The sequence below is a fragment of the Varanus komodoensis genome, unplaced genomic scaffold, assembly GCF_004798865.1.
Source record: "Varanus komodoensis strain SLA01 unplaced genomic scaffold, ASM479886v1 scaffold32, whole genome shotgun sequence".
NCBI classification, from domain to species: Eukaryota; Metazoa; Chordata; class Lepidosauria; order Squamata; family Varanidae; genus Varanus; species Varanus komodoensis.
In genome coordinates this window covers 1225645-1492202 of record NW_025335798.1, presented here as the reverse complement: position 1 = coordinate 1492202, position 266558 = coordinate 1225645, and the positions used below count along the sequence as shown (strand labels likewise).

Genomic DNA, 266558 nt, shown 5'->3' with positions numbered 1-266558 from the left:
TATGTGCAGACAGCCCTTCACTCACCATCTCAGTTAGGTATGAGATGTTCTCTAGAGTCTCTGAAGTCTAATTTATCTTGTAGGAATGTTGTCAGATTGCAACTAGATAATGATGAAATGTTTTCTAAAGTCTCTCTAGCAGACTTCAGCCCTGCCTCCTTCTCAGATTTTAGAGATTCATCTCTCTAAACTTTTCTCCATATATACAGAATGATGCAGCATAGCACTAGCAGTCTCTTTTAGTTCCATTGGGTAGCTTCTGCTTCACAGGGCACAAAAGCCTAGAAATGCAGGATATTATCTTTTCAAGATGGGGCATTGCTAAATGCAAGGTTTCTGAAATTAAGGTGTCTAGCCAGAACCCCACCTTTTTGCAGTAACTTTGTAGTTTTCTGGGCACTGTAACAAATTAGCTGTGGTAATGGTAGGATGTACGTGTGTGTGTGTGTGTGTGTGTGTGTGAAAAATGAGTGCCCACATCACTGTCGTGGGATGCCATGTGTGGACAATCACAGAATACCCATTTCACAGAAAAGCAAACTGGTGAACCCTCTCTTCTTCCCACACCCAATTACTTTTCTCACTTGCCTGCCACCTTTTTTCTTTTTCCCCATGTAAGTTGTTCCCCACTTTCCCAAGCAGCTTCCTCCCACGTTTTTCCCCTTTCTGTTTGACTGTCTGGCTGTAAACCTGCAGACGCCAGCCTGCAGCTGGGTTGCCTTCTCCTTTTGTTGAAGGGCGCTCTAGGCTTACATGAGCCCAAAAGTATCCTGAGCAAGCCAAAAGAGAAGCATGAGGTAACTGGAGGACAGAGTTCAGCTGATTTCAATTTTAATAATTTTTTTTGAAAAAGTTAATCTAGGGGGCAGAAGGGAATGTCTGAGAGTCTTGTGGTCTCCATGGGCAATATATTGCCCATCCCAGAATATGTCAGCTTTGCCCTCATCCAAATTTCATTCTTCACATCAAAGCCCTGCTTTATGGATGAGCTCTTAAAGAATGCCCACAGTTGTTCCTGTCCTTCACATTAACACACTTTTGAGAAAATAGCTGAAGGTCAAATGATCCAGTCTAATTTGGGAGAAGGCAGAACTGCTGTTTGTGCCTTGTAAAGCCCAAGGATTCCTTCTGATGGTGGTCTGTTTGGCTCACAAGATTAGCTGCCAGCACACTGTACAGAGATTTTAAACAATTAAACATATAAAATGATAAAACACAAATCTGAAGACTTCTAAATCTGCAACAGATGATCATCATCATCATCATCATCATCCTCTCTGCCCATGTAGTATTTCTTTAGAAATCATACTAAGATAATTAACAGAGGTCCTTCTCTGGGAGTCACCCCCAAAAGAAGTAAGGTGGTGGTGGCTAGGAGAAGGGTCCTTTCAGTGGTTGCTCCCTGTCTCTGGGAGATGCTCCTCAAGGACGTGCACCCGGTGCCATTCCTGTTTTCTTTATGGTGCCAGGTGAAATTATTTTCCAGACATTTTAAATTAAATAAGATTTTTTTCTGCTATACCATGTATACATTGTATCAATTCTATAATTGTTGAGAGCTGTCATGTTTGTTTTTGTTTGTTTTAATTTTATTGTTATATCTTACTGTTTTGTCCTGAACAATTGTACATTGCCCAGAGAGCCTTTTGGCCTATAGGGCAGTATAAAAATGCAATTAAATAAACAAACAAACAAATATTGGAGTAGCCACTCATACTTCCACCTAGGCTTCAGTGTCAGGTAAGCAACTACTTTAAAATTACATGTGTATGTGTAAATTGAAGTTAAAATGTTGGTTTGTTTGTACCACATGACTGAATGTTTGGTTGACAGTGAATATATTTATTTATGGATATCCCCTCTGTCAAAGCATCTGAGATGATATACACTCAAACCATTGCAAAATTTGCACAGGGAGTAACACTTAACCTTTGAACATTTTCAAAAGCCCCAGGGATATTATCTAGCTGTAATTTGACAACTTTCTTGTAAAATAAGTCAGTATTATTATTTCCCCATATTACAGATAGGGGGCTTGAGTCTGAGAGACAGAGGTTTACCTCAAACCAGCTAGTGAATTCTTAGCAGAAGCTATTCTCACGCCAGGGACTTCCTGATTCATAGCTCAGTCTCTTCACTACAACCTAAAACTAGTTTCTCAAGGTGTGTGCAACACATTGGAATACAGTGCGCCGGCTAGTATGCAGAACTGTGAGGTTTTGTGCAAGCAAGAAGCATAGATAAATGTTTGCCTGCACCAGTATGTTGCCTAGCCATGAGGTGCAGGAAGGGTTAGTGCTAGTGCCATGTTAACTGGGTGTGGAGGTGCCAGAGATGCTATACGGAGGGCGGCTACTTGCATCCTTCCCTCTCGCCAGCCTAACTCTCCAGAATAGCCACTTGCTCAGCTGCTGCCTGCTCTGGCAAAAAGCAGTGGGTGACTCATAGCCTCGCAGCTCGCCACACAGAATTTTAAATAAGGGAGCAAGAGCAGCCAATGTGCAGCTCGTCTCTAAGCAGAGCCAGTAGCAGCGGATGGCTGCCTGCAGGAGGAGCAGGAAGCTGCTGCACTGAAGAGAAGGAGGAGGAGGAGACGTCTGACACAGCTGCACTACCTGAACCACTAGCAGGGAAATGGACACATGTTGAGTGATCTCCAGCAGCAGGAGGGAGGGAAAGAAGCGGCCAGTTGCAGCAGCAAGCATCCTGTGGACCCCTGGCTGGAGGCAAGCAGCTCTCCTTCACAGCAGCTGCGAGGTACAGTATAGCTTTTCTCTCCACCCCTTTTCCTACCTCCATCCCATCCTGGTCCAGCATCTTCATGTCCCTGACACTGCCAGGTGAAAGGCAGAGATATGCCCTGGGGAGCAGCACTGTGTGACTGTCACAGCAGTGCCCCTATAGATGGGCTTCCCCTTTCTTTTCTTGTGTATGGCACAGGAGTTTGGAGCTTTCTGTCACTAGAGTGTCAGATCCTTTCTGTGAGAAAGGGCATCCAAGTTTTTGCTAGAGCAGTAGAGGAGACTGCAGGATATATATTTTTTGTGTGAACAGAACAAATTAATAATAATTCAGAACAGGCTGTGTGTTCCCACACTTCAACCACATATATTCCAGTATATTTAACATGCCCAAATATGCCTGTATTGCCCTGCTCTTGATATCTTCAACCTCCCAAGCATGGTAAGTATTAGTGCAAGGTCCTATGCAAGGATTCAACATCCCCATGGTGCTCTTAATGGGGTTATCTGAGCTAAGACTCAGCCTAGACCATTTTTAGTGTCAGGGCTCAGTTCTGGAAAATGTGAAGTAATCCAGAAAAGAGTGCCTCGTAATGTGTTTAGAGTCTGTTTCCCCCTAACCAAACTCCATGCACTTCAGATCGGTATTTTCAGGTCAGAAGGTGAGGCTGTCAGGTGGGTGTGAGCTCCAGTTCTGCTCACAGAAATTAGTGCCATGCCAGTAATGATGGTTGTGGCACAGTAAACTTGGCACTGAAGCTTGTGGTTTTTCATGTGCTTTGGTACATGTTGTGTTCCCAGTTTTGTTCCATCAGTACATTATCTCAGTGGTGCTACATGACTACAGTTCCCCATTGTGCCTTTGGTTGCCTACCTTCTCAGTTGAAGGCCTGAACTTTGGGCATGTACTGTGTGATATTCTGAGCCCTTATCTTCCTTTTTGTTGCACAGGACACAGTTTTTAGTTCTCAGTCCTGGCCTCCCTTTGACGCCAACAGCCTATCATTTGGGAGTGATGTGTGCCTCTAATCAAATCTGTCCTCTTCTTCCTCCTCCTGCTTTTCCTTGTTTATTGCAATAGGTCCACTAAACCACAGTTATTAGCCATATCCTCACTACACTCAGCAGTGAATTAATACAATATAAAAAGACAGTGCAGGGTTCCAGAGCAGCCATGGTCTAAATGTAAAATGGGAAAGGCAAGTAGAGAAAGCAGTTCAAGTGATCAGAAAGATGGAATTTCCTACTATGAGATGAAGATTCGTTTTTGGAAAGGTTATAAAAAGCCATGTGAATGTTTATTTCTTAGGTCAGCAGGCCATCTGGACTATTAACTGCAACCATTAAAGGAAGTGACCACAACATATGACTGTAATAAATTAATCTTTTTTTCAATCACTCACAGCAAGAGTTACTAACTCTTTAATGGCTGCATGAGGGTTAGGGTTAGAGTAATTTAATTTCTAAAAAGATGGGTACTACGACTCAAGTCTATATGAAAAGCTCTATGTCTCAGGTATGTATTTCTACATGGAAAGTAACACTCTTTGACCAAAAGTTCCCCCCACCCCACCAAGTGATGGGTCATACTTAGATATAGCAATATGAATGTTTGGAAGCAATGCAGGTAGGACTTACTTGAAATGAAGTTTTCAATATTGACAGAATAATACCTTGTAGATATTCAGAGGCATTTTGAATTGTAGCACTGAAAACAAGTTTCAGGGCTCAAGCCCCTGGTGAATTAAGTCCAATACACATATAGGAAGGCCCATAATTCAGAGATAAAGCATACCAATGAGGAGTCATTACAAATTTGCAACAAGTGCTCCTGCTTATGGCTCACGTCTATTTAAAAAGGAAATCATATTCATGCTTGGTGCTTATGGGGATGCAGGAATGTTTTGGGAAGGAAAGAAAGCCACAGTTTTTTCTGTTCTTCCTCTCTGCTAAAACTTTTCTCCTAAATACTTTGTGGTATTAACAGTCTTAGGTTTAGGACTGGCTGGAAGCTCAGAACTTGAGGACTTTATTTTGCTGAAGAGGGAAGGCATATTAGAATATCAGAGGAAAAATTGGCATTGTTCCCTTTTCTCCTCCTGAAGCTTCGGCATATATGTGCGAAGGAGAGCTGTTTTAGCCTCATGCCATGTATCTCCACCTCCAGGATACAGCAAACTATTATGGAATCAAGCAAGCACATTTCTTCCCACACATTTCCCTTTTTCTTTTTCCAGAAGATACCATGAACATTTCATAGGTCTGGAAAGCCTCTGCATATAGGCCATTATTTTATCTGTCCCTTCTTCTAATTTACAAGGAAATGTACTTCTGCATACAAGAGCTGTCTCCCCAATATGTGCAGAAGCCATTGGTTTGTTTTTGAGTGGCTCTGCTTCACTTCAAAACTGATAGATTTCAGAAAGAAGGAGAAGAATCCAAGGCCCAGTGCCTCAGCTCATCTGAATTTCAGGGAGCAGAACTGGGAAAGATGTGTACCTCAGATTCTGGATTGCAGCTGCCAGTCAGAGTTGACAGGACTGGATTAGGCAGACCAATGCTGACTCAGCATAGCATCTTTTCATACATTCATATATCATAAGCTTCCCATTGATTGTAAAATGCCTGACTTGCTGTAGCTCTGTTAGGATTATGGTGTTAACCTGAATTTCACAAGGGCAGATGAGGATCTCAAGAATCTGACTAGCCTGCTTGAGTGTTACAGGACAAATCTTAAAATGTGCTTTCTCAACTTGAGATGAGCCATTCCAGCAGCATAGTGTCAGTAAATAGTATAAGATGCAGGTGTTTCAGGCAGATATACCTATGGCTGATGTGTATGTGATGGGGCTAGGAGTATGAAAGGAGGCTAGGAGTAGTTTTTTGAATGTGACTATCCAGAATAATCTAATGGGTTTAATCCATAATTTTAGTTAATTAATTAATTCAACCTATTTCTAAACTTTCATTCAATGGATGCTAGGGCAATGCATTTTAGGCATATACATTATTTAAACAAAATACAAATAAAATAAAATATTACCCTTCATAGGAATGACAGACTACAATGCAGCAAAAGCTGTACAAACTACAAGGGGACTTAGGTAGCCAGGGCTGCAAATGTTGTAATGCTGGTGCTTGCAGTACCTCTTTAGGAAGGCATTCTAGAGTTAGGGTGCCATCACCAAAAAGGCCAGTAGGCAATTCCAGCAGTCCATTAGATGCTTGTGCTGGAGTGGCTTCATTTATGAAACCTCTTTTGTGATTGTTGAGGAGGAAATTGTTTTTCAAGAGCAGCCAAAGCCCTCAACAAATTGATTAAATTGGGAGCTGTATAGGCAAATTAAAGCTAGGAATAAAGTGTGCATTTTGTTGTTATCAACCAATACAGTTGTCTTTTAGGAAAACAGAAGATGTATTATAATAGGGTGAAGGTAGACTTCTTGACAATGCCTAATTTTGCTCAAGGGGCAATGTTTTGACAGATAGGGATGATTAGATACAAAAGCAGCACCTGCTCAAGCTAAGCTGGTACAAGAGACTTTCTTCTCTCAAAAGTCTTATTATTCCCTTCACTTGGGTTGGCTTTCATAACATTCTTAGCTTAGCTGATTGCCAAGTCTTCTGTAGGCCTGCTATGTTTGTAGCAGTTGCTATTGAGCACTGAAGCAATGATTTCAGAGGAGCTGTTTGCAAAGCTCTTTGAGGTACTCAAAACTCTTTTCTGATGTGTGTCTGCAATCTAAAACCCAGAACACTATGTGCATAATTAGCTATTTATTGAATGTTAGTCAATGTCACTTTGCATTTTAATCCACAGTCAGCACAATCAGTTTCACTTGCTTTTTTGCTTCCCACAATCTCGCTGCTGTGGGGGACTTTTGTAATGCTATATTTGCTCCCTCTCCCAGAGAAAGCAATCTGCTACCGTTGATTTGCATCCTCTAATCTATGGACAATGATGCAAGTGAAAAACTGACCTGAAACTGAGATAAAGCATACACATACCCTTAACCAGGTGGGAAGCAAAACACTCTCATGAATTCTATTTAAATCCAGCAACAAGGAAGCAATGCTATCTGCTTTGTCCAACTATTTTGAAGAGAAGCCAGAAAATCCCAAGAGGGCTATAAAGAGACAAGCTGGTGCTCAGTGAGACCCAGTGGCTTCAGAGGGATTACGCAAAGGGAGGGATTACTCAGCTATCCTCCTCTGATTAACTATAAATGGCTGCCTTTTTAACCCTTGCATTATTTTGCCTTCCCTTTGCCATTTGCTATTTGCAAACATATGTTGTGTCATCTCATTTTACTTTGATCCCAAAAGTCTTAGTCTCTCCAGTCACCTAACAAAGAGGCTTCTCCTTAGCATCACAGCCTTATCCAGTGGGCACTCCGCCCACATTTCTCTATGAGATTTGTGACTGTGATGGCACATGACTTGCCAGTGGAGGACATTATTAGACCACCATTACTATTATGCTACACGCCATTCCTTTTACATCCTGACACTTAGCTGCATGCAATCTGAGCCAAGCAAGTTGTTGAGCTGTCCATAGCAATATCCAGGTCACTTTTCTGAGTGCTTATAATTAATTTAGAACTCCGTGTCTTGTATAAGGGTGTCATATGATTCTGAGCAGTGGCTTTTGCTTTCCATTAGCTCTTAATCATTACTACTGTAGCTACAAACCCCTGCCATCTCCCTGGTGCACTTGCCAATGTCTTCTATTCTTTCTTCACAGGTTATGCCATGCCTCAGACTTACTGGGTGCCTGCTAATGAAAGAGAAGGGTTGATAATAACCCAAATTTTGCATGACGGCCCATAGATCATAAACCAAGATGGCAGCTGGAAATACTGCTCCTTTAGGAGGCATCTTCACTACTGTGCAGCAGGTGATTATTATTTATATTATATTATATTATATTTTCAGACACAAGGACAATAGAAAATGGGAAGCTGGGACTGAGTAGAAATTACTGAAGCCACAAGCCTTTTGACTGGAAGTCCTACTCAGACTTTTCTGAGCTCAGATATTGGCTGCATTTACATGATTATGGAAAAGAAGTCATTATGGCTTTTTTCCTCCATCCCTGTGCATACTAGATGTGCTGCATGATATGCCTAACTACCCTCACAGTGCACAGATTGACATGTGGGGGGGTGTCTTTAAAAGCACCCCAGAACCCACAGCTTGTTGAACAGCTATACTGGACAGCATTTCTTCCCAAAAAAAAAAAAAAAAAAATCAAGCAAGCAAGCAAACCTCTTTAGAGTGCAGGGGCCCTCCTCAGCAATGTGGGATGTGCTGCGCTATGAGCTAGTGGGGAAGGGCGAAGATCACTCAAAATTGGACTTCTGCCCACTTTGGGGTGATTCCTCCAATCCCTAGCAGCCTTCCTTCATCTTATCCTATATAGTGCTGGAGGCCAAATGGCCTTCAGGAGAGGTTTCGTGGAGAGCACAGAGGGCTGCAGAGCAGAGAATGATACAGGAAACAGGTCTACCATGAGCTTCCTTTACTTGTCTCAGGATCCAAGCCCCTCTACTTTCAATACAAATCATGGGATGTATTTCCTATTGATTCTCCAGAGACCAGAAGGCCACTGCTTTTCTGGCTACAGATGGCTATAGGTAGGTCTGTGTTTAATACACTTTCATATTATATTATGCTATATTAATTTATATGCCATCCAATAGCCGAGGCTCACACATTATTTTATATTAGCACCAGTATATAGGGTACTTTACAAAGGATGAAAGAACAAGTTCTTAGTAATACAACAGGGATCTGTTGCCAGTGTAACTTAACTTAAAGCCTAACGCAGGCAGCTCAGCAAATACCAGCTTCTTGATAGGAATTTTGAAATCCTGCATGTAAGAATCTGGCAATTGAGTCACATAGTCTGCAACTATTGTTGCAAAGCTGTCCCAGCTGAACAGGTATTGGCATTTGCTTTACTATCTATGAATCAAAAAATAGCTGCTGTACATTTTTGACGCATGAACCAAACCACTATGTTCTTGAAAAACTGACTCATGATTTTGTGATACTATAGGAAAGCATATCTGTAAGAAAAGGCTAATCTTTCTTTGATTCCTATTCTCCAAATGGGAAATAAAGCAAAAGAATAGCTTTATTTATGACATTTGCAGCTTCTGACATCATGCCTACCTGTTTGGTTTCCCATAAGGAAGAAATCTGCTGTGGCGTCAGCAGCTGTGTACCTTAGACCAAATTAACCTTTCTCCAACAGGTTTGCTCAGAAACTGGAGTCAATATAGCCTTAATTTCTAAATGATAGGCACAGGCATTCAACTCTGCCTGCAAGCCACATTGTCTGACAATGCAAACCCTGTCCAATAATCTCAGATGTGTAAGCGCAGGCTGTAATTACTCAGTGGTGAGCGACATGCTCTTCCCAATCTTATAGCACTCTTTACATGTTGCAGAGATCAGTCCTTTGACTGAAAACAAATTCCAGGGTTGAGCCAAGTCTCTAAGTAAGACCTGATGTGAGCATCCCTACCTTCCCAGGAGCAATGGTAGGGGTGTAGAAACTCACCCGTACAGGTAATCGCACAGAGAGCCCAGCTGCTCCTAGCTGTTTGTTTAAAGGTGGGTGTTGGGGGACTGTTTCGCTGAGGCCTGTTTCACTTCTTATTCTGGTTCAGCAAAGACCTGTCACCACTGGGCCTACTGTGTTTCCATGGTAACTGAAGAGTCCACAATAGCTTGGCACCAGCGTTTCAGGCTAAACTGACAGGATTTTTTGTTTTTAAACCAGTGACTGCAGCTGGAGATTTGAAAGGACCAAACTCACAGACATGCTTGCAGATACAGGGCTGAAACTTGATACATGGGAAAGGCACAGGATATAACTAATATGACCCTGAAAAAGAGGGGCTCTATCACACAGCTCGAAACTAAAGATGCTGTGATAGAAATCCTAGAGTAAAAGACTCTGTGGTAGCGCACGGGATGACAATTGCTGTTCAGGGTCAGATCCTGTGGTAAAGATTCAGAATATAATAAGACAGGATAGGAGAAAAAGGGTAGGAGACTTGCAAAGGGGAGCAGGCAACCAGCAGGATGCATCATATATCATATGCCTGCCTGCACAGCATGAGCTAGCATGTCAAGTCACCTTTGCTAAGCTGGGAAGGTTCAGCCTGTAGCCAGATGGGTTACCACATGCAAAGCAGAACATGAGGCTGAACTCAGTGGCTTTATAGGCCCCTTTCAACTCTACTATTTATTCAAAATGTGATATGGGGTAGCCTACATTGCCTGGGATCTGTGGCCAGTATTTCCTGTTCTACCTGTTTCCTGAGCTAAAACACCAAATTCTTTTTTGAATTTGGGCCCTGTCCTCAAAACATTAAAGATCTTTCGACTTTCTTCTTTCTGGAATTGAGAGGACGATGGGAAGGAACTTGACAGTTTAAATATAAAATTGCAAGACACTCTTTCTAGGTGGAGTGAGAATACTGAAGAAGGGTTTTAAGTTGATAGATCACTACATTTCACTACAGTCCCACTATGGGAATGAAGGCAGACCAGGTAAGACAGGCAAATTAGGGATCCAAGCTTAAAACCCATTTCTGGATGGGCAACCCTGTCATCCAGTTTTAGTTCTGTTGTTTTGAGGGATCTGGTGAGAAAGCGATTGTCCTACAGCTTCGGTAGCTGTTGTGAAGTGTGAGAAAGGGTGTTATGGAGGAGAAGGATGAAGAAGGAAAGTATCTTTTACAGTTTTCTATACAAAGAGACCAGGTACTCTTTCATGCAGTGTCTCTCTTTTCTATACAAAGAGAGGCACTGTTTGATTATCTCTTGGTTGGTGTGCAGGATGGTGAGGATGCTGAGATGGCCTTTCATGGCACAGAAGATGAGGAGGATTTGGACAAGACCTTGGCTATCGAACGGTTTGGAGACCTGATCAGCAAATCTGTGCTAAGAGACCAGGAGAAGCAAGGCCGCAGCTACTGTGAGAGCGACTTTGAATGTATGTATGTCTTATCAGCTGGCCTAGCCTACAATCAGAGGACAGATTAAGCACAGCCTTCAGGTAGAAACTATTTTAATGATATGAAAAGCTTCTATTCAGTAGCCTATTGAATTTCCTGCAGAGCATATTAACCCTTATGTTACCATAGTGTGCTTTTGAGCCTTTCCTCCCATGTTGTGCATACAATCAAATTTGGACAGAAATACATAGTGTAAAATCAATATCAATATTTGAATTAAAAAACAACCCTGATATTCTAGGTTTGTGTTGAGACTTTGGAGCTTTGGTGAAGGAGTTTTGTGCATGCATGTGTATCCATACTGAAATTTCAGTGTCGTGACTCAGATTTTGTTACTGAAATTTAATTTCCAGGAAGGATGACATTTCAAATATTGTGATAATTTAAAATTAGGTAAGATATTGTATTGGTCTATTTAGGCCGATTTCTACATTACTTTCTCTTATACCTCCCAGAGAAATGGATGCTGACAAGAAAGCAGGCAGTCTCCATGGTCATATGTGTCTGTCATTCAGTATTTCTAAATGCCTCCCATTTAACAATCTTCCATTTCTCCCTTGCCTCCACTCCTGTCCCCACTAAGAAAAACAGAGACAGTGACGGGGATGCAGACAGGCACATTTGTGATCATAGAGTATAGTAGCTACAGCATCTTTAATTGAAGAAAACTAGAAAGGCACAGAGATTAATAGTAGAAAGGTCATCTGTTAAATGTGGAAGCTTGAAAACTGATCATAACATGTGGCATTATTAGGTGGGGCATATCCTGGAGAAGGGGGTGTCACTTGAGGAGGCATCCATGTTTTGGTTTCTGAGGCCTGGACCTGGATCATGTTCTCAAGCCTTACATAAGTGGGATGTGCCTCAATCTTATGAAAACAGGAGTAAACTAAGTTCACACAACAGCTGCAAAAGTCACAGCAATCTCTGTTGCTATATTATATCTATCTTCACCATAACCCCAATGCCACTTTGAAAATAATTTGGAACAGGAACAATCACCAGTAGGATTGGATTCTAGCATGTCAGTGATGTAGGGACAATTTTCAGCTTCAACATGGTAGTCTTTAATACCACAAGCAGATGGAGTACATGCAGAACTCTGTGTTTATTGCGGCATAACATGCCCCTGCAAACATCTAGAAAGTCTCACTGACAGTGATATTCTAATTTGATGCATACAGAATTTGTCACTGTGTGCCAAATTAGTGTTTGAAATTTAACACACTACATTTAACACAAATTTAACACCAACCATTGGTTTTGAAAATAAGCTCTTATGGAGGGTGAGGTGCCTGTGCAAAACAAACTCCCATTTTGGTATGCATATGTGATGCTCTTGCTTAAGTCATGTTCACTATATCTGTTAAGCAGTGTTTCTTTGTGACACAGCTGATAATACAGTGTTATGTTTCTATATACATATATTGTTGAACTATTTGTGCCTTCCTCATTTCCTTCCGACTAAGCTTTTCTTCCCCCACAACTAGCAACCACATTCTGCTTCCTTCATATGTTTTCTATATAACTTCCATTCAGGGCAGCATACAAATGTAATTAATAAATAAAATCTCTCCTATTGAAATCACTGATATACAAACATGTATCTGACAGCATTATGTGCCATATTATTTACCTCAAGATGGTTAATTGTTTCTGTTTCACGTGTTCCTTTTGTGGCAGAAGGTTGCTTAAAATTGTTTTTATTACTTTCAGATCTTGATGAAGCTATGATGTGGCTAGAGCAAGATTAACTTATTCCTTGCTCCTTTAAAAAAACTTTAATAGCTAGATTCTACCTATGCTCAGGGTTTGATTGAGCACCATATTAGAAGCTAAGAATCAATCCTTTTCACTCCAAGTTGGGCTTGGAGTAGAAAAGAGAGAATTTCTGAATGTTGTCCACTCAGTTGTAGCCTGTGGCATAATTTATTTGTAGGAATTTGGTACAGATATAGGAATATCTCTTTTATCCACAGTGGTGGAAGCAACATGGTTCTCCTGTTTAAAATGTTTTTGTGAGTTTGTATATGGAGAATTCACTGTTCTGATTCCATCTCATTTACTAGTCCTAGCATCTATTCAGAAAAAATTTGAGGATCATACATACTATGGCACCTCTCTTGTCATTATAATGTATTTAGATAGTAGTAGTTCAGGAATTACAAACATGCTGGATTTTTCACATGTTACATTGTCACTTTTAGATGGGCAATATCAGTTAGCCATATATCTCCAAATGGGGATATATATATATATATATAGCCATATATCCCCTATGGAGATATATGCTATTTATTGAACAATTTTAGTATCTACGGGTATTTTATACTGAGAAAGCTACAAGTAGGCATTTTTGCACAGTAATCTTTGCAGTGTTTTTCCATTCCCTTGAATATCAAGATTATGAAGCGCCTAGTTGTCTAGACTGTGAACCTAAGTGGCAAATAATGTTTTGCACACAAATGCATGTAAATAAAGATATTTTTAATGAAAAATGACCTTATTAAGATGTGGATTTGATAGAAGAGGAATGGTGGAAAAATTACCTTTTCCTTTCATGGTAGAAAAACAGTTTGGGAAGGGCTGTTTTAAATGGAAAATTATCCAGGGTAGAAAGGATATGCTGTTTTCCCACCACTATTCCTGTCAAAACTGCAGCTCCCCAAGGCTGTTTTACATTAATAACACATTCATTATGACTTTGCTACATGCATTTGTATGTGATCTGTAATTTTAGCATCCTGAACAAAATTATTTTGTCTTTGACTTTGCCTTTTATTGGTTCAAGGTTTTACTTTAAATTGTTGTGCATTATCTTGGTGACTTTTTAGCAGATAAGGTAGTATATAAATGTTAATAGTATATTTTAAACAAAATATGTTTACTTTCCTCACTTCTCTAAGAACTCTTCTAAGCCTAGCAGCCATTCCCCATATAGCATGCTTTGTACTGCTGTGAGATTCTCATATTCAGATGTGTTCAAGTTCGTGCCTGCTCTCTGTAGTAATAAGATATTATTCTGAGTAAGTAATAATAATAAGATATTATTCTGAGCCTCAATAGGCTGCTGCTGCTCCTCAATAAAATATCACATTTAACTGTACACACCCTGAAGTTTTTTTCTGTTTTTGTTTTTGCCTGATACCTCCTTTGCATCTTTCTATAGCAATAACAACAAAGAGTCTTGTGGCACCAAAATTAACAAATTTATTATGGTATAAGTGTTTATGGACACAAATGGCTTCATAATTAAGTCATAATAAATGTGCTATTCTATTGCCGCTCCTTGTAGTTGCTCCAGCTACCCGTCTGCAAGCCTTTATATAGCCAGCATTCATCTGTTGCTTTAACAGAAGTGTAGGCTGACACCTACAGTCATGTAGTGGTAAGACTGACCTTGATTCTCCTGTTTTTATAATTCTTGCTCCAGACTTCTGTAATTTAAGTGAAGCAGCTTCATTTGTAAAATGCAAAATGTGTCTGGAGGGTGCTTAATAGCTGAGATAGAGTTATGCAGTTTACCAAGCTTCGTTTGGAGGAAAATAATGAATCCAAACAGGCTGGAACAGCTTCCTAGTATGACTGATTTAATTTTCAAATCACTTTGCCTAATAATGATTAGGGATTGTTGGTCTATTTGTGAAGTTCACTGATTAGTGAAGACATAAATTAACTGGAAGTCCCCACTCCCACAAACTTTTTACTGAGGAGAAGTAAATCACTTTTCTCAGAGAAATATTATATGCACCTGTTCGAATGTGGAAACTTAACGTATTTGAGGATTGCTAAATTCATTCCAGAAAGTGTAAAAGCTGAAGAAGTGAATGGTGTAATCTTTTTCCTACTGGACTGAGAAAGAGATGCCTGTGCATTCTGGGGGAGGGGCTTCTTCTGGAGTGTTGCTGTGGGAAACCTGGCAGGGACAGGAATAGCTCCATTTCTTTCTAAAATGGGAATGTGAGCATTCCCTGTCTTGTACCACTGTCCCTGTTTGCCATGCCCTGCAAGCTGTATTCCTGCCCTCTCTTCATGATGCAAGTTCTTCCCATTTCTCTTCCGCAGTTCATCGCCAGACGTCCCACCATATCCATCACCCCCTCTCCACTCACCTGCCTCCACCCCACAAGTCCCAGAAGAAGCTTCCCCACTCTGACAGGAAGAAGAAGAAAAAGAGAAAGCTAAGGAAGACCTCTATGCCTCCCTCGAATGTTACTCCAACCATCCAGGAGGAAGAGGAAGAAGAGGAGGAGGAAGCAGAATCTGAAGGGGAAGAGGCTCTGGAGAAGGAAACCTCAGCAGAGTCTGACCTTGAGGACTCTCCAAAAGGGGAATCTCATGGCAAACTACAAGTAGAGCTGACAGAAGAAAGCATTGAGGTGAGGGAGTTTCCACCTGCACTGCAAGGAGGGCCATGTGCTTGGAGGTACATGCATAAAAATTGGGCATGGTGAGAAAAAGATTGAACAATTTCCACATGTCAGGAGGCAGTACAGACTGTTCATGTGTGCGACCTGTTGGTCACAGAGCAGTGGAAAAGTCAGGGTGCTATATATTCCTACATAAGTATGAAGTAGTTGGATAGTATAAAACAGATAGAAAAAAAATGGATGGATGCTTTCCAAGCATCCTACATTATTTATTTTATTTATTTTGATTTATATCCTGCCTTTTTTCCCTCAAAGGACTCAAGGTAGCTTGCATCATTCTCCTCCTCCATCTTATCCCCACAACAACAACCCTGTGAGGTAGGTTGGGCTGAGAGTCTCTGACTGGCCCAAAGTCACCCAGTTGGCTCCATGGCCGAGTGGGGACTAGAACCCAGATCATCTGAGTCCCAGTCCCATGCTCTTAACCACTGCGCCACACTGGCTCTCACAGTGTGATTCTTATTGATCCTTGTTTTGTCAGCCTTAATCAGGGTAGTAGGAATGGCATTCCTTAAATTTCTTCAATGCTGTTCTAGTTTGACTGTTTCCATTGCTTCTTTACAGTTCACCATTGGGAGTGAGGAGGAGGAAGAGGAGGAGGAAGAGGAAGCCCATGGTAATCCATGCACTTTGTCATTTCATGTGGCAGAGGAATACAGTCAGTTGTCCCCACTCCCATGTCTCTCCAATCTGCTACCAGAGAAGGGACCTACCACTCCCAAGAGGTAAGATGTGTTGTTCTTTTTCATGGTTTGGGCTTCAGACAGGATGCAGATGCTGTAGACAGAGAATGCATGGTACCTGTTTATACTTTATTCAAGCATCAAAGAGCATTGTGGGGACACAAGTACATGTGAGGATGAGATTTGAGTCACATTTGAGTCACATCTCACCTGAGCTTAGTTTTAGAAGCTATTTTCAATGCCTGAGCTAACTTCTGGGATGTATGAGTAATTAAGAGGACTTGGTGTAATGTGGCATAGCATATATACTGTTGGACTTGAACTGCAGAGACATAGGGCAAATCCCCACTAGCCTTGACTTCGAGCCAGTGATGATCTCAGCTCAATTTATTTCACAAGTTTATTATGAGGATAAAATCAAATAACTCTTGTGTGCATACCCCAAAATCTGCATAACCCAAAACAAGATGCAAATAATAAGAAAATAGAATTCTATACACCTGGGGTTTAGAGATTTCCAGGACAGAAGAGTTGTTTTTTAAGCAAGCTTAAGCAATGAGACCTATGGTCTTTAGAAACTGAACACTGACTTCACAACTACCAGTCTCCAACCAGCAAGATGTTTTATCAGATGGAGGAGGGGGTGGTTTCAGGATCTATCTTTTGGAAATCCCCTGTTTGTGTCTTGCTTCAGCATTGATCGAGTTAGAAAGAAATCTGTAGCCATTCTTATTCCCTTTCCTTAGAAAAGGAATTCCATGTGTCTCTACTAGAAATAAATTCTCTTCTTGCTACTCCTTGCATGTCTCCACAGCTTCTCTGGGTACAGAGATAATATATCTCGGGGATGGGACAAGCGCAAACCTTGGAGTCAGGTACCAAGTGGGCAGCGGTCAAACTACGACTTGAAGGAGAGAGTGTGTATTGGTAGCATGACTGCTGTGGAGAGTGCCACATACCAGCGAATCCCCACAGATGAGGCTGAGGCTCAGATGCTGGCTTCTGCTGATCTTGATGATATGAAAAGTAAGATTCACACTGGAATCTACCATTGGTGATGGTGATGGTGATGTGATGGTGACAGTGACATGACAACAGCACTGTCTGTCTGCCAGGATTCTCTCTCAGCACAGAACCTGAGTGTGTATTAAAGGACTAAAAAAGTATATAAACATTTCTATTCAGCGTCAAAACAATAGTCCTTTGTACTAAAAGTAGACAGCTCAATGGCTCAGCAGTTTTTACAAAAACCTTATTGTAATACAATAATACCTTATTAATCTCCAGTGTATTGGATAGTTAGAGGAATATTGCCTATGAAAGAGATTGTGCTTTTGGCTATCAATGCACCACCTTTTATAATAATGGCCATTATAATGCCCTCTGGCAATGACTCACACAAGTTAATTCTGCACTGTGTGAAGAACTGGTTCTTTTTGTTTGTCTTAAGCCTACTGCTTACCTGGGTTGTTCAATAATCTTGAAGTTTTGTTTTTAGGGGAATTTATGGTCCAATCTTACTCATGCTTGTTCAGAATCATGTTGCTCTAAATTCTGTGGGGCTTAACTCCTAAGCATATTTGCATTGGGCTGTAGAAAGAGAAGACTCATTCCCTATTTTCTCTGAACAGACCAGGCCAGTCATGATTCTGTAAACCTCTATTTGCATCTTCTTTAATTATTTTTTTTATTAAGACAAAAATGCTGGGAACAATAGATGGCAAAAGAAGAAGGGGACGGCAGAGAATGAGGTGGCTAGATGGAGTCACTGAAGCAGTCCGTGTGAGCTTAGGTGAACTCCGAGTGATGGTGGAAGATAGGAGAGCCTGGAGGAATGTTGTCCATGGGGTCACGATGGGTTGGACAGGACTTTGTGACTAGCATAGCATAGCATAGCATATTAAGATAAAAATACTGGTATGCTGGAGCTGAAGTGGTCCCTTTGCTCTCTGAAATTAGCACTACAAGTCCTACTTGCAGCTATTCTAGTATTAGAATATTCACTCCAGCCACAATCTGCATTTCCTTTTGAGCTTTCATAAGTCCTGCCTCCAGGTCCAGGTAATGATCAGGATCCAACCAGTATCAGGTAAAATCCTTCATTGGCTCCAGTGGGTAGCTTTCTCTGGAGCAAATAGCAGCTTCTGAGGAGGGATTTAGCAGGGGAGAAAAAAATTATTTCCTTTCTTGGCCTACTAGGAGCCCAATAATTATCAGTTTCCTTTAGCCAATGTAATTTATGTTTTTATCTGGTTTGGCTCTTACAGATGACACATTATGTTAGATTCCTAACATTCCTACCCCAAAGTCATGATTTTTTAGATCCTCTCCCCTCCTTCAAACCTCTGAGGTTATTCCCTTTCCAATATTAATCCTGATTTTGCATTACAGGTACATGTGCACTGACTTGCAAATCCACTTCCCTTTCAAGTTCTGATCTCTGTACAATATGTTTTCCATATCGGGGAGATGGGTGAAGCTGCAATAGTAAATAATTCAGTAATATCTGCTGCATCTTTTTCTTTGAACCATGGCACATAATTCCTGTGTTACTTCTTTAGCAGTGCTGTAAGGAGGCACTGCGTTAGGGAGCAGGTAATGTATGTTCAGTAAGCTCATGGGATCTTGACATTCATTTTTCAATTTATTTCACATCTGTCCCCCACATTCCTCCCCCTGCCCCAGCTTTCATAATATGGTATTGAACTGGGAGTCCTCTAAAGTGAGGGGATTCTCAGGTTCTCCTTACATTGCTGGAGAGGAAATCCTCAAATAAGTACCTTGTATTCTGGCTGTGGCCAGTAACCCTCAGTTCAGACATGGTCTTCTATTGCCTGGCGCTCAGTTTTCCTTTACTCCCTTTATTGCTTCTGGGACCATCTGTCCCTAATGGACCAGATGGGACTCTGCCTGAGAGTATCAGGCAGGCCCTCTATCTTCCATCACATCTTCTATCACTCTATAACTTGTCCTTGCCCTACTGACTTTCTTGGCTGAGAGTTTTATCTCCAACCTTTGTTCTCTGAGAGAAATAGGCATTTTATCTTCTGGGAGTCAGCCACATTAGATCCAGGTTTCTACTTGGAGGCTCTATAGTGACTAAAATTGTTGAAAAGTTACAAGGTATTCAGGACTCAGTTTATATATGTGCACATGTATGGGCTGTGCTCTGCCTCCACCTGCCTGTGTGGTGTGCTGGTTCCTTCTGTGTAAGAGTGCAGAAGAAACGTCATGGAAATGCCAGCTTTGAGCCCCAGGACATAGAGAAGGCAATAGGCTGCTTTCCAGGCTTCAGTGGGTGGAGACAGCAAAGGCATATGAAGGGACACAGTAGACTGTGCTACAAGCCAAAGAAGCTTTTCCAGCAGCACATGTATTGGATCTCCTACAGAAAAATCCCTTTTGACCTGTGACAATGTGCAAAGATAGATAGTTACTTCCTCAGGCTCCAAGCAAGTGGATGTAGTCTCTGTGCTAGTCTCTTCTTTGGGTGAGGCATGCTAGCATTTTCTCTCAGATCCTATCAAGAATTTGTGATATTGGACCTATCAACTTCTCCGATTTTGTGCTACCTGAAGAGCTTCAAATAGAAAGGGACCCATCCACTCTCCTAAGCCCTACTCCTTGTCAATGTTGTAATAGTCACAAGTGCCACTGGTCCTCTCACCTTCTTAAGGACAATTGTGATGGCTGTTCTAGACAGAGAGGAGACAATGAAGGAGATGGGCATAGGAGACAGCTCAGAAGTAGGGATAGCTATCTGTGTCCATAATTCATTTGGATATGATGACTTTGAAGAGTTTGCTCTCAACTTTGAAGATTATGATCTATGGGAGGCTATCCAGAACCACCTGGGCTATACGAACTTGGAGCCAACCTGTAAGTACAAGTACCTGCTGGTGTATAGGGGTGTGTGTGTGTGTGTGTGTGTGTGTGTGTGTGTACAGAGAGAGAGATTCTCTCACATACTATCAACTTGGTTCACATAGAAACATTTCCACTGAATGACTAGATTTAAAGTTGCATAAGGTTCTTTTAACCTTCTGTAATGGTGCCAAAGATCTTACATGTGTGTTTCAATTTGCACTTTTCAAAATTCTTCCTTCTATAAATCTATTTAAAGTATGGAAATTTGCAACTGGTTATACTAACTCTCCATGCACATGCACACACAACTGATCTTTTATTTACTTAAATGTATAACTTGCTTTGTCCCATAAACATACTGTGAGGCATTTGTATTATTCTGGCACAGTCTGTAAACATCTATTGGGGAAGTAATACTGAAGACATTCAACTAATGCCTCTACTTTCTAATTCACACACAAACATGCACATTCACACACAACTGATTTTCTAATGTCTTCATTTGGTAATTGGCTGTAATCTGTGTTGTTCAAAAATGTAGCTTTCAGTTACAGTTTACAGATACACGTTATGTATATGCATACAAGCATGTACACACACAGTATACTGGAAATTCATCCATATATACTTAAGGCATACTGTGACACCAGTAACTCTGACTCTTATATGTAATCCAGGAGTTGCTGTTTCTACTGTCGGCAGGGCTGCATGAGGCACTTAGAAGACTTGAATAAGCTGAATCATCTCAGGCTGAAATGGAAGGGGGGCGGGCTGGCAGTGCTTATTTGCCCAAAGGGACACTCCTTTGAAGTCCTCAGTCTTCCATTTTGACCTACATCATGAATATATAGTGACAGAAGTACATCAGGAACCTTATCTATGTTACCTGTTGGATTCCTGGCTGATCTTGAGTACATTCAGTTCTACACCTCAGAGCTTCTATTAGTTCCACTGAGGGAAGAATATAGGCACCATTCAGGTACATGCATTTTTCTTCCAAATAGAGACTACTAGTATTTGGGATCAGGGAACACTCTCAGGCACTAAACTCAGGTCTCTTTCTGCAGACTAGAGATGGCACTATTCTTTCTCTCCTCCAGGAGATTTAGACTTGAGTAAATCTTACTCTTTAGATTAAGTCTAAATCTTACTCTTACAAAAGAGTAAGATTTGGGAAGGGCTTACAGAAGTATATGAATAGCACATACCAGTTGGGTCCAACTAGTCTTGTTTTAGATGCTCATAATGCACAGTCTAACACTTGCATGCATTATGTATCACCTACTTTATACATGCACATGAGTCAGACATGTGCATCACACAGATTACTGCACTCAGATGGTTATTGTTTCTGTCTACAATTTGACTGAACAACTTGCCTGTAGAAAAGATGGGCATCACATACAAATGCACACAGAGCACCCTAGAACAGCAGCATGAATGCATTAGTATTGATGAGCAGTTATTGGTTTTTGTCACTCATGTACAGCAGAAAATGGGAGAGAGGAGATCCAGCTGCCAGCAGGCCTCAAATCAGGGACACAGTCAGTGGGGGAAAAAACCCTCTAGCTCAATATAGATTTAATTTATATATAATTTAGTGACCCAGTTTTCTAAAGATCAAGGCTCTAATGTAGCAGCTTTGGATCTGAAAGTTTCTTCCAGGGGATAAGGTTATGGAATACCCAACCATGGTAGCTGGGTATATATTACTGCAGTCCATATTTTCAAGATGTATTGAACATAGATGAAGAATAAATGGAAGGCGTGACTTAACTGGACTGTTCTGAGAACACCTAGATACAATTTTCAGAGGCACTGTCTATTTCACATTGTATGCTATCTTCCAGTAATTCCACTGATGGCTGGAAAAAAATAAAAACAAAAACAGAGCTCTTAAGGAACTACCCTTGACTTGAATTATCAGTTTAAGCAACTCTTCTCAGCTGTTACCTGAGGACATAGTATCACTGCTTCCCTCATAGGTCAGAGAAGGTCTCAACTTTCCACTTTGGCCATACAGCATTTGAGCCTATTGCATGGCCATCTCTTTAATACTAGATGACTTGTTTCTAGAATTGGTAAAAGATAACACTGCATTCTTTTGGAGGGTAGGAAAAAAACAGAAAATTAAGTCTTGCTAGTTTATGCCTTTGATGATTTGGTTCCTTAAGTGGAGGAAGGAACTACAAAGCAAAACAGAATAAAGGTTATCCTGTAAGTTCTGCCCTTCTTTCAGCCTTGATATATCTAAAAGTGTTTAGTTATGTGGATTTTCTTATCACCCATTGGGTCATTCATGTATGTATGCATGCATGTATGTATATGTGACAATATGGAAACTGCACAGCCATTTATTGTTTCTCCAAAGATCTGGAATACCTAGCTCTGCAGCCCATATTGATCTGAGGGGCTTCATTATAGTAAATGGTGACATGACAATCAAATATTTGTTTTGTGGAGAGCCGCTGTGGTATAACGCAGTGATGAGACTGACGAGGACCAAGAATACCCAGATCCATGTCCCTAGGAAGCCACAAAGCTAGGTATCACTAGGTATCATTGGGTCAGCCACTGACCAAGTTTGCATGGGCATTGGTATACCTAACAAGCCACACAGGTTTGTTTCCTGTGGCAGTAACCCACCCTCACTGAGTTTGGGCAATACAGTAAACCACACAAATCAGGTTGGTATATGATTGGCGTGCACAGCATGCTCAGCAAGCCTTCATGGCTTGTTAACCACCTGACAATTTTGCAAACTGCTGCACTATTAGTTGCACATATTTCAGTGGGATGCTGTGAGGGTAATATAGGTGGGAGAAATCCACTCATGTTGCCTGAGCTCCTTGGAGGAAGGCCAGGATACAAATATAAAAAATAAAATAAGGAAGGTGGTATATGTGTCCTCATGATGCAGTGAGCTCTAACTTTTGAATTCTTAGCAGGTTTAGAAGCCCCATTCCAGGTACTTACTTTATCAGAGGTACATTTCTTAAAAACAAAGAAGAGGACCTTCTCAGAAGTGGCGCCCTTATTGTGGAATGCTCCCCCAAGAGTAATGTAGCTGGATCCTATGTTACAATGTTTTTGGCAAAATCATTTTTACTTACCCAGTTTCAGTTCTTGAGAATTTGAGCTTTTAAATATTTTATCTATGTTTTATTGTTATTCATTGTATTATGAAACAATTGGTTGTGCAATGCCCTTGATCCTAATAGGATGAAGTACAGTATATATTGTAAAAATACATTTAAAAAGAGCTTGGAAAGTCCCTTTTCTCACTTTCTCAGGAGCCTCAAATATGCATTTGATTATCATGTAACAGGTACTTGTTTCTGGAGCATTCAAAAACCAAACCAAAACAAAAGCAGTAGCTCCACCATGGTTAATAGAGCATATTGCAGTACTTATATATACCTCTCTTGAGATAGGGGTCTTTTCCCTATGCACCCGCATCTATTCAAGAAGAGTGCTGGTGGATGATTGTGTGGGAATTTGCTACCTCTCTTGCAAATCGTTCCATAAACAATGTAGTTGAAGACAAGGGCAGAGTGAGAGTAATATCTCAGGCAAAGAAAGCATGATTTACATGCTGAAGGCCCTAGGTTCATCATCTCTAGGCCCTATCTAGTTAAAAGGAATTCAGATAGAAAACTGTACCTGAGAATTTGAAGATCTGCTGCCATTTGGTGTTAACAGCACTGGCTAGATGAACCAACAGTCTACTTGCCAAGTTTTGCAAACCTGTCATTGCATTCTAAGGACTAAGAATGTGAGGACTTTAAATGAACTTGCTGAATTCTGCAGCTATTGCCAACGGACTGTGCTTCCATGGTGCAATTGGGGCATATGTACAGCCGCAGCTACAGAAAGGCACATGAACTCTCTTGACAATGCATTTCATTCATCATTCCTCTTGCTCTTGTTTTTGCCCTGTCTTCATACTAGGCCATCGTTTTGAAGATAATCCAGGAGTCAGGAGACATCTAGTTAAGAAACCCTCTCGGAGCCAGACTACAAGATCCAGCAAAAAGTCTTTGTCCTCACAATCTGTCAAGAAAAAAAAGAAAAAGAAGAAGCTTGACAGGAAACCCCATGAGGTACCATAATGGCCCAGCTCTGCTGAGATCCCACAATGTAAAGGGCAAGGTTGGCAGCTTCAAGCACGTGCTGTTCATATTGCATGTTAATGAATAGCTTCCCTTAGACGTAGTGGCAATAGTTATTCCGAGACTGCATGACCCAAAAGTGAGCATACAGAGTTAAAGATGCTAAGACATAGGCAAGTGATAACAGCCTGGTATGTGTTTTTTGGGACTCCCCTGGTACATAGAGACTGTTTTCCTGGTGGAAATGTATATCCTTGGAAGGATATCATGTCTTACAGACTTTCTGGGCTGGTATGGATCCCATCCTCCTTTTCTTACATTTTCCATGTACTCCCAATAAATTACACCCACAGGAAAAGAGCAGACAAGCATTTCCTCTGGAATTGCCGCACAGTAGCCATTAAGCATCTTGTCACTGAAAGAATTTCTTGCACTAGTAGGGCAAAACTAAAGGGTACTGCCTCTTCCCCATGGGAACCCTATCACAGTAAAGGAAATTTACTGTGATAGTAATAGGAAATTTACTGTGACAGTAAAGGAAATCACATGCCATTCTTAGGAATGAATTTGCACAGAGGACATGGCAGAATGTTGGGTGATGTGCTTGGAGTTCAGTTGCCTTGTTCGCCCCATTTCCTCCTGTGGTAGGTATTTGTGGAGCTGAATGAACTAGTAGTGGATAAGAACCAAGACATGCACTGGAAGGAGACAGCACGCTGGATCAAGTTTGAAGAGGATGTTGAAGAGGACACAGCACGGTGGGGGAAACCTCATGTGGCCTCACTCTCCTTTCGCAGCCTTCTGGAGCTCAGGAAGACCATCGCACATGGTAAGTAGCTAAACTGGGACTGGACCTTATACTTGAGAGTAGGTTGAAAGAACCTTGTTATCATTTTATATTGTCCTTTAAACAGAGACACAAATCAGGACGATCTCTCAAGATTCAGGCTCAAAGGGGAGAAGGAAAAATGGCAGATATGGCCAATACAATAAACTATCCTCTGATTGCCAAGATTTCCCTTTCTATCATACATTACCATGATAGAATGTATCAGTCCAGGGGCCTGGTCCAGGGACTCGAAAGTAAGATCTTGGGCCGAGAAGGACACTGCCACATTTTAAGCATAGGTTTAGGGTGCTTCCAAAGAAAGGACTCCTAGCATGACCAAAAGGAAGGTTTTGTGCATATATTGTTTTTTGTAAACAAATTTTCTACAGTAAAAAAAAAAGGACGGAAGAAGCCAGAAGAGCTGTTGAGTAGAAGATGCAGTATGGAAACCCTCAACAATTCCATGTTTCAGACAGGATGATTGCACAATAAAAGCCTTGTCTGGAAGTTTGCTTGTCTGCTTTTGCTTTCTTTTTTTAAGAAATCAAGCTCAAGTTAAAATCCATAGCTCTGTGGGAGATTCTGGGGGAAATCTAAGTAGTAGTGTGTGAAAGCCCATGCACAAGGTAGTCTATACAGTGTGCTAGAGGTATATGACTTTGCCTAAGCAATATTCCTACAAGCCCTGAATGGTGTGGTAGCTCCCGAGCACACAGATAATTTTAGTGCTGCTGAAGACAAGTCTGAGCTCAAGTATCACTTCCACAGAGGAAAGAGTAGCAAACAACAGTCTGCCTGAGAGACTTTTGACTGAGAAGTCTTCCATGTGACCTTAAGTGGGCTAATCCTATCGATCTCCCTGCTGTCAGGAGCTGTTCTGCTGGACCTGGAGCAAACAACATTACCTGGCATTGCTCATCTGGTGGTAGAGACCATGATAATCTCAGACCAGATCAAGGCTGAAGACCGAGCCAATGTGTTGAGGGCCCTGCTGCTCAAGCACAGGTGTGTATTGTCCTAGGGCTAGAAGACAGTGGGCTGGGGTGTGGTGATAGGAACACATGTGGATGGAGAAGAACTGTTGAATGATAAATAAATGGAATGTGAAGTGTAGCATAATAGAAAAAGTTGGGCTTAACAATTGCACAAATAAGCAGGGACGGCAAGAAGGGATTGAGTAAGAACAAGAGAATTTTCACTGTAGAACTGAAGAGGTACCTGAGGTTGTCTTAGTAACTTAGGATGTCCACAGGTGTTGGATTTTCCAAATCAATAAAAAGTTGATGTGTATGTGAGGTTGCAGAAGAGCTCATAGCCTGGAATACTTGCATGGAAACCAGGCTTTTTAGCTATATAGGTGTAATGAAGTAGGAACTGGCACTTGGAGATAGAGGAACCAGGGATTTCTTGCTGTGAACAAAGCAAGAGTCTGTGAGAAACTATAACCCCTTCACCTTGATCAAGGCTTTTGGCAGTTACTTAAAAGGGGACCTCAACAAAGCTTCAGTGAGATTTAGCCAGGGAAAGCTGTCAAGGACCTATAGATCTTTTTACTAGCCATATTCCTTCTTCAGCCATCCTAATGATGAAAAGGAGGCATTCTTTCCCCGGAATCATTCCAATTCCAGCATGAACTCTGTGGTAGGAAACCACCACCACAACCACAACCACACTGTTGACACTTGCATGCCGTTGATGGGAGAAGAGCGCATTGAAATGACAGAACCCAGAATCCTTGACCCTGACTACAGGGAGGTGAGTGAGAAACAGGCATTAGGACTGAATTGTTTTTTAAAGCGTGCAGATTTGAAGCTGGGTGTGAGCTAAAGAAAAACCTGTGCAAAAAAACAAAAGTGCCAAAAAGTTAAATTTTACAATGGGTACAAATTATGCAAAGCTACGCACAGTTCACTATCTTCCATAATTCCACATTTTATTCTACTTCTGCTAGTCACAAAGAAGAAAAAAAGTCAAGAAGTGACATTTGGCAGCTTGTGTGGTGGGATGGGAGGAATATATACAGGAATTATCAGCATAAAGGCTTAGTGGCTTAAAAATGAATAAATCTGTGTGTGGTGGGGTGATATTGTTGTTACAGCATATGCTAAAATGATCAATTTCTAAACTTGCCTTAGATCAAAACAGCAGGGGATCAAAGACTGTGCCCTGTGGGACCTCAATGACCAGGGAGCAGTCTCTGTCTTTTTATTATGCATTCATTCAGCAAAGCTGAGTGGAGTGTTGCTTCAGCAGCATGGGGTGCAAATATCATCATGGAGAAGGAGTCTTGGCTAATGAGAATCTTTGTGTTGAAACAGAAAAACATGCACCTTCACAGCTCTGAGGGACATCGCGGCAAATATCTCAAGTTGATGGAGAAGATTCCTGATGATGCTGAGGCCACCGTGGTGCTTGTTGGTAAGGAATAAAAATCTAAGACAGAGGTTTTGAGCATGTCTCAAAGGATCATTCTTCCTTTTGCTCTTCTTATATTCTCTTGAGATTAGGCATGTCTGTCAGGCCTGTTTCTTTGCCTGGTTAGTCTTTTTGATTGCATAACCTGCTATGTGTATATTTCATAATGCAAACTTGAGGGAAAACTTGTCCCTCATTAATATTATGTATGTGTGTATTCCTAGTTTGCCCTAGGAACTGTGGATGATTAAGAATTTCCTATAGATGTTTAAGAAATGTGCTGTTATAGAAAGTTGAAGGTTCTAGAAGAGGAAAGGAACCTTCTTTGGGGGATGAGTTAGTTTTTAGTTTTGCTTTTGAAATTCTTTGATCTGGTAGCTGGAGAGAAGTATGGTTAAATTCTTTGTTAGGACTTAATAGAAAAAATCTTGTATACCCATTACACAGCTATGTGTGTGGAATACATAGCTGCTACACAGGCAGAATCACTGCCATATCCTGTACCAATCTTCTTCTACCTGGTGCCTCCAAATATGTTGGATAACAACAACTGGATGTTATCCTATAACACATCTAGAGGACACGAAGTCAGGGAATGCTGTTTCATACCCACTCAGCTAAAGAGGGAGGAGGCAAAACACAACCAGAAAATTCCCACATAGCAGGAAAATAGCACGACACCCTCAGGATCCATAGAAGCACCATCAAAGCCACCCACTATGCTAGCAACACCAGGCATATGTTGTCCACAAAGAGGGAGCCAATGAATTCAGGTTGATGGGATATACTACCAGCATACACATCTGCATCACAAGACAACTTGCAAAATGAAGTACAGGATTGCTCTGAAATTTCCTCAGTATTTCTAGCTGAGAGAAAAGTCAGTCCTCCATCCTGGTTCAAATAAGTTCTATTCTTTCTCATTTGCAGTTGCGGTATTGATAGAATTCTAGAGAAGCTTCTTCTCTTTGACAAGGTATCAGGATCAGTTGCTACATTGAATCTTTAACAGAAAAGTCCTTTTTCAATTTCTTTTTTTCCTACCCTACTAGGATAGTAGTAGGCAAACTACAAATTCTGCATGCCCAGGCATTGTGGCCTGAGATACTTGCATTACAAGCAGGTCCTACAATGAGGACAATGCCACCTTTTGTGTCCTTTTGCCCGGACCCAGATTCTAGGACGTGCTTCCTGCTGTTAGAGCCATGTAGTTTTCATGCTGATTCACATTGCTGTATTTTTCCTCCCCTGGCAGGTTGTGTTCAGTTCCTCAAACAGCCAACAATGGCTTTTGTCCGTCTAAATGAAGCTGTGTTCTTGGAATCAGTCCTGGAGGTTCCAATTCCAGTCCGTTTCATCTTTGTTTTGCTGGGACCCAGCCAATCCAACATGGATTACCATGAGATTGGGCGTTCCATCTCCACACTCATGTCAGATAAGGTGAGGAGCTGTTTGCTGGTTCAGCTTGGAGCTGGAAAATAGATGAGGATGGTAGCAGCATAAGTTCTGAGGCAGGCATTAGAGAGAAGGATAAAGGAAAAGCAGTGCAAAACCAAGGGAGCACAAGGCAGGAAGACTGTTGCATGAAAAGGGACCAAGTGGAATATCAAGTGGGACCAGAAATTCCTAGTCTCAAGAAGGAATAGCAGGGCTTCTAACTGAGGAGAAAAATATTTAGGATAAATCAAAATGTTAAAAAGTCCATCCTCCTGGAGGTTATTGGTTGTGGATACAAACTGGCATTTTTAGATGAAATAATGTTAATTATTCCTTCACAGTGATCAAATTATCCCACTACCTAGATTCCCTGGAGCAATTTACTGCTTAGTGCAGTAGCTAACTCATTTCAAATAGCACCTATAGGAAAATGTGGCATGTTTCATGCCTAGCTGTCAGACAGTGTTTAGATGGTGCACAGTTGCTGACACAACATTCTTCAAGCCTTTTGTGAGAGTCTTCCTGGTTTGGTTCACCAGCCTTGCTTGAGGTTTTGGGAGCATTTATTATGGCTGATCCTCTGTGGTATTTGGGTGGGGAAATCTAAGTTGTAATTTCTGGTTTTTTTATGCATGCCTATGGCCTTTTTTTGGGGACTGCAGGGGGCGCAGTGGTTTAAACCACTGTGCTGCTGGGCTGGTTGATCGAAAGGTCACCGGTTTGAATCTGCACAACGGGGTGAGTTCCTGTTACTCCGTCCCAGCTCCTGCCAACCTTGCAGTTCAAAAGCATGCAAATGCAAGTAGATAAAAAGGTACCACTTCGGTGGGCAGGTAACAGCGTTCCGTGCACTTCGGTGTTTAGTCATGCCGGCCACATGACCACGGAGACTGTCTGCAGACAAATGCTGGCTCCCTTGGCTAGGAAAAGGAGATGAGCACTGTCCCCTAGAGTCAGGCATGACTGGACTTAATGTCAAGGGGAAACCTTTACCTTTTACCTATGGCCTTTTTACAAGTACTTTGGACAGAAACATGAAGTGTAACTCTAGAAATTAGCCGATTTTCCATAAAAACACACAATGGTGATAGAAATAATGAAGTTTATCAACTTTCCATAGTTCCCCATTATGGTATGTAATATGCTTGTTTTGAGAAAAGATTTCAGAGATGGGGCTGTTATTAATCTGATCACGCAGACCACTCAGTAGCAGAAACACTAGTACTTTTTCAAGACCTTAGTGATAGATCCCCAGAATCTTCCATTTGTATCTTAACCTGAGTTTCTGAAGAATGTATGCAAGTATATTGACCATACCCATGTCCTTAAAAAATTAAAATATTTAATCATGTGGAGGATCCCATTGTATTTATGATAGAACACATTCAAAAACTTAGCATAAGGGTAAGTAGTTATGAGGAGATGGAAGGAAATCATGTGCATTTGTGTTAAGGCAATCATGAAAACAATCACTTAGGGTACAATCCTATGCATGTTTAGACAAAAAAATAATTCTGTAATGCCGAGGATTCCCCAGCCAGAATTCCCTGTCTAAATGTCCATAGATTGTACTCTTAACTATTTCTTTATTTGGTCACACAATTGCAAACAAAGAGGGTGTCCTTTTGATTCAATCATGTTGAAGGAACTCATAATGATCGTACAATATGAAAGCCTCGGCAGCAGCAGCAGCTGTGCAAGAAGGGGGAGGCTGTGTTCTAGATAGTGCTACAGTATTGATAGTGTCCAATTGCATACATGTGCACTGGAGTCAAGCTCCATCAGGTTTAACTTCTTGGACACTGAGTGACATTTCAAGAATGGAAACTTCAGGGATCATACGCTTACAGTTTGGTTACAGTAACAATATTTGCAAAAGGCACCCCCACACCCACACCCAGGCACAATAGGAGTAACATAATGATGGTGATCAGATAAATAGGGACAGCTGGAATATAGATTGTTGGCATGACACTCAGTCTGAACTGAGAGCCAAGCTACAGGGGCTTTTGGTGTTGAATTAATACAGGCCTTGAAATGGATTGGTGGGCCAACTTGAGTCTTCAGTAGTGTCTCTGACTAGTGGTATCCAGGAAGACAGAGGCTAGTGAAGAGATGTTCTCTGCCTTCCTGACCATATTCCTTCATTGGCTGACAGCATTTCCATGAAGCTGCTTACATGGCAGATGATCGCCAGGACTTGCTCAACGCGATCAACGAGTTCCTCGATTGTAGCATCGTCATCCCCCCTTCAGAAGTAGAGGGGAAGGATTTGCTCAAATCAATTGCTACCTTTCAGAAAGTGCTGCTGAGGAAGAGAAAAGAACGGGATCAGAAGAAGTCCAACAAAGAAGGGAATGTTCAGGAAGCCAAAGGTCTTGTACCTACCTTTCCTTTGCCCCTAGTGATTGTGCTTTATGCCCTGAGCAGGGTGGGTGTGGGTTTACACAATCTGTGTGCGCCTCTGTGTTATCTCAAAAGAGAAAAAGGACAAGTTAACTAATCCTAAGGAGAGACCTTCTGAAAATTAGTGAAGGCAAATAAGAGGAAATGAGTCTTGCTGGAAGCTGGCACTGAGTGCAAAGATGTCTCTTTTCTACTTCCCTCTCCCATCCCCTCACCACTTCCCTGCCATGCTGTTCATGTTTTTCCAGAGCTGTGTGAAGTGAAAGCAGAAGAGGAAGAGGAGGGCGAGGAAGAGGATGACCCTCTGAAGCGTACTGGCATTTTCTTTGGCGGTTTGGTGCGGGACATAAAGCGCAGGTACCCCAAGTATCTGAGTGACCTCAGAGATGCCCTGCACAGCCAGTGCCTCGCAGCCGTACTATTCATCTACTTCGCTGCTCTCTCTCCTGCCATCACCTTTGGGGGACTGCTAGGTAACACGTCCACCCGCCTTCTTCCCCTAACAGACATTCTTTGCTCAAGCTGGTTCCTATCTGCTTGTACCGCTCAAGAGGTTGAGAAGGATTGGTTAAATATTTGCTTGTGCTTGTACCAGCTAAGTGGCTGGGATTGGTTCATCAGTGCTTGGATCCATGCTGACCAAGTGGGCAGATTCCGTTTGGCTCTTGCTATGTCCAAATGAGTTTGGCTCTGTCCCATTTCACTCTTGCCTGGCTCTGGGGCTTTCTAGTCTATGCATGTCCCTTGCCATTCTCACTGGCAACAACAAAAGCAATTTACTACTAGTAATTGTCGCTCCCTATATTGCTGAGGTGGAATTGTGGTGTTCAGACAACTTAGGGGCTAAATTGGGTAGCAGTGAATGCAAAGCAGGAAAGGAAGCAGTTTCAGCCTATCCTTCCAGAAAAATAAAGGGTGGTCAGAATGGCCCCATACATCCCATAAACATCCAGAGTGTTAGCAGCCAAGGGTAGCACATGAGCAATGACAACATATTCCAGGAAGCAGAGAGCAGTGACAGGCATCAGCAAGCTGTTAAGAACATAAACAAAGCCATACTGGATCAGACCAAAAGTTCATCCAGTCCAGCACTTCATAGACATTGCAGCAAACCAGCCACACCCGCAGGATCCCTCAAGCAGGATGGGTGCAAGCCCTCCACCTGCCCAAACTCATCCGTAACAGGGGCTAGAAATATACATTTTTCATTGGTGAGGACAGGCTCACTACTGGATAGGTTAAGATGATTAACCTTGAATGCAATCCTCTGCCTAATATTCTATGAAAGTTCATGAATGTCTGTGCATTTATTACTTAAGCACTAGGACATGTTATGTAGACTCATGATGCAATAAAGATGCAGCCTTCTTCATATTTAGAAAGAAAAACATCTTACAACTCTCAGCATTTCTCCAGCCAGACATATTGGCTGGTGCATGCTAAGAACCATAGGAGGGGTTTTTGGGGGGGGGGGAGGTTGTTTTTGTTTTGTTTTTGTCATACATATGATTCCACCCTTAGATTTCTGAAGCTAAACAAATCTAATTCTGGTGAGTGCCTCAATGGGAAACCCCATTGGGTACCACATGTGTGTTACTTTGAGTTCCATCATGGAAGAAAGATATGGTATAAATATCATAAAGAAATTTTAGGAACAAGATGCCATACAATATATAACATAATATAACGCCTGCCCATAGAGTTACATTCTGTAATTTTGCTCATATTAGAAGCAGATCCTGAAGCAGATAAAAGTAGGCACTGTTACCCTTAGAATGCTTCTACACTTCTTTGAGAAAATGCAATGCCCTTTCATTATTGTGTATTGATAGCAATGAGTGTAGTCATATTCAAGAAATTCTTGAAATAAGTACAACATTTGCTATCACTGCAGCTAAAAAAAAATATCTTCTTGATCAGAGAGAAAGAACAGACAGGAAAGACACAGCCAATAAGATCAGCTCAGTCTTGGTTCTACCTTCCACAAGAGAGCAGGGTTAATCAGTGGTTCCCAAGTCTAGGCTTGAGAGGAGTAACTTCTCTCTCTCTCTCTCTCTCTCTCTCTCTCTCTCTCTCTCTCTCTCCCTCCCTCCTTCCTTCCTTCCTTCCTTCCTTCCTTCCTTCCTTCCTTCTAGATTTTTACTTCTGTTCAGACTTGTGACATGGTGCTAGGAAGGAGTCTCTCCTTTCTTTCCATCTCTTAGTTTCTGTAATACCTATTTGGTTACAGTATTACTTCAAAAAACCCAATATTTGTATTTGTTCAAAAGGCAGAATAAGAAATACTTAAGCCCATCCTTATTGTTCCTCAATGAGTGTATTTGGTTTCCAAAGCACTCCAGTTACTACAGTGTCATCTGGTCTGAGAACTATGTCATGCACATGATTTAGCAGTCATGCGCCCTTCCTTACTTCAGCTCATTTCACCGGCCCAGAAAAGGAGGTGACAGTGTTTTGGTGCAGCACTGCTTACCTGATTCTTTCAGAATTGGGTGGGATTAGTGCTCTGATGATGGCTGTCAATTATGTCTCATGGAGGGATCTCATGCCCTTCCTTAGTCCAGCTTGTTTCACAGATCTGGAAAGGAAAGTAGCAGTATCCAGGTGCAGTGCTCTGTATTTGTTTGTTTTTAACTGGCCTAATAGTTGCCAGTTATGTCCCACCCAGGAATCACATGCCTTTCCTTACTTCAACTTGTTTGACACATCTGGAAAGAGAAGTAGCAGTGTGCAGATGCAGCTCTTCATTCCCATTCATGGGCAGAGCTAATGCTCCTGTGATGGTTGGTACTTATGTCCATCAGTGATATTGACAGAGGAAGCCCGCATGTGGGAAACCTGTTGGTGGCCATATGCACCATGGCCATGGTATCAGACACTGTACAAGCTCCTCCAACAGGTGTTCAGCCCAACAACATTCTAACAGTTTAAAGATAGTGAGTGGGGTCCTTCAGCAGTAATGCAGGATGAGGTCTGGAAATCAGTTCAAACAGGCTGAAATTGCAGTCATGCCTAGCAATAAGAGAAAGGGCACTGGTGGAGCCAAGGAGTTTTAGAACGAAGCATGAACATTTTGGTTGCAGTGCTCACTGGGGTGTGTTCCCCAGCAGCCCAGGAAATAAAAGCCCATCTGTAGGGGTGCAGCTATCTACTTACTGATGTGTTCAGTTCCCAGAGGATTTGTCCATATGATGATGAGACCTAGTGCAACAAGATGGTCATCATGGGCAGGTACTCATTTAATCCATCTGGAGATGAACACCTGACAGAAGCTGGGGCAGCAAGGTTGATTTCAGAGAGATGAGAGTTATCAACCCCCTCAACTCCCCCACTCTCCAACCATTGAGAGCCAGTGTGGTGTAGTGGTTAAGAGCATGGGACTGGGACTCAGACAATCTGGGTTCTAGTCCCCGCTCAGCCATGGAGCCAACTGGGTGACTTTGGGCCAGTCACAGACTCTCAGCCCAACCTGCCTCACAGGGTTGTTGTTGTGGGGATAAGATGAAGGAGGAGATGCAAGCTGCCTTGAGCCCTTTGTTGGAAAAAGGCAGGATATAAATAGATAAATAAATAAATAAATTGATGGGAAAGCTCCAAACTTAGAAAATATTAATTCCTCATTGTCTTTGCGCTTCACGCATATAAGTTCTGGGCCTGTATAGAGCTTGTCTTCAGGAAGTTTCTATGCCCAAGAGAGATTCGGTGGAAATCTCTCCCTCACCTTGATTATGATCAAGCACCTGGCAAAAGAGATAGAATAGGTGCCTGCTGCCCCTGAGGCACAGCTCAGGAAAAAGTGAGAAAATTATCTTATCCTCTCCCCATTCTGACCCTTGTGGGGAGTATATGATGCTATTATAATAGAACTGAGGTCAAGTAGTAGTTTCTTTTTCTCATCCTTAGATAAACTCTTCCTTAGGCAACTCTTCATGGGACATAAGTTCAGTCCTCCTGAAGGAAGGAAGGAAGGAAGGAAGGAAGGAAGGAAGGAAGGAAGGAAGGAAGGAAGGAAAGTTTGGGTTCTATAGCTAGAAAACCTGCTACCTCTATAAAAGCTCCACAGACAATTCAGAAGTATTTAGAAGAAAGTGTTATTAATACAAGATGCTGCCATGCCTTCCTATTGAATCACTGCTATCTACCCAGGGATAAATCTTTTTACCTAACCATTGGCATTTTAAATTTTCTGCAGGTGCTCAGGTGAATTGTCATTGCAGTTATGTATTTCTTGGGTTCCATGGCCAACTTAAAAATAACAATTTAAATAAATAAAAGGGATCCACATTGCTGGCAAATGGGTGGATCTATACTGTTAGTAAGTGCCAACATCTTGAATTGAGTTCAGATGAATGTGACTTCATCTTGCTTATCCAGTTAACATTCTGGCAGACAAGTTTTGCACTAACTGAAGTCATCTTCAAGGGTAGCCCCATGTAAATTGCATTTCAGAATCAAGAAGCATTCCAGGCTGCATATGTATTGTTTAAGATTGAATACCAGCCTCCCAAACCCAAGAACTATGTTTTCACTCTGGCTCCTTCTTGTCAAGATTGCATTCTAATATTTTGACCCTCATCCAGCCCATTACCAAATCCAAATGAGTATGCATGAGATGACTCACTGACACTGGCAAGAGAGAGAAAAGATTATGAAATGTCCCTGTGGTGAGCTCCATGTGCCAGGGGAACCAAGCAAATGTTTCTGTCTGCCATTCTGCAGCATATCCCAGAGGCACTGTTTTTCCCTACAGGCGAGAAGACTGAAGGCCTGATGGGCGTTTCAGAATTGATCATCTCCACATCTGTGCTGGGCATGCTCTTTTCTCTGCTGAGTGCTCAGCCTCTTCTTGTCATTGGCTTCTCGGGGCCCTTGCTTGTCTTTGAAGAAGCTTTTTACAAGGTAAACCATTAGTTTTACTTAGTTTGCATAGTTTTATGTTGCCAAGTCCATATGCATATGGTGTATCTATATAACACTGCAGTGTGTGCACACACATGCACAGGCATTCATCATCTTCTAAGACTCAACTCTAGCCTAATGAACAGATTGCCTGAGTGGCATGGTTTCCACCAAAATTCCACCAAAAGCATAGGCTAGAAGAGAGTTATGTGATAAATTTTTTGTAGGAAGTGATTCTTACCAGAGCTGAAATGATTTTCACTGTCTCACATTCCAAACCCATGTCATATATATAGTCTGGAAATTGTTCCACATTGTGAAGAGGCTCCCCTTGTTTGTCAAAGAATCACCACCAACAGATGCCATACATCTACAAACTGCAGGTTTAATCGATGTGCATTATCCTTGCTTGAGGAAACCTTATGTTCCAACCAGAGAAGGCTGCTGTATGACATAAAATAGAGTGGGGATGTTTTCAATTTAATTATGCGTGGGATAAATCCATTGCTTTAGCCTAGAGACACTCTGTCTCACTCTGCTGGTGAGCAGAAAGAGTGGTTCTGGACCATCAGAGTTTCTGTTTCTGATGCTTTGTGCATTTCCTGTCTTTGCCTGCATGGGAATTTGACCTGTGTGTTTGTCTTAGGTAGTGTGTCCTCTAAGAGGGTTTGGTATGTATGCTGGAGAAATATGCACAACTGACTAAAGTGTATGGTGGCTGACATGCAACACAATGTATAGGGATGTGGGATGGGTTGATAATAACAAAATGTGCCTCAAACAGCCTGGTCAGGTTTAGACAGAGCAACTCAATTAGGTGTTGACAAGCATAAAGCTAAACAGGGGATAGATGCTGATGAAACTCCCTTCTTGCTGAATTGTTTACCACTGCTCCCACACATAAACCAGGAGGGTATTATTATGCCTTTGCTGCAGGCTTACCCAACTTATGACTTGACAAACTGAACATTGTTTATCAGGATTTTGATAAACATAAAATTATGTTGCCTTCTTGGAACTGCAAACACAAGGGGCTTGTCCAACTCCTGGCAAGCTTGTGGTACAGAATGGGTTGAGCGGGCCAAGACAGGGAAAGCAAGGAAACATGGTGAGGACAGCCTTCACTCTCTTTGTCACCTGAATTTCTACTTTGCCAGTTCTGCCAGAACCAGGACATTGAGTATCTGACAGGCCGGGTATGGATTGGCTTCTGGCTTGTTGTCTTCATTGTCATCATTGTGGCTGCTGAGGGGAGCTTTCTGGTACGCTACATCTCCCCCTTCACTCAGGAGATCTTTGCCTTCCTCATCTCCCTCATCTTCATTTATGAAACATTCTACAAGCTTTACAAGGTAAGCCTTTTCTAAGGAATGTGTTTTGCATCTTTCTGTCTGCTGGTATCATCTCTGTGTCAAATATATGAGATCAGCTGTGCCTTTTGATTATTCCCTCCCATGCTGTCCTTCAACAGGAAGGATTAACAACTGCTCTGTCTGCCCTGGCTGGCTGTAACTGTCCTCTTTCCTTGCACAATAATCCCAGGTCTTTACAGAGCACCCGCTGCTGAGGTTCTACCCACCATATCATCAAAGAAGTCTGAATGCCAGCACATTGCCTACTGATTCTGTGGCTCTTGAAACTCAGATGCAACCCAACACTGCCCTGTTGTCCCTTATCTTGATGCTGGGAACCTTCTTCATTGCATTTTTCATGCGCAAGTTTAAGAACAGCCGCTTTTTGGGAGGAAAGGTGAGCCTAAGGTCCAGCTCCAAAGGAATGAAATGTGTTGTGGCTTTTCTCCAAACAATCATTTTACCTGGTTTCCCGATTGTCTCCATTTGTACATCCAGTGAAATAGAGATTTCTTCCCCTAGTGATAGTACTGATAAGTGGACATGACCTTCGGTTTCCTTTCCTATATGGCTTTTCAAGCAAATAGTTTGGCATAGTTGTGGAAGCAAAAGCTACTTCTCTCAGCTTGGCCCCAAAATGCTCAATTTTAACTTATTTCTATAGCAATACTGCTACTGAACTACCCTTACCCTCTAGGATACGGGTGAGAAATCTGTGGCACTCAGGTTGCTACTGGATTCATGTCCCATCAATCCCAGCCAATGGGAGTTGTGGTACAATAATGTCTAGAGGACATTCCCTAGCTTAAATGTTTTGGAGATTATTCTGAATGTGGCTTGGCATTTCTCAGTGTTGGGACCTATGAGTGGCTAGGAGGCCTTAAGGTGCTAGCAGTGTAGAGCTGGAGAAGAGTGTTAGAAATTAGTTTATTACCTTCAAGAACATACTGTACTATGCCAGATGACTCCCACTTCAGGTATTTTCCGTCAGAATCATCCTCTCTGTGTCATGGTAAGTACAAATTACTTCTGTGTGCAGAATTGGTATCAGGACATAGGTAGGATCTTGAATGGCTTCTGTCCCTCAGAAGCCTGTCCAGCCTGTCCTATACTGATGCTCATCTCCCATGTTTGCTGTGCAGGCCCGACGAATCATTGGAGATTTTGGAATACCTATCTCCATTCTTGTCATGGTTCTGGTGGACTATACCATCACTGATACATATACACAGGTAGGTGCTGCACATTCTTATGGAGGATGAGAGAAATATGCTTTCCAGGTATTTGAACTTTAACCTGAACCAGCTATTGCATATAGGAGTACCGGCATATGTGGGCACCTTCTTGATCACATGAAAGCAAGGCAAATTTTTAAAAAGAAAGAAAACAAGGCTTTAAAGAAGAAAACAAAATCCGGTTCAGGTCATGCTATTAGGCATGCTCTTTCAGAGATTTCTGCTACCTTTAAGCAGTTTGTTGTATGTGGGGTTGCTTAGGGGCAGAAGACTGCTTGTTTGGCTGGGCTTCCAAATGGCACCATGGGCTGGGATTTTGAATGGTTGCAGCAGTAGTGTTGAGAAGCAGTGGATGTGTCTTTAGTGCCAATAGAAACTAAGGGACTGTAGTAAGTCTTGAAAGAGCAGGATTTCTTCTACTGTCTAGAACAACATATATGGAGAAGAAATTCAGTCCTCTCTCTGTCACTCAGTGGAGCTCTCTTGGTTCTCCAGAGCCTATTCCATGCTGGCCCCAAGGATGTATTGGAGTCATCCAAGTTCTGTGCAATGTATTTGCTATGCATGCCCACTCTTGCATCTGCCAGGAATTAGGCTGCAGTGTTATTGCAGTGAAATCGGGCAAGATATCCATAGCACAGTCTATTCAAGTTATTTTGGATTAGTTCTAGTTAGTACAGATCAAAGATGTTGATATTACTTGGATAGGTTCATGCAACCATGTCAGTACTGGATCTTTGCTTCTCTTGACTAATAAAAGCTAGCATGAAGGGAACAGCCAGCTTGGCTAGGGAGGTGATTAATGCCCCTTTATGGGAAGGAGTGGTCCCATGCCATTTGAAACAGGCAGTGGTGAGGCCACTCCTGAAAAAAACCCTCATAATTTTAGGCAAATATTCCCTTCCTAGGCAAAGTTCTTGAATAAGTAGTAGCCAACCAGCTCCAGGCACTCTTGAACAAGACTGATTATTTGGATCCATTTCAGTCAGTATTCAGGCCTAGCTCTGGCACAGAAACAACTTTGGCTGCCCTGTGTGATCCTCTACTCCTGGATCTCTCAGCAGCTTTTAGTACCATTGACCATGGTATCCTTCTGAGGAGGTTGGCTGAGTTGGGAGTGTGCAATACTGCATTGCAGTGTTTCCATTCCTACTTGGAGGGCTGTCTTTGGAACACGGTGCTTAGGAAATATTGTTCAATCCCATGGATTCTCCAGTATGTTCCCCATGCTATTTAACATCTACATGTAACCACTGAGTGAGTTCATCCAGAGTTTTGAAGCATGTTGCCATCAGTATACTGGTGATATACACCTCTGTCCTTTTCATCTTCAGAAGGTGAGGGTGTGGATGTGCTAAGCCAATGTCTGACTGTGACAAAGGACTGGCTGAGTACTAGCGAACTGAAGCTCAAGCTGAGATTCTGTTAGTGGGTGACTCTTCTGAGCAGAGGAAGGGAACTCAGCCTGTTCTAAGTGCGGTCACACTCCCCTTGAAGGAGCAGGTTCATAGCTTGGGTGTGCTGCTTGAGCCCTCATTGTCACTTGAGGCCCAGCTGGCTTCAGTGGCACAGCGTGCCTTTTACCAGCTTTGACTGGTGGCCCAACTATGCCCCTGCCTGGACATGGATAACCTGGTTTCGGTAATTTGCTCCAAACAAAATGATTGCAATGCATTCCACTCGGGGCTGTCATTTAGGAATGTTCCAAAGCTGTAGCTTATGCAGCAGCCAGAATAGTATCAGAAACCAAAGGGTCCAAACAGATAACACTAATCCTGGCCCACTTGCTTTTCTGCCTATATGCTTCTGAACCCAATTCAAGGTTCTGGTTTTACAGCTTGGAACCACAATACCTGACTGAACACCTCTCCCAACCTCAGTCTACTTAAACCCTATGATTAAGATCAAGGGCCTGCTTCTGATTGCTACCTCCAAGGGAGGCTCAGCTGATAGTAACAAGGGGAAGGGCCTTTTCAGTGGTGGCCCCCCAGTTATGGAACAAGTTCCCTACTGTGGCCTACCTGCCACCAACTTTAATATCTTTTTGGTGCCAGGTAAAAATTTCCTCTATAACAGGGCATTTAATTAGTTTACTGTTATACCAGGGCTTATGTTGGCTGCTTAAACAGGTCTTACAATTTAATTTATATAAGCTATTATAGCTTTTTACATTCATTTTAAATTTGGCTTTTAAATTTTGTATGGTAATGTTGACTATTTTTTAAAATGTTGCTTGTATTTTATCTGTTGTTGTAAATATCCTAGAGAGCTTTGGCTATTGGGTGGTATAAAAATAAAATCAATCAATCATCATTATCGTCATTGTAAAGGCTACCAAGGAAAGCTAAGGGATTGATGACATGCAAACTTCCCTGTTCCTTGCTCAGTGACGGAGTTTTTAAACTAGAAATGGACTGGTGTGGGTGGGAAAATAATTACAATGCAATGTAGAGATTTTGCATGTCAGCAGCACTTACCTGTATGAACTACTCAGCCCATAATTCTACACATCTGTCACATAGACAAGCAGAGAACATTACAGACTGTGCACAGATACAGGAAGGCACCTGTGGGAAATGAGCAAGCTCAATGGGTGCACCTGAAGCCCATTAAACTATAGACATACACACACTGCCAGTGCAAACATGTCCAATTAATTTTACTTTCATCTAGATTCCCAAATAGCCTAGCATACTGTGGCATTTCTAATGGCATATGGTACCTACCAGGGTATTCCACTCCCTGTGTACATAACTTGCCCCCAAGCTCTTTCAGTTGTTTGTGAAAGAATTAAAGAAAAAGTTTTGTTGACCTTCAGGATCCAGTGCTGTTTTGTAGCACAAGGAGTTTATGGATCATAACCCACTTTGAAAGATAGATAGGCATTCCACTGAAACAAATAGAAGCAAGAATCCATGCAGAAGTAAATTGCAGAAGAAAAACATTCTAAAGCATTCTTGGTGCTTTTTAAATTCCTAAGTTTCATTTTAAACTTTGTCTCATATTTCTGCTTCCCCCAGTTCTCCCCACTTTATGGAAAAATCATCCATGTACCAATACTTGAAACAATATATATTATTAGATAGACTTTTATAGCTCCTGTTCTTTTGCAAATTTGGTATTTTTATGTCATGGCTTCTAGTGAAGAGCAGGCTCTCTCAACTTAAGATTTATTTATATTAATAACTGCAGTTGGTTGTAATGTAAAAATGTAGTTGTGAATCTGGTGGCTCCTGTACTGCAAACAGACTGTTCATTTTAGCCACTCTCCACAACAACAAGCTTATTCCGTACACAACATATTACTACTTTACTACATTGGCTGTCGCTGACCAAAGAGAATTTAGTAATTCTTACCCACTTTTCTATTCTCAGGTTGTCTCTAATTTTATCTAAGCATTCCCTTACTCTCCATCTCCTCCTCTGCTACATTTTTCTTAGGGTTTTTTCATCATTCAGGACAGAGTTTTAGCATTCATCTATATCTGCAGTATAACAAAAAAATAGTTGTGGAGGGGAGTGGGAGAGAGGAAGAGGGTGGAGCCGGGAGAGAGAGGTGCAGTCAGGACCATAGTTCCAAGACTGTGAAACCTAAAACTCAACATGCACGCTAAGGGGCCTGTCGGGATGTGCACCTTGGGGCTTTTTAAAAAAGCATTAATCCGTGTAATTTAAATCTGTGTTTGAAGCCTTTAGTACCAACAACAATCACTAGGTGGCAAACTTCCTTAACCAGAATATAGCTTTGCAATTGACACAGTGTGAAGTTGGTAGAGAGTAGCCTGATCTACAGAGTTATACAAGGGGCCCAGCCCCACTACTCTGGGAAAGATCCCCCTCAGGGTATTGAGTGAACAGACCCCTCCATCAGGAGGACCTTAGAGAGAATCCTGGCAGAGGCCAGGCCTAGGAGTGCCAGTGGACATCACTTTGCTCAGATGTGTTTAAGTCTGACAGCTGCAAAAGGGCTTTGCTGTATCTAACAAAAGTCTATTCCATCCTGTGTGAAGCCTGATCTGTTCACCAGTGAGTAACAAATTTGGTTCATCCTTAAGGCTTTGCCTTGAGTTGGGCCAATAAACCTTATACAAAGCTGTTTAGGGATTATCAGGTTGAGTTAGAAGTTTGTGGATATTTATGCCACTTGAACAACCAGAGACAGGGCTAGCCTTACTATGAGTCAGAGTGAGATGGCTGCTTCAGCAGCAGATGCTGGAGACACAGAGGAACAGTGAAGTGCTAGTGGATACAGCTGTGTCTGCCATGGACTGTGCCCTGTGCTTCCCAAGCTTGCCTGCTGCTCCCAGGTACTACAGAGCATGCTTTTCCTTTGCTACTGTTAAATTAAGATTCACCTGTCAATCCAGTAAGCTGCTCTCCACAGAATGGGAAGGGGGAATTTTTTTTCCCCCTTCAGGCAGCAAAATATCTTGGGACAGAGTTGTCTGAGTAGATTCAGACAGAATGATCTTATTTTTAAGCCAAGATTGGCTCCAGTTGCGAAGCTAGACCACCTATCCATGGCCTAATTCATAGGAAGTATTCATAGGGAGCATATGTAGGAGCAATGTTTTATTTAGAACAGCAAGTCCAGATGTGTATATGTATTATATTCCATGCACAAAACAAGGTTTTGATTCCCCCCTCCCTATCTTTTGTGCTCTCTCCACAGAAGTTGAATGTTCCTTCAGTATTGTCAGTCACTACCCCAGATAAGCGTGGTTGGTTCATCCATCCTTTAGGCAGCAAGCAGCCTTTTCCTATATGGATGATGTTTGCTTCTGCTATCCCCGCATTGCTGGTCTTCATCCTAATCTTTATGGAAACCCAGATTACCACGTAAGTGTCCAGATTCCACAGTGTGAGCAAGGTTTTTCTGTAGCAAGCACCCTATTGGTGCCAAGTAAAAGTTAAGATTATTGCAGTAGCTAACTTGTGAGTGTAGATGGTAAGTCAAAATCAAGGGGTTAGTCAAAGCAAACTCTTTGAAAGGTATCCATATTGCACAAAGAGGTTCCCCTACTTCCAGTGATGCAGGATACCGTCCCTGCATTGTGATGCATATTGTTGCCTCTTGTGTTCCTTTTATTGCCCATGTGTCCTGAAGCTCTCTTCCAAGCCTCCACCTAGAAAAAGCTCTTGCAAAGAATTAAAATTACGTCTTCCCTGTGTCGCTGTTCCTTTTCCTATAGCAAAAGAGAGTTGGACTGGCCTTGAAACTCATATGTGCTCTGTCTACTCTCTTCTTTGCAGCCTAATTGTCAGCAAAAAGGAACGAAAGCTGATGAAGGGGTCAGGCTTCCACCTTGATTTGCTACTCATTGGTACAATGGGAGGGCTCTGTGCCCTGTTTGGGCTGCCTTGGCTCACGGCTGCCACTGTTCGCTCAATCACCCATGTCAACGCCCTCACTGTCATGAGCAAGGCCATTGCACCTGGTGAGAAGCCCAGGATTGAGGAAGTGAAGGAGCAGCGAGTGACAGGAGTGCTCATCGCTGGCCTTGTTGGTGAGGTCCACAGAGGAATTTGTTCTCTGAGGGGGCTGTGTTTACTTTAGCTCACCTGATTGACGTATTTGCTCTGCAGGCATTTTTCTCTGGTGAAGCAACTCTGTGTATAGTATACTGTAGTGGGAGCTGGGGCAGGAGCTTAGTGGACACAAGCAACCCTTTCTCCTTCCAAACCACTGAACTATTTATCTGTATGGACACCAAGCCCTGTCCCATGTATTCATAAGTATTTACATGTCCGTCAGTGCCAGGCATTGTCTCAGGCCCTCATCATGAAGTCTAGGTACATTTGTATGTGCAACAAAGTATACAACACAGTGTCCTGCCCTTGCAGGCTTGTCCATTGTCATGGGGAATGTATTGAGCCAGATCCCATTGGCTGTGCTGTTTGGGATTTTCCTGTATATGGGTGTGACATCACTGACTGGCATCCAACTATATGAGAGGCTCCTTCTTATCTTCATGCCATCCAAGCACCACCCTGATCACATCTATGTTGTCAAGGTAGGTGCACTGGGGAAGCTGGTGGAGATGAAGCAGTAAGTCCAGTGGAATGCAAGGTGAGAAGTATTGGAAGAAAGAGAGTAGGTGCAGAGGCCCTGTAGTGGCTGGCTGGGCAGGCATGGGGAGGAAGTAACCATTTTACTGACTAGTATTTCACACTGCTTTATGAGAGACAGCCCTTCTGTGGATGGGAGTGGCATGTGGAAACTCTGGTACTTTGGCAAATGCTGACAAGTAAGACTGCTAAAAGAAGGGTGCATCATGTGGCTGGTCTGCCTTTAGGTGAAGACATGGCGAATGAACCTCTTCACATGCATCCAGTTAGCTTGCATTGTGCTGCTGTGGGTGGTGAAATCCACAGCGGCATCGCTAGCTTTCCCATTTGTCCTGATCATGACGGTCCCTCTGCGACGATTCCTGCTGCCACGTTTCTTCCACGAGAGAGAACTCAAAGCGGTAAGCAAATCAACTTAATAATCCTGGCCTTGGCCCTCCTGCAGTCATTGTCTTAAAGTGTATCCAGTTTAATTTTGCCAAATGGATATTATCCTAATTTGGAGACTTTTTATGGCATTATTACAGAATATTTGAAGTGGGAAAGCAAGGGACTATGCTGGAGTAGCAAAGAGTCAGTTCTGGGCCACAGAGCCATTGTGTATTTTCCCAAATACAAAGACTGCCTTCAGCCTCATTGTGCCTTTAGGTCTTTGCTCTGTGGTTGTATGGCTACTTACCCATGTCTTTTGTCTTTCCCTCCATTTGCAGCTGGACTCAGAAGATGTCGCACCAAATTTTGATGAAGATGGGCGGGATGAATACAATGAACTTCACATGCCTGTTTGAGCTGACTAGCACATGTCTACTGGCCTCAGTTCTTCCCTGGCTTCATGGGATAGGCCCTCTTTCCCCATGCTGCCCCTGAACAACAAAGGATCAGATATGGCTTTGAACTGATTATGGGCCTAGGCCAACTGGCAGCTGTGCCATAACCTTCAAGAAGCTCTAGGCCACAAGAGAAGCCTTGGCCCAGCAGAACAAGAGATGCTTCTTGCTTCTGGGCATACACAGAACATGGGGCCACTCACCATCACTCACATTCTCCTGAAACAGGTCTTGCTGGTATTGTTGCTGTGCCATGTGTAGGCCAGAGTAGATATCTTAGCCAGCTCACTTTATTCTCTTCCCTCCAGGGGACAAGCAGATTCCACTGCTTTGCCAAGGGAAAAACAGCAGCAGGCCAGTAACTGGGCTTTGCCAGAAATGGTAGGCTTCATGTCATTCAGACAGAGCTAACAGATTCCTAAGTTGGGGTTGCAACTGGCACCTCCATGCTGAACCTTAGCCATTCAATCCTATGAACATTCAAGTGTTTGTGGTCCATCTGCTGTTCTGCATGATGCCTTCAGCTGGAATATCCTTCTTGTAGAAAACTCTGACCCCTTCTATTTGAAGAATGGCAGTGATGCTGGCTGAAGATAGCCAACTGCTGTGAGCACGAGCAGGATCTCCTGCATCCCTATTTGCTCTGTAAGTGCAATGCGGGTTCTTGTGCAATACTCATGGTACATGTAACTTGTCATGCATGGTACTGTGCCTGTTCTCACCATCTCTCAGGACAGCCATAAAGGTTTTCCAAGTAGTCAGTGATTTGTGAAATAGATCTCCACTCATATGGGAAAAGAAGTACAGGAGAAACTTGCCAACATAACCTGTGTACCGGGAACAAACTAACTTAAAGACTGAGTGAAAATAGCATGACCACCATAACCAGATATGAAAAAGAGCATTGCTGCCTTGGGATTTGCCTGGTCCAGAGAACAGAAATCTTTCACAGTTATTACCAGATTTTCTGTTTTGGACTGTAGCTTGTCCTTCACTATTCCTAGCTTCAGCTTCTTTCTTGCTCTGGTCTGCAGTTATGGATTGCTGTTGCATTTCTCACCTTACACTTGCCTTCTAGTGGTCTCCACTAGAAGGCCTCTGAGGGCCAAGCCTCCAGTAAGGCCACCCATAGCCAGGCCTTAGCAACTGGAGGGCATCTATGGCTTTGAACCATTGCACTATATGAGCCCTCTGTAGCATAAGAAGTTTCTCTTCATTTGTCTCTTTACACAGTTCAATGGCTTCCAATTCCTGGACTTACTTGGGCTCTAAAATTCACTGCCCCTTCCTCAAGCCTTCACACCCTACCACTTCATCCAATAGCTGCCTTGATGTACTCTTCTTAAACCCTACTTCTTTCCTTTTTATCTTCAACTGGCATATAAAGAAAATTCAGATTTTGTGACAGGATCAAATTGCAGAAAATATGCATTGGCTTCAGTCACTAAATTTGATTTTTTTTTAATTTATTTTTTTTTTAAGAATCAGAATACCTTGCTCTTCATTGGTGAATGACATACGTTCAGTCCTAGAAGTCATTCACATGACATAGTCCATGGGACTGAGCTCATACAAATAGCATACAGCTGGATTTCAGTGCAAGATTCAGATTAGGAGCTGCTGCCCCATTAAGTCATCATATGGGGACTCTAGTGAATTGTGAAGTCCTGTTTTATAAATCTGTTAGATTATGTACGTGGAATAATGGGGTGTGCAAAAGTGCCAGCCATGACTCCTGCTACAGCCAGGCGCAGAACCATGTGGCTTAAGAGTGTGGCTTATGGCGCAACTACTGCCTGGCCCCTGTCAATAAAATGGAGGCACTCCCTCCCCACCTACCTCAGGGGCTGCTTGTTGATGGCTGGATAGTTGAGAGGCCATATGTATTCCTCATTCCCAGCTGGCTGCCAGACTGCCCCACCCACAGACAGTGACCTCCATTGTGCCCTGTGTAGCCAGGACTGGAAACTTGAACTGTTGGCGCAGAGTCCCCAGTACTCTGCATTTGCATTGCAACTCTTCTGAATGTAGTATGAATGAATATGGCTGCACCAATAAACCCTTCACTGGAATGCTGGGCCTGTCTTCTGTTCTGAGTCCTAGAAATAGTCAGCTTGGCAAAGGAATAGAGCCATAGGCACAAGCTACAGTATGGTCACTCTGCCCTAGTATGAAAGGTGTGCGTTTATTCTTCACTGCATTTTTGAGAGACAGGTAAGATCTGACTCCACACCTTTGTACTTGAAAACTCACATATTCCATATGCCCAAGATTAGCCAATTAACACTTGTTCTTCGTTGTGGCCTCTGTGCATCACACATATGGGTGCTGCGCCTGTGCAGTGCCTTTGGCCGGAAGATTGCAAGCTAATGGTTTTTGGCGGGAAAGCTCTGCTCCCCCTCCCCCCATGGCCTATAAAGAGTGGAGCGTCCGCCATTTTGTTCAGTCTTTGCAACCGCCATTCACTGTGCCTCATGCCGCTTCGCTCTCGCTCTGACTATTGCTTGTATAGCTTTTTCTTCTCGATTGTTCCCAGTTGTTATAGCCCCAGTATTTTCTTCTTATTCCTGTTAGTTAATTCCTCTACTTCATTTAGTTCTTGTAGTTTTTCTCTATCGTTCTACCTTTCTTTTGATCTATCTATCTAAAAAATAAAACCAAAAATATAAACTTACCCTCTGCACGCTCTCTTTTTCCTTTTCCTACGATGGCGCAGCGAGCGGCTTTCCGCAAATGCGTGGAGTGCAGGTCGAAAATGTCACCAACTGACCCACACGACCTATGCCTCCTCTACTTGGGTGAGGGGCATAGGACCGACAAGTGTTCTCACTGCCTGGCCTTCTCTAAGCAGGCCAGGAAGAACCGTGAGAATCACCTCCGGAGGCTCCTTTGGGATCGGGCTCTCATGCAGTCCGATCCGTTGCTGGCTGCTCCAAAGCCTGGCTCCACTTCAGCGGCCCCACCTTCACGCCCTTCGGACGAAGGTGCATCTACTACGGTGGCTCCCTCTGCTTCTCCCAAGAAGAAGCATGAGAAGCGGAAGCATGCCGAACCCGATAAGTCGGCAGGTCGTAAGAAGGCTAGGAAGGAGAAAGTCTCGAAACCTTCCAAAAAATCGAAGGATTTGGAGCGTCCTCGTCACCAGGACTCGGATTTGACGGCCCCCTCAGTACCAGCGGCACTTACTGTACCGACTCCACCTGACCCAGTGCTTCAGGAGGCTATACAGGTTACCCCTCAAGGGTCCCTGCGCCGTATGGCTTCCCCACTGGGCCTCTTCCAACTCTACAAAGAGGCTTCATCTCTGATGGGGAAATTCAGGACTCTCCCCCTAGGGCTCGGTCGCCTACACCTATGCCCGCAGCCACTATGGAGGCAGATGTGGGGATATCCCCGCCTAGGAGCCGGAGAAGCCACTCCATGGAGCAGCGTTCGGAGGGTTGGCGTCCTCCTTACTATCATACCTGGCGTGATCCACTATCCATCGGGTATTATCCCGCTCTTAGGGATCGGTCTTCTCCACCATCCCGCGACCGACCTCATCCTTCGGACCTGAGGCATGCATCTCTGCGACTTCCTCAGGATGGGAGCAGCTGCTCTTTTTCTCCAGCGGAGTCCTTGTCATTGGCTCCCCCATACTACGGCGCCGACTCCGACGATTCGGAGGTCGATTCAACCTCCCCCGATGTCGTTATGACCTCCCAGGGCCCTGCGTCACCGGACGAATCTCACATCTCCTTCACGGAACTGATGTCCTGGCTTGTCCAGTCCCTCGACATCAACGTCATCCAGCGTCCGGGACCAACTACGGACAAGTTCTATGACGTTGTCCGCGAGGAGCAGTTGACATCGATCATCCTGCCGCTCATAAGAACCCTACAGCAAGTGATGACGCAGCCCTGGGACTTGCCCTCTCACCCTCAACCCACATCCCGGAGGTACAAAGCCATGTACAGGGTTCGGGAGGAGGACATCCCCTTCCTCCTCCGCCACCCCAAGCTGAACTCGGTCGTGGTGGAGTCCTCCCAGGGCAAAGAGGCAAGAGGGCACACCGCACCACGGGACAAGGAGGGCCGAAAGATCGACTCCCTGGCCAGGCGAGTCTACACTGCTTCAGGCCTGGAGCTGCAGATCTCCAATCACAAGGCGACGTTGGCGAGGTACCAATACTTCATCATGCAGTGCCTCCACAACGTCGCCTCGACCCTCCCGGACCACCAGGGTGACCTAGCTAAGGTCCTTATCAAGGAGGCAATGCAGGTTGCTATTCAACAGTTGTCCACAGCCAAGCACCATGTGAACACAGATTCGAGAGCCTTGGTCGGTGCCGTTTCACTCCGGAGACACGCCTGGCTCAGAAATTGCAACTTTCCGGAGGAAACCAAATGTCGCATAGAGGAGATGCCTTTCGACGGGTCCGGGTTTTTCCATTCTCGCACCCACCACAAATTGAAGAAGCTGCACGAATCCCGAATGATGGCACGCAGGATGGAGATCCAAACCCAGGCCAGGCGTAAGTGGCCATGGACTCGCCGATCTTATAGGCAGTCATACCAGCCTAGGCAGCAACCCCAGCACTGTCAGCAGCAGCAACAGCAGCGCCGCCGTCCACAGCCCCAGCAACGCTATCAACACGACCGTTGCCATTTCGATGACAGGAGACAATGTTGACGGGACTGGCGAACCATTCCTCTAATCCCTTCCATACCCACCCCCCTCTCATCTGGGGATCAGCTGTGAAGCCGACTCCCCATTTGGGAGTCCATCATATCTGATCGGTGGGTATTGTCCATCGTTCAGCACGGCTATCGGATAGAATTCGACGTCATTCCTCCTTCAAGTCCAATCCTGTTTACATCATGTTTGCTGGTATTGCTTGATGAAATTCAACAACTTCTTCGTAAAGGAGCGATTCGTCAAGCCTCCCCACCTGATGGACTTCACGGATTCTATTCCAGATATTTTACGGTCCCAAAGCGGGATGGTGGTTTACGTCCAATTTTGGACTTACGTAATTTGAATCGATTTATTGTAACGAAAAAGTTTTGGATGACCACCCTTCAAAATATTTTGCCGTTGCTAAGGAAAGAGGATTGGTTCGCCTCATTGGACCTGGAGGACGCCTACTTCCACATTTTGATCCACCCAAGTTATAGGCATTTCCTTCGTTTCGCAGTTGCACCCCATCTCTACGAGTTTACAGTTTTGCCTTTTGGACTGGCCACGGCTCCAAGGGTGTTCACCAAATGTATGGCCCCTGTCTGTGCCTTCCTACGCCTCCAAGGCATACAAATTTACCTGTATCTCAACAACTGGCTGCTGGTGTCCCAGTCTAGGGAAGGACTCCTTGCATCCATCCGTACTACCTGTGCCTTATTGGACGATCTGGGCCTACGCATTAATACCAAGAAATCTCTTCTTCCAACGCAGATGCTTACCTTCATTGGAGCCCACCTGGATTCGATGCTGGAGAAAGCCTTCCTTCCTCGGGACAGACAACAGACTCTTGCTCGCCACATTCATCGAATGCAACGAGACGGGACGGTCCTGGCGAAGTCCATCCAGAGGATCCTGGGGCATATGGCTTCCTCGGTTGCTGTGGTTCCACACGCCAGGCTTCGGCTCCATCCATTACAACTCCTCTTCAACAAGGTGTACCACCCTCAGAGAGATCCACCGTCAAGGGTGATTCGAATCCATCCTCGGTACTCCATTCTCTACTTTGGTGGTCGGTGCCAGCCTATCTGACTGTTGGAGTCCCCTTCAGGGCACGGTCTCCTTTGATAACCCTCGGTACCAACACATCTCTTCTGGGATGGGGAGCGATATGCTCTGGCCTATATACCCAAGGCACGTGGAATCGTCAGAAATCCACAAGTCATATCAATTTCCTGAAGCTGTTGGCAGTATTCAAAGCTCTTTCGAGGACTTTTTTCAACATCGGGTCTTTCAGATAACTTCGGACAATGTAGCTACCGTCTTCTATCTGAACAAACAAGGGGGAACAAAGTCACCGACTTTGGCCAGACTTTCCATGAAGATTTGGGACTGGTGCATTCCGAGAGACATCACGCTGATGGCTGTTCATCTCGCTGGTACGGAAAATGTGCAAGCAGATCTTCTCAGCAGGCACATGCTCATCTCTCACGAATGGGAACTAGATTCTCGTACACGCGACCATCTCTTTCATTGATGGGGGTTCCCCGACATGGACTTATTCACCACGCAACAGAACAAGGTGTGCAATGCTTACTGTTCGAGAGTGGGAATCGGACACGCATCCTTAGGGGATGCTTTCATGATCCCATGGAACAACATGATCTTCTACGCCTTCCCCCCCAATCCCTCTTATGATGCGGGTCATAGCGAAGATAGTATACGACCAAGCCTCAGGGATACTAGTTGCCCCTTGGTGGCCATGCCAAGCTTGGTTTGCGACACTTATCAACATCTCTCACGGGGAATATCTTCATCTACCACTGCTTCCATACCTTATAACCCAACAGGACGGTATGCTTCGCCACCCGAACTTGCTGTCATTGAACCTAACAGCATGGCAAATCCGATAACTATCATTGTTCCACTGGTGCCAACGACAACTTCAACTGAATCGGATCCTGCTGTCGAATCCAATCAATCCGGCGCTTCCTCTTCTGTTATTCATTCTGCATAATCGGATTCAAGAATTGATCTGTCAAATTTGACAGCCTTTCATCCTGATATCCAACATATCCTCGATTCTGCTTTAAAGTTGTCCACACGGAAATCTTACGTGGCTAAATGGAGTCAATTCTCTACCTTTGCCGAGTCCCATTCGTTCTCTCCATTTATGTCATCTATACATCAAATCCTTCAGTTCCTATTAGAACTGCACCATTCCGGCTTAAAGCCGCCGTCGATTAAAGTGTATATGGCAGCAATAGCTTACTATCGTGGCTTAGTCGACGGATCACCTATCTTCTCTCAACCTATTGTCAAGAGATTTCTTAAGGGACTGCATAATCTTAATCCATCAATCAGACCAGTAATGCCTACCTGGAGTCTTTCTGTTGTTCTGCAAGCCCTTATGAGAGCCCCCTTTGAACCATTGGCAACAGTGGATTTGCATCTGGTTTCATGGAAGACAGCATTCCTTGTGGTGGTCACTTCAGCCCGAAGGGCCAGTGAGCTTTGCGCTCTCCGCATAGACCCTCCTTACCTGAACTTTCACAGAGAGGAGGTCGTTTTACGCCTCGACCTGTCCTTTCTTACCAAAGTGACTACACCTTTTCATATGGGGTAAGATTGTTCTACCTGCCTTTTTTCTGTCACCGTCGACTCCACTAGAGAGATCTTTGCATTCACTTGACGTTCGGCGTTGCTTAGCCTTTTACAGATTGAGGACTGAATCTATTCGACGTTCATATAGACTATATGAGAGATCAAGGCGATCCAGTCACACTGCAGAGATTTTCCAAGTGGATAGTCCATACTATAACCTTATCTTATCAACTGGCTAAGATCGATTTGCCTACAGCTCCTCGAGGTCATTCCACTAGGGCTGTTGCAACCTCATCTGCCTTTGCATCGGGGGTCCCACTAGATGATGTATGCCGAGCTGCTACTTGGGCGAACCCTTGTACCTTCACCAGACATTATTGTCTCGATTTTCAGGCTCGACAGGACTCCTCCTTTGGCAGAGCCGTTCTTTTGTCTGTTCTTCATTGAGGATACCTTCCCTCCTCCTTTATGGTAAGCTTGTTAATCTACCCATATGTGTGATGCACAGAGGCCACGACGAAGAAAAGCAGGTTGCTTACCTGTAACTGATGTTCGAGTGGCCATCTGTGCAGTCACACAACCCACCCTCCGGCCCCGCTCAGTGTCGATGAGTGGACACATTCGTTGGTACCGAAAGTTTCCCATTTTTTCATGGTACCGGTCCTTTTTTCCTATCTCATATTGAATTTTTTTCCACAAGAGGGCGCACATTTGGTCGTCAAAGACTGAACAAAATGGCAGACACTCCGCTCTTTCTAGGCCATGGTGGGAGGGGGAGCGGAGCTTTCCCGCCAAAAACCATTAGCTTGTAATCTTCCAGCCAAAGGCACTGCGCAGGCGCAGCACCCATATGTGTGACTGCACAGATGGCCACTCAAAGAACATCAGTTACAGGTAAGCAACCTGCTTTTCCCTTATGCTGAATCAACTGACTGAATAGCAAATCCAGAAGCAGGAAACTTAAAAGTCCTCTATTTTTTTGACTTATGGTTTCCAGCTTCTGTCCAGCTCTCAGAGGTCTGTCCTAGACCTGCTAGCTGAAATCCTTTAACTGTGAAGATACTGGGAAAGTTAACAAGGGGGTTTTTGCATGCAGACTTTGCTTTCACTGGACAATTGCCTCTCTCCCAAAGAAACAGTGCCAGTCTTTCACAATTGGAGAACAAGTAAAAACAAGACACTATTATATGAAACAAAATATAAAGCATATAATGCTTACATTATTCAGATAGATTCTTATCTCACTATTCCTCAATCCAAATTGCTCATTTTAGTGTGGAGTTATATCTGTGCAGTTATATGTGATAAAAGGGGTGCCTGTTTCTAGCAGGGAAACAATGCATTTGGAAACCTGCAGTGAGAAGTAGCTTTGAAACAGGAGTTGCAGCAGAAAAGCAGTGGGCAGGAGAAAGGTGAATTTATCCAGTGCTGCCTCATTCCATGCCCCTCAGAAGCTAGAGGCAGCATCCTGGTTTTGTTACATGAAATTACAAGGTGGGGCCCATCCTAAACAAATATTTTTTTCATAGCTCTCAAAATTACTGTGAGAACAAATTCTCCACTCAAGTTTGTTCCACACATCCATCTGGCCTGTGATGGAAAGGCCTTGCTCTGGTTCTCTGGTTTCTTGAAAAGCAGGACCCCAGATCAAGAGCTTTCTCAGTTTATCTTACTGGCAGCAGGAAAGAATCTTGTCCAACAGCTTCCAAGTCACCCTAGTCAGTCTCAATAATATGTTAGATTTGAGGTTACAGTAACAATCAGCATTTATATAGATATTTTCGAGGGTTCAAAGCATTGTACATACATTTAGGCTTTCAAAAGCCCCGTAAAGTATGCCAGCGTTATTACCCCCATACTACAGGCTGGGGAGGCTGAAGCTAAGTGACAGAGCTAAGTCTTTAGCTCTGATGAGACTGGAACTACACATTTCTCAGGACCCATTCTTAGTCATTCCATACCTCTAGCTTTAACTACTGCCAGAATCCTGGCGTTTCAATTCGTGAGGAGGAAATAAAACTCATGTTCGTGGGAAAGATCAAGCATTATGACCACCTGTGGCTTTATTGTTTGGCCCAGGTTGCCGCGGTAGACTCACAATAATGCATTACCGTGCAGGCAGAGGTAAACTCGGGCTGCAAAGTTTCAATACAACTACAGGGTATTTTATACCCTCCCAGTCACTGTACACAGGTACAGAGCAACTGATGACAGAATACAGACATTACAATAAGATTCTGAGGTCATCACATACAGAACAGATAAAGAAAGATCAGCCAATCATACAGTGACAATGAGATTACAATATTTCTAATTGCAGTGTATTGATACTTTAGCTGAGTAACTTGAACCCATTTCCAGGTCTGCTTAAACATGTAAATTCAAGCTACTGAGGAACTCTTCATGAACTCATAAGCTCATCTGGACTCAGACCCTAAGTAATGCATCCGCACCATTCTGATAGGCCAGGGCACATGGAGCGCTCTGGGATAGCAAAATAGATACTTCCTGGTAAACTGTGAATTCCTACAAGGATCACTTACCCATTGTGAAGGCATATAATGTATATTTGGACTGAATGGCCTGTCTACTGTCGCTTACAGCTAAAGGTGAGAGAAAGGAGCGGGGGAGGAATTTTAAACAGTAAATGCCATTTTAAACAGTGACTTAGCTTGGAAAGCTGGTGCTTTTGAAGAGGAGTACAGGATTGATTCTACAATGCAAAAGCACACAGAAGCAAGGTGTGAAGGGCATCTGTTTTTCAAGGCCAAAACAAAACTGTGAGCAACATGGGGCATTTAAATGCACTTGGGGCCAGGCTGATCTTCCCTTACTGTTCTTGCTTAAATTAAGCTCTTGTTCATTTGACCAATGGGTGGAGCTAAAACCTTTCCCCTACTTTTGCAGACTTGAGGGACTCCAAGAATGAACCTCATCAGCAATATATGTCCCTATTTCCTCTAAGCTCTACTGGTAATCATGACTTCAGGTCATGTCTGATTTCATCAATACTCCAGGCTGGATCTTATTTGAGATTTGGGCAGCTTTAGCACGATGCTTCTAGTTCCTGTTTTGCTTCCCTCTGTTTTTTCAAAAAGCTTTTGGTCATTGCATCCTTAGGAAAACATTTATTTACTCACTGAGAAAGAAATGATCAGTTCCTCTTTAAGAAGAGCTTTCACGAGCTTAGCATATGGAAACCAAAGAAAGAATGCCCCCCACTCCAGCTTCAGCCAGGGTGCATGGTAAACATATAACATCCAAACCAGAAAAAAAAGTTGACCAGGCTGGCTGAATTACAGCATCCCTGCTTCTGCCCATATGATTTAGCAGTGGAAAGGGGGCCTACAGCTGTGCTATTGCAAGCTTTCTAGAGCGTATTTAATGTTAGGAAAGCTGAATTAGATCCTTTGCCCTGCAAAGTATTAACAGTTGAAAACACTGATTACCTGAGTCCACCTGAACAGTTTTTACCATCAAAAGACACACCATGTTGAATTATTAGTCAAATATATAACCTGCCCCATCCCAAAATTTCAAAATTACAAAAAATAAATTATAAGTATGTAAATATACATAATTATGTAAGCCTGGCAAATTAAAAAAATACTAAGATGTTAACTATCAGCTTAAACCTTGTCCTCAAACCTGCCTCAAGTAAAAAGCCTTAACAATGCTTCCAAATAACTAGGTTCAGACTTAGGGTTCAATGTATCTTTTAAGGAGGCAGAGTTCCATAACTGGTAGATAATTGTTGAAATCTTCCAGTATGCTTTCTTGTTTTCCAAACACAGCAGGAGGCTAGCACTGCTTGGCAAATATTCTTGCTCAATCTCATTATTGTTGGATAAGGAAGCAAATATACTGTCCACTGTGAAGTATGGTATTCCCAATTCAATATTATAGGTTAAAAGCAGCACTCTGAATTGTATTCAGAGGATATTGGATCAGTTTTGTATTATGTTGTGAGTGACAACTGATGGGTCAGTTTGTTCCACATCAGCTGCAGCTTTCAGAGAGTCCTCAAATAGAGCACATTATAGAAGTATAGCTAATGAAGCTACAGCTGGGGTGTAATAGTATGCAGTGCATCCATAGGTAAGTTTGCCTTTATCTAGGAGGGGAGGGCAGCCAAGTAAGGGGTACTCCCTCACACACATGTCAAATAAATTCTGTGTTCTCAGGAGCTTTTTGTTTCAAAGCCCAGAATTCACTTTCTTCATAGCCATAGAACTGCATGAGAAGTGAGAGTCTATTCCATTGGCTGGCTGAAGATCTGGACAAGCCTCTTCCTTTCTCTGCAACAGCATTACAAGCTCCTGGTAGCGTTCCTGCAACTGGATGACAAAGTATGAATGACATGAAGCATTCAACATATCTAATTTGTATATATTGTATATCTAATACAAGCAAGAAAACCAGACCAGCCCAGTCCCTCTTTGTTCAGGTGGACCCAAATTTTCCACTGCTTCCCCATGCTATCAGAGAGGCCACTGGTGCTAATCCTCTTACATCCCTTGGCTTGGTTCTTTGGTTCTACCCAGGACCCTGTTCCACACTGCAACAGGCCCACCATCTTCACTCAGCAAGGGCACTTGCTCCCTCTATTTCTGGGCTGGCAGCAAAGTGCCTGCCCCTGGGCTCCAGAGTTTTTAATCTAGCCTCTTACTGTATGAATTGGTCGCATAAGGACAGGCCTGACCTCCAACTCTATTAGCCAGTCACCCTGCAGGATGCTCTTGCGGTATTTCTCCAGTCTAAGCTGCCTTCCTAAGGCATCAAGCTCACAGAGGGCTGTCTGACGCTGTGTAACAGGTTCTCTCCAGTTGTCTTCCTCCCACTGGTGCTGAAGGGCTTCCAGTTCCCTTTCCTTAGCTTCCTGTTGAAGCTGCAGGTTGGAAATTCTTTGGTTTACCTCCTGAATTTCTGCTTCCAGTGTCCAAGAACGTTCCTCCCGCAACAGAAGGGATATAAGCTCTCCGTGGATCTCACGGAGGTTTTCTTCCTGGCTAGTAATTCTCATACAGGTGCCCCCATCATGGCTGTTGCTGGCTTTGGACTGTGGCCAAATTTCTACACAGTCATATTGGTTTTGGGGCAATGGAGGTTGGCAAAAGGGCGTATTGTACCAATGATGTTCCAAGCTGCCCACATGCAATCCTGTGTCACTGCATTTCTTGGATGAACCTGGATCTAAGCAGGCTGGTTGGGAATGACGTCTGCTTGCATGGCAATCCACCCACTGTCTGGCAAGCTTGGCACTAGCCAAGCTCTTGTGAAAGAGGTCTGGCACCAGCCGCATGATCTTCACAAAGGGTTGGACGTTGGCAAAGCCTTGCAGATCAAGCAGGCTTTGCATGCTGAAGGCTTGTTCATCAAGGGTGCCCCATTTCAGAAGCAAAGCCCATTTCCTCCTGAGAGCAAACAACTGCTTAGCTGTACGTGCAACAGATGTTGTGGCACAGGGATCATGTCCTTTCCTGCCTCCAAATGACAATGCATCCAGTGCGTCATCATTGACATACAGGTTCTCACACAAAGGAAACACAACCTTGGTATCAAACACCTCTTTCAAAGAGCCTAAGTACCTTATATAGGAGACAAACCAGGCAATGTAACTTGGAATATCAGACTTATGGCCAGTTGTGATGCGTACTATATCTTGTCCAGAATCCTTAGATTCTGCAAGTTTTTCTAACTGCTCAAGGCTTTGAATATCTCCTGCACTGCTATTTTCCGGGACCAGCAGGCTCAATACATTGTAAAGAGTGTAGATGTCAAATGCTTGCTGGCAGCTTCTGATGTGTTCCTCGAAGGATCGGATCTGATCTCGGAGTGCAGCATAAAGGGCTTGCATTGATGCCATAGGCAACCTGAGAAGACAGAATGGAAAAGGGTTGGGTAGGCTGGAAAGAAACCCATCAGGCAAAACTTTCCCCATTGCTGCATTTACAATCTAGGAAAAACACATCCTGCTGCATTTCCGCTTCTCACAGAGTTGCTAAAGGCATGGGATGACTACCAGGAAAAGGGAATCCTTATGTCAAAGCAGCGGACAGTCCTATTCTTAAGGTACCTTTAGGTTTCATGGTGGCATAATAACCTTCAGTGGTCTTTGGGTTGGTCAGAAAATTTGTAAATTTTAGAGTGCATGATAGATGCTCACAAAATGGCTGTCACAGGGGGTGAGCAGTTCATAAAATAACTGCTATATCTAGTCACAAAATATTAATTTTGCAGACATTGGGAAGGCTCAAAAAAAGGAAACTTGAGAACCAATATACAAGATGAAGGAGGCGGCTGAGCGCCAAAATACAAAAGCACTCTTTTGAGCCCAAATAAAGAGGGTGCTGGAGAGCAGCACTCCACTTTACATCATGCCAGTCTTCCAGTTAAACAATGGGGGGGATCAAACCTGACAGGTACCAAGAGAGGTGTCTGTGGGTAGACTGGTCCCCGCAGGCACCACACTGGAGACCCAGCTCTAGATGAAGTGTCATTCTCGGTAAGTATATGTCTTCTCTATGTATATAGAGAAGAACTTTCTCAACCTGCTGCCTTCCAGATGTTTTAGATTTCAAATCCCATCAGCTCCCAATCTGCACAGGCACTGATTAGAAGCTGTAGCATTGGGAGGTAGCCAGTTGGGCCAGGCTGGTGTAGAGAGAGAAGCTAAAAATAGTGGAGTCAGGTACTAGTGAAATGCAAAATGTTCATTGTAAGGCAATTCACCGTTTACGTTTTTCCCATTGCTGCATACCAGCGTTGGACACTCTGCAGTCTACAAGCTGCATGCAGCAACCAAAAGATTTCCCTGCAGCCTGACATGGGTGCACCAGCCCCCTCACTACAGCTGAATTCCCACTGCCAGTTTCTCGCTAAATATAGCATTGTAGTTCTAGTCGCCACTGCCTGTGCCATTTCCTGAACTGTCAGTTGCTATCAGGTTTGCTGTGGGAGGAGGTAGAAAAGAGGCTGTCTACTCTCTCTCACACAGAGGTCTTTTCCACCACAGAAGGCATCATGGGAAGAATGATCTATATTAGGATCATGGGGGTGTACTTACGTGTGTTTGCATTCATGCCTGTGTGTGTATGTGTGTACACACATGGCCTCCAACTCAAGCAAGCATCTCACATGGCCTTCAGAGGGAAAAGATTGTAAGCTTCAGGTGTATACAGATCTGACAAACCCCAACTGAGGACAAAGCTTCCTACATCTGGTGAGGTGACCTTTAGTTTGCAAGGGAACTTTTCATCTTTAATATGCCACAGGATTGCTTCAACTACTTAGCAAGGCTACTATCTTTCTGGACACTGTAACCCTCATGCCAGAGACTAGTGGCAAAGCAAGGGTAGTAGGTAGTGAGACACTAGAGAGAGATTTCTGGGATGCAACAAGGTGCCATTCCCCCAACCTCTGTCTCAGTATGAACAGTACACCTCCTTCTCTTTTATCTTAACATTTCCTCCACATCCCATTACTCTATGTAGTTGGAAACTTACCACCTCCAGGAGCACTGGCCATCTGCAGGAAAATGAAGCAAGCAATGCTGCACTGAAGAAAGGGATAGCTAAACATTGTTTGCCATGGACACGGCAGGTTGAGACTTGCTCTCAGCACTAAATGCCAGGGAGGAAACTCACTCCTTGAACTGCAAGCCACAGTCAGTTGTGCAAAACCTACAACCGGTACAAGCTTAGTCTCTATAGCAAAGGGTACAGGGAATACAAGAGGTTCTAACTCTTGTTACTAATGAAGTACTATGGCCAGATGTTCAGACAGACCAGACTCCTTTGCTACTAATAGTTACCAAAGGAAGTAGATTTTAGAAGGTTGTGCTTTCTCAGCTTTGCAGGACAAGCCGAAACAGAACATTTCTTTTCAGCAGCTCCTGAGACTGCAGTGCCATAGAGACTTTCTTACATGTAATCCTCACAAAGGGTGGTAGCGTATTCACTCCCTCGATAGCAAGATGCTTGAGGGGCTACTCAACATTTGCCCCTGTTCCCAGGATTCTACCATCTGGGGAACATGCAAAAGTGAAAGACACCTGATTTTACTGGCAAAGCTCCATTTTTCAAGTGGTATTTAAGAGAGAGTTAAAAACATTTTTGGTGAGACATTATACAGGTATATAGACTATATATGCTTGCATATTCAAAGGAACCTTCTGTAGCTGTCAAAATAAAGATCGTGAAGTGGAGGAGGAACTGAAGTGCTAAAGATTAAATAGAAAAAAAGCCATGGTAAGCCCCAAGCAGTTTGTGAGCATGGCAGGATGGGTGGAGAAAAGGTTCTCCTATGGGGTTTCCAAAGATACCCAGCAAAGGATGTGGGAAGCAAAAGGACACCAAAAAGTTAGTCCAATTCTTTGTTGGCTACAATTAAAGTTGGTTGTCAACAACCAGTCCAATGTGGCTTATTGCTAGAATGGGTTGGCTGACTGAGTCAAATGTGAACTGTACCAGGAAAGCATGTGTTGAAAAGAGAGGGTTTAAGGAATTCCTGCAGATTCTGTAGACTGAGAGGTTCAAGGTTTTGTTGCACCTTTATCTGTTTAATTTATAGAGTGAGGTGTTGAACCTCTTTCAGCCTAAGGGCTGAATTCTGTTTCAAAGATGCTCTTGAGGGCTGCATTTGAGTGCCGAGCAAACCAAAAGCAAGAGAATCAGGGCCAATATATTAACCATGTCTATTGTATCTTAAACACCTCTTACTGTTAGAGGCATTTCAGACATTTAGAATAGCAGAAAACTGTACAAAAGTGTATACAGATCTGTTGCCACTAATTCCTAGTCCAAACCCTACGATTTTTATCAGCATCCCCTTGTGATCTCCCTAGGAACATCAACATCCTCTGCAGAGAAGATCTACCTTCCTAATAATAGTTGTACTGAGATGATAATTGTAATAATGGATGGTAACAGTTGTGCAGGACTTTTGAGTTGGTAGTTACCAACCTTGAGAAATCCAGTCTCCTTTCTTGGCCCAGATCTTACAAGAATTACCTAAATTGAAATCACCTCTTTGATGCAGAGCTGCCCTTCAATATCTGCCTCTTTGAAGCCACAATTATCTACGAGTATAGCCCACTCGGGATACCATGTTTTTCTCTGGGCTCCCAGATGCACAAAAGAAAAGCTTTCTCTTCCTTAATCAATACCCTTTAGGCTCATCTCCAAGCCCCCAAAATATGCAGAGGGTCTTCCTGCTTATATGCCATTCTGAGAGCTTTATTGCTGAATGAAGGTTATTTATTATTATTATTATTATTATTATTATTATTATAACATTTCTATAAAAGCTATAATAAATAAATATTATCTCTGATTGGTAAAACCTATGGCCAATCACCTTGTCTACCTTGATCAAGCATGGTAAAGAGAAAGTATGGTTCTTTATTCCTGTGTCCCTCTGGGCACCTCCTCCTTCCAACATCTGAAACCGCAGTGTGCGTTGCAATTCTCCAGGTGACCCCTTTACCTCTAAAGAATTTAGCATGGGCTAGAAAGTTTTTTACTGTTTATTTTCAGGTACCCATTTTGCTTTCCCTTTCCATCTTTTTATTATGTTCCTTCCAGAAACATCTTCCTTCAATTTGGACATGAGGTTTGGCTGAGATTTTCTGGCAGTATCAGCTTTCTCTTCCCATTGGCTTGCCTATCAGTCTCACCGACTTGATTTTATCTATTTCTACCCCATGGGAAGTAAGAGACTGCTTGCCAGCAGTAAAATCTGTGTCTGTCATTCTCCTCCTGCAGCCAGCTCTTAGTATTGGGAACTCCCTCCCCAGAGTCAATGTGGGGAAGGGGTGGTGAAAGCAACCTACTGATCTGACACGAGGGCCGTAACCAGCCTGCCTCACAAGGCACAGCAGTCTACCTAATCCCACTCTCAAATACATACACAGGAACAGTGCACACACCTTTCTCTTCTTCTTTAAACCTCATCATACTCATTTTGCCTAGTGCTTAGCCATCTGGAAGAGAATGTTAATAGTTAGGAAATGGACATGCAAATGAGGAAATGCTACCAGGGGTTGGCTGGTATCAGGGAAGCGATTTCAACATGTCTGATGTTTCTAAAAAAGGGAAATCAGTCTGTGAATGTTAGACTCAGGATCTGAACATAGCACAGACATGAAAAGACACCAAGGAAAGAGCTGATTTGTTCCATACTTGGTGAAACAAGGTGCAGAGGGCTTTGGGCCTGGAAACATCACGGGCAGACTCCCAAAACAAATTGCACATGGAGTCCACAGACAGTGAAGCGTCTTTGGTGGATTAGTGTCAGCAGCAGGGGTGCTGTACCACAGGGGCAAAGGCCAAATTCAACAACCTTGAGGTCCCAATTCAGTCCTCTGGGTCTTCCTAGGTGGCCTTGCCCCTTTCTACCGGTTCCACTCTTTTCCTGCAACTGCAAATTTGGCATTTTCCCAGTTTTTCTGCAGCTCCCCCCCCCCCCCCGCCACACACAGACACTGCCATACCTCTCTTAGGGCTATGCTACTGACAATAAGTACTTAAATTCAGGTGTGTTGATAAATTTGGTAGTCTGGTCCCACCCCTTTGCCCAGCACCAGGATGTATCCCCCCCCCCCCCCAATGAGAAGTGCCCAATGAATTTGGCCCTTGGGTTGAAAGAGGTTTGATACTGCTAGTCTATAGAAACTGAGCTTTTTGGTGGGTATCAGAGATGTTCTGGTTAGGACTGTCATCCTGTAGCATAAAGAATGGATCTCTATTTTGAGTGCTTTCCTGAAAAATAATTCTGCCTCTTTTCTGCTTTCATCACCAGTGCACCTCGCCGCACCCCCCTCCCCTGCCTTCTTGACCGTTGCGGATGCAGCATTGACTCTATGTGATGAAAGAAGTGAGTGCAGGGCTCTGCTGCAGGAGTCTGCACTGAGTCTCGCCAGACCTCCACTTTTTCTGCCTGCCCACGACAAAGGACGGAAAAGTAGGCAGCTGTTCTAGAGAAAGTAGCTGGCTGCGCTCTCACTGTGGCAAATGCCATAGCTAGAGAAGAGGTGGTGGAGCTCTCAAGAACACCCACTGAAGGCTATGGTGGCAATCGCTCCTGAAAGGAGCGGGGAGCAAAGCAGCTTAGCACCATTTGCCAGAATTTTGCTGCTCTTCCACCGATGGAGGCACCTTACCTTGCTTCATGGATAGGTTGACCTCATCTAAGGAATGCAACACAAATAGGAGCCAGTTTCCCCGCAGCACAGATGGTGGGGAGGACTGTGGCTTTCCTGTAGCCACCTCTTGCTCTTGATTTACTTTGCGTTGATAGCTGCAGGTTCCATCGTTCCTTGTAGGGAGCAGTAAAGAGGTAGGGCAGGCATGAGCCACATAGCTTGCAGTCCTGGAACTGGATATACTGTTGACCTAAACAGGGCAGCTTTTTGATAACTCGCACTTACCTGTGCTCTGTTCTAAGCTTTATTTTGCCTTTTTGAATGGAATAAGCAGCTCCCAAAATCATATGCTCTTTCCCTTGAAGCCATAACAAACCTTCATATTGGCACAGTAGTTCCAGTTTCTAAAGTGGGGACAGACAGTAAGAATTCATTTCCCAAAAGGGTTTCAAGGTGGCAAGTTGGTCTCTGTATCAAGGGGTTTTCTCTATGCCAACAACCAGGAGCATCAAAAGAGACTCTGGCTGTTATCTAGTTGATACAGGGAGGAAGAAAGTCATGCTGATTCGTCCATCCTAGAGATGGTAGTTGCAGTAGTTCTCACAGACATGAAACACTCCTGAAATGTAGGAAACTCTAAAGGGAGAGGGAACCCTCCCAGGTAGAAGAGAAACTTTATTTGCATTGTACTGAACAAAACAAAACCAAAAATCTTCATATACTTTAAGGGCTTCTCTGCATTAGGCTTTTAACCCATTTTAAGAGGTTGCTTTCCCAGGGCTTCTGTTTCCAATTTCTTGGCTGGATTAAAATTGGCTTTTTTACACATTCGTTCCCTCCCCTCGGTTTTCCTTTCTCTGCCTTTTTCTATGTTCTATTCCTCTAGTATATGTTCCATATAGAGTTCTAGCAGGATTGTGAAAATTCACATATAGTACATGTTTAAACATTTGATAGCAAGCTAGACTTTTCATAGCTCATTATCCTCATTCTGAAAAAAAAGTCACAGAAAAGCTAAGAAAGCATGTGAGAGGCCCTGCCTTTGTAGAAATCATCCACAAAGTGCTGTGCATGAGGAACCCTGTGCTGAGAAACCTTTAAAAGAAGATGACACCACACAAAAACTGGGAAACCCCCAACAATCAGCAGGTAAAAGAAAGGAGCAGGGACTTCTGGGGAATCACCAAGGAGGTGTTCTAGATCCCTGGGGGTGCAGGGGGGGCATATTTGGCCTGAGATTTTCCACGTCTGACATAGATGTTCTTTGAAGGCAATTCCAGCCCTCTGTTTCCATCTCAGCTGCCAAGGGGGGCAAGCAGCTCATGTCTCCAAAGTACCAGCGCAGTGGGGAGAAAATGGCAAGCTCAGCAACCCAGCCCAGGTTGTGTTGTTCCTGTGTTCAGACTAAGAGGAAGGATAGCCTATAGGAAGAGGAAGTGTGAAGAATATGCTATGATCAGCTGGTGGTGCAGGCCACCCTTATCCTTGGGGATGGCAAGGAGCATCTCACTGAACTAGTGAACCTTTCACCACTCAAGGAAATTGAGTGGTGAGGAATTCCAGCTGCCTTTGGAGAAGATCAGTCAGTGTCCTTTGGACAATACATCCCTCCAGATTTGTGTGTTACATTGGTGAAGGCCTCACTGAAGTCACAGTTTTACTGGAATGATGGTGAAGATGTAGTACTTGTCCTGGACATAAGTAAAAATCAGTGCAGGCTCAGAGTCCAGTAAGACTGAAGCACAGTAGCTTCTGTTTTGTTTTGATGTGGAATGTCTAGGAAAACTCTTGACATTCCATCAGGATCAGCCAGCAGGGCAGATGGATGGACGGAAGTTGTATCCAATGGTGGCTTTGGATGAGTGAAAAACACTTCTGTTTACATAGAGCAGCCTTCCCCAACCTGGTGGCCTTCAGAGGCATTTGGACCACAGAGCCATTGACTGGGAATTCTGGGTGTTGCGGCCCAAATGCCTCTGAAGGCCACCAGGTTGAGTAAGGCTGACATACAGCAAGGGCATCCAATGTTTGATGATCCTCAGCCCTCTTTATCATATTGCATGTTGTTCTGAATGTTTCCCCTGACCAAAAGTGCAATGGGGGGGGGCGCATTGGTGGCTGCAGTGCGTGGGCGAAATAAGGACAAACTGCTGCACAAGTAGATGCACTTCCCACTACAACAAAGCTACCATTGGGTATGTCTGTTTTCCTTAGACATTAGTACCTAGTAACATCAGTACTATTAGTACCCTAGTAACATTATATACTACTTACCATGTCTAACAATATATATTTAAGCAGTTTATAAAACCAAAAATCAAAATATATCACAATATATGTAAAAACTCATCAGTTAAAACATTTAAAATACTAAACCGGGTTATACAATCATTCAGGGAAAAGTGGAATAAAGAGATGGTTCTTTCACAGGAACCTAAAACTTGCCACCATGGTTGCCTTCCAAATACCAGAAAGGCAGCTATTCCATTAAGCTGGGCACCACTATGCAGAGGGCTCACTTCTGAGTTGCCACTAGATGGCAATCTGCAGATCTCCATACAACCAGCAAGATCTCTTCCGATGATTTTTGTAATCACACTGGTCTTTACTGGGGAAGACAATCCAGTAAGTAACTGGGTTCTAAGTTACGCCAAACACATATTACCTTGCTTGGGAGCTAACACAGGACACTGACTGATCTTCTCCAAAGGCAGCTGGAATTCCTCACCACTCAATTTCCTTGAGTGGTGAAAGGCTCACTAGTTCAGCGAGATGCTCCTTGCCATCCCCAAGGACAAGGGTGGCCTGCACCACCAGCTGATCATAGCATATTCTTCACACTTCCTCTTCCTATAGGCTATCCTTCCTCTTGGTCTGAACACAGGAATGACACAAGTTGGTGTCTGTCTTAGCACACACACGCACGGGATGCAGGACAGAAATCAGCAGACACGTTTCATCACCATCTCGCTTCTACTTGTCTTTCTAGGTATAAGCTAGTACAGCCAAAAAGTCCAAGGCAGGCTGGTGGAACACAGATTTGTTTAGTTGCATCAAGGATGGCAAGACCAATTTCATCTGTGTTTGGGGAGAAAATGCCAAACATTTAGACAGACCAAGATAATGTCAATATTCTTCAGCTTGCAAAAAAGAATATTTCATTAATGCAAAAGGCCATAACCACTTGTGGTTACTGTCAGCTTCCTCTCCACCCTCCCCAAATCAGCCATCAGAATTAAGCAGTGTTAGAGCATCTCTTTCAACCAACATCCCTTGTTTTTGATCTGCCAGACAACAGTCACAGGTACAGCATTTAACATTGCAAAGTAAACATAAGCACAAGGCCTCAAATGATGGATGTACTAAATAACTAGCAACAAACAGTACTGCATCACCTCCAGATGAAATGTGCACAACAGAGGCAGACTCTCAAAGTTCATCGGCCATTTCAAATGGAAAGAGAAGCCACAAAATCCCACCACTGAACCATACCCCCCAAACAAGAGAGAAGAGTCTTCAGATGTGATGCAGCAGAGCAAACACTAGCATGTCCTACTTTCTTTCCAATATGAGGAAGTGTTCGCAAGGAACTTCCTCAAATGACCTTACACTGGGCAAAACTTCCCATCAGAACATGCTGTGGCAACATTGTTCCTAGTCCTGGGAGAACGAAGAGAGATTATAGGCATAGCATGATTTAATAAAACAACTATCAACTAAGGATGATTTGGAATGGGTGAATCCAATCCTAATTTGGTTGATTCCATATTGGATGGGCCAAGTCCCTTTCTCTGGTGGTAACAATGGCATTATACAACTTGTCCTCTCAATACATTAGCACTAAGTTGTTATTGTTGTCAACCCAGTGATACCCACTAAAGGTGGACTGCATCCACTAAAAAGCCAGTGGCCACTGCCAAAGCCCTTCCGTTGGAAGAAACAGCTCTTGCACATCATCCTTGTTTGTTCTAGAGTAACTGTGCATCCTATATTACAGAAGACAGTCCTCTATTCAAAAGGCTGTCCAATCCAACGGCAGTTTAAAGATCAGTGAAAGAGCTGGGCCTTGAGGCAGCCACCAACAGCTAGTACCTGGACTGAGCAAGGCAGACAAGTCACTTGTCCACAGTCTATCACACAATGATGAGATGTTCTGAATTTCTATTCAAATTGTAACAATAACTTAATGATTTTGTATCTTTATATACATTATCATATGGAAATTTTATGTAAAGAAGCCCTCTTTTGTCTTCTCTTGGTGATATATTTCCTCTTTTTGCCTGATTCGTAAGTGCCCACCCAAGCTCATTCTCAGCTTGCAGTCCAGAATGCTTTCAACTAGGAATGCCATCAGCAGGCAGCTCTTCCCGGGACATTAGTGTCCTTTCAACAATTTCCTCCCCCTCGGGTGGGAGCAGGTGTTTTAGGTCCCCAGTGTGATCTCTTGAAAGCGTCTCACACCCTTTAATCTCATTCCTCTGCAGCAAAGGCTCAGCTGGTGCTGAACATGAGCCCTTCTCCAGGGAGGGAGGCATGATTCCTGCAAAAGCAGCATGCAGTGTGGGAGGAGGGGAGCTGTGGGAACAAGTCCAGAGAAGGTCACTGACGGAAAGAAGCAGAAGACCCGAGCTGAGCAATTTCCCCTGTGCCCCAGTGACTTCAAGCACTGACAGAGCCTGGGACGTGTGCTTGCATCTAATAGTAATCCTGGAATAGAAATTATATAAATAAAGTGTGAAGTCAGGAGATCCTTCCTATGCCTGGTTATTATTTTTACATATCACAAGAAAAAATAATGCCCAGTTAGTACAGGTCATACACAAAACCTAGTAATAGTCACCAACTTTTAAAAAAAGATATCCCAATATATTTTGAGCATAACGTTTGAAAAGCTCAGGGCAGGCTAGGGGTGTGTGTGTGTGTGTGTGTGTGTGTGTTCCAATTGGCACCTAGTATAATATGGAGTAATTATTATTGCATATCTCTAAGACATTCTAGATGCAATCTTATGTGCTTATATTTCACTGAACTCCATGGAATTTATTTTCAGGTATACACAAAAGAATGTAGCAACCACATTGCATTCATTTCCCATGCAAGCAAAGTGATGCTCAAAGTGTTGCAACAAAGACTATTATCCCATATGGAACAAGAACTGCCTGATGTTGTCTACTGGACCACACCAAAGAATTTTAGAAGATTAGTAGTCTAGGCTTTATAGACTACAGCAAAGCCTTTGATAGTATGGATTGCAGGTTGCTATGGATGGTCCTGAAAGAAAAGAGAGTGCCTCAGCACTCCATCATCCTGATGTGTAACCTGTATTATGATGAAGAAGTTACTCTTAGGACAGAAAATGGAGAAACATAATGGTTTCCCATAGGTAATGCATCAGACAAAGGTGTATTTTATCACACTATCCGTTCAATCTTTAGGTAGACCATGTCAGAAGAAAAGCAGGATTAGGATCAGAGGAAGCCGTGAAAATTGCTGGAAGAGGCACTGATACTTTAAGAGATGCAGATGATGCCATACTACTGGCAGAAAGCAGCAACGAATTGAAATGACTCTTGATGAACGTGAAAGAAGAAAGTGCAAAAGCAGGTCTTCAGCTGAATATTAAGAAAACAAAAATCATGACCACAGAAGAATTACACAGCTTTCCTGTTAACAGTGAAAGAATGTGCATTGTGAATGCTCTTACATACCTTGGCTCACTCATCAATTCAAATGGAGACTGTAGTCAAGAAATGTGAAGGAGACTGAGACTTAGAAGGGCAACAATGAAGGAACTAGAAAAGGTCATCAAGTGTAAAGATGTTTCACTGGAGACCAAGGGCAAGATCATCCACACTATTGTATTTCCAATCACTGTGTATGACTGTGGAAGCAGGACAGAGAAGAGAGCTGACAGGAAGAAAATTGATGCATTTGAAACATGGTGCATTGCAAATACTCTGGACCAACAGAAAGACAAACAAGTGGGTCCTGGTTCAAATAAGGCCAGACCTTTCCCTGGAAGCAAAACAGAACCCGTACATTGAGCACATCATGAGCAGGCAACATTTCCTGGAGCAGATAACCATGCTTGGTGAAAGGCAAAGACAAAAGCAGGAAGACCTAATATGAGATGGATTGACTCCACAAGGGAAGCCGCAGCCTTGAATTTACAAGGGCTGTGGTGGACAGGGCATTTTGGAGGAGTTTCATACATAGGGTTGCCATAAGTCAGAAATGACTTGATGGCACTTAAGAGCTACAATGGCACACAGGATCTGGCTGCACAAGTCCACAGTTCCTTCCTTTCCATAACTGGGGGGCGGGTGGGTAGAAAGTACATCTCCAGATGTTTTGCTGCCATTGTTCTTTACCATTTGCAATGCTGGCATGGGCTTATGGGAGTTGGAGCTGAGAAAACCTGGAGACTTACCCTAGCTCACACGTCATCACAATCCCATCGTGTAAGCCAGTACTCTTCACATTTCTTCAGATCCCCATCTGGGGCTGCCAGAAGTATGGCAGAAGCCACCTAATGACTCTGTATTAGACAAATGGTGGCAAAGTTATTAAGGTTCAGCAGGCAGCACAGTGAACTTTCCCAAACAATTTTTGGAGCCATGTCAGGGCCTTCTGGCCTACAGCTTGCTAGGAATAGCACCAGAGATAATGGAAGCAGCAACAATGGAAGCTATTTCCTTTCCTGCAGCAGCTTGCCCCTGCCCCAATCTCCCTGGTAGGTGGGGGAGGTTATAGGCTGTGTCCACTGACAGCCTCTGAAACAGTGGAAGAAAGGAACTTGAGAAGACCCACGGAACAAGGCACTGTCATGTATTCCCAGCTTGGTGGGAGGAACTGACACATCACTCATCTAGGGGCCTTTGGCATTATCAGGCAGCCAGTACAGCCAAAAAGAAGCATTCATTTGCTTGTTTAAATTTTGCATCCATATTTCATCATTGTATTCAATAAACTGTATACTGTCTTTGACATGGATAGTTTTATTTCTTAAGTATCTTTGACTCTACACTGAGGTGCTTTGGCAGAGCTTAACACAGACCCCAGTCCAGATTCTGTCATGGGCAACAGCAGGCAGTTCTGGGTGAGAATGCCTACTATTCCCCCATAATTCAATTCATTCCATTTCTATAGTAGCCATCTACAGTGAAAGGTGCATTCTGCCAGTTCATTAGGTCCTGGATGAACGTTACCATGGTGGCTATAATGTGACTGGAAGGATGTTATTCCATCACACTGACCATGCATGTCGGAGGGTGCTTGCATGTAAACTGCCCAGATAGCTTTGGCTGTGGGACAGTGTAGAAATAAATAAAGTTTATGTATCTCCCTTACTGGATTGGAGTAAGTGAACACATTGTTTTCACCAGACTCTCAGCCAAAAGCCATGTGAGCTGCAGGGTGGTTCTTTGTGGTTGCCTCTGAAATGTCAGGATGTACCATGTTAGAGAAGACATGGGTTTAGAGAGGGCGAACTGGAAGTACTAGCTAGACATCCACCCATTTCATGTTATGATACATACATTTGGTGACCAAAAGGCCATTAACTGACTGCAGTGTGACAGCACAGTGCAGTTGGTTAATAAAATACACAAGCAAACATTATGCAAAACAGCCACACAATATGTTTCTGATTTTGGTGTCTCTCAGACAATAAGAGATGCCAGAGCTCCAAAGAGAACAGCTGCAAAGCAGGACTGAAGCATATGCCACATAAGATAACCAAGGAGACTAACACTTTCAGTTTCAGCAATCACCTTAAATAAAGCAGCTATAATTCTAGGCATTGCTAAGTGCTGCAAGATCAAAACCTAAACTTAAAGGAAATGCAATCCATCCTCTGCATCATTACCACATAGGCTAGACAACCTCCTGATTAGCTGCTTTGAGCAGGCGAAAAATTGTCACTGAAGGAAAGACAGATTGGAAACAGTGAAATGTACCAAACCAAGGCAGAGTCATCAAAGTCTAAATTCCAGAGGGCTAGTCCTTTGAAGTTGGTTGCAGGAAAACCAACAAATAGTTTTGCATCCTCTGACTGGGACTGGAATCCTATGTCCAAATTCCTGCGGGGAGGCTTCACTGCCTTTGAGAACCTACTTTTGCATAGGCACGTGCAGGACAGTGGCATAACTTTTAATGGACTAGAGCCCATGTCTGATGCAGAGGGCTCTGATATGGCACAAAGGGTCTGTTCGGAAGAAATCCTATGACCTGACCTTCTTGGTGGAGGTGGTGGGGGAGGTGTTATGAAAAATTTCCCTGCTCTGAGAAAAACACTCTCAAGGTCTGAGCTGGGACTCTGTTCATGAAGGGCTCTCCCCTCACACTTGCAGCTGGGGCAGTTTATTCCATGCTGGCTGGGTGCCAAACATGGAAGACTGTCTTCAGAGTCTGTGCAGGCAGGGAAGGAGCAAGGGCCTACCATCTTCAAGACTCCTAGCCGTGCTTCAGCCACTCCTCCTTGTAAGGAGGAGGAAACTATTTTGACAGCCAAAATTGCCTGCCCAAATGATTTTATAATTTCATTTTTTAAACTGGTAATCTCCCAAATGGACTGTGGGAATGCTGTGGACATAATCTATCTAGACTTTAGCAAAGCCTTTGACAAAGTGCCCCATGGCATCCTGATTACCAAACGAACAAAAAGCGGGCTAGATAGTGCAACCTTTAGGTGGATTCACAATTGGCTGCAAAACTGGACTCAAAGAGAGCTCATCAGCGGCACACCCTCAAACTGGGGAGAGGCGACAAGTGGGCTGCGGCAGGGTTCTGCCCTGGGACTGGCACTCATCAACGTTTTCGTTAATGATTTAAAGGAGGAAGTACAAGGAAAGGTAATGAAATTTGCAGCCAACACAAAACTGGATGGAATAGCAAATACCCTGGAAGATAGAGATAAGAAACAGGGTGATCTCCATAGGTTAGAATGCTGGACAGAGAACAACAGAATGAAATTCAATAGGGACAAATGCCAAGTCCTCCACTTTGAAACAAGAAACCAAATGCATTGCTTCAAAATGGGGAAACATGGCTCAGCAAGACTGTGAAGAAGAAGGAACTTGGATTGTTGCAAATCACAAGTTAAATATGAGCTCACGACATGATGCGGCTGCAAAAAGAGCAAATGCTATTTTAGACTGCATTAGCAGAAGTATCACTTCCAAAAGTGTGAAGTCCTACTACTTCTGTACTCAGTGCTAGTCACACTTTACCTAGAGTACTGTGTCCAGTTCTGGGCACCTAAGTTTCAAAAAGACACAGAAAAGCTAGAAAGGGTACAGAGCGGGGCAACAAAGATGATTCAGGGACTGGAGGTAGAGCCCTATGAGGAAAGATTGAGAGAACTAGGTATGTTCAGCCTCAAGAAAAGAAGACTGAGGGGTGATGTGATAGCACTCTGCAAGTACCTGAAAGGCTGTCACAAAGAGGAAAGAAAAGATCTCTTCTCATCCAATTCAGAGTGCAGGACACAAAATAACAGACTTAAAAGAAACCAGATTTAGGCTAGACACCAGGAAGAATTTCCTCACTGTCAGAGCAGTACGACAATGGAACCAATTACCTGAGGAAGTTGTGGGCTCTGCCTCACTAGAAACAAATCACATCTGGACAGTCATTGAGTGGGTTGGTGTAACTTAGCGTCCTGCAATAGCAAGGGGTTGGACCCAATGGCATTCTGGCCCCTTCCATCAGGATCAGGGCCTGAGTGATCCTGCAAATGCTGGCAGAACCAGGAACACCTTTGCAGGCACTTGCAAGGAACACCTGAGGAGCAATTACGCAGTGCAGCTGGAGGCTCTGGTGCCCAGCACAGGAGGCTTCCCTACATTGCTGCTCTTCGCCACAGCAATGCAAGTAGCCTCCAGGACTTTGTGTTCTGGCCTAATGCACCACCGTGTCTCGAGCACTGCTGCTGCAGCCGTTCTGCCTTGCTCCAGTCTGCTCCTGCCCTGCTCCTGGTTGATCCCGCGTGCCCTAGTCTGCTCTGGCCCTGTTCCTGTGTGTTCTTGCTACAGTTGTTCCTGCCCTGCTCTAGCCCCTCTTGTCTGGACCACCTTTACGTGACAGCTTCCCTGGCATCAGACAAGTGGACTGTTTCTGGACTGGGTGCTCTCTCTCTTGCCTGTATAATATTGGCCTGCCTGCTACCTTGACTGACCCTGGACTGCTGACCATGCCAGCAGTCATATTCTCATTATTCAGAAAGTTGTGGATGCCCATATTGGATAGCGCCCTCCATGTTTAAGCTAGCAGAAGACTCTGTGGTCCTTTCATCAAAGCATAGATGCAGTCCTCACAGCTGCAGATTTTGAGAGACATAACCCACTGTCAGAACAAAGGAAAAACTGAATCATCTCCAACATCCACAAGTAGGCAATTCTTTCCTTAAGGCCACCCATCATGATACAAATGAGTGCAGAAAATTGTGAATACTTATCTTTTTAGGAATTTTAACATTTAGTCTGTATGCTGTGGCCCTTTTAAATTGCTTTTATAGATGTTTATTATGTTTTAATTGGTTTTTTATGTGTTTTTACTCTTGGTATGTTTTACATTGTAAGCCACCTAGGAAGGCCTTGGCAATTATAGGCAGCCTATAAATATATGTAAATAAATCTTTTTCTGGCATTTAGGTTGGTTCTGTCCAACTCTGAATTTTGGAGTTTTTCCTCAGAGATAAATATCTTTGTTTTTTCTGGCAAAATTATGGTTGCAGCCTAGGAACTGAATGTGGAAACCATAGTATTACATTATTGTTTTATGATAAAGTTGCAGTACAGTTATACTTAATTTAAATTGTATCCTGTCTTTCTACCAAGAAAATGGCACTCAGGGTGGCCAGGTTTTGTGAGATTTTTATGGATGTGTCAAAATCTTTTGAAACAATACTATTTATAAATATGCAAAGTTAATCATGCTGGTCCATGAGGAGGGAGAACAATCCAAAATTCAGAGTTGAACCTTTACTAAGGCCCACTGGAATTCCACAAAAATGTGCATGGTTGGGAGAACACAAAAGCTCACACATTTTTGTGGAGTTCTGTTTGGCCCTAATAAAGCTATTTCCAATGTAACCTTTGGCTAGCAACTATTTCTTAGCCTAACCTACCTCAGAGGGTTGCTACAAGGATAAAGTGTGGGGAAGGGAGCCACGAAACCCACCTTGAGCTTGTTGGAGGAAAGGTGGGCTATGAATGCAAAGACAGACTGAAAATTAAACAAATTTAAGAACAAGATAAAATATCTAATCACTGTAACAAAATCTACAGAGGGAGAAATATTTTACTCCACTATCCTTAGCATTAGGAGTTTCCGGATGGGCTGATACTTCCAAGGGAAAGAAATGCTGTACCTCAGTGGCACAGCTAGTGCTTTATTTGCATTTATTCGGATTCAGCTACCAGCTTCTCCAGTTCCAGGAGGGACAGATTCTTCTGCAAACCCTGGCAAGCCACTGCCTCATTGTAGAGCAGAAGCAGGTAACCTGGTGCTCTTCAGTTGTTTTGGACTACAGCTCCTATAAGCCCCAGTAGACAATACTAAAGGGACCGGGCTCTCTGATTCAGTATTAAGGCAGCTTCCTCGGTTTCTAAAACTCCTTATCCAAAAAAGGATAGCTAGCAGAAATCAGGGAGAGAATTGCCTGGTGCTATCAGAATGACACCAGGTCAGGGGCAGACTGAACAATGAACCTAAGGGCCAATTAATCGGGGGAAATCTGACCCCGAATATGGCCCAATAAAACTATCATGAGGAGGGTGTTGACCACAGACAAAAGTTTATGTCTGTTTCTGTTCTGATAAAACATGGCTGACTCATGTATAGGTAATAACATGAAATTGCTCGTTCCAGGCATGTCGCATCTGCTGAAAAACCTGCACACCTTGAGGTAAGGGTAGGTGTATGTGCAGACACAGTACACATTTCCTGCCTTCCCAGTAGAATTAGAAACTCCCGTCCTGACGTGCAAACAGAAAGGGAAGCATGAAGGGTGCAGTCCTGTGGCTGGGGAAAATGCATTTCAGCCGAGATGCAGGAAACCCGTTAATGCCCCTCCACGCCCCAGGCTAATGCCTCTTCCCTCCTTCCCCCCAACCTCCCCCTTATTTCCAGTGATTTCATATAAGGGGCTGCGCAGGAAGACAGGAAATGGGTGCTCACCCAGCCCTTTGATGTGCTGATAGGTCTGTGTCAGAGACCAGGCACCTCCAGGCCCCTGCTGCCAGGCAGACAGCATGGCTCCCTCCCTGCAACAGGAGAGTGTCCTAGATACAGATCACCTACTTATCATTCAGAATATTTGACAAGATGAACTCAAAGGGCAAGCAGGCAGGCATCCTGGGCAGGAATCCAGAGAGAAAGGTACAACATCCCAATGCATCAATGGATCACAGCCTCTTCACCAGAGCCACCCTTTAACTCCTTCCAGCTCAGCTTGCTCCCATCTCCCGATTTATTTCTCATGTCAATGCTTAGGTTTCTAATCCTAGCAATAATGATGCAGACAACTTCCCCCGTTTCAGTATAAAGAGCACTCTGCTTCATATTTGCTTCTACTCTTGCACTCTTTAAATCCTTCCTCAAAAACCTACCTTCTTTGGGGTGGGAGATATCTGCCCCTCCTGATGTTGCAGGACTACAACTCCCATCAGCACTAGCCAGCATAGCCTATAGTGAGAGATTATGGGAACTGCAGTCCCATATGGAAAGCCATAGATTCCTCTTCCCTGGGTTAAACTTTTTACACAACCCCCACAAGCCAGTAATTTACCCTAATCACATGTAATTGAAACAATTGTATATTCCTTCCCTATTTATCCATGAGTTCATTTTGCTTGCCTCCTGTTTTCCCATTGTCACATTTTGGATTGTTGGGTCCCTCACTACAGGGATCTTTCCTCCTGTACCCTGCAAAGCACCATGTAAACTGATTGTGCACAAGAAGAAGAACAGTAAGTATTTGTATCAGTCATGAAAGTACAGTACATGTGCCTTTTGATCTGTGTGAACTCCCATGAAGTTATATTGGTACTATATTGGTGCATACAGCTGAAAGGACAACCTGGTGCTCTACAGATGTGTGGAGTTACAACTATCATAAGCCCCCAGGATACAGCCCCCAGAGAACATCTGGAGGGTGCCAGGTTGGAGGATGCTGGGATAAGGAAGGAATAAAGCAAAGCCAGCAAACATCAATAATTCTGGTAACAGCAGCAATGGTCTTGGATAGGAGCCACTGCTTTACCACCACTTGGTCAGACTAACGTCCTCTTGGCTACCTCAGTTTGTGGCTTTGTGGCTGCCTTCATGGAGGAAATGGGAATTGCCTCATCAACAGTACAATGCCAACTTTGTTGTAGGGCCACCTCTCATTCATCCACATTTGGGCACTTCCAGGAGATACCGAGCAGGAAACAGACTGTCTCTCCACTACCTGAGTCACTCCTGGCTAAAGCCTTCACCACAAGTGAGAGAGGCAAACACCATTTCCTGTTTCAGTTCTCAAAGCATACATCATTATGACTAAATATAAAATAACTGACCCCAGAGGGAATGTGGGAAAACTGATGCAAAATCAGGTTGGTTCCATTTCAGCACTGGCGAGGAAAGTGATGGGCATCTCACCACTTTGGCACACAAACTCCACCATGCCTGCAGACAGACACTCATGCCAGGCTTACCCTCACACAATCACTGTGGAATTACACCATGCTCTCCCTTCTTTGCAAGCAAGTCTCTAGTGAGATAACTAGAATCCTGGGCTCAGTTTTTCAGCCTTAAACAGCCCCACTCTTCATCTGTGGGACCAAGCATAAAGCTATACTCCACAAAGATTTTATCACTCTTCTTTTTATGGCTGTGTGCATCAGATAGTGTGCCACTGGAAAGCTGCAAAAACCTCTTCCCCACAGAACCAGTATACAAGGCAATGTATTTCGGGGCAATACCCCCACCTCACTGGGGCACAGTGTCCAGGGCCACTAACTACCAAATGGGACTATTCTGATGAGACTTGTGATCCATTCTTAATGAATGTTAGCAGAGGTATGCACAGCACTGAAACTCACCCGTTTTGAAAGACATTCACATTTAATCACACAAAGTTTGCTCAACTCAGTACCGTGCTTTTAGTTTGTCTGATGCTTTTAATTTTAAAACTGAGTTAGTGCTTTGTTGATCCTTGCACTGCTGTAATCCTGTGTTGTTGCTTTTATTCCATGTATCTTTTGATACTTTGGAATCTAAATCTTATGCGTTACTTTTTATATTTTATGATTTAACCTCTGTTGAATCAAGACTATTCTGTAAACTGCCCAGAGAATTCCAATTACTGGATTGCCTAGAAGCACAGAAAATTAATATTTCATCATTTGTTTTATTTTGTTCCATGTATAAAAATCTCTCTTCTGTTATGGAACTTCTCAATAAAGTGTTGTTGCTTTAAATATCTTGGCATTTTGTGTGCACTCTCAGAATCCCTGATTTACCTTCCATGTGCTTGGGTTTCATAGAAAAATAGTTACACTAATAATAGCAGTTGTCTGAAATAGTGTCCTGAAGTACTTCCTGTGCAAAGGGGGTGGGCTATGATGGTTCGTTTGGCAGTAGACCTCTGCTACTCCTGTTGGTACACTCGCCGAACAGTGATTGTCTGGTTTATAGGTGTCCAGCATATTGAGTAGGCAATCATTTCCTTCTGCAAGTAATCTAAGCCTTGGCCTTCATCTGAGTCTACACACTTGAAACTTGAGTGCAATGGAAGATGCCTTTGCATCAAGTCCCTTGTTTGACTCATCTGAGAGGTATTACTGTATCTGTTTACTGAAACAGGTATGCTAGTAATGTTCTTCATTCACCTACAGCGAAACAGGTACTCTATGTTGATCCTGCCTGCATGAACCACACATTCCACCCCATGCACAAAAAGCTAAGAGTGGGAACAGACCTTGACCAAGAAATTGGTTGGTGATTTATGTTTATAGCCCACATGTCTGGTCAAGTCAACATTGCTGGACCAAATTAATTCCAGGATGCTCACGGCTGCTATTTTGGTCAACATGTTTTTGTAATATTTGCTATGAACCTGGAAGGCTTCTGGAGAATAGAGCTACCCGAGATTGGTTCCTGGCTTTAGCAGCTGCCACTTATAAAGGCACCTGTGCTTTCATGTGCTGCAGTTTCTCCAACAGGCTGCCCAACAGATGTGTTCCATTAGAAGCAATGATAAGGAGGAAATGGAAGGAAGTCCTACATTAGGGAAGAAGATAATGGTTAATAAAGAATATAAAAGTGAAAGAAGGAAACAAAGGGGGACATTCACTAAGAGCCAAACAAAGGAGCCATAGTTGCAACCACCCTTTTGCTTAGCACTGGCTCTCACTTTGCTACACTGGCTGGAGCAAAGAGTGTGGGGTTGATCTAGCCTCTGGCCAAGCTACACATCAGGTGTATGCATTCATTCCCACAACTTCCTCCCTAGGATTCTACACAGCTGGGGTGCTCCCAATGTGTTGACCACAAGCCTGGAGACTGCAGACATCCCTGCAGTGATATAGCCACTAAATTGTGTGTGTCCCTATAGCTAGTATCTTTGTAATTTTCTTTCTCATCTTTCATCAGGGTAGTGATGGCATCCCTCAACTTATATTCTGTACTGTAATTTTCAGATATGCCGTCCTACCAACTTGGCTTTTTAGAACAGCTGTCTAGTCTAAAACATCCCCACATTTCAGGTCTTGCTATTAAATGGGTTTTTCCCTTTGTAAATTAAAACATGCCCGAGGTACAAAAATACCCCAGAATCTCTATAGCAATAGTTGTATGGGGTTCTTTTAAACCCTAAATGAAGAAACAAAAGATCTAAAATGGCTGTATTGGTCCCTTTTAAAGCTAAAATTCTTAGCTAAAACCTCAGCAAGCAATTAAAATCAATTGAGGGAAAGCTTTACTATGATTTTGTAACATTAGCAGGCCAAACTATTGTTATACATAGTAAAGGTCAAAGGGCCAAGCATTGTTATGCAACTTTTGTCATTCATAGCTTTAGGAAGGATTAAAACTTAAATTACCTGTACTTGTTGATAAAAGCCACTTTTATGTTGACTGAAACTTCCTGAATGAAAATTTCAGCCACAACAAAAGTTGTTCATATAAAGCATTGTTCTTGCCTGAGGCCCTTTCAACTGGGGTCAAAAATGACCCCAAATATAACTCAAGTACTTTTTTGTTGAGGTGGAAAGAGATTTAAAGTCTATTTTCATTCATTCTTCTTAGAACTGCAAATACCATCAAGGATGGCAATCACATGTGGGACAAGATTTCTTTTCCTACAAAAAGAGAAGTTTTGTGACACAAGACTAGAAGGTTAATTGCAGCATTGGCATGCAAGTACTTGAATCCACTTGAATCATCAGATACATTAACTATTATCCTACAACATGTAGTTACACACAGAGAAGCAAGCTACAATGCTTAGGCCGAAATGTTTCATGTAGATATTTAGGAGTAAGCTCAATTGAGCTCATCAGGCCTTGGTTTAGAGTAGACAGAAATATGACCATACTTCTAGTCAATGAGCTATTTAGATGAACCAAGAAGCAATCCTATAGTTACGCACCAGGTACAGAGATATGCTGCTAGTCTGCAGGCGTACCTGTCACTGTAACACTATCTCTCAAGTTCTGCTGATTCCTGTAGACTCTTAGCTGAACTCTAGGACTGAGCCCCACTTTTGATTGATGAACTGACAACAATCCATGATTCATTGAATAGGATTCCTATGTACCCCAGGTGTTCCTGATTACCAGGGTCAATTCTTGTTCTCTGCTCCTCCTCCCTAATACAATGCCTTCCCTATATTGAGCAGCTGGGGATGCCTTCTTTAAAATGAGAAGCTGTCCTTTGGGGTTCCACTCCTTCCTCTGGTTGTATAAGTTGAGATTTAGCAAACTTGAGGTTTACAGCATCTACTTGGTACTTTGTTCAGACTCTTAGATTTACTAGCTGGAGCCAGCTGCAAGATACTGGCTCAGAAAGGGGACACAGCACTGAGTATCAAGGTGCTTCTAAATACATCTTCAGACTAGGAATATGTTTTAGTAGAACTAGAGTCCACACATGCAAGTTTACAAATGTGAGATGTATTTTTATTTCTCTCCAAACTGTCTTATTTTAGCAACCTACTTAAGATTTTTATCTGTGTAATTATGAAACCATTATTTATTTCATTTCTATAATGTCCATTGCAAAAGCTCTTTGGGCAGTTTCCAAAACTAGGAGTCAGACATTAGGTGATCTACCACAAATCTCCTAAGGATCTATGAGTAGATCCCTATCTACCCCCTGCTGGCTCCTGGCCAAGATGTGAAGTAAGTCGCTGCATTTTATCTTACATATATGTATACTAACGCACCATGCTGGTTTGCACATCACAGATGCAGGTAGCGTTTTTACATGCTAATAATATAAAACAATTCAGGCCCTGCTCCCTTTCCTATCTATTCAACCAAAACAAGTACCCTCTTCCTTTTAAAACAGCAGAGAGGCGACTGCAGATTGAATGCGCCCAACGTGCAGCAGCCAATGAACAGCCTTCAGTATGTGTAATAGTGGAAGAGGTGGGATTCTCGAAGCGACCCTCGGTCGAAGAATTAATTTAACCATTATGTCCCTGCGTTCAAGTGTGATGGGGATGCGCACGCTCACATCGGCCAAAATGCCTTTTGAATCCGCTTGAGTTTTGGGTTGGCGCCTCAAAGCCTTCAGGGTCTCAAGTCCTGTGTTATCTGAAGGGCTACCACGTGCTCCTCTGAGCATGTGCGGAGTGCCTTTCCCTCGCTACAAGCGGACTCACATGGCTGGGATTCAGGAGAAGGTCTTCCCTGCCTGAAGGAGAGGCTTCCGAGCCGCTTGGGCTCGGCGCATAGGTCCCGCCACGCCCGGAGCGGGCGCCGGCCACACCGGGGCAACAGGCCGAAGCGCTGTTGAGCGGAAGACGCCACCCAGCCTCTCCCGGGCTCCAATCAGACGTCGGGGCGGAGCCGAGGCTGGAGCCGGCCACTCGGCTCGTTTTGCCGTCGGGATGCTCGTGCTGCGGATCTCGCTACAGGGCGCGCTGGCGAAGAGCTGAGGATCTGGAGCAAGCGTGCTGCCTCCGCTGCCTCGCCAAGCCAGCCCCGCCCGTGCCAGGCGGACGCCTATGAGAGAGAAGCGCGGCCGCCTCTCGAATCCGTGGGCCGGCGGGCGTCCGCTTCTCCCGCTGGCGCAGCAACCTCCAAAACATATGGACCCACTACTGGAAGAGGTACAGCGGCGCGGGGATGGGCACTGTCCCGCCCTCTTCAAGCTTCTAGTCCCTGGGCACTGCTAGGACTCTTCTCTTTGCTTTCTTCTTTTCTGACGCAAGGGCGGACGGGTGGCGGAGCATGGCTTTTCTTTCTACCTGGTCAGGAGCTGACCGGCTACCCAGCTTCGCGGTTCTCCGATCCGCTGCCCCAAATGGCTGAGGGGCTGCCAAGGACGTGTGGTGCCCCGTTTTGGTCCGAAAGCATCTTGTTGAGGGTCGAGGCTGGAGCTCAGGTCCAGCAGTCACATATCCCATTTCAGATCCCAAAGGTAAAATTGCCAGGGGGCACCTCTTTTGGCCCGTGGAAGAGGCAGGGGATGCGCCTTGCTCTTCCGCCCCTCGGTCGTCGGCAACGTGCCCTAATTACATTTAACCCTACTTACTTTATCTTTCGGGGGGAAATTGGAAGCGGAAAACTGCCACATATTCAGCGGCAGAAATGGCAGCAGAAAGTATGGAACAAAACGCCGGTCCGGTAGCGATCCGCTTGTTAATGTTCAGAGCAGAGTGTGACCCTTTTCCTAGACCAGGTTATCGTGCTTGTCAACCCGTTTTGTTTGTCTTCAACTGAAGTATTCCAATTTTTTACAGTCTAAAAGCTGCCTTAGGCGCGCTGGGGTGGGGGCATCTGCTTCATATTTGTACGGACCTTGGCACCAAAATGCGAGGGCTCTGGATTGGCTTGCAGAGGCGTGTTGAGATCGGATGATGGACTGGGGAGCCAGCTGTAGGTTGGTGGACTTATGTCGAAAGACTAGTGTATGATGTGCGAATCGTTCAGTAGAAGAAATTACAGTTTTGGAGCAGGGCTTTGATTTTGCGAGGGGAAGGAGGGCGTGAGACAGCCCAGCTGCTGTGTGGTTAAGTTTAAGTGTGTGGCTGGCCAGGGGCAAAGGTTTTCTACCCTTACAAGGTTGACCGTGAGCAAACCTCCCCTGTGATGAAAAAAGGGGGTTTTGAACTTTGACTATTTCGGACCCCCTGGACAGTTTTGAGACCATGTGGTTGTTTCCCATATACTGCGTATACTGGTATGTTCTATTGTGTGAATGAGTAGTATCCCAACAGACCCGTGAAATCCTAAGTTCAGTCCCAGATATATGAGCCTGTATTACAAATTCACATGATAGATTTTGCCATGTATGCTAATATCTGCTTCTGCATTCCTGGAGGTGGCAGGGAATAGCTAAAGTTGTCTTGATAAGACAGAAAAGCCTGCCATCCCCTGTTTCTAATGAGGATGCTCATCTTTCCCTCCTCCAGAATGAGCAAATGTGGGCTCCCTGCCCAAGGAATTCCCATTATTACAACAGCAGAAGGTTTGTACATGCGCACGCGCACACTTCTGTATCTTGGATGCATGGCCAGTGGTGGTGCAAGAGGAAGAAAAGGTGGTGGGGATCACAAGGGGGGTAGCATGAATCAAGTGAGGGAGCTTTGCCCTGTCTGCTAGATTTTTGAAAGGGAAATTACCCAATTTCATATCAACACTCGCATTCTAAATATATTTTCTCTGAATTGCTGCTATCGATTTTGATGGAGTTAACAGTCAGGTAAGCAAATTTAGGGTTTCAGACTTATTTTAATTTCCTGTTTATGGTTAAGTTATTATTTGTATCAGAAGGTGCCATTGCATCAAGTACCCACAGGACTTGCTTCAAGAACAGAGTAAGCTTTTTGAGTGGGGACACATAACCTCCCCTCCCCCCAGTTTAGTTTTGGCATCACCTGTGAGTGTCGTGAAATATTTTAATTTTCCAGTTGAACTTTTGTGCATTCCCTAGCCCTGACTAACTCTCAAGAGCCACTAGATGCATGCCTAAATAGTAGTTAATCTGGTGCTCTGCAGATTTGTTGGACTGCAACTCCAAACATTCCCCGCTTTAAGGATTCCACCATTAAAGACCTAAAATAATTTAGTTAAAGCAACAATAAATAAAGTTATCTAACAGGGTGACCTGTAGATGTGTTGAACTACAGCACCCGTTGGCCCTATTGGCCGAAAATGATGAGAGTTGCAGTCTGCCACATCTGCAGAGGACCCTGTTGAGTAAGCTTCCTTTGCTGCACTTGCCCCATCCTGCTTTCAATTAGGGCACCTCTTTTGAGCTGTGGGGACACTTGGTGGTTTGAGTTTAGCCTCAAAGGTATGGCTAGTAAGCAGCCCAGTGCAGGCATGGAAACTGAGCAGGAGCCCATTAAACAACAACTTTTGAACCCACAGTTTGCACTGCCGTTAGGAACTATTTCACAGCAGTCTGTATTGCTGGCAAGAAAATACACTGATTTTTTTTTTAATGGGTGATGATACAGAGTTCTTTGCTAAACTTTAAGAAAGGCGTCACAGATTGTATTGGTGTTCATGGACATCACAGTGGCTGTCTCGAAGCTTGGGACATCCGGACACACAGTGGCTTTTTGTGGCCTGCCCCAGGAGGTGACTCCGAAGCCTAGCAGATTCAGACCGCTGTATCCTGATGTCCCTCTCCTCTCAGCAGCAGTCACGGGGAGGTGCCTGGCTACTGCAGCAATGGCCTGTGATGCACCCAGGAGCACCTCCTGGCTTCTTCCTCCTCCCTTTCCCTGGCCCAGAAGTGATCTATGGAGCTAGGCGCTGCTGGCAGTGACCTCCTTGTGCTGTGAGGGCTACACTGCCTGCCTGCCAGATGACCTGCTCCCCTTTCTTGAAGCAACGCTGGATGACTGAGCAATTACTATGTATTGATATGGTAGCCTTTTCGTTTTCAGGTCATAGCTGAGCTGTATGAGCCCAGACGACTTTGGGGAGGGGGAGAGAAAGATGATGGGGCCTTTGGGCCACTTTGGTCTTTGGTTCTTCTTGATTGATGCTGGAGGTTTCCCACCCTCTGTTAGTTTCTGGGCCATTAAGCTCAGTGTCTGATCTGTCCATATGCTGCGGGGAACAGGAACAGATAATGGGTTTAAGGGGCTACAACTTGCCCCAGCCTCTCTTTGTTTCTTTATCTGAACAGATGTTTTTATGGATTCCACACTACTCCCCCATACTCTCGTGCAGCAAGCTGTGTCTGCTGCTCCCTCCCCCAGGTCTCCTTGTGCAGAACGGGGTTGGGGGCTGCTGCAGCAGCCTTTAACTTATTAACCTAATGCTGTGCAGAGCATCTGGTGCCTGGCTGTAGTTGTAGGGAGCCTGTTGATTTGCAGGGGAGCATCTTCCCTTTGCTCTCTGCCCAGTAGCTGACATGGCCAAGAGGGAAAGGGCTTGGAAGGCAGACTGACTGGGCTAGAGGTTCAGGTCCCAGGACAAGATACGCCTGCTTTCCATCCATGACAGTCGTTAGCTACACGCCACTTGCTGTCTCTCCCTGGTCCAGCTGCCCACGGGGGAAAAGCAAATTCACTTGCTTTCTCTTTCTGCCCTTGTTACACCTAACCTTGCTGCTTCGTACCCCTTACCTGATATCTCTTACCTTGCTGGTAGGAGCTTGGCTCTTCAGGGTAGGTTCTGCAGGAACCTGGACTTTTCTTAGTAACTCTCAGGCACTATCTGGGTTACACCTTCCCCAGTGGGTCTGCTCCCTCATGAGAGCAGGTAAAGACCCTGAAAGGATCCCTGTGGAGCAGCCAAGAGTGACCAGTAAACTAGGGCAGATTTGTGAGAGCATCTCTTCCAAGTCTTGCAGACTGATGCATATTTCAAAGGATGCAACTCCACATAGCAGTTGATTCTGTTCCTGCATTAGATCCACTGCCTGTACTCCCCTACCTCAGCATAGTCCCTGGAGTGCCTGAGAATGTAGCTTAGGCTCTTTATTTCTTTACCCTATCCTTGCTCTTCCCATAATTTTCTAGAATGACCAGCACCACATTTTTAGAAGGTTAAGGAGCCCCAGTTTGTTCTGGGACACACATGATTTACTTTTTGGACAGGGAAAGGGACTCTGGACATGGTCAGTAGCACTCCCTATTTTTATTATTATTGCCACTACTTCATATTCCAAGACTGAACAAAATTCTGGGACACAAATTAAGACCCAGGCAAATAACAAGCTAAGTTGTTTGTTTGATAATATGTTCTTTTCTGTTAAAGAAAAAACATTCAAACTGCTAGCAGATATAGCAAATTCACACAAATATAACAAAATATAATAAGAACAACTATGGCAATAAAATGAAAATCCAGCCCTTTGCTCCTTCCAAAATGTGAAGATTTGATTTGATGTTTATTTTTATTTAAATAAATAAATAAAATCAACAAATGTTCATTTTATTTGTTGAGTTTAACACAATGCTGGGTGGCCAAGGCTGAGATGGTTCCCCATTGGGTGCAACGGCTGAAAAGGCTCTCCTTGTATCCATCTGCGTAAGCTCTGAAGATGCTCAAGGGGTCTCAGGCGGTCAGTGGGCTCATAAGGGAAAAGGTGACTGAGCAGACACATGAAGGGGGTCGTTCTTGTTTCTGCCCTGTGGTATATTGGGGATCCAACACAGCTGGGGATTGCACAGAACTTGCCAGCCTTTGCCCCAAGTAGCTTACTGTGGAGAAGCTACAGAGCCATGTAGCTTGAGACTTAAGGAAAGTGGCAGAGTGGATGGATAGAGACTGATGTGAGGAAGCTGACTGGGGCAGGCGCAAACGGGTGTGAAACTGACTGGTGCATGTGGACTTGCTCCAGTGCCTAGCTGTCTGTCTGTGGTGTCACAGGCATCATCATCATCATCATCATCATCATCATCATCATCATCATCATCCCAGGCAGGGCACTTGGCTCCAAATAGCAGTTCAGGCCCCTGTGGAGTTCAAAGAAAGCACCACCACTGCGTATGGGCTGCACTTACTGAGGGGGCATCCCTGCGGTGCTGCAGGAGTCCTGAGTGGCGCAGAGCCCATCGTGCCAGCCCTGGGGCGTGTGTAGTAGGCAGAGTGCGCTGCTCTCTGGGGCCTCCTGCCAGCAGTCGCGGGCACTTCCTGTTCTATTTGGAAGCCAGAGCAAATGCTGGAGACAGTTTTGCTTTGCTCTGCTTTTGGGAAAGCCACATTCTCCGCAGGGGGGCTAGAATGAGGTCTAGTCACCCTGCCTCATTCCCTCCCTGGAGATAGAAGCGGCTCAGCAGGGGAGAGGAAAAGAGATGGGGAAGGGAGCTGCTGTTTTATAGAAGGCAGAATGTGGCTTGATTATTTATATTTAAACATTCCTGCCCTGTGGTGTGAGAGAGAAGAGTGGGGGGGATGAGTCCAGAGGGATTTGTGACTATGACAGTGTCTTTCCTGCGTATCTGTGGACAGGAAGTGAAGACACAGAGGCTATGGCATTCCCCCTCTGTCTTTCTGGGCTCTGGCTGTGTGGATGAGCGGGGAGGTCTGCGTCAAGCACTGAAAAAGTACTTTTTTCAGGTTTGGAAAACTGATCCAGAGTCAGCTGGTCTGAGAGCTGATACAGACTGCTGCTTTCCTCTCCTTTTGGCATCTCTGTGGCACATGGCTGTCCTGGAAAGCAGCACCTCCTCGTGTTTTCTTAAACCTCCAAACGTCATGCAAACCTTACTGAGCGAAGCCTGAACACGGCTTGAATTCTCTCTGATGTTCAGGTTTCTATCTGCTCTGCTGTTGTGCTCCCTTGCCTGATTGCCTTGGAGATCAGAGCAAGCCACATCTTAGGCTTTGATGGCAAGTCCCTGTGCTGTGTGTGTGTTTTATCTGTAGGAGAGGTATTGATGAGAACACTGCTAATCCGTCTCGCCAAATGAAAGCTTGCTGGTCATCTTCGGGCACCAGGTCTTGAGCTGTGGGCGTGTGTGCTTGCTGTTCTTCAGCTTGAGTGCACATCCCAAAGCCTTGAACCTCACTTAGTTGTGTGCAAAGGCTGAGGAGCTGAATGACCGCTTCCTTCCGGAGGCCACAATGGCCCCCACTGACTTTGCCTGATGAGAGGATGATGGAGTCTGGGGGAGTGGAGTAGCCCAGGATTCAACCCCATTACCAACCCCTTTAGCCTGCCCACAAGTAACTGTGGAAGGGATATAGCTTGTTTGGGATGTATTTGGGACAGGGAGCTGTGCAGGGATTGCTGCATGAGACATATAATAGGCTAGGAAAATGGACACCTTTCCAGTCCTTTGATGAGAAACAGAGGTGATTATGGTGGGTGGGAATGAAATAAAAGTTACTCTAGGCTAGAGAGAAGATAATATGGCACCTATGAGCACCAGTGCACTTGAGACTCCTTACTTGCTATCTGCCAATAAGCCCTGCCTCCGACTTTTTAAAAATGCATTTTTTTACTGGCTGTTTTGATTTTTATGAAATTCGAATTTCTGTTAGTGCTGAAAAAGAGTTGTTTGGTGCACTGGAGCTCAGACTCTGCATATGTCTATACTCGGTCTTTTGGTTAGGGTGTTTGTCCTTTGCTACACCTCCTGTTGGCAGCGTTTTTGTGGAGGACAGTTTTTCAAATTGTCAGATGTTCCCGTGACCCCCAAAGCCTGCCAGCCTTTGCTATTTAGATACAGAAATCGAGAGTCAAGAGTTAGTTAAGCATCCAGATGGTGTTATATTGTTCTACTGTCACTCTTTGCCTTTATCTGGCTGGCAGTTATAGTCACAGTTGAGCCAGATGGACAGTTGCCTGATCCCACACATTTCTTATTTGTTTCTGTTACAGTTACAGCCCACTTCTCAAAGTGGTCAATGTTCTCCCCACCCTACTTTGTCCATCCTGACAATACCCCACCAAGCAAGGTAGGCTAAGAGAGAGCAGGCCCCAGGCTACTCAGTGAGTTACATGGCCTTGAGAGGGGTGACTTGAAGCTTGCAAACTCCACTTGGTTTATTACAAGGACCCTGAGGATCACCAACGAAGGCTTGGTGCAAGTATGGGTGCAGGTGAGCATATGCTTAGAATTAAGGAATGGCATGCCCCTGATTCCATGTTCAACCCAGGAATTTGTGCTGGGTGCCAAAGCCATCTCACAAATCCTTGCATGAAGAATAAAAAAATAAGGATTCCACTGCTGGTTTCCCTCTAAGTTTGTTTTTCATCAAACTGTTTTTGGGGGTGAGTGAATTTTGGTTGTTGCTAGACGACTGAGAGTCATACTCTGAATTCCTTACTGCTGTATTTCAAAGTGTCCAGGGATCCACCCTATCAATGTTCTGCCCATCCCTATCCTAGGGTTTCCCTGGTCTTAGTTGAATGCAAGAACTGTTCTGTTCTTACAGCTTTTCAGATACACACTGGGGAAAAGAACCTGGGCCAGAAATGGATGCACCAAAGAGGTTCCTTGTGGGACTGAATGCATCTCCTTTGTGGGGATGGGGGGCTGATAAACAACACGGTTGGCCATGCACTTTCACAGTCTTTGGGCATGTTCACACATGTACTTTTCTCACTTGTATTTAACATGATTTCCCTGTGTAAAACATCCATTAGGGATCACAAGAGAGAAATTTAATATTACTTAATTTCAAGTTGGGACAGTCCATGCATTCAGAGGGAAGTCAATGAATGCTGTTTGGATAAAGAGACATCAAGTGATGTACATGCAAGTGAATCAGCCCTTAAGAATGTTTAAAAACCTATTTATTTCCAAATATCAATGGGACGACCAATTATAAACTAACTTAACTATTCAGCAAGATCATATTTCCAATGCTTAAGGGGAAAAATCACTTAAACACACACTAAAAGTCTGGGAAAGGGTATTTTTAGAATGTGTGTGACGGAAGGAGGGAGGGGTTTATGAGTACTGCACTGCTTTCCATGCCTGCTTCTGCCTATTAGGCAGCAGCCCAAAGTCCCCTCTTCCTTTCCCATTCTTTTTTCCTTGCCTGCTGTGCCTTTTCAGATTGTAAGCTGCGCTAGGAGATGTGTTCACTGAGGAATGGCATACAGTACTTCAAATAAGTAAATAAATAGGTGCATGATATTAGCTGGGGCTGCAGTACTGCATGATATGCAATGGCAAAAGCAACCCAATATTGGCACATATTTAGCTATTATAGCAGACCACAATTTAGGTTAGAACTTGGCAGCTTGGGGGCTCAGTCTAGCTCCATTGGTGTTCCATCTGCCTCCCTGTCAGAGCCTCTGATCCTCGGGATCTTCTCCCCCCCATTATTATGGATCCCAGCCACATTTTCAGAGGCAAGCCATGCAAAACTTGGGTGAAAACTTCTTCGGTCCTTCCTTTACCAATGCCAACAGCAGAGTGGTCTCCCTTAATGCATCTTGGGCAAAGAGAACTGAGATGATGGAGGTGCATTAGATGAGAATGGTAGCAGAGCATCTGTTGGCATTTGTTCTTAAGGGTGGTGTTAAAGAGCTCTTGCCTAAGTCTTGAGGGAAAGCATAAATGGAGAGCGCTGCCAAAGCCCCTGTTGGTTCTCCGCACACTGGTGTGGAATGGGTTAAGAAACTCCTTGAAGAGATAATATTGCAGCCTGTGAAAAACAGTGGACAATTGGGGCGGAGGCCCTTGCCAGTAGCAGCACCAGCACAGCCATCCTCAACCTGATATGGTGGAGTACAACTCCCAGCATCCCCAAGCCAGGCTTCTCCTCCCAACACATCTGGCAGGCACCAGGTTGGCAAAGGCCAGGCTTAAGCCTTGTCAGTTCCTTCCCCCTGCTTCCCTCATTTTTGCTTATGGGCTTTTTCCTTTCCAGCTTGTAATTTCAAGGTTCTCCATCATGTAACTTTTTCATTTGCTTTAGATCATCACTTCCCTGTTTGGAGTGCTGCCCTACCCAGTGCTTGGATTTCATCAAGGTCATTCTTGAATTTTAATCTGGTCTTCCTCCAGCCTTTAAAATTCTGTGGAGGAAAGGGAGGAATGAACCTTGCTTCTATTCTTAGATGAGGGTGAAGGGAGAATCCAACAAATCATGAACCTGTTAGCTTGTCTTTGGTCCCAGCTGTTTGCTCAAACAAATTGTAAAACCGTCAGGCCGAGGATGTCACCGCTAGAAGCCTAGAGGAGAACTCTGAGTGGAAAAAAGCTTCCTGCTCGGATCTGACAGTTTGAGCCAACCTAGCACACCCCCTCCTCTTTTAAAAATGCGACTGGTCTGATCTTGCTGGGAGGTGGGGGAGGGATGCGGCTTACAAGGTACCTTGGCTTCCGTACGCTTTGGCACAGCTCCATACTGTGTGCTCATACAGTAGCTCAGAGATGTGTAGCTGCTGACAGCGGCTCCGCTGAGGCTGTCTTTCTCTGCAAATAAGCATCCCGCTAGCCCTTAAGAATGGCTTTCCACAGAAAAAGCAGCCAAACATTAACCCAGATTTTATTTTGCTGTGCCTGGAATGTCCAAAGAATGCCATGGTGCTTTGCTGAAAGGCTGGACATAGGTGTCACTCCTCTCAGATCTTCCTCACCGATCAGATAACTCCTGGAATGGAGACTGCATCATAGGATCAAAGTCAAAATGCTAGCCTTGGAGGAAAGCTTGTAGGGGCACCACTGGTGTCTTGTCAAGGAAAGAGGGAGAAGCTGGAGGCTGGGGACAGGGTGGGTTGATTTAAATCAACATGGGAAATGGTTGATTTAGATTATCCATTTAAAATCATGTTTCCCACTGAAAGGGTTGCATGCATCTATTCCTTGAACAATGGTGCATATCTTGCCATAAAGACATGTTAATCTATAACTAGAGCATTATTTACGTTTTCCAATTCTTACAGGCGGGCTTTGCTTCTCCCTGTTTGTATTTGCATGTTTTTCTTTTTATCTATAGCCAGAACATTAAAAAAATATTCCTGCATAGGGTTTTTTTTTAATGACCATGACTACTGAAAGCTTGAAATTAAGAGCACAATCTCATACATGCCTACTCTAAAATAAATCCTATTGAATTCAGTGATGCTCTTACTCACAGGCAAGTGATTATACAGTTGCAGCCTAAGCGTGAACACTGGAAAATCGACTTTTCTTTTTCTTTCCAGTGTTGTTCCATTGTGCTTTCCTCTGTCTTTGCCTAGCATTGCCCTCACCAAAGAACAAAGTAGCAAACAAAAATGAATGCTCATGACAGATAGGGCAAAGCAAGGTTTGATATGTACTCAGGCAGAAAAAAGATGGATTTTTTAAAGCATCATTTTAAACTCACACTGCTATATGTATTACCTTTCTGTCTTAACAACAACTCTTGTCTTCATTGGTCTGATGCCATCACCACTTAAGCGCAACAATCCTATTTAGTCTATTTCTTTGCCCACGCGGTTCCAGTCAGAGAAGCTGAAAACCCAGAACTTTCGAGAAGGAAGAGCTGGTAGCTAGGCTGGACAGAATCATTGTCAGGAGGTGGATAACTGAAATGAATGGCTATTTTTAGTAGGTAATTTCATTTTTATGAGACTTTAAGTGTAGGTATAGTATGTTGATGGTAGGATGTACTTGTAGCTTTGTTTTCTAAAGTGAGAGTGTGTTAGCATTTTATTTATGCATTTTAAAAAGTAAAAATCCAATTTCTTTAAGTACTGATTTTTATCTATCCTGACAGGATAGAATGTAAGAAACACACACAATTTCCTCCTGGAACTGGCAGCTTTATGAGGACTATAGTGATAACTGGTGAACATTTGTCTTTTGCAGTATTACAGACAGTCTGTGGGTTTTTCTATTTACCTATACTTAGGAAAACATATACAAATGCTATAAAATACACACATTTCATTTTAGGTTGTGATGTACATATTTTTGAAGTTTTAAATTCCAACTGTATCTTGGGATCTAGTAGTGTCTCTGAAATCTTTCCTTGGATCTTAACAGCTCTCTCCCCCCCACCCCCACCCCCACCCCCAGTTCTGTGCAGCACTCCATGTGTTTGGACAAGGCAGCTGGGGGTGCTGAAGGAGGAGCATGGGACTTGGGGAGCTATGCTCAGTAGTTTGCGTACACAGAAAACCCAAATCATGCGTTTGTTCCAAAAACTGCATTTGACCAGCAAATGAGTAAAAGAACCCCGAAGTGCTACAAAATGAAATTAAGGAAGCTCTTGTCAGTTAGCATTGCTGACAAGAACTCTTCCTTGGCTCATGGAGACAGGATGGTGGCTTATAGAAGGAGCATCTTGCCCAGATGATTTTGTCTTGGGAGGGTAAGCGAGGTACTGTAATATTATCTGTGAGACTGTGCCAGCCTTCCACTCCTGCGGACAGATGTCACAGCAGCCGTGCAACCCCAGCATGAGTCAGGCAATGGAAACATCTGGTGGCACCAAGAGCTTCTTGCCATGTTATCATTGCAAAGAAATATAGGTGTTTGATGTTTCACCCAAACACAAAGGAAGTAGAATCACAACTATAAATTTGAAATAATCAAGCTCAGTGTGCTGAATTCTGAGACTCAGTACAACTCCCCATACAAGTGTGTCTTTGGTTCCAAACTTATAATTGCACTTTAAGTAATGCAACGCTAGTCAAACATATTCATTCCCCCCCAATACTGCATTTTCCTGTATTTTTTTCCTCTCACACTCATAGTCTATTAAGCTATATGTATGGTCGAGGAAGGTTCTGATACAATTCCTTTTGGCAAGCATGGAAAGAAGATTAAGCTGAACAAAACTGGAATAAAGACCCAGCAATTTGAAATGGACAAAAGTAATTCCATAACATTTGCAGAAGGGATTTGATGCAAATATGAAGAAAGTTCATTTTTAAATATTTTTAAAGCACTGAGCAATCTATTGATTAGACTGCTTGTTTTTCCTTTCCTTTTCAGTTAACAAAGGAAAGACCAAATCCAGTAGTGAATAGATGCCTCAAGAAATGTAAATCTAAGAAACCACATGCTCCTAAAACATTCTTGTAGCTGAAAAATGGTTTTAACATTTCAAACATTTAGAAATCTCACTTTTCAAAAGCCTCATGGCCATATGGGCAAGTTGTTGGAAAACTGCAATGCTGGTGTTGCAGTCAGTCGTGGAAAGGCATATATACATCTGTCGTGAATGGCAGGAAACACACCCCTCCATCCTTAGATGAGGGACAGCCTTCCCCTTAGTCCATGTTCATTGGGAATAATGGGAGCTGTATTCCCAACACATCTAGAGGATAAAGCTGTTTATTATTGGCTTATTTAAATATCTATTAGTCACCTTTTAGGGAAACCCCCTCAAGGTAGCATGCAAAATCTAAACCCACAAAACAGTGATAAAAACAATGAAAATCAATACTAAAATCAAAATTAATGCTTAAAACCAAATTATCATATCCACAGCTGCAGCCAATAAAATCCTGATATAATTATAGGCCAAGGTAATTAAGGGCCATTTGCAGACTCTACTGTTCTAAGGTGAGGAGAAGGCCAACCAGATTTTGCCTATGCTAAGGATGACCCACTTTAACTTCATGTTGGCAACATTATGTAGCTTATTAGCCGGGGGGGGGGGGGAATATCTGGAACTGGCATAAGGCCTATATGCACCTGTTCCTGATAAAAGATTTTGTTGGCAGGCTGAACTTCCTGAATGGCAGAACAATTAGTATTCATATACATGGTTTATTCAGAGAAACAGAAAAGAATTTAAAGTTTGTCATATAAAAGAAACCCATAAACAACATACTTGCAACCTGTTCCAGTTAAAACATTAAAAGGCTACAGAAGGCTTACTGGAAATAGTTTGCTCATTGTTTTGGTCTGCATGTAGGATTTCCAAACAGAGTGGTCAGGAATAGAATAATAAAGAAGAGAGTTTGAAGAAGCAGGGATACACTTATAAGTTTCTCCCAGGGTATTTGGGTGGATAACTTGATAACTCCATCTCTATCATGGTCAATCCCAAATGCTCTTTGTTTATATGTTATGCTAGACACAGATTTAATTGGATGTGCAGATTTCAGTTGCAGGCTTTCTTCCATGAAATTATTAATCTTTCCTTCTTTGTTGCTATATCATCTCTAGATGGAGCTGTGCTATAGCAGAATTGGTCAAATTTATAAGGAGAAACACTGCCATTTTCCTTGATCTAATTAATACCCTATTTCTTCTGGTTCCAAAGGATCCTGGTGCTCTGAAAAAACAGAAGTGAAACTAGAGGACCAGAAGAAGAGCTTGTAATCAACTGTGAGAAAAGAATTAGGGGCACAGAATGAATCCCTCATGTAGAACATCTCTCAATTAAGACCAAGGAATGAATAGCCAAGAGGATTCTATCCATTCTTATCCTGAGTTTACCTATGAAACTGAAAAGCGAGAGATTCAGTACAGTTGAGAAGAAAGACTTCTTGGGACAGTACATGGTTAAACTATGAAATTCACATCTGCCAAATGTAATGATGGTCACCGACCTGGGAGGCTTTAAAAAGGGATTAGACAAATTCATGGAGGAGAGGATGCTACCTCCAGTATCCCAGGCCTGTGTACATCAGGTGCTGGGGAGCATGAATGGGAGGGTGGTCATGCACTGATAGCCTGCATATGGGCGTCTCCCAGGCAGCTGGTTGGCTGCTCTGAGGCAGCACATTGGACCGGCTGTACCTGTGGCCTGCTTCAGCGTGGCTCTTAACGTTCAGCCTCTACTAGGAGGTGCTGCATGGGCAGAATATGGGTCAAGTAGACTGTTACGAGTGTTTCCACATACTCTGAAGATTGGCATTTTTGGCTTTAGTAGTCAAAACAAAGCACAAAGACAATATGACTGTTGTTTGAGTCATGAAATACAAATGCAACATTTCTTTCTTTGCATAATAAAGCCAGTTCATACATGTCTTTCTAGCCACTTGATTATTTACTACTTCGGTTACAGACAGTATAGAAATGAAATGAATAATATTACATGTAGTATCATTCATCTATTCAGACAGATTATATCTGAGCAGGCATATTGAGTTATTTAGATCACAGTGCTGTTCAGTGCATTGCGTGACAAGGTCTAATGTAAGCATGTGGGTTTTGCATACACAGTGGACCTTGGAAAGCTGACCAGTCAAATATGATTTGGGAGGGGAGGGACTTGTCATCATGCTCACATTCTCTTTCCTTGACAGCAATGTTCATTGTACCCTGACTGATCAAGCACGCTGTGCTATTTTGCTGAACTGAGTTGTGTTTCAGGTGATACTTGCTTTTTGAGAGTGTCGTTTGATGTATGGAGCATCTCCTTCACACATGTGGGTTGCCAGTTCATGCAGCAATGCATGAACATGCATGTGTGAACCAGCTAATACAAGTATAGTTCTGTAGCTACAGCTCAGCATCTCTAAGCAGGTGTCCCTGCTCGAGACTAGCAACTGTTGATGGCCTTAAAGTTTTAGATAGGTGAAAGCAGACCACTTCTTTGGATTCTCAGAGATCTGTAGATGTTCCATTGCAGACAAGGAAGAGAAATGGCTTGGCACACAAAGTAAGAATGAGGATTTACTGATGTTTTACTCAGTAGGGCAGCAATGCATGTTAGCCTATGGCTCTGTCATCAAGCAGGCCTGGGGTCCAGTACTACCCTGCTGGGTTGTTTTCACCCTCGGGGTTACCAGCGGGCCTGGATCTTGAAGTGGTCTGTCTTACCAGGCCTTTGTACGAAGCTGAATGTGTGCCTCTTCTGGATTGTAAAAAGGGAGGAAGAGCCACCCTCCAAACAGGCTTCAGTGTTTGCAATTCATTTATGCATGTGTGTGTAAGTAGATTACAGTGGTTTTACTTTGATTTTGTTGATGCTGACTCCATGCGACATGCTGTCGCTCTAGATAATAGTGAGCAGTGCAGTTGCACGTTAACTGCCATGCCAAAATAGATGTTGGTTTGTTTGTGTGCGCACGCATGTGCGTGCATGCAGTGGCGAGCAGGCGGTTGTCGTGCGTGGAGTCAGAATGACATTAAATGTCAGAAGGAATCCTGAACTCCCCCTCCTCTCCTAGAAGCGAAAACACAAGATCCTCTTTGCTCCAGCCAACCTCATTGCCTTAGTACATGCTCAGCATGTACTGGGGCTCAGTAAGCTCATGAGCATGGATGGATTTGGGCAGCTATGAGGCGTGTAGGTTCTCCCCCTGTGCTTTAGGCTCCCTGCAAGGGCACATTGTGCTGTTCCCCATCTTTCTCCTTGGGACTTGGGGAAGATGTGTGCAACTGCTGTGGCTGGGTTATTTCCCTTCGGCTTGCTTCCTTTCAGGGTGGCCTCCCCGTTTCATATCATTTGCTCTTGAGGCAGGCATGCTGCCTCTTCCTTGATTTTATTCCGAAGGGAGCCTGTCATCATCTCATTATCTGTTAGACTTGCAAATGGAGGCCTAACAATGCTGCAGCTCTCCCTACCCTCTGCTATGCAAAAATGGCTGCAGATTTGGCACTGAGAGAGGGTGGGATAAATTTACAGCTGGCAGCCCTGCTTGTTGTCACATAAATCTCCTTGCAGACCTGTGCTGTTCCCGCTAGTTCTGACGCTCAGGCAGGAGTGGTGCTGCTTAATGCAGCCAAAGCGGCAGCATCCCTTTGCAAAAGGGAGGTCTCAGCAGGCTTGGGGGAAAAGTGAGCCCCTTGCTATTGGATGGGATATAAATATTTAAGAAAACAACAACTGCAAGTTTTGCAGAAGTGCTAAACATTGCGGGGGGGCTTTGGGTAGGGAACCTTCAAAAAAAGCTCAGTTATACAGCATCATGCTCAGTAGTGGGCTTATTATTGGGGTAATGGAATGGGGATGAAAAACCAGGGCAGGGGGGAAATGAAGCATCCTGGAGAAGGGCATGATTAACAGCCCGAACAGTGATCAGGAATGCTCTGTTGCAGGTCCTGCTTGATATATATGACTGGTTGTATATGATGTGAGAAGAACAGGGACCTGAAACCTGCTGAGTTAGAATGATCTGAACATGAAAATACTCTGTAGAAATGTAAACCAATAAAGTTATAAAATCATGTGCTTACAAAAATATAAATAAAGCTGAATATGAGGACCATTATGAATACAACAACAGAAATTCGCTAATGCTGCATTATACAACATGGATTCAAAGTCTCTTGTGTATTATTCTTGCTCTATAACAGGATGCAAATCTAATACTGGTTTCACCATAAGCCTCATTTGTGAAATTCTGTTCAATAATAGGTAGATTTTGTCCAAAAGATTCATGTTGTAATTGCCCATAGCCATGTTTGCAGAAGTTGGCAAGCCAGAACTGCTAAAATCCTGACTGATGGGTACTGAGGAGGCATGCTGGTGTGCGCTGCCCAGTTGATCTTACTTTCCTCCTGTAGATGAGGAAACAGCTTATTGCAGGTTTCTTCTTCTTTTTTGAAATAATGCTCTCTCTATTGGTTTAGGTTTTGTTACCACTTTTTGAAATACATGATATTTTTTAAATTAAAAATGCAGTAACTAGGAGCTGAGTACTGCATCCAAAGCGGGACTTCTGGTTCCCTTTTTTTAACAGGCTAGAGTTTGAACACAGGATTTGTAGTTTGCTTTTGGACCCCAGCAATTCTGGACTATTATTTTATGTGCATGTAGCTGAGTGTATAGTAGTTTTCTAACAATTGCATGTTGCTATATAGCAGCAGAGCAGGGCACTGGACACTCCTGTATACCTAGTCCCTTTCTTGGTGTGCCGGCTAAGGTGACTCTGTGTGTGTGTGTGTGTGTGTGTGTGTGTGTGTGTGAGAGAGAGAGAGAGAGAGAGAGAGAGAGAGAGAGAGAGAGAGAGAGAATATGCACTTGGGTGTCTGTGGGCAATTAGCCAGGGTGTGAAAGAAAAAGATATGTGGAAAATGTACTTGCTGGCAGATGGGCTGTTTCGGAGGAGACAGAAAAAGAGTTTGCATTCTGTGAAGCAGGTTCCTGCTGGCTCTCAAAGCCATGGCTCCATGAGATTGACTGAGTGTATTGGGGCTCAGACTCTACCCCTGCCTTGTACTGAGTATTTGGGCAGGTTACTTGACCTTTACGATTAGCCACATCACCCATAACAGCTGTACACTGAGGGTGCCAAGGACTGTTTCTCAAATGTGCCTCAGAGCCAAAAAGGCTGCAGGGAAATGGTGCTAATATGGCCGCCTCAACTAACTTTAGAGCCATTCGCATTCTCCCTGCAATAAAATATAGCAGTTTGAGTGCTTATAAATTTTGATAAACATACAACAGCCAGCTTGGGAAGATTATGGTCTTAAAAGATGGCTAAGTAAACAAAATAGAAGTGCTACTTCAACCTCAGTGCTAACTTTTTATTTAGAAATGCCTCCTAAATCTTAACGTTGACTGATCCCCTTTAAATCTGTATTGATACTAGGAGTAAACTTCTGCTTCTTTTTAAAGATTTCTGCCTCCTATTCCTGCCTCTTCTTTCCTTATACTGCTCCTTTTACTGCCTATTGAGGAGAAGCTCATCTACCTGATCCACTTACCAAGTTGCTTTTTTAGCTCATCCTCTGGTTAGTTCATGCACTATTGCCTATTTCTTTGAATGGTGTTGCTGATCCAGTTCCTAGCTGGGGTGGAAGGGAGCCATCCATTCCAGAATGTGCCATTCTAGAGCTTCAGACATAAAGTCATCTTATGATTGCCATGAAGAGAAAGACCAGCTTTTCTTCCCGAGATGGAACCCATGAGCTGAGGTTTGGGAATAGCATTGCAAGCAAAGGCTGTCCTGGTAGAGAAGGCAAGTTGCCACAGATGGGTGTGTAATCAGGCAAGGGTAGAAGGAAAGCTCGTTGCTACTTAAGAAGTATCAATGAGAGCCCCCACTCCACTCAAGTTCTACATCACCTCCCTTTGAAAGCCACTATTGATTCTCTCCCTTTGCACATCTTCCTTGGGGACTGATCAGATAACCTCTTTTCTCTTGTGGGTGTAGCTGATGCTCTCCCCCACATGGTGCTCTCATATCTGCCTCCATTAGCTAATTTCTGTTTATATGTATCCATCACTTATTCATGATCTACTGGATCAATCAGAAAATGCATTTGTTGAAATTTGATTCAAGCCTTATCTAGAGGTTTCGGGCCTCCCCCAATACTGAAGCCAAGGGTATAGGTTGACTAACTTGATATGCAGTGCACAATATGGCCATTGAGTCCCAGTTCTCAACTGCTTGTGGCCATAGGGTGCAAGAAAGTCAGATTTGTTCACCTGAGGCAGCAGGGCAAAGAAGGGAATGGTTCTTGCTTCGATAGATCGTTCTTGCACAGTAAATCTTCCGCCTTGGAGGAATCACAGTTAAGAGTGGTTCATTAGCACAGCCCATGCTTTGCATCTAGAAGGTCTCATGTTCAAGCCATGGTATCTTCATTTCAAAGAATGCTAGGAAACAGGTGAGGGGAAAGACCTCTGCCAGAGCCCCTGAAAATTCCTGCCAGAGGAAACAGTGATATGAAGCAGCTTTCAGTGTCTCAGTCAGTCCTGATAATATCCTAGTTATGCAACCTCTTATTGATCTAATCATCTTAACAAACAAAATAATACTATTAAAATAGGATACAAACATGGCATAGAAGGCAACCTTTCTAACCAGCTTAAATTCACAAACCAGAGTCCAATTTAAGTGCCCATCCTTTAATGGAAAAATCCAAAATTCCCTGCCCTTTTATTTTCTGGATTTTGAGCCTTCCAAGTATACCTCAATGATGGCTGCTCAGTGATAGATATAAACTGAACAAATACATATTTTAGTGCTGAGTCACAATTCTGTGAAACTCTAGGATTTTGCAAGATCTTGGTATGGCCTCAGAACTGCCTATGATGCATCTTGTCATGTAACTCATCTGTGACGAAGAACAAACATCCATTCAATCACCATAAAGAGGCATAAAGCAGGCAGGGCTGCTGCATTTACTGCCATAGCTTAAAAGTAGTGTGCTGGCTCTTCACCAGGCCCTTGTCCAGGTTGCCCCACTACTGATAACTACTGCGGCTGTTGCAATCTCTTCTCCTCCTGTGGATCGCCCATAAAGAGAAGCCTAATGTCAGCATCTCTTAAGAGGTAGTGCAGAGCCAGGCATGATCTGAATTTTGATATACTTCACATTGGATATAAAATCTCACTCCTAGACTTTATTTAAGCCCCCTCCATAATCCAATAAGAAATTCATGTATGGCTCACTCTGTGTACCAATTCTGTGAAGCCATGTAATTTGGTGGTACTTTGGAATGGAGAACTGGTGGTGAGAGGGTTTGTATAAGTTTTTTCTGCTGCCACTTCTTTGCCTCACATTTTCCTCGTAAGCCACTTTTCCTTCTATGTGGTACTAAATGAGTTTGGAAGGGCATCATATTACTGCCAAACAGTTGGATTGGTAAGCTTTCAGTGAACTGAATTTATTTCCTTAGAGCTTGTTCTGATTTAATACATTGAGTTTAAATATTTATTGGTATGGTTAAGGTTAGGATTAAGTGTCCATCAAAAGGGACAGGGTTTCTGCTCTTTCTAGATGTGGGATGTGATTAGAGTAAATGAGCAGCCAGCCTGATGTGGCTACTCTTCTGGAAACTATCTCTGTGGCATTTGTGTGTGGAGACGAGCTAGCTGGTCATTTGGGGTCTGTTTGTACTGCTAAGCCTGGCCAATGTTAGTTGGTCTCAGCCAAGCAGATGCCTATATTTGTGTGGGACCATATATTGTTGTGAGCCAGTGGTACAAAGGATTAAACAGCTGCAACTTCCTTAAGCCAAACAGCATCGTTTCCCTCTGACTGTGGCCATGGGAATTATGCTGACTATCAAGGCATGACCAGTCCATATGAATATGTTTCTCCGTGAGTGGATGCCTGGAAATAACCAGCACTGCCCATGGGAAGGAGCTGGGAAAGTTGGTTTGAAAACCAAACACTTATTACATTTGCATCCTGCCTCTCTCCAAAGTGCTTGAAGCAGCATTTTAACCACGAGACCTGAGATGCTGTTGGGAAAGAGGACTAGCAAGGAAGCGGGGTTATCCCAGTGTGTTAGGTATGGGTGGAAAGCCATTCTGTGGGTCTAAGCTACATGATCTGTGTTGGGAATTTGCTCTCACTTAGGCTCTATACTGGTGACGGGGCACATGATAGGTTTGACCACTAAGTGGTGGTGGTAATTTTGCCAGCCACTTGAGCAAATGGGAAAAATTGGAGGCACAGTTTCCTTCTGCAAAACAATTTCCTTGTTGTCCAGCTAAAGCAGAAATAAAAGAAAGGCCCTGTAGTTTCCCTTATGTCAATGGAACTTGTATCAGGCAGGCTGAATGGCCCCAACAGGTCCTGTGATCATCTCTTGCTAGCCTGCTATTAAGGGCGGGCAACTTACCGAAAGTGTTGGATTGTAACTCCTGTCATCCCTTACTACTGGATATACTGGTTAGGGCTGATGGGAGTTGTAATCGAACACCTGGATGACCATAAGTTGCCCACCCAGATTATATATAACAAATAATTTATGTGGAGCCTTTGGGCTCGTTCATACTGGCATGTCTATTACTTGCTTTCTTCCACTCCTTAGAGCTAACTTCCAGATGAATGTGTGAACCCACTGCACTGAAATGCACTGTAGTAGAGATGAGGTGAGCAGGATATCCAGGTTCCCTCTGTCCTGGTCCCTCCACACATGCAAGTCATGACTTGCTATGCAATCCTTACATGAAGAATATGCACGTGCAAAGTAGCCCTCAAGTATTTATGATAGGGTGGGTGTGTCTGTCCCCAGTAGACAGAGACAGGAAGTGGCAATAAGAGTGGAGATGCCCACTGAATGTGTTTAAGAGTGTCCAGTTGCAAAATATATGGTTTCAAGCTTGCTATGCTTGGTTATAGGGAGCACATGTCTGGCTGCGGGAGCAGGACCAGTTACAGCCCTGCACTGTTGGCTCCTGTGCGGATGGGTCAGCGCTCTTTACTTCAGACTATGGCCAGGTAAGTGAAACGGAAGCTGAAGGTGTTAATGAGCCTCCGAAGGAAGCACTCCTGGAGAATTCCCCTGCATGTGTGTGCTATATAAAACCCGACTGCTCCAGAGATTCTTCTGCAGCCATAGCATGCAATACTTGCGACTACCAAATGTGAAATCCTACTGAGGGGAAAACTCTAGGGTGACTTGTGCAGCCACATTTTTCTTAAGCCTTTGCCCTCCTTTAAAACGTGCAAATTGGTTTCCTTGAATAATGGCTTGTCTTTCTGACATTTCAACAAAGGTGCGAAGCACACAGAAGATGTTAAGGAAAGGCAGCTGCAAACCTGCATAGTCTAGGGCATTTGAAGTAGCTGTACAGGAGCAATTCACACTTGAACATTTCTGAAGGCTGACTAGGTCTGAAATAGGTGATAATCCCTGTAGTGATTATGTGAATCTGTAGAGTTCAACCTTCCCTGGGCAAACCTTTATTCTTCCTAGTCTATCTGGTTTGTGAGGAGGGAGGGATGTGTCCTTCTTAGAAAATTATTTAACCCTCCCTTAGCACATATGGGAAATTACTTTGACTTTAGCTACCATTACAGTTTCAACTGGAGTTTGTTTAAGAATGGTACACGGGTGGATTTCTTCTCCATGAGAACAGACTCAAGCATGTAGATACAGGGATTTTTGAGGAGGACTTTACACATATTTCTGTTCATGCACCTAAAAGGAGAAAGGTGCAGCTGGTCACAGTGATAATTGCTTAGTCACTGCCAGATTAGATTGCTGCAATGCATTCCATGTGGAGATGCCCTTGAAGAGAGTTCAGAAGTTGCAGCTGGTACAAAATGGTGAGGATATTTCTGCTGTGTGCTTTTCAGATCCCTTAGACTGATCTTATGCCATTTGCGCTGGCTTCTGATGGTTTCTGGGCCCCATACAGGGTGCTGATTCTTGTCTATAAAGCCCTAAATACCTTCAGAAACAGATTCTTTACCCCATTATGAAGCTTCCCATAGGTTATGGCACTCTTTGAGGCTTTGCTTTATGTTCTACCACCTAATTCCATATATTCCTTTACATTTCACCACCTAAAAAGGTTCAGTTGCTAGGAACTTGAGATAGGGCCTTTTCTGTGGTAGCACCCTGCTTTTGGAATTTTCTTCTAAGAAAGGTTACAGCCATTCCATCTCTGCTGAATTTTAGATGGGCAGTAAAAATGCTTTTATTATATTCGGCTCTTGATGTTGTTTAATCTTGAAGTGTGAACTGTCTCGGGGGTTCTTGTTAGAGCCAAAAGGTGGTCAGGAAAGATATAAATAAATAAATGGACATATCCATGCCGGTGTGATAAACTTGTGCCAAAAGCATGTACCATTTACAGCATTGTACTTAACTTCCATTCCCCAAATCCCCAGAATTAGCTCCTCCTGAAAAAGTGGGTGGGGGAAGGGAGAAGAATATGCTATAGGAACAAGCTGTATGGTTTCTGACATTCAAGCCTTGGTCCTGGAGTGTTCCTGAAACATGCTAGGAAGTGTTTGAATGTGTCCTGGGAAAGATAAGGCCCACTCCTAGAACATTTTTCCTCCTTTTGTCTGGTGATCAGACTGGGGTGCCTGGGGAAGGGAGAGGGTTTCAGCAGCTTGATTCGGTGACATGGGATAAATGCTGCTGCTGCAAGACCAAGGTACTTTGTTCCTGAGGTGTGTATGAGTGAACAATAGGTTTGGTGTACATGCGTGTTTCCCAAAAAGGTTGTACATTCCTGCTCTGCGCCATGTTTTCCTTCCCTTCAGGTGTTCTGCTATCCAAAGGCCTCTGTCCCCAGAGACAAGGTTCTGCCAATGCATCAATCGAGTATGGAGGGGGTGGAGGACATGTCCACACTGGGAGACCTGCACGAGGCTGCCATCTTGCTCAATCTTTACCAGCGCTACCAACAGGACCATATCTACGTGAGTAAACAAAGTATAACAGATATTCTGCTAACCCAGCAAAACCTGCCAGGGCAGAAGCAACTTGGGAAGAGAGTTCACCGGCATGATCCTGTCCTTACCTTCAGGATATGTTGACTTTGGATTGGATTGGAAAGAGACTGAGTCCACTCCTAGGGGTTGGAACAGAGGTGGTTGGTCAGGGCTACTTGGGCCAAATTCCTGAGCAGCTTTGCACCCATTTGGATCCTTGCCCAGCAGGCTGTGCTAGAAGAGCCCCAGTCGGTCAGTTTCTGAGCATCAGGCACAACTGAGGCCTTGCCTGCACATGCTAGAATGAGGTGGTAGAACAAACTGTATCATTTAGACTGCAGATGGAGTGTGTATTTCATTTTTAATGTGGCCCCATGATAAAAACAGCAATGGCCCTCTCTGTAAATAAGAAGAAAAACCAACTCCCCAACCCCCCATCAGAGAGACACACTGTATCCTGACCTGCTCCCTGAATAGTACTAATTACTTACAGGGACTAATTTTTTACATAAGGGATAATTTTTTTAAAATGGCACACCCTTCCTGCATTCTGAAGTGATTGAGTCTTATTCTGCCCCCTCAAAACTCTGCCACCTTATTCCAGCCTCTTCCTGCTGCACGTCTCCGCTAGACCGGGGATCCAGGAGTTTTGCATAGATATCGGGCTGCCACAAATTAGAAGTCCAGTAATGGGTGTTACGAGGTTGCTGAGGTGTTGGCACTCTCCTAAAGAGGATAAGAAGCACTTTCTTTGGAGAAGATTTCTTCAGCTAAATGATGAGGAAAGTCTGCCCCAGGGGCGATGCATGCCCTACTTCTCCCTGCTTCAGGAGTTGTGCAATGGAGGCCAGAGGGGAGAGCTATTTGGTATCAGCAGTGTGTTTGCAAGGTTACCTGGGAGTGTAAGAGGAGGTATGAGATATGCTTCTTCCTCTCCTTACCTGGGCACAAGCATCTTCAAATTCTGATATTGAAATGTGGATCTTAGACAGTGTTGCATAGCAACAGTTGCTAAGGCAACAGGGCTGTATGCATCTTGTATTCCAGTAAATGATCAATTAAGTGACCCGATTTCTGGGAAGCATCTTCTTCGTTTTGGGCAGGCAAGGAAGTTAAGATCTATGGTTTGCATAGTAAGTAACGAGCCTTGCTGCGTTAGGGACAAGATGCTTCTCTTTCTACACCCTGGACCTAGTTCTACTGCTATCCTTCAGCAGTTTTCCCTGCACAAAGATTTCTTCTCAACCCAGTCCTTATATTCTATTACTTCTTTGAACATCCCTTTATTGACTGCCTACCTACCCCCCTTTTCTTGCATTGCTGCTGTTCCTTGTTTTATTTTTCCTTTCTTCTGTAGGGGATTGAGAATAATAATCATGATAATTAGCAATTATATAGTCCTTTTCTTTTGTTAGTGTTCAGAGCATTGAATGCAGGCCTTACTGGTAGCTGTATCAGACATGGAGCAGCAGCTGTTCCTTTTTTCTTTATTTTATGTTTCTTATAATATCTAATATAGCTTTCCCCATAGCTGATGCCCTCCAGATGTTTGGGATTTTATCTTCCATCAGCCTCAGTCATCCTGGTCAGGAATACAGGAAATGGTGATCCAAAGCATATGAAGAGTACCGGGTTGGAGGAAGCTGATTTAGTACAAATAGCTTGTGATGATGTGACCTTCTTGTGTTGTATGTTTTCTCATTCCTGCTGGGCAACAATGTGAGGCCGGACAGTGAATGTGCCCTGTGCAACAATATTGTATAGGTTGGGATGGGTCACAACTCAATGGGCTAAGCACCTGTGTGGCATGCAGACGGGCTGAGCTTCGATGCCTGGCATCGCCTGGCAGGATGAGAAAACACTTCTGTGTGCAGCCCTGGAAAGCTGCTGCCAGTCAGTGTCCACAGCACTGGGTTCGATAGACCACAGAGCTGGCTCTGTAGTGGACACCTTCCCATGTTCCTTTCTTTTCCTGTTTTTCTCTGCATCTCTGACTATAGGCTGAAGGGACGGGCCATCCATATGCAGGCTGAGAAGACTTCAAGTCCCTCTGCAGGTTGAGCCCACGGGCCCAGCCACGGTGCTGACTGGTTGTCCACACAGCAGTGAACACCTCAGCACCTAGGTTCTCCTTGGCTGTTCCCACGAAACCATTCATGCACTTCCCAGCTTCAAGGAAAAGCTACTCAAATGAGGCTGAAATGGTTGTGATTTTATACGCATAGTCTACAACAGAGGCTGGGAGTAATCAAGCTTGCAGGATCTGGTTTTGTTTTGTTTTGTTTTGTCCAGATAACTCAGTTTCAAGGGTGTTGAACCTCAGACTCATTGGCCATATTTGGGCATCTAAGATTTCCAGATGGCTGTTCTCTTTTTTACTGGCCCCACACCCTTTCTGCAGTGGTGAACCATTGGGTGGGTCACCAGCTTTCACATGCTTTTTTCCTATTGTAAATGGCTGAAATGCCTCTCTTAAGGCTTAGTTACTGGCAATAGCAGCTTTCAGCTAAAAGCAGCTAACGTTTTGAATACTTTGGCTCTACCCTATTTGGTTTTAGCACTTCCCCCACGGAAGGTTGTCCCCAAGATCTTCTCTAAAATGGATGGGGCCTTCTCCCCTCTGCTATCACAATTGCAAGCTGTTTGGGGCTCTCCACAGCTTTTTTTTTCTTGTTACCTTTTTTTTCAGAGATCAGGAAGTTGGCTGACAAGCTGACTTTCTCAGTTCCCATTTCTATGGCTGTGAGCAGTTGCTTTAAAGTGCCTAAGCCCTTTAGAGAAGAGAAAAAGCTTCTTCTTCCCATGATACCCTCTAGCATGCATGCCAGGAGGACCGCTGTGGGCGGGGGGGGGGATAACCCACAGTGAGCTTGACAGCTGTCATGCTCACCATGGGTTGTTTCTCACACAACCAACCCACTGTGGCTTATTGCCAGGCTGGGTTAATGTGACACAGAAATGTGCCTAGTAAGCCTTTCACATTTCAGACTGCAACCCTTCCTTGATGAAAATGGATTATAGCACATTAAACTGATTTTTAAAAATCAGTTTAATGTGCTATAAACCCTTTTCCCCTGAGGAAAGGCTAAAGTCTGAAATGTGTCAGGACTTACTGTCTTCCACAATACATCCTTATGCATCTTCTGTGACTTCTAAAAAAGTTTGTCCTGGAATACATCCTTCTGCCTATATCTTCTCTCAGGCTACTCTAAAATGTGGGATAAAACAGGGTTATGATATATGGATTACTAAGGACCAAATTAGACTTCTTAAGCGATTCAGAACTACTGCTGCCCCTCTATTCTTTCTAACACCTAACACAACAAAATGTGAGAGAATATCACAAAAATATAGGAGGCTGCCTAATTATAGGAGGCAGACTTTAGGTCCATCCGGGCCAGCATTGTCAACTCGGACTGGCAGCAACCGCTCTGCAGGGCTACTTCACCCAAAGAAATGGGGTACAATGAAGTAGGCCATTCAGAGAAGATCCCTTAAGACTGATCTTTAAGGAGTCTGACTGATGCTTAAATGCTTGACAAGGATGTTTCCCCCTCTATTCTGAGGCAGGTGACAGCAAAGAAACCCTGAGAGTGGCATAAAGATTTGCTTTCCACTTGAGTATCCTAGTCTTTCTGTCTAATGGCATATAAGAAGAGCCATGCGGGATCAGACCAATGGTCCATCGAGCTTTTCAATCACACAGTGGCAAACCAGCTGTCCACAGAGTCCCTCAGGCAAGATCTGAGTGCAAAACTTCCCTCCTGCCCAAGCTCCCCAGCAGCTGGTGTCCAAAGGATACTGCCTCTGATGCTAGAGGTAACACAGAGCCATCAGGCCACCGATAGCCTCCTCCTCCATGAATTTATCCAGTCCCCTTTTAAAGCCATCCAAATTGGTGGCTGCCACTATTTCCTATGCAAGTGAATTCCATGAGTTGTGTGAAGGATTTCTTTCTATAATCTGTCCTGAATCTCCCACCAAGCAGCTTCATGGGATGAAACTGGGAGAAGGAGAAAAAAGTCCTCCACCTTTTCCATACTGTGCATAATTTTGAACACATCTATCATGTTTTCCTTTGTTCACTGTTTTTCTAAGGTAAACAATCCCAACTGTTTATCTGTTCCTCAGAAGGGAGTTGCTCCAGCCCCATGATCATTTGAGTTGCCTTTTTTTCTTTTTTGCATTTTTCCCAACTCAGTCACATCTTTTTTCAGTTTTGACAACTGGAACTGTATGCAGTATTCTAAGTGCAGTTGCACCAGAGATTGGTATAAGGGGAGTATAATCTTGGCAGCTTTATTTAAATTCCTTTCCTAATTATCCCTAACAGAGAGTTTGCCATTTTCACAGCAGCTGTGTACTTGTTTTGTCTCCAGTTGTGGTAATCCTCTGCCTTGGAGGAAAGAGTCTAGAACCCTAAAATCAGAGAGGGACATTTGCAGCTTCTTTCTGCTAGGCCTCTATGGAAGCATCCAGAAAAACACACTGTGCAACAGAACCCCTCAAGTTAAATGTAGATAGCAATCTTTCAAAATATACAAATTCTCCATCCCAGAACGTCCTCACAAAGATTCTTCCAAAATCATATTTTTCTGAGTGTTAGGGAAATTATCTGCATTTTCTTAATGGCTAATTATTTAATAATTTGTTCTTGTACTCAGTGGTAGCATCTGCCCTAGCCTCTTCTCCCTCTACTTTTCAAGTCACCTCCCTCCATGTATTTTAGAGAGCTTTGGGGGTTTTTTAAACTGGGCTGGAGGCACAGTCCTTTAACCTTCCGCTCAAGGCAGAAGTTCCCCTTAAAACTATTGACTCTTGTCCTGTTAATGGTAGTTCTTCCACATTCTCAGTACAAGAAGCTGAAACCTATGAAGCTATCTTATCCCAAGTAAGACACTCAGTCCATCACACCCAGTACTGTCAACACTGACTGGCAGCAGCTTCCCAGGGCTTCAGGCAGGTTTCTCTCCTAATTGTGCCTTGAGATACCACCGGATTGAACGTGAGGTCTTCTGCATGCAAAGCATGTGCTCTGCTACTGAGCCATGGCCCCTCCCTTTGATATACTAGCCTAGAATAGCCTTGGAGAGATTTCAAAATGGCACCTGCCTCAGACATATATTATTAAGCCTATCCTGGTGTTAAGGCCCAAGCTGCATGTTTTGGAAGGGAGAACTGTGATTACTGTTTTACCTGACTATCTACCAAGAAAGTGCTCTTTACCCCACTAGAGAGGAAAAATACAGGTATCTTTTTTTTTACCTGTGGGGTAAAAGCAAAGGGAGAAGTGATTTGGACTGTGGGAGTATGGCATGGGGTGAAAAGGTGAAACATCAAGCCCCAATGTGCAGCCTTCACAGTTCCATTGCAAGTAGAAAGGTGTATGGGGGGTGGGGTGAGTGTCTGGGTGCACATATGTGTGTGCACATGCAAGGGCACACACCAAACTAGCTGTATCTGGTTGTTGATCTTTCGTATAATATATGCATTTCTAGGAAAAGCTTGAGTTACAATTGAGAATTGATTCCCATTGCAAAAATGCTATGCTTTTTTTTTCTCTTGGAGCAGCACTGGCCTCATGCACAGAATCTTATTGAGCTGAGTTTTTTAATGCAGTGGTGGTGCATGCATTAACTCTGCAAAAGTTTATGCAGTGCCGGTGATCCTTTTTGCAAATGTTGCTGAGAGGGTGATATTATTGCTTTTGTTGCCTGTATCCTGCTCTTTCTTCAGGACTCTCACAGCAGTTTACATGAGGCTTTCCTTGGAGAAACAGACCAGGCTGAGACCTGTATTGCTTTTACAGAGGGAAAGCATCATGGGCACTCATACCCGTCCCTGAAATTTGATGGCAGGACTGGTTGGGTATGATAGTTGTGGAAATGGCTGCGGAAGGTGAAGACAGATGTGACACAAAACAAGGAATTGCCACAAGTCACTTAGCTACAGGCTAAATAAATCAGCCTATTTGTCCATGTCACTTCCACATATGTTCACTCATACATCAGGTTACATATTGTTTTTGGATGAATTTTTTGCCAAAATTAGAATTTCTAAACATATCTCAACACGCATGTTCTTAAATGCTTTTTGATACTTGTTCGAGCCAAGAACCGCATTGCAAAATTTGGAGTACTGTGGGACCTAATGGGTAGCTACATTCTGGTCAGTATTCAAATCCAGGATATTCATGGACTGGTTCATGTAGGAATTAGTGAAATTCAAATTCTTCAAACATCCCTATTGCAGAATGTAGTCTAGCTTCTACTTGCCTGCACCATTTGAATGGCAGACACAACATTCCAGCAAATTTAATGCTGGTTCAGCCATTGGGCTTGCTTAAAACAGGCTGGCTTTCATTCAATTTTTAATATTTTTAAAGGCAGTGCATTCAGATGCATCAATGTACCTGGTCATCCATTATTTTGTCAGCTCATTAATCATTTAAAAGCAGATTTTAAAAACCCTAAATTCAATACTGCTACGGAGATGTAGGAGGAGGTTTTGTAGTGATTTCACAGGCATAAACCGAACAAACTGGTGCAAAACTGTTTTTCCCCCTCTTGCAAGAGCTGGACTCCAAACAGGAAAGGTATATTTGAATTGAATGCATTGAGGGTGCTTCTAAACTGACCCCATTATAAATATGTATGTTTGTGTTCATTTGATTATCTAGGGTAGACTGAACTTCTGCATTGGGTTGGCTCATGTAGAGCAGAGGTGGGGAACTTAAATATTGTAAGCCACCCAGACACTCTGTTAGGAGTAGGGGGTGGCATATAAATGCAAAAATAAATAAATACATTCTTTCAGCCCAAGGGAGGAATTCATATTTGGAGAAGCTCTCTGGGAGGCCATATTCTGGTGGTGGGTGGAGCTGAGGGCAGAAGTGACAGAATCAAAAGCAAAAGGGATGGGGCCAAAGTACAGCCCAGACAAACCCCAAAAGAGAAACAAGCTGTTCAGTTTGACAGGCTGAATTGATCTAGTGAGAATAAGATTGTTAGAGGAGCTGCCAACACCAGACTGCTTCTCTCTGCTCCACTTCAATTATGTTGACAACATGCTCAAAGAAAGAAAATGGAACAGGGGGGCAGTAGTATTTGTGAGCCACACTTGTTATTCTGTAGGCCCGATCTTCTTTTGCTTTCCCTCTCCATCTGGGGTGGCCAGCTGCACGGAACTGAGAAATCAGCCATTGCTACCTGTCCTTCCTGGCTGCCAATTCAGCATGTGTTGGTGATTCTTGGTCCTAGATGGATCCATTACTGACTCTGCTTTGGACAGCAAACAGAAGATCATTCATCAGATGGTGATGCACACAGTTAGCTGCAAGAAGGTGCCTGCAACAAATTACCTTTTGGTAGATGAGAGTGGTTGGATTTTACAGTTCAAAGCCAGGCAGATCATTGCCCTCTGGTGGCAAATAATGGTTCCTGCCAATCACACCTGCATATGTAGAAGAGAATAGAGGTAGAGCTGGAAGGGGCTTACAAGGCCATTGAGTCCAACCCACAGCTCCACTTCTATGTGTGGTCGCCCATCTGGCTGCAGGCCTGCATCTTCCCTGCTTAGTGCTGTCTTGATGTATAGCTAGCTATTGAATTGGCTCCTAGCAGCTCGCAAATGGGGACATGGCAGTCCATATGTCACAAGGGATGCAGGCATCTTGGTGTTGTGATAAATTTGGAAGTGCAGGTGCTCATAGCGTCAGTGTCCATGGCCACTCCACCCAGTCTAAAATGCTGCTTTGATACATATCCATTAAGCAGGGTTAGTTGTTTATTTCTCCAGCAGGAGCAGGTCTTTTGTAGAGCTAAGGGGTCTTGCTAGCCCATTGGAGACCAAGCCTCCCCAAAATGCTCTGCATTACAACCGGGGGTGGTCACAGCATTGCATTATTGCTGGGGAAGTTCATCCCTTCTCCTCGGCTGTTCTGGGGACTGTAGCTATGCTCAAAAGGAAGAGAGAAGCTTGGGGTACGTGTGGGTACCTGATGGGGTACATGTGTCCCCGCTAATCCAACTGGCTCCCTTGTGTCACTGCACAAACAGCAGGGAGGAGCAAGTGAGATGGGAGCCTTCATAAGTAGCAGAGCTAGCGCCTCACTTGTGTCTGTTCTTCCTATGCTCTGCAGCTGCCTCCATCTTGGGAGGCTAGAAATGAAATCACAAACATGCTTGGGGAGCACAATAGATCCTGAACACTAGTCCAACACATGTGGAAGATCAGTGTGGGGCAGGCTGCAGGAGTGTCTCCACAACAGCACCATCATTCACCTGCCACATGCAGTAGAGGTTGGGAATCCTGCAAGCGTTTGGGCCCACACATAGGGTAAGAGGGTTTCAAAAGCTCTGTTCACCACATGAAGCACTGCACTGCAGAGAGATGTCAGAGGTGTGCATTTGTGCGGGTTTTGGTGGCCTTCATGTGGGGCTTTGATGGTATTCCAAGGGCCAAGGAAACACATACTCAACATGTCCTGGTGGAACCTGTGCCAACCCTCCTGGATGGGGTCCAGGAACTGCTTCCTGAATAAGTGTAGCAAAGGGCCACAAGGTTGGTGGCTGATTTGCAGGGTAGGCCATAGGAGGAGAGACTGAGGGAACTGGGTCTTTTCTGCCTTGAGGAGACTCAGAGGGGAACTGTTAGCGACATATAGGGATGTGAGGGAATGTCACATGGAGGTGGGTCGTGACCTGTTTTCCTCTGTGGATGAAGGCAGGATGCGCTCCAACGGAGCAAAGCTCAGGGAACCAAGGTTCATTTGGATGCCAGGAAGTGCTTCCTGACAGTTAGGACCCCGAGGGTATGGAATGGGCTTCCACGGGAGGTGGTTGAGGCCCCATCGGTGAGGGTGTTCAAGAATAGGCTGGACATGCACATGGTAGGCATGTCATGAATGGAGCCAGCTGGAGCCTGGGGTCAGACTAGATGGCCCGGGAGACCCCTTCTGACTCGCTCTGTTTCTATGTTTCCTGGGGCAGTATCTGTCCTAAAATTTGCACAACAGTTCCTGCGGGACCTTCCCTACCTCTGGCTGCTGGCCCTGTCATCATAGATCAAGGTTCTCTGAAACTAGTCATCAATTTCCCTGCTTGACTCTGTCTGTGCTTCCTTTTAAGAGAGGCTATAAGCCTGCTTGATTGTCAGTGCACCTCCCTTTCTTCTGCAGACAAACATTGGTTCCATCTTGGTCTCGGTGAACCCCTACAAACCCATCCCTGGCCTGTATGATGCAGCAGCCATTGACCTGTACCGACAGCACTGCCTGGGCGAGCTGCCGCCCCACATCTTCGCCACGGCTAGTGAGTGCTACAGCTGCCTGTGGAGGCGTCACGACAGCCAGTGTATCCTCATCAGGTGAGGGGCAGAGGAGTGGGGGCAGGCTCCTCCCCACCCCACAGGCTGCAGTCCTGGTACTGGGAATGGCCAGCACATTCCAGAGCCCTGCCTTGCATTTTGTGCCTGCTGTTGGGCTTGCTGCTCCCCCTCACTGGGCCTGTTTTTCCTGTCCATTCACAGTGGGGAGAGTGGAGCTGGAAAGACGGAGAGCACCAAATTGTTGCTGAAGTTTCTGTCTGCTGTGAGCCAGACCTCGCTGGGTGGCCCCGCGTCAGAGAAGAGCACGCACGTGGAGGAGGCCATCATGGAGAGCAGGTACACGCCCAGCTCGTTCCTTGAAGATACTGCTTCTCAGAGGAACCACATCCTGTGCTGATGGCTGGATTGGGATTGCAGCTTCCCAACCACCAGAGCATATAGTTAGGCAATGCATCATATAGGAAGTGCTCTGGATGAAGGCAGGTGCGTTATTCTATGGGATATCATGACATACCCTATGGGCATTCGCTTTTGGTGGATCGTACAGGCTGCACTGACTTCTCCCTCTTCCATTTAGTTAAAGGGAACAGAAACAACAAGAAAGCTACCCTGAAAAGAGAATCATTTAAATATGTCTCCAAAGCCGAGGTCTCTGTTCAGAGCACAGTGACCGCTAGGCACTGTTTTGATTTAGGGGTGCAACAGTGATAGGCCCCTGATGCTAGCCAGTCGTATTCCTCATTCCCGCAGGTGTCTTGCATTTATAAGTGCAGTGGCTTGGTGCATGATTCTGCACTAAGAAAGCTGAACTGATATGCAGCATGTATAACATGCAGTTAAGGATAATTGTATGTGTTTGTCTGCTTCTGCCAGCTTTGTATAGGGGCAAAGAACAATACTTGTGAAATTACAGACTTCTGAGATTTCACCAGGCACTACCTATTCACTTTCAAGTCTATCCTTACTTCCATAAGTACTAGAAGTCCACTTTTTTCTTAGAAGAAAACTCAAATTCTTAGTATCTCAATTGTCTTCACAGTAAGGAATTCAAGACTAGTATGAAATTATAGAATATGTACAAACATATCCTTAAGAATACGTTCTGCTAACCTCCCTTCTTTTTTCAACCTTAGCCCAATCCTGGAAGCTTTTGGAAATGCCAAAACTGTTTATAACAACAATTCTAGCCGCTTCGGCAAATTCATTCAGCTGCACTTTTCCCAGAATGGGCATATCCAGGGAGGGAGAGTCACTGACTGTATCCTTCGATTTGCCGGCTTCAACCATGTTCCTGCTAGCATACATGAATGACCAGCAGGACAAAGGGAAAAGGGACACTCCTTAAGCAGTGTTTAGTTAGAGAGCTTCAACCTTAGGGTGGTATAGAAGTTAAATAATAATTTAAAAATGTTCAAAGGGATTTTCCTCCTCATTCTCACCACAACTGATTCTTGTTTCTCTGTCAAGATTCAAGTTCCAACAAAGTGTAATTCTTTAACTGGTTGGAATTTAGGGCCTGTCTAATTTGGGGAGAGCAACATTAGAGAACTCCTTGCAGCCTAATTCTTTCCTGTGTGATTCAAAGATTTCTTTGTCCGATGTTAGAGATCCTATCTATGGGTCACCTCAACGTTGGCTCTTCCTTAATCTCTTGTTCAGATTTACTGGAGAAGGTGAGTAAAATCCATGTTTGTCTTGACTGTCTCCCCCTCCAACTTCTTCCCCTCCCCAAGTCCAGATGATGTGGAGATGATACAAAGGCAGTAACTGGGTGGTAGTGGGTGCAGTTGTATCACTACTAAGTGCTCTGCTCAGCAGAAACTAGGCTGTCTGCACGAAGTACGCTGCATTCTCTGACTTCATCGCACCTTTCCTTGCTCAGAAATAATAATGTGCTTCCCATTGTATACATGGCTGCGTATCCTAAAACTGCATGTCCAACCTCTTTGTTTAATTAATATAGGCCCTTGTTTCATGCAGTTGCAAGCTGTTCACTGATGCAACCATGCCCCAGTCCCAGTGCATTTTATGCAGTACTGAACGAGATGGTGGGCAAATTCGGTTTCTTTGACTTTGGAGCAGGGAAGTTTTGAGACTCTGAAGTAGCCAGTTTTTAAACTTCTGCTAGCAAGGAGTCTGGGTGAATGGGTAGGGGCCTGCAGTGGTGCTGTGTGCATTGAAGAGAAAACAAGGCTCCGGTAGTGAACATGTAGGAACAGGGGAATGACCACAGAGAAGCAAAGCATTCCTGAGCCTAACTTCATTCCTTCTCAGTCATGGAAGAAGTGCATTCTTTCAATGAGGAACACAAGAACACAAGGAGATGGGATATAAACAGGCCATGGGATGTAGGATGGATCCCTTCCTGCAACAGCAGCAGTTGCCTGAAAATAGGTTTAGGGGGACACACTCCTTTATTTGTTTATGTTGCCAGAATGATGGCCGTGGTGCTAAGCAAAGGTGCTTTTCTTCCTTCAGGTCACAGCACACAAATGCAACGCAATGTGAAAGTTGGTTGCTTTATCATTTGCTGTTTGGTGTCATCTGCCTTCCATTCTTCTTTGTTGCAGAATAGAGTTGTTCACCAGAACCCGGGAGAACGTAATTATCATATCTTCTATGCCTTGCTAGCTGGTGTCAGTGGGGAACAAAAAGGTAATGGGATTTCTTGGCGCTCCTCTCTTTGATCCCGTGGGAATATCTCTCTTACACCGAAGGGGGTATCTCAAGCAGAGATGGCTCATTTCCCAGAAGTCAAGGAGACAGTCAGAATTCTAGGGATAAAGAGCTATGCCAATGGCAGGGAAACCGTGGTCCATCCAGATGATCAGGACTCTCCACTCCCATCACCCCAGCCACCATGGGCAATAGTTGGGAATGATGGAAGTTGTTGCTCAGCATCACCTTGAGGGCCACAGCCCATCTCCTTCCTCAAAGAGTCCTCTCAAGTAATAGGAAGCTGAGCCCAGAATTCCAGTTTGCTACAATAGCTTTATGGGAAGAGAGCAGGGATATAGGGCCGCTTTCAAAAGCCGCATTTAAATCATGAGCTCACATGAACCTGGGCAATGCTGCTTCCTCTCCCGGCATCCCTCATCCTTCTTGCAGGAAGAAGGAAGCGAGATGATACTTGTATTGTCCACAGGAGTGATTGTCTAGTTTCTGCATTAATCAGCGTTGGCCAATTCCTACAAGGAAGCTTTCTGTGAAGGCTGGTCAAAGCACAGCTCCTCTGCTCCCTGCCTTGCACCCGTCCAACCTTTCTGGACTCTAAACTACCTGAAGTCTCCCTGCTTTGCTCCTGATTCCCTAGCTCCCTATCCAGAAATCCTGGAAGCCTTCCCAGAATTCTCTTCTTCCTGTCAGGAATGGAACTAGAAGCCGTCACTCATAGGAACCAAGGAAGCTGCCTTCAGGCCCTTGGTCCATCTAACCCAGTACTGTGAACACTGACTGGCAGCAGCTTTCTAGGATTTCAAGCAGGACTCTTTAACTGTACCTGCGGATGCCAGGAGACCTTCTGCATGCAAAGCACGTGCTCTGCCACTGAGCCACAGCCCTTCCTTTGCCATGCTTGCTAGGGTGCATTTGCTCCCATCCTGCTGTTCTGAGTTCATTAGGGCTCCAGTGAGGGTGCCCTGTCTCCTCTTCACAGTGCTGCTTCAAATAGGCACATTTCTAGGGCTCATCATTCAGATTAGAAATGGCTAATTCCATGTTATATGCCACATTAACCATAGTCATAAGTTCATCGAAAAAACAAAGAGCCTTACATTAGAAACAAGAATGCTTTGTTGGAACAGTTGGTGAATATGCCTCAAGGCTCATGACCCAGAAATCCTATGTTAAATGTGCTGAGTTTTAAAAGAGTATTAAGGTAAGTGTTTGTTAAAAAACAAACTAGCAGAGAAAAGCAGAAAACCCCAGCACTGGAGACAGCACAGCTCACACGCCCAGGGCACGCTCTCCTAGATCTCATGTTGAGGGAACAAACAAGCCTGTACACATTATTGAAGCTGGACACTCCGTCCAAGTGAAGTCAGGGCCACTGGCAACCTGAGGCTTGGCCTGTACCGTGGTGTACACCCAAAACCCCTAAGGAAGCACCCTGCTCTGTCCCTGTGAGAGGGGGCTTCTGCACAGCAGGGGCGAGGAGGGCAGATGTGTACTTCTCTCCCATGGCCTTCTCGTCTCCCCTGGCTTTCAACTGTGTGGGCAGCAAAGCAATGCACTGGTTAGGTAAGACTCCCCTTGGTGACTGAAAATGCAACTTCAGGCTTCAACAACATATATGCATTTAAAGTAATTACAATTAATGATTTTTAAAACCCAAATAACTCTGACATGCATACCTATGGTCCGCGTAGCATTCAAGCCAAGCTTAGGTATCTGGATTTCACAGCCTTGGAGCTATGGCAGGACAGATGGATATATTCTCTTTTATTGTTATAGAAGACCAATATTTATCATGTAGTAAATAACACTGCCTTAGGAGCTTAATGAAACCTGTGTGGGGGCACAGAAGAAATGGACCAAAAATGCTGTCACTCAAGTTCCAGTTAATGAAACTGTGGTAGTCCGTTGTGTCCACTTGCAATACTCTTTAGTAGCTTCAGACAGTGTGGGGTTTATTCCAAGCTGAACTTGTCTTAGTTCTGCTGAAAGGAAATGAAGTCCTTCAGCTGCTTCAAGATTTGAATCGCTTGAAAGGGATGTGTTCTGTTTTGTTTTTTAACCTTTTTATCCACAAAGCTCAAGGCAATGTACATAGTCCTTATTCTCTTCATTTTATTGGCACAGGAACTCTGGGAAGTAGGTTAGGCTGACAGTCAGTGACTTACCCAAAGACACCCAGAGGGTTTGAATGGCTGGGTGGAGATTAGAAACCAGACCTCTCAAGTCCTAGTCCAACACTCCAACCTCTGTACCATGCTAGCTCTCACATTTTAACTTCAAGTGGCTGAGGCATATGATAACAGCCTCCCTCATGATATGCAGCCAAGGCATATGTAGCTGAACTGCAGACATCTGTCAGTTCTCCCTTCACACAGAAGTGCCCGTCTCATATATGAAGAGGTAGATTTACAGTGGCACACAGGAATAAACCCATGCTTGAAATGCACAACAGATAACAGAAGGATGTGACAGGGCTTCCCTGTCACTCACTGGAACCATTCTTAGATTGGAGAAGGGGGTTTCTTGTACCCAAATAGAAAAGTAACTAATTTTGCTTAATTGCAGCTGTATTTCCTAACATGCCAATAAGTTTGGAAGCCCTCTGCCATTGAATGTCTAGGGGATTTGGTACCGCTATTCCCAAAATTTTAGAACTATTCTGAGCTAGACTGTTTTAAATTAAAAATCTTGAGAGAGGGATAGGGTTAGGGATTAATTATCCTCCTTTCCTACCATTCAAAAATTGTGGGCTGCCAACTTTGCTTTTCATAAAAAAATATATATATATATCCAGTCCTAATAGCATGTATTTGCATGTGTCTCTCCAGTGGGCAGAATCCCTGTGAGATGTTCATTAGTGCAGGGAAATGCCCTGCCATCCATTCCTTTATTCCTTGTTTCAACCCATCTTTGCACTGCACCCAAGGCAGTTACTGGGCTAGTGGTAGCCATGCAGGGCTTCTTCCACAGCTGATTGTCCCTGCTTTTCTTGCTTCAGGTTTGAGCCAATGGTGTTGAAGTGCTGTATGGGCAACACCAAAAAAGTAGGCGAGTGCGGGGGTGGGAGGAAGCTGGCTGCCTGCTTCCTGAGTGTCCGTGACTCATTTCTTTCTCCTTTGTCTACTTTTCTTTTGCTTCCCCCCTGCCTTGGCCTCCAATTTCTTTGATTCTCCTCCTGGGAGCTGCCTCCCAACAGAAGCCCTGGCCCTGCTGGAGCCCAAGAGCTATCGTTACCTAAACCAGTCTGGCTGCATAACCAATGAAAACCTCGATGATAACGAGATGTTCAGCAAGGTCATGGTGAGTTTTCTCCTTGACTCCAGGCAAAGCTTGAAGTCAGGGATGGGGAGCATGTGGCCCCACAGATGTGGCTGGACTGGTGCTTCCAGCAGCCCTAGTCAGCACAGCTGGTGGTGAGGTACCTTGGGAATTATAGTCCATCATCTGAAGGACCACAAGTTACCCACCTTAGGTGGACTTTTTCCTTGGTTGCAAAAGAGGATGTGCCTGATCCTTTGCTGGATTCAGGTTGAATTGCTTTCCAAGACATGAATTGGGAGAAAACAAAATGCTCACCAGCAAGCAAAACGTCCACTTGAATGTGGTGCCTGCTAATTGTGAGCTTATTTGATGTTGGTTAGGGTATAGTCCTGTTGCAATGCTCACAAGCCCCTGAACTGGGAGACTTGCACTCTTTCTATGCAGGGTAGGAGAAATCGCAGAAGCACTCTTCACCTTCCTGTTTTTCTGCCCTACATTTTTGCTGGAGGGGCTTCTTAAAAATCTCTGAGTCACTTTCCTGACTTGGAACAGCAGCTGGTGGGTTCTTGCTGCACTGGCTGTGAGTCAGAGAAGTGTCAGAGCTTCAATTTCAAGCTCTGTGGTTAGATTGCTGTCCCCAGACTCAGAACTGGAAATCTGAAATATCCTGTGGTCCCTCAGATGCTGCCTAGAACCCACGGGACTGCTCCCTCCAATACTATTTAGACAAAAATAATGGAGTTTGAAGCTGCTTCTCATTGTCTTCCCAGTGGCATCCGTCTCATTGTTTCTTGAGGTTCTGCACCACCATGTGTGCTCCATCCTCAGGAAGCTTTGGGAATGATTTTGTCTATACAAACTATATGCTGACTAGGGATGGCTTCTGTCCTGAAAAGTGGCCAAGAAATATTTTAAGTGAATAGGTAAATATGGATGCTGAATTGCAAGGTGGAATTATGGAGCTGGTATGAGGGGATGTAGTAGTGTTAATAATTTATAAAGTACTCAAAGTGCTGTCTAGGAGATAAAGTCAAAGGCAGACAACAGGATAAGAACCAAGAAAAACACTCTAGAGAGGGAATGGAAGAGGATTGATTTAAAATGAAGGCTGGAAGTACAAATAGGTGGCCTTGGAACTTCTCTTGCAGATACAGAAGGGTTCAGGCCAGGAGGCCACCAGGATATAAGCTGTAAGGGAGGTTGGTTCTGACCATGGTCCTCTTACCTGCATGTAACTCAGTACATTGGTGGCAGCTAGAGTATGGTTTCTCTTCAGGCAAAAGGGAGAGTAAGGAACACAGAATGAGTAAAGAAGTGAGGTCGCAAGATGTGCAAACAATATCCTGTTTCTCCAAAATGTTAGCTGAAGGAAGAAAGGTGAGATGTTGATATTTACATAGTAGCTTCATTAGCACATTGAATGTTAATTGGCTTACTGTGTCTGCTGCTACCCGATAGACTTCTCAGTGCTGTTCAAGCTGCCAGGAACAGTTTTCAATCTCTAGGAAAAAGAGTCTCGTAGGAACCTCATTTCTTCCTTTCTGGTCACTGCTTCTTTCAAACAAGGAGTCACCTTCACTGGCTGCATTGTGGCAGTCCACTGGGTGAAGATTATCAAGCTATTCAAGAAGCAAGCCGTGTGGTAGCTCTGCTACTGAACCAGTTGCTGTTTGGCTGAGAGCCCATGAAACCAAGCAAACGGAATAGCTGGGAAGGCTGCCCGTGGTGTTTCCACATTGCAGAGGCAGCTGAATCAAGATGTCCCTCATTAACCTGAGCACTGGGTATTCTTGGCTCTTTGCTCATTATGGAAAAAACTGAAAGCTGTGAAAGGAACCTAGGAAGCATGAGCATCAATATTCCATTTCAAAGGACTGCACTAGGACTGATGAGAGCTGCATAGTGCAATCCTAGGCCTATTTACTCAGGCATACCTTCCACTGACTTCATTAGGGCTGCTCCCCAGTAAGTGCATTTAGGGTTCTAGCCTTAAAAAGTAAAGTCCTGCAGAAGCCTGTGTGTGAGAAGAAGGCATTGTGTCCACTGGCCTTTGAATTTCCAGGTGGGACAAAGATAAGAGGGCTCTGGTGCTCCAAATGAAACTTGTACTGTGCAGTTGCCCTGCCTCAGTCACAGACATTTTACAGGGAATTCCAGCTGTTGTCATTTTCCATTTCTAACATGCCTCTGTTTTTCCACCACTTTTTCAGTCTTGTCTTATGTCCGAATGGGTCCATTAATGGGGGGAAGATAGAATAGCTGCACAATGTTCCGGAATTGGTAGTGATAGGAACCCTCCATCTGGAAACATAACATTTGATGTCTCTTCTGGGCATAATTGATGGTGGTGGAACAGATAACTTAATTCAAATGCCTTTTGAGTAGACTGCTCTTGAAGTGATGGGATTCAGCTCTGAAGAGATCAGAGACATCTTCAAGCTTCTGTCTGGAATTCTGCAACTTGGAAACATTGAGTTCATGACTGCAGGTGGAGCTCAGATCGCAACAAATGCAGGTAAATGCTACCCTCCTGTGAAGGGTGTTCCCAAATGAAACCTGCTTCTTCCTCCTCACAGAATCATAGAATAGTAAAAGGGGCCAGTAAGGCCATTAGGTCCAGCCCTGTCCCCTGCTCAGTCCAAGACTCCAGGTTAAGCCATCCCTAACAGTTGTCCAGCTTCATCTTGGATTAGCAAAGTGTGAGGAGTCTGGTTTCGGGGGTAAGAATTCATCATATAGCATTGGCTGGGCTGTGCAGACTCCAGCCTGCTTTTTCTCTGCCTAAGTCTGTTTTGTGCTGAGTGTTCACGTGGAAGTCCAGCAGGAGGTGAATCCAAGGAGTCCATGATTCTGCCTTGTGCACACAGTGCCCATGTCCCTGCTGTGCACGTGGAGTTCTGTTTACACACACTTGCAGTCTTTGTGTGCTTTGCACAAAGAATTACATACTTTGTGCAAAGAAGCTTCCAGCGTTCCTGAATATCTGTGGGGTTGATCTCATCTGGGCTCACTTCCTGGCCAGGAGCAAGCATGGGGAAGAAGTCCAGCAGGCACGAGAGAAACAGGTTCTGGTCCCTGTTTTGAGTTCCTCCAGTGTGGCAGAACCCCATGACCTCCCTCAGCAATTGGTTCTATTGTCATATTGCTCTCAAAGTCAGGAAGTTCCTCCTGATGCTCGTCTGGAATCTGGCTTCCACTGGAGCCCATTATTCCATGTCCTGCAACCTGGGATGATCAAGAAAAGATCCTGGCCTTCCTCTCTGTGACAACCTTTCATGTACTTGAAGGGTACAATCCTGTCTCACCTCAGTCTTCTCTCCTCAAGGCTAAACATGCCCAGTTTTTTCAAGCCCTTCATAGGGATCTGTTTCCAGTCCCCTGATCATCTTGGTTGTTCACCTCTCAACACTTTTCACTTTCCCTGTGTCTTTCTTAAACTGTGGTGCCCAGAACTTGCCACAGTTCTCAAAATGAGGCCTGACCAGTGCTGAGTAGAGGGGAAATAGTACTTCACATGATGTGAAAATGATATGTCTATTAATATGGCTCAAAATAACATTTTTTGCAGCTTCATCACATTGTTGACCTGTATTCAGCTTGTGATCTACAACAACTCTGAATTTTTCTCACTTATAATATTATTGAGCCAAATATCCCTGATCTTATAACTATGTATTTGGTTTCTTTTACTAGGTACAGACCTTTGCACTGGCCCCTGCTAAATTTCATTCTGTTGTTTTTACCCCAGTGCTCCATTTTATCATGATCGCTTTGAACTCTGTTACTAGCACTCAGGGTATTAGCTATCCTACCCAGTTTATTTTATCTGCACAATTGATGAGCATTTCCTGCCCCTCCTTATCCAAATCATTAATAAAAATGTGGAAGAGCACTGGGCCCAGGACTGAACCCTACATTATCCCAGTTGGTATCCCCAGTTTAAAAAGCAGCCATTGGCAAGCACTGTTTGAGTCCATTTCTGTAGTAAACGGTGGTTCTTCTTCGTGGTCTCTGCGAGTGGGTACTGCGAATGGGTACTGCGCCTGCGCAGCGCCTGTCGTCTGGATCCAGGCATTTAAAATATGTATGTAAATACAGTGCTTTTTATAAACAATCTAACGTTCATAAAACAGGCATCTCCATGATCTATCATACCTGCAAAATATCATCCTGAACATATAGCCAGTATGCTATTAAACACTTTAAAAAGGCAAAACAGTTAAAGTTGTCAAAATGGGTAAACATCATCTATTGATCAGACTAAGCATGGAAGAGAATTTATATATGTCTGCATCTAAATTGCATCTAGCTTTTATAAAAACTGAGTGAGACAGTGAAAAAGCAGGCAGTCTTTTGTCTGCCATTTCTTAGATGGCCATACTCTGCATAGTGAATGGCAGGAATTATATATTGTGAGGACACATTGTGTGTGTGTGTGCGCGTGTGTGTATAACACTTGTATACACACAGAAATACAGTACTGCAAAGCCTTCCTTTAGTAGCCTACCAACACTTGTCGCCTATCTGCCATATTGGTACACATAACTAACATTGTCCTTAAAGGTAAAGGTTTCCCCATGACATTAAAGTCCAGTCATGTCTGACTCTTGGGGGTGGTGCTCATCTGCTTCCTAGCCGAGGGAGCCAGCGTTTGTCCGCAGACAGTTTCTGTGGCCATGTGGCCGGCATGACTAAGCACCGAGGTGCATGGAACGCTGTTACCTTCCCACTGAAGCGGTACCTTTTTATCTACTTGCATTTGTATGCTTTTGAACTGCAAGGTTGGCAGGAGCTGGGACAAGGCATGGGAGCTCACCCCGTCATGTGAATTTGAACTGTCACCCTTTCGATCAACCAGCCAAGGAGCTCAGCAGTTTAAACCATTGCGCCACCCAACATTGTCCTTACTTTTACTTATTTGGTAGATTAGTCCATTGAAACTTTTTTGCTGCCCTCAAAGTGCTTTGGCTGAGACATGGGGAGGGAGGAATCACACCTTTAAGCGTTTGGCTTGCTAGCACCAGATTTTCCAATGTTGGTATATCATAGTTGCAGGAGTCTTAGCACCAGGTCTTCTCAGCCATCAAAGCAGCTGCCCTATGCCAGGACAGTCTGTGATGCTCTTCAGCAGTGGCTTCCTCAGAGGGAACGAGCCATTCTGCCCCCTTCAAATCAATCTCACCTTCAGAAGCAGAATCCATGACCACCGACCGTATCCCTCGTTCTCTATTGTTCTCTCTCCCAGTGTTGAATAACGTCAGTGAGCTGCTTGGCTTGGACACCTTCCAGTTGTCTGAAGTGCTCACCCAGAGATCCATGTTTCTACGGGGGGAAGAAATCAGCTCTCCCCTCACTGTGGAACAGGTGAGTGGCGGTCAGTTGTGTTGCACTCGGCATGGCCGCAGCTCCTGGCTAGGAAGAAGCCTGTCTCTAGGTGGCAGCACATGCATGGGTGTCAACGGGATATGGCACTGAGGGCCACCTCTGATTTGATACCGTCCCTGTTCCCAGGGGGTGTGCAGTAACTCCTCGTGATTTGAGTAAACTCTGACAAAGCTAAGCCATTTGCATGGAGGGGAGAGTGGATGTAGGTCGGACTTGTAAACAGATCCATTGGTGCAGATGCTACATAATGTGGACTGGAGATGCCTGGCAGTAGAGAAAGCTCTACTGTCCTCATCCTGAGGATGATAAGCTAGTGCACATCCGCCAGAGCACAGGGCCTCTTTTAAGCTGGAGGAATCTCCTTGCTGGTATGTTGTGATGCTACAGTGGATATAGTGTGTACTTTCAAAGCGTCACAGAATGGTGGAGTCGAAAGGGGCCTGTAAAACTTCATTAGACTTCAGGGTCCATTAAACTTCCTCCAAAGCAGCACAAGCCTGTTTTGCTCCATTGTTTGCTGTTGGTTAGTGGGGAGGAATGGCTCTTGGAGCAGGCAGGAGAACATTTGACATGGAACAGTGTGTTGCAGCTCTAGTACTTGTGAGGTCCAAAGCCTTAGGAAGTATATGAAGAAAGGCAATTTTGCACATGAATCTAAGCCAAAAAAAGTGAGCACATTATATTTGATCAGGAGCTCAGGGCACTTGCCTGGGCCATGCAATAGAACCAAGGCTCCTAACCAGACTTAGCTTTTCTGCCCTGAGACTAAAAGGCAAAGTCCTCTATTCTCCCTCACTTCTAGTTCTGGGCAAAATATGGAAACCACTTTCATATGGAAAGCACGCAAACAGCTTCATACAATGCATAATTTATTTACAGAATTAATCACTGTAAGTATGTTTGACAGATTAATGCTAAGCAGGCATATCAGTGGCTTTAAGCCATAAGAGTTAAAAGCAGACTTCTGTTCCCAAGGACAGTATACTTCTGGCCATTGAGTATCCATGAGAAACATTCAAGGATGGCTGTCTTCTTTTACTCTGGGTTTGTGTGCTTTCTGTGGGCATCTGCCTAGCCATTGTTAGAGTGCTGGATTAGATGGTTTTTTGATTTGACCCTAGGTGGTCCTATGTCCTTATTCTTGCAGTACTTAACTTTTAATCATTTTAAGTGGCAGGGGAGTCTCTAAAGATGCGCCGACTTCAGTGCATGCATGATACATAAGCAGATGAGTGGAATATCTCTGAACTTTATTCAACTTAACAGGCGCTTGATTATTGTTTTAAGAGAAGCCATTCCTTGCTGGTTAGACTTTCTGATTGCAAATGCCACTTTCCCCCATTCCAGCTCTCTAGGGATGGCAGCCAGCTGTTGCCAGATGCTGTTCTGGGCATGAGAGGGTGTAGAGAGACCATTCAGCTTGCATTGTCTGCAAAGCTCATTACCATCCAAACGCTGACATTTTCAGTGTGCTGAGCAGAAGGAGCTAAGGGGCAGTCAATGGAGCCTTTGTCAGAACACATCTGTCTGTGTTCCCCCCATTCCCCACCCCTTCTTTTGTCCCAGGGCTGGGCGTGGTGAGTCAGGCGCTCGTGCCTGAAAGATGGTGCAGAGATGCTGAGTGATGATGCAGTCTGGCTGCTGGCTTCTGCCTTTCCTTGGCTGTGCTGCACTGAACGGGGCTGGCTCAGGCACAAGCTGCAAGTTAGAAGGAATGTGTCGCTGCTGCCAGCGACCTGCACCGTCATGTCTCTTCAGCCATGCTTCATTAAGGACTTGTGAGGTGACATCAGTGTGCCCGAGACTTCCTGCAAACTGCAGCCAATAAAGTGGAGTGGGGGCAGAGGAACTCTCAGAGCAATGGCTTCATTCTTTGACTAAATGCTACTGAGGACATGCATTCCTTGCAGTGTGTAGTTTGGGCCTCAGACTTCCCAGTGGACACTGGGGTTATTGAGCCGCCAAAGGAGAGCTCTGGTGGCTCTCCTGCCTCCTGATTTATGGTTTCCTCGGCAGCGCTCTGAAGTTTGGAGCCAGCTATTGAAGGAAAGGAATGGCGTTTCTTGGGCACCCTCTTCAAGCCATGGGAGAGTTTGGACAACTAGGGCCTAGCCCTCATAAATAGCAGCCGAGGAAGTTGTCTCAACTATACCATTTCAGGTGGCCAGTGAGGATTGGACAGCTGAATGTCAATGGACAGTTGAAAAAGAAGGAAGAGTTATATTAATGGAAAACTAGCAAGATGGAATAATCAAGGCTAGGCCTTCCCTTCTGACACCTAGTTCTCTAAATGCAGGGATTTAAAAAAATAGAGAGAGAAGCTTCAATCATGTCAGTTCCTCACCTGCAGTTTGAACTGGTACTGTCTAGACCATTTTTTTTACCCTGCTTAACATAATTTCTAGACTGCATATCATAAAGCACTGTCTCTAAGCTGTGTACAGTAATAAAAGAACAATAAAACCATAAAGCACTAGACAATCTCTCTCTCTCTCTATCTCCCTCTCTCCTTAACCCAGAATCAAGAGTAGGGGAAAGCCCAAGCAAACAGTTCATTTTGGGAGGTGTCTAAAACACGTAATATACCATTCCAGTCATGTATGGTACCGAGGGAGTTGTTCCAAAGTACAGGCACTATAACTGAAAATCTGGCTTCTGGCTCATTGTCATGCAATCATTACCTGGCGTGGTTCCACAAGCAAATATCTCCCCAGATGCCCTTAATGCCCATCTGGGTCTATAAAAGGGAAGGCAGTTCTCTGCGACCTTGTCTGCGTTTGTAAGAGCCAGGCCTGATGGGGCTCAGCTACAGCTGGAGCTGGGGGGCTTGTTTGCAAGTGGCTGTTTCATGCCCAGTTCAAGTCCTGTGGCTTCAAGTAGGGTTTCCACCATTCATTCCTTATAAGTGTTAGTCCTCCAAGGAAAGAGGGTCAACCACAAATGTGTTTCATCCGATGCTGTTCCCTAGCAAGCAGAGCGGGGATGCTGACCTTTTGCCGCCTGAAGGCCAAGTCCCATTTCAGAGAGGTGCTGGGGGGCTGCATTCCACTGGTGGGTGGGGTCTCAAGCAGAAGGGTAGGGTGGGGGCGCTACACAAAAGCTGGGGAACCACCGAATGATTGGTGGTCAGCACAAGGGGGTGGGGCCAGAGGAAGGGCCTGGTCCCCCAAGAAACCCTGGAAGGGCAGATTTGGCCTCCAGGCCTGAGGCTCTGTATGCCAGAAGCAGTGTGAGAGAACAGATTCCCATCCTTGCTGGCAAGGGGGCCTGACCAAGCAGGCTTCGGCAAGGGGCGGCATAGAAATGTTTTAATAAATACATAAATAAATAAATAAATAAATATTGTCCTCTCTGTTTACTCCTAGGCTGCTGACTCCAGAGACTCGCTCGCCATGGCTCTTTATTCGCAGTGCTTCTCATGGATTATTAGCAGGATTAACTCCAAGATAAAAGGGAAAGAAAACTTTAAGTCTGTGGGGATCCTGGATATCTTCGGTTTTGAGAACTTCCAGGTCAGAAAATCAAGGCTTTGTGGGGGTTGGGGCACAACGTGAACCAAAAATGGTTTTAGTGCACGTGGAAAACAAACTGGACTGATGCCTGGGGCCGTGAGGGGAAGGCCAGCAAGTCAGAATGGATTCCAGCATTTGAAAGTGCAGAATGAGTGACCCAGGAAGGGCAGTTCGGTTCCCCATTGAAACAGGAATGTATCGTACAGGGGCAGGCAAGGTAGTAACCTCTGGACATTTGAGACTACAGTGCCTGCCCCCCGACCCCAGCCAGCATGGCCAGTGGCAAAGGGCTATGGGAGTTGCAGTCCAAAACATCCAAAAGGCCCCAAGTTTCCTAGATGTCTCTCCATAGGACATGGGCATGGGTTCCCTCATACAGGCACACTGAGCTGAGTATTTCCCCCTCTGTGCTGTGCTGCATCTCAAACGCACAACCTTGTTTTCTGTGGTTTGCGAGGTTCTGACACAACCTGTACACCACTTGACTAATCTTGGGCATGGGCCAACAGGAGCAAGCTGACGACATGTCTTTCATGCTTCCCGCATACATATCCTCTTCTTAATGCTCCTTCGGGAAAGCACTCAAGAGCAAGGATATTAATATTGGTTTCTCTTGTCATCTGCACAGGTGAATCGCTTTGAGCAGTTTAACATTAACTATGCAAACGAGAAGCTCCAGGAATACTTCAACAAGCACATATTCTCCTTGGAGCAACTTGAGTACAACAGGTAGAGGAAAGGGCCATTCAGCAGGCACAGGTCTTATTGATCATCCTTAGTGGTTCCTGGCAGCCAGGAGAACCTTCACTCTCAGATGAAGGATGAAAACCAGCCAGCAGTAGGAAAGCCATTTCATCATTTGCCTTCCATGTGGAAGCAGCTGTATTAAGAAATCTCGGGAAAGGCTGCAAGGCTGAGCCAAGATAATATTGCTGCCTGTGATGAGAAACAAATGCCATGCACAGAAGCTGTACCAGACTTGCAGTTTACTCTTCCCTCGCCACCGGAAGTAGGACAGCCTCCTCCACTGCACCTGAGGGTGCCTTCCTAGAGGGGTGTAAGCTCTATCCTCCCAGAATTTGCTTCCACATCCCACACCCCAGCTTCCAGCATTTGCTTCCAAAACAGCTCCCTCAGTTTGTCCAGTGCTAGGACTGATCTCTCTCTTCTCACTCTCTCTCTTTTCTTAAAGTCCAGGATGAGATTCTCCTCTTCTTGGTCTTTTTTCTCTCTCCCACTCCAACGTGCAACACAACTTTCGATTTCTTCTCTATAGATGAATGCTTAACTTGTTTTTCTTCTTTTTTTGGCAGAGAGGGGATAAGCTGGGAAGCCATTGATTGGATGGATAATGCAGAGTGCTTGGATCTTATTGAGAAGGTGGGCATCTCTGGGTGAGGTGAGACAGGAAGCAGGGAGGACGGGCAGGATTCGTCTTCCTCTGCATCCTCTGGTGCTTGGCCTCTGATATCAGGACCTGTTCTGTGTTTCATTTTGCAGCTAGCACTCTGCCAGTCTCTTTCTTAGAAAACGACTTAATTACTCATTCGTAGATACAGTGAATGGTTTAAGGGATACTCTTGCCACAGCTTCTACCACTGCTGTAGCAACAGTAGATTTCAGGTCAGTGTGAGCCATGTGCATAAGAGGAGGAATAGTTTGAGAAAAGGAGGGAGGGAGGACTCAACAGAAGTCATGGCTGGCCCATTTTTTTCTGTTCTAGCTACATGAAAATCATGTTCCCGCACCACTCATATTGTATGGTGAACAGCATAACAAAATTGCACTCATGAATTGTCTGGGACCGGTTTTAACTCTAGAGGGTTGATCTAGCCAAGGCCACATCACTTTAGATTGGGGAACAAAAGAAACAACCTGTGCCAAGGATGATAGGCAGTTTATTCAATGCAGTGATGAAATACAGATGCAGAATATAAACAAGCCAAAGAAAGCTTGTACTACCCTTCCCTGAGGCCACACTGGTTCCCTGTGCAGGCCAAGAGAGGTGCTGTGCACTTCCTGGGTGAGCAACGGTTCAGTTCCTATCTCCAAACTGAGAGCAAAGACAATACCTTTTCCATGGATACGGGTTCCCTGTCCCACTGTCACTGAAACTATGAGAATATACCTAGGCCCTAACCCTCGCTTGTCATGGGGCAGCAGAGCAAAACTGTGTTATTAAGGCAGATGTTTTATTCTCACAGCAAAAGCAGCTCTTATCTACAGAACGACTGGGGAAAGCAGCTTCTAGGCAATTATCTCTGACGCTCTCCTAACAAGCTGAAGGCCATCAGGCTTTGACATGACTCTAAGAATTTTTCCTGGCTTTTGAATACTGGGACAGTTTACTACCTGCTGAACCTTAATAACCTCCTTACCATTTATCTAGCAGGGCCTGTGCAATACAGGGATATTATAAATTCATTTTTATTTTTAGTGTATCATTATTTCCTCCCCCTTTATAAGTGACTATGTCCCAGGCAGCTGATGGAGATCACAAGCTCTCGGTTCTTTTTCTTACTTTAAAAAAAGTCTTTACCAAAACTGCATTTTAAAAAATGAAAAAATAGTAGCAGAAATGTTAAGAGAACCGCTAGAGCAATAAGAGAAATACAGATACCAAACTGGAAGTATTTTAAGTGTAAACATTTCAAACCACTAAGTTACCCTGGTGAACTTCCTCCAAAAGGGCAGAGAACAGTGTGTGCAATTTCTCTCTTCCCAAGTCATTTGTGCAGCTGAGGGAGCACCCCCTTGAATTGCGGTACCCCGCATGATTGCCTTGGTTGCCTCTATTGTTGGATCAGCATGGTTAAACTAGGGAATTCACGACCAGAAAATAGAGCAACGGTCAGCAGCTTGCATGGCTTTAAAAGCAGATTAAACAGATCCATAGAGCATAAGAGTATCGCTGGCTATTAGTCACGATGCCTGTCTTGTGCCATGCTAGTTGCAGGAAGCACAGGCCAGAGGGTGGTCTTACAGGCATGTCCTGTTTCTAGCCTTCCCCTGGGCATCTGGTTGGCCACTGTACAGCGAGAATGCCAGACTGGGGAGGCCTTTGGTCTCATCCAGCATGGTGAATGGAGCCAAACTGTGGATGTGCTGGAACAGAGGTGCTTTATGCTGGCGTTGGGCTCTGCTTTTCTTGCTACCTTTGCACACAGGTACTGCTTGCATTTCAGAAGTGCTGGTCTAAGTCTAAGCAGATGATTCCTCGAAGCACCCCCCCCCCCATGTACTTTAGTCCCCTTGCACTGCTGTAGGTGTCTACCCCCTGCGTGTGCTTTGCATCCCACCATGACACTCTTAATGTTACTGTCAGCCAACTCTCTCTCTCTTTTCTGCTGTAGAAACTTGGCTTGTTGGCACTAGTTAACGAAGAAAGCAGATTCCCCAAAGGCACCGATAGCACGCTCTTGGAAAAACTCCACAGCCAGCATGGGGTAAGCCAGCATGCATACACACCATTCCATTCATAAATATTTACATTTTAGGCTCTCTTAAAAAAAACAATAGAAACCCCAATAAAATTACAAAATGAACAAACCAGAAACAGAACTAAATAAACACCAGTTGCCTGCCAATGACTCAAACACTTCTGCAGCTTAAATATCCTTCTAAAATCAGGAGTAAATTGTCCAGACAGGCTTTCTCAGGCAATGAGGTAAAAAGATAAGGTTTCATTTAGGAGATAGACAAAGGTCTCATAGCAAAGCACTGTGATCAGTTCTATACGATTTGGATTCCAGCACCTTTTGAAGGGAGAAGACCTCATCAAGGGGGATAGAAATACCAAACTGCAGATTAAAGTGATGAGCAGTCCTGTGCTGAGCCACAGCTGCAGCATCCCTAGCTCTATCTTTTAATTTGCTCTCACCTAAAAACAACATGGTTGATTTTCTGATGATCATATGATAAAAGGACTGCTTGCACATTCAAGCCTGTGTTGATTTTTTTTTAAGAAGGCTGCCCAGGGAGAAATAGAGACATCCTCTATTCTCCAGACACAAGCAGTTATTTGAACTTCAACAGTTGGAGCTTCTTTGGTTGCCTTGGAAAGTTCCCTTTTTATCATCTGATATTTACAAAAAAGGCTATCAAACTGTGAAGCTGAACTTGCTGTCTTCAAAACAAAGCAGACAGGGTTACATAACTGCTTATTCCTCTTAAGCAGATGACCCCAAGTCTCAAATGGATAAATACTTTCTTAGGTTCAGTGAATGGAAGTTAAAATTGGATTAATATTTCAGACTATAATATATTTCCTTGTTCAGTTTACTGGATAATGCCTGTAAAACTAACAGACGTGATTTGTACTCTGTAAAGAACATGCATTTTAACTGTTCTGAGAATTCAGGAGGAAAGTTTATCCAGTGGCTTGTGACATTGCTGGAATGCCTGAATGTGGGGCAGGGAATCTTCGAGAGAGATCATTCTGACTCATCAGAATATCTGAGGTTTAGCACTGACCGATCTTTGCAGTTATTTCCTCCCCATTGGTTCCACCAAACCACTCTTGGCTGGACCGCTGTGGTTACAATGCTTATGGTCATGGGCACTTTGCACTGGACATTTAATTGAAGGAGGACAAACCATTTCAGAATGTGCGACTTTGGCCCATTTCTGCTCTGCACTGTTTGACTGTTAAGGGCCAGCAGCTGCTACGTTCCTGGTAAATATGGGGCTGTTAGAGTATTTCTTCTAGTGACTGTACTAGAAATTGAGGTTCTTTCACTTTCCTTTCAGAACAACCAATATTACATGAAACCACGAGTGACAGACTTCCAGTTTGGGATCCAACATTATGCTGGAGAGGTTGGTGTATTTCCGCTATGGAGTTGACTAGGCAGCCAGATGGGTTCAGGGCCTAGAAGCCACTGAGTGGTCAGGACTTGGCCTACAAAGAAGAGGGATATTATCTGTCAGGAATGGACATGGGACTGGAAGTTAGCCTTTAACAAGTTCTGAAACTCTGAGCAGCTGCTTTGGGTTTGGGATATCATCTTGCTTGAGTCCAGCAGGTAGTAGGCTTTTTTAGAATCATAGTTCATATTTTAGTCGCTGTGTTCATCATGCATTGAGCTCAGCCTTCACCCTGTGCCTTTTTATGCCCTCGCTCTGTATTCTGGGCAACTGTTGGCAGTGACACACGTTTCTTCCCCCACTTTTATCCTCATAACAAGCCTGTGAGGTAGACCAGATTGAGAGTGAGCAATTGGTCTGAAGTTGTCTAGTGAGCTTCATGGTGGAGTGTGGATTTAAACCTGGGTCCAGCACTCTAACCACTACATGGTCTTGTCCCTGTTACACAGCAGGCTAGGACTGTACAGATTTCCTCTGAGCTAGATCTTTTTGCTTGTTTCTTTTGGAGAGCTGCAACATTATCTGGGAGTTTTAGCTTTGTATGACATTGGTTATTCTTCCTTGTTGAGTACAACTGTGGAACACCGTGGCACTTCTGCATGTTCGTGTTACAACGTGTTGTTCACAGGTTCTCTATGATGTGAGGGGCTTTCTGGAGAAGAACAGGGACACTTTTCGAGATGATATTTTAAATATGCTCAAGGACAGCAGGTAAGCAATCCATGGCCATTTCAGTGGGCAAAGAGTGGGGTAAAGAGAATGCCTGAAATGGTGCGGAGCTGTTTCTTTGGGATACTCAGACATTTGAATATAAAGATTGGGAATTGAGATAGAGCTCTAGCTCAGAGGTGTGAAACCCCAGACCTGGGGGCCAAATCTAATTGTCCCTCAGGATTTTCTGAATTACCGTGTCCCCTTTCCCACAGCCCCTTTTCTTTCCCCTGCAAAACATAATCTTTGGTAGCTTCTTGACTTTTGGGCAGTTTTTACCCATTCTAAAACGTGTTCCCCTGAGAACATCTCCTAAAATGGAGGTTTGTCTTTGGTCTGAAAGAGGTTCTTGAATCCTGATATAATTTGGGCATGGTATGGGCTGGATCTCCAGAGTTCTTTCACAGCTGTGGGGGCTTTGGCACGTATTGTCAGTCACATACGTATCTCTTGCTGGGCCAGGTGCATAGCCCATTCCATTTGATCCAGTGGCATGGAGCACTTCACAGAAGGACTCTGGATTTCTCTGTTATCTGTGAATGTACCAAGCGATGGAGCAAATGTATTGCCCAGTTACACATGCTAGTTTATGCATCTCTGCCTCTGGAATTGGGTGTTCCATGTCATCTCTTTCTACACCACACTTCTCTTTGCTCCCAGGCTGGATTTCATCTATGACCTCTTTGAAAGAGTTTCAAGCTGCAGTAGTGAAGACACGTTGAAAATGGGAACTCAGAGGCGCAGGCCAACTGTCAGCTCTCAGTTCAGGGTAGGAGCAGCAGCCTACTGAAAGTGCATGCAGATGTCCTTAAAAATAGGAAGGAGAGTAGTTTCTAGACAGCATAGGCATGAGCCAGTCATCTTGCTGACTTCTGCTACAGATGGGCAGAAGTGGTTTTCACTGAGCCCAGCCTAGAGAGAAATTGCTTTTCTAGGGGAAGAGAGGTGAGCGCACTTTCAGAATGGCTTCACCGCAAATTTGGTATGTATGTGGTACTGGGCTTCATGAAAGCTGATGCTCAGAGGTTCCTTTTTCTTCACCTCACCAGAAAATGCTTGTATGACAAGCAGGGGTGTTTGTACGCATGAGATAGTTAGTGGACAAGGTCCCTTGGAATCCATTCTCCCCGTGGAATGACTCTTGTTGGGTTTCTTTTTCCAGGACTCTTTACATTCCCTGATGGCCACACTCAGCGTTTGCAACCCGCTATTCATCCGCTGCATCAAACCCAATCTGGAAAAGGTAAGTCTCTAGAGCTGGGGATGCCAACAGAGCAAGGGAGGGGGGTTCAGCAGGACCCTAGGAGCACAAGAGTGTGTACTTGCATCCCACCAAGGCAGCATAAACAGAGTGTTAGGCAAGCAGGAACAGTAGAGTCTCAGATGGTATGGTAAGAAAGAAACCTTCTGTGAGGCTGACCTGGATTTCTTCGACCAGGGCTAACACAAAAGCAACAGGACAAAAAGTGCTGGCCTTTCAAACAAGGTTTGGATTTCCCAGCAGATTTTTATTACGTATGGTTTATTTTTAGTGTTCTCTGTAGCCTGCAGCCCCACTGAGTGCCTTTTTCCTAACACATTCAGAGAAGCATCCTGCATTTAAAAACTCTCTCTCGAGCTTTAGAGAAAGATGTTTATCCAGTTGTACACACATGGCTAGGTAAGCTGGATGCTGTGGATGGTCTTCACAAAACACAGGCAAACGCAATTTGTGTGCCAGTCCGTCCCTCACCCTTGCCTTGTCTACACTCCTTGCTTTTGCTTAGGCACCAGATCTTTTCAGTCCAGGTGTGGTGCTGAAACAATTGCGGTATTCTGGCATGCTGGAGACGGTGAAGGTTCGAAGAGCAGGCTTTCCTGTACGGCGGCTCTTCCAAGACTTCCTCCTCAGGTAAAAATGACAGTGCAACTCCATAGGACAGAATTTTGTTGGACATTCAAGTGTGACTTTGAGTGCCTTGGTATTTTGAGTGTGGCGGTGGTGTGGGAAATAACTAGACTGTAAAACTTCAGAGCTAGATTTCTCGCTTGTGGGGAGGAAGAAAGTCCAGAGGTTAATTTTGGGCAAAGTTCCAGGGGAGCCCAGGCAGGCCATCTCTTTTTCTCCTGTGGAATTTTATAATGATCATAGTCTGCCACTTTGCTCTTCTTCCCTGCCTAAAGGGGCTTATAGTTCTACAACCATGTAAAATGGTTGGTTGGAAGGGAAAGAATAAGCAAACAGTCCTAAGAAACGTATGTTTAACCTGTTAACTACTTTGGTCAAATTCCCTTTTTGGGGCACTGGTTTATGCTCTAGAGTTACTGTACTGCCACCAGATGCCAGATACTTAAGTTGTAGACAGTTGGGAAAGATAATGAAGGGGAGCCAGTTGTTGGCTTAAGGGCACTTGAAACCTGTCAACACTCAGTAGCAGAAACAGAGATAGGAATGGCATCCCACCAGTAAGGAAAACTTTGCCCAGCGTTTTGATGGAGAATTACTTTGTCCCTATTCCTAGTCAAGAGCTTTTCCTTGGTGTTCTCAGATACAAGATGCTCTTGAAGAATTGGAACAACCCGGACAGTGCAAAGGCCGCATGTGCAGCCCTCCTGCAGACTTATGACAGCACTCAGAGAGAATGGAAGCTGGGGAAAACCAAGGTAGGTTTTTTGCATGTAAAAGAGCATGTGGGGGCCTTTCCTTCTTTATTTGTGTCAGAAGCATCGCAGTTAAAATAAGGCATATTATAAAACTTATTATATTGGGGCATATTATAAAACAAGACAATGTAAAATATAAATTAAAACATGTACAAGTTAAACAGATCTAGCCTAGAAACTAGCAACATTGATTGCATTCTGTCACGCTGCCATAAGATCCTGAAATGAGCACTGATCGGGGAACAAAGGGCAGGTACATATATGTGTTGTTGTCTGCATATCATCACAATCACAAAGGACAGAAGCCCTAGGAAAAGCAACTCTGGATCTTCTTGTACCCATACTCCGTCTGTTCAACAATGCCCATACTTCCCAACTTTCATCAGACCCAGGTGCCAGCTTCTCCTTTTGTTCCATCCATTGTTGGTACTTCATGGCTTTCCATAGGTCCACACTACTTTTAGATTCTTCAAAACCTTCTGCCAACCTAAAGAAGCTTTTCCTAGATGTTAAACTCTGATGAACTGGTTGTGGGGTAATGCTCCGCACTAAGGCATCTATCCAGAGGTAACCTGGGTTTGCGATTGCTGCTGCAGTCAGAAGCTTTTGGGCCTACCTTGGCTTAATTCATTGACTGTGTTGCTGACTTGGTGGGTTCCAGGTACTTTCCTTCAGAGGTGCCCGTAGCTAGGAATGGTCAAAGCACCCTTTCCAGTCTCCTGCCAACACCTTTTCAGTAGTGTACACCACAGTACTCATTGCACATCTTCATGGGAGGTCCCTGTGTGGTTGCTCAGCCATTGTGGAGCTGAAGAGGGAGGGCAATAAAGTTCTCAATAAATGCAGGAAAATGGCATTTGCAAGAAGGTTCACCTCTCTGATAATGCTGCATCCTCATGTTGGATTTGCGATTGTCTCCTTTCAGCCCCCATCTTGCAACTATTGTTTAACCAGGGATCTGTAACTCCTAGTGAGGGGAGGGCCAGAACTTGGTAGACAATCCCATGCTTCCATTTAAAAGGGCTCAACTTCAGCTCCTGGTATTTCCAGTTAAAGGCTGTTCAGATAAAGGAGCTGGGACACCCTTGCCTGAGACCTTGGAGAGCTGCTGTCAGAGCGGTGGTGGTGGCGGGCCTGATGCTTCTGTGATCTGGCTCAGTACAAAGCAGCCCCTTGTGTAGCCTGACCTCACGCCAGCATTTCTTCAGCAGCAAGGCAGGGCTGCACGTCTTCTGTGATAAAGAAGGGTGCGGGGTAGGTTCTGATACACAGTTGGCATGTAGATGTTAATGTAATGTAATGTGCTAATGTAAAACCAGCAGAATGAAACAAGCAGCTAAGGATTTAAAAATATTTTAATAACTACTGGCCATTTTCCTACCCCTCCTCCCTTTGAAGTGCCAAATCAACATAATCACACCCGTAAAAGCAGGTACAATGTCCTTGCTAGGCACAGCTCTGACCAGAAGCTTTGAACATAAGACTTAGTTCTTCTTTGTGGTCGCTGTGCATCACATTTATGGGCTCAGTGTCTGCAGGGGGCCTGCTGTCAGTAAGATTTCCTAGCTGAACTTGGTAGGAAGCCTTCCCCTTCCTTCCCCTCCTGGTATATCTAAGAGGGGGTCTTGCCCACTTCTTCAATTTCTTTCCAACCACCACTGTGGGTGCCTCAGGACTTTCTTTCTCAGCGGCTTTGGATCACGTTGCTTTTCTTGTTTCTACACTCTGCTAAAGACTACTAATCCCCTACGTATTCCCTGCCCCACTTCTTAGCATGATTATCCCCCACAAACGAACAAACGAACTAAACTTCTCATTGGCTTTCTTCTCTCTCCAACTTTGCCTTTTCTTTCCTGATAGCACTCAAGGTGCTGTTTTGGAAATGCATGCGCTGTGGAAGCAAGCTCCCTTCATGGATGGCCCTCTTTGTGCCTTTGCTGCCGTGACAAAGGGCATCTCGTTGAGGCTGGGTTGCTTTGCCAGGCTTTCACCCAGCAGGCCTGTAAAACACAGTGGGCAGGCTAAGGGCTGTGCTTTGGAACGGCACTCTCCAGGCTGTGGACTCTGCTAGCCCTCTTGCGCCAGGGCTCCTGTCTATCTCTTGGACCTCCCCTTTGTCGCATTCTCCATCGGCAGCTGCAGGGACTCCTGCCACCTCTCAGTCAGTCTCCTCCCTGCCAGGGTGTTCAGCTGAGGCCCACAAGGCCAAGGAAATGGCCAAGAAGGCAAAGGAGACGGGAGAGCTGGCAAAGACGAAGCACAAGAAAAGACCTTGGTCACAGCAAGTATCACTGGCACTGATGGCATCCCGACCACAGAGGGCCCGGGAACCAGCTCGGCCCACACCACCGCTGGAACCGGTCTCCACCACTTTGATTTTGGGAGGTGAGATTAGCAACTCACCACCTTGCACGCCCCCTCAGAACCCTTCTGAGATCTGTCAATCTCTTCTTGCCTTGTTGCAGCCAAGATGAGCTCTGACTCCCCCTCTATACTAGTTTGTTCCACCTCACTGTCACACCATCCTGGGATCCTCTGTCTCGCAGCATCATGCCCTTCCTCTGATTGATCTCACCATCAGGGCTGGTCCAGTTCTCTCCCCTCTGACTGGGACCATTGCTCCTATGGGTCTATCCCACTGTGCCACAGATCAGGCTGGGGGGAGAGAGAGGGCATATGACAAGGACTGGTATCTGCCACCCACCCCAGATGCAGGGATAGCAGCCACCCCGATTGCTGCAGGAATGAGCACAGTCGAGCACTTGCAGCGGAGTCAATCACTCTTCCACCACTGCATCTTATTCTCGTAATTCCTGTGAGGATTATGGCACCATCCCCTGTCAGGGCAATGCAAGTAGCTACTGTCCTTTCAAAGGAGGCCATACAACCTGTAGTCGCATCCAACCATCAGCACAGATTCCATTCCTGGTACTTCAGAGTACCAAGACAGGACAGGAAGTTCCACCTAATCTTAGACCTCAGAGACATTCATCACATTGAAGAAGTTCCAGATGCTTTCCCTTCAAACTATCCTCCTCATACTCCAGCAAGGGTACTGGTTTGTGTCTATAGACTTGAAGGATGCCCACTTCCATGTTACAATAAATCATGATTACATTTTCTTCCATGTTGACTTCACTTCCAAGTTGGCCTTTCAGTCTCTGTCTTGCTCTTCAGACTCTCTGCTGGCCCTAGAGTATCCCCCAAGCACATGTCTGTTGTCTGTGCCTACCTGCACCTTCGAGGAACACTGTCTTGCCTGCTTTCTTTGCTGCCTTGCCCAACCCAATGGAATCCACCCTGCACATCCTGGATGTAGCAGAGCCCTTGCTTTCTATTGCTTCCTCACTGAATCCTTTTGTTGAACCCAGACTTTTCATCTGCTACAGAGAAAAGCAAGCCAGTGAGCTGTGAGAGATGTGCTTAGCTGGTTGGTGGAAATAATAACACTCACCCATCAGATAGCAGGACTACAGCTCCCTGACAGACCCTGGGCACCCTCCTCAAGTGCAACGGCCACCTTGACAGCCCTCCATGCTGTCATCTCCTTGTATCACCTCTGCAGGACAGCGACATGGTGTACGGCCCCGACATTCATCAAGCACTACTGATGTCCTCTCCAGGCAGGACTACCTGTCAAGTAGCGTGGTCCCTCCTGCAGTTCTTCGCTTAGGGCACCTTCCCCTCTCCAGCTTGAAGATGAGCTCACTAGTGGTCCATAGGTGTGATGTGCGGAGACCATGAAGAAGAAAGCCAGGTTGCTTAACTGTGACTGTCATTCTTTGAGTGGCCATGCACAGTTGCAGGTAAACAACTTGACTTTGCATGCCTGTGTCAGTGTCTAGGAGAGAAATGATTACAAAATAGTGTGTCTCAAACATACACATTCTTTTTTCCCCACTGACAGATATTTTAAGCATGGGGTAGAGTGCTCTCAGGACCATTGTAATTCTGCACACTGAGCAAATGCAGAATGTGGCATTGTGTGTGAATTAAAAGATGCGAAAAAAGCAAGTTAGCAATGCCTGGTAAAATCCAATGCATATGATGCCACGTACAACAGTACATTGGGACTGAATGGCAATAAATAGGCGATGCTTGCAGTTTTCTCAGTGGTACTTCCTCAGTATCTGTAATACAGGAGAACAGAATGATGGGAAAGGGCCCATTACATGCCACGACACCATGCTACAAACGTTACTATCTTTATTCCACGCTACCAGGTTCTCTTTTCCACACAAGACTTGCATCAGATTGGCTTTGTGTCTTCCTTGGGAATACTTAGAAGTTCTGAGTTAGTAAGGACATTAAAGGAGCCCCATTGTTTGAGGCTATCATTCAATCAATAGTCCCACAGTTAACACGAAGTCCCTAAGGCAGGCACTGTTCCTTCCTTAAAGGACACGTAGATGGTATCCAAGAGGCTATTGATTCTTACTGAGCAGCATGTCACATTATCAATGTACCTAGGACCCCCAAAACTGCCAGCTTTCCAGAACTGGGGAGAAAAACATATAAAGGAACTGGACTCAGCCAGAGAATTTGAAAGGATATTTCAAAAAAGTGGTAATTCTTTTCTATACTTTATCTGCTGTACAGAACAAACAATCTGATGCCCTTCAAATGTTTTAGACTTCAACTCCTATCAGCCCCAGCCAACTTCACTGAGGGCCAAGAATATTAGTAGTTATAGTCCAAAGCATTTGGAGGGCAGTAGGTTAAGGAAGGTTGCTCATTGCTGTGGCATGGGCTTACCTCTTCCCCAGAGAGAAACAGTTTTTGTGTTTTTGAATGTTCTCAGAAGGGACTACCGCAAACAAGCTAGAGAGGCAGAACAATCTCAGGCATCATTGCTAGAGCGAGGTTGGCCAGCGAGGGCCTAGAGAGGAGAAAGGAAACCGCTTTTTTCTGCATACCAAGCACTTGAAGTTAATAAATCAGCCTTGGAGCCATTAAAAAGAACTGGCTCTAAGTGACTGGTGTGCAGACGGCTGACCTTTGATCCCACTGAGAACAATAGGACTTTCTCTCCCTGGCTCTCCAAGTCGCTGGTCCATCTGAGAGAAGGGACTGGCTGTCTCTCTGCCCTGCAGTGGGTTCTCTGGAAAAGTGGGCCGCTTTTGGCAGTGCTGGAGTTTTACTTCAAAGGCTTCCCTTTGCAGAATGTGCAAGAGGAAGGGCTCAAGACAGTCTGCAGCCCTTTGAGATTAGTTGCCGAGGCAGGATAGAAGCCAATCAGGCTAACTTCAAGGAAGAGATTGTTGAGAGCAGGGAAGAAAGCAGTGTCCATGAAAGATTGCAAATGGATTGCACTAAAACAGAAGTGATGTGCTGGGGCATAGACCATCTTTTAAAAAAACCTTCTGAGGGTATCAAGTTGGAACTGGCAAGGAAAGAGAGAAGCCATTGAAAGTAGCAGGTAGGTTAAACTGAAGCTAGAAAATACTTTTTTGGCATCTGAGTAACATGATTTTTGGTCTCAGTTGTTACAGTGGTAATGTGACGTTTGGATAACACTAGATTGGTGTGTGGAATTTAGAGCATTCAGTGCATTCAGTGATAAATGTCAATTTGATGGGAATGTGTGTATGTATGTATGTATTTATGGTATTTCTATCCTGTTTGATTCGATGAGCTCTCAGAACAGTGTACAGAATATAATGTCATCAATGATATATTATCTATGCATGCGATGGGTTGATAGCTGGGAAATCTGCATGATGAAGGGTGCTTGTGGTGTTTGTAAAAAGCACCTGACACCATATGGCTTGTACTGTGCTGGTGCTTGTTGTATTGGTCCTCTGTTTTGCATCACAGAAAGGGAAGACAATTGCAGGGTTTGAGCTGTGGGTACACTGTGCAGAGGGACAGGAATAACACCAGCGTGGGGTTTTCTGCTGGGCTTGGTTGGGCATAGGCTTGGCCAGAGGCTAGATCAGGTGTGTGGTGCATTGCGGGAAAAGGGCAGGCACCCAGTCAAAATGACACAAAATTGGGAATGTTTCAGGAACATTCTGTAGCAATTAGAAACATCCCATGTGATACATGGCTGCAAACCAAGTCTAAGTTTAACTGGTTGCTGCAGCCAATCCTGGCTCTCTGATAAACGCGCCTGTTTAACACGCATGTCCAAACATGTGTTTGTCTCATACATAAACTACATTTTAGGTGTACACCTTGAAGAAGAAATTGGAGGTAGTCCTTAGTGCATTTGAAGGGATTTTTCCACTCGAAGGAAGAATGTGTGCACATGGACATGTATATTTCCAGGGCACCATGAAGGTGCTTACCATGGTGGTCTGGGCATTTTTATATAGCACTTTAAATGTACTGCCATACCATCATCACGATGGACTGCAGCTGACGTTGCCTTATTACACTGGCCCTGCATTTGTGCCTTCTAATATTGGCCTGATCCACAGAAATGAAACGGGTAAAACAGCTTTTCCAGGCATGGAGGTCCATGGTAGGAAAGGCTTTCTGTTGTATATTTCTGCTGTTGAATGCACAGGAGCCAGGCAAGGAAACATTTGGCAACCCTTGCCTCAGGCAGCGCAGGCATCTCCTTCCTTTGCTTACTTAAAGCCAAAAGGGTCATGCGTTTGCCATGTGTGTCCCATTCCTTTCTGCTTGTCAAGATGACCTGCTACAATTTTCCCTGTGTGCAAGTACTGGGAAGCAGAGTGGACCTCTTTGTTCCTGGAGGTGAGACTGAGGTTGCGGATAGCCTGTCCCAGGGCACTGCATCTTCTGGGCCCATTCTCTTCCCATCCTTGGTGGCTCTCCAGGGGGCTGTTCTGGCTCTGTGAACAACCTGTGAGTGGAGGGGGGCAAGGGGGCCTGGGTGTGGCCTTGCACATGTGCTGGGCAGGATGGGGAAAGGAGTGGGAAACGCTTCCTGTGAAATATATTCAGGGCAATTTCTATACTGAGCGATTGTTTGGTGGAGGAAGGAAAGGATTAATATAAGGAATTGTGGAGCTCAGGACAGGAAGGGGAAGGCAGGATGGTCTTTGTATTTCTCATTAGGACAAGAGCAGAGCAGCTGCCAGTTGTCAGCTCTGGAGGCCTGATCTTTTTCTGGATGACCAGTTCACACTGAGGCAGGGAACAACTGGCCAAGGAGCCTTGCCTCACTTCCTTGCCAGCTCTGCCCTTCACACCAGAATCTCCATGATCCTCTGGCTGCTTGCCTTAGGCTTGGGAGGCCTGAAGTGCATCTGTGATTTATTTTCTTTCTTTCTTCTTATTTATGCAAACATTCCTCCACCAATGCCATAGCAAAGCCATGTGTCCAACACCTGCTTGTGGTTTAAAAGCATGTCTGTGCACACAGGTTTTATCCAAATGGTGTACTTTCCACTCGTGCTTGCTAGGCTCTGATGATCTTACACAGTGCATCCAACTCCCATAAACCACGTGGCAGCAGCACTGATTTCTTTTCAGCCTCCTGATAAAATTTCCCCGTGACCAAGAGCTTCCAGCCTCCTGGTCCGGCACCTTTGGGCTAATTGGAAGTTGTGGTAATATGTTCAATGAGTGGGTAGGGCATGGTGCTGAAAAAGCCTGACCCCGGTTTTCTTATGTTCTGCTGAGGAGAGGCATTAGGTGGCTTGTGGGAGCTGGGTGAGCTGAAGTAACACATCTGATCCCTCCAAGTTGTGGGGAAGAAACTCCCTACAGAAGTGTCTCTCACCACTCCACTTGTGTTGCTGAAATGTCACTGCTTTAAAGAAGCAGTAGTTAATGTAATGGCATTCATAGCTTGGGTTGCATTGCTTTCACCATATGCAAACCTGACAGACTGGGACAAAAGAAGGGGCTTTCCTGGGGAAGTTGATATCTTCTTTAATCCCTCTTCAGCCTGCAGAAGAATGCAGCATTCAAAATGTTGAGGGAATTCTAAATCTGGGGCTCCTTCAGATCTTGAGATGGTCTTCTGGCTCTCTATCCTCCTTGTCCCTGTGGATTTATGACCTTTGAGGTTTGCCTGATAGGTTCTTCCAAATTTATGGGTTATTGTAGTCCTCCGAACAGGGTAGCAAGGGGCAGCACCAGTGAGAGAGACATAGATCCAGTGAGACCCCACAGCAGTTATGGATCACAGAGAGGAAGACAAGCAATACATCCCAGTTCCAGGGGCTATAGTGGCCAACACCACCTATTATCCCACAAGTCCATATGAGGGGTAATCAACATGGTGCTTGTGGGTGCTAGTGTTCTCCCAGATGCCTTTCTTGGTGCCTGGCAAGGTACCCTACTCCTGGCTTAAAAAAAAAAAAAAATACATGTTCTTCCCAGCATCTGGGATTGCTGTGAAATGGGTTTCTCTTGGTGCCGTTGTTGAGGGTGATGTCTAGTCTCTTGTATAATGCACTGGGGCTCAGACACCCTATTTGCTTTGCATTCAGTCTTCTGGGCAGGTTGCTTGTTCTTTGTGGTACTTCTTATGCCAATAATTTTGTAGTGGTGAGCAGGACTGTGTTGCAAATTGCCAGTTGTGCCCGTGGCCCCCAAAAGTCCCATGATCCTGGGTTGCCTGGTTACTGGCCATGAAAATGGTGATGAGGGGTGGCATGTGCACAGCTGATAGATCCTTCCAGGACTGCTCTTCCAGTCCATATATCCCTTCCATCTGATGAAGTACAGGAGGTAACCTCCGTACTGCCAGGAATCTGGCAAGCAAGCTACTTCATATTCACCCTCTGTGGAGAGACAAGGTGGTGATGGGTGGTCCCCAAGAGGGGATACCATGTGATCCAAGAACTGTGTCCTGGCATCCATTGCTGTATTGCAAAGGATCCTGGGACTTGCCTCTTGGACTGTGTCTGCAAAACAGAAAACATTGACCCTTTAAGCAGCTTCACAGGAGCCAGCCCAGACCATTCCACCTTCCTTGAATTATCGAGCTAGGAACGAGCTAGGAAACTATCAAGCTAGGAACTATCAAGCAGGAAGGTGGAATTTCCAGTTCTCACTACTGGGGCACTAAAAATATTCTGTGATTGATACTGTACAATTCCTTTCTCCTGATGCCTAATTAAACATCGTCCAGCATGGCCACAGACATAGTCTGGGACAGGGACCTGACATTCCAGAGCTTGAGGTGGCCTCCAGGTGCATCTAAAACAGCGGACCCTGCTCTTGTGCATGCAAGAGAGGTTTTGTGGCAGAGAAGGCTGTAGAGTGGAAGAATCTTTCTGCTGACAGACAGCTTGGGGGCGGGGGGTAGGCTGGCACTGAGGCAGTGATGCAAAGAAGCAGCCAGGGAAAATATGTATGACTTAGCTGCAGTGCAGGAATGGGTCTCTCAAAATCATTTCCCTTCTTCCACCCCCTCCACCCACTCCTTTTTGTGGGATTGGCATCTTGGCACAGTTGGACCACATTCCTTGTGCATTTTCCTTCCTCTGGGCTTCCTTTTCAGCTTTTGTGTGCATGCAGTGCTTGGAAAGTGGCATCCCTCTGCCTGTCTCTTTCATAGCCTTGAACAGCAGGCCGTGGTAGCCTTAGAAGTCGTTGCGTCAAAGCAAGGGTTAATGCAGAGTTAAGAGCAGTGCAGCCGCCGCTGCCGCCGCTGCCTCCTCCTCCTCCTCTCTTTTCCCGCTCCCTCTCCCCCTTAATCCTTGGAGCACAGCACGGAAGAGATTGTGGGGGCAGGGCTGGGCTGAGTTTGGCTGGCCTTCCTGCACAACTTTTCCCCTGTCCATCAGCGCAGGCACCCAAAGGGGAAGGGCTGGCAGAGCAGGGCAACTCTGGTGCAGGAGCATAAAAGGAGCTCTCTGTGCCTTGCAACGGCAGGCAGGCAGGCAGGCATGGGACCTGCTGGTGCTGCCTGGGACTTGCTGTTTCCTCTCTTTGTGTTTGATGAAACTCCTCCCGGGGGTGCCAGGTTTTCCTGAAGGAGGCTCTGGAGCAAAAACTGGAGAAGGCCCGGGAAGAGGAGCTGAAGAAGGCGGCGACCATCATCCGAGCCCACGCCCTGGGCTACATGGCAAGGTCAGTCAGTGCCTGAATTGCTCTCCTCCACCCCACTGCTGGAATGCCCCTTGCCTGCTCTCCTTTCCAGCTTGCTGCTTCTGGCTGGGCTTCCTCTCCTCTTTCTTTCCCTGCCCCCACTCGAAAGCCTCCTCTTATTTCTCAAAGGCTGCCACCGGCTGCAAAGTTAGAGTCAGCCCTGGTCTTTCTGCACCACCTCTTTTTCCTGGTGCACTTTCTTATCCTCTGTGCAGTTGCCCAGTGGAAAACCCCAGCTTGACTCTGGCTTGTGCAGTCAGGGCCCTCACCTCAATCTTGCCTTTATTCCCAGCCATGCATAGACCTAAACGGAGGGTCCCTGCCTCATAAATACCTCTCCAGTTCCTGCTTCTCTGTGAGGCTCCCCTGGCTGCAGAGATAAAGAGAAGTCCCAGGCAGGCTGGCTCGATTCGTCCGCTGCCTTGGCTGCCCTATCCCGGTCGGCCTTTTCCCTTGCTGTTGCTGCTGCCTATTCAGTGGAGCAGGCCTTTGTTTCTGCTTGTTCTGGCAAATTGCTGTGTGTGCTCATTCCGACAAGCACTTGCACTCCAGAGTGTGGTGTTGCCACGCGCAGTAGCAGGCCACTGGGATGATATCACTGGAATTGTGTGCATTCTGGGATTGGTACTGAACAAGGCATTCAGCAGCCTGAGAACTTATTTTTATTTTTTAAGTTTCTAGCCTCCTTTAAGGTTGCAAAAAGAGGCTTCAAAATGTGTAGGCAGTGCCTGGTGAAATCTCAAAAGCCATTGGCTAGGAAACCGCAGAGGGAGTGGAGTGAAGCAGAACTTCTGGGAGGCAAGGTTGCTATACCCTGCCTCCCCAGCCCCTTTGCCTTTCCCTTAATTGTCAGAAGCAGAGCATATTGTGCAAATGCTGATATGTACCATTCAACTCCTCTTATTCCAGATTTTTGTTTTATTTTGAAAGTGCAGTGTTTGCAGAGTTCTAGGAATAGTTTACACAGGTGCCAAGCATAGGTTGGTGAACAGGGGCAGGAAAGCGGATTAGACCCAACACTGAAGAAGTTAGAGCTCCATCTGCCATTGGCAGAAGCCATTGGCTAGACTCCTTTTGCAGACATATGACCCGCTGGGCAGTGCAAAGTGGGGTTTCCTGGGTTTTTTGTCTGAACTAACTACATTTTGAAGATATAATTATGAGCCAGGCTCATCAGCACTTGGCTCAAGAGCATGTGAGCTGGGATATAGCTACTAATGTTCTTGCTGCTTTCAGCTCCACTACCACCATTGCCATCTTCTACCATTAAAAACGCTCATACCCTGCACTAAGGTAACCAAAATCCTGTGCCAAGGATCTAGCTATCTGCAGCTTGAATGCATTATGCAGCTAAAGAGCATCAGCCTATGAGTGTTTGCACAGTTTATTCTGCTTTTGCTGGTTGTAACTAAAGAGCCACACAGACCATGTGGGCAGGATTAGCCCTACTGTCAGACAAGGTGAAGGAGCAGGTCTTAGGGGACTATTAACAAGCAGCTAAGGTTCAATTGCTTAGCTTATTGCTATAATACTACCACCTGTTGGTTTGCATGCTTTTCAGATTTCCTCTCTTGGACCATTCTGCACGGCAGCCCTAACCCTCCGATCACTGGAAGTCCTGTTCAGCCACTAGGTTGGCTTCCGTGGGTCTAACTAGGCATGACAGCAGCCCAAACCATTAGTTAGAAGAGGATGAAGCAGGGACTGGGAAACTCTTTCAGATCAGAGGAGGCATGGGCAGGAAGGGGTGCAGTACATTTCCTCATATACCACCTCCCCATTTCCCCCCGGCAGAGCTTCAGCAGCAGCAGGGGCAGAAGGAAGGCACTGGGAGTGAGTGTAAGCGACAGGGAGGGTTCACCAAGCCCTCCTCCCAAAAGCCATTCCTCTGCATGGAATTGACCGCCTGCAGCCCCTACCGCATCCTTAGGCTCTCTCCTCGATGGCGGGCTGTGGTCTCCTCTTGCCATGTTCTGCTAAGCCCCGGGGTTTCTTCAGGGCATGCACGCACCGTTTAAAGCTTTTCTTGACAGCCTTAAATGCAGGAAGCCTGTTCGTCTCAGGACTGTTTTGCTGCTGCTGCTGCTGCGGCAGCGATGATGATGATGAAGAAGAAAGATTTGTTTCTCAGATTGCTGAAATCTGTGTCAATATCCATTTCAGCACTTGCATGATGCAGTCATAGGATTTCAGAGTACACACACTACTGCTGCCATTGCTACTACTCAATGCTTTGTGTGGCACAGGCTCTGTGTGTGTCTCCTGCTAAAGAACAGCAGTTGCCTAGCTCTTCTAAGTACTTTTCACAGGTAATGCTACTGCTGTACAGAAGCTAAAGTCTGCTAGTGCTTCACGTTATTCTCCATAAAGGGGTGGGTGGGAAAGGAATGACCAGCATGTCATGGAACGTGGATTCACATGGACAGGTCATATCAGCACAGATAAAAGAACCAGCTCCAGTGGCTCAGTTCAGGCCAGGAGTGCTGGTGATGGGAAGCAAGACCTGCATTTTTCTATGCCGTTATTCATCTGCATGTTAGCTAGAGAGGAGGGTGCTTTTGAGCTAAGGATGGATGAATCTGTTTTGGTTCCTACAATTTTTTACCTTTTGAAATATATGTTTATTTTGCTGTTTGGCACAAAAATTTGTGCCCCTTTTTGTAAGCACTTCTTCCAACTTAGGTATTTTTGTACATGTGTCTCCTAATGTACACATGGGGAGAAATGTGTCTCAAAAATGCATGTGCTAGGAGAAACTCATGCCCAGAATGCATGCAGTAGAAGAAATGTTTATTCAAAATGCATGCATTTTTTTCTATGCATTTCTCCTAGTATATGCCTTTTTTGGACACTTGTTGATTGGACAACTGTATTTGGAGACATGCATTTCATTTCATGTGTTAGTTTGGGAAGTGCAAATTAGGTTGGTTTTTACTAAAATGTGAACCCAACCCAATGTGAACCCCTCCCTATTCCAAGCATGTGCAGAGTGCTTAGCCTCCCTGCTAACCAACAGCTGCCAGACTTAGAGGGGAGCATGTAGCTTCTTGGGATCTGGCTTTCTTTTTGATAAAACTGCTCATCACTGTGTTTTAGGATAGCAGGCAGGATGCTGTCTATATGGGAAAGGTAGAACGTGAATCAGACCTCTTTGTTTGAAGGGACAGAGGAACCTGGTCATGGGAGGCTGCATGGACTGACCATATCCTTTGTGCCAGCCCAGCACTCTTTCACTTGTTTTTCTGTTTAGCAGAGGAAGATCTGGTGTAGAAACAGGAAATGAGTGGCCCCAAGGGGGGGAGATGCTTAGAGCATTCTTGAGACTTGGAAACTAGGTGGGCGGCAGATGGGAATTAAAGGACAGTGTGGAATGAATGGATGCCTGGGAAAATGTTTCTTTGGAGGATTGCAACAGTGATTGTGTTGGCTCATTGAATCTGACAATTTGGACTGGGCAATTTCTACTGCCCTGCATGGTGCCTGGGGAGAACTAAGGGGGAATGGCCATTTGCTGACTGTAACCACCATCTTACTTCTGTTGACTTAGGAAGAGGTATCGGAGGGTGCTAGCCAGTGTCGTGACCATCCAAAAGAACTACCGTGCTCACTACTGGAAGAAGTATCTCCTGCGCCTGAAGGCCTCTGCCATTGTCCTGCAAAAATACTGGCGAGGACAGCTGGCTCGCAGTCTCTACCGGCACCTGCTACAGGAAGAACAGAGGCGGAAACAGGAAGCTGAGGAGCAGAGGCGGCAAGAGGAAGAGAGGATTAGAAAGGAGGAAGAGGAAAGACAATGGCAAGAAGAGAGGGCGCGTAGGAGGGAGGAGGAGGAGAAAAGGTATAAGGCGGACTTCATGCTATTTCTGTGGCCTGGTTTTCATATGCAGTAGCTCAGGCAGCAAACCAGTGTGCGACTTCAGACTGTTTCAGAGAGGGTGCTTACACAAATTCATTTTCCTCCATACAAAGAATTTCCTGAACACAGAAAGCCAGATGCCAGGGAAGAAGATTTTCGCTTCTGTGAGGTTAACGGGTTACATCATTGCAGGTTGCTGCTTCTGAAGTGCAAATGTGAGCCGGGAGTTGCACTACGGTGGTAGTTGCTTCTTTTTCAGGCTGTGGCTCTACTTTCTCTGCAAGGTTATATGTAAGCTGGATGGGCTGATACAGTCCTTGCACGTGTAAAAGCAGATGCTAGACGGTACTTATGCAGATAAGTATGGGTAAGTGCATGGTTTTGGGGAGCCACAGTTTTTAAACTGAGCCCAGCCACTGAGCCTTTTGATTGGATCTGCAACAAGTCAAAGGCTTTCTCTGTGATCTCTGTTCAGTTTCCTAATTTATTCCAAATTGTAGAAAAGGGAGAGTCAGGACAGGCTTGACACAGCCGAAGAAGTCAAGAGGTCTGGTTCTTTCATGAAAAGACTATGCCTTTGGCTAACCTAATCTGGAACAAATTGTTGATGTATCTCCAAGTCTGACAAAAGAGTGCATTCATATGATGGTTAATTTTTAGCCTCTGTAAGGCAACTATTGTTTCCCTTTTCATGGGTATCCTCATGCGTTCTGCAATGGGCATGGTTCCGTATGTGCTCAGTAGCAGACAGTACCTGGATTTTGAAAAAATCCAGCTTTCTGCAAACCAAAGCCTTTAATTAGGTGTAATATAATAAATTTCTTTGGTTTGAAGGCTTCGTAATGACTCACCCGGACATAAATAATGGAGGCAGCAATACTAGTTAGAACAGCATTGATTTCAGCACCAGCAAATGCAGAAGGAAGGCTGCAGAGCTCAGAGTTCCTCATGCAAACTCCAGCAAGCTGCATTGTGGATTGTATTAATGAATTTGTGCTTTGTTTTAAACAGAGAAAAGGAGCAGCTGGAAGCCGCGCTGCAGATGGCTCAGGTACGTTCTGTTGAGTCTACTTCAGCTTCGCCTTTCAAGGATCACCGTTCGAATGCTAACACATTCTGGCAATCTCTCTTGTTTGACCTTTTCCCATTGACAGATTAACTCCTTCCTAAACCTATCTGAGGATGTTGGGAGTTGTAGCTGGGCCATTCTGGAGGGCGCCTGGTTGGGGAAGGCTGGGCTGAGACAAAGTGCTTTTTGCAGAATGCTCTCCTCCCAATCTGGAGGATGCCTTCAGTCTAGACAACAGTTAGTTGACCATTCTTCAGATCAAGCACCTATGATGCTAATCCGATCATTTCGAATTTGAGAAATCGTTTATGAGTGCAGATAGCAGCCATGTATGTGCGTGTGTGCGGACCAGGGCTCTGGGGAGGGAAATGTAACCCTTTCCTGAGTTGTGCTGAATTCCACACAGATGCACCCACACCCAGCTGTGCTTTGCTCAGAAGAGAAGTTCCCATTGATAACAATGGGTGTTTCCTCCCAGGCCACACAGTAGTTTCTAGGTACGTTTTCAAGTTGTTGCAGAGGAATGACTGTAGAAGCATTCAGAAAAGACCCCCTGAATCAAAACCCCTTCCCTTCATAGAATAATTGCCATGAAGGGAAGGGCACATGTACATCCACAGCAGAGACAGCCGGCTGTTTCTGAGAGAACCAGGAGTGTTTTGTAAGAGGGGCATTGGCTCCCCATGATGCACGGCGCATGCATACTTCCTTCGCCTGATGGTTCCTTCAGATGAAAGAGGTTTTGCAACTTTTAAAAACAATTCAAGCCCTAATATGCCAGAGGTGAAAGTGGTATTACTGTTCACGTCACACACAGGAATCCTTTTTCAAGTCCCTTCCAACTTTCTGTTGGAGGGAAGGAAATTTTTATAAATTCCTCTGTCTTAAGCCTTAGAGTTCAACAATAGATGTCTTGTTTTTTCAGACAGTGGAGTGAAGCACTGCTTGGCCACCAGGTCAGCTCCTGAATTCTTGGACTTGTTGATGCATCTCCATTAAGGCTGACTTATAAAAGTTTGTTCTTGTGGCTCTTTTGAACCAGAGGGAAGTGCTCAGGACCCAAGAGGAGGACCAGCCATTGCAGGTGCAGGAACAGCATCAAATGGAGGAGATTTTGCGGCTGGAGAGGGAGATTGAGAAGCTGCAGTGGCAGCAGAAGGCGGAGCACATCTCAGTCACCTGTGAAAACACCAAAAACGAGATAAAGCGGCAACGGGAAGAAGAGATACAGAGGCTGGAGAAGGAAGCATCTAGGGTTGCACAGGAGTTCTTGGAGCTGCTGGATTTTGGGAACCTAGATGAGAGTGTGCAAGGCTTGGGGCGTTCCCTCTCTAATGAAGGAACTCTCAACATTGAGTACAGCCTTGTGGCTCCCCTGGCTGAGGAAGAAGAAGATGAAGGTTTTCCTGCTGATGAAGAGGGCCCACCCGTCCCCAGCCCAAGTCTGTTGAACCAGGACAGCAGTGCCAGAACCAGTGATAACTACTACTCCGAGGAAGATACGTCTCCAAACATGCCAGCGCCTGGGGAGGGGGAAGATGGGGATCTCCACTCTCTGGACCTTTCTATGGAGAGACCTGCAAGCCCCCAGAAGCAGCTTGTGGAAAGCATCTGCCACACCATTGTGGAAAACCTGCAAGCTGTCAATGGGGAGGTGGAAGAACCCATTTATAGCTTGCCTCCAGACGTGGAGTCCGACTACGACCACGAGGAGTTTGATGGCAGTGGGGATGTTGGCAGCACATCAGCTGAGCCACTGAATGGGGAAGAGTCCTTGCATCATTCTCATAGCAATGGTGTGGACTCCAACCGTGGAAGTTTGGACTCGGTGAGCCTCTTTTCCCTCCATGTAGTAAATGGATCTCACTTTAGAGTGGATTTTACTTGGCTCACGTGTGCTTGGGACTATCTTGTGTTATTAGTGCCGTACAGTAAGATACTTCTATCCAAAGACCTCCCCGACATTCTATATGTTACCTAGAAAACACACGCACACAGCCTGTGGGGCTTGGAGCAACATTTATCAAGGGGTGTCCAGGATCAATGATCAGAAAGTGATGGTGCCTGAGACCAGGACAAGCTGCTATGGCAGTCTTGGGGTGAAGGTCAGCTGAGGACATTCAGTTGCCAGGGCTTCCGGACTTGGATTCTCAAGAAGAGTGTGCCATAGCACACTTTTCCCCAGACCTCAAGCCAGCCACTCACAATCACTCTATCTGCAGCCTCTCTCTTTGTCAGGGCAAATAGTCAGTATACTATACAATGTAAAAAGTGAATGGAACACTTTTAAAGTTAACCTTCTTTTACTGAACCAGTCTTGCTATCTAAACCATTGACTTCTGAAAGAATGGAATCCAGTAATTGCCATTCGTGTACCAGTGAAGTCATGATTACTTTCATGGAGGTTCTTCCAAATATTTTTTTCTCACAGCTCCCTTCCCCAGTGCTAGCATTTTCAGTGTGGTGCCTGTGAGTGTCAGGGTGGCCCAGAAATCTCTCTTGGTGCATGCCAGGCAACCTGCACCTCCTGATTTTTATTTTGTTAAGACTTTTTAATTCATTTTTTTAAACTGGAAAGTTGTTGTGCTTCAAACCAGTATGCCATCTTTCTCTGGGTTCACAAATATATTTTTGCATTTCAGAGTTCAGACCTCACCTCCGTTTGTACTTAGGTTTTCTTTTAGTCTCACCAGTTTTCCTTCAGGGAAGTAGTGTTTTATAGCTAGCTGTGCACACAATAGTAGCTATTTTATGACTGAGCAAGTCATTTTCTGAAACCATTTATGACACAAAATTCCAGGTGTTCCCACCATCTAGAAAGGCTGGGGATCCTTGTTCTAAAATAATGTTACTTGCCAAAATCACAGCAAGCTAATAATTTCCACTTATCCAAGTGGATACGTGAAAACTTGGAAAAGAAATACTTGGCCCATCAGGCAAGTATTAAATTCCTTTGCCAAGTTGTCCTTATCAAATCCATGGGCCCTACCATTGTTTCTGGCTGTTTGTTTTTCCAGCTGTATCAGTGAAATAAAAAGCCCCTATGATTACATGGTACTTTGCAATGTTTATTCTCTTTGAAGGGATCTCTAAGGGCCCACAATCCAGATGTCAAGGCAGTCCAGGAAGTAGCTTTGTTCATTTGGAACTAACCCAGAGTCTATACATATTTCCTTCCATGCCATTATTTGTATGTGGCTGCCTAAGCATGGCAAAAGAAGCGGAGGAGGTGTGGGGGATATTGGTTGTGTATCAAAAACACAGCCCCTCAAGGAAATACTATAGGATGTTCTTTCGATGTCTCTATGAGGAGTGTTGTTGGAAAGACAGCAGGGTGAAGCCAGGAGATATTGCCAACAATATTCCCTGAGCATAGGCTAAGTAGGAAGGTCTAGGGAACTGAATGAGCAAGTGAGTTTTCCCTACAGTGGGAAATAAAGAGGAAGGTCACATAGGCAAGCAGCAAGCCTTGAAACGTTTTACTTCCAACTACTGCTGTGCTGGGGAAAGAGGGGAGTAGTTTTTTTAATATTGCAGAATATTTCCAAATAGGATGCAATTTGTTTGTTCATCTTGGCCTGACAAAAATGTTGTTACAAATGCTGAATTACTTCCCTTTCATTTCAATAGCTTCACTCATTAACCCTTCCCTTTGTGCTCTCGCTCTCGCTCTGTGTGTGTGTGTGTGTGTGTGTGTGTGTGTGTGTGTGTTAGACTGTGTGTTTGCAAGTAACACTGTTTTCATGGGATCTGCTGCAGGCACTGTTCTATGTTCGATTGATTTGAAAGTAGCATCAACTGCATATGCAGTGGTGGCTGGGAAGGGCAGGGCAGGGCACTGGGAGCTGAAGCCTTTGTGGGAAGGGAGGGATGAAGCTACTGTCAACCTGCTGTTCTCTGCATGGGGAGACCACATGTCCCATCATCCCCCTGGCAACATAGGCCAATGGAGCACAACAGATTGGGGGAAGGTTGGTCTATTCCAATAACAAAATGAAAGCTCTTTAAAACATCTTATTATAAAATGGAGATGAAGGCCAAAGATCACACATGGGCAACCACACACAGTGTTGGGCCTTAACCTTAAATTGACTTTCCAACTTGGGACTCCCACTGCTTTGAAAACATCTTGGTTGCCATGTAAGCCACCCTGCGTTCTTTGCAAGAGCCAAAAAGGTGGGATATAGATGCAATGTATTAATCATATCTGGCCAGCTCCATGGTTATGTTTGAAAGGTGGATCACTTGGAGAGGGTGGTGTAAATCTGCAGACTTTGCAATTGTCAGGTTATGTAGCTTTTGAGAGTGTGATAATTCTTTTTGCCCTTAGTTTCTAGATAGTGAGGATGAAGGAGATGCTTACATGGACACAGATGAAGAGTTCTGCATCAGCCGGGTCAGCATACTCAGCGGCTCAGGACCAGCCTATTTTCACAGCTATCTCTACATGAAGGGTAAGCAGCTTTGTCAGTACCATGCGCGCCCTGACTCCCTCATTGCTTCTAAGAATCGCCATCTCTCCAATGTAGGCACTGCCAACGTATCTGTGAAAGTCATACGTGCTTTTGAGCAACTGCCAGAGGTACCTATAGAATGATGATCTCGTGAGACAATTCCAGCCCAAACACCCCAAATTTCAGTTTCAGAATTGTGTGTGTTCATCATATGTATATCCTTCCCTTTCTCTAAGGAGATCAGAGCCAGTGAACATGGAGGTCATCCCATTTTATCCTTCAGCTACCCTTTGAGGCAGGGTTGGGCTGAGATTTGCCTAGGGGAGACGCAGTTTTCATGGCTGAGAGGGAATTTGAATCCAAATCCTACATCACTGTCTGGATAGTTGATTGATTTGCTTCTTTTCTGCTGCCAGGGCTATCTCAATTACAACAAGGCTTCAGTAACACTAATACTGTTATCATACTGCTACTGCAAGAGTGAAGTTGGTTACACTGTAGTGGTGTAAGGACTACTGTTTCCTCAAAAATGATAGCCTGCACAAAACCTGGGCACTACAGAGGTGGAAAGAAGAAGAGGGAGTTCCTTGAGCTGATAACATTTCATTTTTATATCTATCATTTACATCCCCTCTTAATAGCATATGATGGTGTAAAAAAGCATTTTATTTGAGAAATACAAGGTAACAATGCCATAGCAACAAAAACTTCAGGATCTGCAGTTGTTTTTACATTATTCAGCACAGGTTCTGTACATTATTTAAAATCATTGTCCCTGAACACAGCTGTGTAGTATACATTTTAAGTTTTGTTACAAACTGAACATTTTCCAATTACTTGCCTTGCTAGATCTTGCTAGATCTTACATCTTTCCGTAAGTAGGGCTGCACTCTGGCTGGATATTGGTCATTGACCCTGCATTTTTGTAATGCATATATGTAAGGCACATACTCATCTTCTGAAAGGCTGGTGGAGCATAGATGGGGGACATTCTGATGTGATAGCAAGTTTGACCGTATCTCTTCTCTTCCCCACAAGGGGGCCTGATGAACCCCTGGAGGCGGCGTTGGTGCGTCTTGAAGAATGAGGCCTTCATGTGGTTCCGAGCCAAGCAAGAAGCCTTGAAGTCAGGCTGGCTTTACAAGAAAGGAGGAGGCATGTCCACGCTATCTCGCCGGAACTGGAAGCGGCGCTGGTTTGTGCTGAGAGAGGCCAAGCTGATGTACTTTGAGAATGACAGTGAAGAGAAGCTGAAAGGAACAATTGACATCCGAAAGGCCAAGTATGGGAGCCTATGATTTGTGAGAGCCAGTGTGGTGTAGGGGTTAGAGTGCTGGACTGGGACTTTGGGGGTCAGTCATAGAATCACATAATAGTGGAGTTGGAAGGAGCCAGAGGGCTATTGGGTCCAAACCTTGCTCAGTGCAGGATTCCTAGTTAAACCATCCCTCTCAGGTGGATGTCCAGTTGTATCTTGAATGCCTCTAGTGTGGGAAAGCCCAGAACCTCCCTAGGTCATTGGTTCCATTGTCATACTGCTCCAACAGTCAGGAAATTTTTTCCTGATGGCTTCCTGTAACTTGATCCTGTTATTCTCTGTCCTGCACTCCAGAATGATCACAAAGAGATCCTATTCTTCTTTGTGACAGCCTTTCAAGTACTGGTAGAGTGATATCATATCACTCCTCAGTCTTCTCAAAGCTAAACATGGCCAGCTCTTTCAGTCTCTCCTCACAGGGCTTTGTTTCCAGTTTCATGATTATCTTTGCCTCCCTCCTCTGAACCCTTTCCAGCTTATCTGCATCTTTCTTAAACTGTGGTGCCCAGAACTGGGCACAGTACTCCAGATGAGGCCTAGCCAGCATTGAGTAAAGGGGAACTAGTACTTCATGTGAGTTGGATGTGATACTTCTCTTGATGCAGCCTAAAATAGCATTTGCTCTTTTTGCAGCCAGATTACATTGTTGACTCATATTCAGCTTGTGATCTACAGCAATTCCAGGATCCTTATCGCTTGCAGTACTGTTGAGCTAGCCGTATTCCCCATCTTGTAACAATACATTTGTTTTCATTTTTCCTAGATGCCAACTTGGCATCTGTCCCTATTAAATGCAGTTCTGTTGTTTTCAGCCCAGCACTCCCAACATATCAAGATCAGTTTGAATCTTCTTTCTGTCTTCCAGGGTATTAGCTATCCCACCAAGTTTTGTGCCATCTGAAAATGCGATAATTGTTCCCTACACTTCCTCATCCGAATTGTTAATACAAATGTTGAAGAGCACTGGTCCCAGGACAGAACCCAGTATTCAATGTGTTACCTTTCCCCTATTTGAAAAGGTGCCATTAGTGAGCACTCTTTCTTTCTGATTCTGTAGCCAACTGTGGAGCCACCAGATAATTGTTCCATCTAGCCCACTTTTTGCTAACTTGCTAATCAAATCAGGATATCATGGGGCAATTTGTCAAAAACTCGAGTCAAGATATACCATGTCCACTGTCTGTCAGGAAGGTTACCCAATCCAAAAATGAAATCAGATTAGTCTGGCAAGATTTGTTCTTGAGGAATCCATGTTGGCTTCTGGTAATCACTGCTTTGCTTTCAAGGTGTTTGTAGACTGACTGCTTTATAATCTGCTCCAGAATTTTCCAAGGGATTGATGTCAGACTGACTGGTCTATAGTCCTCATGTTCCTCTTTTTTTCTTTCTTGAAGACAGGGACAACATTAGCCCATTTCTAGTCATCTGGCACTTCCCCTCTTCTCCATGATTTCTCAAAGATAATAGGGAGTGGTTCTCAGAGATCTTAATGATTCTGTCCTTTATGATGCTAGGACGGAATTCATTGAGTCCTGGATTTTTGAACTCATTCAACCCATGAGATGATCCTTGACCATTTGCCTATTGGGCTTTCATCCTCTTTCTTCACCTTGTACTTCCCCTTCATCAAGACAGTGATAGATCTTTTGGGAAAAGACTGAGACAAAGTAGGAATTGAGCATTTCTGCCTTCTCTTTGTCATCTGTTATTTTGCCATCCACACTAAGTATTTGAGCCCCATTTCTTTCCTTTGTGTTTTACTTTGGACATATCTGAAGAAGGCTTTTTGTTGCTCTTAGCATCCCTTTTTAGCATCAGCTCATTCTAGCTTTAGTCTTTCTGACACCATCCCTGCAATTCTGTGCTACCTGCCTGTATTCTTCCTTTGCAGCCTGATCTTCCTTCCACTTCCCTTTTTTGATCTTCTCTAAGCTTTCTGTGAAGCCATGTTGGCGTCTTCTGTTGCCTTCTACCTCTTTTCCTTGTTGGAATTGTTTGTGTCTTCAGAATTTCCTTTTTAAAAAATGTACCCATCTTGGACTTGCCATGGGACTTTACTTATTATCCTGAGTTTATTAAAATCCAGAGTACATGCTTGGCTGCATTTGGCTTGTGCTCCTTTAGAATCAAGAATTCAAGTATGGCACGGGCACTTCCCCCCAGAGTCCCTGTAGTGCCTCTTTGTGCACCAGGTCTTACCTGTTGGCAGTATCACCACGGCCAGCCTAACCTAGTGAGTGTAATGTGTGAAGGGGAGGAAGAGGATCGTACAAGCCACTCGGATTTCCTCAGAGCAAAGGCATACATATAACAAATAGAAATCACAACAGCAACAGAAATAGTAATTAAAATACAGTGTTTCTCAACACTAGGGACACAAGGCAATGCCAATTCTCCAGACTCCTTATTCCCCACCACTGCCCCTTTGCAGCTGCTGTTGGAACAGTGGAAAACAAGCCCCTCCCCCACAACATGGTTCCTCAGGAGAAGTAGTTTGAGGCAGTAAGCTCCAGAGTACTGGGAATTATGTTGCCTTACAACTGACTACAGGGCATTTTCTTTGAGCCAGTGTGGCCCCACTGTGTGAGGTCCAGTGGTCTTAATGGGGCCTCCTTGCCTCCTCTCTCCCTCTCCTCTTTGGGTGCTCCTAATTGATCACCGCCCACATCTTGGACTTTTAAGGCCAGCCTTTCCCAACCTAGTGCCTTCAGCTTATTGGAATATCCTACTTCCACACACCAGCTTGTGCAAAGGATTTTTTTTGGCCCATATTAAAGCTCTTTGAGTGACCTTTCCACAGAATGTATCCTTAACTAAACAGCTAAGGACCATCCCTAAGGTGATCTAAGGATGTGGTAGGGAGTCTGCCACTAAGCCATCCTGTTTCGATGCTGCTGTTTTTTGGTGGGGGGGGGGCATCACTGGAGAAGATGTTCTGAAGTTTATCCATAAAATCAAAGGAAAGAACAAACCAACTTGATGCTCACTTGGCCAGTGGGATGGTGGTTGAACTTCTCTTTGGGAAGTCTTGGCTTCCTAGTGCTTATTGCTGGCTCTTTTTCAGGGAGATTGTGGATATTCATGAGAAGGAGAATGCCCTGGACATTGTGACAAGCGACCGGGTTTACCACATAGTGGCAGAGTCACCCGAGGATGCCAGGTAGGGGACGCAAGAACACATCTCACAGGTGCTGGTCCCACAATCCCTAACCTCCCTTGGAGACTCAGGCTGCTGTTTCTCATCTGATACTTTTATTATAAGACCCAAATATGACATCCTGGTAGCCGGATAATGTGATTCTGGTTGTGTGTATTAGGATTTGAGACTAGTAGACTTTGTAACCTTTTCCAAGCTGGACATGTAAACAGTTAACAGGCTTCATCCATTTCTGTGGTAACAGTTACCTCATTGTTATTCAAGCACCAGAAAACAATTAGGATGTTTCAGAGGCTGAAACTGTGTGAGCATCTGAACACGATGGTGAAGGAAAGGGGGGTGCGCTCACGCGCGCTCTGGTGCCTGTGGCCTTTGCCATCTGGAGCTGCTTACTGGAGGGCTCCTTCCTCTGGTGCACCCACTTGTTAATCGAGACATGCTGTGGTCTGGATGGAAGAGAGCCAGGATGGGGAGACCTGGACTCTGAATCCAGCTCTGCCATGAAGCTCACCAGGTGACTTTGGCCCGTCAGTCCCTCCACTTAACACACATCATAGGATTGTTGTGAGGACAACAACAGGAGGAGGAGGAGGATCACGTGTGCCACCTTGGTCTCTTTGGTGGAAAGCAGGAAAGACAGACGGGTCGAGAGAAACAGGGAGAGATAAAGATATGGAAATAAGTGGAGTGGGTGGCTTGGCAGGGGCTGCTGTGCTGATGCCTCTCCTGGGGCCCCTGCTTGGAACAGCACGAACTGGAAAGAACCTGCACATCCAGCTTGTTCATGCAGTCAGTTTGCCAGGTGCTATTTTGCACCTGCCTCCAGCTGGGGTACTTCAGGCTTCCAGTAAAAAAATAAACAAAAATATCCTGTAAGATGAACATCTTCCCCGGTACAGATAATGCTAGGCAAGTTATGGCTCCTTTCCCTGGTCTAGTTTAGTATAAGGCAGAGCACAATATGCCTACCTACTGCCTAATTGACTTAAAGGGCCACATTCAGTGAGAACGATGCCTCAACATTATGGTATTTGAAACGGTTGTTTCCTGAAACCTGGTTTTCCTTTTTCTGACAGTGACTGGTTTAATGTCCTAAGCCGTGTGCACAGCGCTACAGAGGAGCAACTGAGGGAGATGCAGGATGAGCAAGCTAACCCCAAGAATGCTGTGGTGCGTGGCAGCCAGTTGGACTCTGGAGCTAAATGTTTCGGATAGTTTCCTGTCACCAGTGAGGCAGCTGGTGATGGGTGCTGTCTCCTTAGCAGTGGGTCTTCTGCAGGGTCAGTAAGCAGTAGGAGATATACTAATCAGCTTGGAATTGGACAGGATTGGAATATAACTCCCATAATCCCCAGCCTTTGTAGAGAGGAGGTTGGTATAGAAAGAAATATCTGAAGGATATGATGTGCTTGGCTAATTTGAGGGCGGGCAGGCATGGTGGGAGAGAGATGGGCCTGAAGTAAGATTTAGCTAAACAATATAATATAATTAAATACATCATCACAAGTCATAAGAATTGTTGAAGTGGCAGGGGGGTGGGGTGCAGATGGGAGGGTGAGATATAGGAGAAGGAAGCATGTAAGCAAGTGGGAATACAGAGATCTCCACAACAAGGAGGAGAGGTTGTAAGGGGATTGCCTGGACACAGGAATGGCAGAATACAGTTAGAGTGTGATGTTGTGTTTTGACATTTCACTCTGGATAGCAGAATGGTTGAAGTTGTTCTGAATATTTTAAGGGTGTTGGCAGATGGAAGATTTTATGAATATGAGATTACTAAATCAACATACCTTCCTCTTGCATGCCATACAGAAACTGTGCAGTGGCTGCTAATCAAAGTAATATATCAGGGCCCAGCAGGATCTGTGTGGGAAGCAGCACAGTCCATATCTGAAACTGTAACCAAGGGAGTGTTTCTGCTCATTCCCAGGGGTTAAATTTAGATGCGCCAAATCTCCACTGTGCAAGTGGTAGGTCCCACGAGTGCAGCAGGGCCAGTAGAGCTGGAGCAGCTCCCTTGGATACTTCCCAATTTCTTTCTCATTGAGGTTTTTTTTCTCCCTGCTTCCGAATTAATGCTGCAGTCCTTGTAGGGAAGTGATTGTACACAAGCTAAAATAGATTTCTTTAGAGACTGAGCACGGATCACCTGAGAATCCTCCACATCTGGAGAGCACATGTGCACACACGAGCATTGTCCTTCTGACTTTGTGCATAGATGGTGGGAAATTCTGTGGGTGGGTGTGTGCTCTGTGTTCTCTCCCTTCAGAATCGGAGTCAGTGCACGCTGGGCTGCCCAGTATCAGGATTTTGTCCACTCTGCAACATTGTCCGAAAGCGCAGTGCTCTTCCTTTTTCACCATAGCAATTAATGTCAGTGATTCATTCATTTAAGAAAAATTAATGGGGTCACTTGGGAACTCAAATGCAGTCATCAAGGATCCAAGTCTGCATCTAACTGCATCTGTCTTGAAATCTCCACTTATCAGTCATGATTGAGTGGTGGGAAAATGGTGGGAATTGGATTTTATCTTTATCTGGGCATTAGCTGCTGCTTCTTTTTTGTCACTTTAAAGGGAACCCTGGATGTGGGTCTCATTGACTCCGTCTGTGCTTCTGACAATCCTGACAGGTAGGCTAGAGCTGCATGCATTTTATTTTATTTTCATGCTTTTTAATCTATACCTTTTAAGATATTTTTGGTACAGCGACAGTTGTGTAACAGGAAAAATAAATTTAAATCTCTCAAAATGCACATTGGGGTAAGTATAATTGCAATAGATAAGGAGTTGCTTAAAGTACCATCACCTAGTATAAATATCTCCCAAATGGCTGTGTGTATTTTTAGTGACTGGTCACTGGTGTCAAAAGATCCTCAGAGCAATTGCTTTCCTCTTAATAAATTCTGCTTGACACGGATTAGACTTCTAGCACTCTGGGTGTTTTGTACCACGGGGCACCGTTTGCAGCAGGCTCTGTCCCATCGGACTTGGGAGCCAACGTAGCGTGTGCTGTGCTGAGAGAGTGCCGCCTGGGGCCAACATGGCACAGTGCCCAAATTCAGGGTGCTTTCTCCCGTTCACCCACCATAGTTTGCAGGCTCATGCACAAGGACAGTGAGGCTGTCCATGCATTTCTCCCGCCATCACCACATGACTATGCCTGACCTCCCCCAGAAGAGTGTTTTTTCCTGAAAGCAGCACCTGTTGAGCCCCCATCCACACTCTTCAGGTTGTACTTGGAAGGGCAGAGATAGAACGAAAGCGAAATTAAGAATCTGTTGTGTAATTTCACCTAAAACGCATCGTATGTTTTTCCTTTTCAAGTTGAAGGCTAGACTGAAAAAAAAAAAAAACAGCTTAGACTTGGATTTGTACAATCCAGATCCAGTTAGACTGTGTTGATGTTGGAGGCCTTAATATGTGTCTGTTTCCAGCCAACAGTTAAGCTGCCACAGTGTGGAAGGGTCAGCACTAGGTGTCGTTTTCCTTAGTGGGGCTGCCCCATTCGCGCAGGTCCCATTTTAGCTGGTTCTTTTAAGTGCCAGGAACTAAGCATTGCCAGCATTTGATGGAGGGGCTCAGCGAGTCTCTTCGGTGGAGGGTGCTCTTCCACAGCCAGCTGAGTGACGTCCGAGCCAAAAGGGAGTGGGTGGGAGAGACATCACTGAGGTTTTGCTATGTCCTGTTGGCTGCATAGGGCTGGGCGACTCACCTTCAGCACGTTTTTGCAGGCCAAACTCCTTTGTGATCATCACAGCCAACCGAGTCATTCACTGCAACAGCGACATCCCCGAGGAGATGCATCACTGGATCTCTCTCCTGCAGAAGTCCAAAGGCGAATCCAGAGTTGACGGACAGGAGTTTCTTGTGCGAGGTAAAAAGGCAAGGTGCAGAATCGGCCAAAGCTACCTTCTACTCCCTGATACTCTGCAGACTTGATGGAGTGCGGCTCCCATATTCCCAGCCAGCCTGGGAGATGCAGTCTAGTGCATCTAGAGGCACCAGGTTGGGGAAGACCGGCCAAGACACTGCAGTGCCTGAGGCAGGAAAGGATCCCCTGCCCCTCTCTCAGAAAAAAATCCTGGCAGTGGGCAATTGGTTGCCTTTTAATGGTCTGGTAAAGAACTTCCCCAAGGCAGCCCCTTCTCTGCTCGGCAGAGTGTGTTTTCCTGTAATGTACCTCCACACGGGTTGCTATGCACTTGCATAGCTGAGTCATGCCAAGCGCAGCCGCTCGGTGGCGTCGTCAAGGGCCATGGGAGCTGATGCAGTGCAGTGGCTCAGGGTGCAAGGTGTGAGGTCTCTGGCTTAAATCTTGTCTTGGTCAGGAATTCACTAGGCTGCCTTAGGCAAGCTCTGCCCTTCCAGCTCCAGCCCACCCAGAGGAGCTACAAGGATTGCTGCAAACATGTGTGAAGCACTTTGAATGGCTGAGATGCAGAATACAGCCTGCTTGCTTGCTTGCTTATTTTCAAATGAGTGCTTGACTGGAAAGCTGGGACTTAAGATAGGGAGCCGAGGGCTCTCACTTCATTTTTCCTCCTTCCCTGCATAAAGGCACAGGGACTGGTCTGTGTCACCTCCCGCTCTGTCAAGTCCGCTGACTCCCGCTTCCCTCTTCCTCCCTGTCAGGCTGGCTTCACAAGGAGGTCCACAGCAGCAGCAAGATGTCTTCTCTGAAGGTGAAGAAACGCTGGTTTGTACTGACCAACACCGCCCTCGACTATTACAAATCTTCGGAGCGCACGGCTACCAAGCTGGGGACCCTGGTGCTCAACAGCCTCTGCTCCGTGGTGCAGCCTGATGAGAGAGTCTTTAAGGAAACCGGTAAGAAACATGTCAGGCTGTCTGTGTGTGTCTCTGACTCCTTTCCTGGCACCTCAGAAACACCCTGGAAAGGTTGTTTGCATTTATTTGCATTTTATTGCACAGTTATAAATGCATGGAATATAATTTCATGTACTTAAGGGCATAAGCAGGGCAAGCTCTGGGAGGGCCCCCATCCTGATGATATACAGCAACGTTCTGTCCCCCAGGGCCAAATATTCTGCTGTGCGAGTGGCCAGAGGCACAGTGTGAATGCCTGTGGCTGATGCACCCTGGGCCTCCTCACACACTCGCATGTAAGTTCCTCTCATTCAGCTTTCCTCCCAGCTTGGGTAGGAAGGGAGAGGCTTCTCTTTCTTCCAGCTGAGCATGGAAGGAAAATAAGCTGCTAGGGCAGGAATATACCCACAGTTCATTCATCAGAACACTGCTGTGGGGAGAAACTTCCTTAGCAAAACGTCACAAAGTGGGCAAAAGCCCCTCTGCCCCTTCCAGGTCCTTGGATTGGGGAGTGGAGGGGACTGGTGCTCCCACCCACTTTCTCAGTTTCTTTCTGACCACGCTAGTTGCTGCATTGCCTGATCTGATCTGCTTCTTTACAGCTTTTTGCTACTCACCACCCTTTTTCCCTCTTCTGATCTTCCTTCTCTCTCTTTTCCCCCTATTTTTTCATTTTAAAAAATTCCCTTTATATTCCCTTTTTCTTCAAAAACTGCTTTGTCCATCTTCCTGGATCGCTACAGCCTCATGCACTCAGACACTTTTCAGCGTGGCTGACCCTGCATGGACTAGGTGAAAAGCTAGGGTGCTCCTCCTCCATCCAGTGTAGAAGTGTCACCAAAGCAAAGCAGAGTCTGGGAGATGCCGCAGTCTGTTTCCCAGGATTGCTGCACCAGCTGCCGCCTCTGCCATGCTAGCTGGGAATTAAGGGTGTTGCAGCCAGGGTGTCTGGAGGGCACCTGGTTCGGGAAGGCTGCTATACTGGGATGGGTGAGAAAAAGCCCTGACGAGTGATAAGGCAGCTTCATGTGTTCTGTAAGTAAAGTGCAGTCAGGACTCTATTCTGCATTCATACTGGTAAGCCAGAGTGGATTTCTGAACCCTTCTTGTGCATCCCTCAGACCCTAACATTTGACTCAGTAATTTTTGCAGGGCAAAACAGTGTTGCACATATTGCAAATGAAGGCACAGACCCAGTCAGGTGGGGTTCAACTCACATTCCAGGGGCCAAAGCAGTGAGAGGGGCACAAAGCGGTGTCAGTGGCTTTGTGCAGCAGGCCCTTTTCTTAGGGCTGCTGGCCGTGCCACTTCCAATCCCATGCTCCACGGTGTGATGAGCATTTGATAGGGCTTTATGTTCATTGCCTGTGCTAGGCACCGGCCTATGCTGCCTTCCACCCTTCTCGTTTACTGCTTTGGTTGCCATTTCCTTTCTCTGAAATAGGCTGTAGGGCCACTCTCACCGCTTGCCTCTGTTTGCACTGGCAGGCTACTGGAACATCACCGTGCATGGCAGAAAGCATTCGTACCGCCTCTACACCAAGCTATTGAATGAAGCCATGCGCTGGGCCTCAGCCATCCAAGGAGTAATCGACAGCAAGGTTCCCATTGAAACACCTACGCAGCAACTTATTCGTGACATCAGGGTGAGTGCCTCTCAGACTTATTCTCGAAGGGGAGCGTGCTCCGGCAGGGCTGAAGAAAAGGCCTGTGATCATATAACTCTGCTGTGCTGTATGAATTGGACACATGACCCAGGCCAGTCTCCTGCTACACAACACAAGTCCACTCTTTAGGATACGCAAGTCCTTCTGTACAGAAACGTATTTGCTCTTGCGTTTCTCCTGTCCTTATCAGAGATGTGAGAAAGGAACTAGAATCCCCTTCTGGCCCACCCTGGCCAAGTGAGCCAGCCTTGCAGCCTTTTAGGATTCCTAACTGCACATACCCAGATATGTGAATTTCCCTTCGAGCACACGCACCCTCTGAGGAATCCGCCGTGGGTGCCACATGTGGCCTGCCTGCATGCAGCTTGCTAGAATCAAAACCATATTGTGGGTGGAAGCTCTAACTTTCTGGCTCATCTGTTTAAAGAGAGAAGGATGGATTGGAAACAGAGATTTCCAGAAGCAGAGATTTCACTCAGCTCTTTTCTTTACTGTCTGCTATTCTTCTAGGCAAACCATATCCCCATGCACACACGCGTGGGAGCAGTCAAAGGCAGGCATGCGGGTCTTTTTCTGTTGCACAAAGGGCAGGCTCTGTCGGCCTGAGATGTACATGGCTGGATTCTCCATTGCAGACCTGTGGTTTGCATCTGTTCTGGCAAAGTCCCTCCTTCAGAGGAATGTGCACAAAGCAGCACTTAATACGAAGAGGGTAGTCCAGAGGTGGTGTGCCCTTTTTTGGGAGGTGCTTGGCTGGATCCCTGGCCCCTCGAGTGAGAAAAAAAGAACTCTGGTACTGGGGCCAGGAAAGGCCTCCAGCTGAGACCACCGGAGAGCAGACGCAGTCAGAGCAACCAGCACTGGCCCAGGTGAACCAAAGACACACCTCCCATAAACGACAGCTTTCGGTGTCTGTTAGGGACTCCCTCTGGAACAACGAAGCACCTCCTGCAACTTGCCTTCTGGTTGGTGAGGTTTTGACCACCCTCTACGGCTGGGGTGGGTTGTCCCATGATCCCCAAGTGGCATGATCAGTGCTTGGGGATGATAGGACTTGCCTTCAGAGAACGTCTGGAGGGCCACAGCTCTCCTCTCCTCTGTTGTGCAGAGAGGCAGGCAGACACACATGGTGTAGCTCACAGATTGCACCCAGCTGTGCCTTCCAGCCAAGGGCTGCAGGAATTTGCACCCACAGAATGGTGTGTGGGCATATTCCTTCAACAAAGATCCAAACCTGTTCTGCTATACGATGGACCATTGCTGGCCTAAAACAAGCTGAATGCTTTGGTGAATGAATTTTATCTTCCATTGGGTGGATCACGCTGTCATTTTGCAGTGTCTTGCATGTTAAAGACCCTTACAGAGTCTTGAGCCAAGGCTCCTGTTATCGCACTTCTTCTGTAAGCAAATGGGTGTGCGTCTGTTTACTACTGGCAATTAAGTGTGTGTGGGGGGGCAGCGGCAGGGCAAGGTCTTCTTAAAGAAACATATCTTTTTTTTCCTTCCTGTCTTCTGTTCCAGGAAAACAGCATGAACCCTGAAGTGGTGGAGCAGATCTACCGAAGGAACCCCATCTTGAGATACACCCAGCACCCCTTGCACTCCCCGCTGCTCCCACTGCCTTATGGGGATGTTGGGGTCAATTGTAAGTGACTGGCGCTGGTAACTGAGTCATGTCAGGAGGTGGCGCAAAAGGAACAATTCTTGGGAGCTTTGCAGGTGGAGAGGGACACGCAGTGTTTATCTGAGCCTCTTGCCTGAAAGAAGCTCATAAAGACTAACAATCTCGTGCATGTTTACTCAGAAGCAAGTAACTCTGGTTTCAGTGGTAGTTATGCCCCACCCAATATGAGTGCGCAGGATGAGGAACCCTCAGTGGGACTTACTTGAGAATAAACATGTATAGGATGGCACCATATAGCAGGATTGTTTCTGTCCACGTCAAAAATACTTCAAACAAATGAAGTAAAGAACATTTCACGTTAAATAGACAGAAGCTGCTGTAAATTACACTGCTGGTTCAGAAATGCAGGCTTTTTTAAAAGCATACCAACTGTCTTTCCCTGCCTTTCACAGCCTCAGATGCCCTTCAGATGAAAAGAGATGGTAGATTCTTCTGAGAGAAGACTTCCTCTTGGGAGGCTCTGTTTTTTCATGGGATTGCGCCTACAGAGATGTTAGAGGGACATAATGGCTTTTCTCAAAGTCAGCTTGGAACTCTCTGTCTGTCAGAACTTTGCCCCCCATACTTGCCCCAAGTCTGCGTTGATCTCACTTTCTCTGCCACTGTTATGCCTGTTCACCAACAGATGATGGAGCAGCGATATCCGTACGGTGTATTAAGGGATAAGTCAATGTAAATGGCTACATTTTTAGCCAAGAAGAATGTAGTGTTTGGGAATGGAGCCCTTTGACTCTGAATATTCAGTGTTGGATTGTTGTTTGTTGGTTTATATTCTCTATCACTGGATATAATGCAATCCCTAAGTAGCTAACTTAAAAATATTAAAATTGCATGTAAGATGCAATATTGAAAAAAACAATTCCCATTCCAGTAATGAGAGCAGTGTAATGGAGCAACACAGTTAGCTTAATTGCAAACCAGGGAAAGCCTGGGAGAACGGGTGCATTTCAGAAAGTGTTCGAAACTTGGCCTGATTTCTACTGGGCTGCATGGGAGGAAGTTTTCCACAGGGTTGGTAGCACTACCAAAAATGCCCACTGCAGGGACACTCTGTTTGATTCTGGTAACCTCCCGGTTGGACTATTGTAATGCGCTCTACATGTGGCTGCCCTTGAAGTCAGTCCAGACACTTTAATTGGTTCAAAACAGAGCTGCCAGATTGCTGGTGGGGGCTGGTCGTTATTCTCATATAACACTGATCCTCTATCAGCTTCACTGGCTTCCCATTGAAGCCCGGGCCCAATTTAAGGTGCTGGTATTGACCTATAAAGCCCTAAATGGCCTGGGACCAGGATACTTGAAGGAACGTCTTTACTTGCCCACCTGCCCCTTAAGATCTGCAGCAGAGGCCCTGCTCTGGGAACCCTCCTTGAAGGAGGTTAGGAGAGAGTATACTCGGAGGAGGAGGGCCTTCTCTGGGGTGGCACCCTGGCTATGGCATGCGCTCCCCAGAGAGGTCTGCCTGGTGCTGATGTTATATGCTTTTTGGTGCCAGGTCAAGACCCTTTTTATTTTCCCCATAATTTTAAAGTTTAAATATTTTAATTATGTTTTGTTCTCAGCTGTGGATCATTACAGGTTATTATGTGTATGTATTGGGTGTTCTGTTTGTAAGCCAACCAGAGATGAGTTGTAATTGGATGGGATAAAAATACCCAAGATAGATGGATGGATGGATGGATAGGCTAGCAAGGATTTTGAACCCCAGCTAGGTCTTCAAGGAGTCACAAATGTCCCAGGTAGCACTGTATGACTACAGGGGCTTACAGAGAGGACCTTGTGCTTGCTGGAGTAAATGAGCTTCTCCAGCTTGTACATGAAGAATTTTGCTTCAGGAAAGCAAAATTGTGCAACTGTAGACTGTGGCGGGTAGGGGGGATTGCTCTCCATTGAATGTTCTTTTGATTCAACTTAAAAAGTGATCAGAAATTGTCAGATGGGTCCTCTTCTGGGTTATTAACATGGGCAAAAGTTATTTTTAAGCATGGCTGTTTTTGATATCAGACCTTGGTAGCATGTGGGGTCTTGCATTTTTCTGCTTGAGTCCAGTGACATATGCCCCACCACATGCTGGAGGGCGTTTCCTGGGACTACTTGGCATCCCTTTAGCTACTGAAGGCCAATGTGTTGCCTCGTTCCCCAAAGAGTGGGTATCCCTCTGCAAGCATCAGGGCGGCTCTACCCAAGGACAGGAGTTCAACACCAAACTTGTGAGTCGCTAAGTTCAGTTCTTGTTCTGCCTGTTTGCTTCCTGGGAGTCCTGATCTACAAACATGCCAGTTAGGAGTTTGAAGAGATGGTGACGGCCCCCTTCTTGCCTCGTTTGATTTCTCTCCCTGTCTCTCTTGCCCCCCTCCACTCCCACCCACCCCACACACACAGTGCAGCAAGAGAAGGGCTACAGCAGCCTCCAGGATGAAGCTGTGAGAATCTTCAATTCCCTGCAGGAGCTGGAGACGGTGTCTGACCCCATCCCCATCATCCAGGGCACCCTGCAGACGTGCCATGACCTCCCGGCCCTCCGGGATGAGGTGTATTGTCAGCTGATCAAGCAGACCAACCATGTGCCGCAGCCCAACAGCCCTGGACATCTTCACCACTGGCAACTGATGACCTGCATGAGCTGCACCTTCCTGCCCAGCAGGGGAATCCTGCGTTACCTCAAGTTCCACCTCAGAAGGTAGCAGCCTGTGCCAGAGGAATACTGTGCAGCTGTGGCTACCTGGCTGGTTATGAATAAGCTCTAATCACCAGATCCTTGGGAGAACACCAAACCCCCATGCCTGGCTTACTCCCCTGCCTTGTGAAAACTCGAGGCATGCTTGTGGCACCTTTCCCCAGTCTGGTGCCCTGCTAGAGGTGTTTTAATGCAACTCCAGTCATCTGTGATGGGAGCTGTAGTCCAACGGATCTGGAGGGTACCAACTTGGGGAAGGTTTCTAACAGGCTGTTCTCCTTATTGCTATCTGCTAGGCTGTGGTGCTTTGATTGTCGTGAGCCCTTTGTATCAGGGCTCTTGAACCTCTTTCAGCAAAGGGCTGAATGCTGTTTTGGAGAGGCTCTTGCAGGGATGATACTTCAGTGGTGGGCAAGACTGAAGGCAAACACACCAGCATATTTGAGTGTAAGCCTCTTACTGCCAGCAAGAAGCCTTTGGAATGAGCAGGGAAGGGCACGGAAGCTGCAGAATTACCAAAAGGTTGGAGGAAAGGGGCATGGCTCTCTGGGGGTCCTTGGAAGGCTGGTTTGCGTCCCCAGATTGGGACCAAGATTCTGCACCCATGTTCTAAATGAAGATGTAAATATTGGTTCTGGAGCTGGAAAATTGTAATGATCCTCTGACAGGTGGTGTCCAGATTGGTATAACTGGTTTAAAACAAGGTGGTACTCCATCCTCTTCAGTGGTCAGTAGCGTATGGCTTCTGAATGGGCTTGGCCATTCCCCAGCCCTGTTCAAATGGCACAGGATTCTGGCTCAAAGTTGGCTTGGCACACAGAATAGTAATTGCTTATTCACTCTCCTCCCTCACAACTAGAGTAAAAGATCTCTTCCTGGGCACAGAAGTAGACCGGTATTCTCAGTTCATCAGCGACTCCCTGAAGAGAACCAAGAGCAGGGAGTTTGTCCCTTCCCAGGAGGAAATACAGGCTCTCATCACCCGGGAGGAAATGACCACCACAGTCTACTGCCATGGAGGGGGCTCCTGTCAAATCACGATCAATTCCCATACGAGTGCAGGAGAGGTAAGCGCAGTGCAAGAGCAGCATGGATCTGCTGTGTTCAGGGCAGAGGAAAAGGAGGGATTTTGCTTGCTGATGATGAGCTCTGTTGTGGCAGCAAATCTGAGGACTCTCTCCCTCTCTCCCCTGCCTCCTTCCTGGAGGTATGCAGATAGTGCTAAGAGCCCATTCTCGGGTGCGGGTTCCCTGTCCAGCCACTCTTGAGTCAACTTTTGACAGTAATTCAATTGCAAAATGATATTTGAGCAATGTGGTCTCTCTCACTTCCCCTTGCAGGTGGTAGAGAAGCTGATCCGAGGACTGGCCATGGAGGACAGCCGGAACATGTTTGCCCTCTTTGAGCGCAACAAGCATGTGGACAAGGCCATTGAGAGTCGAGTGATCGTGGCCGATGTTCTGGCCAAGTTTGAACGGTAAGTGTTTTTGCAGGAATAATCCCTGGAATATCTGGCATTACTTCACAGAGAAGGCCCTGAATCTCTGCATATGTCAAGTGTTGGCATCATAATTACCAAGTGCAAGTGTCACGGAAAGGGCCTTAAGCTGCAGAGGGAGAAGAAAGGGTTAAGGCTGTAGCAGGCCGGCCAGGCACAGGTGGCTGCTTCAAGGACGAGCAGGCACCTCAGTTGGGCCGAGGAAGGAGAGCAGCTGAAGGTCTGCAGATTCTCAAGGAGAGTCACATCCTTCCCGGGGTGGAGCCCAGTTGGAGACTCTGGAGATGTCACCACGTGGATCAAATGGATCTGATTACCTGGTGCCTCCTTAGAGGTTTTGCAAATGGTTTCAGATTCTTTGATGCCACCTCAGAGAACAAAGGATTCTGATCGCCTAGGGAGGGAATAAAAAGAGGGCTTGGAGACCAGGGTACTCACACTCCTGAGGCAGGAGGAGGAACACCTGCTGCCACATGCTCCAGCTCCTGGAGTTTGGGGCCACTACTCTTGAGAAGACTAGTTAGGTATAGTGGGAGTTATTAGGTTTTAGACTAGCTAGTGTTTGTTGTTTTAGGGGTGGTCAAACAACCCAGGTGGGTGAATCTCTGTGATTGTATTCTACTGACTAAAAGCTGCTCCCCCACTTCCCCCTCCCTTTTCCCTTCCCCTTCCCCTTCCCCATGTGTAGTTGAAGTTGTTGTACTTTCCCGTTTGGATGGGGTGTGTGTTGTACTTTAATAAAGTTCCTTTTTCCCCAAGACCTGGGTCAACGTGTGCCAGTCCAGTGCCATTTCTTTCACTAAGGGCTAGGATTGGGTTTTCCCGGTCCTATGGACTGTTGAGAAGTGGGGACTCCTGACAGTGTTGGTGTGTTGCCTCCTCATTACAGCAAGCATCATGGATCCCCAGGCCAGGCCACCCCCTTCATGTTCATTTCTGTGGTTCTTGCTAAGAAGCCTGTGTCCCGCATGGGCCATGACCACACAGGGTTACCAAGCATCTCTGAAGGACCAGTCCTGCCATATGTTTGCCTTGGGATGTGTGGTGTAGGGTGTGTCGCTTAGTGCTGCCTCTTGGCTTCCCTAGAGCTGAACTACATGCTCTCCCCACCACGGGATGCCACTGAAAATGAAATCCCCTTGTTGAATTCCCTCCCGTCCTCTCCTGATGTGTGAGGTCACTTGCCGCATGGCACAGCATCAGCCTGGTGTAAATGGCTCTCCTCTAAGTCGCTGCCTGCTGCCTGCAGAGACCGGCTGATGATGGGGCAAGTCCTTCTAAACCCAGAATAGGCAACTGAACTGGGGTGGGGGGCTAGGGTCACCGCCAGATGACACCCCCCACACACACCCCTAGCTCTCCATGGACTGAATGCCTTCAGGGCACAGGGAACCTCAGTACTTTCAGCGTGTGTGTTGTCTGCTTCTCCCCTTGGAGGAGTCCATGAAGGGATCTGTGAAGGCTCTGTAGGCTGGATGGGGAGCTTCTGCAGGCCAGAGATTCCCCTCTCATGTTCTGGGCGCTGTGACTGAGCGCTGTGAAGATCTTCTTCTCAGTGGCATCCCTGTCAAAAGTGCAGCATGGCATTCAGCGACTCTTGAGCTATGATCAAGGGGGTCACCAGCTTCTTCCTCATCTTTTAGGCTTGCTGGGTCCATGGAAGAGGAATTGGATGGGCCCTGGCAGCTGTATTTTAAACTGTATTGCTTCCTGGATGTTGAAAATGTTCCCAAGGAGGGAGTGGAATTTGCCTTCATGTTTGAGCAGGTAAGATCTGCAGGGGGAGAGAGAGTGGGCAGTGGTAGGTGGCTGGGGGAGCCAAGCTGGGGAGAGGAGCATTAGCTTGCGAGGGCATCTTGCTCTGAGGAAACGGCGTTTGCTCATCTCGACTAAGAGGGCAACATGCAGAAGTTACTGCCATTGTAATTCTGGGGCTCCGATGGTTATTGTAATTCCACATCAGCCTGATGCAGTAAAATCCATGATGCGGCACCCCGGGGGGGGGAAGTGCTTGTGCTGCGGTACTTCTCTAGCTGTTCATTTGGCTTCGGGCTCCCGTTCTGCATATGCCCTGAGCTCTATATAGGGAACGAAAGGGGAAGTTATTGTGCCCCCCACTTCGATCAGTCCGGGCAGCAAGTGTGCAGACCTAGACAACCAGGATGAGGCCTTGACAAGCTGTTCTTTGTGACATGCACAGGCGCACGAAAGTCTAATTGACGGCCATTTCCCAGGCCCAGAGGAGACGCTGCAGCACCTGGCAGCGCTGAGGCTGCAGTACCTGTATGGGGACTATTCCAGAATCTCCTGGTCCCTGGACAGCATCTACCCAGTGAACCGGCTGAAGTCCAAGATACTGCAGTCCATGAAGAGCAGTGGCCCCAGCAGCCATGCCCTGGAAAGGAGGCGGACCAGCTTCCTGGAGGGAACGCTGAAGCGCAGCTTCAAGGCCGGCTCCATGAAGAAGCAAAAGGTGGAAGAGGAGCAGATGATGGAGATGTGGGTGAAAGAGGAGCTGTCAGCCGCTCGGGCCAGCGTGGCAGAGAAGTGGAACAAACTGCAGGGCTTGCTCCAGCAGCAGGCTATGGTGGCTTATATGGCCATCATGAAGGAATGGCCAGGCTATGGCTCCACTCTCTTCGATGTTGAGGTGAGAGGTGTACGAGATAGCAAAGCACGACCTCTTTCTGTGTGCTGTGGCCTTCCTGTTTCTAGTATTCTTTCCCAAGGGGGTCGAAGAGCCCTGTGTAGATCATTGGCTGCTGGTCCTAATGGCCATGTTCCCCTTCGGGGCCAGAGGCCTATGTCTCTGTGCTCCAGTTGCTGGGGAATATGAGCTCTTGAGCCCGTGTCTTGCTGGTGGGGTCCCGTGGCAGCTGGCCAGCCGTGGCGTGACCAGGATGCTGGACTAGATGGACCCAGGTCTGACCCAGCAGAGCTCTGGTGTTGTGTTGTGCTGTTACTCCAGCTGTCCTCACAAGAACCCTCTGGCAGGTTCTCTTTTATAATCCCTCTATTACAACTGGGATTTCTGGGGGCACAGAACTCTGGCTCAAGGTGACCGATGATTTGCTTGGGAGCCCATGCAGTGTAGCAGCTCCGTTTCAAATTACAAATGGAGAGAAACAGGTTCCCATTCTTGCATGGGCCTCACGGGTTGCTGGGTGAGTCTGTGCTAGGCACACACATTTTCAGCCTGGCTTGCTTAACAGGATTGTTGGGAGGGTAAAATAGGAAAGAACCATGGGACACTGCCCTGAACGGTGGAAACAGAGGGTATAAACATGATGAATAACTATAGGTTACTCATTATGCTCATGATTAAGCGGAGATTTTAAGCCAGGCTCCTGACTCCTCCTGCAGTGCTGTTCTCTACATGGCCACCCAGGAGTGTGTCTCCTTGAGTTCAGTGGGTTTACTGGCAGGTAGATCGCACCCTCCGCCACTTGCTCTTAAGCTGCTCCCCCAAGACCACAGAGCTTTGGGCTGACGCTGGTTGGGAGAATCTCTTTTAGAAAAGCAGGCTGTCTGTCCTTGTTGACTGATGGGGAGTCTCTCCCCACGTCGCAGTGTTGTTCCCACAGCCAGGAGTCACACTATTGGCAGGCAGAGCATGTACACTTACCAGCTTAGGGACTTTTGCCTGTACTAAATGGGTGTCTGAATGGGAAGTCCCCGCTGGAGGCCGGCTCTTGTGACATGTGGCACAAGGCCCTTCAGGAAAAGCACTTCCCTTCCACACAGCACTTGCGCTCCTCTGCCAATGGACTCCGCTCGTAAGCACACTGACACAAATGGGAATGGGATAGTTGGGGATCCCCAGCAGAAGGACCTGGACAAGCAGCAGTTGGGTGGAAGGGCACTGGCTGTCAGTGCATCATGTCTCCCCGGCACTTTTTCATCTGCAAAACAGGATTTTGCCCTTTTCAGGAGCCCTAGCCAAGAATGGTGGCTTTTTCTCCCTAACACACTTTTGGTGATATTTATTTGCCAGTTTAGTGTTCTCACAGGGGCTTGCACAATAAAAGAACAAAAATCAAAATACCCAGGAGAAGTGTGTTCACCTGGTGCCAGGAACACAACAGGGTGGGTGCCAGTCAAGTTGTTTTGGGGATGGCATTCTATAAACTGAGAAAGCCTCCTGTCTTCATTAGGGGAGGGACACCCAGAAACCCTCCAAAGCCTGAAGGCCTTGGCATGTTTCAATATTTTGGGTGTTATTTAATAACACTCTTTAATGGACTTTTAAGAAAATATTGCCCAATACACAGGAGGCTTTTTAATGAAAAAAGGAGGAAAGGCTCTGTGTGGGAGGGAGGAGCTACTTCTATATACCTCATCCACTTGATTTTTGTGCCTGATTTTCCCAGTTGTGCTTTTCTCATCTGCTAAACCCTTCTTGTTTCTTTCCTGCAGTGTAAGGAAGGTGGCTTTCCAAATGACCTCTGGCTCAGTGTTAGCACAGAGAATGTTTCTGTGTACAAGCGGGGAGACCCCAAACCTTTAGAAACTTTCCAGTACGAACACATTGTTTTCTTTGGAGCTCCCCAGCCCAATACCTTCAAGCTGACAGTGGATGAGAGAGAGATGTACTTTGAAACTGCCCAGGTATGGTTCATGGAACTCTAGTGGGCTAGAGGAAAGACCTTGGGAGCGACCACCCCAGGATCAACCAAGATCACCTTATGCATTTTGTCTAGCCAATTTTTGGCTTGGGTGTTCAGTTTTAAGGATTATAGGCTAGAGCAGGGATAGGTAATCTTTCTGGGCTGAGGGGACATTTGTTAAGAATATCTCTTACATGGCACCACAAAATAGCTGTCTCGGGAGGTGTGACAAAGGATATGAAACCTGTGCAAACAACTAAGTACACAGGTAGGGGCTGAACCCCATCCCACTAAACAAATCCTTCAAACCTGCAGTTTTCAAAAGCAGCAGAAACCTACTTCATGGCAATTCTAGCAGTAGGTAAGAAAATTTGTTTCCTTTAGGTGCCAGATTCTCTTCTCTAGAGGATCTTACAAGTGCCATTTCTCTACAGATAGGTCTTCCTTCATGGTACTTTCTTTCCTAAGCATAATTCTTTACCAAGAGATCTGCAATCTCGGTGCAAGGGGAAGAAGGGGACACTATGAATGTGGACATTGTTTCATTTTGCCTGACATACCTGGAGAAGCACTTGAGTTCTTCCCATCACCATTCTTGTGACAGGAGTAACAGTGCTTCCATACAAGGCAGTAGCTGGTCCTGGTAGCGATGGGTGAAAACTTCCCTGTGCCGTGGAGATCACCTGTTTCAACAGCATCCCTTCCCACTACTTCCAGGCGTGTCAGGATGACCATCAAAGTTAACATTCACTGCTGCTTTTGTGCCCCAGTTTGCCCAGACTCCACAGACCTGCTGCACTGCTCCTTGTCTTTTCATGGCTTTGTTCTTCCAGCAGTTTTCTGGCAAAATGTCATGGCTTTTCATGGAGCACTGTTAGTGTACAAAAGAACGTCTTTATCCTCACTCATACTCATCATTTTACTGATGGAAACTGAAGGCTGAGAGAGCTTGAGATCTGATGAAGCTATGGCTAAGATGGGACCTTGATCATACAAATCTAAGTTGTCATAGATTAATCAACTAAACCTACTTCATATACATATTTGCATATAAATGTGTCACTATGGGGAGGGGGGGAAGCTTGCTTTACTTGCTTTTTAAGAAAGCATGCCTACATTGGACCACCTACCTTCTTAGATAAGACATCCCCTCCGGTGTATAACATAAAGGGAAGTACCTCTTTTAAATATTGACTGTGGCCCAGTTTTTATTTATTTGCAAATTTATTTATAACCTGCTCTTCAACCTTAAAAGAATCCTCAGTGGCTAACAAAAATCTTAATAAAACAATTAGCCAATGGAAAAATAATTTGGAAACAATACCAGTACAGAAACTTTCAAAAGAAATAAATTATAAACATTTTGTACGTTCTTATATTAAAACATATTTAAATATTATCTGAGAGGCTCTTTCCAATGATACAGATACTTTTAATTAATGTATCTAACTGCTTAATAAACTAAGCATTACAGGCCTGGCCTGGATTTTCATTCACTTCTACGGTCTAGTTGTTAATGCCTTGCCAGAAAATATATTCCATATGACTCTAGTAGAAAATGCGGGCATGTGGCAGCCTAGTGCACACCTGGCAATTCTAACTGTTCTATTATCCTATTTTAGGTGGGAGAGATCATTAAAATTATGAAAGCCTACATCAATATGATTGTGAAGAAATGCTGCAGTGTTAAATCAGCTAGCAGCCTGGACAGCCGTGCAAGTATCTGGACAAGATGATGAGGCCCACGATGCTGAACTGAGTCCTTGAGAAAGAGACCTGCTATGTCCCAGCCAGATTTGTAGCAAAGATCCTTTTTTATAAGACTAGGGGAAAAATCCTCTTCCCAACATACTGCCTGGCAGAAGGAAAAAGGGGCCGGTGCTGTCTGACCACCAGAGCGGCCAGGTTTGCCTCAAAACCACAACCAGGACCACCGTGGCTAGCAGACCTGTGCTGTGAGACTGGGCTTCCTCTGTCCTCAGTCTTGTGATGTGGGACCTACCTTTGTCTGAAAGATCAACACGCAAAGGACTTTGTGCAATAAAAGCTGCAGAAAAAAAAGAGGGAGGGAAAGAACCTAAAGTGGTGCTGTGATGAATCTGGCAAGATTTGCTCCCATTGGTTTTGCAGCCAAGTTCTCCACTGGCAAAGACTGAATTGCCCCTTTCTGGGGGGAGGTAATGTTCCCTCAGGGATGAGCTGCTCCTACTGAATAGACTTATACTGGGCACCTCTGCAGAGCGGATGCTTTGTCGGTTTTGCCATTCCCCAGGTGTGCTTAAAATTAATGAATAAGGCTTCCAAATCACACAAGACTTTCGAAGCTACAGCTGCAAAGAGGCCACTTCATGTCTGCTCTCAGTAGAGCTTCTCTCTGAGGCGTGTGCCTCCTCAGGGAGAAGCCTAGCTGTCACAAGGCTGTGTGTGAAATGGCATGGGCTTCCTTGGCACTGGTCTTCCACGTTCCTTGCAGAGGAGCAATTTCACATGGCACACGTTTGAGGAAAGTGCCACTCAACAGCAACAACAAAAATCCATTTATCTGATCAGTCAAGGGGATGAGATTGATCAGATATCCAGGTATACAGGTATCCAGTAGTAAGGACAGCCCTTTTTCTCCAGTGACCTGTATGCTGCTGTCCCCTTTCTTCCTTGGCTTCTCACAGGAGTTCGGACCGTTTAATGTTTTTATTCCTTTGTTCTTTTCTATAGATTTTTCCTGCACTGCTGCTGCTGTACCCATGAGACATCAAGCATTGTGAGGCAACTGGTAGTAAAATGGGGGTTGGATGAATGGATTTTTGTGGTAATCCTAGGCAGAAGCTTGAGGGTGTTCTGTGAGTCACAAAATTGCACACTGATCCATTTTGATTGACTTTAGATCCAAGATACCAAGGAATTGATATACACTCTGCATTAAAAATAAAATCCAAATATTGCAATAAGACTCTAACCCCCTCCCAAGAAAAGTTAAATACTGAAACCTTTAAATAAACACATTTATTTAAAGTAAACAAATTTGGTTTTGGCCTAATTTCTGCTAGCCATAAAAAGATGGAGGAGCTAGCTGTAGCTAGATGAAGTGTTAAGTCCCATCCACTAAGTGCGAAAGTTTGCTCAGTTCACACCTCTTGTGATTTCTCTAGGCCATGGCCTTCTTTTCAGGCATCCCTTAAGAACCAGAAACTAATGTTTAAAAATACAGCTGACAATGTCAGGGTACTGAATTGTGCCCCCTGTCCAATTTGGTACTTGTGAAATTTGGCAGTGGGATATATATAGCTATGCCTGCCTGTCAAAGGCATCACCTCTTCCCAATTCCAGGAAACTCTTTCTACAGCTAGGAATATCAATCTGCCATCCAGTGCAACTTTCTGTGAGGCAAACTTGGATTTCAAATGTTCCTTCTCCAATAGAACCCAAAGACAAAACTGCTGGAAATGGTCTTCTGCCAAGGAATTTCCAGTTGGAGTCCTGCACTACTGCTGTGTCCTGGCTCATGGGTTGCTGCAGGCAGCTTAAACCCAATTGGGAATGTTAACTTCCATTAATTCTACTGCAGATTCCCTTCTGCTTTTTTGGGTTTGTTTAATTTGTAACTGGCTTTACAAGATGGAGGTTTAATAAATTATTCGATTGCATAACTGTTTTCCTTCAATTCCTCACTCATCTGATTTATATGACAAGGCTTTACCTCTAAAACTTTAAGAAGCACTTTCTTTACCTGCAATATTGAATGCATCCAAATATGCTTACATTTTGATTGACATTTAGCAGAGAAAATTGCTTTGTAAGGAAGATTTGGCCCACAGGATAGTAAGGGGAATCCCTTTACTTGGCCATACCTTTTCATACTCATCTCGTTCTTCTTATGTTTTGTCCTTCTTTCTTCTTTATTTCTTCACTATAGTATTCCAGTATGTGGAAGATGGATTAGCCCATAGAAACTCAGCTGAATGGGGTACACTATTCTTACTTAAAGGGCTATGTGCCTTTTCAGGCCTTCAGATAAGTAATTACAAAGGAGATGCAAATTCAAAGGGTAACACACAGCCCAGGGTAAATGCTCAAGGTGCCTATTTTTCAATCCTCTGGCTTCTTTCCTATAATTCCCAGTAGAGCATAAAATCACCACATATTAAAAAATTCTCCAACAATTGTTTTTGTATCTTTAATTCTAATATTAACCCCCCCAAAATAAAAGATAATATCCACTTAACCTTCAACGGAGAAACACAAACACACGTTTTTTGTCTTCCCAAAAATTTGTCTTTAGCAAGCTTATGTTCTGTCACTGATTTCACATTAACAATGTAGAGAAGGTGCTGGCATGACACAGAACTGACCTGCTCCAAAATATATATAGTTCAGATCCAAGATAAAGCAGGCTCACTTGTCTAGTTCTATGACAGACAACAGGCAATTATTTTCACCATAACAAAAGCAAAGCGAAAACTATTTCTTGCAGTTAAACATGAGTGTGATAATAAGCCCCTATCATTCTTCCTGGAGAGGAAATTTACCTTGAACTTTGTGCATGGTTATTTAGGCCAGCACAGTTCATTAGTAAGTTCTCCTGCGCAAGAACCATTGAAATGACTAGAGAAATGCAAAAAAAGTGCCCAGTGAGGCATTCCATGCTATTTCTCCACCTTCTCTCCTCACTCCCAGTATTCTCCCTAGAGGCACATACCAAGCTAAATGCACTGAGTAGCAAGTTCAAAAGCCACACAAAAGCTAACAAAGTGTCTACACTGTTTACATTTGGTTCAACACTTTTCATCATTGATTTGGTATGTAACTTAAATTTTACCCCAGTTCTCTGCAAGAGGATGTTTTACCAAGAGGGTATCTAGATAGGAAAGATCTACCCTCTGGACCAGGTATTCGAATGCGCAGGATGGCAAAGCTAGCCTTTTCCATGGGACTCCCCTGCTGCCTTCACTGGATCCAGCTATGTAGTGTACACAAGCTCTAAAAACAGTTCCACCGGTGGCAGGGAAGGCAGTACCATCAGGACTGCTGTAACATGCAAGCTGCACCTGTAGACAGATAATACTGTCCAACAAAACTTCAATATGGAATGAATTGCTTTATAAGAAAAGGAATATTAGACCCTGTGGTTAAAAAAATTAAATCAAGGGACAGCAGCTAATAGAACACTCTCATTAATGTAAATTAAGCTGTGCTTGTGTAAGGAACCCTTCGCACAACACCACTAGCATTTGCTGGCATGGAGGGCTTTCCAACACCTGTTGAACCAGCTAATGCAAATGGGGTGGGACAGAGGTCACTTGCAACAGCAAAATGTCATTTACTTTAGTGGTAGTGCTGCACTGGATACTGATCATACCAGATGACTGCAGATGTGGCCAGAAGGAAAATGCAATTTATTCCATTTGAATTGGGAAGCTAGATAAAATTTTCCATGTGCTTCACAGGCATTCAGCCAGGGAAAAAGCGCTTCTCAATTGGATCCCATTTCCATTAACTGCAATTTCTACGTTATGAACCTACACACAGACGCTCTTTTACCATCAGAGCCAGGGCTCCCAGATCCAGTAGCTACTGAAATACCTGGACAAGCACAAATAATGAAGGCACATCAAATAGTTGAGTGCAAAGGTGGTAAACCTGATTCAACTCTACAATCGCACTGTGTATAATATACAATGAGAATTGGCTGCTAAGTCTCTTAGGCATAGAGCTGAATCCACACTAAGAAAGTAGAATGTTGGCCATTATTTGATCCCAAAGATTTCCATGGTAATTAAATGCAACTAACTTGGTCTAGATTCAGCCCATAGACTTTAAAATAGGTTGTAAATACATGGTATGACTTCTTTACTAAAGCTGGTGAGATGGCATGGGAGGAATGTCGTGAGTGGAGCTGGCTGGAGCCGGGGGGGGGGGGGTCAGACTAGATGGCCCGGGAGACCCCTTCTGACTCCCTCTGTTTCTATGGCAGCCTAAAGGTCCACAATTGTGTTGATCTGAGGAGCAGGCAGTCAATATGTGATTGAGCTCGTCAGTACAAATTTCAAGTGTGAACCTGCCAAACTCGAGCATTTTAGAGTCTCACAGATTTGATACAAGTTTTAAACATGTACTTAACTTTGCAATGTGCTCTAAGAGGTGGCTCACTCTTGCAGCACAAAGGAATAACTAACTAGGCTCGGTCACAGCATGGAACACACCCTTTCAAAGTTCTTGGGTTAATGATGACCGTGGACTGGGGATGCTTGGGGAACAGGGCTTTTTAGGAAGGGTGGGACGCAGCTGCTTCAACATGGTTCCACTTTTAAACAATGCTGGACAATTAGCCTAGCTGAGAAAAAGATCCTTTATCAGTCTCTTGGACAAGCAAATGGTCACTCCCCAAAATTTGTCCCAATACACCTTGCATAAATAAGGAAGCCTTTCCTTCATCCTGCATCAGCTGGACCTGTTATGCGTGGATGCAGCACAAAATCCAGAAGTTATAGCTAGGTAGCAAACTGAGGTCACATCTGGACTGGAAGGGCTGCCACAGAATGACTGCTGTAGAGGCCAAATTGAGACTAGACAGCAACCTGAAATGATCTGAGAGCACTTCTTAGCTAGGCAAGGGACAGTTCATGCCTTGGAAACACCCTCCACGCCACAATGGACAAGCGCCAGAATATCAAAAGTAGCTCTCCTGACAAGTAGTAAGGGCACTCTAGGTGTGGGAGGTCTGCCCTTGCAGAAGCTCCCATTTTTTAGATGGAAAGGCAATTCCCAATGAAATCCTGTTCAGACATGCAGGAAGTCCTTGGTGAACTGGGGCCAAGGAGCTTTCTGCTTTGAGGGGTGCCCTGAACAGCTTGCTCTCCACATCCTAAAGCTTTCAGCAAATCCTTAGGCCCAATTTCTGGAAAAGAATGAATTGCTCACAACTACATCCACCCACCTGTTGCTATGTGGAAGATGAAAAAATTGCTCTAGGGTTCACATTTCACACAAACCCTAGTGCTAACATCTCCTCCCTGCTGGCTGATGTTAAGATCATGGAGCTGGGCTTGCTTAGGTACTGCCTTCTGGGCTGAGGTTTCCCAGGGAAGCCAGAAGCTGCCAAGGGAGGCACACCAAGCAGATTCAAAATATGCTGTAGAGCAAGTTGTTCTTGAGGAGCTGGCTGGTATCCCTTCTTGCCTTTGCCCCCCAGTCTTGCATTGGAGAGTAGGGGGAAGGATTTAAGCCTGCTGCGATCAGGGCACATTCGCTGTTGCAATGATCAGGGAACGACATGTACCCCAAAGCCTTCTCCCTCATGCGCCAAAGGGAGAGACTGCTCTGAAGAGATTGCTCTTTGGCGGGCAAGTGCCAGAAGAGACTGAGCTAATACATTGCCTTCCAGCCTTGCAGGAAGAGGAACACTGACAACTGCCATCACATCAAGTGGTACGAGGCTCCAGGAATGCACAGCACACACGTCGTCATCCCATTGCAGCTCAACATAAAGCGAGCCAAGCACTGCCAATGCTCTGCTTTCCCCCACCCAGAGAGGAGTGGGATTCTGATGGGCAGAGCCTTGGCTTCATAGCCTGCATCCAGGCACAGTCTTGGAGGCACGTTCCTTGGAGGATGATTCATTTGGATTCCAGGGCATGATATCCTACACAGCCAGGCAACAGCAAGAAAAGGACAACCTAACCTGGTGACCTGTTGATCCCATGCATGTTAACCCTCATCAAAATGGTCACCACCTATATCTCCTGCCAGCATCCGAGACACAGAAAACATTGCTGTGGGGATGACCTGCTTGTCCTACTCCCAAACATTCAAAGGGGCCTGCCAGACAGAAGGAAAAACCTGGCCAGCCTCACAATTTAACTCCCACAGCTGGGATCATCTAGAAACGCCTACACATGACACTAGTTCAGGAAGCAAAGCTTCCCTCTCTGAGAGCAGCAAAGGCACCATGGGCAGCAGAACATGACAAAGATTCACTCACAGGACAACAGAGAGGCTCACACCAAATTTGGCAGACACAGTGGGCAAGGTTTGTATACTGTCTTTGGCCGCTGTGGAAGGCCTCCCTATCCTATCCCACTAGCTTTTGCAGTAGGAAACTCTGTGCTACTTGCACAGAGATGGTGGCATGCTTTGTTGACAAGAAAGGCCGACACCCCCAAGACTGGTGTGGGGGTAGGGACACGGTGGCCTGCGCGAGAAGCCACTCAGTCCACTGGTGCTGCCTTGCCCTGGAGCACCAGTGGCAAAGCTGGAGCAACTCACTCGGGAGCTATTGGGAGAAGATGCCTTTGAAGCGGATCTTGTCCTCGTCCTCTTTCTCCCGTAAACGAGTCTCCAGGCTGCGCAGCTCCCGGGTAACCACAGGGCCCAACGACGGGTCCAACTCCAATACCTTGGCGAAATCAGCCTGCGCTTCAGCTGCATTCCACACCGCGGCATGTGCCTTGGCTCTCTTGAAGTAGGCCTTGACATTGTCTGCAAGGACAGCCAACATCTGGGTCAGGCACGCAGGCACCAAGCACAAGGACACACTTTCAATTCCACTTGCAAACTTGATAAGTTAGAGTGCTGCCCACCCAGCTAAGTCCTTGGACACAGCATGCTTTCTCCTATACGTAACCCCTTTGAACACAGTACCAGATTCTTTGGCACTCTAAAGCAGCCTTCCCCAAGCTGGCGCCCTCCACGGATTTTGGATATCAACTCTCAGCAGTCCCAGCCAGCATTCCCAGAATTCTGTGGTCCAAAGCATCTGTAGGGGATGTGCATGAGGAAAGCTGCCGCAGATATAGCAAATAACTCCACAACTCCCTTTTGTCATTGCTGGGAGCTTTTTCCATGTCCCCACTAAGGCATCCCATGACAAACAAAGTCCCTTACCTTCATACTTGTTGAGAATGGAAGAGCAGTGATCTAACACCTCATAGTACTCTGCAGTCAACAGCTTACACTGGCAGTAATTCAGCAGCAAGGGGGTGATCTGTTGGTCCAGCTGGAGCCAGTCTGGAGAGCCTGGCTGCTCCTGGGGCACAGGACAGGAAAGGTCTGAGCACGAGACACAGCCAGATGACCACAAGATATTCTCCAAGTAGAAGGCCATGTATAAACAGACTCAGGGCCAGAGCTCACACATCCAGCCAATCCCTCTAGGCAGCAAGGGTGGAAAAGGTCTCCAGGAATGCATGGTTGGAAGCACAGGAACTCAACCCTCCCCAAACCCATCCTTTTCCACCCAAAACTGCTTTCACTGGACATGTTCCTCTGGCAAGTGTTGCAGCCTGACTTGGAGGTCCAGCCTGAACAAAAACAACTTTCAAAATTTAGTTTTCGGAGAGAAAGTGCAGGCTAAGGTGGAGGGAGCATTTCAGCATGACTGGCAGCAATCTGCTGCCATCGCTTCCAATACGGCATCAAGAGCATTCTCCATCCCAATGCCTACAAGAATATCCTGTTCGTGAGAGGACCTCATCTGACCCAGTGCCGAAGGGGACTGGGCTACTCTGTTTGGAGGGTCTTCCAGATGTCTGGGCCTAAATATCCTGTCAGCCCAGCATAACCCATGGTGAGAGATGAGGAGAGCTGTAGGCCAAAACATTGGCAGAGTCAAAAGTTGCCCATCCCCAGGTTAGGCAGAAGAGGGAATGCGAAATACTCCTGTCATGTCCTAGTGCTGCCAGAGAAAGGAGAGCAGCAACTGCTTCAACAGAACCATTCGCACTACTAGTTCCAGATCTCCAAATGGGGGTGAGTCATGAGTGCCAGAGGGATGAGTCATGAGTACTGAGCCACGACAGCTCTGAGGGGCAGGTGTCTTTCTCACTGGCATAGGCATTCCGGGGTTGGTGGGCTGGAAACATTTAGGTACAGTGATGCCCGACTGACTGACAGGGAAAAGCCTTGTGAAACCTTACAGTCAGAGCAGTGCTTGTGGGGGGGGGGGTGCCCTCTAAGCACATTTGTTCTGGTGACAGCCTGGGCTGCAAATGCAAATTTTAACAAGCCACATTTATATGTGCAGGTCCTTCAAGAAAGCATAGTAAGTGCAAGAGGTGAGGGCCTCGTTTGATCCAGAATCACAGCCTTGTTCTAACTTTGCATTTACTCCCAGGAACGCACAGGCAAAAGAAACCATACAGCAGGTGGAATAGTAATGGCCCTGAGACAAGAGCAGAAAAAGAAAACGCCTTTGGCTACCTTCATCTGCAGATTCTTGAGGCAGGCAATGGCATCGTAATACTTGATAGCAGCCTCCTGCACTTTGCCTTCCTTGTAGAGCTCATTGCCCTCCTGGTGGATCACGGGCACAGCCTTCAGCTTCTCCTCATCTGACATAGCCCATGCTTCCTGTCGGTAGGAGCCAGGACTTTCCACCTAGCGAAGAACAAAGGCAATCTCTGGGTGAGAGTATGAAGACAACAAGGCCATCTCCAGGGAGCAAGAACAAACTTGACAGGCCACCCCAGGAAAGGTAGGAAGAGCAGTTCCAGATGACACTCAAGAGGATGAGACGGGATGAGGGAAGATAAAATGGTTCTCAAACCCTGGGGCAACCCCTGTACAATCTCGGGGGGGGGGAGCCTTTTCCTCCTGCAATACAGTTCCTCCTTGAAAAACTATGCAGAATGCTCTCATGTGCTTAGGCAAATAAAAGACGCAGAGGCAGAGGCTGGGTGGGCACCCAATTTCCCCTCCTGGAAAGCCTCATCCCAGAGAGACTCCCAGGCACATGAAGACCCACTGCTATCCTTCAGATTCTGTCTCTCCCAGAGGACCTCACCTTTCCTTCCCGCTCACCTTGATCATCTCCATGTTAAAGATGAGGGGCTGAGGATTCTGTTGAAGGTCATCAAGGTCTGGGTAACCCAGCGATGGATTCTCATGCATTTGGGCAATGCCACAGCAGTGTCGTTGCCCCTCCAGGGGGTCTCTCCCAGCTGCAATATTCCTCAAGCTCTTTGATACCATGGGGTACAAGACCACGTGCTGGCGGGTGAAAGGAAAACATGGGAAAGGGTTCTTCTTGCTGGATGACGAAAAGAATTCTGGATAGGGCTCATAGTACATCATGCAAACTGAACAGTCTGCACTTAGCTGCTGCATTGATAGGATTCTGCTTTGATGCTACAAGTCTTGGAAATGTGCAAAGAACGATTCAGAAGCCCTGCACGGCCCCAGTCCCTCCTCAGGGTTTTGTAGGTTCACCAGGTATTGACACTCACACTTATTTTAAAACACTCTGCTCCAATTTTTTTCATGTTAACTCCTTTTTAAAGAGGAAATTAAGAGCTGCTAAAATCGGGATCTGATGCCAAATCCTGTGATTTGACACAATTGCAGGATCCATGCAGCCCAAATTACCTATTATGGGGGAAGCAATAAGATCCATGCTAAATGTTGTACACATTTTTACAGTTCATTTCTAGCACATACTTAACATGCATGGCACTTTCACAGGAACAACAAGCAACAGGTCGTCACCATTCTTGTTCCACACATGGGGAACTGAGGCTCCAAGGCAGCCTGGAAACCTGTGCCGGTATCAAGGATTTAGGCACAGACCTCCATGCCCGTTCCACATCAGACGGCACAAACTTGTTCCACATGGCCCAGCTGATTACCTTTAAATCGCACAAGAACTCAGACACCTCTCCCTCACGCATGGTCTGCAGGACGGTCTCCCAGACAGGCAGCTTGAATTTCTTGCCAATGATGAGCTCCATGGGCTTGCCCCGAGTACGACTGTCATCAAGCACTTGCTCGGGTGGACGGCAGAGCATTGTGCGGTAGTGAAAGGTGGCCTGAAAGGAATGGGAAGCAGAGTGGCTGGAGAAAATCACAAACTCACAGGAACAGCAGAATTGAGGGAATAGGCAGCTTAGTGGCCTCCGGGTGTTTTGGATTACAACCCGCATCAGCCCTGACCACTGAACAGTCTTATTGGGTTATGGGAACTGTAGTCTAATACCTCTGTAGGGCATCAGGCTGCCTGCTTCTGAACTAGGCAATGACCTGGTTCACACACATTGAAATTCATGGATTAAACAACCTAGAGTCAGAACCTATGGTCTGCTGTTACAGGTAAAACTTTGGATTGTCTAATCCTCAAGTATCCAGAGCACCTGGTTTGGATGCCATAAAACAGGAACAGAGCCTCTCTGGGATGTTTTGGAAAGTGGAAGCCGCAAGCAGGCAGGAGGCAGCATGCCTTGCTCATGCTCAGCCTCAGTAACTTACAGGCTGTCTTCATGTAAAAACCAGACTTGTGTGAACAAACTGGCGAATGCTTCTTTCACTGGCAAGGACGTCAACCCAGTTCCTGATATAGCAGTCAACTGGGCTAGCATGACACATTTCTAGCTTGAGCAGGTGCCTCACATTACTTGGTGACAGACATAGTTCAAGCAAGTGAGAGCACAGGAACATGGGGATTCAAGTTTGATAGCCTCCTAAATAATTGGTTAAATCAATTTGCTACTATCATTAAAAATACTAGCCTGCCTGTTTACCCCAACCACTGGGCGGGTGGCTTACATAGCAGTTTCACAAGTTACCAGGCCCAAAAACTTATTCATGGAGCACATGAACAAGATACAGCAAATCAGCCAAGGTTATCTGGAAGCCTCTGCCTCAAGGTCTGCCTGAGTTTCTCAGAATCTTTGCCTTGGAGAATATTGGGGGAAAGGTCATTATATCAGGAAAGTTGAGAATCAGAGGAGAGATAGTAATGCAGAAACTCAAAACTATCAACCGCTGGGCTAAATGAAACTCAGGCAATTTTAACATTAAAAAGCTGCCTTATATCATGTTATCCTAGTTGTCTGCTTAGCTAAGTGTTACTTTCTCTGACTGGTATCAGCCCTCCAGGGTGTCAGGTAAAGAAGTTTCTCCCTTTATCTGTTACCTCATCTTTTTCAGTGGAAAAGTAATTGATTATCCCAGCATGCAAAATATGTGCTCTACCACCGAGCTATGACTTCTCTTAAAGGAGCCTGGCCATCTTCCATTACTATTGCTTTTTTAAAATATTTTACTGTTTTATCAGCAGCTTCACTAACAGCCTGATGGTCAGTTGATCTGTATAGCATTAACAATCAGTATTCAATTTGTGCAATGTCCTATTGTATGTCTTGCTGTTTAGGTGGAAGATACTGTGCTTGCTGGTGGTGTGATACTGCCTGAGGTAGGATGCTGAGGCAGGGGGAGCTCTAGGAATGGCTGGAAGAAAATGCAGATGTTCTCTAACTGCCCTGCTGCCTAAAATGCTGTTCTTGTTAAATACCACACACAAAATCACTCCTACCCTCCTGTTCTATGTGTAATTTAAATATCACCAGGCTGAAGAACTGGAAGAGACAGGAAGTGGGGCTTCTCCTTGGGCTCAGCTGAGACACCAGCAATTCTTGGCTCTTCTGCTTTTGGAACAGTTTCCATTCCAACTGGCTGTAATAATGGCAACATCTGTATGTGTAACAATAGCATTATCACTGGATATTATTAGAACCTTTTAACATTCACACTGAAAGCCTGTTATTCTCTCTATTTCTCCCTCTTGGTTTTATTGATCTACAAATTGTTTTCGGAGTCTTTCTGCCTGAAAAGTGGGGTAGAAATAATAAATGTTTAAATGAATAAACATCACAACCATTCCATGTTCATCAACACCACTGGAGAGTCCGCTTCTCTCATTAATGGAGAAAAGTATGGAAAAAGCTTTCTCTTCATCACGCCTTAACCACACAGAATGTAAATGCAAAAAGAAAACTAAAGGGAAACCAACAGGCACGAAGGGATTTTGAGGATACACCCCCAGACAACATCCAGCAGCCACTGCAGGCACATCACTGCTAGAATGGAATAAGACCCTCACACTCTACCCCAACTCAGGGCAGTGATAAGAACTGGCTCATTAGGGCTGGAGGCTCGAATAATTAATCTGGAGCCCCTGATGTCTGGGAGGTCATTGTCCCATCACTCTTCTGTGCATGTGTATTTGCTGAAATAAAGGTACAGAGGCCCTGATTATCTCTGTTGCATCTACTCCCCCCCCCCCAAATTAGCTAGCTTTTTGCCTCATATGCTTCATCTCCTGCTGCCTGACTTGACCCACACCTTGCTGCTGAGTTTTCTGCCTGAAATCAAATGTCCTCCTCAACCCTGTTCAAACATCCCTGGCCATACTGACCGAAGGATGCTAAGAGTTGCAGCCCAACACGTCTGTAGAGCACCAATTTGGGGGAAATTGTACTGGCAACTACGAGAGACCTAGACTCCCGACTGGCTACTTATTTTTAGCAAGATTTAAAGGGGCAGCCACACTGCCCACTGAGTTGCAGTCCACCACGCTAGGAGAAAATGATGGGAGTTATAGGCTCAGGGCACCAAATCTGGAAGGCTGCTGTATCCCCTTACCTCCGGATTAATAACTAACGTTTTGCGAAGTGGGCAGGAAGGCGTAAGAGAAAACAAGAATCCCACTACCTCGTGGTGCTTGGGCAAACCAGCCTCTAATTAGCAAATTTCTAAACGAATAAAACGCGGATAATATATTATATTTACACATTTTAGTCCTCCTCTCCCACAGCGAGAATCCCTCATGCGCACGCGCACTTCAGGCTAGCCGGCGGATCGCATCTTGTTCGCGCATGCGTGTTTGTCCGGCCCTATTCCGTTATCTAATTCCCGAGAAAAATGCACACGATCATTTTTACCTTGGCCCCGTCTTGGTACTCAGGCAGCGGCCCTCGGCCTTCCTTCACCAGACGTTTTATGATCCCATCTGCTCGGAGCTTCGCGATCCGATCCGACATGATGACTCCTCACCCGAATTCCGCTTCGGTAGTCCAAGGCTGAAACGCTGAAGCTCGCTTGGACCTGTTCCGGATGTAGTCGTTGATTTCCGTATCCGGCCTCGGGCACGTCCGTTCATGATCGGAGTCTTTCGGATAGACTCGGGCTCTGTAGCGTAGTCTAAAGCGAAGAGGAGCGTTTATGCTTCTAGCAGGTGAGGCGCGGAACGGCAGCCCAGCGCATGTGCTTCGCTAGTGCTCTCAAATTCTGTCGAAGCAGCGTTCTGACCCCTGCCTTTTTTGATAGTCGGTGTCCCCACGCTTCTCTTTTCCTTTCCCTTGCGCGCCCACTATCTGGAGCCGTGCCTCTGCAGGGCTAACAACCCTGCACGGCTTGGCAAAGTCTGCAGACTTTCCGACTTCACAGAACTACTCTTCAGGCAGGAGAGAAAGGGGCATAAGCTATTCATTCGCCTGCGCATCCTTGAGCCTCTGAGGGTGCAGTCCTGTGCAACTTTAGTCCTAACACTCAGGGTTCCCCAGAAAAAGTTAATTAAAAGTTAAGTTATAATTCCCAGCATACCTTAATCATGCTAGCTGAAGAACTGTATGTCTTTTTTCTGTCTGACTGCACCCTAGGAGGAATTTAACTGTAAAGGCTTGGGAGGGGCTAATTTCATTCAACTCCTACCAAACAGGAAATCCACTGCTACAGCATCCATATTGGAAGCCTTTCAGATGCTACTTGGAAACTTCTAGCCAAGGAAAGTCCATGACCTTCCTAGTTGGTCTGTTCTGTTGGCAAACAGACCCTACAATGTACTTGCACATCTGCCTACGTCAGTCTGATTCCTTCCAGATGTTTTGGACACAATGCTCTTGACAGCTAGGAGATTGGGAAAGGGTTTTGAAATTTAAAACATGGGACGTACTGTGTTGGGGAAAGGGCCACATGAATGGCTCTCAGAATTACCAATATGCAACTATTCCATCTTTCCCTTCCTAATGGATTTTATGTGGTAAAAGGGAAAAGATGGAAGAAGTTTTTAGAAAATTTGTGAAAATGCTCATGTTTAGCTAGCACGATCATTGATCGGTGAGTATGGAAGTTGGAGTCCAAAATATTAGGAGTGGGGGCACCAAGTTGTCTAGCTGGCCCAAGAGACAAGAACAGTTTGGGATCCAGAATTGCCTGACATACAACTGCCCCCTTCATGGATCACTGCCTTGTCTTGGTGAAGGGGCTTGTGTAGCTCAATGAAACTATGAGCTATGCTGTGCAGGGCCACCCAATTCGGACAGGTCATAGCAGAGAGCTCTGACAAAACGTGATCCACTGGAGAAGGAAATGGCAACCCACTCCAGTATCTTTGCCATGAAAACCCCATGGACAGTACCAAAAGGCAAAATGCTATGATGCCAGAAGATGAACCTCTCAGGTTGGAAGGTGTCCAATATGCTACTGGGGAAGAGCAGAGGGCTAGTACTAGTAGCGCCAGAAAGAATGAAGTAACTGGATCAAAGCCAAAAGGACACTCAGTTGCAGATGTATCTGGTGGTGAAAGGAGAGTCCGATGCTGTAAAGATCTATACTCCATAGGAACCTGGAATGTAAGATTTATGAATCAAGGCAAGCTGGACATGATGAAACAATAGATGACAAGACTGGACATCAACATCTTAGGAATCAGTGAACTTAAATGGACAGGAATTGGTGAATTTAATTCAGATGACCATCAGGTATACTACTGCGGGCAAGAATCCCTCAGAAGAAATGGAGGAGCCTTCATAGTCATTAAAAGAGTAGGAAAAGCAGTACTGGGATACAATCTCCAAAATGACAGAATGATCTCAGTTCGAATCCAAGGCAAACCAGTCAACATCATGGAAGTCCAAGTTTATGCCCCAACCACTGGTGCTGACGAGGCTGAAGTTGACCAGTTCTATGAAGGCCTACAACACCTTCTAGAATTAACACCAAAAAATGATGTCCTTATCATCATGGGGGATTGGAATGCTAAAGTAGGAAGCTAAAAGATAACCGGAATAACAGGCAAGTTTGGCCTTGGAGTACAAAATGAAGCAGGGCACAGGCTGGTAGAATTTTGTCAAGAGAACATGATGGTCATAGCAAACACTCTGTTCCAACAACCCAAGAGACAACTCTACACATGGACATCACCAGACGGTCAACACAGAAATCAGATTGACTATGTGCTCTGCAGCCAAAGACAAAGAAGCTCTATACAGTCAGTAAAAACTAGACCAGGAGCTGACTGTGGCTCAGATCATGAGCTTCTTGTTGCAAAATTTAGGCTTAAATTGAAGAAAGTAGGGAAAAGCACTAGGCCACTCAGGTATGACCTAAATTATATTCCTGATGAATATACAGTAGAGGTGACAAATAGATTTAAGGAATTAGATCTGATAGACAGAGTGCCTGTAGAACTATGGACGGACGTTCGCAACATTGCAGAGGAGGTAGCAACTAAAACCATCCCAAAGAAAAAGAAATGCAAGAAAGCAAAATGGCTGTCTGAGGAAGCTTTACAAATAGCTGAGGAAAGAAGGGAAGGGGAAAGGCAAGGGAGAAGGAGAAAGATGCACCCAATTGAATGCAGAATTCCAGAGAATAGCTAGAAGAGATAAGAATGCCTTCTTAAATGAACAGTGCAAAGAAATAGAAGAAAACAATAGAATAGGGAGGACCAGAGATCTCTTCAAGAAAATGGGAGATACGAAGGGAACGTTTCATGCAAAGATGGACATGAAAAAGGACCAAAATGGCAGGGACCTAACAGAGGCAGAAGAGATTAAGAAGAGGTGGCAAGATTACACAGAAGAACTATACCAGAAAGAGCGTAACGTCCCTGATAACCATGATGGGTGGTCACCGACCTCGAGCCAGACATCCTGGAACGTGAAGTCAAATGGGCCTTAGGAAGTCTGAGCAACAACAAAGCTAGTGGAGTTGACAGTATTCCAGTTGAGCTGTTCAAAATCTTAAAAGGCAATGCAGTAAAAGTGCTACACTCAATATGCCAGCAAACTTGGAAAACTCAACAGTGGCCGCAGGATTGGAAAAGGTCAGTTTACATTCCCATCCCAAAGAAGGGCAATGCCAAAGAATGTTCAAACTACAGCACCATTGCACTCATTTCACATGCTAGCAAAGTTATGCTCAAAATCCTACAAGCTAGGCTCCAGCAGTATGTGGACCAAGAACTACCAGAAGTACAGGCAGGTTTTTGAAGAGGGAGAGGAACTAGAGATCAAATTGTCAACATACGCTGGATCATGGAGAAAGCTAGGGGGTTCCAGAAAAACATCTACTTCTGCTTCATTGACTACGCCAAAGCCTTTGACTGTGTGGATCACAAAAAATTGTGGCAAGTTCTTAAAGAGATGGGAGTACCAGACCATCTTATTTGTCTCTTGGGAAACCTATATGCGGGTCAGGAAGCAACAGTGAGAACTGGACAGGGAACCACTGATTGGTTCAAAATTGAGAAAGGAGTTCGGCAAGACTGTATACTGCCGCCCTGCCTATTTAACTTATATGCAGAGCACATCATGAGAAAGGTGGACCTAGATGAATCACCAGTTGGAATTAAGATTGCTGGGAGAAATATCAACAACCTCACATATGCAGACGATACCACTCTAATGGCAGAAAGTGAAGAGGAACTAAAGAGCCTCTTGATGCAGGTGAAGGAAGAGAGTGCAAAAGTTGGCTTGAAACTCAACATTAAGAAAACTAAGATCATGGCATCCAGTCCTCTCACTTCCTGGCAAATAGATGGGGAAGAAATGGAGGTACTGACCGATTTTATTTTCTTGGGCTTCAAGATCACTGCAGACGGTGACTGCAGCCAAGAAATTAAAAGACACTCCTTGGGAGGAAAGCTATGGCAAATCTAAATGGCATACTAAAAAGCAGATACATGACCCAGCCAACAAAAGTGCGTATACTTAAGGCTATGGTTTTCCCAGTTGCAATGTATGGCTGTGAAAGTTGGACCATAAGGAAGGCTGAGCGCCAAAGGATTGAGGCCTTTGTATTGTGGTGCTGGAGGAGACTCCTGTGAGTCCCTTGGACCACAAGGTGATCAAACCGGTCAGTCCTACAGATCAACCCTGACTGCTCTTTAGAAGGCCAGATACTGAAGATGAAACTCAAATATTTTGGCCACCTAATAAGAAGGAAGGACTCACTGGAGAAGAGCCTAATGCTGGGAACAATTGATGGCAAAAGAAGAAGGGGATGGCAGAGAATGAGGTGGCTAGATGGAATCACTAAAGCAGTCGGTGAGAGCTTAAGTGGACTCTGGGGGATGGTGAAGGACAGGAAGGCCTGGAGGAATGTTGTCCATGGGGTCACGATGGGTTGGATGCAACTTTAGCAACAACAACAATTTCTGAGCAGATATGTACATGATTGTGCTGTTAATTTGTTTTACATGTTAAAGACTTCTGTTATTATTAAACACTTGTGAAATATTTAAGTTTATCAAAGTGCTCACCATCTAATAAGCATGATACAAGAAGAAAAAAGTGCAGGGAGAGGAAGAGGAAACAAATATATAAAATACAGTATGTTGACTTCTGGCTATTACTGCCTTAAGGTAAAGCAGTATATGTGTTTTAAGGTTTTATTTTATTTTAAAGATAGTTGTTGTTAAATAATGTATATCAAGGACTCATATTCTATTGTGCATAGGTTAGACAGATTTAAAGGACTTCTTGTTAAAATGTGCACTTCCTGAAAACATCTGGAAACAGAAATGGCTGCACGAACAACAGATGGCAGCACAAGATAGGGAACAGAGTGAGTGTTGCTGTTTGGATGTAGCTCAGCATGGAGACTCTGGTGTTGGGAAGCAGCAGCAATAGCTACTCTGGATAAAAGGGCACATGAATGCACTCTTACAGATGAAATGTTTGGATTAGGTTAGGAGGTGTTTTGAGGTGAAAGGAGAAATGGCTCAAGAAAGAAAAGCACCATGGTGACTCTAACCACATCTACTGATGTGATTAGAGCGACTTATCTCGCATCTGCCTTAGCAGCTCAGACTGCTGGATGTTTATCATCATAACAGACAATGGCTTCCGGTAACAATGCAACAGCTAATGTCCTCTTTCACAAGACCTCGCTTGCTGCAAGACTGTCTGCTGTGGCTCACTCACTGCTTGGCAAATGCACAATAGTGAAACTGCAAACTTGCTAAAAATGCTGTCCTATTGAAGGGTGGAGAAGTGTAGCTGAACCCCATACTTGCACTGAAATTAGTGGGATGTGTTCCCTGCCTAGCGTATGCTTTCAATTACAACATTGGTCAATTCACTCAAATTTATAATTTGATGGTTAATCTTTCGATTGTAACAAAAATAGCTGGCATTCCTGTTACAAAACTAGGAAGACTTATACTAGAAGTATGTATGGAAGCGTGATAGTTGGGTTAATAACATCCAACTCCCACCCCTTTTTACACATACATGCGTGTGCACATGACCACACACAGATTTTATTTTGGGAATCTATATTTTTTCAAATAGATTGCTGTGCACTTTTTCAGCTATGATAACAAATAAATTTATCTCTGGGAAAGCCTTGCTAAAGCATGCTACTTAAGGAGTGTCTATGTCACTTGCCTCTCATCAGTCTTGGGAACTTTTGTTCCTAATATTTTTGTCTTAGTTTCCTTTTACTATGCAATCTTCCTAGTGAACCATGAATTTTCCTAGGTGTCTCCTGCTGCATAATGATTTTCCTCCTTTTTCCTTCCCTTATTTCTTCTTAATAACCAAAATAGGCATATGTGTGCACAAGGACAGGATGACTGAGATATTCTCCTTTGGGCTCAGATCTCAGGACAGAGAAGGAGAAAGGAGAGATCTGAGTTTGCTCTGTGAGAACAGTTCCGGAGAGGCCCTTTCATGCTTGCAGTCCTAGTTAGTGCCACTACTGCTAACTTCTGCTCTTTCTATTTGCCAGGTAGGCAAGTGCAATGGTTTAATGCAGGGGAGACGCAGGGGAGCCTAGCATTGGAAGCGTCTTTCAGAACAGGAGCCATGACATATTCTGCCAGAGGTTGATGCTGATATTGTATTTGTATCTGCCTGTTTTCCTCTTTTGAGAAATCCAAAGTGGCTTACATAGCTCCATTTTTATCCCCACAACAACCAACTTGTGAGGTGGGATAGGCTGAATGACCAACTGGCCCAAAATCAGCCAGTGACCTCTATGGCCAAGTAGGGATTAGAACCTGGGTTCCCACTCCAGCTTTCTGCAGTAATCGACAGAACCTTTTTGCCCCACAAATGAAGAGGCTTTCATGATTTACCATTACATATTAGTAGAGGAAATCAGATGATGGCAATAACCAAATACAGGCTGGTTACTTCCCTTTCTTGGTGGGGTGTCCTTGTCTGACTCCATCTTAATTTAAATGAGAGCCAGTGAGGGGTAGTGGTTATGAGTGTGGGACTCAGGTGATCTGGGTTCTGGTCCCCACTTGGCCATGGTGCCGACTCAGTGACTTTGGGCCAGTGACAGACTCCCAGCCCAACATACCTCACAAGACTGTTGTAAGGATTAGACTGAGAGGAGGAGGAGAAATATGTAGATTGCCCCGAGTTCCTTGGATGGAAAAGGGTGGGCTATAAATGTCAGAAAGAAAGCACTGCTCTGTAAGATTGCTTGCATTTCTAATTGAAAGCTGTGCAACTTGAGGCCTTGTGGATGTTTTGGCCTTGTTGTTGTTAGTTGCAAAGACGTGTCCAACCCATCACGACCCCATGGACAACATTCCTCCAGGCTTTCCTGTCCTCCACCATTTCCTGGACTCCACTTAAGCTCATACCGACTGCTTTTGACATAGGACTCTCATAATCCCTCAACAGTAGCTTTTCTGGCTAGGGCTGATTTAAGTTGTGGGCCAAAACTCTGGGGGGTTATAAGTGGCCAGCTCCTAAGCTAAAAAGGGTCTTGCTTTTTTCATTATGTTACTCAGAGATGATGTGGTTATCAAGTATATACCTTTCTTCTGGTGGTACGCCAGGATTAAAAACCCTTCAAACTGCTCCCTGCAGTTACTGAGGCCTTCACAGAACTCAGCTTCCAAGTAATGCCATCAGGGTATCCCAAAGGAAGGTATATTAGTATTGTAGAACAAGAATGAAAATCTGTCTTTGCATATTATCATGATGAAGATACAACTTAGCATTATTTTGTCTGCTAGACGAGGAGGGGGTTAGTCCTTTCCTATCCAAAAGCCTCTCCCCCAGTTAGCTTCCATTGTTATGAATAGACAATACCTCACTTCAAGGTGGGAGGATCCTTGACTAGTCTCCTGGAAGGAGAATCCTACAAGCGGAGGGTAGGTAAATTGCAGAAAGCAAGGCTTGTGGAGAAACAGATCTGGAGGACTCTCATAGACCAAGCTGCACATATGAGGGGGACAGGCAGCGGTCACTAGGCAGCTGATGCCCTAAGATGGCTTGTTCAGAGGTGATTTTGCCTTGAGGACTTTGATTTCAGAAGGATCTCCTGATGTTGCTGAAATCAGAGATTGCTAGTGACCAAGCTGCTAGTGTCAGACTTGATCCAAATCTCTATGTGGAGAGTTTAATCTCTCTTGTCCGTTTGTAAATGCTCAGGTGAAGTTACCTTTCAGATGCTATTGTTACATAGAGGGAGACTTTTATTTCAACTGTTACAGGTGAATCTGCTTTGAAGGTATAAGAAAATTCCATATTTTAAAGCCAGAATGTACCATTTTGCCTGAGCTGTATAACATTTATCCCAGGATTAAATTATAATACTCTATATATAATTTCCCTATACTGGGATGATCACTCCACCCCAACTTCAGTGCTATAAATAACTTCTGAGTTCTCTTAGTGATTTACTTTGAGACCCGGTTTAAAGAAAGGCTTGCAGATACCTAGATTTAGTACTTTAATTATATGGGGTAGGGGGCTAATAAAGCCCCACTTCCTGAATCACCAGGTTTAGCAAATAATAGGCTCTCTGTAAGCTTCTGAAAACAGTAGCCAAAGGGGATTGGGCCCCTGGAATTTGAATTTAGAGATAAATGCTGCAATTATGTTTTGGAGTAGCAGCTGTTGAATGAAACATCACCATTTTAGAAATCTCAACCTCATATGAAATGAAGCAACCATATTACACTGGTTATGAAACTTTAGTTTTCACAACTACAGTGAGATACCCTGGTAGGCAATCATTTTCCAGGGCCTGTTTCGCACATAAGTTATCTTGAGATGACAACATGTTTAACTTTGTACAATTATAAATTTACAAGGGACCTCAAAGGCCATCTAATTTCAAACTCAAGCCAATGCAGGAAATCTGTTAATGATATCCCTTCCAGGAGACCACCCTGTTTTTTAAAATCACCCAGTGAAGAGGAATCCACAACACGGATGCGGTCTCTTGCACCACTATTAAAAAAAACAACAACCTTGCACCATCAGGAAGTTCTTCCTCACGTTATTTGAAATCCCCCTTGAGGTTCTGTTCTCTGGAGCAAACAAACTTGCTCTATTGTCTATGGGACAACTCTTCAAATATTTTAAGATATTTAACAGTAAAGACACCCAGCTCCTTCAACCTTTTTCAATTATCTGATCTCTAGCTCCCTCACTTTTTGGTGCCCTATTCTGGATATGTTCACCTTCTGAAAAAGCTGTACCCACAACTGCACTCCAGGTACAGTCTGACAAAAGCCGAACAACATGGAATCATTACTACTTGTGCCCTTGACATGTTAGTCCAATTGATGCAGTCAAAAATCATAGTGATCCTCTTGGCTGCCTGCATCATATTGCTAACTCATGTCTTGCTTGTGGTATGCAGGAAGGAGCCCCCTTTTTTAAGACTTGGCTCTTTCATACAATCATTTTACCCTGTGATGACAACACTCTTTCATCAGCCTGAGATTTATGAAATAAAAGTGCTTATGGAATAAGTGGCAAAAACAAGCTGAAGTTATTGAAGAGTCCTGTAGAAAGCAAGGTTGTGGGGAAAAATGACTCTTGGTCATGTTATCAAGCCTTGTATGAAGTCCAAGTTTTATAGTATTCCCTTCCTTCCACTTTCCTACACCAAGACCGGGCTGCTTTCCTTTTCAAATGTACTGCAGTGCTTTGCCCAGCACCGTGCTCTGCCTCATCCTTCCCCAGGCATTGCCTCCAAATGGCTTTGATGGAAAACCTTTCACAATAAGAGAATTAGTGGGGTTGCTGATTTAGTTCTCTTTTACACAAGAGGGTGTGTGGCCGGGGAAATTGGGTGGGCCAGATTAAGAGGTTGCAAGCCTAATTTCCATAGACTAGTGGTATCGCACGTTGTACACAGTGGAGCTGGTGTGGTGGCGAGAGCCAGGTTCCAGTTCCCGCACTCTGCCATGAAGCTCACCAAGTGACTGGGCCACTCATTCCCTTTCAGTCTAACCTACCCCACAGGGTTGTTGTTATGAGGATAAAAATGGAGCTATGCAAACCAGCTTGGGTTCCTCGTGAGAGAAAAAAAGGCAGAATCAAAAGGCAGTGCAATGATCTCTTTCCCTCCCAACTGTGAGCCCTCTGGGGATACAGATGTATGACTGCGATGACCGCCTCCCCAAGTCCTCTGTATGAGCCAGCAGGCTCATGGCAACCTTCTAACTGGCTAGAAAACAAAGGCAACATTTGTGAACTCTTGTAAATTATTTATGTCGGGTTTAGAAAGGCAAGAGATTTTGTTGTGTTCCCCGTGATGGATGGATGGATACGTGCTTAGCACAATCTTGTGCAGGAAGAGATTGAGGGTATTAATTGGACAGGAGCGGGGCTTGTACGTGAAGCTTCTGAATGCTACACTAGACCCCGTAGCATTTGCACAACATAATTAATCTCCTGAGTGTGCTGTGTCAAGAATAACTCTTGGTATGCTTGGCACAGAACCAGATAATGTAAGTGACATGTAACATACATATCTAACATGCCACAGAGGATGCCAGTTGTTATAGGCAAACTCTTATGGCTACCACTCTTTAGGTGCTCCAATTAACACTGCAACTTAAGCATTCTTAGGAGGCAGAAGTCCATTCTATTTTAATTGCTCTTTGAGGAAATACAGTCGGAATACAAGATTTAGCAAGAGCCTATGCAAGAACCACCCTGTTGTTTTGGGGGGGGGGGGGGTTGGAGGACCCAGCTGGAGTGTTGGTTCATTCCTAACTTTTTGCTCTTTTTCTCTTAAGGTGAGTACAGGGAAACTCATGCCCCCATCTCAGGCTGCACATATGTCACATGCACCTCAATTTGGATGTTGATGTGCAACCAAGGCACTCTGGCTGGCCCTGGCTTTCTCAACACCTTACCTTCACTTCTCCGAGCTGGTCTTAAATCTTCCGTTTCTTCTTCAGGCTCAGATCTGAAACTCTCATCCCCTGGAACCACCCACACTGCCCTATTGAACAAGACTCAGAGTGGAAGGTGAAGCAGAACCGCCAGGACCTGCCTCAGCTAATCACTGCTTCCTGAGCAGCTGCCCCCTGGATGCTGGAGATTACCTGTTTCTTGGATCCTGAGAGATTCTTTTCGGTGTTTGACCTGTACTTTCAGCCAAGCCAGCTCACTGTAGCAAAGCCTCCATTCAGATTGTGATAGCAGCATCAGCCAACACGACAGAGAATGGATGACTCAGTGCAGGGTAATGTTCTGGACAAGAAGACACCCATGGAGAGGACTAGGCAGTGCCTTGGAGCCCACTTTACTACCTGCTTTCTGCTCTACAGCCTGCCTGCCCCAGCAGTGACAGGTTCCTCAAACACCTGACCACTAAGAACACCCCGGACTGTGGTGTTCCAGAGCCCCTGCATCTACAGGCTCACTGCAGCACATTTCTGTCCACAGGCGGCTTTTCAACAGCCTAAGTCTGGTCTAAGCCACCCCCACCCCACCCCACCCCTCCAGCTACCAAAACCTAGACTTCAGCTTCACAGGTAATTGAACAACAGAAGAAATGCTACTGGGAGTGCCTGATGAGTCAGTAGCCTCTGCTTGACCATCCAAGAACGCAGCTCCTTTACACGTGCCCAGACACTGCATCGCTTACCATCCTTTTGTGTTCGTTCACGGAAACTCAGTGAAGTGCTTGAAAAAAAATCATGCCTGTCTGTGAACAGTACCTTAAATGAAACAATATTTGGACAGTCCAAATATGATTGATGCAAATGACTGTTAACATATGCACTATACAATAGTTGACTTTTTCAACACCACAGATTTCCAACGGAAGTACATGGTACTTTCTACATTCGTAAAATGCACAATTATTGGCTTGAAAAACCAGCAGATGGTGATACATAATTTCTACTATTCAATACAAAGACAGCACCTTACAGGATCCCATAAGGACCACTAGTGGGGGCCCATCTCTCATCACTGCAAGAAAATAATTATTCAAATAAACCTTACTGATGTCTAGAATAAAGTAGTTATGGTAGAGCAACTATACAGTATTATCCGGGGCATTAAAAACCATACATTTGGCTTTTCTAAGAGCCAAAAAAGAGGACTTATTACTAGGGTTGGAAAACACACTTGAGGTTCCTTTTATGTTGTTGGAATTTCCTGGAATAGAACACAGATGTTTGTGGTCACAGCACTCATGGGGAATTCTCTGTACTACGTTCACTTGAGTGTACCAATGAGTAGTCCTGCCAGTGCACTACATGCGTATTTGCATCTGTACTCCTGCTTGTGCACCACAGCCTTACAAGCTGTGTTTGCATGTGCTCATTTCCAGCAGGAGTGGGAAACACATGGGTCACGTGTAGCCCACCATCACTTTGTGCACAGGGCCCTGAGCCCCACTACTAAAATGTTGCAGGAAGCACATGCCATTTTCTAGCAAATCAGGCTTCCGTCAACTTGATGGGATTGTGGTGGCAGACACTTCCATTGGGGAAGGGACAGGGGGTGCAGCCCCATAAACTGCCCACTCAATTTACCTCCATTTGGTCACATGCTAGTGTGATTTGCTCCATTAATCTCCCCGGAAATCATTCCTTTTCTCAAACCCATCTGAGAGAAAGAGGCCTAAAGGCAGTGGATGAATATGGCAGACAACAATCTTTAGCTGCCACAAAACTCAAACTCTTCTTAAAAGAAATTAGCATGCTAGCACACAGAAAGTCCTCATTAACAAAAATCATGTCGGAAGAGCTATTAAAAAGAAGGCCTTCTTGTAGGAGGTACAAGAACTTGGAAGCCAAACAGACAATGTGGATTGCACATTACTGAGGATACAGGGTAAACTTCAAGCTCTTCTTCATTAGCTGGCTGGCAGGACTGTAACACAAGTCTAAATCAATTCTGTTCTCCTGTTACACTGTACAACTTTGTTAACATAAAGGATGCTAATAGACTTTTCCTAACAGCATACTGAATCAACCCATCACATTGTACACTGCCAGTGGTTTCACAATCGTGGTTTCAAGTGGCTGTTTTGCCAAACTCAAACATAAGGAGACCACATTTCTTCTCGAGCCCCTTGTGTACAAGGGACTCTCTTTACCACCTGCAGCACTCGGTCAGAAGAGCCACTTCAGAAGACAACTGCTTCCTCAGAACTTCTGCAGCTCTTCCTAATAGGTGACACTCAGGTGAGGCTTGCATCTGCGGTGCCGAGGCATCTTTGTGACTAAGGTGTGAGTTACACATTGCTACGGTCGGACAGAATCGATTTAGCTCAGAGGTGTCGCCATGAGGGAGCTGTTTGTGTGCAGCACCTCACAGTGGGCCAGGGCTGGCCAATTTTCTCCCCTGGATAATTAACCTTCTGGCTCGAATGTTTGGATGCTTAGTGGGAGAGCTTGCCTTCTCCACATGATCGGCAGCTGCAGAGGAACACCTCCCCATGCCACGGCCTCACAGAATGACTACGCAGTGGCCATCCCTTGGGCACATTGGGGCAGGATACATGCTTGGTTTGCCCACAGCAGCCTTGCTAAAACTTCACTCCCTGCAGAGCCAGGCAGGATTAACATTTTTCTTCTCGGCTTCCCAAGAACTGAGTTCAGTGATACATTTGAATGGGCAAAGGCTGAAAAATAGCTTGTCCAGGGGAAAATTAATTTGGTAGCTCCAAGTAAAATGTCACTCCCCAGCCCCACAGGCAGCCTCCGTATCCCAGAAAAGATTCTGCTTTGTCACCAGTCCACAGTTGTCCTAGTTTGATTCGATCCCAGCGGAAGGTAGAAAGTGGAGAAAGGCGAATTCCCAATAAAACAAACACCTTTGCCCTCTGGGGGAGGTTGGAAGTGTCAACACTGCTACCAGAATAAGCCATCCCTGGACAAGCATGGCAGTTTCTCCACATGGATTGCCCCAGCCTCCCTCCACTGATATGAGAGACGGAAGACACTGCCCTTCAAACATCTGCCATTAAGTCATGCTCACAGCCAGGTCCATTTCCCAAGATTAAATGATTATTTTGTAAAAAACTGTATAGAAATCAACACACGGCCATCATTCTGTGCATCTGGAACAGCCACAAGAGGCCCAAGACTCAGTGAAATATCTTCTCCTCCCACACATACCGCTTCCCTGCAGGCACCTTCCGGAAAAACAGACTGTTCCCTCGGCTCATGTTGCCCTGAAGAAGTGAAAAAAGGAAGCAAATGAAGGAGCTTGGTATGAATGAGACGCTGAGCCCAGAGGGGCCCACCAGTTTCAGGGCTTTAGCATCCACAAAACATGTTCTATAGCATGTTGAAACCCATCAGTGATGCTTCCAAGTCCCATTAGCCCCTGCTGGTCTGCAGAAGCTGTAGGACATTAAAGAAGATCTGAAGATGGGGAAACTGATACAGCACAATCCTGTAGAATGGCAGCTGGAAACCTTACTTAGGTCTGGGGCCAAATCTAGCACTCTAGGCTTCTCCAGAGAACCATGACCTGTTCTCCAGCCCTACCCTGTTTCCTCCGTGAATGCTGATCATTGAAGGTTTCTTCACTTTTGTGCATCTCCTCCTATCCTCCCTAAAATGTTGAAATGCCCAAGTAAAAATCATAAGCCAAAATAAACCAACATTCTGGCTCCACCCCATTTGCCTTCAGTCCCACCCACTACCAGCATGAAACCACCCTGAGAGTTTTTCCAAAATTGGATTCAGTCTGCATCCTGAAAGATGCCACACATCCAAATGCAGAAGGACTATGCCAGCTCAGAATCCACATAATGAGCCACTTCCGTAATACAAAGGCCTCTTCCAGCCTGCAAGTAAAGCTTGGATGGCAGGAAGGAGACTAGGCGAAGCAGTGCTACAGAGGGAACCCTTTCCCCACAGTGCAAATCCTGGGCTGGAGAGCCAGGTCAGGAGTGATGTACTGCAACATCTCGGGCACATTTGAATCAGCCCTGTTTCTACGCCTGCTTTAGACAATTTCTCCAACTAGGGGACAGAATTTCTGAGGGCAGAATTGTGAAAGGGAAAGACCCAATCCCAAGACCCTCTACACAAGGAGGAGGTATCCCGGTGCCCTCTGGATGTTTTGGACTACAACTCCCATCAGCCCCAGCCAGCATAGCCAATGGTCAGGAATCCAAGGACTTGTCATCAAAACCATCTGTAGGCCACTGGACTGGGGAAGGCTGCTCTAAAATATTGGCAGTGGAAGGCGTGCAGAAGAGAGGAGGGCAGTCCAAGCTGCATTATGGGCACGTGTGAATAAGAATACTGGGGTCAGGGGGGGTTTAACAACCTGCAGTGAGCTGCAGGATATACAGATCAACAATTCTGAATATGCTGCCCCTGCTCTGGGGTTGTGCAAACCCTGACAAGGGCCATTTAATCCATAAGGAACCTTTGCAGAACCTGACAACATACTATGTGTTGTGCAAGGGTTGTTTCACTCTCAAACAACCCTTGGTGGCTGGGTTTGCATGACATCGCAACACTTGAGCAGGGGCTGCATAGTCAAACTGCTGCCTGGCATGCACTGCAGCTCACTGTAAGTTAAGCAATCTGTGATGCCCCTGGCATGTTGTGCCAACCGGGTCACCGCCGCTGGATTTCTTGCTTGAGAGGCTGGGAGGCCCAAGGGTCAGAGCCCCTGGGGGAGCACTCTTAGAATGCAAAGGAGGGAGGGGCTCTGCATACTCAGTTATTCCCCCCACCCCCATGTCTAAGCCAACATGCCATGGACTGCTAAGGACGGACGGACAATTCAGACATACCTCCCCATGCAGCTGGCTCCAGCAGTTCAACCAGGAGGAGTAAGTTGGACTGTAAGGGGGGAGGCCACCAGCAAGCCTGGAAAACAGCAGAAGACGAGACAGCATTGAAACGGCTCATTAGTAACACTGGTAGAATTGTAATGGCAGTCCAGAGAGCAAGATGCTAGCAGGTGGCCTTTATACACATTCAGTAAATAAATAATACAACACCCCAACTGAGCAGTATGCTCTGGAGCAGCTTTCTGCCCTCTCAGTCCCTTGCAAAACAGCAACCCAGGTGCAACTTTCTGAGCGACCACTCTCCTCCAAAAGGGAATCAGGTGGAACTTTTTTGTTTTTAAGAAGATGGCTTCAGTCAGGTGGCACAACACAAGGGCCCAATCCTTCTAGGTATAAAAACCCCATGCATACCAACATCTCAGGCGCATAGCCAACCTTCAGCTGTCTTGTGCAAGACAGAACATTCAGACAACCGATACGCATGCCCAGAGGTGGAGGAGGCAGATCTAAGAAACCAAACTCTTTCTGTGGAGGGAATGATCACTAAAAGGAGGTGCAGAGGTTTATAAGACTATGGGTGCCACAGGGAAAGTGGATAAAGGGAGAAACCTTTATTCCCCTCTCATTAATAGTAAGGCATGGCTGTGTGTGATATGCCACAATGAAACTGATTGGCAGTACCTTCCAAACTAACAAACTGAAATGCTTCTTTATACAAGGCAGAATGGGCTGAGGCCGTACACATTTACCCAAGAATAACCAGATGTCCCACTGAACCTAACAGGGCTGACTTAGATGTCAGTAGCTCAATGGAATCCCCCATGTGTAGGGTCAGGCTCTGACTACCACAGACTAGAGACCAAAGATGGGGGGCAGACTTGCGTTCGTGGTCTTCTTGTGAGTTGGCTCTGGGGAACAGACTAGCCATGGCTGGAAAGAGAATGACAGTCCTGGTGGACTTAAGTTCTGATCCTGCAGAATTCTTTCATGAGGCAGTTCACTGATTTGCCTTTTTGCCTGGAGTATTATAGTAGCAATGCGGGGATCACAGCAGGAAGCCAGACACTGTTATTTCAGACTGTGATTATTTCTGGATTAAGAATTATCTCAAGAAATTTAGACAAGATTCAGATTTCAACATCCTGACTCCTGTACATGGAGAAGACTTCAGTATTCACATGAATTCATAAAGGTTTACTGCCTTTGCAATTACCCACAAAATTCAAAGCCACTAGGCACTGAATCTTGCGGGTTCACATATTTTAAAGTGCTTTGCTCAGCCACAACTATTTTGGATACAGGCAGGGCGCAGCAACAGGGTGGTTCTTGACCACCGTGCTTTTAAATTAAAACCTTAAGAGTTATTCTAGGAAAACAGTCCAAATATTGCCTAAAAAGAGGCATTATTTTCCCGCTCTGTGGGCTGTGGCACAAAACCTCTTGAGAGCAGCTGCTGGAAATATGGAAAGAACAGTTGCAGGATGCAGCACACCGCTCAAACCTCTCATCGCCTTATGAAGGAAAAAGGCCTGAAAAACAAAGGTCACCTAAGACTGCACAGTGTGTTTAAAAACATGCAATCAAGAGTCAAGTTAAAAAAAGATACTGTCTCTACACTTACCCACAGTTATTAATGGCCATCAGGTTTGAGACAAGTACGAAGGGGTAAGTCAGCATACTGGCAAAGAACTGTAAGTGACAATACAATGAGATTTACCACTGGAAAAGTACCCCAAATTTCTCCCTCATGCTCCACCAGGCTGAAGGACACTTAATGGCAGACCCTTTTACAATTTACACTAAATTCAACAGGAATTTGTCATAAGGAGCATGTCCTCTGCTGGAGAAAATCAGGTCCATAGGACACTAACATTTAGTAATATGCTTCCAGTGGCAATGCTGATCTTGGTTTGAAACTCCACTGAGCAAGAAACAGACATAAGGAAGGGGCTGGCAATTGTTCAGCTCAGGCTCCAACAGCACCTGACAAGTACTCAGCACTAGACAGATCTTGCTGACAAGCAGTAAAGGCTTCCCAAAATTGGATAGAAGCTGCAAAATCTAAAGACTGGTGGTGCCTTTTGTACAGGACATTTTTAGAAGCTAGTCTTCCTTCTGTGAGGCCCAGTAGCATGCCCGAGTGCAAGATCAGAAATATGAAAGTGAGTTTGCACACTTATGGCCATCTTTTTAAGACACTTCCCCCCTCCCACATGCTATCCAAGGAAGTAGAAAAGGATTGCACACTCACTCCAGTGACAGCCTGAGAATAACTCTTCATCTCAGACATGGTAGAGACCTGGGAAGAATAGAATTGAGTTAATAGAAACCTCTTCCTCCATTACTAGCAGGCATTTCCAACTTTAGGGTTCTAAGAAATTCTAGGCCTGCCTGAGGTAGCAATATGCAATTGCATTAAGTTGCGGACAACAAGGCACTCTGCCTCAGGGTTCCTCCACAGAGGGCACATCGAGTTCTCCAATGGTACCCAGGAAGGCGTCCCCAACATACAATCTGTGGGTATCTGCAGCAGCTTTTAAAAATCCTGTTTTTTATGTATTTGTATATATCCATAGCAATTAATACACATGAAGTGCCTGTATATGAAAATACAATTATCAAGCAATTACATATAGCCTTGCCATTCCTCTCCCTGCCCCTCTTTTGAGCAGCCAGGCCCCTACGGCCGCCTTTCCTGATTAGCCACATTCTCCACAGGAGCCATTTTGTAGTGCCGCCCATAGCAACAAAGTCCTAAAGCTGCCCATGGGTCCCTAAAGGTGCAGAGCCCTGCTCTCCTGGACAGAGGCTTGGGAGGATCCTGCAGCAGTAAGAGGCCTGCCAAGCTGACCAATACGAAGGGAATGAACTGCTCACACCAGTCCAAACCCCAGCCTAACCACACTGCAAGTAGCATACTCACCCCATTCTCCAGTGCATAGGTGTTGATGAGGTAGGCCAGCATGTTACACAGCCACAAGGACAGGATGTCCCCAAGCAGGCGGGGAACGAGGCCCCTGGAAGAGAACAGCCAGCAAGTGAAAAGGCAGCAGGCTGCCTGGGGAAAGGGCTACCCGTACCCCTACCCGCTCCCCAACCTGCCTAATTCCTCTGCGCAGCAGTGGCAGTCTGGCTGTGCCCAGGGAATGGGAGACTGGCCAACATTTTGCAAAGCACACGCTCAGTCTCAGAAGGTTGCTCTCATTTTCACCACCCATTCTGGGCAGGGGCTTACTTGAGAAGAGCCCTGCTAGAGTGGGCCAAAGCTTCATCAAGCCTAACCACCCGTCTCCCATCGTGGCCAAGCAGGTATCTTCAACAGCCCACAATATAAAGGCACCTGCCTGCCCCTGCTGTTCCCACTGCCTGCTCTGTTCAGCTGATATTCACAAGCCAACAGTCTTCCTTCTGTGAGCTCTCTCTGCAAAACCCAGCTCAACCCTGCAACAACCACCATGGCACGTACAAAGGGCAGGCCAAGCCCCCTCGCTAGTACTCACGCAAAAAATCCAAGGATGCCCTCTTCCCGGTAAATGGTGACAAAGGAGCTAAGCACGCCGCTGAAAATTGGAAAAGAAACCCATCAAGTTACTCTGGGAAATTACAGAGCAAGTAATTCTTCCTTCAGAGCCAACTACAAAAAAGAGGACAGGAGCTTCTGTCTCACACTACTTGCTTCCTGGCCTCTTTTGAGTTCTCCCAGATCTAGCTTTGCAGGCTAAAGCCCCACTGAAGCTGCCTCAAGAGCCGCACATACCTGTACTTGGTCTCCCTGCCAATGAACTGCACCATACATCTCAACGTGATCACTGAAGGACAAAGCCAAAAGGAAAAGAAAATCAGCAAGGGCGACCTTCTCCCCACTCAGGTTGGTTCAGAAACGTATCACTCCAGGAGTCTAAGCCACCATTCAGCTGAAGTTGAATCCAGCCATGACCAAAATGCTCCTGGTTAGTAAAGCTGAGCTGGAAATGGGGGTTCAGCACTGGCTGAAATTGCGAATGTGGGATCACAGTTTGGGAATCCTTTAGACCCAGCTCTAACCTTGGATGCCCAGGTATTGGTTATGGCCAGGAGCATCTTTGCCAAACTAAGGCTGGTGTGCCCACTAGGCCTGTACCTAAAGACTGCAGACTTGGCCAGGTGGCACATTCCTTAGTTTAAGGATGGCCAACTTCTGGGCCAAAATATCTGCAGGGCCACAGCTCCCATCACCCCTCCCTACTAGCAGGATAGGGCTGATGGGAGTTGTAGGCCAATAGATCTGCTGGGCCACAAGTTGCTTATTTCAGTTACATGGTGTCTGGATTACGGTGAAGTGCTCAACAAAGGGCTGCAGTCTGTCCAGGGGGCAGAGGCCCAGCCATCAACAGGGGCAGCATATGGGAAGCAAGTTGAAGCAGCTGCACTGGCTCCCAAATCATTTCCGGGCCAGTTCAAAGCACTGCTGATGACCTTAAGGGGCCCTTACAGTTTAGGGACAAGTGCTGGTGGTGACCAAAATGGCACCAGTCCAAACGTACCATGAAATGGGTGGGTGATTAGCGCAGCAGCAGAGCGTGCAATCATCTCTTGAGAGGTCTAAGAAGAAAAGCAATTGCAGAAACATCAGCAGCGGAAAGGCTGGCCAAGGAAAGGGACAGCACATGCCCCCTCCTCTCGCCCGCCCCATGAACAGGTTCCATGAAAGGACTTAATGCTTGCTGTTCAGTGTGAATTACAATTTATTTATTAGATTTATATCTTGCTTTTTTCCTTACAAAGAACTCAAAGCAGCTTACATCATTCTTCTCCTCCTGCTCTTAGTCTTATCCTCACAACAACCCTGCGAGGTAGGTTGGGCTGTGACTGGCCCAAAGCCTCCAGTTGGCTCCATGGCTGAGTGAGGACTAGAACCCAGATCATCTGAGTTCCAGTCCTGTGCTCTTAGTCACTCCAGCACACTGGCTCATATTTTGAGCATACATGCTGAAGAGCTGCACGTTTTTTAGTGAGTCCATAATTAAAATTGCTACAATCTGCTTATAGAATAAAGCCAGTTTCAAAAGAAGTGACATAGTACAGCAGGCTATGACTTATTCAGGGACAGAGCCTGGCTCTATCATCCAACTAGGCATAGTTGTCCCCAGTGTATTGCTGCTACTCATCAACGCATCTCAGAAAGCGTCCTGTTAGCAGCCTGACCTCTATAGTACGAGGGATGCTATGACTGGACATTAGCTCCTCTTCAAGACTTGTGAATGCAGCTTGCTTCAAGTACTGTGCTGCCAAATGATGGGCCACCATCAATTCTAAGCTGCACTGGCACAACTCTCCTTCCCCCTTCTGGGAAAAGAACTGCTAGTACTTCTGTTCCAGAGAACTAACAAAGCAGGATTTGGTATTTCAGAACTCATAAACCAGCTCTACAAACTAAGCAGAGGGTAAGGGATACTCCGTGAGCAAAAGTAGTCTGGGAGTGCTCTGGGGGAGAGGGTTTGGCACAATCTCATCAGGTCGCAATGTTTCATGCCAAAAGCCCATTTCCATGCCCTCCATTTAGTGCTATGGGACAAAGTCAACAGGCTCCCACATGGGACACCCATAAGAAGAGCTGAGCCTGCTTGCAGCCCCATGTCAGGGTCAACCATGGTTGCAGGAGCAGGTTCTGCATTCCGCCCGGCGGTGTTCCCTCACATGGGGGAAAGGCAAATGAATGACTACTGCCGGGACAGCATTACAGTAAAGGCAAAACCTGCTCCACATGCTGCTGGAGGGCCGCATCATGTCACATTATGCCCCACATCAGAGCTGCAGAGAGATGGGATGCACCCCACCCCACCCCACCCCGTGACATAATGTGTCCCTGCTCCAAAAGTGGGCACTCTAGCAGTCCAGTGTTGCAAAGCAAAATGCTGGAGAGAGATGTTCACACATTACAGCTACCCAAGGAAGGCCACAGTATCTGCTATGGTCACAGCATCTACTATGATGTCTGCCTAGCTGGGCAGGATTCGTGCTGTGAGTGAACAGGCCATCACATCACATGCTCTGCTTCCAGGAGTGAGAAGTCCTATCCACACCTAACCCATCCCATGGCAAAGGAACCCCACAGCTTAACCTCTTTGATAACTTGATCCAGGGAGGACCCAGACTCCTTGCGACTGTTCCCTGGTTCCTGGAGTGAAGGGAAAAAAAAAACAAGACAGCTTCAGGAGATGACAGTATTTCTAGTGCCTCTGTACAAGGCATCCTGTTATCCCAACAGGTTTCATTTCCCTAATTCTGAGTAGAAGATACTCTGTATACCCTCCCACCTGTCACAAGGTGCACTACCCCATATACTGTAAAGCACAGACCACAGATCATCCCCAAAAGGAGAAATCAACCAGGCAGGGAAAGGACAAAGCAATTTGTGCAGGAAGCCAGCAGCAACATACCTCAACTTGGTCAGCTTCCTGGCATTTCTAGAGAGAAAGAAAACAGCAAAGTGTGAGCCCAGGATGTATCCCCTTCACCTTCATTCCTAACTGCTGCCAAGCAATAAGCTTTTGTAATTGCATTTGCATTCCTTCTTTACTCCCAGTCTTGCCTTTCCCACCTTGACTCTGTTTCCCTTTTTGGAAGCTTAGATCGAAAGGCACGTTGGGGCAGGGACCGCTCTATTTTTGCTTATGAAGCTCTAGAAGGGAGCAGGCACGCTGATGGCACCAATGCGGCAAAGACCATGCACAGCCTATGCAACTTCAGAGGAACACACAAACGGCGTCTGAATGCAAATCTTTGAGATAGCACTTTCTAGGGGGTGCAAGTACAGCATCTGTTTCACAAGCACAGCCTGGTCTCTCTATTTGAGGACTGGAAAAGAATTTCCTCTCACTTAGGTTGGCTCTGACTCAGCTACATTAGCCAGGAGTTCTCAGTGGGACACATTAAGCTACCATATGAAGATCAGTTCACTGATCTACCTAGCCCAATATTGTTCACAAAAATTGGTGGCATCTCTCCAGGGTTTCAGGCAAGGATTTTCCAGTTCTAAACCATGGGCCCTTCTCCACTCACAAGTTTTCGGCTCTATAGGCATCTTTACATTAAAAAATTCTGTTTTCAGAATCCTTGTTTACTTGCCTTAGGAAGAGTGCCTTAAGGTGCAATCCGAGGCATGCTTAGATAGAAGAGTGTCCTACAACTCCCAGCATCCCTCAACCAGCCACACTGGGAGCTGTGGGGTGTTTTTCTGTGTAAATGTGCACAGGATGGAGAACATAATTATTTAAGTGCTTGCACTGAAGTCTTACAAATTTGAGCTGTTGAAAAAGCTCCCAAATCTAGGCACATTTTCTAAGCCTACTCCAACTCTGACCCCAAACATAACAGAAAGTTGGTTAGCAGAAGCAATGCAAATGGAATGACCCTGCCTGCCTTTTCTTGAGAACTCACACCTACACTCTTGAATTTAGAAATGTTGCTTTCCTTAAACATACTAGAAAAGTAGGAAAACAGGCCAAATAAGCTGGCTGTACTTTCTAAACATTATCAGAGTCTCTGGCGAACAACCACACAATCTGGGATCTGCCTCAAAAATTTCTTTGGCTTGTCACTTGGATTATTTCTAACCAGAAGGTGTGTGTGACCTCTTGTACTAAATGCAAATGCTTGCTTTACAAAGCTAACACTTATATACTTTTAAACACTTGCACACTACCGTACAATCCTTTGCACCTTGTATTCTCAGTGGTTGGCCAAAATGCATTCTGGCCTAACACCACTGCTGAGGGGCCTGTAGATGACATTTGATTCTGCACAACTTCATTACTGAAAACCATGTTTGTCAACTGTGAAAGAGTTCCAAAGCCAGCATAACTAAAGGCACAATCCCATGCATGCTTAGACAGAAAAAAAAATCCTACAACTCCCAGCATTCCCCAGCCAGCCTGCAGGTCTTCTGTATAACTAAAAGTAGAGCAACAGGCTTATAGATCTGAAACTGCTACTTACAGGTTGCCCTAACACACTAGCCACAGCAACAATCCAGGCAGGCCACAGAAAAGCCGAAACTAAATTTAGATCAAAATTATGCAACCTATGAATATGCCACTTTGATGCCAACGGCGTAACTATATTGCTAAAAGCATGAAACTGCTTCATGATCATATTCAGAATGAATAGGTAAGAGCTGGCAGCAGCCAAAAAGGACCTAATCAGCAGTCTTTATAACACACATATTTATCTGGGAGTGCCATTTGCTCTATTCACACCAAACCATGTTTCAGTGCTATGAGAACAAGCTTCATGCTTCAAGGCATTGACCTGTAGTTTGCAATCCTGGTTTGAAGGGAGAATACAAGCCATAACTTGCTAATTTGGATGTAACAGCAAATATGCATTCTGCTAAAGAAGAGCAATTTGTTGAACGGGAATGCATGGGTGAGCCGTTTGTGGCTTTCCAAATGTTCTGGCCTACAACGTCCATCAGCCCTACCTACCTAGCACAGCCAATATTAAAGGACCATGAAGGTTGTAGACCAAAACATTTAGAAGGCCACAAGATGCCCAACACAACATATGGGAAGAAGCATGAAGTTTATGGTTTGGCAATACATGTGAACCAGCCCAAAATGCTTAACAGGCTTATTCCTAGGCAGCCATGTATGCGCTCACCATACTTATCATAGGAACAGGATGTGGTGTGGGTGGAACAGCAGAGAAATGTCCTTTGCATGTGGCGCCAAGCCTTGCCAAAGCTCAACATGCCTTGAGTGGAAAGCCCACATCCTTTGCTCATTAAAAGATGGCAAGGTTCTAGCCACCGTAAATTTTGGCTACGAGAGCCTGTCAAAATGTCCAGGCCCCGGCTTACTCCTAAGTAAACAAGCAAAGGAGCCGAGTGAAAGCAACAACCCATTTCATTAAGGTTCTAGCAGTAAAATGAGTTAGTTTTTAAAATTACATATATGAAAGCTAAACATCATCCATTTGTATATAAAAGTACATATAATTCTCAGGAATATGAACTAATTTTGATACATTCATCAAATCTTTATACTTCTTGGCTTTTACTGACCATTTCTGCTATTTGAAAGCTGCTAACATCTTATCAGCAGAACTCAGAAAGGAGCAGCATATGTCACAATAAAAAGACTGTATCTTTATGTCACAAGATAAAGACTGCTTTGCATACTAAAATTGCTACATGACAAAATTACAAAGTACCTGTAACACTTTGCTGTGCACCACAGTGCCAATGGCTCCTGAGCAGAGCCTAGGAGCCAAACCTTTGAAGAGGCCAGCCCTTCCATCAATCTTCATAATGTGTTTAGCTGAAAACAGAAGTTAACATAGGTATCAAGATGTCCTTCACATTTCCCCAGCATCCCTGCCTAGAAGAAATCCCAGCAAAATAATGTCATCTTGTAACACTATTTCAAACTTAGGCTATGCCATATTAAAGAAGCCCAGGCCTAATGCCAAGTTAGAAACTTCAGTACCAAAGGTCAGTGTGCACAGCTGGAGACTCAATCTAGTGCACAGTAAAGAGGATTCATCTCCCACTGATCTCGGCATGCTTAACTGCACACTGGATTAAAGGTAAAGGTTTCCCCTTGACTTTACATCCAGTCATGCCTGACTCTAGGGGGTGGTGCTCATCTCCGTTTCCTAGCCGAGGGAGCCAGCGTTTGTCCGCAGACAGTCTCCGTGGCCATGTGGCCGGCATGACTAAACACCGAAGTGCACGGAACGCTGTTACCTGCCCACCAAAGTGGTACCTTTTTATCTACTTGCATTTGCATGCTTTCGAACTGCAAGGTTGGCAGGAGCTGGGACGGAGCAACGGGAACTCACCCCGTTGTGCAGATTAGAACCGGGAAGCTTTCAATCAACCAGCCCAGCAGCTCAGCGGTTTAAACCACTGCGCCACCTGCAGTCCCGCACACTGGATTAGACCCCCAAATAATGTCAACATTCACCAGCACCCCAGTTGCCTTTACTAGACTCCACCATCCTCTGTGGGAACAAGAACTACAGAGCCAAAGCTAGAAATCATTACTTTGAGCAAAGGTGTTTGAAATACAGCCCAGTGTCAATAATGTTACCACTCAACCTGGAGGATGAAATGTGACACTGCTGAGACATGCACATGCATGTACAGTCCAAATCATAGATGTGATGCTTGGAAGGGTTGGAGGCCACAGCAAGAGACTCAAATGTCCAAATATGACTCATCTCTAGGATTAAAGCTTTGGCTTATGAGAGAGAATTCAGAAGCCAGGAACCCTGTCTACAGTTCTGGCACTTCTTTTAAATCTCTGTATCAGATACCAACCACTTTAGCTAAATAATATCACTGGCACACTTTAAAAGTTGAAGACTCTCTAGCAGAACCAACAACACATGACAACTTGACTCCAAAGACATGGGCTGCCAAGCACAGTACAGTCATTACAGCAACCCAGTCCTGCTTTAGGCTCTTTCTGGCTCATTTGCTAAATTTATCTATTTTACACTCACCATAAGCAAAGAGGCCAGGAAGATGATAGACCTGTCGCCCAAAAATATTTCTTCCCAGAGTTGGAGGGAGGGGTTCATATCCCACCTTCAAAATAAAGAGACAATCTGCAGCAACCTCTACAAAGTGAAAAACACCTTAAGGAATGGTTCCAACACCCACTAGTGGTGTTAATACAGCTATTCAATTAGCCCACAGATATACGTTTAATCAAAAAAGAAACCTGAGTTTCTACCCTAACTGCAACTTTGAAATGCTTAAAGTCACTCTATTTATAGTTTGCAACTCACTCAGTATCATGGGAATCAGAGTTCAGCAGAAAGATTTATAGGGATCCTGGACACCTACCAAGGACCATCTTTTAGTGATATACAAGAAAATTAGAATTGCAGTGCAAACAAATCTACATACCCAGCCCATTGCCCTTTTTTCTCTTCAAGGACTTCCCTCTTCCCTGCACTGTACTGGTAACTTTATTTAAAAGAAATTTTCCCTTTATGTGACCTGGCTGTGTCTGGAGTTAGGATTTGTTGTGATTAACACAATAAATGTGGGTGCAGCTCTCCTAATATGGAACAACTCTGCTTTGTATAAGGTGAATCACTGATTGACCAGAGTAGACCTTGCCAGACTTTCCATAGTTTGTGATTTGTATTATCAGGAAAATCTGTTGTTCAGCTGAAAGTTTTATAGGCACACTGAACATTAATTTTTATTAATCCAATTTCCCCAGTTAGAGATAGACAACATTATTGTTGAGACAGATAGCCCATCACACAGCTCCTGTCTCGTTCTTGGTACAGCTAACATATAGATAGTTAATAAAAGCTAGCTTCAGAACTGCTCTTTGACCTTAAATATGAACCATCATATTACAGAGATTTGTATATTTACACTCTGAAAATGCAAATATCTTTCCCAAACCTCCATTTGTGATTAGAAGATGAAATCCTAAAAATGCCGGGGTTGTTAAATTCTTGTACAGGCACATTCTTGTTTCTCTGCAGCTACTCTTTTCAACCAATGAGGATTTGAGCAAGAAGCCACAACTGGCCAAAAGCAACATGCAGCCAGAGATACTATATAAAGAAACTTTTGCAGTCTGGAACTAGTGGGTGTGTCCCAGGCACTACCAATAAAAATGAGAAGGGGGCTGATTTGAATAAGAGATGCACATAAAGCCAGCAGAGTAAACTGATTGGGATTTTAGAAAGCAGCCAAACTCAGAATAAAATATCTGAGTAGGCAATCCAGTTTGAAACCTGTTACAATTAGGACTGGCTTCTGCAATGAGGATTGCTCTGTGGCTAGTATTGGCAGTTCTGTTCTTCCAGGAATATGGACATAGCAAAGGCAGCAAACGAGAGAAGCGCAGCATCTTGGAGATGGTTTTGACTCTGTGGTGTTACCGGCACCGTCTACAAATCCCCCTGCTAGCGCTCAATCGCTATGGCTGCCACTGTGGAACTGGGGGTTCTGGAAGCCCCCTGGATGCAGTGGATCACTGCTGTTTCTTGCATGACTGTTGCTACCGCCACGCCAGAATTTCCTTGAACTGTCACAGCAAGGTAAAATGGCAGCGTTACAAACTCATGTGCAAAAGCTCAAAGACGGAGTGCAGATCCACAAGCATCTGTGGCAGGATGGCATGTGAGTGTGATAAGCAGTTGGCAGAATGTCTGATAACAGCAAAACCCAAGAGAAAACATTCTTTTTACAAAAGGGGGGACCTCTGCAAAGGACCGAAGGACTCTTGCCCAGTCTTCTACCAGAACAGGACTGAAATTTTACACGGGGGAAGACTTCACTCTCCATCCAACTCAAAGCATGTTTCTTAAGAGAAAATTAAACAGTTGCAACAATTGGCCGCAGTGACTGGTGCTGCCGCCCAGAGAGGCCTCTTTCTGTGTTTTCAGGTACCGCAATAGTTTGCTTTTGTGATCGGTGCGTGCCAGGTTATGGCGGTCGTTCGGATGGAAGTGGGAGAAGGTGGAAATGAGGAAGCACGGTCTGCGTTCACATCTGCGGCTTTCCTGCCTCTGCCGGGCGGTGGGACAGGGACAAGTGGAGGCCACCCCACGGAAAGAAAGCAGATCAGGGCCGCAGATAACAAGCGAAGGGTGAGCCCACGGCACATACGGCCAGATGCTGCTCCCGTGTGCGCGGCAAGAGAGAGGTGGTGTCATGACAGGCTTCTGGCAGAGGGGCAAACTGACAACAGGAAAGGAAGAGGGAGCGGCCACCTGGGTCATTCTGATGCCCCCCCACCGCGGGTGTCCCCATCTTCACGTTCTCCCACAGCAGGAAAGCCTGCCGAGGCTAAAGATCTCACCTGCACTAGCACCTTCACGTACATGAGCGGCTGAGAGAGTATAGTGAGGCCAGAGCCCAGCAGCACCTGAGAGGCCGTGTCCGCCATGCTGCCGCCGCGCCGGGCTCCGCCAGGAGGAGGGATGAGGCGAGAAGCTTCCGCGCCACCTCCACGTGACCGACGGCGGCGAAGGATCTGCCTGGGCCGCCGCCACCGCCTCCCAAACTTCTACCATTTCCGGTTCCGAATGGTCCTTATTTCCGCCATTGCTAAGCCAGGAAGGTCATAGGGAGGGGGAGAAACGCTATGGTGATATACAGTCGGACCTTCCGCTAAAAAAATCGATACCCATGATTGCCCGGTTGCCGTGTGCTCTTTATTTTTGCAGATCCGCGGTGAAAACCTTATGCACCTTTGGGACGGGAGTGTCCAATAAGAATACGATAGCGCACTACTCGTATGCTTTTGCTTCTCTCTCGCGACTCGCCATCGCCTCTAAGCCTCCCTTTGGCACTTCCGATCTCCTGCTTCTTGGAGTGATTTCTAACAGTGAAGAACAGGCGTTTCAATCACGGGATAGATATCTCGGACATAAATATATACATATTTTTTCAAATTGTTTGTCATTCTGAACCTCTTTGTATCCCTCTTAAGGGCTCGAAACAACCGCTGTTAAGGCTATAAAGGGAAAAGGCTACGCGGGTCGTGTTAGTGAGACAGAGCCGGATGCGTTGGCAGGCGCCGAAAAGACAGCAGAGGTTCATTAAAGGCGGCATCTTATAATGCTCGGACGGATAAAAGTCCTACAACTTCCAGTATTATTCAGCTGAGAAAGCACTGGGGATCGTAGGGGTTTTTTTTATCTTTTTGTGTAAATATCCTTCGAAATCTTTAATGTGAATGTTGTTCGCTGGCTGTTCCCTGACATTCGTTTTCAGTACTCGTTCTTTCTTTGCTATGCATGTTGCGGTTGTTGCTTATTGTTAAGATGTTCATGACGAATAGAAATGCCGTTTTTTTGCACTATCACCCTACTTTGCATAAAAGACTTACATACCGATTTGAAAGTACATTCTACTGAATTCGGCATGACTTGCTAAGGAAATATGTGCAAGCTAGCGGTTGAAATTCAGCCAGACTAACCAAGTGTTACTTCTGCTATTTTAGTTTCCAATTTTATTCTTGTTTAAAATAGCTTTGCTTTTTAAGCATACTGTAACAAATGTTACTTACAGCGTATTGATATGCATGTGTAGTCGGAAGCAAGCATCCCAGAGTTAAACCGGACTTACTCCTGTGTAGGTATATGCTGGACTGCAACCAATATCACGTACGTTTTGACATCGTTATTACCGAGATAATAGGTAATATCTTATTATCACCACCTGCAAAGCATGCCTGTGCCATCCAACAAACTGGGGAAGGCCACCATTTTCTTACCCAGAACTGTGTTGCAGCTAGAGTTCCATGTAGTTTCAAAAATAGTATTCACCTAACTTTTCCTTTCATCATTCTTCCATTCTTTGGAGAAACTGAAGGCAAAAGCTATGTGTTTTTTGATGGCATTACTGTGTGCACCTGTGCTAGTCTGTATGCATGCCCTTTGGCAAGAAAAACTGTGGCTCCCCACTCAATAGCAAGATTGGCAACTGAGAAAATGGAGAAGTGTTATGCACAGAAGTATAGGGAAGAAAAATTATAACATGAAAACACATGATATTAAAATACAAAAATATGTACAGTTCTATAGAAAAAAATTGTGGCTGGCTGAAAACGGGCTTGAGTTAAAGCAGACCTGTTGGAATGTAAATGCAGGAAAGTTGGACTGTAACTTTTGCATAGTGAACCATTGCTTTAAAGATGTGGGGAGGGGGGTAGGTTAAGGAAATTGCAAGTTCTTGGATTTTATGACATGCATTTTGGGGACAAGCATGAATGGAGACAGAAGAATTGAGCAGAAATTAGAACAAAGTATACTACTAAAGAAAAACCAAAGGTAGAAAAGTGTGCCATAATAGTATATATCAGAAGGAGAAAAGAGCCTCATCCTGCAATAGATAGTACTAAATGAAGAGAATGCATATTGGCTAGTACTGAAGAGTTGGTATGGATCATACAGAAATTGAGTAAGTCATAAAACACTATACAATCGATTCATAATTATCTACATTACTGAGTACAAAACATGCTGCACACAATATACATATTTATTGAGGAATTATCTTCGATGAAGGTGGGGATAGTTTTTCCTTCCTCTTTTTTAAAGATGTAACACAGTAGCAAGATCTTGGGATTTTGTCTTCAAGACAGCATCATCCCCAAAGCTTTATTTCCAAAATATCCAGTTCCGGCAAATATGAGAAAATGGAACACTGATCTAATTTTATACAATTGTATGCTCCACACTTTTTACACTACACACTCCAATACAAAAAGCAAAACAATACTTAATAAACATTGTTTAGTAGATCCTTTTCTGTTACAGTAGCCCTTAATTCTGTATTACACATCTGAAAATGAGAAACAGAATTTCAGGATTTACCTTTGTCTTCTGTAGTACCAGTGCAAGGTTTTTGGCTTCCTGCTTATTAAACAGTTACTTGAATGATTACTGATAGTTATTAACTAGTAGACTTCCCACCAGTTCTTTGATACAGATCAGCCTCCCAGCAAATGTATACAGGTCTCAAGAGCTAGGCATAGTGTGCCTGCTCCTTTCTTCTGAATAAAGCCATGCCTGCTCGCACCTTGGGACAAGACCATTGGCATGGTACATTTCATGAGGGATGACTGCCCTCCAGCAGTGGGAGAGTTTGGGTTAGGCATTTAACTCTTGTCCTTTGGTCACTAACCTCCCTGTGGACTTCAGACTATTCACTGCAAAGCTATGTGCTTGTTAGGCACCTGGTGACAAAAAGCAACACTGTAGACTTCAACTACAGAAATATTTGAATGAATATGCTTTTATAAGAAAATAACCCTGAGGTGCACTTAGAATGCAGCCAAATTTCAGGTGTTAAGATTTCATCATCTTGACACCTCAGCACTGGCAGACAAAGGCTTTTTTTTATAAAAGGCTTTTGAAAATCAGTTAATTTTTTCTAGCATTTAAACTTAGGGTTGATTAACTTCACCTTTGAGACAATCTTATCACTTATGTGTTTCTAGAATGGTTGTTTTGCCAGCTGCAAAAAATGTGTTACGTTAGGGATGCTGATTTCAAACAGATGTTTAGGACTGCTTCTGGGAATCTGGCAGAATGTGGCCAACAAATCATCCATACCCTTCACATTGCTATTCCAGCTAATCTTTCACTGATGCATATAAATGGTAAGTACTGTGACTTGTTTGCAGTTCAGGCTTACTACTGAACATGCGACTTCCCAGCTCCTGGCTGTACATTAAAAGAGCCATGTGGGATCAGACCAAAGGACTGCAGTCTAGCCTTCTGTTCACACAGTGTCCAACCAGATGCCTGGGGAAACCCACATGGAGGGCATGAATGCAGCAGCATCCTTTCAGTTATGTTGCTCCCTAGCTGCTGCTGAGAGGGATTCTACTCCCACGCTGGAGGTAATACCTGGCCAACACGACTAGCAGACCAAAACTGAACACAGTATTCCAAGCATGGTTACACATAGATTTGTAAAGGACATTATATTTTTATTCCTTTTGTAATGATCTTTAACATAGATTTGTCTTCACAGCAAAGCAGTTTGACATTTTCATTGACCTATGTACCACAATCCCAAGATACCTTTCTTCATTTGTCATTACCAGCTCAGACGCAAACAGCATATACAGGAGTGTTTGCTTCAACTTCCATAAACATATACCTGCTTTCCTTGAACAGCATTTACCATTTTAAGGCCCATTATACACCTCCCTGCCCCCCCAGTATAGAAAGATCCTGTTGAGGGTCTTTGCAATACTTTGTTTTAACCATTCATACGCAAACCAGAGGTAGAAATTGCAGGAGTACTACAAATTGGCAATTGCATCATGTTGCTTAAGAGGAGATAATTATAGTACCAGAAAAAAGGCTAATTTGAGCAAGGCCCAAAATATGGTAGCTAGAATAGATTATATACAAACTTCCTTAGTTGTATACTAACAGCATTTTCATAACATGTCCTGTAAGCCCAATGCATGACCTCAGTGATTACCTAATGAAATAATTTGTACAACTATTTAATATCCAATGAAATAACGAATGGCTGCATAAATATGTCCTGTTTGATTTTTGCTGCATTTTAAAATACTTATTCTATTACCATAAAATTAGAGATGCTCCCTCAACATATTTTATTATGTTGTTTAATGTAAACACAATACATACTTTTCATTCTTGGATAAGGGAGAACAAATAATACAGATAGAGTTACAGACCCTGTTTTGAATAAACATCAAAAAAATACCACCACCACTAAAGGGGTAAAAATGCAACAAAATTTACCTGAGTGTTGCATTTCCACCCTTTGCGGTTCCAGCATTGCACTAGGAAACTTGTGTTCTGATAATACCCATTGCCACACAATCACCTATGAATAACAACATTCAACACAAAGAGTTCTCCTCACCCTTCATTATGGGAAAAATACCTCCTTTGCACAGTAGGTGGACATAATATATGCGGAAGTATTTCTTACCTCAAGAGATAATGGTTCCAAAACCTACATTTGGTGAGCTAATACAAGTGCAGAAGCAGGGAGGACATTTGCAGGGAAAAATCAGCAAGAAGAATGGTGTTAACTCTGCTCAGCAAATCTCCTCTGCAAATCCTATGTCCGAGCTGGTTTTGGAGCCCAGCAAGATAGTGATTAAAAATAGCCTGGACACATTGAGACAGGTAGGCAATTAAAGCCCCCACTCCCACCTGTCACCTTCCCTTTCTACTGCTTCTCCACCCTTATCATTGCTTTATGAGGAATGCACAGGGCTGGAAAGCATATGTTCTTTCTATATGGGTAGTCATATACTAACCTGCTAATAAAAACAAATAAAAACCTTGCTTTTTCATATCAGTTACTTAGCCATAAAACTGTAGATAAAAGCGAATTGAAATCCATCCTCCTCGTTGCCAAGACTTCAAATTCTCTTTCAGCAAAGAAATGCAGTAGACTATGTGCCAAAATCTTGTAATAAGTGTGCAACAGGAGAGTGCCAGCTTTCCTCCTGACCAGTTATTAATTTAGTATGGGTTATTCAAAGTCCATGGTTTCACTGGCAGGGACCACATGTTCCTTGTACACAAACTCTGTCTTTGAGCTCTCCTCTCTGCTCCCTAGTGATAAATGCTTTCGACCACTCTGGAGGGGTGCTTTTGGGGCTTTGAAATGATGTTCACTATCTGTCTTCAAAAGCATGTGGTCAATCTTGACAGGTTTCCATTTGAATTCTTTGTAGGGAAGAACCTGTGATCTGCTTTGGCCCAAATGCCAAAGCTGTTTCTTGTCAAAAATGCTCTGAGATTTCAAAGAAAGATTTTGACGTAGCATTAAAGTCACGGAAGGCACTTCTGGATTCCACCACATGGACCTACAAGGGAGTGGGTGAGGAGAAACAAATTCATTTTTCAAAGGTAGTACAGACCAGCAAAAGACAAGATTAAAAATCATTGCTGGTCCCCTAACAGAAAATGTAGTATTGGCATTTCATATCATTCCAGCAAGGAAGTATCCATTATGTGAAGGCCAGGCCCATGTTTAACTTGAGTTAAGTGATTTAATGCATCTGATGTCCTTTAATAGTTGTTGCAAGCTGTCCTGAACAAGGATGAAATGACAGTTGTGTGCATGTGGTACTTTTCCTCTCACAGCAACTTCAAGGCCAAATTTCATAAAAAATGGAGCACAGCAGAAACAGATCCTTCCCGTTCATACACCATGGCCCAATTAGGGCCATCAGTAATGGCTATTTAACAAACAACATTTTAAAAACCATGGGACAAATTAAGTATGATCAAGCATTTAACAGAACACATAGTTTGGCCCTCAGGGTGATAAATGAATTAATTGCCTCCTCAATTTCACTAGTATTTTCACATATAAGAGGTTGTTTTGTCAAACCTAGAGTGTAGTAGCCCCTGGAAGGTTGAGAAAGAACTTGTTTCTGTGTGTTGTTTGCTTATCTAAGTAGCTTTTTATATGACAGAACTTTAGAGTTTGAACTGTCTGAAGATCAACTAATCTAGTCCTCTTGGCCAGGATCAAACAGAAACCACACATATCTCCATCTCACCATTCATCCAGCAAAACCTGATTATAATGCGGTAGAAGTAGAGAATACTATTTCAGGATGCCAGTGCAGATTTTTCTGATATTCCTACATGGAGGATAGGATATTTTTATCAGAGACATGGTGTGTATGGTTAAACACCTCTTCTAGCACTATTACTGTGAGTACAAATCCTTCTGCCCGCACACAAAAACACACATGCAAAGGCTGCATTTCTTTCTTTTTAAGTCCAGAGATTGGGATGCTTACAGATGGAGCGCTCTTAATGTTAGCAGCCAAATGATGATGTGCAACTATTCTACCCTTCCCTCTTTAACAGATATTCCATGCCAAAAAAAGACAAAAGAAACAATGGAGAAACCTGGCAGTATTACCTCTGGAACACACCTTACAACATTTTCTGAATTTGATGCACACGTGGACGCACACTCAGTCACAAGTCTCTCAAATCTCATTTGGCCACCAAACACACTTTTATATAATTTCTTTAGAGCCAAATGAGAAGATCAAATTAACGTCTTCTGCAGAAGTAGAAGCCAAGAAGTAGGAAAAAAGCCCTTTTATGTTAGGTAACAACACACCCTTCAGAAATTCAGTGAAATTACAGGAATTATAATGGCTTTTTGTCAAATGTCAGTAACCTGTCTAGAGCAAGGGTTACTTTACACAATATAATTTTTATTATTTATTATTTATTTATTTGGAGTTTTTCTATGCCGTCCCATTCGCATAAGCCTCGGGACAGCTTCCATACAATAAATAAATACAGTATAGCACAGTGTACTTATAATAAACATATAAATAATAAACATAAAATCTAGATTCACCCTGGCTCTAGAATGAAAACCAATAAATACTATTAAAAGTTGTTAAAATATAGTTTGAATAAAAAGGTCTTGGCCTGGCGCCGAAAAACAAGTAACGACGGCAAATAAGAATTTTTCTTATTCTGCAATATTTTCAATTGAGGAAAATTAGTTTACCTTAATATGGGAAGTGCAGCCCAAGAATTTTTCACATTAGAAGCATATACATATGAGACATCTAATGTGTAAAGAAGATCCCATATCCACAGCCTCAGCATGCAAAGGGGATTCACACTGCATTTGGTATGTTGTCTTGCACAGATATTATCTCTATGTTAGTAAACTAAGTAAAAAGCTTGTAAGTGAAAAGCCCCCTGTGCAATTTCAATAAACCCAGGAGTTCTGAAGCAGTAATACCTGTACCGTTTCACTCCAGGAGAGGATGATGGAATAGAGGCACCTGTAGAAAAGGAAAAATAATAATACATGTGAACCATAAATGCCGAAGTATAAATACCTACCTATTTGCCTCATTCTCCCTATAAATATAACAAACTCATAGAACATTCTCTTTTTATTTTATTTTATTTTGCTAACAACAAAGATGATAATGGGTTGGTTTGCATGTAAAGGCAACCCAGTTTTCTTTTTAAACCCTGAGTTGTTGTGAATGAGACAGTGTGCTAGTCCTTGCAGCGTAATTGCTTCCACTTGGCTTTTCCTGCTAGTGGCAGCAACTAAATGTTCTGTCCCTGGATTGTATGAGCATGATATCCTAACTCAAAGCTCTGCATGTCTCTCTTCACACTGGCTTGTCAGGGGATAGGTGTGAAGCCAGAAACCTAGATTCAGATGTCACAATGAACAACCCAATGATGGAGCATTCTTGGATTGTTCAGCAGGAGGAGCCAAACACAAGTAATCAAGCTGTGGAAATTAGCATACTAAGCTGGGAAAAACTGAATGTTGTCAAGTGCAAACCCTTCCAGTTTGTTTGCAATGGACTGCATTTTGCATTTATACCACTTGAGAAACCCTGACAGACATTACTTCTTCCAGCCAGATGAGTTATAGTACTACCAGTAAAAAAACATTGCGCAGCTCTTTTTTTATGGGAAAACAGAGGATGACTGCACAGAGAAGGGAGCATTGTCTGCCCCCCACGCCTAGTAAAATAAAAGCCTCATCTGGAAATACACTCACAATTGCGTCCTGCTCTGCACTTCAATTTATCTTCTTTATTTGGAAGAATTCTCTTATTAGAATCACTCATTCCTAGGGCTCATATCATCCCTAAATCCCACAAAATCCCTAAATCCTAAATTTGCCAGTCTCTCAGTACACTTAGCTCTTCCATACCTGCATTCTGCTTCCCACGAATTTCTCCACTGGAGTACATATGAAAGGGAGGTGGATGCTGTTTAATGGGTGATCTTATGAGGCTGTGTCGCTGCTTTGACGGTGGAATTGTAGTTATGAAGATGGGCTGAGGATCCTTGATCTTGATCTCACATTCAGTTAAAGGGATACTCTGTTTATCTGGGAGAACTTTTACAAAGAGACACAGGTAAGATAGAGGAATTCAAAGGGTCTCTAAAATACCCTTTTCTGCAGTCAGAAAGCCTGCTTCTTGAATATATTGCAAGTGAAATGGGTGGTCAAAAATAGTCACTGGTTCAATCCATGGAACAAGGATATTTGAAAGATCCTGGAAAGTATTAACAATGTTCTTGCTTATTGTTCCTGTCTACTCTTAACATGGGGCTGCGATGGGTCGGACGCGACTTTGCAACAACAACAATGTTCCACTGTTATTTTGGTTGGTGAATTAGTTGGTTTTGTGATTTTTAATGGCAGTTTTAAAGGTTTTATATTATTCAGTGCTGCTGCCATTTTATGAATTTATGCTAGATATTTGATATAAACTATGCCTTACTAGGTTTAATGTTCCCTTTCTTTTTTGACCTTATGTTATATTTTATTTATTTTTCCTATTATCTGGCTTTCTTAGTTATAGTGGTTGGTTGATTGATTTATTTATGATCATCATTGGTTTTATTGTAAATTGTAAGTTTTATTGTACTGTTGTATTGATTATGTTATAAGCCACCCAGAGAGCCTTATGGCTAACAGGGAGGCATATAAACCGAATAAATAAATGAATAAAGTTCACAGAAGGCAATTCCACATTTTCCTAGTTCTCATTTTTCAAATACGAAGAGTTACATTTCATAAAATACTCAATATTACACTCAACTTTTAAGAATAAATAGAAAACTGGATCTTCCACCAAAAGATCATGATGTGTACTTCAGCTCTGCAATATCTTTCTAGGGAATAAAGCTATTGTCTTGCCAGTTTATAATAAAACTGAGATCATGTACCATATCCATGGGCCTTTTGAGTCCCAGCCTGGCTTGTGGTCATAACAGTTCATAGAGATTCAAACTGTATCTTGGAAAACCTGAAATAACTTCCCCGCCTCTCACCCAGCATAACCTATACTGCTATTTCATGTATGCTATGTTTTTGTGTGGCTGTTTTAAATACCTAATGAAAAAGTCCCATAATTAGTAGCACACTCCAGTTCTGTTCCAGTAACTGGAGCATGTAGAAACTGATTTAAACATTTTATTTATAGTGCATGAAATAATGATGCATGGCGTTCTTAAAAGTGTGTGGGCCTGTAAGAAGACATAAAAGGTTTCCCTTAGAAATGAAACTGACTAAACTAGTACCGCATGGCAATGCAGTCTTGCCATGTTTATCATTTAATCTGTATTGGGCATACAGATGCAAACTGGCAATTAGGAAAAAGACACAAACCTTCTGCTCTCCTCATATTTGTACACATATCAATCAGTTGAAGATGGATCAGCTGTTTCATAGGTGCAGAGCTCCTTTTTGAGGCAATCACAAACAGTATAACACATGCTTATATGCACAGAGGCTGCGTTCAAACATAACTGGGAACAGCAAAGGCATACTTTGTCATTCTATATGAACCCTGCATCCATGGTAAAGCATGGCACGTTTGGTTTCCAGGAACCCACTCCAAGAAGGAACTGTTTGTTGTAAGGTTTCCATGCTTTACCATGGCTTGTTATATGTGACCCCAGCCAAAATGTTTCCATGCAGTTTCCACATGTCTGCAATAGAGTTTGGCAGCAAGAGCAGCCACAGCTACACTGGATGCTCCAGCCTGCATCTTCTGCTGTCCTATTCTGCCTAGGAACTGCAGTGGTGGAGGCTGCTGTGTTCTGCTTGGCTGCTCTGCACAATTATTTTTCTGCTCCCTTTCTGATGCCCAGTGACAGCTTTTGGTAGCTCAGTAGGAGGAGCAGGTCATTGCACCTCACTGTCTCCAGCAGCAGCAGCCTTGGTGATGGGCATGCTGGGTGCTCCTATCTGGCTGTTGTCTCTTGCTGGAGTAATACTTGGAAAGGGCTGTTTTTGTCCCAAGGGAGCCAGTGGTCTTCTCATGAGAGGACTGCCTTAGACATAAGGAGCATATGGGCTGTTTGTGTGCATTGCCATCAAGGCAATTGCCCCAAGAAGCCCATGTCTCCTGCTCTGCCTTCTCCACTCCTATTCTGTCCCTGAAACTCTCAACAAGCCCTGTTGTCCCTCCTGTCCTAACAGTCTGCCAGAAGACTTTTCTGGGCAGATGCCCAAATGGACACAGTCAGGAAAGTCTGCCCAGCATCCCTCACAGGGGTCCCTGCACTGATGCTCTTTGTGCCTGGCTAGAGGGGGAAGGGGGCTCCCTCTACTGTGCGTGAGTCCTGTGCACAGCGAGGCATGGACACATGTGCAGCTAAGGAGTGGGGAGAGGTATAAAGGGGTGTGTGCTTGCATGTTGGCAGAGAGCAGGGCAGAACAGCCCAGGGAAGTGCTCCTGAAGTGCCCCTCTAGAGCAATAGGCTACTCTAGTGAGTAGGTATTGCTTCACTAAGTAGCAGAAAACAAAAATAAAAAAGACAGCTATTGGTGGACATGCCCAGGGAAGCATGTAGGCTGGTGAGGTAGGGAGAAGCAGTGTACCCTGGGAATGATTTTGAGCCAAGGAAGCTGATGAGATACCAGTTGCTATTTGGAGAGATGAAGGACAAGCATGGAAATCATGCATGCTTAGAAACTATGTTCATGTGTGAACCCAGGACACAAAGACCATGCTGTGCAGTTACCTTGTGGCATTGCACAGAGTGATGTGTAAATATAGCCAGAGAGAAATACAACACACAATTTTATACAGTGTGTGCCAGGATAAATTTCTCACCTTGATACTTATCTAGGTTTTCTCTTTGTAAAAATGAAGCAAGTGAATCCTCTAGGTCTCGGCCCTGTATAAAAAAGTATGTAGATGATAATTTTGTCTCTGCTTTTACTACAGTGTTTACATATTTGCTGTTATACCCATGCATACTATTATGATCCAGGTGCACTTCATAACTGGTTGGACTTTTCCTTTTAGATCACATATGCATGGTAATTATGTCAAGTTTTGGGAACTTGTTTTCAAATAAGTTGATTTTATATTATTATTACTATTGAAATGCAGTGAATAATAAATTTTAAAGTGGCAAATTTGTGACTCCAACCTACATGTTTAAGGAAGTCCTATATAAATAGACAAATGTAACTATATACCAGCTGTGCTGAGACCTGGTTTGAGAAACCCAGGCACCATCATACTGCATTCTGGATTGCAGTAGGGCTATTTCACCTCTACCACCTACCATTCGTTGCTTGGGGTGAGGGCCTTCCAGACACAGGTGCCTTCTAACTATCAGAAGGTATTATGCAGCTATTCTGCCTTTTCTTTCTTAACATATTTTCCATGGTTAAAAAAAAGTGAGAAACAGTGAGAAAACACGGATGGATTAGAAATGGAAGGTGCTGTCATCTAGAAATCCCAAAACATTCAGTAAGTCAAGGTGATTGCACATCACAAGCCCGAAAGCTGGTCCGGAAGCACCCTAAGTATCCATAGACTGTAAACAAGTGGTTAGGCAGGACTTCATTGAATGAGATCAAAACCCCTTACATTTCCTGGCACAAGCAGGTATTTCTCAAAAGTTTGAGAAATATCAGGCCACAGACACATAAACAAGCAGAGAATATATGGAAAGGATTATATGGAAAGGATAGTTACTTACTACATTTGACTATGAATGAAAAGCTGAAAAAGCAAATTACAGAATTCTTGAGCAAACTGGAATCGGACTAAGACACACCAATGCTCTCAGTCTCCTATTGACAAGTAAAGCCAGTCAAACTATATAGAATTACACAATTAGGGATAAATTATCAACTCATGGAAAAGACCTTTAGCATTTTTAAAAGAAACAAATACAATTAGGAATGGAATTATTACCTCACAGACAGGTAACTTGTAGACAATTTTGTTTGAGATACGAAATCTTATTTCCTACAGAGAAAGTACTTAATTAAACATGAAGCTCTACTTGGCACCAAGCTGCATTTTCCTATTGTTCAAATATACATTTAAAATGCAACTGAGTGAAAATAATAAAACTACAATCTATTTTGTGGATGAAGGTATTCAATTATTAATAATTTACAAAAGAACTATAATTAATGCAATCAGAAACTATATCTGTAAGGTTATAAACTTATTTCTGAGTAAAATGTATAGGAGGGTGCCATAACTATGCCACACAGCTACTAGATTTCACTTTTATCAAAATTTGTGAGGGGCACATATCTTCAAAGCTAAGAAAATTTTTTGTGGACTTTAAAAAATTGACAGTCCCTTCTGACACAGACCTTGGGTGCTTATAGACAGAGGGCTCCTAGCACTACAGATTAGAAAACAATGTGCAACTATTCTCTTTTTTGGCAGTAAGAAAAAAGTCGAGGAAAATGATGGCAACTACAGAAGGCTTACAAGTTGCAGAAAATGATGTCTAGATGACCCATAACATTCTGTGAATTGGATAAAGCCACTGCATTGTCTGGAAGCACCCTTTACTTCCAGAAACTCCACTAGATATATGAGATACCAAAAAAATGAGGTCTCTTTTAGATACACATAAGATAGCCTCACCCAGGCAGGGGTCCCTACTATGGCACTTGTGGGGACCTCTACTGATGCCCACAAAGCTCTCCATGCTGTGCCTCATTCAAAATGTATTTTTTACAGAGTAAAAAAATTGAAAAAATGTTAGGACACCAGGTTTTTTCTTATTTCTGAACTTGCTGATCATCAGTCATTCAACAAACAGGAAAAAAATGTGCTTCCTAACCCCACTGTCCACATAGAGCTTTTGTCTTTCCATTCACAGCTTCTAGCTTCTTCTATCATTCCCTTCCTAACCCTTAATTTTATTCTCTCTTACTCATGCTATTATCTTGCCATTTGTCTTTCTGCCTGTAGCCTTGTTATTCTGCCACCCCCACATAGCACCCCCACCCCCACTTCTGACTAGCCAGGTCCCCAGGCCAGCCATGATGTGACTAGCCACATTCCTTCTGGTGGTGCCTACAGCACTTTCTCAAATGCCCAAATGTACCCACAGGTACAAAGGGCAGGGAACCCCTGTTATAAGCTAATTGTAAAATAACTTAAACTTCTTTTTATGCAATGTAGCCAAAACAAGAGAATTAAGCATTTTAAAGGCAAGTTTTAAAATGGAGGATTGCTTATTTGCATAATATATTGGGTCATATCAGAAGAATGTGCATCCAGGTGTTGCTCACCAAATACTTCCACTCTGTATTTTGTTTTTTTCACTAATTAACGAAACAAGTGCTCTCCAGCTCTGGTAACTACTAAGACTGCCTTTGTGTTTTTACAAGGTTTTGTTTCAGTTTAATTCTACTGCTTCTGATGATAAATAAATGTACAATAAAAAACTAATCCTAATTACCTTGAAACTACTACTTATCATTCAGAATGGATTCTGATACTTACCTGAAAGCTCTCTTCAATAGCCTCCTTAAGATGTACCTCATATGTATTTTTTTCTTAGATAAATGTGTGAGGGGAAGAGTATAACTTCATACATAAATCTTTTTTATATATGTACACATGTTGGAAAGCTGTGATCTACTTCTTGAGTTGACCTTATATAGATATTACACTAGAATTAATTTTAGATTTTTTAAATCCTTGTATTATTACCCTATGCAATGAGATTAGTGTGTCTTCCATTGTAAGGGATCCTTCCCCAGCTGCTCTCTATAGACTTGCTTTCTAGGAAAACCCAAATAAATTTATTATAGACTAGAGCACATTTTTGCAATTCAGAGAGGTGGCAGCATTTTGATGGAATTAGTTGCTACTGGATGTGTTTCTGCATGGTATGCTAACATTTTTGCTAAGTTGTTTAGCCTCCATCTTGGAAAATGGCCACCAATTTTCACACTTTTAATTACCATGCACAATACAGCAAAGCTGTCCATTTTTCATACAAATACATTGTACCTATCTTCAAAATTATTACTGTGAGCTTTACATTTTAAAATTTGGTCGATAGACAAAAAAAGTAACAGTGTTTTTTCTGTGATGCAATTATTACTATTTTATAAATGTATTAAATTAAAAGCCCACAAACTGAAATCCTTAATGGATTCCAAGTAGGAAACTTTGCTGTTCATATAAGGGTTTCATTTGGATTGATACAGATCGGGCCCAAGAATGGCTTAATGGAACTGGAAAAAGAGGTTGGAGACACAGAGAGCATAACAGCTTTGAGCTTATGGGCACTTCCAAATTGACCCTTAGTTGCCTTATTGCAGCAATGTGTGGAGCCACTGCACCTAAATGGGAATAGTTACCGCTGGCATACGGCCTCTTTCTCATGTCCACTCTCTCCAATACACACATACCATTCAGTCTTGGACTCACATTCTTCTCAGTCTTCTCCACCCACATTGACCCACACATATCATAAGGGGAGGATTTTCATTCTGTTTATGACATGCTGAGCTGTGCCCTAAGTGCAACACAGAGAGGATAAAAATGGCTTTGTTCTCAGCTTTTCTGAGTGGCTATGAAAATGCTCTGGAAGCAAGCTTGTACACCAATTCTTGTCATTCTAAGCCCATAAGACAAGGAATGGAAACTTGAAAATGAAGAATAGAAATAAGTGCTGATAACAATCCTGCAAAGATACCGTATTTTTCCATGTATAAGATGCTACTTTTTCTTAAAAACATTTACTTAAAAATGAAGGTGCATCTTATACACGGGGAGTCGTGGGTGCACTGGTGGGGGGAGACCGGTGCACAAGAGGGGGGCGGCGAGCGCGGGTGGGGGGGGCAGCAGCTTGTTTGCTGGAGATTGGTAGGAAAAGTGGGGGGTGTCCTATACATGGGGACGTCTTATAGATGGAAAAATATGGTATTACCCTTTGCAGAAGCAAGATTGGGTTTTAAAATGTCAGTCCTGAATTTTCATGCTTAAGTTTCAAGATTTAGTACTGTGGAAGGCTGCAGAAATTAGCTAAAGTAGCTAAATATTGCTACTTTGTTTTTATTTTTCTATTTATGAAAAATGCTAAGGTAAAATGAGAGAAGGAAGGTGAGGAGTTGAGTGACTGATAGGTCTAATCAAAAGGAACACTTTACCAAGGACTCTGCAATCACTGAATTTAAGCAAATGGCTATGAGTCTAATACCTGTTACTCCTTTGCTCCACCAGCTATTTCTTTCTTAGCAAAAAACAGTAATAGGCTGAGGTGTGTAACAGGTGTGAGATAAATTGTTTGTAGCTGGCTTCCATACTATGTAACCCTTTCTGTTTTCTTATCATCCTTTCATAGTGTCAACCAATCTTCCTCATTCTAATTTCTCAGTCCTTTTCTTTTCCTTTCTGTCTTTCCACTCTTCTCTTGGAAGTTTTATTTGTTCTTGCTGTTCTGTAAGTCTCTCTCAGAATTAGTTCTATAGGCAGTGTTGCTTACTTTGCCCCATTCTCCTCCTCTCACGTCTGTGTTGGCCTTAATACAATAGGTTTTCTTTTGAATCAAGTCTCTTCCCACTTCCAAAGCAACTTTGATGGTGCCTAGTACCAAAATCCCTGCACCTATCCTTCTGTAATTTGGCAGGTTTCTTATCAAGGCCTGCCTTCTACAGTGATTGCTGTCTTCATAGGAACTGCATACCAAACAATAGGAAAGATTAGGGGTTTCTTATTAATTGTCCCCAAAGTGTAATTACTCCAATTACACACACACACACACACACACACACACACACACAACCTGGATCTCTCTTCGTGAAAACTGGCAGGCTTTATCCACACAGAAGATTCAGTTAAGCTGGCAAGGCTAATTGTCAAAAATATTTTTTGTCATTAATCAAAATGAAAGGCATCACCAGAACAGAGTTTAAAAATAACAACAAATATTAAAGAAACTAAGCACCAAACCCTCTATTTCTCTGACATTTGGCAGGCATCATCCTCAGAAGGGTCTACTATGTCTGCAAACTTCATCCAATTAATTAAAACAGTAAAAAAAATGTGGATTTCTCATTGTAGTCCATGGGAGATACCAAGCTTTGGGTGTCCAAGCCTTGTTTCAGGTTTAGAGTTAAGTGGAACTGAACTGGGCAATCTCCAAATTGATCTGAGCTTAATCAGGCTATTTTCCATAGCACTAAATTAGGGTCTGAACAAAATTACACTTACTGTGAATTATATGTAAGCTTGGGGACAGTACATGTGTTAATACATCAAGGGACTGCTCTCTAACTTCTGATCAAATATATGCTGATCAATTTCTAGTTGTACAAAAATGTACCCCGGAGAATAATAAAGTTCCTGTTAACTGGAATGGCACCATATCTGAAAACTTTGTTTTATGTACTGATATCTTAATACTGTGAGTCAAATACATTTTTGCAGGAAAATGTTGTACCATCCAAACCTGTATTATTGTATATTTGAATGATCACATCCCTCTGAAAGGGATATTAGAAATTTTGGGAGTGTAGGCTGCAATTTTGTAATAATGTAGACTTCCTTGCTGAAAATGCAGAAAGATGATCAAGGTGATACTCTGTATTATGTTTAGCGCCCAGTGAAAACGTTTTTATTTTTCCAGTATTTTAACAGTCAACGGTCTACTTTTAAACTTTAGTTTTATAATCGCATGTACTACTACTATACCAATTTGGTTGCAATCGCTATGATTTTGTCATCTTATGTTAATTCCTCTCACCTCTCTTTCTTGTGTGTTTTTAACTTTTTTTAACCACCCTGAGAGCCTCAGTTATGGGGTAGTATTAAAATGCAATGAATAAATATTTTTCAGGAGAGCAGTGAGACACTGGGAAATTTGGTAATCGACCTTTTTTATTTTAGTATATGTTTTCCATCAATAGATACCAGATTACTACTGATTCCTCAAAAATGCCATCAAATGCCATTCTAAAAGCCTTTTTGGATTTTGAACCAATCTATTAGCTACTCAGGCTTTCTAGTCCACTTGGCAGTAACATTTCACTGCTTTTATATTCTTCTCTAAAAGTGGTCTATTAGAAGCATCACTGTTCATTTAAGCAATGGCCTGAAGCTTCCTCTTTCTTTTATCTTATGAAGCTCATTGGTGTCCAGATACATTGCTATATAATCCTAGGATTTCTTCATTTTAGGTATTCATTTTTTGCCCACTATTCTTGCGTTTTTGCCACACATTAAGAGAACCTTTGGTTCAAACTCTGGACAATTTCTTCTATACTATATGTCATCAGGAGGTGTGGGCTGCGGAATCATCAATACGCTGATGATACCCAGCTTTACCTCTCGTTCTCCACTAATCCAGGTGAGGCAGTGGCTGTGCTGAACCGGTGCTTGGCCGAGGTAAGGGAATGGATGAGGGCCAATAAACTGAAACTCAACCCAGACAAGACGGAGGTCCTGTTGGTTGGCGGATCGGGTTTCGGAGAGGGTGGATTTGACCTGGTCCTGAATGGTGCAACACTCCCTCTTAGGGATAAGGTCCGCAGCTTAGGAGTACTCCTCGACCCGGAGCTTTCTTTGGAAGCTCAGGTGATAGCGGTAGCGAGGAACGCCTTCCTTCAGCTTCGGCTGATTAATCAGCTGCGCCCCTACCTGGAGTACGACTGCCTGGCGACAGTGACACACGCGCTGGTGACTTCCCGCCTAGACTTCTGTAATGCGCTTTACGTGGGGCTTCCCCTGAAGACAGTCCGAACACTTCAATTGGTGCAAAATAGAGCTGCCAGGTTGCTGACGGGGATGGGGCGTTATGCTCACATGACTCCAGTCCTCCGTCAGCTTCACTGGCTTCCCATTGAAGCCCGGGCCCAATTCAAGGTGTTGATTATGACCTACAAAGCCCTAAACGGCTTGGGTCCTGGCTACCTGAACGAGCGCTTACGTCCGTATATGCCCGACCGCCCTTTGAGATCTGCGGGAGAGTTCCTTCTCCGGGAACCCTCCATGAAAGAAATTAGGAGAGTAAGTACCCGGAGGAGGGCTTTCTCTGCGGTGGCGCCCAACCTATGGAATTCACTCCCCAAAGAGGTCCGCCTGGCACCGTCGTTACTGGTTTTTCGGCGCCAGGTAAAGACCTTTTTATTTAAACATCATTTCAATTGTTAAAACATATGATCTGGCCAGGGCAACTTCTTCTTCCTTCTCTTTCTCCTCCTATATTTTTATTTTATACTGATAATTTTAATTTTATTTTTGTAAATCAATGTATTCTTTGTATTTTTATATTTAATGGTAATTTATTATGTACTTTTGTATTTCAATGTATTTTATCATGTTGTAAGCCGCCCCGAGGTTTCGGCAAGGGGCGGCATAGAAATGCTATAATAATAATAATAATAATAATAATAATAATAATAATAATAATAATAATACTTTAAACATTCTTGTCTCTCTCAGAGTAATGTTTGGACTTTAAAGTACTGATCACTTAAACTAAATCCTTTGGGAAACTGAACCCCTCCACCCAAATTAATATTTAGTAGTTTTGATGAAGCATTATGCCCAGTTGTGCCAGAACTTTATGCAATCCCTCTACAGCCTGCACAGTCAACAGATACTGAATCAATGATTCAACACTATATCATTTTAACATTTTCTAAAATATTTCTCAAAAGCATAATCCAAGCAACACCCTATTAAGTCACTTTGTTTACTCAGGGACTACCAGTACCAGGGACTGTCATACTTAAAACTCTTTTTAATTTTGTAAGAAAGGAACGGAACATTTCAGGTGCTTTCAGGCAGACAACTCCTAGCACTACCAATCAAAAGACACTGGGCACCTATTCCATCTTCTCCACTTCATCTAATTTTTTTTGCAGTAAAAGGAAGCAGCAGCCATAGGAAAAGCATGGGAAGTTTACATGTGGAAGATGATGTAACCTAGATCCCCAGGTGATTGCACAAAAAAAACCTCATCTGGAAGCACCCATGGCGAACAGTTAACAGAACTTGATGTTCCACAAACCAACCTGACATATAAAGATTTCTTGATTCACCTGCTTGTTCTTCAGTTCTGAATTGCTGTGTCTCCGTGATCTCTTGGAGAGATTATGATGCTTTCTAGGGCTTGGAGAATTTGTGCTTGCCTAGAGGAATTCAATAAAGAGAGTGTATCTTGGCTCAATCTTAAATCATAGTGAAAGAGAAAAGAATGGATAAGAAGTTGAGCAAGATTTCTTAGTGCAGCCTCATTCCTCCCAGAACAGGAAAAGTAGAGTAGAATCTAGAAATCCAACAGGGAAGGCAACAATATAGAGATAATCAGAGCTCAGTACAAGGTATCTGCTGCACACATTAGAAAGCTGCACAGTCTATGCAGCTACTGGAGTGCATGCTGATGAATGTATCAGTGTAGGCAAACATTTATGACTGCTATCTTGTTACAATCATAAGCAAGGTTCTGGGGGAAATGAATCATAAATGCATTGAAACATTTAGCAGCTGAATATGAGTGTTCCTGTTGGTTTAATGAACCTGGACTATTAGAACGCTCCAAACAAGATGCCTGCTAATTGCTCTTAACATGCTATTCTTATTCTTAAAATAGGAATAGAAATACTTTTTTGTTGGTTAGTCATTAATTAATGAAATCAAAATGGTCCGCCAGCAGTCTATGACAGGGTTCACATAAAAATGGAAGGAAAGTAAGTCATGACTGATTATTTTCCTTCCTCATACCTAAATCCAGCAAGGGTGGATGGCTGAGCTGGTTAAAAACTCTAGTTTTAGGGTTCTCTTCAGATGTCTAGACAACCGGTGCCCAGTGAGAACACTTATGCTACTTAGGCAGCTTACAACAGTTATTTTCCCTCTGTGATCATGCGAACCCACCCTGTGAATAGCATTGTGTCACAGCATTGCTTTGTGTAGGCCTCACAACCTGTTGATGCTGTCAGGCTTGCAATTCAGAAAAAGATAACACAAGGGTGCAACTGTCTTGGCTTTCTCTTCCAACTAGAGAATTAATTAAATAATTAATAATGTGGAAAATGTAATTAGTATGTAATGACAATATATTGTTATTGAATTGTACTGTATTATAGCTCAGCAGAACACATGTGCTTTGCATGTGAAAGGTCCCACATTCAATTTCTAGTGTCTTCAGTTAAATCACGGTTGGGCAAGCTTAAATTCCAAGGACCACATGCCATGTCAGGTGGTAGGCAGGGGCCAGATACATGCACAATGAGACACACATACATAGTTCACATACAAGTGCACATAGAAGCATGGACATCCACATTCACACACTTTACTTGCATACATACAGATTTCATATGCTAATATCATATGCACATCACTTCTTGTGCTGGATGACCCTGTTTATTTTTAACCAGTAATTTAATTAAAGTATTATAGTATTATAGCAATAATAGCAATATAATACTATAATGATGATTTTTGCATTCCAGCGTTATGCTGCTATGACACTGTAATACAATACTGCTGCTATGATACTGTAACAATGAAACTATGACAAAGTAGTTACTGTACATTACTGTACACTGTAACTATGACAATGCTGCTATGACACTGTAATATGATACTGCTGTTGTATTATTTTTAAAAATAGCTATTTTTAACTTACAGCTATTTTAAACTGTATTTAAACTTATTTCTAATTTATTTAAAGTTATTTTTAAATAACTTTCAAGTCACAGAAATTTTAGCAACATGGGCATCATTTTGACTAGAATGGTTTTTAAAAATTAAAAATTACCATGTTATATAATCCAAATTATGGTGTTACAGAGTGATCCCTCTCTTTCATTTAAAAAAACAAGCAAACAAACTTCAGTGCTCAAGAAAATATGAATTTTAAAAATCAAAAGGGTCATAACATGGCACCGACCACAAAGTTCAAAATGAATGTGAACTTAGCTAAGATAAACTCACTTTCTTAAAGTATCACTGCTGATACCAACCCTGTTAAACCTGCTGGTATCATGCTTTTAAAAAGATGGAAGACAACTATTAAAACAGACATGGGAAAAGTGTGGTCCTCCAGATGTTAGTGAACTACAACTCCTATCAGCCCTTGCTAGCACAGTCAATGATGGAAGTTGCAGTCCAACAATATCTGGAGGGCTGCAGGGACCCCATCGCTATACTAAAGAGCTTTACATCCATGAGGACTGTGCTCATCTTTCATTATTCTAAAATGTTGGAAAAATTACAGAGAAAATATAGAATTATCATTACTAGATGAAGATTTCACGTGAATGCTTCATAGAACTAAATGAATGAATCATGGTAATTCTACATGAAATGTCTAGTGAAGAAGCACCATTGGAAGTGCTGCTGCCAGTCAGAGCAAACCGTATTAGGTTAATTAAACATTTTGATTCAATTTAGGGAACAATCATAAGTTCAGTTAGATGCACCAAATAAAATTAGTTCGTGAGGAGAACATAAAATAGTGTGTGCAATTAAAACTTACTGAGCAAACTCCAAATATGTCAGGCAACTGACAGAATGCCATCAACTACTGGGATAGCATCCCATGTCCCACCAAATCTGATGTGGAGGTTGGCGCATAGCTCAAAGCAGATTTTAGGGACACTGGGAAGCTGCAGTGTGGAGAAGATATAAGGTTTACTACATGAGCAGAAGCCCACTCATATGACGCTGGATGGAGCCTATTGTATTATGTATAAAAATATATGCCCTATGTAAAGATGTTCCTGTCATGACCCATTATAATGTACTTTTATACTTTACAAGCATGTAACACAAAGATATGTATTTCCTCAATACAAACAATGCAGGAATAATGCTGAAGAAGACCATAAAATGACATGAGTCAGCAAAATCAAGAATCTAACTCAGTGATGGTGAACCATTGAGAGACCGAGTGCCCAAATTGCAACCCAAAATGCACTTATTTATGACAAGGTGCCAACACTACAATAAAACCTGAAAACTGAGGTTTTAGTGTAGAAAAAACAACTCACACCCAGTGAAAGCAATATATATATATCCTTACCAGTGCACTGAGCAGTCATGCGACAGCTCAGACGAGTAGCAGCTAATGAGTCAGAGTATGTGATTCCATCGCCTGGCACTGCTACTCCATTCCGAGCAAGCGCATGGCCCATACGTGCGCTGTTGCCCAGTGCTCGGCTGCTTGAGCGATGATGCCACAACATGGATTGTCTGACAACACAGGGATTTCTGCATGACTGTTGTGGCTAGTGCACCACAGGTTCAGCATCACGGCCCTAACCCTACATTGGTGCGCTCTCCCAGCCCAAATATAGGGCTAAAATACCATTGAAAAAAACATTCCATATACCTCGGTGTTTAGTCATGCCAACCACATGAAAACGAAGACTGTCTGCAGACAAAGGCTGGCTCCCTTGGCTAGGACATGGAGATGAGCACAACCCCTAGAGTCAGACAATACTGTACTTTAAGGTGAAGGGGAAATTTTAACATTTACCACTGAAAAGAGGATAATTTTGAGTAGCCTTTTCTCCACTGCTAAGAATTAATGACAGGACACATCATTTTTCAAATTCTAACCCTACCCTGGTGCACACCCCTAACCATAATACGGATGAAAATTCCATACAAAAGAGGGAGATTATGAAAAGGACTTCCTCAGGCAGCGTCATCTACACTGCTCATCATTTCTACCCACTCTAAACACATTCCAACCATCAAAATCATGCCAGGACACCTCCTTTTTCTAATCCTAACCCTACCCTGGTGCACAGCCCTAACCCTAATATAGGGTGAAAGTTCCCTACAAAGAGTGTGATTTTGAAAAAGACTTCCATAAGCAGCATTTTCTGCACTGCTCATCATTTCTACACAATCTAAACACATTCAAACCATCAAAATCATGCCAGGACACTTCGTTCTTCTAACCCTAGACCTACCCTGGTGCACACCCCTAACCCTGATATGGGGTGAAAGTTCCATACAAAGAGAGTGATTTTGAAAAGGACTTCCTTGAGCAGCGTTTTCTGCAGTGCTCATCATTTCTGCCCACTCTAATATCATTACAACCATCAAAATCATGCCAGGACAACTCCTTTTTCTAACACTTACCCCTTCTCTGGTCAAAACCCCTAACCGTACTATAGGGTGAAAGTTCTATGGAAACAGTGTGATTTTGAAAAGGACTTCCTTGAGTAGTGTTTTCTGCACTGCTCATCATTTCTGCCAATTCTAAAAACATTCCAACCATCAAAATCATGCCAGGACACCTCCTTTTTCTAACCCTAACGCTACCCTGGTGCACAGCCCTAACCCTAATACAGGGTCAAAGTTCCGTACAAAGAGTGTGATTTTGAAAATGACTTCCTTGAGCAGCGTTTTCTGCAATGCTCATCATTTCTGCCCATTCAAAACACATTCCAAACATCAAAATCATGCCAGGACACCTCGTTTTTCTAACCCTAACCCTACTCTGGTGCACTTCCCTAACCTTAATATAGGGCTAAAGTTGTATTGAAAATACTGTGATTTTGTAAAAGCCTTCTTTGAGTAGCTTTTTCTGCACAGCTCAACATTCCTGCACATTCTAAGCACATTCCAACCATCAAAACCATGCCAGGACACCTCCTTTTTCTAACCCTAACCCTACCCTGGTGCACTTCCCTAGCCTTAATATAGGACTAAAGTTCCATTGACAATATTGTGATTTGGTAAAAGCCTTCCTTGAGTAGCTTTTTGTGCAAAGCTCATCATCTCTGCCCATTCTGAACACATTCCAACCATCAAAACCATGCCAGGACACCTCGTTTTTCTAACCCTAACCTGGTGAAAACCCCTAGCCCTAATATAGGGCTTCAGTTCCACTAAAACTGTGATTTTGTAAAAGCCTTCCTTGAGTAGCTTTTTGTGCACAGCTCATCACCTCTGCCCATTCTGAACACATTCCAACCATCAAAACCATGCCAGGACACCTCGTTTTTCTAACCCTAACCCTAACCTGGTGCACTTCCCTAACCCTAATATAGGGCAGATAGACCAGGCAGGCTTGGACCTCCCGGCTCTCTGTCTGAGGATGTTCACCACATTTCTGAGTTACAACTTTGGTAAATACGCTCAATGGGAGGAGCGGGGGGACCAACCTCACATGTGGGTGGTCCTGTTTGCGCAGCACTGGGTGGGTAAACCGTGGGCGGAAACCTGGTGGGGGGAGCACTGCCTCGACTTTGCCATCTCGGCCACGATGCGGTGCACGGGACCCGAATATCTGAGGGAGCTCTACAGCTTCATCAAGCAGCATAAAGTCCATGCAGAATGGTTTGGTACTAGCCGGGGGGACCTGCGGAGTATCAAATGAGCGGTGTATAGAGAGCTGCTAGAGGTGGCCTATTTCAGACCGCAGGTTGTCAAGAATGCGAGGAGGGAGAACCTCTCTCGATACTTGAGGGAATAGACTTACCCGATAGAATAATTTCACGACAGGAGGGTTCCGTTCCGGCTGTGGGACATCAGGTGGAGGTTGTATCATCAGGTGTATGACCTGCAAGGGACCAGACCCTGGCTTCCCAAGTGGGCACAGGCCTGCCCCAGACTGCAGTATAAGAGCGGGGCTGTCGTGAGCGGGACGGCGCAAAAGGAGACGGTGAGGCACTTTGTCAGCGATTGCCCCGCGGCACATGCCACGTGGAAGGCGGTGTCTGAAGCACTGGACTGGCCGGACCTGGGCTCCCAGGACTGGAAATCGGTTGTGTCTGGCACAGAACCCGGTCCTCCATTGAAGGGACCCAGGAGGAGGGTGCCCAGGAAGGGGCGGTGGAGAGAGACCACGGCTCCCAAGACGTACTGGACTGTACCGTGGTCCATGATTAGGCTGATTAATCTGTACATTCTGTTGGGGCTGTTGCTCCAATGCCACAGAGTGATAAAGACACAAAAGGTGGCTGACGTGGCCGGCTCGGTTAAATTTGTCCAAGAGAAGATTTTTTGGTTGAGCCGCGAGGAAAAAGGGAGGATGCCGCCCAGTCGGTGGAGGAAATTGTGGCCGTGGTTGAGTGGGGCTCATGCCCCGATCACGTAATGTACGTAAACCGCTCATACATGCAAAATGTTGCTGAGACGCATGGCATGAACCTATCAAGGAGAAGTCTGTAGAACGTTCTTTTTGTAAATTTGATTTGTAAAGCTTGGGAATCCTGTAAATGTGTGTACATTTGGCATTTTGATACCTTGTAAATATTGGATGTGTACTTTTCTATTTTTGTAATGTTGCATTTTTTGTGCCTTTTGTAACTTTTGTAGTATGTTTTTATTTAAATAAAAATTTTCAACCTAAAAAAAAAAAATCAACCAAATTTAGGGTTAAAATTCCACTGCAAATAATTTGATTTTGGAAAAGCCTTCCTTGAGTAGCTTTTTCTGCACAGCTCATCATCTTTGCCCATTCTAAACACATTCCAACCATCAAAACCATGCCAGGACACCTCCTTTTTCTAACCCTAACCCTACCTTGGTGCACAACCCTAACCCTACTATAGGGTTAAAGTTCCATGCAAAGGGTGTGATTTTGAAAAGGGCTTCCTTGAGCAGCGTTTTCTGCACTGCTCATCATTTCTGCCCACTCTAAACTTATTCCAACCATCAAAACCATGCCAGGACACCTCCTTTTTCTAACCCTAACCCTACCTTGGTGCACAACCCTAACCCTAATATGGGGTTGAAGTTCCATACAAAGAGTGTGATTTTGAAAAGGGCTTCCTTGAGCAGTGTTTTCTGCACTGCTCTTCATTTCTGCCCACTGTACCATCATTCCAACCATCCAAATCATGCCAGGACCCTCGTTCTTCTAAGCCTAACCCTACCATGGTGCACACCCCTAACCCTAATATGGGGTTAAAGTTCCATACAAAGAGCGTGATTTTGTAAAGGGCTTCCTTGAGCAGCATTTTCTGCCCTGCTCATCATTTCTGCCCTTTCCTAAGTCACTGCAAGCATCAAAAGCATGCCAAGACATAAGTTTTTCTAACACCAACCCTACCCTGGTACACACCCCTAACCCTCATATAGTGTGAATGTTCCATACAAAGAGAGTGATTTTGAAAAGACTTCCTTGAGCAGGTGTTTCTGCTCTGGTCATTATTTCTTCCCATTCTATACTTACTGCAATCGTCAAAATCATGGCAGGGCACAGCTTTTTTCTAACCTTAACCCTACCCTGGTGCACACCTCTAATCCTAATATAGGGTGAAAGTTCCATACAAAAGAGGGTGATTTTGAAAAGGACTTCCTTGAGCATCTTTTTCTGCACTGCTTATCATTTCTGCCCACTCTAAACTCATTCCAACCATCAAAACCATTCCAGGACACCTCATTTTTCTAACCCTAACCTACACTGGTCCGCACCCCTAACCCTAATATAGGGTGAAAGTTCTATACAAAGAGGATGATTTTTAAAAGGACTTCCTTGAACAGCGTTTTTTGCACTGCTCATCATTTCTGCATATTATAAATGCATTCCAACCATCAAATCTGTCGTGATGTCGTAACTCACGTTCCCAAGTACTCTCACAGAGATTGGCAATAAAAACTAAAGACCTTTATGCCAAACGACTACAAGATGTATGTTTACGAGCGGTAATGTAGAAGCTAATGCAGTTGCCCCCTCCTTTCTGACCTCTTAGAGTCGTCTTGTGGACCTTAATCTCCTAACACGTCCTTCTCTATGGGGGCCAAACAAACTTCTTTCTCTCCTTCTCTCTTGCAATTGGTGTAAGCGTCGAATTCTCCTCCTCAGTTGGGCATTCCCCATGGCAACTGACTCATCTTCTCAATTTCCGGGAACTCCCTCAAAAACTTGAGTGTCAGGTGGCGGAGGGCAGGCTGTTTGTGCCTTGCGCACCAAGTATAAATCTCCCTGCTCTAAAGCCTGATCCTCGCTGGGGGCTTCTGGCCCTCTTTCGCGTGCTAACACCTCCCCAGAGTCATTAGGCATGACAAAATCATGTCACAAAACATTGTTTTTCTAACCCTAACCCTTCCCTAGTACACACCCCTAACCCTAATATAAGACTAAAGTTCCATTCAAGAGGGCGATTTTGAAAAGGACTTCCTTGAGTAGCTTTTTCTGCACTGTTCATCCATTCTGTCCATTCTAAACAGATTCCAACCATCAGAATCATGCCAGGACACCTTGTTTTTCGAACCCTAATCCTACCCTGGTGCACACCCCTAACCCTAATATAGGACTAAAATACCTTTGAACAGAGCGCGATTCTGAAAAAGCCTTCGTTGAGTACCTTTTTCTGCACTGCTCATCATTTATGCCCATTCTAAACACAATAAAACCTTAAAATTGATGTTTTAATTTAGAAAAAACACCTCACACCCAGTCCAACCTAACATATATATATCCTTGGCAGCGCACTGGCTGACCATGTAAAATCTCAGATGAGTTGCGGCTAATTAGTCACACCTTGTGACATCATCACCTCGCACCGCTACCCCTTTCCAAGCATGCGCATGGCCCCTATGTGCACTGTTATTCTATCATCAGCTGCTGGGATGATACTGGGGTGACGTGGCTTGCTTTCCAACATCGAGGGCTCTGCGTGCCCACTGTGGCACTCGTGCCTTATGTTCGCCACCACTGATCTATTGATTTGTCTTAAAAACAGATCTCTTATAGTTACGTCAACTAAACATTATCAGTGTATGAGCCTTAAGATACAATTCTAACAATCTTAGCTTTAATTTTAATTTACCTTTCTTTCCCCATTGTTGAGATAAATTTGCAATAAGATGGAATTGTGACAAAAGCCAACCCACATGTCTATAAAACCCTATGCAAATCATAACAGTAAAGCCAGGTATACTCAAATAGGTTAATATGTAGAGCATATAGCTGAAATACTGACCCAAAAATAAGCATTAAGTATTCAGGTTGTTGATCAAATTAGTAGATTGTCATTTTCTGGAAAATATCCCAACCACTTATTTCAACAAATTCTGAATTAACAGAAAACATGAGGTGGATATTGAACATAAGTATGTTCAAAGGCTGGCGATAGTGCAAAGAGTAGGCAGTGCCCAAGACATCACTAATGACAAGAGACAAAACTTCCATCCCTTATTTTATTTTGTGACCTTTCAAAATGCCACCTTTATTATTGTTCTTAGTTGCATTCTTTAAAAAGAAAAAATGGTAAAGAATAACAAGACTAGCTACTCCCCCCACAACAATATCCTGCCAATTAATTAATTTTTTTATTTTTTTTATTAAAACATTTAACATGTTTTACAAAGGATGTGAACTTTCAACCTCACAACCTAAACAGTGTTTTCTCTCCAATGTATAATTTTGTTAAATTTATTCCTGAATTGCTGAATATTCCTGCCAAAGCAGAGACAGAGAGTATGTTTGGGCAGCAGGGCCAGATGAACTACCTATGTACTTCATTCAGCCCTCCACAAGATACATGTCAGGGCTTCAGGCCATATCACTGACATCCGAGGGCAGGGTCATGACCTCTGATACCACTCATTTCCCAGCAGAAGCACCAACTAGCTCCTCCAATCAGAGCTTCAGCTGGTTTGCTATGCTTGAGTTTCCGTGGCCAGGAAAAAGCCCCCATGCAACAAAGTCAAGTCTTTGGCTAAGGTGATGGCTGCAGAAGCTCTCCTCCAGCTTATGACTTGGTTGGACTGGCTTCAGCTGCCCTGCACTTTCCTCCATTGGGGTAAATGTAGAGCAGGCGAGGGGAATCCCTTCTGTTCACTGATTATTGATCAGCACAGCACAGACTCCCACCCCTGCTAGGCTTCAAGGGCTGAGGCTTTGGGAGAGGGAGGTGTTTTTGTGAAGCTTCACCTGAAGCCATGCAGGCCAGAGATTCCTCACCCCTGAGCAAAGGGAATGTTTGCATCAGCTCATTTTCATACAATCTGAACATAGCACATCAAGATAATGCAGTCTGGACCTCATTCCAGCGACTAGTTAGCATTTTGTTTTGTGGGAAATTGGTTCCTCATTAACTCATTAAACTTCTTAGTAACTTTCGCAGAAGTATTAACCTTTGTCCAATTTACTCAAGCAGTTTATATGCTAGGTTTTATTATAGCCACTGCTCCATTCTTCCTGCTTAATTGCCAGCTTAAATGTTTATTTTTTAAAATAAAAACATGCATTGTGGATATGTTGCTAATTTCTTCCATTTTTCTTCAATACATGTTTAAGGAGGAGGCAGAAGTTGTTTCTGACCTTGCACACTTCTGGATCCCTCACAGTCCTAGAGATGTGCAAAGATCTTCTCCTGTTGCTTTCTTGCATAACAGTGGATTATTGGTGCAGGGATACTTTGTTGTAATTGTGCAAATGTAATGTTGTTGTTGATATTTTTAAATCACAAGCCCAAGAAGAAAAGGTGTATATGAACTACAACAGTTATGGATAAACTATGAAAAATAACAACCAATTGGTGTTACTGCAGAATACCCCAAAACATGAGTTCAGTAGCGCTATAACTTAGCAACACTCACCAGAGAGAAAATTTACAAAAAATATCCCAACTGTTGTTTTGTATTACACCCGGAAACATTTCTAGTTGGCAATCTCTTCCAATAAAAGCACTCACACATTCTGATTTGCCTCTTACCGGAACACGTTCCTTGTGGTTCACTAGATGGCTTAGAGTGTATTTCTGATGTAACTCATTCCTTTCCTTTCTTGACTGCAACTTTTTCTTTTTCTTCTTCTTTTTCTCATCATAATCCTCCAGAGATAAATAAATAAAAACATGTTGAAAGTGTTCCCTTTTACCGTCCAAATACAGCCACACAAAGTCCCTTTCTACTTCTTTCAACATCTAAGGTGTCCTAGATTCCATACTGATATAGTAATTTTGGTCAGCTACCTCCAACTTGCTGCCTTTCAGATGTTTTGGACTAGCTCTCAATATTCCAAAGCACTGCTCACACTGGCTGGGGCTGATGGGGATTGAAGCTCAAAATCTGGAGCATTCCAGTTTGGGGAAACTTAATAAGGTACTACTGAAATTGTTCTGTGGCACTTATGCTGTACTCCAGTTTACAATTAACTTGGAGTAAGGCCCACAAAACACAGTGGGCCTTACTGTCAGCATGCATATAACCATATTGTGCTATTTTACTGTTATGTTTTTACTGTTCAGTCCCTAAATTCACTGACAGATTTCTTGGCTAGCACTATCCCAATTGGTAGTTTTGGTATGCTAGCCCCAAAAGAAGCCACTAGAATAGACTTCTTAGGACTTGAAACTGTGGTCAGTTTTTGAACCAAAGAAATCCTATTATTTCACTTATTTGTTGTTGACAATTCAGAGATCTTAATCCAAAACAGTAATTCTGCCACTGCCTCTCCTTAGCGCTGAAATCACAATATATTTTCGGCAGGAAAATGTAAGTTTTCCCTCAAGTAAGGTCACAAATGTGGAAACAACTTGCATGTATGTTAGGAGCATATAACAGATATCACTATATGGTACCATATATGTATAGTAAAAACTATCCTGTGCTATGTTATTTTTAATTTTAAGAAGCTGAGCAGTCCTTGCAATATCACTGAAGCACAAGAGTGTTCAAAACTGGCAAAGATTTCCTCATAGCAGCAGTTCATAGTTATGTTAAAAATCTCTTTTTAAATGAAGTTTTACCAAAAGATTTTTTCTAGCAGGTGTGAATACACAATGCATGAACTTGAATACTTGTATTAACAAACTTTACAAAGGAAACCCATACTTGCATAACTTATGTCAACAGCATATCTCCTCCTGCTGTTGCTTTGTTGTTGATGTTGTTATGTGCCATCCAGTTGTCTCTGACTTACAGTGACACTATGAATTAATGCACTCAAAAATGTCCTCTCCGTCACAGCCTTTTTCATTTCTTATAAACTCAAAAGCTGTGGCTTTCTTTATGCAGTCAATCCATCTAATATTTGGTCTTTTTCTTCTTCTGACTTCAACTTTCCCTTGCATGATTGCCTTCTCCAGTGAGTCTTGCATCCTCATGATACACCCAAAGTATGATAGTTTCAGTTCTGTCATTTTTCTTCCAGAGAAAGTTCTGTCATGATTTGATCTAGGACCTCCAGCACCTTGTTTCAAATGCATCAGTTTTCTTCCTGTCAGCTCTCTCACTGTCCAGCTTTCACACCCATACACAGTGATAAAGAATACAATAAAGTAGATGATCCTGCCCTTGGTCTCCACTGAAACATCATTACACTTGATAATCTTTTCTAATTACTTCATTGTTGCCCTTCCAAATCTCTCTTTTACTTCTTGCCAGCATTTTCCCTTTGAATTGGTGTCTAAGCCAGGTGTGAAAAATCTTTCACAATTTCAATTTCTTCACTGTTGATATTTTTTGCCATTATTTTGCATGCATGGCTTTTGTTTTCTTAATGTCCAATGGCAATCTTGCTTTTACATTTTCTTCTTTCAGTTTCATCAGAAGTCTTTTCAATTCACTGCTGCTTTCTGTGACTTATATGTTATCATCTGCATATCTTAAATTATTGATCTTCCACCATTTTTCATTCCTTTTGCTGCTCCTAATCCAGCTTTCCTTATGATATGTTGTATGTACAGGCTGAACAGATAGGGAGATAAAATACACCTTTGTCTGATCCCTTTGCCTATAGAAAGCTGTTTCTCCAAATTCTGTCCCAACAAAAGCTTCTTCTCCACAATTTAGGTTATGCATCAGGACAATCAAGTGCTGAGGTGAACACTCAAGATCAGGGGTTGGCAACCTTTAATACTCAAAGAGCCATTTGGACCCATTTCCCACAGAAAAGAAAACACCGAGAGCCACAAAACCCTTTTGACATCTAAAATGAAGATAACACTGCATATATCATTTTTTTACCTTTATGCTATGTATAAAAAAACTATAGTGTGTTGCATTTATGAAATCAATGAACTGCTACAGAGAAAACAAATTTTATTTCTGCATGCAACAAAAACATTTTGAACTCCTAAAAAAACAAGGAAGTAGATCTATATCTTCATTAATATTTAGCTGCAGCTCTTGTTCAGTCACTAAAAACTGCTATCTTTAATCTTACATTATAAACTAGCCGACTCCTTTCATATATTTTGAATAGGAGAACAGTTTTCTGCAGAGTCAAAGTCCGTGCTAAAGGGCTGCATGCATTAAACAGCAAACCCCATAAGTTCGTCAGCAGTAAAAGCAAATGAATCTACCCACGTACCATTAAAACGTTGGGTTTTCTTCAGAAACTTTTCTTCAATTTATCCATGGTTGGCCTACGGGGGCGGGGGGGGGAGCAGGTTGCTTATCTGTAACTGATGTTCTTCGAGTGGCTACCTGTGCAGTCACACATATGTGCTGCGCCTGCGCAGTGCCTTTGGCCGGAAGATTACAAGCTAACGGTTTATTCTGGCGGGGGAAAGCTCCACTCCCCCTCCCCCACAGCATATAAAGAGCGGAGCGTCCACCATTTTGTTCAGTCTTTGACGACCGAACGGACACCCCCATGTGGAAAAAATTATTTCTAAAATGAGTTCTACCATGAACAGTATCAGTACCAAGAAAACAATGAATAATATCGGTACCGAGAAACAATGATAACATTCAATAACAACAAAGGGCCACTCACTGACACCGAGCGGGGTTGGCGGGTGGGTTGTGTGACTGCACAGATGACCACTCGAAGAACATCAGTTACAGGAAAGCAACCTGCTTTTCTTCGTCGTGGCATCTGTGCATCACACATATGGGTAGATTAACAAGCTTACCATAATGGAGGAGGGAAGGTGTCCTCAACGAAGAATAGATGAAAGAACGGCTCTGCCAAAGGAACAATCTTGTTGAGCATGGACGTCTGAGCGGTAATGTTTGGCGAAAGTGCAAGGATTCGCCCAAGTAGCAGCTCTACATACATCGTTAATCGGTATTCCTGATGCAAAGGCCGATGAGGCAGCCACAGCCCTAGTCGAATGGCCTGGAGGGGTTGTGGGCAAGTTGATATTGGCCAGTTGGTAAGACAAGGTGATGGTATGAACTATCCACTTAGAAAGTCTCTGCGGAGTGACAGGGGTGCCTTGGCCCCTGGTAGCATATTTAATGAAAAGTCTATGTGAACGTCGGATAGACTCAGTCCTGGATCTGGAGAATGCTAAACAGCGCCGAACATCAAATGACTATAGTGACCTTTCTAACGGAGTAGACGGAGCCAGGAAAAAGGCAGGTAAAATAATATCTTGCCCCATGTGAAAGGGTGTGGATACCTTAGGCAGAAAAGATGGATCGAGCCGCAGGACAACCTTTTCTCTATGAAAATTGAGATAAGGTGGGTCTACGCGCAGAGCGCAGAGCTCGCTGGCCCTCCGGGCTGAGGTAACTGCAACTAGGAATGCTGTTTTCCATGAGACAAAACGTAAATCGACTGTTGCCAATGGTTCGAAAGGAGCTCTCGTAAGCGCCTGCAGAACAACAGAGAGACTCCAGGTGGGCATTATTGGTTTGATCGACGGGTTCAGATTATAAAGTCCCTTCAGAAACCTTTTAATAGTAGGTTGGGAGAAAATGGATGAGCCGTCCACCATACCCCGATGATAGGCGATGGCCGCCGTATATACTTTAATTGAAGATGGTTTCAGTCCAGAGTGGTGTAGTTCCAGGAGGAACTGAAGAATTTGACGTATTGATGATGTAAATGGAGAGAATGAACGAGAGTCAGCAAAGGTGGAGAAATGCTTCCATTTAGTTTTGTAAGACTTCTGTGTAGAACGCTTTAAGGCGGAGTCCAATATACACTGAATGTTCAGATGAAAGGTTGTTGGATTCAATGGCACAGTAGTCGGATCCGACAGTGCTGGGGCAGTGCCGTCCCCAGCGGATTTGGAGCTTGCAACTGTAGTGGGTTCGAAAGTAGGATTCGAACCATTTGAAGTAGTCATCGGTGTAGATGTAACAAGGACAGTAGCGAATTCAAAGGTCGGATTCGAACCACTTGAAGTAGCGGTTGGTATAGACGTAACAAAGTTAGCTATCGGATTCGCCGTGCTGTTAGTTTCAATGATAATATATCTGGGTGGCGAAGTGCGCCGTCTCTCTGGGTTATCAAGAACAGGAGCGGTGGAAGATGTAGGTATTCCCCGTGAGAAATGTCCAGCAGTGTGGGAAACCAAGGTTGGTGTGGCCACCAAGGAGTAATTAGTATCCCTGTGGCCCGATCGCAAGCAATCTTCGCTATGACTCTCATCACCAGCGGAATTGGTGGGAAGGCGTAGAAATTCAGGTTGTTCCATGGAATCATGAAGGTGTCCCCTAGGGATTCGTGCCCAATTCCCACTCTCGAACAGAAAGTCGCACACACCTTGTTCTGTTGTGTGGCTAACAAGACCACGTCGGGGAACCCCAGCAATGGAAAAGGTCGTCACGTGTCTGGGGGTCCAGTTCCTATTCGTGAGAAGGTCTGCTTCCACGTTGTCCGTACCGGCCAGATGGACTGCTATTATCGTAATATCTCTCGAAATGCACCAGTCCCAGATCTGCATAGAAAGTCTGGCCAGGGTTGGAGACTTCGTCCCACCTTGCTTGTTCAGATAAAAAACGGTGGCTATGTTGTCCGACGTTATCTGAACAACCCGACGTTGAAGAACATCTTCGAAAGAGCGTAGGGCTTTGAATACGGCCAACAATTCCAGGAAGTTGATATGATTCGTGGATTCTTGATGGGTCCACGTGCCCTGAGTATACAGGCCGGAGCATATCGCTCCCCAACCTAGAAGAGACGCGTCGGTACCGACTGTAATCGATGGGCCTTGGGGCCTGAAGGGGACCCCAACAGTCAGATTGGTCGGGACCGACCACCATAGTAGGGAATGGAGCACTGAGGATGGGACTCGAAGGAGTTTCGACAGTGGATCTCTCTGTGGGTGGAACACTTTGTTGAAAAATAGCTGCAAAGGACAAAGTCGCAGTCTGGCGTGTGGCACCACCGCAACGGTGGAAGCCATATGTCCTAGAAGCCTCTGGATGGACTTCGCCGGAACCAATCTGTCTCGTCGCATTCGATGAATATGGCGAGCGAGAGTCAGTTGTCTGTACCGAGGGAGGAATGCCTTTTCCAACGTCGAATCCAAGTGGGCTCCGATGAACATAAGCTTCTGTACCGGAAGGAGAGATGATTTCTCAGTGTTAATGTAAAGGCCTAGGTCGTCCAATAAGGCGCAGGTAATACGGATAGAAGTGAGAAGCGCTTCCCTGGACCTGGAGACTAGGAGCCAGTCATCAAGGTAAGGATAAACTTGTATGCCCTGGAGGCATAGGTAAGCGCAGACAGGGGCCATGCATTTAGTAAACACTCTCAGAGCAGTACCCAAACCGAAAGGTAAAACCATGAATTCGTAGAAATTGGAGGCAACAGCAAAGCGAAGGAAACGTCTATATTTGGGATGGACTGCAATATGAAAATAGGCGTCCTTCAAGTCCAATGAGGTGAACCAATCCTCTTTCCTAAGCAGCGGCAAAATATTTTGGAGGGTGGTCATTCGAAACTTCCTCATCATGATGAATCGATTCAGACCACGTAAGTCTAAAATCAGACGTAGGCCACCGTCCCGTTTGGGAACTGTAAAGTATCTAGAATAGAATCCCTGAAGTCCGTCATATTGAGTTACTTGACGAATCGCTCCTTTATGAAGAAGTTGTTGTATTTCATCGAGCAGTACCGGCGAGCAGGATGTAAACCGGATCGGACTCGATGGAGGAACGGTATTGAATTCTATCCTATAGCCATGCTGTATGATAGATAATACCCATCCATCAGATGTGATGGACTCCCAAATGGGGAGTCGGCTTCGCAGCCGGTCCCCAGCTGAGAGGGGGGTGGGTAGAGGATAGGGTAGAGGAATGGTTCGCCAGTCCTGTCAACGCTGCCTCCTGTCATCATATTGGCAGCAGCCCTGTTGGTAGTGTTGCTGGGGCTGTTGTCAATGGCATTGCTGTTGTCGCTGCTGCCTGTGCTGAGGCTGTTGCCTGGAATGGTAAGGTTGTCTGTAGGGTGGACGGTACCATGGCCACTTACGCCTTGGTAGCGACTGGAGCTCCATTCGTCGGGCCGTCATGCGGGACTCATGAAGTTTTTTAAGTTTATGGTCCATTTTCGAATGGAAAAGCCCAGACCTGTCGAAGGGCATTTCCTCGATACGCCGCTTGGTCTCTTCGGGGAAGTTGGCGCTCCTCAGCCACGCATGCCTACGAAGAGAAACGGCACCAACCAAGGCCCTTGAGTCAGTGTCCACATGGTGCCTGGCTGTGGACAACTGTTGCACCACGACGTGCATCGCCTCCTTAATCAATACTTTGGCCAGTTCGCCTTGTTGGTCTGGGACAGCCGAGATGATGTTGTGAAGGCGTTGCATTATAAAATTCTGGTATCTCACCAACGTCGCCTTGTAGTTTGAGATACGCAGCTCCAAGCCTGAAGCTGCGTAGACCCTCCTGGCCAGGGAGTCGATCTTGCAGCCCTCCTTATCTCGCGGAGCGGTGTGACCCCTTGCCTCTCTTCCCTGGGAGGACTCCACCACGACCGAGTTCAGCTTGGGGTGTCGGAGGAGGAATGGTATGTCCTCCTCCTGAACCCGGTACATGGCTTCGTATCTCCGCGATGTTGGTTGAGGATGAGAGGGCAAGTCCCAGGGCTGGGTCATCGCCTGCTAGAGGGTGGTGATCAGGGGCAGGACGATGGAGGTGGACTGCTCTCCGCAGACGACGTCATAGATTTTATCTGTAAACGGTCCTGGGCGCTGGATGGCGTCGATGTCCAGGGACTGGCTGAGCCTGGACATCAGCTCCGCAAAAGAGACATGCGACTTGTCCAGTGATGCAGGGCCCTGGGAGGTCACCGCGACGTCGGGAGAGATGGAATCGACGTCTGAGTCGTCGGAGTCTGCGCCGTAAGTACGGAGGGGCCGAAGAAGACTCCACTGGCGAGACGGACTGGCCGCTTTCTTCCTGGGGAACTGGGGATGTGCACCTCGGATCCAGTGGCAGCTGGTGATCATGAGAGCGTGGTGGGGACCGATCCCTCGGCACGGGATAGTACCCAGTTGAGTATGGCTCGCCCCAAGATGGGTAGTAGGAGCGACGCCAGTCCTCGAATCGCTCGGATCACTGCTCCCTGGAGTGACTCCGGCGGGCCCTGGGCGGGGATTTGACCACATCCGCCTCCAGTGTGGCCATGGGCATAGGCGTTGGTGACCTAGCCCTGGGGGGAGAATCTTGAATTTCCCCGTCAGAGATCGACCCCCGCAGGAGAGATGGAAGCTGCTCTGCCGGGAGGTCAGCCACACGACGGGGAGACCCTTGAGGGGTGACTCTCATGGCTGCCTGGAGTACCGGCTTGGGTGGAGTCGGTACGGTGGTTGGCGCCGGTACCGACACTGCTGTCAAACCCGAGACGTGGTGTCGAGGCCGATCCGGATCCCTTGACTTTTGGGCCGGTTTAGAAGGCTTCTCTTTCCTGGCCTTTTTGGCTGATTTGTCAGCATCAGTGTGCTTGCGCTTCTCGCTTTTCTTTTTGGGAGAAGCTGGTGGGGCCCTCAAAGTAGAGGCACCCTCGTCCAATGGGCGCGAGGGCTGGACCACCGTAGCTAGGCCAGGCTTCAGAGCAGCGACCAGTGGGTCGGACTGCCTAAGAGCCCGATCCCACAGGAACCTCCGGAGGCAGTTCTCCCAGTTTTTCCTGGCCTGCTTGGAGAAGACCAGGCAATGGGAGCACTTGTCGGTCCTATGCCCCTCCCCCAAGCTGAGGAGGCATAGGTCGTGCGGGTCAGATGGTGACATCTTTGACCCGCATTCCGCACATTTGTGAAAGGCCACTTGCTGCGCCATTGCAAGAAGAGGAGAAAAAGAAGACAGTGCAGAGGGTAAGAATATATTTTTGTTTTTTTTTTAAGAAGAAGTTAGAAAGTAGAACAGTAGAAGGATAGAACTGTAGAATAACTAGAGCTAACAAGAACTATCAGGGATATAAAACTGGAAGTAAACAAGAAGAGGAAAATAGGCTATGAGTAACAATCAAAGCGATAGTCGAAAGCGGCACGAGGCACAGTGAATGGCGGTCGCAAAGACTGAACAAAATGGCGGACGCTCCGCTCTTTATAGGCTGTGGGGGAGGGGGAGCGGAGCTTTCCCGCCAAAATAAACCGTTAGCTTGTAATCTTCCGGCCAAAGGCACTGCGCAGGCGCAGCACCCATATGTGTGATGCACAGAGGCCACGACGAAAAAGCTCAGTAAATTGAGATATAGGTGTGTTTACTGACTGATTAGCAGATAAACAGTCAAGTGCTGTGAATTGTGACAGGTCCCAAGTCAGCTTTTAACATTCAGATGAAGGAGATTACATTTGGACAAAGAGAATCTTTTCAGCAGGGTTTGAGTAACATGAGAACCTGCAGGAAGCTTGTTCCACTCTTTTGCTGCACAATAGCAGAGGAATGTAGCAATATATTTAACCAGCCTCAGTCACAGATCTGCCTGTGCCGGCACCTGTTTTGAGCGATGGAGCCCCAGCAGAGGGATTCAAGAGCCACATGTGGCTCCAGAGCCACGGGTTGCCGACCCCTGCTCAAGACCATCCACTGCTTCTCATTATTTATTTATTTATTTAAAGCATTTTTATGCCACCCCCTTTGCAACAAGCCTTGGGGCGGCTTACAAAGCAAATAAACAAAAATTGAATAAAGTTTAAAAATCCAGATACATCTCGGCAGAGCTATAAAAACCCAATAAATAAAAACAACAATTAACAGTTAAAATATCGTTTCAATAAAATCCACAATCAAAGGCTTTGCTGTAGTCTAGCAGATCTTTTTCTGAAATTCTTTGGTGAATTCCAATAGCCAACATATATTTGCAAAATGATTTCAAATGTCTCCTTCCTTTTCAAATCCAGCTTGAATGTCAGGCATTTTGTGCTACACATAGGGTAATATACTTTGTTGCAACCCCTCAAGAATCACTTTGCTTGCATGGAAAATTAGTGCAGTTGCTATACTCTTTTGCATCTCCTTTCTTCAGCACTGGAATGTATATTGAATGTTTTCAGTCTGTGGGCCATTGCTTTGTTTTCCATATGTGTTGGCACAGTGTTAGGATTTGGACTGATTCAGTTTCAACAGCTTGGAATAGTTCTATAGCTAGCCTATCTACTTTGGATGCTTTATTCCTTCCAAGAGCTTTCAGAGCAGCTTTCACTTCACTTTCTAACATTGTAGGCTCTTCCTAATAGGATTCCCCTTTGAAGGAATATGGTATTTTTCACTCTTCTGTATCATTCTTCCCTATATTGTTTCCACCTTCCCTTTATGTTATCATGGTAAGATAACATGTTCCCGTTTGTCTTTCAGCATTTATAATCTAGGTTAGAATTTCGCTTCGATTTCTTGGATCTTCTGGAAGACATCTCTTGCCTTTCCTCTTTTGTTGTTCTTTGCACTGGTTATCTCCTCCTGACAGTTAATTAATACAAAAACATAACACGAAAAGTACAGACTCTAGAAGTTGCAATAAAAACACAACTACTTATCCTCACAAATCCATTACTTTCTCTTTTTTCTCTCTTTGAAGGATGTGTATTTCCCCTTTCCAGTAATGAAATGCACATAATTATCTCTTTTTATTATGCCACTAACAGTACCTGCAGCCATTATGTGCTAAGGTTACAGCCCTTAATCATTTCAAGGGACCAAGGTATTGCCCTATAATTTTTTCCATTCTTCCATTTAGCAAAAATATATGGCTCTCACCTTCAGTACCACATTGAGCAAATGAGCTGGGAGGCCATCTGATTGGGAACTGTCAGAACCACTTGTGCTAATTAAAAGAAAAGAGAGAAACCACTGATTTAATACAAAACATAATTGTTGGCCTTATTATTATTATTATTAATATAGCAAAACCTTCCAGCTTTTTGGTGTATACTGTTGGTTAGTTCCATCTAATTCTGACTAGCAAGTTAAATGAGCTTGGGGAAAACCAGCCCCACTGTATCTTCAAAGCTTTAGAATTTTTAACCAGTCTTTGTGTGTTTCTCTATAGAATGTCCCAGTGCTAACAGTATGAATATATTGTGCTGCTGTTCCACCTTTTTCTCCTTAACAGATATTCTGTGTTAAGGAAAAAAGACAGAAAAAAAGATAAGAAACACTGAAGATGATGTTGTTTTCTGGATCCTTCATATACTTCTGTGAATAAGAAAGGGCAAAAATATCAAAAGTATAGTCTGGAAGCACTCTTCATCATAAAAAGCTGTAAGAACGTAAGAGGAGTCATAATGACTTAGACCCAAATCCTGCCTACTTCAGCATCCTGTTCCCATGCTGGCCAACCAATTACCAGCCCATAAGCTGCACATGAGGGCAATTATATCCTCCTGCATGCATTTCCAGCAACTGGTATTGAGAGACATCCTGCTTTTGATACTGGAAGTATTATTCAGCCATTGTGACTAGTAGCTTTTGACAGGTTTATCCTACATAAATGTCTTCAATCCCTTCTCAAAGCCATCCAAATTGATGAACACTGTAAGTGGGGAAGACTGGGTGAGTTTTTGCATTCAGCAGTCTACTGGGAGAGAGGGAATAAGATAAATCCACATGACCATCCCCACCAGTATGTTCTCACAAATATGTTGGCAATGACAGATCCTATGGAGAAATTGTTCCTGATAGTGCATGTGAAAGGACTGAGCAACTTCTCTGAAATTTTGTGTTGCAGAAGCCAGTGGCTCAGGTGAGCCACCTCGTAAGTTAGTAAGACAGTGGAAATTGTACCTGTTTACAGTAATTGGATGTATATATGCAAGATTTACAAAATATTTGTATCAGTGCAGGATGCTGCACTGTAGCACAATGCAAGAAAGGGTTCTGGCTGAACTGTACTCTGGTTCTGAGCTTGTACTTTTTAAATAAAACAAGATAATGGTAAGATATAAAAGAATAAAAAGAGGCACAATGTTGCTGGCCAAAGGTCCATCTCATCCAGCATTCTCTTCACAGACTGACCAATAAGCTGGATCCTGACTTGGCTCAGGATGTTCCCCATCATTCCTCTAAAGCTCCCAAACATTAAGGCTGGTAGACATGGGTTACCTAGTTTCAACATCAGATAGAGAGATGTCACTCCAGGTACTGTTTTGTTCATGGCCCAACTCTGAGAGTTTCCTCTGAATTTTTTGCTTCAATAGCTCCTGAAGTTCAGACAGACATTGCTGAAACTGAAAGAAGAAGCCCTTGGTAACTGCAGGTGGGCAACTTTATTTATTCAGTCATTTTAAAAATTCTAAACCAGTCTCCATCCAATAGATTCTGTGGCAGTATGCAATAATAAGGGTTCAAAAACCTAAAAGCAAAGCAGCAGATCAACCTTCATATAACAATAAAACCAAATGGGAATTGTTATGCAGAATGAGGTAACAAAATTAAAAAATACCTGGTCAAAAAGAATATTTTGGCCTGCTACTGAAATCTGTTTTGGGGATGGGAATCCTCTGGATTTCCTCAGCTCAGCTCCCTGGACTCCGGCCTCCTGTCCCTCTCCTCTATGTCTGCCTGGTGCCAATTATTCATGTAGGCAGAATGCAGGAAGTGAGTCCAAGTGAATCCACAAGACGGGCTCGCACACATAGCACCCACCACACATGTGCCTGCTGAGCAAGCAGAGTTCTGCTCCCACACACAAGACCTGCAGGCTGAGCATGGAAAAGAAGTCCAGCCACCACAAAAGAGCCAGAATCTGGTTGGATCTTTGCATCCCTACTTTGCATTGGCCCAACTTTTTTTAGGAATGCTGTTCTAGAGTTAACATGCTTCCACAGAAGAATAGCCTACATTTTAGTGTTCTTTCTTTTGGTCAGCAAGTATCTAAGTTAATTTCATCCCATGACACATACCTATCCTAAAGCTACAGGCAGATACATCACAGCATCTACTTTTCATAGCATGGGATTAGGACCTCAGGGCTCAGATCAGAAGGGAAGACAACCATAGGAATGAATGGATTTTCTGGTAACAGCTAGCCCCAAATAATTGGAACTGCTCATCCAATAAACAGGCTTTCGTGGGCAACATTTTGCAGCTCAAATCTCAGTCACAGAAAACAGGAAATCATTCAACTACTTCCTTCTAATGATACTCTATAACTAAAATATCTTGTGGAGTCCTTTACAAGTAAGATGCCATACTCAAGATGAATTCAGGACCTGCTTGTTTTTCAACTACTTCATATACAATGTGACAGATGAATTGAAAGGAGAGAATCAATTCCATAAATGTTTTTCATGATAATTATATGCTAGTAATTTTTCATGGAACAGTCACTGTGTAGACTGCAACTTTGATACCTTCTGTATTATTGCCTGATGGACCTTCCATGGTTGGTTTCTCTCCTACTTCCCCTTCAGGACTCTTGGGGGTATCCTGGGGACACCACAGCATTTTGGTGTGATTGGCACTGGTTATGTGCTCCCCATTGCTTTTTAATTGTTTACCCTTTCTTTCATAGTCTGCAAAAGCAGATTTGATGAGCAATTTTTCCAGTTCCCATTTTGAAAGTCACAGACAGCCCCTTCAAAGTGCCGATGTGGCACAATCTGAACTGATTGTCAGAGGTTGGCAATCCATTTAAAAACATTGACACCTCGTTGCCCTTTCAAAATCCCATTTTTAAAAGGAACTCAGAGTTTTGACAGCTGTCAAAACATTTCCCCAGAAAAGGGGTCAGGATGCACTTTTGCATTTTTTCTGAGCAGCTAGCATCTTGGGGAAATGAACAAAAAGCTTCATCAGCCTGAAGTAAAAAAAAAGGGAGATGAAGCTCTTCCTCTGAAGGGAGAATAGATCTCACCTCTCCCTTTTTGTGAGCAAGCTCATTTGGGTCTTTGGTTTCCTTGATTGCTTTCTTTTGACAGCTGTCAAAAGGAAAAAACTAAGGAAAGAAAAACTGTAATTGGAGCCTCTTTATGTAATGGTATTTGGATCGTTTTCATGGGTTGGCATCTGCCACACTTTGACAACAGGTACTTCATAGAGCACTGACTCAGCTGAGGCTTTAAATTTACACATTCTTGGAACCACATACCTCCTCACCTATGCTGCCAAAAATAAATAAATAAATGGTTTTCCAGCCACTGCCAGCCCCTCCAATGTGCTGTTTGAGCACTCTGAAAGGGTTATCAGTGGCTGTCAAAACAGGAATCATGAGAACCAACTGTCAAGCTAGCTCTTGCAATTTCTGGGGAAAACAGCTTGTGATAACAGCAGGGAAGAGAGACAAGTCAGTCCTGCTGCTGTGTCCCCTGGGATACCTGCAAGAAGATTGTGTCCCACAGAGAGTATGCTTTGTCTGTCAGGCACATTGTGCATTATTTGCTGAACAACCAACCCACTGTGGCTTATTGCCAGGACGAGCTGGCATCACATTTGACCCTCAAAAAGCAGAGAATTTTCAAAGATACTGGTGTGCATCATTGTCCTTTCATACAGCTCAGCAGTAGGCGGAGACTCTCACCTTGGAACGGTCAGGGTCACAGAAGTCCAGTAAGGTGTCACAAACATGATAGCCTAGAGATTTTAGATCCTCAGAAGTAAAATGAGAGTTATTCTTACTGCCTGAGAAAGACAAACATACATATAGTTCTTCAGTCTTTAGTAAATGAATCTCTCCTGTAAAAACATCCATTGCAGAAAAAGTTTGTTTGATTTCTATATCACTTCACTATCCATAGACTCGCTGGGCAGCTTACATCATATTAAAATCCATAAATGGCATAAAACAATACAATACGCAATGTGACAACTTACAATTACAAAAGAACAATAACAGTAAAACCCATAAGTAAACTACCAAAATTAAACAAAATCAAAATAAACAAAATAGAAATAATAGCGCGCACGCACACACACACACACATATCCTCCAAAAATAAAACATGAACCATTAAAATTCAGTCTATATCAATAACTAGCAATTAAAACATACTGGCAGAAGCATATACTAACATAAAAATTAAAAAAATCATTGAAAATCAATAATTCACCTCTTAAAATAACTGTGGAACAATATCTTTAATTGGAGCCTGAAGGCCAAAACAGTAGGTGCCAACCAAACCTCCAGTGGAATTGAATTTCAAAGTTGATAAAAGTTCTCCTCCTTGCAACCCCTACCCTGCTTCATGAGAGAGAAGAACATGGCGGAGGGCTTCACCTGACCCGAGTGAACAGGCTGGTATATATGGTGAAAGGTGCTCCCTCAAATAACCTGACCCCAAACTGTTTATATTCACCACATGCAAAACTTTTCTTTGTCATTAGAACCTTATTAGAAATTATTCAACACAGTATTAGAGTATCAAAATAATTCTTAAAATATACTTTAGAATCACACATCTCTCTCTTCCTCCCTCTCTCACTTGTTTAATGCTTTTGAGAACATTTACTTCCTGAATAATAAAGCCATACTCTTGGAGGCAGGGCAATTCCCTACTTCATAGCCTTGGCCCCTGAACGCTTATCCAGACCTATTAAAAATAGCAAGATTATATTCTCCTGATTTACTATTTTATGTGGAAAGACTCTGCCCCACATTACTGGACCCAGAATCATCACCACTCTGTTTGACAGATAACAACTAGTCTAGTCTTAAGTATAAATTAACATTTACCTAATGTTGATCCACTGAATGTAGATTCCATAGTATAACTATTCAGTATTCCCATTCTCCACATCACAACGCGCCCTGTTCCTTCTTTACACTTTTGGACCTGAAACTTACAGCTGTTGAAAGAAAACTGAACAACATCCAGATCAATCAAATTAGCATCTATTCCTAGAACCAATTCATTCTCACTTAAGAACATAAGAATTCTTCTGAACAGACCAAGAGATCATCTAATACAGGGGTGGCAAACCTATGGCACACGTGCCACAACAGGCACACAGAGGCTTCTCTGTCGACGTGTGAGCCAAGTCGCCCCAGCATTGCCCCAGCAGTCGAGCACCAGATAAAAGTGCACACAGGGGCCATGTGCATGCTCGGAAAGGAGTAGCAGTGCCAGGCGATGACATCATGAGCCGTGACTCATTAGCCATGACTCGTCCAAGCTTTTGCATGGCCAGTCAGTGCAC

At 44.5% G+C, this 266558-nt stretch overlaps 5 protein-coding genes and 1 long non-coding RNA gene across 12 annotated transcripts in view; 3 read left to right on the top strand and 3 right to left on the bottom strand.

Moving 5' to 3' along the window:
• Positions 1–2515: 2515 nt before the first annotated feature.
• SLC4A3 (solute carrier family 4 member 3) lies at positions 2516–47407 on the top strand. 3 transcript variants are annotated; one of them, XM_044438025.1, is made up of 23 exons: positions 2517–2757; positions 7486–7638; positions 10596–10752; positions 14840–15153; positions 15769–15929; positions 16702–16913; positions 23706–23857; positions 24515–24695; positions 25565–25700; positions 26270–26450; positions 27014–27113; positions 28366–28550; positions 30706–30922; positions 31202–31426; positions 35704–35852; positions 37010–37204; positions 37395–37601; positions 38347–38436; positions 43112–43278; positions 43693–43946; positions 44284–44453; positions 44736–44909; positions 45219–47407. In XM_044438025.1, exons 2-23 carry the CDS (start codon positions 7585–7587, stop codon positions 45294–45296), a joined length of 3759 nt encoding a protein of 1252 aa, XP_044293960.1. In that variant the 5' UTR covers positions 2517–2757; positions 7486–7584; the 3' UTR covers positions 45297–47407. The 3 variants fall into 3 exon arrangements, 2 of the variants coding, with proteins under 2 accessions (XP_044293961.1, XP_044293960.1); XM_044438026.1 differs by lacking the exon at positions 44284–44453 and having other exon boundaries at positions 2516–2757; XR_006415497.1 differs by lacking the exons at positions 43693–43946; positions 45219–47407 and having other exon boundaries at positions 44736–44878.
• A 55118-nt stretch (positions 47408–102525) lies between these two features.
• Positions 102526–179795, top strand: LOC123027527 (unconventional myosin-X-like). Its single transcript, XM_044438462.1, has 41 exons — positions 102526–102546; positions 102797–102895; positions 104675–104833; positions 114024–114211; positions 114374–114508; positions 115306–115430; positions 115832–115845; positions 116743–116827; positions 120045–120148; positions 122495–122624; positions 125355–125473; positions 128860–129006; positions 129635–129735; positions 130320–130386; positions 132360–132452; positions 133756–133824; positions 134501–134583; positions 135244–135352; positions 135746–135826; positions 136350–136474; positions 137112–137226; positions 147119–147225; positions 150791–151081; positions 152111–152150; positions 153211–153996; positions 156499–156622; positions 157661–157904; positions 161005–161100; positions 162174–162267; positions 163674–163729; positions 164831–164973; positions 165732–165926; positions 167415–167572; positions 169115–169238; positions 171660–171957; positions 172814–173021; positions 173295–173431; positions 175096–175219; positions 175653–176102; positions 177869–178060; positions 179682–179795. The coding sequence occupies exons 1-41, from the start codon at positions 102526–102528 to the stop codon at positions 179793–179795; spliced, it is 6150 nt and encodes a 2049-aa protein (XP_044294397.1).
• Positions 179796–180920: 1125 nt separating this feature from the next.
• LOC123027303 (AH receptor-interacting protein-like) lies at positions 180921–194099 on the bottom strand. 3 transcript variants are annotated; one of them, XM_044437937.1, is made up of 7 exons: positions 192765–194098; positions 191357–191514; positions 189675–189854; positions 188851–189039; positions 188251–188427; positions 186937–187078; positions 180921–186531 (listed from the first exon to the last, which is right to left on the bottom strand). In XM_044437937.1, the coding sequence occupies exons 3-7, from the start codon at positions 189831–189833 to the stop codon at positions 186326–186328; spliced, it is 873 nt and encodes a 290-aa protein (XP_044293872.1). In that variant the 5' UTR covers positions 189834–189854; positions 191357–191514; positions 192765–194098; the 3' UTR covers positions 180921–186325. The 3 variants fall into 3 exon arrangements, with proteins under 3 accessions (XP_044293872.1, XP_044293871.1, XP_044293870.1); XM_044437936.1 differs by lacking the exon at positions 191357–191514 and having other exon boundaries at positions 192765–194099; XM_044437935.1 differs by having other exon boundaries at positions 189675–191514.
• LOC123027306 lies at positions 192930–205283 on the top strand. Its single transcript, XR_006415489.1, has 2 exons — positions 192930–193057; positions 203273–205283. It is a non-coding gene; the product is annotated as an uncharacterized LOC123027306 (long non-coding RNA).
• Positions 205284–206319: 1036 nt separating this feature from the next.
• On the bottom strand, positions 206320–221036 carry MTCH2 (mitochondrial carrier 2). 3 transcript variants are annotated; one of them, XM_044437938.1, is made up of 13 exons: positions 220911–221036; positions 218581–218665; positions 217285–217391; positions 214512–214538; positions 214193–214249; positions 212616–212673; positions 211850–211901; positions 211593–211652; positions 211016–211109; positions 210344–210391; positions 209714–209781; positions 208093–208168; positions 206320–206508 (listed from the first exon to the last, which is right to left on the bottom strand). In XM_044437938.1, the coding sequence occupies exons 1-13, from the start codon at positions 220995–220997 to the stop codon at positions 206422–206424; spliced, it is 906 nt and encodes a 301-aa protein (XP_044293873.1). In that variant the 5' UTR covers positions 220998–221036; the 3' UTR covers positions 206320–206421. The 3 variants fall into 3 exon arrangements, with proteins under 3 accessions (XP_044293873.1, XP_044293875.1, XP_044293874.1); XM_044437940.1 differs by having other exon boundaries at positions 218581–218697; positions 220911–220976; XM_044437939.1 differs by lacking the exon at positions 218581–218665 and having other exon boundaries at positions 220911–220971.
• An 8312-nt stretch (positions 221037–229348) lies between these two features.
• Positions 229349–266558, bottom strand: part of AGBL2 (AGBL carboxypeptidase 2) — a 48775-nt gene continuing 11565 nt past the window's right edge. The window contains exons 10-15 of the mRNA XM_044438422.1: positions 266095–266221; positions 264943–265043; positions 262527–262651; positions 261183–261249; positions 251015–251131; positions 229349–229480 (exon numbers count right to left, since the gene is read on the bottom strand). Of these exons, the coding sequence (XP_044294357.1) occupies positions 229451–229480; positions 251015–251131; positions 261183–261249; positions 262527–262651; positions 264943–265043; positions 266095–266221 (567 nt within the window). The 3' untranslated portion in view covers positions 229349–229450. The remainder of the gene's footprint in view (positions 229481–251014; positions 251132–261182; positions 261250–262526; positions 262652–264942; positions 265044–266094; positions 266222–266558) is intronic.

What these genes read in the sequence shown, in the direction of transcription:
- SLC4A3 (XM_044438025.1), top strand. Translation starts at nt 7,585, where the DNA reads ATGGCAGCTGGAAATACTGCTCCTTTAGGAGGCATCTTCACTACTGTG. An exon ending in TGACAGAAGAAAGCATTGAG is followed by an intron (nt 15,154 to 15,768) that starts GTGAGGGAGTTT and finishes GCTTCTTTACAG; the next exon opens with TTCACCATTGGGAGTGAGGA. An exon ending in GCTCATCGCTGGCCTTGTTG is followed by an intron (nt 43,947 to 44,283) that starts GTGAGGTCCACA and finishes CTGCCCTTGCAG; the next exon opens with GCTTGTCCATTGTCATGGGG.
- LOC123027527 (XM_044438462.1), top strand. Translation starts at nt 102,526, where the DNA reads ATGCACTGTAGTAGAGATGAG. An exon ending in TCCAACATTATGCTGGAGAG is followed by an intron (nt 133,825 to 134,500) that starts GTTGGTGTATTT and finishes TGTTGTTCACAG; the next exon opens with GTTCTCTATGATGTGAGGGG. An exon ending in CCGCGCTGCAGATGGCTCAG is followed by an intron (nt 152,151 to 153,210) that starts GTACGTTCTGTT and finishes CTTTTGAACCAG; the next exon opens with AGGGAAGTGCTCAGGACCCA.
- LOC123027303 (XM_044437935.1), bottom strand. Translation starts at nt 189,968, where the DNA reads ATGCGGGTTGTAATCCAAAACACCCGGAGGCCACTAAGCTGCCTATTC. An exon ending in TTAACATGGAGATGATCAAG is followed by an intron (nt 188,428 to 188,850) that starts GTGAGCGGGAAG and finishes GTTCTTCGCTAG; the next exon opens with GTGGAAAGTCCTGGCTCCTA. An exon ending in CATTCTCAACAAGTATGAAG is followed by an intron (nt 186,532 to 186,936) that starts GTAAGGGACTTT and finishes CTGTCCTTGCAG; the next exon opens with ACAATGTCAAGGCCTACTTC.
- MTCH2 (XM_044437938.1), bottom strand. Translation starts at nt 220,997, where the DNA reads ATGGCGGACACGGCCTCTCAGGTGCTGCTGGGCTCTGGCCTCACTATA. An exon ending in ACGTGAAGGTGCTAGTGCAG is followed by an intron (nt 218,666 to 220,910) that starts GTGAGATCTTTA and finishes TTTATTTTGAAG; the next exon opens with GTGGGATATGAACCCCTCCC. An exon ending in GGCAGGGAGACCAAGTACAG is followed by an intron (nt 211,653 to 211,849) that starts GTATGTGCGGCT and finishes TCCAATTTTCAG; the next exon opens with CGGCGTGCTTAGCTCCTTTG.